Consider the following 269,601-nt stretch of genomic DNA (forward strand, 5'->3'; position numbering starts at 1 on the left):
TAATCCATTCTCAGTAGCTCAATAGATAATATATTAACATTTGAAGAAAAAGGTATAGAGTTTAAGTTTTAATGTATACCTAAACATTGAAGTGAAGGTAGATCCAATCGACAAGGTTCAATTAGGACGAAACACACTACCCAGATTCCACCAATCATCATTCTATCCTGAAAACCATCTTTAAGTTCGCCTCGATATTGCCTTAATTCACAAGCATTATAAGTAAAGATGGATAGTGCTTAGCAGTGGAATCCAGGACACGAGTTTTGTCCTATTTAAGACTTGTCAGCTAGATGTAACTGCATCTCAGAGTTGATATTCACTCTGGGACTCGAACTCAATACCGTTCGCTTCATACGCCACATCATTATTCACTTACCTACCAAATGAATTTAAACTTCACCCCATGTTAGAACCCAAGTTATACCCAGTAGATTAATTATTGCTTGATATGATGGGAAAAAAAATGAATTTTCGATTGAATTACTCATTATGAGTTTTATTCAACATTCAACATCCGTTTTGATTCAACATGAGGATCATTCAGTGTAGTATTTGATTTGTTTTCCCAGTATGATATTTTCTTCTGTATAATATACGATATTCTTGCATTCACTTGACATGAACTATGCTCAGTAGGTGATTTGTTATAACTGAGTATGTGATCTAATCCTAATTACTAATCAAAATGGGTGTACAATCAATATATAAACAGGTGTATTTTAGACTAGATTCGACTCGTCGTTGTCATAGTGTTTTGGGGCTAATAAATCTTCACTTATATCAGTCTTGTGTTCTTACTTTCGCATTGGGGGAATATTGACGTGGTCTCTCGTTCCGAGTATAAGTGATCAGAGTTTTTGGAGCACAACAATTAGTTATCAGGATTCAGTAGATAACGTGATGGCGTTCGAGTCCCAGAGTGAGCATCAACTCTTTGAGATGCAGATACATTTGGCTGACCAATCTCAAATAGAACGAAATACGCATCCTAACTTTCACTACTAACTACTATCCATCTTTACTATCATTAATTATTTGTTCCTTATTTATCATTACAATCATTACAAGTATTGTTTTCTTTTTATTCCTTAAATCTATAGATTTCATAAAACAATTCATTAAACTATTAACCGTGAACTGTTAGTAACAGTAATTGAATAGTTACCTTTCTTCCCTTTTCTTGTAATATGAACATTTTATTGATTTAAATCAGAGTAATTAGTTACCAAATTTGAATGATATATATTTTTAAAAAAAAACTTTTTTCAAAATTATAATAGTTATCATACAATAAAAATGAATTAATATTTATTTTTAGAAGGGGGGTTTTTCTGGAGATTGTAGTCATTTCAATAGTTGTGAATATGAATCAATTGAAGCTAGACAACTATGGAAAATCTGGAAGCATAGGATGGATGTTTCATCCTGTTGTAGGACTCCTCAGCAGTACGTATCCAAGATCCCGCCACGTGGGATTCAAACCCAAGAACTATCAGTCTTACTGATGACAATGGCGGATGTGTGGCTCAATTTCGTGGATTAGTTGAAGCTAGGCATTAAAATCATCGGATATTGGTTCATTGGTATCGAGGTTAAGCGCTCACGCGTAAGACTAATAGGTCCTGGATTCGAAACTCGCTAGGCGGGGTCATGGATAAGTAATGCTGTGGGGTCTCACAATACGACGAAACGGCCGTCTAGTGCTTTTAGGTTTTCCATGGTTGTCTAGCTTCAACTGACTCATGATCTCAACTATTGAAATTAATACTTTGTTTATTATGTTAATAATAAAATGAATATACTGAATCTAAACCAAAAAGAAATTATGAATTCGTGGAATAAAATATTCAAGATAATTTTGAAATTTAGGGTTCAGGAGAAAATGAGTAATGAGTAGTTTTTGAGTTATTTGGTGTTGATTCTGAACTGTCATTCAAGGTCTTCAACTATTGACTCCGGTAACTGAAAGGATCTTCACTATGTAGTTTACGTTTACTTACGTAGATCAGAACAATAGTTATTGACTTAATGATATTAGATTTGAAACTCGTTTCGGTGGTGATTTCATCCAGTACTACGATAGACAGATTAGAAATCAATCGCGAGATATACACTGTTAGTAAGTTAGTCAGATACAACGTAGGACCAGGCACATATATGCATCGGTCAAAGTTGTCATACCTCATTAACACAACAAGATCAACACCATATTCATAGAAATAGTTACTTCAATGGTAGTGATTTATAAAAGAAGGATTGTGTATAAGAACATAGTACAGGAAGAAAGAGTTAGTTCGTAGAAATAAGGGTATAAAGTCATTTTAATCTGTTAGTTTAAGGGAAGACACTTACGCTACTGTGATTGATTCTGAGCCATGTCACTCACAGTCTCCAACCATTGATTACGATAGTCACGCGGACTCCAAGCAAGTAGTCTGCATTAATCAACATGACTAAGACTAGAAGTTATTGATCTCAATGAATGATGCCACGTTTTGGCTGGTTCGACCGCACCTAACTTTCTCCCAACCATCCACAACACTAGTCATGGTAATTAGTGTTCAGACATACGTAACATGTGACCCAACCATCTCAGCCGATGAAGATTTACAATGTCGTCAACTGATTTACCATCATACCCCAATACCCTGCGTCTAACCCCACTATTACTTACCCGATGATCCCAGCATATGCGAGCAGTATTTATAAGACATCTGCAATCGAATACTAGTAACTCACGAGTATCTTTTACTCACGATGGCCACGTTTCGCTGCCGCAAAGTAGGACAGAACGAATTGCCGCACAGCATACTCGTTCTTTTAATTGATAAACGGATATCCCGCCTTTGCCATAGGTGACGTAAGTTAGCAAAAGCCGAACAAGCTTTTTGAATCCGTGCTGAGATTTCGTCAGACACCAACCCATTAGGACTGATCAGACTTACAAGATATGTGAAGTTGTCAACGCGTTCGACTACTTCACTCCCTATCTTTAGTTCAGGTGTTGACACAAGCCAGTCCTGACGCAACAACTTGCATTTGGAGGAGGAAAGGCACATTCCAAACATTCTGGCATTGTTGCTCAGCGCTACTAAAAGATTCTGCACTTGATCAGCGTCTTCACCAAACAGGACTATGTCATCTGAGCATTCTAAGTCGATAAGTTGTCCTCCTGGTAGGAGATCAATGCCCGAAAATCCAGTCGACGAGAACGTTATTTCCATCAGTAGGTCTATGATGAAGTTGAACAAAAATGGGAATAGTAGACAGCCTTGACGGACACCACTTGATGTTGCAAAAGTAGATGACAGTTCGCCATAAGCCCTGACTCGACTAATAGTGTTCGAGTAAAGAGCCTTTACAAGGTTTATGTACTTCTGGGGCACACCTTTCAATGACAGACACTGCCACAGAACCTTTCAGTCTACGGAGTCGAACGCTGCTTTTAAGTCAAGAAAGACCATCGTTGTCGGAAGCAGATAAGCATATCTGTGTTCTAGAGCCTGAAGAATGGTGAATATGTGATCGATGCAGCCACGATCAGATCTGAAGCCAGCCTGGTTTTCTCGTGTTTGCAGTTCACGAGTCCTTGTTAGGCCTCCGATAACTACTGAGGCTAGTATTTTAGATGCTATATTAATCAAACTAATCTCTCTGTGGTTATCACAGGATGATTTTGACCGCTTCTTATGTATTGGGACGATAAGTGATTGTCACCAGTCAGATGGGATTACGTCCAACTCCCAGATTTCATCTAAAATAGTAGTCAACCTGATCGCCAAAACTGGACCACCATCCCCAAGAACCTCCGGAGCCAATCCATTTGAGCCAGCTGCCCTTCCTCGTTTCGGATTAGCTATAGCTTTTTGAAGTACAATTAGAGCCAGGGGACCTACTCCAATGTTCCATTCGGGTTGTTTGGGAATAGTGGGTAGTTGTAGAGTAGCTGAAGGCCAACGGAACTGCTCCTTAAAGTGTCCCACTCCTCGTTTTTAACGTCTGGATTGAGAGCACATAAGAGTGCGGTCTTTTCCCGAGATCATATAACTTACACTTGACTCCTTAATTCCAGTTTCTTTTATTAGTATGGAAAGCTGTCTGGTGTTGCCTACAGCCGATGCCTTTTCTATCTCTTCTGTTAGACGGTGTCTCTGCTTACGCTTAAAATTAGTGTTTGCTAAAAATAAACGATTGCCTGAGCACATTTGCAGCAGACTATCACCATTAAATGTTCACTGAACCAGGATACTAAAACACCCACGTAAATATCCTTCTGTTTGGTTTAAGCTACCTACCTGAACATTAAAGTCACCTGCTACGAGTACTATGTCTGAGCGTCTAGCCTTATGAGGAACTTCAGAAAGCTTTCTGTAAAATTCATCTTTCACTTCATCCGGGCTACAGTCAGTTGGAGCGTAGGCAGGAATGAGGAAAAGGCAATGACGTGTGTCCCTATCCCTCCGAGTTCTTACAGAGCCGTTAAGCGGAACAGCACATAGATGACTGTTAACGGGGATCCCCTTCAATAGTGGTTGTTCTGCCCTCGTACTTAGTGCTACGCCTACACCTGCCACTCCACGAGAACTAGTCATCGGGTCGCCAGATACACGGAGGGTGTATCTCGTCGGCTCTTTGTTTTAGCTAGGTGAGGTCAAGTGAATGATCACACTAAGATATTGTATGCGTGTTTCGAAGACAGTGTTAACCTTACATCTCTACAGGTCGACAATGTGTCCAAGGTGTATCCACACACATATTAACTGAAAAGGTAAAACACTAAAGATATAATTTCCCAGTGGGACATACGTTTAAAGGAGCTCAACTCATTCCACGAGAATACTGGATATTAAACCAGTCTAACGTGAAGATAACCAAGAGTAAACTTGAACCAACCTACCTTATCCCTAAAAACGAAGCCCATCTGAAAATTATTACAAGTTCATGAATCCTAATTTAGGCTTTCCCATTCACTATGCTACTAGCTATACTTTCAGCTGACTGGTGAATTACTTACAACAAAGTTAAAATAACCCATTGTATCATTGAATAAGAATAAAGACAAGTGATCTTATTCCAGTATCCAATGAGGATCATAAGCATTCCAAAACAACTCTTGTAGACTGTTGTAATCAATATGTAAACAAAATACCTACAATTAATCGATTACTCACAAAAGAGAATAAGTCTCAATTACCTGATTTTCGGGGAAATCAGGACTTAGTGATATGTCGCCTAGACAAGGGTGCAAGAATTTTCCTTATGGATCGTCTTGACTATGTTACCAAACCATCTTCGATATTATCTGATCCTGTCAAATTCTCCCAAGAAACCGTTCAAAAAAGACGCAACTGAATGAACAGATGCTAATTAAAATCCTAAGGAAGATGAAAGATGAGTTTATTATCATTTTTGACCTCCATGAACATCTTAAACCATCGATTACCGTTATACCAACACTATATGGACTCTCAAAAGTTCATAAGAATCATGTCCTTCTACGTCCTATACGTGATATGAACAACTCTCCGTATCACCTGATTACTGAATGGTTAGCTGATATTTTGCAACCTGTTAAAAATCATATCAACAAATACAACTTTATTGATTCCTTAGTTGACTCAATTAGAAATATAAATGCTAATGGTAGGAAAATGATCTCATTAGATGTCACTTCTCTTTTTACAAATGTTCCTCTCACAGAAACTATTTTTTTTATGTGACTATACTGACTACAATAACCTTGATATTTTTATCGCAAAATATCATCTAAAAGAACTACTTCTACGATGTACACTCAACGTGCAATTTAGATTTAATGATGATTTCTATAGACAAACAGATGGAGTTGCAATACGTTCTCCATTGGGTCCACTCTTAGTTGATTGTTTCATGGAGAATCTAGAAAATTCGGTACTTCGACCAATAATTTATATAAGAGATATATGGATGATACTTTCATTATTTGTGAAGAAGACATGAACTCAATGAAATTATTGAATAGTTTCAATGATTGTCACTCCTCAATTCAATTCACTCTAGAAGCAGAGGCAAACAAAGAATTTCATATTCTTGATGTCCGATTGAAAAGAAGACCGGATGGTTTTTTCACAGAGATCTATATATAGAGAATAGACATGAAATGAGCAGTACACGAATTTCTATAGCTGGGTTCCGCTAAGCAGAAAGAGGAATTTAATTCACTCTTCATCCTCAAGGATCAGGCGAATATGTTCTACTGATACAATAGATGAGGAACCACTTCAACTTCGATAGACTCTCATTAGGAACGGTTATCCACCTAGATTCGTCGATAGCAACTTAACACCTAGATATCATCATGAAAAAGTACCGACAGTACAAAAATATTTTTATGAATATGGAATTTAAAGGAGATACGACTGCTGAAATCTTAAATAAACAGATTTCAAAATAGTTGAATAAAACGTTCTACGCAGCTAAGCTCCGAATTGTTTTCTCAGACTGGTCAACCATTCGTGGATGTGTTAAAGATAAACCTCCACTTTGGGCCACATCAATGTGTATCTATAAATTTACTTGCTCATATGGGGTAGGTTACATTGACCACACAAAGCGACCACTCTCTAAACTCATCTCAGAACATTATCCGGCATGGCTTTTAAAACGAGAATGTAAAACAATTACTATTTCAATACAGGAGCATTTAATCAACTGCGGACACATCGCTCCAATGAAGTTTTCTTTTTTAAAATAATCTACACAGTCAAAGAAATCGGATGGAAGGAATGTCGAATCAATATTTTATGCACTGCTGAGACGTTGGCAATCCACGAACTCAAACCTGAACTTTTCATGGAGAAACGATTCGTCCAATCTCTCATCCTTCCTTGACTCTAATTCCCTTTAGTGGTATGTTTCGGTGTTTTTTCCTTCATTTCTCCGTTTTTATTTGATTATTGATTTTTTAAATTAGTGTTATGTAATTGTAGACTCTAATCAGTTGTTATTATTACTACCCTTAAACAAGTTTTCTTGATTATTATTCAATTTCTATTATTATGACCTTTATGTTTGTTGTCTTTTCTTCAGATCTGTCAACTGGACAATTATCTGACCCGTTAATTATTTTCATCCTTCTATAACCCCCAGATTATTACGCAACCTTATGTGATATTAGAAGTCTCGAATCCATTTTATGATGTAATCTTTTCTGTTCTTCTATAGATATATATTTTCCATAGAACTATAAATACGAATGTACAGCGTAAGTAAATGATTTTGTCGAAAAGGAACAGGATTTCCTTCGTTGAATTCACTTTATTCTTATTCAATAACAAAGTTACCTAACAAATTCAGTTGAAATTAGGTTAAACATCTTATTGATCACTTTTATTTTTGAGTTTTATTTTTAACATCGTCGTTAGCTATTTTATTCATATCAGAAGGGTTTTTGTAGATACTCTAGTAATTTCAATGGTTGAAATCATGAGTCGATTGAAGCTAGATCACTATGGAAAGTCTGGACGGCTGTTTCGTCCTATTGTGGGACTACTCAGCAGTGCGCATCCACCGTCCCGCCTCGCGAGATCCGAACCCAGGACCTATCAGTTTCGCACGCGAGCGCTTAACCACTAGACCACAGGATTTTTTATTTCGTTGATTCAAACAATTTATTATTGTTGGTGTACAGGTTTGCTTAAATTCAGTTATGCTTATAATATTGAAGTTTCCTATTATGAATTATGTTAAAGATCTCCTCATTATGATGTGATATCACTTACATCATGAATCACAAAAGTCTCATCTTCATCAACTATTTCTCCAAAGTGTAATAACCTGATGGATTTCCCATTTCATTAACGTGAAATTAAAACCGTAAAATATCATAAATCCCTTGTGGTTTCGATTTATAAAATATTTTAAAACCTGAGTAAAATATAAAGCTCCAACATATGATAATTTATTAAACGTAATAAGCGCATAACTGCTATGAGATTGTCTGTCGACCATGAGTATGCGGATGATACCTTACTGTGTAATGATACTCATGTCATGCAACCCACAACCAAACAATTGAGAATCAGGGTCCGTAGGTACGGCTTTCAACCTTCTATGTACGAAGTACTTTTGAAAAACTGACACGCCCCTGAACCTGCACTCTCTGGCTAGTAAACAGATACAAGTAGTTGAGAAATTCGTTTATCTAGGTAGCTGTGTAAATGCGGGTGGCGACATAAGTGATGAGACCAATTCACGTACATTGAAAGTCAGAACAGCTTATACCAATCTGGACCATATTTGGCACCCTCATGATCTTGGTCTGGTTGTGAAAGGTCGGGTCTACAATTCGATAGTGAGAGCAGTTTTACTCTATACTTGTGAAACCTTGCTTCTCCAATTCAAGGATGTTCAGGAACTCTGTGCTTGATTGTCGTGGTCTTCTTAGGATTGATGACATTCAGTGACAACACCATGTTGGTAATGAATAAGTTAGGTCAAACTGACAATCCAATTGCATTCACGATCTTAAAATATCGAATTTGATTACTTGCACTTGTACTACGAATATCGTCCCAGGGAATTTCACATCGAGCATTATTTCCCGACACTGGGACTGGTTGAAAAAAGCGAAGAGGTGTTTGATGTATGACATGTTGTGGAATGAAAGAAAGCTGAACAGAACTGATATCTGTTGGTCGGAGTCGTAAAGAAGTTTGCGAAACGTCCCGCTTATAAGCACTGGGTTTCTTCAGGCTCCTTACAACTAATTGAAGCCCGTCGGTCTACTCCGGGTGACCGTGAGTTTGACCACAAACGAAGGATGTTACGTCATGAAATTGGGCAAAGCTTGCTGTTACCTGTAATTTAATCTCCACTCGGATATAACACTTGCGTAAGGACCGAGAAGCCTGGTGGTCGGAGCGTGCTAATGAGCTGGAAGCAGCAGCTGCATCTGGTAATTACCGGAAGCTCTTCCAACTCATCCGAGCCACTGGAAGCAAGAAGTCTGGTGTGAGTGAAACAATCTGCGAGGATGATGGGATGCCAATCACTAACATCCATCGACGTCTTGGACGATGGGCAGAATTTTTCGAAGGGCAGTTCAACTGGCTTGCTGCTGCGGCAACATCGGTCAGACTGTCCTGGCCTCCATGGCCGGTGACGACTGATCCACCAAACGAGGAGGAAGTCCGCAAGGAACTCCAACTCTTGAAGCGTTACAAATCACCTGGCCCAGATGACTTACCTCCGGCTCTTTTTAAAGATAGTGGTGACTTTTTGACTAAGGAATTGACGACGTTGTTTACAAAGGTTTGGGAACTAGAGAGTTTACCAACGTCATGGACTGAGTCGATAGTTGTCCCTATCTTTAAAAAGGGTTCACGTCGTTCCTATAACAACTATCGGGGGATAAGTCTACTTCCGATTGCATCCAAGCTATTGGCCTCCATGATACTTCGTAGGATGTTCAAAACCCGAGATTGACTCGAGAGGAGCAGGCTGGGTTTCGTTCTGGTCGAGGATGTATCGGTCATATCTTCAATCTGTACCAAATGTTAGAACACCGCCATACTTATCAAAGGCCAACCATCGTAGTGTTTCTTGACATCAGGGCTGCCTTCGATTCGTTGGACAGGACTGTTCTCTGGGATTGTCTACTGAAGAAGAGTGCGCCTGAGAAGTTTATTAACATCCTAAAAGCCCCATATACAAACACCTCAGGCAGAGCGAGGGCATACAACCACCTCTCTCCATTGTTCCATTCGAGCAGTGGGGTTAGGCAGGGTTGCCCAATCTCACCATTCCTCTTCAACTTTGCCATCGACGACATTCTGGAAACAGCTCTGATGGATGTAAGTAATGGCGGTGTGGATCTGTTGCCTGGAGAAAGACTTCCCGACCTTGAGTATGCGGACGATATTGCCTTACTGTGCGATAATCCCCAAGACATGCAATTCGCGCTTAATCTGTTGGCAATCAGTGTCCGTAGGTATGGTACGTGCTTTGCACCTTCAAAGTGCAAAGTACTTCTACAAGACTGGCAGGATTCCAACCCTGTACTCACCCTGGATGGTGAGCAGATGGTAGAAGTAGTCGAGAAGTTCGTGTATCTGGGTAGCTGCATAAGTGCTGGTGGGGGTGTGAGTGATGAGACCAATGCACGAATAGTGAAAGCCAGAGTGGCTTATGCCGATCTGGGCCACCTTTGGCGCCTTCGTGATGTTAGTCTGGCTGTAAAAGGTCGGATTTACAACGCGTCGGTGAGAGCAGTTTTGCTCTATGCTTGTGAAACCTGGTCTCTCCGAGTTGAGGATGTTAGACGACTCTCTGTGTTCGATCATCGCTGTCTCCGAAGGATTGCTGACATTCAGTGGCAACACCATGTCAGTAATGCAGAGGTTCGGCATCGTGTGTTCGGGCACAGAGACGATAATGCAATTGGTGTCACCATCTTGAAACACCGACTTCGGTTGCTCGGACATGTTCTACGAATGTCGTCCCACAGAATTCCACGTCGCGCATTATTTGCCGACTCTGGGACTGGTTGGAGAAGGCGGAGAGGTGGTCAGTATATGGCATGGTGTCATGGTATGAAAGAAAGCTGCAAAGGACTGGCTTCTGTCGGTCCTTCACGGCTCCCTGGTTGGGGTCCGAGAGATGGTGCTACACAGTGGCTAGAGACGTTATCAGATATGGCTCAGAATAGAAGCCAGTGGCGATCCTGCTGTAACCTTCTTTTACTTTCTTCATAAAAGTGGTTGTTTCTTCCTTAACTGAAAGATTTCTTCTGATTGTACCTTTCCGTTCCCCCATTATGACTATGATTATTACTACACTCCCTTACACCAATCTCTTCATTATTGTTTTTTTTTTAAAAAAGTTTTTTAAGTTCCTCATTTTTTTTTCTTCTTAAATTCTCATTGTTTTGTGTGGCGCATATATATTTGGCGCACTCCTGTACCAATATATATGTGTTCAAATAAAATAAAATCCAACTTAATGACTTGTAACGTATTCAGAAATGGCTCAGAATAGAAGCCAATGGCAGACCTACCGTAACTTTCTTTTACTTGCTTCATATAAGTGAAAGAAACTTCCTCAACTGAAAGAATCCTTTCTGGTTGTACTTTTCTTAACTAAACTGCTTCCCCGATTAATATTATAATTATTAACATTCTATCTTTTAAAAACCTCATTCTTTATTGTGTGGCGCATACATATGTTGATGACCTCTTAAACTGACGTTTATATGTTTAAATAAATAAATAATATGAATAATTAGCGATCTATTGTATTCTGAAATAATTGGCATCTATACTCTCTATACTATAACCTGTAAATGTTACAAGTCTTAATCTAGAAGTCTAGTACAACAAATAAACGATGTAAGCCTATTCACATCGAATCCCCCAAAACTGAGTTAGTATTCGAACACAACTACTACTAACGAGCAAACCAATAATTAGTTATTACACATTTATGACAGATGAATACAGAAAATTTTTTTAACATCATTTAGTAGCTTAACAAAAACAGAAAAAAAAAGAAAGAAAACAATCTAACGAGTAACGACGCGAAAAAAAAACGAGAGAAAAAAATATTCTTGAAATAGATGAGTAGTAACAAGAAATAGGCTACACATTACTAAAAGATTCAATAAACAGATGTATAAATGACAATAATAATTTCCACAAAAACTGATTACTACCATTGGTTGGTTTATCGGCTTTTCAGAATTTAAAACCACAAAGAAAACAACACCAGTGGAAGTAGTAAAAGTATTACATTTTGTAGTAATCTTATTCATCTCTGTCTTCATTTAATAATTAATGGATTCTTTTATTTTGGGTAATATGCTCTATAGAATCTATCAGCCAGTATTGATATACGTTTTGTATATTGAATATTATTTTTTGTAGCCCATTCTTTAAGTTTAGTTTCATAATCATTTTTTAGATCTTTTGCAATGTTATTATACTCCTAAAAATTGAATAAATATAACAGTATGGAATATTTAAAATGATACATGTATATGTATAAGATTAACTTGATGGAACACGACTTGTACCAAAATCCAGGACATGCATTTCATCCCAGTTTGGACTCGTCAAATAGATGTATCTACATTTAATGTCCCGGATCCCTCTGCCAGTTACATTTCATTTATTCTATAAAAACTTATAACATAATGCCAATATCAGAACAATTCGCACAAAAGGAACATATACCAGCTAAGACTGATCGGAATCCAGTTGAAAATATCAACAACAGGATGATTCGAACCATAAAAAATTAAATTAAAGAACTACATACACATTGTCAATCTAATATCCTGACTTATAAAAAAACAAGCAAAATAGATACTATTCTTAGTTGAATGTTCAGTTTACTAAACAAGCGGATTCACACCGTACATTTATGACAGTAGATTATCAACATATCTTGATAGTTTCATCAACTTTGTCAGGTTAGCGATTGACGAAACCCCGACAAGGAATCAGGAAGTTTGTTTGATAGTGCCAAATTAAATAAACTCTGATGTAGGCGAGGCATCTGTCTGACAACGAAGGGGAAATAATACTGAACAGTAGTTTTCTCTGTTTTACTTTAGGGTTATGAAACATGGCCTATTATAGTGAGATATATTAGTGGATCACTGGTACTTGATTATAGGAATCTTTGAGGGATTATTCATGTATGCTGGTGGAACAAATTAAACAATATTGAGGTTAAGTGCGGGTTAGTAGTCAAAGATCGCAAGTTAATTGATAAGGTTATGAATCTGTATTAACTGAGGTGGTTGGTCGTACTGCATATGCTCGACCATCCCCTACATAGACAGATAATGTTAACTGGAGCAGGAACTGGGTTGGAAGTAAGCTAAGAGGGAAATCGAGATACTGCATCAATATATAAAGTCCCTGGCCGTTGGATTGAGCCATGTAGATAGGTGAAGACAACGTGAATAATTTCCGCGCGATAACCGTGATCAGTGGTTGATGTCGGATGAAAAAATTTAGAGTAAGCAACAGCAGCGCATGAACTTGAATTCATACTTTTTTGGTCCTTCGGATCCCGAGTTTCCAAAATAATTAATACAATTTATTCTGCTAATCCATTCTTTTTCTTAAACCTTATTTTTAATGCCTAATCTTTTTTACTATCACTAATACTACTTTGGTATTCAAAATAATAATCTCGCTATGTTGATGTGACTTGGAAACAGTCGATGCACATTTGTGCAAGGCTGTACGCTGCTTATGACTGATTGACAGAATAAGATCACCAACAATATTAAGTAATGGTATATGTTAGTTTACTCATAGTAAGCCTTTCCTGTTTCTATGCAAACTATCATTATACATAACTGTAGCGAGTAGCTAGGTATCTCTAACACAGATCCTAACAACCTCAACAAATGAAGATTCACAAACGCATTAACCAACTTTTACACCTTTATCTAGAAACTTAAGCCTATCTTCTACATCATTCGCTCGATGATTTTACTGGCTGCGAGCAATGCTTCGAAGACACGTAAGATCGAATACTTGAGACTTACACATATCCTAAACTTCCATTAGCCAAGTTTCATAGCTACAAAATAGAGAACGGATTAGTGGGCTGTATACTCGCCTTTTGAAAAGTAGGTGGATATATTGTTCGTACCAAACCTGAACACACTTTGGTATATATCAAGATTTTGCTACACGACGCTCCTCTAAAACTGGTCATTCCCGAAATAATTGGAGTTTTGATATGACTAAACTATTTTACTTCCTATGGTCAAATTACAAAAAGGAAGCAAAACAAAACAGAAACAATGTTTTGGATATCGATGGGCGATTAGAAGACTTCGTACCTGGTTAGTGACTAAACCAGACATAGCTACGTTAGCCATGTATTTCAAGTCAATCAACATCGCTATAGGTAGAAGGTGACTTCAGGAAATTAGGAGAAAATATTATCTTTATGAGCACATCTGTTGTAGTGATTTACTTCTTGTTCTCCTCATTTCAACCTTTCGCTGCCAGGCATTCCACTTTCGATTGGTGCACATACTACTTATGTCTGTCAGTATAAGTAGCATACACCACACAATGATAAAATCAACTGAAAATATGGGAAGTGGGCAGAATTAGAGAGCGCCACTTGATGTAGCCCATTCAAATGGGAGTTTGCCTTAAATTCTGACTTCACAGATAGTGGTTTGTATAAAAAGCAATCAGCTGGCTTATGTACTTCTTTGGTAATCGTTTCAACGACAGACACTGCTATAAGAAATCACTTAAGACTTCCCCGAAAAATTCAATATTTATTATGCTACTTTCGGATTCAATTCATAATGCTACACCCCCAAACAATAAGAAGTCTATCGGAGGTTAATAAGAGTGCGCATAGACACTGATAAAAGTATTTAATGTTAGAAACAAAACAAATGCTTAGTTAATTAACTGGTCACAACAACTTTAACAAACATTACTAGAACATTACCATTTCAAATACAGAATAACGATGAAAAATACTTCATTCATTAACTTAATTGTCTGCTATGACAAGGAAGGCTTTATAGTTATTTAAACTAAAGAAAAGGATTATGGGAATTCTCATGGTATCAACTTATGACTGCGTGTTACAAGGAAAACTCACAAACACTTTTTTTTTACAAAAAGTGAATAACTATACCCCCAGATATTTTTGAATCCAACAGCAAAAATGGTATTATCTATTATCAACATGGTGTATCAGTTGATCAACTTACCAGTTGATCAGATTCAGGCAGCGACATCCATTGTTTTACAGTATCTTTAAAGTCATTTCGCATTTGAGACACTGGTGTACCCTGAAAAAATAAAAAAATTACCATGAATAGATAATCATCTACACACATCTGACAGTAGTTAAACACTAATAGTCACAGAGATTGGTTGAAGTGGAGAAGTTAACTAAAAAATCTTAAAAAATCAATATCAGTAAGCTATTACCACCAGAATTCTAAAAAAACATGGGTAGTCATTTAGATGGTGTCAATTTACCCTAGTTTGTACACATAATGATACTGTAAAAAAACTTATTCATATTGTGATTAGGTTGAGAAGCATCTTGGTCGTTAATAAACCATTCGAACAGTGACTCTTGATACCCATCAAGTAAACGAATGACCACACAATAAGTCACAAAGCGATCTCCCGTGATAAATGTTGCATTTGGTCGTCATAAGGATCACAGTTGGACACATTAGATGCACTATTTTCTTCTGTTCTTATGCGAACCAACAATTATTTAATATGGGAACAATTGATTAGTTAGAAATTACACTGATATGGCAGTATTCACTGACAGATTTACGTGCATAGGGAACAATATTAAGAAATCGGTGCATAAACTTTTAATTATTACACCATAAATCAGTTAGATAAAACTTAGCAGAAGAAACGTTAAATCACTAAGCGAGAAGTGTAGTTAATAAGTAGAACAACCCCAGCCAATTAGTAATACTCAGGAAACCAGTAATGTTAGACAGTATTCTTTATTCGAAAGGTTCACAAGGATGTACCCAAAACCAACAATTCGGAGATAGGCATGAGTAGATTTGAGATTAATCATAGTTGAAAATGGACTCAAATAAAACGTATCTCATTTTTGAAGTACCTACTACAATCACGTAATTATCCACATACCTATATATTTGACTACCAGGAACAGGCAGCTGAAAAGTTTCCCTAAGACCGTTTACAGCACTAGGTCAAGTGTACATGTATGGGAGGAGTTGTCAAACGAATATTATCATGATTTCACTTGAAATATTTAGCCTGCTACTGTAACAGAAGTAAAGACACGTTATAACTTAAGACGGAATTTTCCCAAAGATGAAGAGACCGCGACAGCATCGTACCAATTTATCTAGGTCCGAACACGTATGCTAGCAGAGTTCGAGATGAGAAGAAAGTTAGGATAAGTGTAAATTCGTTAAGGCTATGAGTAGATAAGGAGACAAGTAAAAGCTATTTAGTCTTAATAATTACACCAGGCAGGAAAACGCGATGGTTACTAAAGCTATCACCGAATACGAACTACCGAGAGCTTCTTGGAACAGGTACATAAAAACATGAGCGCCCTAGTCAAAACCGTAATAAGATGATAAAATCACACCCTGTCCTAAACATGCAGCGAAGTTAAGAAGGCTGTGAGAAACCAAAAAGGTGAAGCTAAATGAACAAAAGGTACATTTTAGCTCATTTTTGAGATTGACGCTCAAAAAATTCTAGTCAGATTAACCGAGGACTGTCCCAATAGATTGATCTCGATTATCGATAGTTTTGGTTTCTGGAAAAAACCGAAACTGTCTTGTAATAGTGACAGAATAACCAGTTCGATTTACGCAAATATTAAAGCCTTACCATTCAATCATCCGAACATCGTTTACTGGAGAGTATAGGAACATCAAACTTATTATGTATTTATTTATTTATTTGAATACATAAATATTAGTACAAAGGAGAACCAAGTACATATGCGCCACACAAGTCACTTGGTTTTGTGTGTGGGCTATGATACTGCCCGGGTGCCCAGATCGAAACAGGTGATATTCTTAAGGGACCACACCCGGAGCCTTTGACCTAAAGGTCTGATCCACAAGGTAGTGGAACAACGTCTGGAGATGCAGTCCCATGGTAGCGGGTCACCAACGATTGGTTCATACGTCATTTGTTCCTTCAGGATCCTGGAGCCCATGTGCACCATTGGTTTGAAATCAGGGTTTTTTTAACTCTCCTAGGTGGGTCCTCCATATCTGCCAACCCGGTTAAAGCACTAGACATTCGCTTTTCATCCTCTCGATTTCGTAAACAACACCGCTGCCACAAGGCAGTGAGTAGGACTTTCCTGGCAGTGGCTATATACTCGTGGCCATGTGAAAGCATTTCGAGAGGGAGAGCGAACCCTCTCCGACCTCGGCCGTACCAGCGCATTTGGGGGCCCAGACTTACAAATTCAAGCAAATTTAAAATAGTCTTTCACATACTTCAAATTTACTTCGTCTTTAAATCGACATCGATAAAAAAGCCGTAAGCCTCGGTGACCTGAAAATTATGTACTCATAATAAGCCTGATAAACTTTAACTTGAAGCAAGCAGCCAAGAAGTAGGAATTAAACGAATAAATGTTTACAGAATTTACCGCAAACAATAACTGAAAACATTCAAAATCTAGTACGTAGATCTACTTATAGAGTTCATACGAGTTACCTAAAGCGTACTTTGTTGAAACTTATAATAAAGCAGATTCTATCAATTTTTCTTAAATAAAACGCTTTCACTTATAATACACGACATAGTATATTTCATTTCAAATGTCCAGAGCAAAATAAAAACAAGCTACTATTGACCAACAGTAAAAACGTATTTTTTTATACTCATACAATCATAAAGGCCTTTATCACTCAATTCCAAATTCAGATACATGCTTTTAGACTACAAGATTAAAAGATGAATTTGGTGTTCATCTTGTTGTGCTAATGAGGTGTGGCAACTTGGACCGATGCATATATGTGCCTGGTCCTACGTTGTAGTTGACTGACTGACTGACAAGAAGCTAAATGTTATAATATACACAGGATTTTTAATCTCGATGAAATGGTTTCATCTAAATAATAACGGTAACTTACCTTAGAATCCTTTAGTTTTTCTCTCATAAAAACTTTGAGTCCAGAGTTTGGTGGACTTTTTGGCATTCCATTACGATAAGCAAACTAAAATTGCCACAGTGAAAAATTATTTCATAACATATAGCAATAAAAATACTCCATAAGAAAATTGAAATGAAAAAGAGCAGTGTACAGGTATTGAATGAAATTGAGAAACAAAATACCATTTTCGTGATTGGATTTTAACTAGTGATGTAGTTATTTTCAATCTCCCGTTTAGTTATCCATGGATAGAGAAATCAATCTACTGATCGAAACGATGCTAGATAATATTTTTAAAGCTTCATACATCATGCTACTAATTGAAAATAGTGATTATCAATGAAGTTGAAAAGCATTTTAGTGTCACACTGAAATGTGAATGTAGAATAAACGAGAAATATGAGTTACTGATAAACGTAGAGTGATAACTAATACAGACATTCCGCTAGTTTAAATACCAATTTCAGTTACACTAGAATCGCTAGTAGACTACCCAGTATTTTATATGGTTCAAATTAGTAATCAGATTAGTATACCAAACCAAACTCCTGAAGTTTAACTTTTTTGAAATAAGTAAAGAATGCAAAAACACTTTATATATGATAAGATACATGTGGTATTTAATAGCAAGAGCGAATTCATTTAAGTTTCAGTTTGCCTTTACTATTCTGATTTCTGAAAAGTATTAATTATATCACAGTAATTTCAAAGGATGAATCTAATGTTTATGTTAGAGAGACACTGAATATCTTAAATCCAAATTCCCATTGAGAAACAAATATCAAGAATTCAAATAAAAACTTCACATACTGTGCACGGGGGTATACTTACTACTGTTTCATACCAACGTTGTTTCACTAACCGATGATATTCGAAGCGTTTGGTATAGTCATATTGCGATTGTGAGATAATATGACTAACTATCGGTAAACATACTTGCTATATGAGTTTTTCTAGGAAAGAAAACTGTTTTAAGTTTACAGTATATGTCTCAACAACACTACAAACACCAACAACTATTCCCCGCAACAAGAACAGAGCGACGTCACCATTTACATCCTTAAAACCAACGGTAAGAAAAATATTAAGTTCTTTCAGAAAACAAATCAACAAGTGATAAATCAAGAGAATAAACAGTCAAAAATATAACCTTGGTCGCTTTTTTGACATGAGATTGATGTTCTTTCGCTTCTAATTTTAACTTTTCTACCTCTTCAACTGGAAGTGATTTGTACAACTGTGCTAACTTTCTGATCACATCATAATTTGATAGCTCCGGTTTTGAGGACTTGACCTCATGATATCTCGAGTGAATGAAATTTGTAAACGCGTTACTGTTGTTATGAGCTGAAGTTGATGTTATCTGTCGCAAAATTACAAAGAAATTGCTACACAATGAGAAGAAATTTGGCTTACTTGATTGAAAACGGAGAAAGCTGCATGTAACTGGAGCGAAAATAACTTTGAGTAGCAGGTTTAATGCTGTAACAAGAATTCAGAGACTGGATTTGAAGACTAAAATTAGAAAGTTCTGTCAATTCACAAACCGATGTGTAGTCATCCCAAATAAGCCCAAAATCCACTGAACTACATGCACCAAAGACGGAAGGAGCGACTTCAAAGAGGTCTGTAAGAAATAACAATCCAGGAAAGGTTTCTCCTGTGCCCTGTACTCCAAGTGGGAGCAGTCAGGAGACACCTAGAAAACCTAATCCGTAAAGCTAGGTCCGTTTCCAGCACAGAAAACAACCTGGTCACCTAAATTATTGACAATCATTGAGGATCTCACAGTATGTTTAACGTAACTGTGATTGTAACTCTAGTGAAAGCTGATGGATGGATACAAATCAAGAATAAGAGACGACGTAATATTGATAAAAAAACAGTCTCCTGAACAGTAGTTGAGAAATCAAAGGCTGATCATAGTGACAAGGTAGTCATCTTTGAGAGTCAAGGAAAGTGAAAGCTTTGAACCTAGAAACTGCTTTGACCATGACATTGAGTTGATAAAAAGTCTAATTAACCAACTAGTGTATGAAGATATCTCTGGGGCCGCCTTACTGAAAGTTTATCAACTAGGTAGCCAAGCAGACTTGAAAGAAAATCAAACTAGGCTGTTGAAATTAGTATTTCAATACCAATGAAAGGGACACGGAGGGTCTACCTAGGGGAGTTGGAAAACCCTGATTTCAAACCAATGGTGTACATGGGCTCCAGGATCCTGAAGGAACAAATGGCGTGTGAACCAATCGTTGGTGACCCGCTACCATGGGACTGCATCTCCAGACGTTGCTCCACTACCTTGTGGATCAGACCTTTAGGTCAAAGGCTCCGGGTGTGGTCCCCTAAGAAAACCACCTGCTTCGGTTTGGGTGTGCGGATAGTATCCCAGCCCTCATACAAATCGTATGGTTTATGTGGGGCATATCTATTTGGTGCCTCGTACCAATGTTTATATGTTTAAATAAATAAGTACAGAGAGACTATTGTTTCGGGTGTAATCCCCGTTACACGGTGAGAGAGCTCCATTTACTCTACAGGAATACTTCGATCTTTCGTTGCAGCCCAATCTTCTCTTACAATGAGCAGATTTGTCGAGCATGATAGGCCTTTTAAATAAACCGTTATTCCCTGGATAAAATATTATGCCTTTCCACATAGTTAATAACAGCCATCCATTAGTTTTACAACTGTACTGGTTAGACTAACGGGACGATAGTTACTAAGTCTCTGCTCCCTAATGTACAATCCTTGGTCCTCTTTTTTTTAATTTTATGTAAATGAATTACTAACTGTAACAAAGTCAACCGTCCTACTCTTCGCCGATGACAAAGATTTGGAGACCCATAAACAGTATGTCAGATAGGATAGTAATACAGGATGACCTCAATTCATTGTTGGAAGGGCGGGTGGCCACTAGAAGTAAGTTCTGTGGTGACGCAACTAAATAACTACGATTAATCATAACACTACACAATACGTGGAGTTGTGTTGCCCAAAGTAATGGGCTATAAAAATTTAGGAGTCATAATAAGCAGCGACCTCAAAACTACGAGCAACTGCAAGGCTAATGTTGCCAAAGGCTTTAGGGTATTATGGGCTATTTGTAGGTCGTTTCAGTACTTGGAAGAAGAAATCTACAGAGTATTATACCCGACTTTCGTGAGACACCATTCGGAATATGGGATTCAAACGGGAAGTTTAGTCCTAACGTGATTTGGATTCCTCAAACTTTTGCTGTGTTCTTACGCAACAAAAGTACCATTTCTGATCTAAAGAATCTATTCTAAGCTATATGTTCTGTAGATTACTTTTTTTCGAGTTTCACCCAACTTAATAGTTAACTGTGGTTTTGCCTCAGCTTACTGCTCAGTTTTTCACGTAAAGGCTAGTTCAGTTTATCACATCCGTTTTTATCCATTTTTGCCCGTTTTTAGTGTATTTTTTAACGGTCTTAGGGTTTCTCTAGCATCCATAATACAGTTTACGTAAATATAGTCATTAAAAATTCATGCAAACGACCTGGATGCCGTTTTGTTGTTACATCTGGCATGCCGTGCGATAACTGCAAAAGTTGGTTCCATGAAGCGTGCGCCGATCTCACAGCAACTGCTTACAACAGACTCAATAAGTCGGATCATAAGTGGATATGTGTTACGTGCAACACGGATGCTGTAGTTTTGCTGAGTAACATCATTGTCCTATTGAAAGATCTGCGGAATAAGTTGTCAGCAAACTTGGAAAAAGTCATAAAACGAGTAGACAAACAAGGACGCGCAATGAAAACAAGAATAGGGATGTCGACAGGTTTACTATCGATGAAGCATGCATTAGCACTAGTGATGACATGCTGAAACTCGGCACTATCATAACTTCGACGGTAATAGACTCCCTCAGCAAAATCGGGTCTCCCAGCTCAGGGTCCTTGAAAGCAACAGTGGTTCCCGAAAACTCTGTAGGTGATTGGACCCACGTTAACAAAGCTAAAAAGGACCAGGCGTCACCGTCTAAGCTGAACATCCCAAGTATTGTACGGAAATCAACTGGTGATTTCCCGCACAGTCTACCCCCAGGAATGTCCATCCGGTCATCAAAGAGCCTAGGAATCAGAAACGTGCTTCGACCTCCAAACAACAAGGTGCTGAACCTGAACGCACAGGAAAACCTGGGAAAACAATAACGGTTCGTGATGACTCTCTCATAATCATGAACCTCAAAGACAACCCTGACCTGCCCCTCAGTTTCCAGGACAAAATTGACAGGATGCTCTGGGGAGAATTGAACAAGAAGCTTGAACTTCCTAGAATAAAGCCTTTGACGGTGACACGGCCCACTCGGGGAAAGGAATCTAAGCATCAAAATCACCCGATGCTACTTCGTGTTACACTCGCTAACGCTACCGACGCAGAGGATGTGCTGCTAGCTAGTCATTTACTGAAATCCGATGGGAAAGTAAGAATACTGCCCAACATACCGAATTCTGAGCGCAGTCTCATCCGGAACATCCCTAAAGAATCTCGGAAGTTTTTTGCAGAAGAAATATCATTGTGCAAAGTGTACCGGAAAACACGGACCCTAGTCAAGCAAACTCTGATATTAAGGAATGGATATTCATCAAGCAGTCTTTGAGGCTCAAAAACATACTAACTCAACATGTGACGAGACTAACCAAGAAGGACGGTGATTCTAGACCTCGGCTAATGAGGATAGTTTTCCCATCCTCCCATATGGCGGCTGCAACTCGGGAAGCACTTCGTGCCAACAGACGTCGGTTGCCAACTGGAATCCATATGCACCCGGAAGAAGCTCACGCGTTTCAAATTGAAAGCATAAACTACTTATACACGAACGCCGCGAGTCTACCAAATAAAATGGATGAGCTACGTGAACTTAGCAATGCTAATAAGGCTCATCTGATAGGAATATCTGAAACTTGGATATCTTCTCAGTTTACGGACCAAGAACTAGCAATACCTGTGATGTCTTTGTTTCGCAACGACAGAAAAACAGGGATTGGAGGTGGAGTAGCCGTATGCATACGATCCTGCCTGGAGGTACACCAAGTTCACAACCATGAGTTAAAAAATCTTGATGAACCTGTATGGTGCTTTGTAAGATTGTCTACTACTTCAAGGTGACTAATCGGGGTCATCTATGGGAAGCTCACTGCTGACATCGAGTATAACAGTCGTATACTGGGAGGACTATCCCGCTCTACGCGTCTCGGATTTACTCATATCCTGATTCTAGGGGCCTTTAATCTCCCTAGAGTCAATTTCGTGGAACATACGTATATTGGAGGTGAGAACTAAACTGAAGCTCGGTTCTTCAACCTCAATGAGGATCTGAGATTACACGAAAATGTGAAGTCGGCAACCCGTTGGAGAGACAGTCAGATACCGTCGCGCTTAGACTGGGCATTTACAAACAAAGAACTTCTAGTTGACAACCTTTCAATCCTGGCTCCCCTGGGAAAAAGCGATCACACCATTATAGTCTTCAGTTTTGTTAGCAAAACTAAGCTAAGATATCCCACCAACAATAGGTGCTGGAATTCCAAACGGTTGAATGTGTCAGCTCTACAGGACTATCTACAACATGTGGATTGGGATGTTCACCCTCAATTTGATGTAGATGCTCATTGGGACTTCTTACTGCACACGCTCTTATGTGTTACAAAGCAGTCAGTCCCTCAAACGGTCCCCAATAGCTACAAGCAACCTACAATCATCAAGAACCGCGCTCTCCGCTTGCTAAGCCGCAAAAGGCAGTGTTAGACAGAATACAAACAAACCGACAACAACGGCGCGTACAGACAATACAAACATATAAGGAACATATGCACGAAGGCTATAAGAGAAGATAGACTCCAGTACCAGATAAAGCTTACGGATAAATTTGTCTCCGATCCGAAAAGCTTACTCCGCTATGCAGCCTCTCTTCGTCAAGCCAAAACTGGAGTTTCCCAGCTGCTAGGTCCTAATGGCCCAACCAATAACGACGGCAACGCCGCTAACCTTTTGTCTAAACAATACTCTCGGACATTTCAACCGACCCACATCAACTATATTGATGACAGCTTCATCTGCAACTGCATAGGACTTTCTGAAGTGAACCTGAGCGCTGACTTGATGTTCCGGAAACTACAGCACCTGAGAAAAGACACTTCTGGCCCAGACATGGTTTATTCTGCTATATTGAGAGAAGCAGCTTCAATCCTGGCAACACCGCATAGCGTGATGTTCTCACACTCGCTAAGCCGAGGAAAACTATCGGAAATTTGGAAGCTGGCTAACATCACACCAATTTTCAAGGTAGGTCGACGCAGCGAACCTTCAAGCTACCGACTGGTGGATCTTCTCTCTATACCTTCAAAAATTATGGAGCCCCTGATATGCGATGGTATATATGACTACTTACTGTCCTTAAATTTCTTCTCACCCCAAGAGCATGGTTTCACGAAGGGTTACTATTGTATAACCAACCTGCTGACTGAGGTGGACAGATGGACAAACATCCTTGATCGCAAGGGGAAGGTTGATATCATTTACCTTGATTTCTCAAAAGCTTTTGATAGGGTCAACCATATGTGTCTTATCAATAAGATCAAACGATTGGATATCAGATCACGTCTAATTGACCGGCTCATTTCATATCTGAAAAATCGATATTTTAGGGTCAGGGCTAACTTCGCTTTATCTCAGGCTATGGAATGTCCTAGTGGGGTCCCCCAGGGCTCAGTACTAAAACCTCTTGATTTATATAAATGACCTTCCACAACAGGTATCGTCACATTACTTTTTGCTGATGACATGAAAGTTTGGAGAGAGAGACACGCAGCCAAGAGGATATACAGGCACTCCAGGAGGATCTGACTTGACTTCAAAGTTAGGCAGACGATAACGGACTTACCTTTAACACTTCAAAGTGTAAAGTAGTCCATCTACGACATGTTACAGACTACAGTTACAACTTAAGAAACTCCTCTCTAGTAGTATCCCGAGTCGAAAAAGATTTGGGAGTCCCAGTACCCTACGATTTAAAGTCCTACGCTAACTGTGACAGAAATGACTTTCGAGCAAACCTTGCACTGATAACATTGAAGCGCATTCTTGGCCAGTTTGACGGAAGAACTTTCCACATAATCTTCAACAGTTTTATTCATCCCCATTTAGAGTACGGAAACAGTATCTCCACCCTCACTCCAAAAGGATATGGACACTCTGGAGCGTACCCAACGGCAAGCCACGAAATCAATCCGGGGACTCAAATTCAAACCTTATGGAGAGCGCCTCCAATCACTTAACCTTTACCTATTTGAGTATAGGCGTCTTAGAGGTGACCTTCTAATGACTTACAGTATCCTTAACGCTTCTGGACATCCGCTTAAACATCTACTTAAGCTTAGTCCCAATACAAACCTAAGGGGTAACACCCAGAAATTGGAGATACAACATAGCAGAACGGACTGTAAACACAATTTCTACTCCTTAAGAGTTATCAAATTCTGGAATTAGCTGCCAGCTGATCTAGTCCAAGTAACTCCTCAGGAGTCCTTTAAGGGAAAACTTGACCTATTCTTAAGGACTAAGGATAACATCTTATTATGATTTACCAATTTCTTTTTTTCCTCTACTATCGTTAATATACCTGGGCTCCTGTCTGGAGGTTTTGGTGACCCACTGCTACTAGAGACGGAAGCCCGCTAAGTGAAAGCTTCTTCTATTCCGTCCACAACCATTTGAAGCAGCGAGCCCTTGTTTCAAGCATGGGGTGGATATGCTCCGACGAGTATAACGACGAGAGACTGAAATGGTCTTTCCGGTCTATCCCAGTCTCCCTATTTCAGGGAAAATTTTGTCCATTTCGGGTAAATTTTGGGAAAACTGTAGTAGGAAACTTTGATGAAATGGCCCACAAACTCCGATCGAAATTTCCACAGAATCGTACAACACTTTGAGGTTTTTCCCAAAACTTTGTGGAAACCTACCTAAATTTTCACGAATTAGGGGAAAAACCCTAAATCTACCCAAAAGACCCCAAACTTTTCCCAAAATAGCGATTTGAATTAGAAGACTCAGAGCTCATGCAGTGTTACAAACGAGGCTTGGAGAGGAAAATTTCCTTCTGCTCAGATATATCATAAAAAATTTACAACACGTAGCCAATTACTAAGAAAATAAGTGACTTAGAGGCATTATGTGAAATAACGACAACAACACACCCTTTCGTACCAATCAATTAGATGACCTACACAGAACCAATCATCGACTTTGTAGGATAAACAAAGTAACGACAAAAAAGACTTCGCGCACTATTCTTGTAAGCAGTATTCATGGTACTATGATGATTACAATTCTCTTTCAAGATGTAAATTAACGTAAATTCTCGATGTAATCTGTGATGATAAGTATTGCTCTATATTCAAGTCAAGTGAATATCTAATTAAGCACCGTATACTTCGCTCATAAGTTTTTATCGTTGTAAATGTTTTGTTAACTATATACATGGCAAAATTGTACTTGTTTCGTCACTTTCCAGAGCCTAATCGATTTGTGGTGGTAAACAAATCCTCAAAATCAATAGTCCTGTAAGTCTTCGACATTGGATGTTGACCACATTAGTCTTACTGGGCTCACCTAGCTGAAGGCGCTCGGTCATGCATCCGCACCAGATCACGAGTGGGAACGCCGTGCTCAACACCTACTGCAATCGCTAGCCAGATTCGATCAGTCGATCCACGATATATTGATAGTCTATCAAATATATCTTCTAACCTCCTCGCTTCTGTATCTTGATTTCTCTTGGTGGGTATGAGTTATATTAGGTGTTACTGGTTAAAGCATTGTCAAACTCCAGACACCTATGGTATTTCATTGGTAATCCCGACGTGATCCCGTACACCAAATTGCAAACTGTATGTCTGTTCCTTTTTGGACTTCTGTATATTATTGCTTTTGAAGATGCCACAAGTATTCAGTGTTTGACAACGCTTTAACCAGTAACACCTAATATAACTCATACCCACCAAGAGAAATCAAGATACAGAAGCGAGGAGGTTAGAAGATATATTTGATAGACTATCAATATATCGTGGATCGACTGATCGAATCTGGCTAGCGATTGCAGTAGGTGTTGAGCACGGCGTTCCCACTCGTGATCTGGTGCGGATGCATGACCGAGCGCCTTCAGCTAGGTGAGCCCAGTAAGACTAATGTGGTCAACATCCAATGTCGAAAATTTACAGAGCTATTTATTTTGGGGATTTATTTACCGCTACAGATCACTCCCATCCTAGTGGGGTAGTGATGACCCCAAGACGTGGCCAGCCAGAAGTTTAAACCCAACGAGTTTTGTCGTTGGTAAATAGTCTTCTGATAGCTTGCTAGGTTTAGCAGCGTCTGGTCGTCTTTCCTTACTATTAGGGACCATGAAATACAATATAGTTAAAATAATGTACAATGAAAATTTTTGGTTCCTCGTAAACATCATCGTTCTTTTTATCGTTTTGCCCAGCCGTCCTGGAAAAGAAAAAAAAGAATATGTAAGTGCATGTCGAAATAAACTCGTACGCGCTTTAAGACACAAAATGGGCGAAAAAGTGTAGATAACGTAAAAGCGATTTTTACAGAATGTTTTTTTAAAAATCTTTTTAATATACATATTAGCCAAATGATACATATAATGCCATGGAAAATCAAGATGAAACAAAATGTCAACTAGTGTCTTACGTGCAACAGTCATTTAAATGTTTTGAAAATCTTACTCTTCTTCCAGAACGCGTTGTTTTAAGTTTACTTTCAGATACTGTCGAAGTATCATCGTGCGTGTTGGTTATCGGATGAGGTATTATAAATGTCAGAGTCGTGTCGTTCGATTGTACCGGAGGAAAATCGACGTAGATAGGATCTCCTTCTAAATACGCTGCTTTGAGGCGATCGATGATAATGCTATCGTTGGTTCCGTTCCTATCGATTATATAGTACTTCGGTTCGCGTTGAAGGACTTAGAAAGGTCCTTCGTATGCGGATCCGAAAGGTCGTCGATGCGACTCTCGAAGTACGAAGACGTGTGTACTATATCGTAAGTCAGGTTGAACGAAAACATCAGTTGATTGAGGTCAAGTGGAAACAGGTTTAACTGAACGCATTGCGTTTGTAAGCCTGTTCGTGTAGGAGTTTAGATCCATGTTCATTGAAGAGATCGAAGGATCCACGAATTCTCCTGGAAGTCGAAGTGTCGTTCCATAAACCAGTTAGGCTGCAGTGTACGCAATGTCAGCTTTCACTGCATTGCGAATAGATAGTAAGACGAGTGGAAGAGCGTCGGCCCACTGTGAAACGTTTGCAGCTGATAGTGAGGCTTTTAATTGTTGATGAAAACGTTCTACCAACCCGTTTGCTTTTGGGTGGTAGGCGGTCGTTCGGGAACGAGTGTTTCCTAAAAGTGTGGTCAGACGACGGAAAAGTTTTGATTCAAACTGACGCCCGCGGTCTGTAGTGATGGTTGAAGGGCAGCCGAAGTTTGCCACCCATCGTTCGACGAAGGTGTGAGCCACTGTTTCAGCAGTGATGTTCTTGATAGGCACTGCTTCTGGTCATCGAGTGAAACGGTATACGTAGGTAAGAGATAAGAGTATCCATTTGAATCTGGTAAAGGTCCTACCAAATTCAGATGAACATGGTCGAAACGAGCATCGGGAGTTTTAAATGAGCCTAAGGGACATTTATTGCGTTTGATAACCTTAGATTTTTGGCAGCTTACACAGGAGCGTGCCCACTCCCTCACATCTTTATTCATTCCAGACCAGCAAAACCGTTCTGCTATAAGCTGGATGGTTGCACGAACACCTGGATGAGAAAGTTTGTGCAACCTATTGAAGACGTCGCGTCGACAACGTTTCGGCAGGATTGGGCGATCCCTACCCGTAAATGTGTCACAAAGTAAGGTTTCCTTACATGTTCCCATGTGTTTGAAGCGTAGTTTGAGGGTTGTAGACGATAACTCGTGCTGAAGATCAGTGTCTTCCTTTTGAAGCTGGGCGAGTTTTAGAAGGTCGATTCCTTGGAAATTGTTCAAGGAAGTTATTCGAGACAAAGCGTCTGCAACTACATTATTTGCTCCAGAAATGTGTTGGATATCTGAAGTAAACTGCGAAATGTAGTCTAATTGTCGATATTCACGAGGTGAGTACTTGTTTAGAAAAGAGCTTAACGAGAAGGTAAGCGGTTTATGGTCAGTGAAAAGGGTACATTCACGGCCTTCGATATAATGTTGAAAATGTCGTACAGCACAAAACATAGCTAGTAGTTTCCTACCGAATGTGTTTTACCTCGATTCAGTGTCTAGCAACCGTCTAGAGAAAAATGCCAATGGTTGCCAGGAGTTGTTAACCCAATGTTGTAAGACTCCTCCGATTGCCGAGTCGGATGCGTCTACCACGATGCTAATGTGTGCTTCGGTGTACTGATGAGCAAGCATTGTTGCTTTAGCGATAAGTTCCTTAATTGTGGAAAGTGCTTTTAGTGCGGTGTCGTCCAGATTGATGGATTTCGCGTTTCCACGAAGTTGGTCGGTAAGAGGTTTCATGAGTAACGCGCATTTCGGTATGAAACGTCTATAGAAACTTACCAGGCCGTTGAACGTGCGTAATTGCTTGACGTTGTTCGGTTCTGGGTAATCCAGAATTGCCGACACTTTGGTCCTAAGGGGTCGGATGCCTTGAGCATCTATAGTGTATCCTAGGAAGTTTAATGAGTCGGTTCCTAATTGGCATTTCCGAACGTTTACAGTTATGCCATGTTTTTGCAGTCGGTCGAAAACAAGATCCAGATGCTTGAGATGCGATTCTCTGTCCGGACTTGCGATAAGGCAGTCGTCAACATACGCGTGTACGAAGTTGAGACCTCGAAAACGTGGTCTATGAACCTTTGGGATGTTTGGGCAGCATTTCTTAGACCTAAAGGCATTCGCCAAAATTCATAGAGTCCAAAGAGAAAAATGATAGCTGTTTTTGGTATATCATCTGTAACCATAGGGATTTGGTTATATGCTTTGACCAAGTTGGTTTTCGAAAAGACAGTTGTACCTTACAAGGTAGCTGTCAAATCGTGAATGTGAGGCAACGGGTAACGATCGGGAATGGTTTACGCATCCAATAGCCGATAGTCACCAGTTGGACGCCAATCGTTGCTGTCCATTTTAGGGACCGTATGCAATGGAGATGCCCAAGCGTTGTTTGATAGCCGGATAATTCCTAAGTCTATCATATGGTCGAATTCATTTTTGATCAACCTCAGCTTTCCAGGAGTTAGTCGGCCAGATTTCGAGAATACAGGTGGTCATGTAGTCGTGATGTGATGCGTAACGCTGGTTACACACGGCAATTTCGGTTGCGTTTGGTGTATCCCAGGATACTTATCGAGTAGTGGTTGATAGAGTAGGTCTATTGTATGCTTAATTGTGACTGGGGATAATCTGCAACCAGAAAAAGAAGTTACGCAAACGGATAAATTAGTGTTTCCGTCCACTAGCCTCCGTTTGCGAGTATCGATGATCAGATTATGGTGTTGTAGAAGGTTCATACCAACGATTGGCATAGAAACATCTGCAACAACGAAGATCCAGTGAATGGGTTTGCGTAAACCCACTTTAAGGTAAACGTACCTTTTGCCATACGTAGCGATAGGCTTTCCGTGTGCCGCCTGTAAGTTTAAAGCCGATTAGTGATGCCGGTCGTTGGAATTCGCTGGGAGGACGCCAACTTCTGCGCCAGTGTCGACGAGGTATGTTTGCTAGTGATGTTTCTGAACCTTACGAAACACTGAAACGATCTATCTTTAAACGCGGAGACCTAACCGATAGACAAAGGCTAGACCAACTCCTCAATAACATCGACCTGCAACACGGTTCTGTGACGGACATGCTACAACGAATGAGAGAGGTTATCGGCCAAAGGACTATCAATGATGGCCTATTTAACAACTTTTCTTGTCGAAACTTCCTCAACAGGTGCAAGCTGTGCTGGTCTCGTTCCACTAAAACGCTTTAGACGAGCTGGCTGCATCTGCCGACCCCATTTTAGAAATCACGAAATCTTCCAACACCGAAATTTTTCAGTCAAAAAAAGCCTCAAACGACCCAGAATAACATAAAAGAGTTATGTCATACATTACGCGTTATCTTAATTTTCGTAACGACCGTAAGCGATCACACACACCACGTAGAAGCACTTCCCGTAAGCGATCTGTCTCAAGACCACGAGAGACGGATAACCCCGACTGATGCTGGTATCGTAACAAGTATGGAAAGTCTTCCAGAAATTGCAGAAAACCCTGCAATTTTCCCAATTCAAAACCGACCGACTCGAAAAAGAACTCGGGAAACTTCCAAGCCGGCACACGTTAATGGCAACCGTAGCCGGCGAACATAGTAGTCTATTATACGTCACAGATGTGACAACGAAAGTTCACTACCTCGTCCACACTGGCGTAGAAGTTAGCGTTCTCCCAGCGAATTCCAACGACCGGCATCACTAATCGGCTTTAAACTTACAGGCGGCACACGGAAAGCCTATCGCTACGTATGGCAAAAGGTACGTTTACCTTAAAGTGGGTTTACGCAAACCCATTCACTGGATCTTCGTTGTTGCAGATGTTTCTATGCCAATCGTTGGTATGAACCTTCTACAACACCATAATCTGATCATCGATACTCGCAAACGGAGGCTAGTGGACGGAAACACTAATTTATCCGTTTGCGTAACTTCTTTTTCTGGTTGCAGATTATCCCCAGTCACAATTAAGCATACAATAGACCTACTCTATCAACCACTACTCGATAAGTATCCTGGGATACACCAAACGCAACCGAAATTGCCGTGTGTAACCAGCGTTACGCATCACATCACGACTACATGACCACCTGTATTCTCGAAATCTGGCCGACTAACTCCTGGAAAGCTGAGGTTGATCAAAAATGAATTCGACCATATGATAGACTTAGGAATTATCCGGCTATCAAACAACGCTTGGGCATCTCCCTCGAACACGGTTCTTAAAAAATAAATCGATGTTTGGCGTCTAATCGGTGATTACCAAAGACTGATTACGAAAAGCACTCTCGATCATTATCCCTGACTCACATTCAGGTTTTGACGGCTACCATAAAATGTACAACAGGTTTTCCGAAAAGCGATCTGGCTGAAGCATATAACTAAATTCTCTTGGCTGCAAACGACATCCCAAAAACCGCTAATATCACTTCTCTCGAACTCCACTAATTTTTTTCATGCTTTTCAGCTTAAGAAATGCTTCAAAAATTTCTGGATACCCATTGATGACATCCTTCGAGGTGTCAGCCCCGTACATGCATGTATATATTGCCGCTGGATCGCAAGTCAGGTCAAATAGTCTCATCTCCATCATTTGTATCTTGGTTTAGTACGATTACAAAAACACTTCATTACTTTAAACATTCAGAAATGTCGAATCGGAACCGACTCCATAGATTTTCTCAGACATATTATTGACGCTCAAAGTATTCACCTTCTAAAATGCAAAGTGGCCACCATTCAGGATTATCCAGAACAGATAATAATAATAATAATTTATTCTCAAATAACAGTTTGTTACATGAGGCATGCCAGTTTACTGGCAATATCAAATTGTTACAAATGATACAATATCCACTGTAGTAAATTACTCATCTGGGTTGATAATTTAAAAGATATGAATGTAGATGGTTTTAGTCAGTATCACAGTTGGCGCGCTTCATGAAAGTTGAGTTGCGAATGTGCAACTGATGGCCAAGGATAGGTCCATTGAAGGTGGAAGCTTCTAGAAACCGCAACCTTATGTCCATTTGGAATATTTAAGGCTTCAAGAATGGTGCAGGATGAAGTCACTCGTTCCATATCTCAATGGGGCTGAAAGAGGGAGCAAGTAAAAGAAAGGATGAGAGGCAGAGTAGCCAATATTCATGAAGGAATTTTTAAGGTATGATTACTCAGTCTAATTTTCTTTTATTAAGGTATTTATTGAGCAAGAGCATTTTAATAGGTTAAAGGAAATAGATGTAGACAAGGTATGAGTGGACATACAACTGACAAAAGGAGGAGATTCAGAAAGGAGCTGAGAGTCTGGAATTATGTGTGGTTATGAAATATAGTGCGAAAAACAGTATTGTGATATACAATTGACTATCTTCCTTTTTTATCGAAGCTATTAGAGCCCTTTCCATCTTTTTTTGTATTATTTTTATTTTATTTTTTTAGGTATCATAGGGTCCTGAGTAGGCTTAGTATATTATCGAATTGTCTAGTTTGCTTGTAATAGGATTACTGGGTAGGAAGAGAAAACAATTCAACTTTCGTAACACGATTTAAAGAGGTATTTTGCATGATAAATCAGCATTAATATCTTAAGTTCGTGACATCCCACTAAACCATAAGGAGCCATAATTAAACAAAATGTTCTGCCCTACAGACATAGGTGGATTGAAGTTATCTCCCCACCATCAGATCACGGTCATGCAATCACGTACGTTCGACGGACTGGTAAGTTTCAATAGAATGTTCATATGGTACTGCGTGTCTGTCGTTAGAATTTTAACAAAACGACTTCGTGGGAATGCGAAACTCATTAAGTTGGAGGACAATACGAATAACTCATTCTCTACTGTGAAAGTAACGATCGTGAAGACATCCATGGGCGTGCCCATTAATATTGCGTCGGACAGGACTCGCAACGTGAAACCTTGACTGAGTCGTTTGGGTCTCGTCTAATTGCATGAAAGCGTGATCTACTATCAGCATGGCCTTCAGAATTCCTTTTACCGAACTTTGAGTTACACTGGACTAATCTACCATAACGGGTTCGGGCAATCCTGACCCCCTCTTCTACAAAGACCACAAATCCTTCAAAGCTCGGCTCCTTCCTGTGCATCATGGTCTTATCGGCGACTTCCACCCACTTATTCTGCAATTCTAGTGGTAGACATGAAACTATTACCTCCAAATTAGCCGTAGAATTAACGTCAGACATGTATCCCATTTCCTTCAACGTTATACATACATTGCGTAACTTAATCGCAGTCATTTAATACGTCACCTGATCCTCCAACAGACTTATGTTTTAATAACTCAGTAATTAGTTCTCGTGCAACAAGGTGCTCTTTACCAGATAAATCATATAAAATTCGTTTAGCTCTATCATAGCCCAAATCACTGGGCAAAGAAATGAAAGCTTCAATTACCGTTCTGGCCTGCCCTTTGCAATAATATAACAAATACGAGAGCAATTGGCCCTTATCTGACGGTTTACTCTCTATAAGGCTATTAAACTGACTAGTGAGACGATAATGTAGCGTGGTGTCGAGTCGAGATTAACTATGAACACCGCTACCAAGAAACACGTGCCAAGTAAATCAGAAGGCGAAGGTTGAACGTCACCAAATAAATCCATAAAATCCCCGAGAAGCCAAATATCAGAAGGCAGTTAATGGACCAAGTCGAGATATATTTGCTGGCGATCTCGTGGTATCGAAAGGATACCGAGATCGTGCCAGGACACAAGCTTGGTTACAGAACGTAACCGAATTCGCGCGAAGTCACAATCAAAGTGTGTGAATAAGAACGGAAGCACAATATAGCTGTCATTAGCACAGTCAAACAAAAGCACATTAAAACAAACACTGGTACAGTTGGTTATAATAATAATTGTTTTCATTAAATCAGTCGTGTTCTCGTGATAAATGTGAGTCACTACAGTAATACTGACCCGGTTGCCCATCAAAGTACATCATATCGATCTTAGGTAAAACCATGTTACTAACCATTGTATGCAACGTGTCCTTCAGTTCCTTAACCCAATCGATTTTTGAGATGTTACATACCTCCCTTGAGTTACTATTACACCAAGTATCACAATCCAAATAATTTCCCACTTTAGCATTTATCTCACATTTATCTACAGGTAATCGTTCATCGTCCTCGATGGCTTTACATTCTAATTCAGCGATATCAACACCTCTTCTTGGAGATCTAACATCTTAAGATGCCGTTCTAATTCAAGTCTCTTTTCTAAATTCCTTTTCCTCGGTAAAGCTTTACCTAACTTTAATCTAGAAGTACTAAGCTGACAAGAGGACATACTAATAATACTAACATCACATTTATCATCATTAGCGTCATACATACCACAAACAGCTCTGGAAATTTTACCGTCCAATTCGTCATTTTCCCTCTGTCTTTTGCTTCGAGTTTTCATAGTACGCCTTCGTTCTGTAGAACCAGAATTTGGACCCAAATTACTGTCCAGACTAATCCAAAGTATGAACACAGGACCAAATTGAAGAACTTTATGTTACGTCCAAGTTTTGCTCGTTCCAGTTATTGAAGTACGGACTATCGATCTACTTGCAAATTACGAACCCAAATTAACAACAGAACCAAACTCCAATTTAGATACCAAATTTATTTGCGATCCACAAATAGTCGACAAAATGTCATTCTTCAATTTTGTAGGATCCCGGAGCAAAACTACCAAATACCAAACCAACGACAAAGGGAAACCAAAATGTCCGAAATAATGATATAAACAAACAAGTTCAAAAGTTAAGTAAAACAAATACACCCAAAAACACAGTAAATTAATAATATACAATAAAAAGGTTTTAATCCGCCAAATGTCTTCAGTTCTCCTGTAATAGTCATAATGTGGGTACCTCATCTATAAGATATTACGTGAAAGTCACATCATATTCTACGCTAACTCGTCGCACGTGACAATCAGCAGCATAACTCCTAACACTTCTGAAGAACATATTTTGGGCTGGGTAGAGAGTAATATATTCAATATGAAAACATGAGGTTGTATTATTATTATTATTATTATTATTATTATTATTATTATTATTACTCCCAAACAGGCTATGGGTACATAAATGTTGCGAAGAAACCATTTCGCGTTTCTCCGGATATGCAATAATACACGTCTCAATGATGTTAGTACAATATTTGTCATATTAAAAGTAACAGATTCTGTGCAGTTGAGAACAATATTGAGTCGACGTTAAGAAAGGAAAAGAAAATAAGGGAATAAAAATGAAGGAAACGGAAAATACGTGAATATTTCAGTAGGAGTGTATGTGAACACAGGATAAGAATAAATGACTTTGTATGTATCGCCAAATGAATATAAAAAAGGAGAGGTTAAAAAAATAAATAAGAAGATAAATCATTATTACAGTAAGATGTGAAGGTAGAATAAGTGTTTGTGCAGTAATAGTTTAGATTGATGCGAAGAAAGTCATAATTGATTGCAAAGATCATCGGTAAAAAGAAAAGGTTTGGCGTATTGAAAGAATGGACATGTAACAGCATAGGTTGGTTGGTAAAGAGTTGACCAAGCATATGCCGAAACAGTATAGGTCAAGTATTCATTCACTCCCTTATTTTGCATAAGCGTTATATTTCCTATTATCTTATATTGAATGTTAAGAGGCTTTGTTTGTCTGAACAAATAATCCCACGCTCCACTGTGACTGCGCGAAGATCGAAATAAAGACTTATTAACTACTTGTCTGGTTTCTTCTATCAATAGCACGAGGGTTACCTTAAGGCACGAAAGACGCACGTCATTGATGAAAAAGCGAAAGAGTAATGGGCTAGTCACACCCATTCTCTCACTTTTCGAAACCAATGTTTATGTTTAGATGAACAAGTCAATGGTCTAGTGTAATTTGTGTTGACCAAACAACAAATAGTTTTGTTGATCTTGTCAAATGTTCAGTTCTGAACTTCTATGGTGATTAGGAGTATTTGAATTATATTACAAATTAAGAATACCAGAAATAACGCAATTGGATCAGGAAGTACTCGATGAGCACGAACGAATGTACTGTATTTGGAATTCGAAATCAAGCATTCAACAAGCACAAAGGAATCATTAGTTCATTCAAACACCACATCCGCCACAGCTTAAATTGGAGTCTAGGTGTCTGTAATCAATTGTACGTCTTCTTCTCAAGTTCATCCTGTGTCTGTCGGATAGTGTATTGGATAAGGACTCTGTATTACCTAGAGCGTACTCATTAGCATTAGAATTAACAACCGAAATTGGGACAGACTCACCTGATTCCTAGAATTGTATTTGATCAACATGTCGGTTGTGTCATCGATATCTAGAATTCGCACCATAGATTCCCCGACATTATTCAACACAATCCCCGTGGATGGTCGAAGATCATTTCCACGATAATATGTGACTTCTAAATACTCCAATCATCTGATATGCGACCGAAGAATTCTTCCTTTTAATAGCTTCGATGGAGTCTCTGTCGTCACCGAATGTCTGGCATTTCTATATAGTCATACAAGCCACTCTAACCTGCATGTTGATGAGGAATATGGTAACTAAAAAAGGAAGCTATGCCAAAAATATCTAAAAGTTAAGACGTGACTTTTGGAACTACAGTTAGAAATATGACGGGTTGTAACATAGAGGTTGCTGTAGTTAGCCTAGTAACATCGCGACTATGCAGTAACGATGATCAGAATTAAGAAGTGTCAAATCAATGTTGAATCTAATATAGTTCTTCTGAAAACAACACACTCTCCCATAATGGTATGTTGTCATTTGAAGCCATGAAATATATTGTCACATGAACGGTCTTGGGAGTGGTTCATATGAAATATATTCAGCCGGTTTAAGTAAAAATATATGCATGCTTAGAAGTAGCACAATCATGGTAGATCGTTCAGCAAAAAGTAAAACTCTCCTGGATTATTTTCGAGATCTAGATAATCTGGTTTATTTGACGTATAAAAAACCAGTTGTGACAAATAGTATGGGTTCAAAAGATATCTGATTAAGCACGCAGTATTGCAACTAACTCCTGGATGTGAGTGATCATGTTGACTTTTCCATTCGGTTGACTCAGTGCAGATCTGAGAGCCCAGATAAACACTTGGTCATTCACCGTTTTAACAATCTAAAATGAGCTTAAGTTCGCAGAAACGTTATAGCTTTGATCCATCGTAAGTTTCTGGAATACTAAATTCGTTGTTTGGCACTGGAACTCAAAAATCGGAAATTAAGCAGACAGTCCATTGGTTTGAAGTAAAGTAAAATGTTAAGCGTGGAAACAAGATGAAGAATTAGGTGATAACTATCCAATTCTTGCTTGCATTAATTGCCAGCCTATGTGTATTTATGTGTATTTCACTGAAGCATGTAAATGCTATTAAGGCCGGTTGATGAGCCATCATAGCTTAACACAAATATAGTTAATCAGTTATTGGCATCAATCAAGCTATTAAACTGAATGCTAGTCAATATTACAATACGGCAATACATGTGAGCATTATTCAACAGATTATTAGAAAAATCGGTTAACATAAGTAAAAATCGATCGGTTAAGTTAAAGCAAACATGTGAATTAATAACACGCTGTGTTTCTTTAGTCCGTCTCAACAATGTAGATCACTAGCGTAGATGATCTGTATCGAATGATTGGAGACCTAATCGAGTTGGACGAGAATGGTGTGACCAACCAGTTAACTTCATAGTTAAACCTTGCGGTTTCTACCTAACGTACATTACCCTTTCATCGTATGAAGGTATTATGGCTGTTTTGATTACCGTACAATACAAACGAAGTTGTTACAAAAATATGATGGTAAGATAAGGTAAAAAGAAAATAGTGCGACCACTACTGCATGAGCCAGACCATGAAGTGCAATTAATTACCAGCTTATGTTCATTACGTAGCAATCTTCGTTGATGATCATACTCGCGGTTAACATGAGTGGATCGACGTGCTACAGGGAGTTGCAAGGACCCTGTATAAACTCAGTGCTTATCAGCGGTATCTGGTTGCGATGTGATCAGTTTGAATCTAGACTTGAGATACAGAGGGAGTGAAGTGGTATTGGTTCCTAAACACACGATTTTCGAAGCTGAACACATGATTACTGAGAAGATTGACATTCAACATGTAACATTTCGAGGTCACTAATGGTAAACGCAGGGACAATGAATCGAGATGGAACGACTCAGTCATGTGGGTGTGGTTACTCCATGTAACCTCATGTTTTAGTGTTGAATACATCACCCTCTATCCAGTCCAAAATATGTTCTTCAGAAGTGGTAGGAGTTATGTTACTGATTGTCACGTGCGACGAGTTAGCGTAGAATTTGATTTGACTTTCATGTAATATCTTATAGATTAGATAGCCACATCATAACACATCTAAAATTTTAGGATTACGTCTATCATTATAGTAGTAACAATACCGAAGTAGACCACAATTTTACGGCAGGACGCCACACAACACATCGTCCATCCCATAAATCCCCTTTCTACTTCCCAGTTACAAGTTACTCAAAAAAGAAATCTTCCAAATGACATTTCGGAGTCTTGAAATGTTACGAACTAGTAATAGTCCGAATTGAAACCTACCATAACAAGTACTAGAATTTGAGGTTCGCTGGCTCGAACTGTATTGTATGACCATTACAGGATCAAAACAAATGGCATGAAGCATTTAGTTCTGAAATAATTATATTAATTATTCGTCGTAAATTCATCTGAAGAGACTAAAAGAGGGTTACCTTCTAAACAAACTGCACATGCGTATAAATGTATTTATAAACTTTGGAATTTTAGCGTCCCATTTCTCTGACCCCGATTTGTTGGTATGCTAATACCTAAGAAAGATAAATGTCGGCTACCTTCGCATATAATTATTGACTTAATCAGCATTATAAGATAACGGAATAAAATAAATCAAACACGAGAATGGATTTGAGATACGTATATTTCATATGATCGCTGATCTAGAAAGGTAATCAGATAAACGAAGTAGAGAAGCAGACTTCAGAAGGCAAACATGCCAACTCACTACAAGCAGCTATATGGCACAAAATAAATAATGTGTAGTGTGGGAAAGATAGGGATTGGATAATATAATGAACGACAAACTCACACGAGTACATACCAGGCATGAGTGTAGACATACAAGAGCATAAAAATAAAAATATTGTGTGTGCTGAAATTCGCAATTTACTATGTACTATAAAACAACAGTTATTATGAAGGTAAAATGACTCAATTGTCACGTGCTAAGTTACTAGGGCTTCTTCAAAAGATAAGATGAATCATGTGAGTATTTATTCGTAATAGACACTATAGAACCAATGTTATAAATAAGTTACAGACTTATTCACAAATCAATGGAAAATAATTACTTAACTCTGATAAATGTAAGGTATAATGGATGTGAAAATTCTTTGAGTAAACACAATAACCGACGCTTGGGGGTTAAACCATGAATGGTATGATCGTGAACGTGTAGGTTTGATTTTATACTCCTGAAAGAATCCTTTGAGGTTCAACTAAGTAAATTAAGACTTATTATCGCATACAAGAACCTATGGTTATCATATCAGAAAACACCTGCCACTACTGGATAGTTCTGTCAGTGAGCCGTGACACTAACCTGACAAATTGAGCATTTACTGGCTCAGAAATATTGATGCACAGCATGGGTCATAATTGTTCTGGCTACAACTTCTGTACTAGTTATCTATATTGACTTTGATTTATTTTTTTGCTAAAAAATGTAACAGCTGTTGACAAAATATACGATGAACATGAGACGTCTAAGGTTAACAGGTGAGACCTGAAACAACGAAATTCATTCAAAGGGGAAACCAGGTTATTGATTTGAAAGTGGATTGAGAACTTGTGTCCAAATCATTCGAATATCACAATTCATTCTGGAAATATTAGGGAATCATTAACAGTGTAAGAGATATCTTATCAATGGTTTATTATGAATTGTTTGAATTTCTGAATTGTAGAATCATTAGTAGGATCTTGAAATATGCCATCCACTGTAAATGATAAAGATCAAATGGTAGTGCACAAGTGATATTTCTAAATGACTGCTAGATATTTAAGGTAAGCTCCACTAATGAAATATATCGTTGTTCAGACGCTTAATTGAGCAGAATTAATTAAAATCAAAATAATGGTAAATAGAGTAATTAAATATTTGAGCAAGAGATCATTTACTACCTCTGAGTAAAAATGAATTTTCTCTGTATTGAGGAGAAACAAAAAGACTGACATACAAGGCCTAAATAACATCTACCCTCATATTAGGAAAGGAATTGATAAAAACATAAACATATATATATTCTTTGAATATGCTTCAAAATGCCTACAATACAAAGCAATTAGTACATTTAGTAGTCAATGTTTCTGATATATACGTTGAAATCCGACAATCATTTGATATTACCTGTTAAACTCTGCTGAATTATTTCTAGAACAACCGGTTACCCTAAATAACTATCAAACGTAAAACATTTTTCGTTAACATTATCAAATTACAAGTTAATAGCAGGCATATACTTATAAAATAGAGAAGCGCTTATTCAAAACCCATTTTATTTACAAAATCTTTACATTTATATTTGAGTAAAAATCAAGCTACATAAATGCTCCATCTGACGATTGGTAGTAAACTTCCTTATCTGGATTATTTCAGTCAAATGCACAAAAGTGGTATCTTACTTAATTGAAAGGATTTAATCATTCGAAATTGAATTATTTGGTGATTCATTTGAACATAAGTCTACATAACAGATGCCTTCATTGGTTATTGAGTCAAAACAAGAATCTGTATTACATCAAATGGACTTGTTCATTATTTTAAATAGGTTCTTTCTACCCTGTATTTATTTCAGTATAGTTTTGGTTATAAATATATGGACTTTGATTAAACTATCAGACAAGTGTCTGTAACCCTCTGACTTAGTTTTGTTTTAGTATTCATTGTGTTAAGGCCAATTATCATTGTATTCGAGATAGGTTTTCTAATACTACTGAATTATGGGAATTACCAGTTAACGTTGACAGTCCTACTAAGAATGCAACAAGCTTTATAGTCTTCAATAACTGTTTCGCTGTGAGAATTACATCATATTCAGTGTCTTCTAATATATAATAAAATGTGATTTTCATTTCATCATACAATCATTTTAACCTATAAGTTATTCATTATATTTTTGATTAAGATCATGAACTGATTGGTGTTAGACCACCATTGAAAACCTGAAAACACTGAGTGAGCGTTTCGTCCTATTGTGAGACTCCTCAGCAGTGTAAACCCACTATCTCACTCACGGGACTCGAACCCAGGGCCTTTAGTCTCGCACGCGAACGCTTAACCTCTTGACCACTGAGTCGGCATCCAACGGCTTGATGTCTAACCTGCTTCCAGGTTTTCAATGGTGGTCTAACATCAATCAGTTCATGATCTCAATCAAAAACTTAATAATATCCACAACCCTTTACTAATAATTACCATGTGCTCACTATTGACTAGCTTCGTGAGGGAATTCTCAGAGTTCTAGTGAAAAGCTGTGATCGGGTAGTGACAGATATCTACCTCAGTACAATAGAAGATGGTCGCGCAGTTTCGTGGATTGGTTGAGGTTAGACATTAACACTGTTGGATGCCGACTCAATGGTCTAGAGCTTAAGCGTTCGCGCACGAGATCGACAGGTCCTGGGTTTGAATCCGGCTAGTAGGACCATGGATACACACTGCTGTGGAGTCCCACAATAAAACAAAACGGCCGTTCAGTGCTACCAGGTTAATAATCTCCACAACCCTACACTGAGAATATTCATTATATATCCCTATAAAAACTAAGCAATAATCTAACGTTTCAACATAAATTCTCACTATAAAAATGATATTTTTACATTGTGAAAAACTTGTATAGAAATAATTAAGATAAACAAAGTATTTTACGAGTACATACTTACATACAAAATGAAAAATAAGTGAAAATAGCACAGCACACCACAACACAAGCACAAGCACAACAGTTCCAAAGAAATCAATAATTCTAAAACTTAACACAACATTATCAAATCTTTATTCCTAAAAGTTGTTTTTTTTTAATAATCAGATTTCGAATATCAAAAAGTAAAATAAATAAATAAATAAATAAATACATAAGACGTTAAAACTTGAATTGTTTGATCAAGATAATGATAATTTGGAAATAACTTTCTTTGCAAATTTTTCTATGACAGAATTGTTTTGTTCCGTTTTTTTTTACACATAATTTGTTGGAGATAAAAATTTCAAAAAAAAGAAGAGGGGGGGGGAGGAAGAAGCGAAAATCACCATAGTGATGATCATAATAAATAATAATCAATATGAAATAATGATATCAGTGATAAGTAAACATTACAAAGTAAATAAATAAATAAACAATGTAAAATTAAATGAATGGAAATCAGTCCAAACAGTACCGTAGACGTGCGCGCGTCCACACACACACACACACACTTTTACATAGAGAAAATCATATCTATTTTTTGTTGTTGTTGTTGTTGTTGATGATGATGATTTTAATTAAACTTTAGAAAGTTGTTTTAATATTAATGGATATAACAATTTGCCAGCATTTAAACCCCAAACAAAATCTAAATGATTATATTCTGGAAAATAATGTATGGATGAAATTGTATAATTAATTTGTTTAATAAGTTTATGAACATCATTATAAGATGCAAGCCAATCATGACCACCGTAATAAATGATAATAGGTATTTTAAGCTGAGAAATATTATATAATGGTGGATATGATTGATTGTAAATTTGTAAGTTTTTTGTAGGACCATAATCGTATTTTTGAAAGCGATCAGTAACTATACCCTGTAAAAAAAGAATTTCCGAATTAAAAAAGAATAACTTATTAAAGTAAGAAAATTAGTTGGTGATATTTAGTGAACTGTGTCTAGTGTCTAGGACTAGACACGCATGAAATTGATCGCCACCCAGTGATCAATCAATTGTGATTACATCTCTGTCCTACAGGAGGTCGGTCGTGACTCGGATAGCTCAGTGGTAACGTCTCTGACTGTGAAGCTGGGTGACACGAGATCGAATCCGCCAAGGAGCACCAGTTCCCTCAAGATTACAGGTACACCTTGCTGACGAGTGCCAAGTAGCACGATACCCGGGTTCAGGGTTTCCTGTTGACTACCTCCAACCACCATCTAATCTAATTGTGTTTTGTAATTGTTTTTGTAGATGAAAAGTATACTGTGCTTGCAACATCAAGTGGTGGACCCATAGGTTTTACCTTGACTTATGGATAAGGTTTGCATATCATGATGATGTAGTCGAGATATATTGACTGGAGCATTTGCTACCACATTAGCCAGGTTGGTTGTAGAGTGATAAAACTGAGAGCAACAAAATTACAGTGCGATAATCAAGTTGTACTGCTCACTGTATAGGGCGGTGACGGCAGTAAAGTGTTCCTCTTAAGCTACCGACGCACGCATCTATACTGCCTCCCCACAACAGAAAGAGAAGTTAAAAGTTCAACTCTAAAAATGCCACGGCTTAATTTGTCTTACTGATTTTCAACGCTTTCGGTAAGCAAAGATGGATAGTGACTAGCATTGGAATCCAGGATGTGCGTCTCGTCCTATTTGGGACTCGTTAGCTGGATGTGCCTGCATCCCAGAGTTGGTGTTCACTCTGGGACTCGGACCCAGTACCGTTCGCTCCAAACGCCATTACGTTATCCACTTAGCTACTGAGTCGGTAAGGCCTTCAAGGTGCGGAAACAAAAAATCAAAAAACACTCGAAATAAGACTATGTGTGACCGGCCTCAAGTGGTTGTCTTTTGAGCTCTGTGGTCACGCTTCCAGGTTGTTGAGACCATTATCAACCCAGTTTCTGTTCCAGGCCCTTGAAAAAATGATGTTTCGTGGTGTGAGTCATCAGAAAGTGGTAACTGGTGTATGAGAAAACATTGCAAATTTCTCTGAACTAAATGGTTTAACTGGTAACTTAACGTTAATTTGTTACTGTCATTCAGACTCATTTAGAAGTATTATTACCTATGCTTAATAGATTCAACTTTGTTTCATGTTTATAATTTAATTAAAACCTGGAAAACGTTTACAATTCACCGATATTTTCAATAATAACTTATCTATGTTTACTCGAATAGAAAGAAAAATTTCAAAACAAATTAGTTTACGAAGAAAGTTTAGTTTCCATTTAACTTGAAATCAACAATGGAATCAGTTATTTCTATTCAATGAATCCTGAATTGAATGCAAAGTGAATTTTAGATTTTAATTCTAGTCAAAAATCCAGTGATTAAGTAAACACACACAACTGTAGTCACTGTTAAATAATCTATGTATGGTTCACATAAACAAAAAGAGAATGATAAAAAGTCACTCCTAAATATCAACAACGATAGAATATTTATCTGTAGGAATAACGTAAAGATTTGTTGAAATTTTCTTCTATTCAAATATTTTCCAGAAATTTTGAGTACCCTTTAATGTATGTATTTCATTGATTATCAGTCTAATAAGAAGGTGAATGGGTAAGAATATAATTTATGGACGACCTTTGAGCGACGCTGGACTGACCTTGAGAATGTCCACCTAATATTTAAGACCAAATGAGGGTTATAAATCTGTATGGGGAATTAGAATTATGATTTACAGTTGATGGTTAAGGTTAGGAATCAGATTTAGTGTTTTCATCAAGAAGTGACATCAGCTATAATGCCGATGAGTGTATTTCATGCCAAAATCCAAGACCTTTTATCTTAAACCTGATTGGTTCGTTTATAAATTATAGTTTCGTCAAAAATGTAAAAAATATGATTGCCACCAAGTATTGAACTTCGTAGAAAGATTGATGGAATACTTTTTTTCCACACAACAGTTTGAATCTATTTCTAATGAGACTATATACTGTAGATTGAACAAGATCAAGTGTCAAAGTGAACTATAACTTGAGTAAAGTGAACAAAATATTCGTAATTCAAAGGGACACATTAATTCACACTTTGAGGTCATTGAGTTATGTAGAGCGATCAAATGACAAGCCAACATTTAAGGTCATTGGCATATAATGTAATAAATTTCGTGCTTCAGGTTTTGATACATGCAACTATGTGGTCGGAACAGCTTTACTGGACAATTTATTGTGCTGTCGGATCAATCGACATAAAACCATACAGTCATTATATCATTTTAATTGTAGGGTAATTTAAAAGTGTGGATAATTAGTTTGTAGGGGCTGGTACTATGTCAAACCCACATAAGTTATTCTGGCCTCTGGACAGACTAATCCAGTCAGTCTTCTCAAGCAACATTTTTATCCTGTCACTTATTCGCTTACTAATCCTGCTTCGTTATATGATCGTATGTGTGCTAATTAATGTTTCAATAGCAATCAGCAAACGACTGAATTGGAGTCGGATGCCGAGCCACCAAAAGTTAAATACTGTATAGAAAAAATATTTTGAAAAGAGCAAGAACAAGGATCCTAGCAGAATAGCATGAGTTCATGTTATTTCGTAGACTGAACTTTCTGGCATTGATCTACCAGGAAGTCCACTTATCGACTTAGAATACTCAGATGATATAGTCCTGTTTCTTGAAGACGTTGATAAAATATAGAGTCTTTTGGCAGCACTAAGCAACAATGTCAGAATGTTTGGGATGCGCTTCTTCCCCTCTAAATGCAAGTTGTTGCTTTAGGACTGGCCTGCGTCAACACCTGAACTAAAGATAGGAAGTGAAGTAGTCGGAGGCGTTGACAACTTCACTTATCTTGTAAGTCTGATCAGCCCTAATGGGTTGGTATCTGAAGAAATCTCAGCACGGATTCGAAAAGCTCGTTTGACTCTTGCCAGCCTATGTCACCTATGGCGAAGGCGAGAAATCAGTCTATCAATAAAAGGACCAGCATACTTTGCGACAGTTCGTTCAGTTCTAATTTACAACTGCAAAACGTGGCCATTAAGAGTAAGAGATATTCGTAAGCTACTAATATTTGACCACAGATGTCTTATAATATTAATATTGCTCACATCTGCTGCGATCACCGAGTAAGTGTGACGACGGACCACGGGTGAACTCGAGGAATCTGTAGGAGGCTCAGAAGGAGCCGAAGATATTCCATCCAATCACCTTTTGGCAGAATATTCTAGAATTCCTACGTGTAGCTTCCCGATTGGAAAATGCTAATAACCTCCTGTATGCGGAATGGTGGACTGTAATGATGATTTTGTTCTTACTAAAAACTATAAATACCTGACAATTAGACTGCATCTTCTTTGCATTGCCGAGGCAATAGCCATACATTTTGAAAAACCAGAATTATGTGTACAAAAGAGACTGGTACAACCTCTTTTCCTACCATGGTCTTAATGTATTAAAAGTTTTTTTCTGTTTCTTCATACTCTTGTTCCCTTACAGCCACCTGCTTCACCTTCCATCTTCCCTTCAAATCTTCTACCCCCAACCGGTTTGTTTTTATTTCCACGATCATTCCGATTACATTTCATCTCTGTTTCGACATTTTATTTTATCATGCTGAGCCATCCTTACCCGATGAATACTTAAGCCATTAACTATCAAACGAAAATTAAACTTTCCTTGTTTTAAAAAAAATTTTCTAATAACTTTGTTTATTTAACCTCACTCTCACCATGTATAACAAGTTTATTATCAGTATTACTATCACCCTGTAAAAATAAGTATATATATTTGCGATTGTACAGCTTTGAAAATGAATTCGCCGAAAAGAGAACTTTTCGCTGAACTAATCTTTCTTTCTTATTTAATGTCATAATGGGTGTATTCCGTTTATTAAAAAAAGATCAAGTTTTGTCTTTTGATATTTTATTGTTCAACGAGACATAAGAAGTGAATTGAAATGGAATAAAAATTGGTGTCATTTCGTATGCGTTGTCAGTTCATATTTGATCTTATAATCGTACTGACTCTGGGAGAACTTCCCGGGCACTGGACAGAGAGTGTTGTCCGCCAAGTGCGGGTTTCCTACCCAGTCTCCACGTCATAAATGCTGAGAAGTACTGCAATTGGCCCTCTGGCTGTATGTGGTGCTGAGCAGATGACCTAGTTGGATGGGCGCTAGCCTCAGGTGTATGGTTATTGACCACATCTCACAATGGGGGTCACGCGACGCGACACCCCACATTTAAGCCCCCAAATGCCCTGGTACAGCCGAGAGTGGGGAGAGTCCGCTCTCCCTCTCGAAATGCTCTCACATGGTCACGCGTATATAGCCTCTGCCAGGGAATCCCTACTCACTGCCTTCTCGTGGCGGGGTGTTTACGAAATTGAGAGGACGAAAAGGGATTGACTGGTGCTATAACCGGCTTGGTGAATATGGAGGATCTACCTAGGGGTTGGAAAACCCTGATTCCAAACCAATGGTGCACATGGGCTCCAGTATCCTGAGGGAACAAATGGCGCATGAAATAATCGTTGGTCACCGGTTATCATGGGACTGCATCTCCTTACGTTGCTCCACTGCCTTGTGGATCAGACTTTCAGGTCGAAGGCTCCTGGTGTGGCCCCCTAAGAAGACCACCTGCTTCGGTTTGGGCAATCGGGCAGTATCATAGCCCTCACACATATCAATTGAGATCTGTGTGGCGCATATGTATTTGGTGCCTCCTTGTACCAATATATATGTGCTAAAATAAATAAAATAAATACCATTCTGCTCAGTCCTTTCCTTTACTTATTTTCAAATATTATCAATGTGAATACTAACTACTTCAACTTTCAAGATAAAGGTTTAATACTTGAGATCATGAGTCGATTGAAGCTATGCCACCATAGAAAACCTAAGATCACAGGACGGCCGTTTCGTCGTATTATGAGACTCTTCAGTAGTGCGCATCCACGATCCCGCGCGCGGGATTCGAACCCAGGACCTTTGGTTTCGAGCTCGAATACTTAGCCTTTAAACCACTGGGTCAGTATCAACAGTGTTAATCCTGAAAAGTCCCAAAGTAGGATGAAACGGCCGTCCAGTCCTTACAGGTTTTCCATGATGGTCAAGCTTCAATTGAAATTACCATAATATCCACAAAAAACCCTTCTGATACAAAAGTTTAAGTCCATTGTCATATAATATTCACGTTGGATGGACATATACTAATAGTGATTGATCAATTGAATTTCTCAATGAAAATATGCAAACCTTTGCAAAAAGAAAATTACACCGATTTTTTTATGACTCACTTGACAATAATGTACCATATTTTGAACTGATGTTCCAGCTGGTGTATGTGCAACATAAATTGGTAAACGACTCTATTATCCAAAAAGAAAAAATGCATGAATGAATTAATTAATTAAATGAAATTAAACGTTCAGTATTTAGAAAATTATCAAAACTAAGAAAAGTTTTTCTTTTTTTTGGGGGGGGGGGAAGGAGGTACAGTTATGATAAATAGGCTTATTAACACATCAACTTCATTAACCACATTTTTTTTAATAAAGAAGAAAAAACGATATTGTAGTATTTGCCTGACAACAATTACTCGTTTGTTAAATTAGCTAATGATAACATGGATATTGATTTATTGGTTTGTATATTTGAATTATATGAGAATTGTTGTTTGAGTGAAAGAAAAAAAAGACTTTAAAATGGTGACAGTATTAAAGTTACGTCAATTAGATTTATTGACATTTCATTTAAAAAAAAAGCGGGAGGAGGGGGGGTATTTTACTTTTCAAATTAAAAGCATGTAAATAAGTTAACGTTTTTTTTCTTTTTTTTTGATGTCGTTTTATGTAACAAAAAAACAACAACTTCTAATTGATAATAAAATCTCAGATCTGGAATAAATTAACTGAATATAAAACAGTTGGTTATTAGTTAAAAGTAGATTAAATGTAATACATTGTGGATCTCGATGGTGATTTCAGTTCATTGAAATATTTTTCCAAAGAAATATGTTTCTTAATATCAGATGAGTTTTGTGGATATTATAGTAATTTCAATGGTTAAGATCATGAGTCAGTTGAAGCTAGATCACCATGGAAAACCTGGAAGCACTGTTTGACGGCCGTTTCGTCCTAATATAGGACTCCTAAGCAGTGCGCATCCACGACCTCGCCCCCTGTGAGATTCGAACCCAGGACCTACTGATTTCGCGCGCGAGCACTTAACCACTAGACCACTGAGCCGGCATTCAATGGTGTTAATGTCTAACTTCAACTAATCCACGAAATTGAGCGACATATCCACCATTGTCTTCAGTGAGTTACTATCTCACAACAGACCTGGTTATATGTATTTATTAAGAACAAAGAATCTCTAGTCAGAAGCAGTGACCAGTGGAGTTCAACGTAGTCAGTGATCTAGCTTCAACTGACTCATGATCTTAACCACTGAAATATGTTTCTATTGTTATTCTTGAGATGCTGTTACTTTCAATTATATATGAAATAACACTAATACATCATTCCTCACATATGAAGATTTAATTAAAAATATACATTTGAAAGATTCAACATTATGATTAAATAATATTTACAGGAGATTGTACTCTAGTTATCAACAAATTTTGGTTTCATTTACTCGGTTTTGTGTTAAACTTATATCAGAATGAGGATTCTTGAAGATCGTAGTAATTTTAATAGTTCAAATTACAAATCGATCTAAGCTAGACCATCAATGAAAACCTAGAAGCATTGGATGGCCGTTTCGTTCTAGTATGAGACTCCTAAGAAGTGCGCATCCATGATCCCGTGCGCAGAACTCGAACTAAGGATCTTCGATCTCACGCGTGAACACTTAACATTTAGACCAATGAGTCAGCATCAACGGTATTAAAGCTGAGGAGTCCCATACTAGGATGAAATGTGTATCAATTCAACTATTAGAATTAAACTTATGTATTAGATATGGGCATATCACAGTAGTTAAAGACAGATTTAAATATACAACAGATGAAATTAGAACGCTTTAACCAATAAGCCAATGATCCTCAAGATTATAAGTTATTTTTGACCGCATTTCTTTAATAATGTACAATATAAATTTATATTAAAGACATATTCGTATAGTATAGCAAGGGTGTAAATCAATTTAATAGACTGAATATTGTAAATATATATCTTATGTAAAAGAACATTGTGACAACAGTTCAAAGGGCTAGAAACAAGTAAACATTAATAGGAATAAAATGAGTAGAGTTCAATTGATAAAATAAGATTATTAATTTGGAAGATAGTTGGAATAAAACTCAGTGATGTGATAAGTGCAAGAAAGAGTTTAAAGAAGAAGAAAAAAAAACATATATATTAAGATACAAAGAAGGAATATTAGTCACCAAGGCAAGGAAAGATTAATAACCATCTCCTTTTGAACACATCAATCAGGTTTTTGGCGTCTGATAGTAGCTGCTTCAGCAAACTTCAGAAGACTTGAGTTTGGCTGCTTCCTAATCACCTTGAATGATTGCAGGGTAATCGACCTGATGTTCTGTATCAAGAAGATGTTTGGTGATTGCACTATTGCACTATAACTTCCAATCAAACTCTTTCATGTAAGTAATTTAAACCCATTATGTAATTATGATTTATAAATATCACAGGTTGTAAGCAGCTGACGAGAACCAACGAAATAAAAATGAATTCATGCTATTCTGCTAAAATGTTTGTTTTTGCTCTTTTCAAAATGATAAGTGGAACTATGTGTATGAAATAAATTTATACTCTTCTTTAAATGGTTTATTTAACAAACGCTGTTAATATGTGTAAACAAATCTCATCATACTCAATCAGTTTAGGATAAAGTGTTCAAATTAGAAAAAAAAGGATGTATGAATATGAAACTGGAAATTTAGATATATATTGAACTATAATGAAAATAAATTGTCTATATAAGTCAGTACTCAAAAAAATACCTCAGTCAGTTAGCTCCAACGTAGGACCAGGCAAATTTTTGCATCGGTCCAAGTTGATATACCTCATTAGCACAGCAAGATGAACACCGGACACATAGGAGTGGTTAGGTCAAAGGTGGTAATATATAGGAGAAAGATTGCATATAAGGATGTAGTATAGAAAGAAAGAATTAGTTAGTAGAAGGAAAGATATGAAGTGATTTTAATCTGTTAGTTTAAGGGAAGACAGAGAGTGTATACACCGACGCCATTGTGATCGATTCTGAGCCATGTCACCAAGAGTCTCCAACCATTGGTTACGAAAGTCATGCGGACCCCAACCAAGTAGTCTGCATATAGCAACATGGCTCAGACTATAAGTTAATGACTTTGTGGACTGATACCATGTTTCGGTTTGACCGCACCTAACTTTCTCCCAACCATCCTCAACACTATTCAGCTCTGAGCATCGTAGTAAACGGTGTTCAGGCATACGCAACACGTGGCCCGACCATCTCAGTCGATGGAGATTCACAACCTCACCAACTGATTTACTATCATTCCCTAATACGCTACGTCCAACCTCACTATTACTTACCCGGTGATCGCAGAAGATGGAAGCAATATTCCTAAGGCATCTGTTGTCATGTACTAGTAGCTTATGAATACCTTTTACTCTTATTGACCGCGTTTTGCAGTTGTAAATTAGAACTGAACGAACTGCCCCACAGTATACTCGTCCCTTAATTGATAGATGGATATCTCGCCTTCGTCCTTTTGTGGTCACAATCAACACATAACTATTTAAAACTTATCACTTAAGAAAAATGTGCTACTTACAGAAAAAGAAATAGAATTTTTTGGTCAAGACTATGTTTTGAATATGAATTGATAAATCTAATGTTTGAATGCTATTAAAATCTTCCTTAACAATGTTTTCAAGCGTACTAATGAAAGTCTAATAATCAATTTGCCAAATTTAGATAATGTGAAACCATAAATGCTGTCTATCTAAGCCAAAATTTCTTGTGTCATCAGGATATTAACATCGTGTAATTTGTGATTTTCATCAAAACTTCTTTTTAAAAGACTGAACTGTGTATTCGTCTGCAAAGGTATATTAACATATTTCAATTGATTTACAAAATTTGAGATCTTTCAGGACTGATCACATAAATGGAAATTTATTTTTTATTAGGCAGTTTAGTAGAATATGGTGTACTTAGTTAATCAGATAATATTATATAAGTTTAGTCAGTACATCTTGTTGCCTTTTGTCGGCCAAATGAACACTGAACAATCATTACTAGGAAAAAGTGAGATCACTTATTTCAATGAGTAAAAAACTTGCTTTACAAGTAATATCCGAGTGTGTAAAATTGCCTGAAGGATTATTTATTTTTTATATTATAAATTTTATAAATCGTCTTGGAATCTGTTTGTTCGAAATAGTTTATTTTTATGTCTGGTTGTTATGAATTCAAAGACTCATTCATGTGAATAACACGATGCCGTTTGAATAGAACAGTACTGGATTCGAGTCCCAGAGTGAACATCAACATTGAGATGCATGTGCATTCAGCTGACGAGTCCCAAATAGGACGAAACGCGCGTCCTGTATTTCGCTGCTAGCCACAATCCATCTTTGACTCATTATTCTGTTAACATCTTTCCAACTTCCGATTTAACTCATTGCTAAATTTGGAGTATTTCGAAATTTTATCGATTATTCTTGGTTCTTCTTTTTATCTAAAGTAAATTGTCTCTCTTTGATAAATTTCGATAGAACAATGAGAAAACAGAGTTGATCTGAAAAATGTGATGTATTTGCGCTATACATTTCGAACAATCTGGTCAAACATATATGACTTATCAGGGCATTTTATATGAAAATTAATAAAGGATAATGACATGAAAATTCAAGTAAACAAGATAACAAAGGGGGAGTGAAACTATTTTACATCGTATAGAAAGAATAAGAAATTGTTATCCTAGGCCATAGAATGAATTAACGATCACCAGAGTAAATTCAAGGTTACGACAAATTATTTTTCTACACATAAGGGGAGTTTAAATTTACGAATAGCCAAGGCTTCAATAAACTTGAGAATTAGTCCTTGACAATTTCTATACAACGTTTTAAAAGCTGTATTAATGTCAATTATGTGCCGCGTTTCAATTATAAGTTTCGCTATCGATAAACATGGTTTTCTACCTCCAACACTGATCGGACCATTTGACACTAATTGATTTTGAAGCCATCTAGGTACATGTTCAATGACCCTTGATTGCATTATTCGACTACTACTCCCAATGTATATGTGTCCACACAAACATGTAAATTGGTAAATGCAATGGGATGTGACGTAGTCATTTGTGCATTGTCTACGTCTAGTTGGAATCATGGGCTTAGACTTTTCAATCACGACCAATTTAGCAGCATAATAGGTTTTCTCGATGGCTACTTTCAATCTCTGTCTTAAAACTATGCTATTGGATTCACCTCTATATGGTAGATAGATAGATATAAACTTTTTTCTTTGGAACCGAATAAACGAGAGATGCTGGCGTCAACTGACTTTTACACCTATTAATACACTATAGTGGATAACCATTTGATATTAATGTGTCAGTCAGCAACTTTTCATCTTTTTCAACCGTGTCAGCAGTGCAACTTCTTTGAATCCTATTAAAGAGACACTTAATCAAGCCTCGCTTGTATTGCAATGGACAGGAACTGTAGAAATTTAAGTATTGCCCCGTCCAAGTTGGTTTCCTATAAACTGACCGTCTATAGTACCATCTTCCCTTCGACTCAAAAGCATGTCTAAAAATGGCAATCGATCATTATTTTCTGCTTCACAAAACATTACGAAATCGTTTTGAACCCCATTGAGTTTATGTAATAACTAGAAAACCATAAAATCTTTATCGTATATAACTATTATATCATCCATGTATCTTCTGTACACAGTTGTCAATTAATGTCAAATGGTCCGATAAACATGAGAGTTAGAAAACCATGTTAATCGGTTACGAAACATCTAATTGAAACGGGGCACAAAATTGACATTAATACAGCTTTTAAAATGTTGTATAGAAATTGTCAAGGAAGAATTCTCATGTTTATTGAAGCCTTGGCTATTCGTAAATTTAAGCTCCCTTTTATGTGTAGAAAAACAATTTGTCATAACCTTGAATCTACTTACTTTTGTTTGATTTCTCATACAGATTAATTAATTGCTTATAAACTCATAAGTACTTCATTTCAGATTGCTTTGATAATATGTAAAATTTTACAACTAACCAGTACATTCATCTATTTTAGATAGTCCATTAACAAAATGGTTAGAAATTTCATAGGTCGAAATCATGAGTCGATTGAAGCTAGACCACGGCCGTTTCGTCCTAGTATGGGACTCCTCAGCAGTTGACGTTAGACATTAACACCGGCTCAGCGATCTAGTGGTTAAGTGCTCGCGCGTGAAGCCTCTAGGTCCTGGGTTCGAACCCCACGTGGTGCGGGATCGTGGATGCGCACTGCTGAGCAGTCCCATACTAGGACGAAACGGCCGTACAGTGCTTCCACGTTTTTCATGGTGGTCTAGCTTCAATCGACTCATGATTTCAACCTATGAAATTTCTAAAAAAACTCTCCACAAAACCCATTCTGATAAAATGGTTAGAATTATGTGTTAAATTTGATGTATTTGTTCAAAGCTTTCATAAAAATAAATAATTGTTTCTGTCCTTTGTATATATACAGAGAGAGAGAGAGAGTGGGGGAGCGAATGTGTTGGAGAGAGGGAGGGAATGAGTGATAGAAATGTGAACAGTAATAATTAGTTTCACATTACATGTAAAACTAAAATGTCCAAAATGTCATAATACTAATTACAAGGTCATGTAATTAATATAAACATGCGAGTACAGAAGTTTACATAAAAAAAATATGATTATCATTGTATTGAAACTAATCAGTTAGTGAAATTATTGTATAGTATTGTAGTGATCAAGAGCACAAGTGAGGACAATTGAATGTATTCGGACAATAAATTACAGAATCTCTTAGTAAAATCTCAGAAACATACAGTAAATGCTTCGTTTGCAAAATATCAGTCAATCATCTGACTTTACTGTTCCTTCATTTCCACACCAATCATTCTCTTTTCTTGTTCTCTTTTCTTCGATATTCTTAATCTTCTGCCGCCAGGCATTTCACTTTCAAGTGATGATACATACTGCTCATATCTGTCGACATCAGTAGTACACACCACAGAATGTCTTTTGTCCATATATTATAACCCTAACTTAATTATCGGGTACAAATTTCTCACATCTCAATGCAGTAGAAAAGTTATGAGTTGTTAAGTTTACTAACCATAGTTACAGTTGAAAGAACTGGAGTTAAACATTCTTCTTTATCCCTATCTTAATAAGACCATAGAGACAAACCGGAATAGTCAATATTTCTCAAGGACACTGTTTATTAATGACAACTCGGATAACAAATTTTCATAAACGCATACTTATTTTCATGGGTTTAAATGAAAAACTTCATACTTTTTTCTTCACTCTCTTCAAATTTTAAACACGGGATTTTAGAGATTAAATTTTTCACACTAAAATCACCGTTACTTACAACCATATCACTTAACAATATAGTAGTTGTGGAGATTATTAAGCTTTTGATTGACATCATGAACCGATTGATGTTAGACCACTGTTGGAAACCTGGAAGCACTGGACGGCCGTTTCGTCCTATTGTGGGACTCCTCAGCAGAGGCCGTGACTAGTGGAGCTAATCCGTGTCGGGTAGAGACAGGTATCTACCTCAGTACAATGGAAGATGGTTGCGCAATTTCTTGGATTGGTTGATTCTAGACACTAACACCATTGGATACCGGCTAAGTTGCTCAGTATGTTAAGCGTTCGTGCGCGAGACTGGAGGCCCTGGGTTCGAACCCCGCGTGCCGCTGAGGAGTCCGACAATAGGACGAAACGGCCGTCCAGTGCTACCAGGTTTTCAACAGTGGTCTAACATCAATCGGTTCATGATCTCGATCATATCACTTAAGTTAACTTACTGATTCCATCACATGAGAACAATGTGTGTATGGTAAATACGAAGAAATACATGTAATCTGTATATATCCTTTTATTTCATCGAACTTACTGAACAAATACAGAACTTCATGAAGCAGACTACTTCACAAAGTGACTATCATTATATTAACTTCAGAATGTTTATCCAATAATATAAGAGATGTAAATAAGGGAACAATAAATAAATATTTTGAATACATTTAGAAATAAAAATATATATAATAATACTTATTAAAGAGCAGCTTACCACATTTGTATTTTTAGAATCATATCCAGCAATTAAATACATTATATTACTACATACAAAGGGAATATGATTTGGTTTGCATAAGAATAATCCTAGAAACTGCATAATTTTACCTGAAGGTAAAAATTCACCATTTCCAAACCATTCAATAACTGGTTCGACTGTTTTTGCAAATGGTGCAATATAACGTATAGGACTTTTAATTGAACCAAGGTAAGCAGCTGGCGCTAAGGCGATGAATAAATTAATAAATGATTGCATTATAGGATGTTCATCAAAACATGCCAAAAGAATTTGGCATCCCTATAAGAAAACAAACAAAGAAAAATTTTAATGGTTGAATTCATGAGACGGATTTAAGCTAGGCCATCCTGAAAAACCTGGTCTAGCTTAAATGGACTGATGAATTCAGCCACTACATTATTACAATTTCCACAAACCATCATTCTGACGAAAAAAGATTTATCGGTAGTGAGTTGGTACTGTTGCGAATAATTTTAATTAGTTGATGGAAAAAATATTTAACGAACCTTATGGAAGCATCTTCGCTATCATCCCATCAACAAGTAAAGAAATAAGGATAACCATCAGACAGATCAAGAGTGGGAAAGCAGAAGCAGCAGGACCTGAAAATATACCGGCTGAAGCACTGAGGTTAGATAGAGAAGTAACCGCAAATATGTTCCACGTTTTATTTAGGAGGATTTAGGAGGAAGAACAAGGGCCGACAGACTGGAAAGAAGGATATCTCATCAATATTACCAAAGAAACAAGATTTGAGCAAGTAGGAGAACTATACAGGCAAAACACCACTATCAGTACCGAGAAAGGTTTGATACCCAGTGGTGTTGAATTGAATGAAAGGTTCAGTAAACTACCAACTTCGAAATCAACAGGCCAACAGACCAAATCGCGACACTACGGATCAGTCAGTTGAATGGAATTCGTTACTATACATCAATTTCCTTGAATATAAGAAAGCGTTTGACAGTGTGGATAGGAGAATGTTATGGAACCTTCTTCGACACTGTATGGTAAGTAGATGAGAAGATCCTAAACATCATATGGAATTCATACGATGAACTACAGCGCAAAGTCGTGAATGGAGGACAGCTGACAGATGCATTCTGAGTGAGGACCGGAGTCAGATAAGGCTGATTACTGTAGGCCTTCATCTTTCTTCTGGTGGTCGACTGAATTATAAAGACATTCACACCTGGTAGGAAGCGCGGAATATAATAAATAGCATTCATGCAATTAGACGACTTGGACCTCGCAGACGACCTAGCCCTACCACCTCATACGCAACATCAAATGCAGACGAAGAAAACCAATGTAACAACAGCACCTGCATCAGTAGGCCTAAACATTCACAAGGGAAAAAGAAACATCCCCAAATACAACACAGAGAACACCAACTCAGTCACACTTGGTGGTGAAGCTCTGGATGAGTTGGGAACTTTCATCGATGAACAATGACAACATCATCGACTTTGGTAAAGCAACATATGGAACTCAAAACAACTGTCAACCAATATTAAAGTCAGAATCTTCAATACGAGTTGAAACTTATACAACTGCTACAATTATCATCGAATAGTACAAGTATTCATAAACAGTGAGTTATGCAAGATACTGAATGTCCGTTGGTATGATACCATCAGCAACAGCCTACTGTGAGAAAGCATAAACCAAGTTTCCACTGAAGAAAAAGTTAGTAAATGATGTTGGCGGTGGATAGGACACACATTTAATTTTCATAAAAATAAGTTTTTCATAACATGATTAAAGGAAATCCAAGTGTTAAATGAAAATATATATGTATATATTGCAAGGAGGATCTAGAAAGTTTCTTTCTGACGACGAAATTTGGCACATTGGATCCTTAATAGTACATAACTAAAGTTAGAAATATAAAATTTTACCTATGTGTTACGTAGGATTTATTCGAAAAACTAAAAAAACATAAAGAAAACATCTGGCATAATTTATTCGAATGATAATCATTTTGATGAAATTTTATTCTTTGAGCTGGATAGTTTGGTTGTAGAGCTTTCATCATTCTTCTGAACAATATCATCATCAGCACATAATTCAGGTAGAAGTTATGACAAATCAGTTGTTAGATAAAACTTTGTTACTATATTTATGATTTAAGGTAATTTGTTGTTTAGTCGTTCATAAATGACTCCTTTCAAAGTATTTACACATGATCGTATAATTAGATGAATATTAAAGTATAATAAAGTGTAATAATACCTTAAGCTTGCACAAACATGTATTTATACACAAAATCTATGAATAACTTCCTAGTACAAACACTTTAATCATGATTGTACAACACTATTATGCAATAAGAATTACTAGTAAATATATCATAATTGATCTAATTAGAAAAGACATACTACTTGATACAAAGTTGATATAAATAACAATGTTGGAAGAAAACATAAGTACAACATTTCATTCAATATATCAACTATATAGATACAGTCAGTATGAAATGATTTTTGAATTATCCAGTTGTTAATATTCTCGACTGGGTTTTGATTAATCATGTGCAAAGTACCTTGATATAACCACTATGACGCACATTACCATAAAATAAATAGAATGCGGGTAACAATGAAATGCTAAATATAAGTTTCATCCCATTTTGAACTTATCATTCAAAATTTCCTGCATCACAGAGTTAATGTCCACTTAGGGATTCGAACACAGTAGATTTTGTTAGAAATTTCAATTAATATATCAATAAAAAGATAATACAAGTCATTATAAATTAAATTGAGATTCACACACGTTGTACAAGTGAATGGCTATCTGTACTCAATTGCCCAATGGATAACGCGCTATTCGTTTGAAGTTAAAGATGCAGTGTTTGAATCCCCGAGTTAACATCGAATCCGATGCAAGTATATCTAGCTGATGAGTACCAAGTAAGAAGAAACAGGCCTCCTGGATTTCATTGCTAGCCAGGTCCTACTATAATACATGAATATATATATATATATATACTCACTAATCTCATTTTTTATATGAAATAAAAATTCTCTTCATGATTCGTTTTTGAATTTATTCAACATATTCTGGATTCCACGAGTGGCTAATGTCAAACTTTGCTTAAAACTAATTTAGTAGTGAATAATTAGAATTTCAGTAAGTGTATAATACTAAGATGAGATTATAATACCCGCTAAGACCTGTTAGCCTGTTTTTAACCAGTCAGAAAGTAGCCTTGTAAATGAACAGTTCAAGGAAAGGCTTATGTAATATTTTATGGATTTATTAAAGTACTCTGCAGGTTACTCTGTCAACAAATTGAAAAAGCCAAATATTCATAAAATTTGTCTATGTAGTTATGAATAATCTGTTTACTGGAACCTTTATAAAAACTCAAATAGATTTATAAGAATATTCATAGTTTAAGTTAAGAATTTAAATTTTTATCACAAAATGACATGAACTATATTCCAAATAAGCTCTGTAACAACATGGATGAATAAATATCACCAAAAAAAAAAACAACTCAAGAGATAATACTAAATTAATCCGTTCATAAAATATGCTACCAGTGGGTTAAGGTTTGTGATAGAAACAAGCGTTTAAGTTTACCATTAACAGATAATATCAAATCACCTGTTATATATAATTTAATGAGGAAGAACTAATCGTCTGATATGTTTAACTCTATCGCTTATTTCTATGATGGAAAACGATAACCTTATTTTAAATGTTCTGAGCAAAATAAACAATTATTTCTCTTGTACATTATACATGTCATGGTGAATTTCACACAAAAGTCTCAAAGTTCTATTCTTGTATTCTGATTGGCTCAACTCTACAATACGTTTTACTAAACTTCCAACAAGATAATAATTAAATCGAATAACAAAAAGCTTGAGTGTTACAATCAACTATGGTTGTAAATAGCACTAAGTAAACATGTGTAATTTATGTGAATATGATTTATTTGTGTAGTAAAATTATTTCAGTAAAATAAAAAATACATAAACAACCAGACTACCGTATTGACTCAGATAATTAGTTGATTAGAACTATTTACATTACACCGTCATTTATTGTATTCGTATTATCTGGTATTAATAATAATAATAACAATAATGTTGATTACGTAAATATGACAAAAACAATGAATCACAGTTACAAATAAACGTAAAATACAAATCATGCTAATAATGTCCCCATAAAAAAACACGGTATATTGATAAATATTTGTCAATAGTTCATCAAAGTCTCACAGAAAGATGAAAAACATTAATTTTTTGTCCACGAAGCTATCGTCAGGTTCAAGGTGGTTATAGGTTAGAATTAATAATAAAAAAGGTGAAATGTAGCTAGCAGTGGAATCCAAGATGCAAGTTTTGTTCCGTCTGGTACTCAACAGCTAGATGTAGCAGCATCTCAGAGTTAATGTTCACTCCAAGACTCGAACCCAGTGATGCTCATTTCAGGTGCCATCGCGTTGTTCACTGAGATACTGGATTCCACTGCTAGCTACATTTCACTTATTGTATATAATTTTGTGCCATAATGGCTATTTTGAAGCGATCTGCACGAGATGATCATACATCAACCAAGACTGATCGAATTTCAGCAGAAAATATCAACAACAGGATAGACCAAGCCATTCCAAGGTAAATTAAATGATCGGTTTAGTTTAAGTCAACCAAACTATTGGGTATAATATGTTACTTACCATTTGGAAGTATTGAACTTACTGGTGTTTTTGTATAAGTATATTATTTACAAGGTAAGAAGATTATTCTTCTCGGCTAGAAGTTCTATTTGTGATATCAAACCATTCAAGAGTATGTCGCAATAATTCTGTATCGTTAGCATCCATCATTCTGACAAATTGTATCACCGCGCTCACCAATCGATCAGTTCCTATTTATTAACTGAACAATCGTCAAACATCTTTTATTATTAAACATTGACGCTAAATAAGTGTTTCATCCTACTTAAGGGCTTTACAGAGCAGGATCATAGGTATACACTTCTCAGTAGTTCCAATATAACTAAGACAGATGTTTAATGCTTCCTGGTTTAATATGAGACTATCAACTCGACGACAAATTTATCATTATGGGTAATCCTCAGACTAAATAACTCGGTTACTACGTATGACAATAACACAAAAGATATGGGACAGTGACAATTAGTCTCAAAATTCGGGGGTTCTAACAGTGCTTCAGTATAGATAAACTAAGCATGCTATAAATCTACATTATTGGTACACGTAGTATTAAAAAAGGTTAGGATTTGACTACTTGGGATGTAGTGCAGTTTCTCAACCGTAATTTGATGGTCATTTGTTGAGGAACTCGAGTTAGATCAAATGAACAGATGGTCATAAATGAGGATGTTTCTGTATTTTAAATGAGCCCATATATCACCAGACAAACCCGACCATAAAGAATTGTTTTAGCAGTACTGGTAAAACCATGAAGTCAATAGTGTGATGTTCTATGCTCTTTTTTTACATAATTCATCTTAACTGTTTTATTTTGTTTTACATCCTTATAATATATCACAAATAATAGTTAAGTGTAGTGGACTAATTGGAGCTGTGTTACCTGTTTGTATTTTTTTTAGTTAAGCAAGCAAACTATCACAATCAGTTAAAAATAAATTACTACGGTTGAATCAACTAATTACATTTCCATTTATCTCTTATAATACAACACTAAACTGAAGTGCCTTACATGCACAATCAAAAATGTGATTTTTAAACAGTTTATACCTAATAATCAATGTATTAAATGTCGGAGATGTATTTTTATACATGAACAAATAATAAGAGGTATTTGATTGCCCTATGGAAACAGTAATGCATTATTCTAGCCAAAAAATGATTTTCACGAAAGCGAGGTGTATTTGGACCGTCTAAACAATGTGTGTATTTGAACCTTTTTCCACATATACACCGAAAGATACGTCTTTTAACTGCATAGTAAATAGTCTTGACAAAAAAATATAAAGGAATAGATAAACCGTAGCCTAAGATATTGAAACATCTTGCTAACTTCATTGTTACACCATTTGACTTTTGTTCAAAACCTTGAATTAAAATCATGCCACCATGAGACAGGAAAAAAGCCATTTAAAACTTATTCTCAAGATTAGTATGGAACAAAAAGTGAAATAGTCTGTCCCGTAACACTGACTAGCACGGTCGTCTCAACCCAATAAAATAATGATTGCGGAAAATTGCTTGTGTACTTAAAAGTCAATACATTCTGAGAAGCAGCACTGTTTCAGAACAAACTATTCCCTCTCCATTAATTCAATGATGGAAAGAGAAAGCTCGTCTATTCTTAAAAGTCGAAAACCTTTCTCTATAGCTTACTATCCCTCTCTATGGTTTTTGTCGCTTAAAAAAGTCAAAAGGCCCGTAAGTGTTTTGATTCTTAAAACCTCAAGCACTTTTCGGTGATTCTGAACCAGAAAGACAAAATCTATTTCCCAATATCACGCAGAACGACTAGATGTGACCAGATTACTATCTCCAACGTTTTAAGTGATAATTTTGAGTTTGTCATGACTTTATTTTTGTTAACCTGAAAGACAGAAAAAATGTGTTCAAAAATACTGAAACAATTCATTAAGCAGGTGATATTTCTTGTTTAATTACTTGGTTACAGCTCCTGAATTTAATGTTTTCAAAAGGTCGTGTTGGCTGAGATATCTTCATTTTAAACCAAAATAGTTTTTATATAACATTAATAATCATTCGGTCGGTTGGCAATTTGGGCAACAGATAGCTGGATTGAACAAACTATTAAAGAACAAATGACGTCTTTTTCTGTGAGACAATGAAAGACGTCTTATTCATGCAAAGAAAATAATAAACGTCTACAAGCTCAAACCTGTGGCATGAAAAAAAACAACTGTACGGAATAAAAGTTCATAGACGTAAAAGACCCAAATAAACGTTGAGCTACTCAAACGACAACTCTACATAGTAAGATGATATAACTGAGTCACTGATGGATGTCGAATAATATGCTTAAATATTACCACCGTAAACACTCCTATTTTGCCACTAAATCACAAGAAATAAGATTTTGTCTATACAGTAGACAATTAATTTAAAATATTTCTGTGAAAGATGGGGAGATAATTTAGACCGAAGGTATTCCAGCACACACTGACCTGTGAATGACCGATGTAGCTCAGTTTTTCAGCATTAGTGTAATTAAGAATGTAGATCAGTGTTGCTGGTAGGTCGTATTTGCCCATTTCATCCCAAGAGAACTCCCAGAACTCTTTGTCATCGGGCTTTAAATACTGATGATTTGATGAATAGGTGCTCCCACGACTATTACCAAGCCACACATCATAGCAATTATCAGCAAGTATAAATCCTAAACTTTCGTCTGGTAAATTGTTAACCCAAGTATGGGCAGAATCTAAAAGGCCATGTTGAAGGAATACAACTTTTTGTCTTCCTAAATGAAATAGGAATAAAAGCGTTTTACCCACAGTACAAACCTGAAGCCACGTGACATTTCGGTAAAATTCTTATAATACATAAAATAAAACCGTCTTTGGTGGTAACATAGTGTTCTTCAGATGTGTAGCCTTTAGAGGATATTACTTCTGTCTAAAAATGTCCATTGAAAATTATGAAAGTGAAGTAAATTTAACACACTATGTTTTGGTAAACTTCCGGATCAAATCCACTTTCGAATGCTTGGAGTACTTTGTTAACTGAAGAAATAGTGTTTATTTGTGCTTCATCGACAAAGACATTGACAATAAGAAACCACAGAAACCAATAGAGCAAAGCGTTCCCTTTCATTTGCCACTCGAAATTAAAAGCTATGAAACAAGCTAGAAAAACAAATATGCTTCGCTGAATAACGTTTATTTAATCAGACAAGCATAAACATGGAAATAAAGATTGAATTTTTCCTTAGTACATGAATTTCTTCCCTTAGTCTTTAATAGTGCTTCTCGTAACATTTTCACAGTGACATGTCTTCAGTCTTCAGTAATTAGGAGAGTAGGTTGGTGTGCCTGTGTTATTCCTGACAGTTTGCCTACCAGTGAAGGTCCAGCTTCTCCTTGAAAATATCCACTGATGGGGCTGATATCACTTGTTCGGGTAAGGCGTTCCAGCAATTAACCACTAGATGTGAAAATACTAACACCTACTTTAGGTTTATTAGATCGCGATTTGTGAACCTTCTTGCTACGAACTCAGGGATTATTAGTGCCGAAAGCAGCAAATAGATGGGGAATTTTAACACCCAAATCGTAATTAACGATACGGAATGCCAATATAAGGTCACCTCGCGTCCTACAATACGACACGGCGAAAAAGGTTTAAGTATTTTGAGCGCTCATACTAGGGTATTTTAGAAAGAATCTTCACTAAATTTGTTCCCGCATGCTGAATATGCTGAAGCGAGTCGGTATACATATTAAGACACGGACCAGATGCTTGGATAGAGTACGCTAGGTGTGGTCTTAAGTAGGTGGGATATGAAATTCGAAACATATCAACGCATCTGAATGCTGGGGTGTGACCAAGACTCACGAATCTCTTTGTCTGCTGTTGAGTTGCAATGCGTAGTTGTTTTCAGGTCGTGACCTGTTATTACTCCCAAGTCTTCACGTTCCTGAACTCGTCGAAGATGTATCATTATTAGTATACTGGTAACTAATACCGTGTCCGATGTGTATGGACACACTCTGCCTAGAATTAACTTCCATCCCACAACCTTGAACCCATCCAACTGATTCGTCTAGGTCAGCTTGAAGATCAAAATGATCAGTCTCACTTCTTGTTGTTTTTCAGATTTTGACATCATCCGAAAACAATAATGTTGGTGACTTAGGCAAAAGTGGTAATTCATTGGAGGAGAAGCAAGGAACTTCAGATGGCACCTTGGATTACACAACATTTGACCAGCTCCCATTCGGATTGCGTCCCATTTACCCTCACTCTCTATCTGCGGCCATATAAGAAGTTTTCTATCCATTCCAGTACTGCACCTGTAATTCCGAATCTCGACAGCTTTTGCATAAAACTTAAGTGTGAAACCTTGTCAAACGTTTAGGTAAAGTCTATGAGTATCATATCGTTATCTAATGCTGCTATTCAATCATCTCTAGCAATAAGTTGGTCAAGCATGAATGTTTGTTTCGAAACCCGTGTTGCTCGGGATTTAACAGATTGTACGAATCTATTTGACTACGACTATGCCGGTTAGACTGATGGGTTGGTATATAGATGCGATCTGTCTCCGACTATCTCTAAATATAAGACTGACGATAGCGTCTTTTCAATCCCTAGAGATTTGAATGAGTAAAGGGGACATGTCAGAGAGCATTGATAGTGGTTCTGAAATAATGTTAACAAGAGATAATAGCAGCCGTGGATGTAATTCATCAGGGCCCGATATCTCGCAAGGTTTGAGGTTAGTGCTCAATAGAAGAACAGTTACCTCAGTCACATGTACAGGTCCGATAGCTGGTATATCTGTGATAAGGACAAATATTCTTAACAATACATGTAGAGTAGACTTCGGTAAAACAATTTGATAAACTCTCAGATTTCGTCAGACCTGATTCAGCTAGTAAATTTGAGTTTCCGTGTAACAGCGATGGGTGAATACCATCACTACGTTTTGTTCTCTGGTTAACGTACGAAAACCACCGCTTCGGGAAAATAGGGTTATCATATGCCAACTGTCGTTAATAATACGTCATCTAGCTATGTTTTTTTACATATATTCCGAATTTTTCGGCATTCACGCTTAAATGGTTCATGTCCTGTTGAAAAGAATAAGTGTGAGGAGTGTTTCCTGCGCTTCAACAGCCTTCGGGTTTCTTTATTATACCATACAGTGCGTATTGATAGCCTACATGTTGACTGTGGAATAAACGGCGACGTTACGGACTCGACGCAGCCTTAAACTTATTCAATTCTGTTATATCCCAGCAAAGATTAAATTACGAGTAACCTACGAGACCTATTGATGGACTAATATTATCTATATATTCTTATGGTATAACTATTCAGTAGTTAGATTATGTATATCTATCTTCTCCTTATTATAAGCTTCGTTTTGACCTATAGATTATTATTGTACGATTTACTGTTCATAAGTTATACTCAGTTTATTAACTACCATCCCCCACGCTCTCAGCCACTTTTTGACTTATTTGTGAATGTTATTATCTATTTTATGCTGCGTCTCAGTCTCTTTGGTTGGTATATAAACCCAGTATGTCTGAAATAAATGATTCTCATAGTGGCAGCTGTTATTGGCACTCTGGACTCAGCTGGACAGGCTAGGCGAGCAACGTATCAATAGGACGCCAGGCTGATCAGACCAGTCGAACATCATTGGTTTGGCACAGTATAAGAGCGAATAAGTCGTATCTTGATTGGCGAATAGGTTACGTGATAACTAGCGGTCCATAAAGTCACAACACATTCGTCTTCGATCGATGCATCCTCATCAACCGACCAGTCAATAGGAATAGCAGTCTACTATTGCCGGCATATTGGCTCTTCAGAATTCGGGGCGGGCTGGAGCAGATATACATTGTATACCGTGTGTCCAAAACTTAAAGTAAAGCACCACGTGGTTATTATTCTCTAGTGGTGGAAGGCACTGAATGTAAATGAAATCCTCACAGTGCCGTGTGAGGACAAGGTCCGAAAATGAAGGATAATGCTCCAAACCGAAGTGTGTCGGTTTTACGATACATTGTACAAGTGCACACCAAATAAGGGTTGATAGGTCTCTATCGAAACCTCCACCTGAATCTGTAAGCTCCGTGCAGCTGATATGCGGTGCGTTGAAATCTCCAATGATGAGACAACATTCGGCCTTACCACAAGAACAGATATGTCTTAAAATACAGTCATCAGCAAGACAACACAAACCACGGTATATTCCTCCTATAGCCACTAAACCGTTTCTAGACTTAACTGCACAACACACACATGCATGCTTCCCCTCTTGCGGCTTATAACTCGATCACTTCTAATACAGATGTAACCTGCAATGATGGGAAGACAGACTATCTACGACAAGTCACGTTTCTGTGACAACAATGATGCAGTGATTTAATTGGCAATGGCTCCCAAGACCTGACCACTTCAATGCTCTTAATCGTAAGGTTCGTTTAGTCATTTGGTTTTCGAGGTTTTAACTCCGTAAGAGCGTTCTTCCATTTGATTCGACCCACAGGCGGCTAATCTGGTTGGATGCAAATATTTGAATTACGAGTTTTGTATGAGTTATTCAATATTTCATCACTTTCGTCGAAATTCCCTAGTACCGAGTTTGAAACTCTTCTTGATTGGGTCTCTCCACCAACCCATTTACCGAGTCTAATTAATTTCGTGACATGTACCCCTTTAAGCTCTTCAGGCAGTACATTTCTGATGACAGATTCCACTGATTCCAGATTGTGTGCATCTGTACATTCAATAAAATGATAAAATTGAACCAAATAAGAAAAAGTGGAATCAATTGTTTTACAATTAAGTTGTAAAGAACAAGAAACATCAGAGTAGGAAATCAGCACGGTCAAAATGACATTTTAGGTAGTTCTCCAGGTCACACACAAAATGATTTGCTAGGAGTAACTCACAGAATAATAAGCATTTTGGCATAGATATTCACCCAGTCGCCTTTAACGAGCACCTGTGACTGTGGACGAACAACAGAGAGCAGTGAACATATTCTGATGTAGCTTACGTGAGATGCTTCACTACTTAGTAGCCCTGGAAGACCGACGTTTCTCCACTACTAGCTATTGTCAAATATGCTGTTGCCCCTAGCCATTACCCAGTCACTGTTTCATCAATAATGCATCCCTCTTGAGGCATTTGTAGACCGGCACTGTACAGGTCTGCCGAATTCAGAATACCTTCTTGTCAATTCAGTTGCATAAGGGGGTGAAACGTGTGAAAAAGTTGGCGCATCCCAAGTATCCAAAGCCAGTAAGCTAGTCAGATCCATAATAATAAACTTCGCTATGAAGATGCCACAGGTATTGGAAGTTTGATTACGCTTTAACCAGTAACACCTAATATGAATAATACCCAACAATTAAAATCAAAAGACAGAAGCGAGGAGGTTAGAAGATATATTTGATAGTCTATCAATATATCGAGTATCGTCTGATCTTATGTGGCTGGCGATTGCAGGGGTTGTTGAGCATGGCGTTCCCACTCGTGATCTGGTGCGGATGCATGACCGAGCGCCTTCAGCTGAGTGAGTCCATTTAAACTAATGTGGTCAGCACCCAATGTCGAAGACTTACAGAGCTATTTATTTTGGGGATTTATTCACCGCTACAACTAACACTGAATATAGACTATTATTGCCTAAAAAATGTATCATACCCCTCCTTGAATATAGTATTCTAGTTGACAGTAATTGAAGGCATAGTAATTTGATGAAAATTGAGAGTATCTAATGATGATTCCCTAGGATTGTTTTGGGTTATTCCGGCAACAACGGTTACCACTAACGATGTTGTACGGTCAATGCAATATCACTTGGCCCTAGTCAAATCATTCGGCAGTTGAGTAACTCAACGTCGAACATTTCACCGATCCTCTTCAAGGATAAGGGCGACCGACGCACATCAGTTAATTGTATGTCGTGAACTGGCCCATGAGGCAGTAGTCATGTAGCAACCTAAGTTGACCAATTAAGGGTTGACATTAAACAACTAAGTATATGCCAAAAGGTGAAGCTGAAATATTCATTCACGTCCTTATTTTTTAAAGGCATTATATTCCCTATTATCTTATATTGAATACCGAAATGCTTTGTGCGTTTGAACAGATATTTCCCTGCTCCACTGTGTGCCACCCGCGGGCTAAAATGAAGAACTATTCATTGCTAGTCTAGTTTTTTATCAGTAGAACGAGGGATACCCACAAGCACAAAAGTTACACTCTTTTTCTTGTACCTGATCTCACCAACATATTTCTGTAATAAAGTCATTTGTGTTGCATGGTCATCAAAGCAGCCATAGTATCTCATTACGACGAAAGGGTAATCTGGGCTAGGTAATAACCGCGAGGTGTGACTTCGACGTTAGCTGACTGTTCACACAATTCCCGTCTAACTCGAGTAGGTTCCCAATCATTCTAAATATACCACCTGCAATAGTAATCTACAATATGGGCAGGTGAAGTCAGAACTTTTCTCGACCGGGCGCATCGAACCAAGCGTTGTCTTTGTCTTATTTACTTAAGCCCATTAACCCTCATAGAGGAGAATAGGTCGAGCATCATCATTCATAAATTCTTCCCACTTGTCTCCAGTTTCTATTCATCTTTTTGATGTCCACCGGCTGCTGCGTATCCCTCGGTCTTCGGCCTTTCCAGTTCTCTTTAGGATTCTAAGATAGGGCTTGTCTCGATGTGTAGTTTGATGATTTTCTCAATGTGTGTCCTACACTAATGTCCAAAAGCAATATGTTTCACGCCGTGTTCCTCGATTACTACTGTCATTAACTAGCGCGTTTATCCTGAATATTATAAGGTAATTATACGGTAACTATAGACTTCCGCAATCAAGATGAACAGACAGTATGGTTTTTCTTCCCAGCCAATTTTGAATTGTTGGCCTTCAGCGACAAATGCGTGTATTCGATTGAGAACGCTACGGCCTAACATGCTATGAGCCTGTTAGCTTTGGAATGTAAGAAGAATGATGGTAGTTGCGCTGGTAACACGAGTACTGACAGTAAATAATGTGTCAATGTAGTACGTGTTGTTACAGGACGCATTAAACACCCGACTGTGATTGACGGAAAAGTAAAATTTCCGTTAAGACTAACGAGGAGCGAAGTGTCATTTGATATTAACACGGGTAGTCATGGATCTTCAGTAAAAACTGAAGATACGAATAAAACGGTCAACGTTCCTAATAGTCCCAATGTGGCTGTCCTGAGTGGTGAGAAACGGACGGCAGTACAGAGAAAAGGAAGTGAAAGTATTAAAAGCTACAAGCAGTAGACACTTGGTTGGCAAGTCATTGGTGAACTTTTATTCTGAGTCACAAAATACATTACCAAAGTCTGTTAGTAAGACAGAACTCGACCCTGGCGTGCCTGAGAAAAATTTATTCTCATCGAATATTATTGTGAGTAATCTGCTAGAGTCAAACGGTCCTGATCCCAAAATTAGACATGCCCATGGTTTGGAAAAGCTCGGAAAACTTATCCATAGCACCTTAACAGATAACTCCAAAAGAGTTCGGGTCAAAAAATTGATGAGAATATGTAAGAGGGTCGACGATAATGCCGAACCCCGACCATATAGACCCCTCAAGGTAATCCTAGGGTCAGAGAAGCAATCTTATCTTCTGTTAAGTAGCGCTCGTAGTCGCAACAATACCGACACTCAAGTGAGACGTAGTATGTCTCTAGAAGACAAAATAAAAAGAAAGTCGGCACTAGCTGCATTACTTGATGGTGATTATATTTTTAAAATGTCATACCTTCATATTATATATTATTAGGCCCTTAGAACGTATTGTCGTTGTCTTAAGTTATTCTTCTTTGGCACTAGGTAGCGTTCTTTTGAGTTGTTCGTTCATGTGGTAATTAATTATAATAAGTAAATTAGTTGTAGTTGTTATATAAACGAATAATTCTTCATCATTCAGACAGAGGGAACTTATATTTAGTTTACGCAAATTTAAGAACCTTTATTCTCATCTGGATTCTGCCTGATCTTATCCGATTCACCTCCAAAAGTAAACTTGTACTAATTCCGAAAGCGGACCAACTTACAAAACTCTCCAGATATTAGCTTTTCTGCCAACAATTTTTATACAAGTGTTTTTCGATCCGTCTTATTCCCTTTGTTACTATTGACACAGGGTTAAATTGGCGAGCTGGCCATATTTTCGTGTGACGGATTATTATAGCATTAGGCTGTCTAAACTAAGTAGTAACTTGGCTAGGACCTAGAGCATAGAATTTAAAGTTATGTGTCTTGATCACTAAGCCAACATATCAGTGGCCATACTGAACTGTGATATGAATTTAATCATTTTTATGGAATCGGTAGCCAGTTAATTCGATTAAACACGAGTACGAGAATTCAGTAAATTCTTTGATGAGTAGCTAAAAGTAACTGCAACCTTCCCATGTACATATCTGCACGCTAGAAAACTACTAGGTATAAGTTGTTCACTTTTCGTGGAATAATGTTTAAGAATATGAATGGGGCTAAATAGTAGTTGAAATGGATCCTCATTTGCTTTCTTAGTTATTCAGTCCTATATTTCTGATTTAGTTGAAAGCCTATTCACCAGGTATCAATATAAAGCAATTGATATCTCACAAACATTTAATCTTACAGAGCGGTTGTAATCAAAGTATTTCGTTCTCACAAACTTTATACCATGATAGAGCAAAGTAGTTTACTAAATTTCAGTTTGTTGTGTACCTTATTAAACACTACCACTCATTTCTAAAATCACATCACTTCGGGAGTTAACTATTCTGAAAAATCTAGCTCCTGTCTTTAGACTATATATTATGTCTCCTTTCAATTTAGTTACACCTTTATTTTCAAGAATAATCATTATCTTGTAATGTAATCCATTCAAGCCGTGAGGTTGGCCAATTTTGCCCAATCTCACCATTCTTCCTCAACTTTGCTATCGACGACGTTCTGGAAACAGCTCTGATTGATGGAGGGAATGGCGGTGTGGATCTGTTGCCTGGAGAAATATTTCTCGACCTTGAGTATGCGGATGATGTCTTACTGTGTGATCATACCTAAGTCGTGCAATCCGCACTTAATCAGTTGGCAATTAGTGTCCGTAGGTGTGGTATTTGCTTTGCACCTTTTAAGCGCAAAGTAATTTTACAAGACTGGCAGGGCCCTGAACCTTCACTCACTCTGGATATTGAGCGGATAGAAGTAGTCGAGATGTTCGTGTATCTGGGTATCTGTGTAACTGCTAGTGGTTGCGTGAGTGATGAGATCAATTCACGTATAATGAAAGCCAGAGGAGCCTACGCCAATCGGAGCCACCTCTGGCGCCTTCGTGATGTTGGTCTTGCTACAACGCATCGGTGAGAGCAGATTTGCTCTATGCTTGTGAAACCTGGCCTCTCCGAGTGGATGTTAGACGACTCTCTGTGTTTGGTCATCGTTGTCTCCGAAGGATTGCTGATATTTGGCGGTAATACCGTGTTATTAATACAGATGTTCGGCATCGCGTGTTCGGGCACAGCTACGAATGTCGTCTCAGAGAATTCCACGTCGTGCATCGTTTGCCGACGCTGGGGTTGGTTGAGAAAGGCGGTGAATTGGTCAGTGTATGAAAGTCGTACATGACTGGCTTCTGTCGGTCCTTCACAAATCCCTGGTTGGGGTCCTAGAGATAGTGCAACACTGGTTAGAGACATGGCTCAGAATAGAAGCCAGTGGCGATCCTGCTTTAACTTTATTTTTTACTTCATAAAAAAGGACCTAACTTTAACTAGAAGAATTCTCTCTGGCTGTACTTTTGCTAATTAAACTCTCCCTCATTATTACTACTTCACTATCGTACACTAATTTCTGTTCGCTATTGTTTCCCTTTTTCTTATACGCACCTTACATTCTTTATCTCTTCACATTGTTATTGTGTGGCTCTACCACTACGGGATTTGAATCGACAACTGCATCTCTGTGCTAATGTGGTGTGGCAACTCGAACTGATGTACTTACGTACGAAGTTCTACGTTGTTATTGACTGGTTGTGTGGCGCATATGTATCTGGTGCCACTTTGTACCAATGTTTATGTGTTTAAATAGATAAATAATGCAAGTGAAGCAAACCAAGTGGCATTCAGTAGATCAACCCAGTTGACTAAGATTGATTACAGTTTTGGGTTGGTCTATACGTATTCAATTTGGATGCTGGATATAAGTTTGTTTTACGAAGTCTTACAGTTTTTCACAAGGCTTCATTCTTACTTGTTGTTTCGCATTCTACCACATTCGTTTTCATTACTTTTCCCAGAGTTTGCTGTTGTTGGCTCATCGATATATTGATTTGTATGGTTTTCATCTATAACGAGTTGCATAAATTTCGCCGTCTACAATTCTGGACTGCATCGAATAAAGTATTTCAATAACCATGAATCGGCTATTGTCACTTCAAAAGGTTAGCTCTTCCTTAGTCAGAGTTTCTCAGTCGTCGATTTGGAAAGGAAGCATCTTTGATCCAGTATGTTCACACAATTGGGTTTTACACCCAACAATACGCTGGAAATCTAAAGGGGCACATGTGAAAAACGTTAAAAAATTTGATCGAAGTGATATCACTGCAGAAGTTTTATCACTTGTAAAAGAGGATAAAATGAACAAAGAATTTCAGAATATCTTGTCACGTTTTCAAAACTCCTTAGTCCAGCGTTTAAGTTTAAGAATGACTCCACAGATATTTTTCGATATTATGGTAAGTATATGGTTTTATATCAACTTAAGATATCCGGTCACTTGATTCCACTATGTTCACAAATGTTGACCTTTTAACCCACAATTTAGTTCTCAGTCGCTTTTGATTGAAGGTATATTCCTTAGTTTGCACTTTCAGAGCGGAACAATTTAATTACTGTAAGTTGCTTCACCAGTCTACATAGACTCGACCAGCCACTAGAATTATACGAAAACGTCGTGCATACACCACACTCCGCTTAGTCGTACAAACAAAAGCAGAAAACCATCCGTCATATCACTTCCAATTAAATATATCGCTTTACATGTACATGGAAGCGAAGAAAGGTGAGCATTCACTCGTTTTGCTCAAAATATTCCAACGAATCTACATCTCCAAACTCTAAATAACCTTCTTAGTTCAATAGCGCATCAGCAGCTGGACATATGGCATAAGGTTGACGCAATGAACTTATACAAAGTGATTAGTTAATAGTCCAGTCCGATTCTCGAGGACTATAGCAGTCATAAGGCTTAAGCTTGACCTTTGTATTCTCAAAGAGTTATTGGTTAGCATTAATCTATTTTGGTAATAGAGGCGAATTAAATGTACCTGCCCCTTCTTTTTCAGTCAGTTGTAGTCACAATCTAGTGAGCTAAACTTACACATCCTCACTTTCATTCTATATTTTTTAGGCACCCAATTTTTTTTATCGTGTAGTGATATTTTAAATAGCTTAAGGTTATAACCGTAAACAGTTATAAAAGCCTGTTAAAAAGTTTAATTCCCATTTTTGTTTGCGTTACAAACAACCTATTCATTATTGACGCTTCATTTTTCAAATTGAACATCATGCTAATAATTAGTAATAATGAAACATAGCTCGTATGTCGCTGATCAGGCGACGGGATGCAATAAATTCTTAGTATTCCGCGAACGTTTTTGCGCTTGCTTTCTTCACATTATTATATTGTTATTCACATTCAACATGTATAAGATATTATTCGCTTAATATTTCTAAATCCCATATATTTTCCATTAGATAGTATATTTGCAGAGGTATCACTTGTAGGAAGAGTTTACTATATATATGGTGGTGTCATTTTCCCATCATATTCTTTAATAAAGTGGAAAATTGTAAACCTTTACTCATTTTCATAAAGTATACTAATAGAAGAACAGGGTTTATATCATATTCCCGTTAGCTTGTCATATGAAAACGCTTAATTCAACAGTCATCCACTATAATGACCTCATGAAGTAAGCAGAAAATGAATATATTAGTGACATAATTCTCAGCACTGATACAGAAATCTTATTGATGTTGATAATGAACAGTGATGCGAATGCTCAGTTGTTTAGTGCTAATTTAACCGAATTATTAGCAGAGGTTTCTAAGTGCAATAATAGCAAAACAGCATCACAACTGACCGGTAAAACAGTGCGTTAAAGTACAATGCAATAAAATTAAAGATAATTCGAAGTAATTTTAAACGTAAGTGACAGGAGATTGAAGGTTTCGTAGATCGCTAATATAGCAATGAAATTGTGATTGAACTGCTAGACTGAATTCTTGATAATTATATCAATGTATATGTACAAATTATCTAATAGACAATCAGTTACTTAGTTCTGTTTAACTGATGCTAACTATAAAACAGTCATAACTAAATTCTTCAAGACTCATTGCTTTCGTTAATTAGTTACAATAATCTACTTAATTTCTTCTGCAAACTAATACATGGTAGACATGGCATAAACAAGTTCGCTATTATTTTACTTGTAAATATCTAATCCATTTTTATTCTACTATTTGACTCCCTCTATGTAATCTGTCCATTTTATAGCTTCCTGAACTAAATGTAAAACTTGGTCAAGTGGCGAATATAATCCTGCAAAATAATATGCACCAAAACATAACCTCAAACAATTCTCATAACAGAGCAAATGTAGGGAATCACTATCTTCTCGTCGATCTTACTGGCAGACCTGAACTTTTTGTTCCTGCTCGGAAGGCAGTAATTTCCTTTTTAGATCCATGTAAAGATGGTTCTGGGGAAAACAGGGTTCAGTCAGTTAATGAATGTACATTTACCATACAATTAAATACTGTTATTACCCAGGAATCTCGTCAAAGAGCCCTGCTTCAAGGTTAGTTTGTGTACAAAGTACTCATCAATAGGTAACATAAAAAACTATGTTAACAGAATCCTGAATATTATATTTTTACCTTATTTAGTCACGTTTACTAAACGGTCCCCAAATGCCTTGGTACGGCCGAATGTGAAGAGAGTTCACTCTCCCTGCCTCTCGAAGTACTCTCATACGACCACTCGTTCATAGCCACCGCCAAAAAAGTCATACTCCTCTGCCTTCTCACGGCGGGGGTTCCGCTCACGAAATTAAGAGGACGGGAAGCTAATGTTCGGCTCTTAAAGCGGGCTGGTGGATACGGAAGATCCATTTAAGTGAGTTGGGAAGCCCTAATTCCAAACTAGTGGATCCCGAGGGAACGAATGGCGTGCAAACCTATTGTTGACGATCGGCTACGATGGAATTGCACCTCCTAGCGTCGCCCCACTCCCTTGTAGATTAGATCTCTAGGTCAAAGGCTCGGGAGTATCCTCTTAGGCAGACCACCTTCGACCTGGGTACACGGGCAGTATCTTAGCCCGTACACAGATTCAGTGATAATCATAACTTGAAAGATCTCAAGTCACGATAGTCGAAAGTTGAATTTCATCATCGAATACAAATTCCCAATCAGCCTTTCTGAAACCACGTATGCCATTCAAACAGGCACCCCTCAACGTTCCCACACAAATACAGATCGGACAACAGCTAGGGTTGATCATATTTCAGCACGTTCTGACGCCGATGTCTGCTGTCTATCCGAGACCCATATCCAGGACTAATGAGGCGCTATAGATTAGCTCTCCATCTGTCACTTCGAACCAAGCACTACAGTTGAAGCACCACTAATCGATTAGATCCCCATCAACGGTCGATTATACGCTTTCAGATTAGAAAGCTCCTTCAAAGTGAGAAAAAGTAGGTTTGGGTAGTGATGAATTTTCGTTATCTCCACCTACGTTCCGACAGGTTGCAACTCGAATACAATCAAAGATGAGTCATGCCACTAGTCAAATGATCTCCAGAAAGCCTGTTCAACAGATATTATAGTACCAAGTGGAGGTTTGAATGCACAAGTTGGGTGTCCAGGCAAAGGAGAGGGTCGTTTGTGCAGCCTATGGGGACTTGTTGGTTGTAGGTCGGATAACGGTGACTGTTTACTGCAGCTTTGGGCAGACTACCTGTTTCTGGTCAGCACTAACTATTGGGACAGTGACCTCTGATATGTTGCGTGGTGTCCTCCCTCTACACACCAAACCTAGAATCAGATTGATCATATCGCGATCAGCCACCGTCTGCATGGCTGTGTATGAAACTGCTACTCCTTTTGGAGTAATGATATGGCCTCGTTGAGGCATGTTGGTCTTCTCTTGGTGACCACGTGTTTGACGGTAAACAAAGATTGTTACGTAATGAAGTTATCCAAACCTTGTGTAAAGACCTAGAAAGCTGGTGATCGGAGCGTGTTAACGAGTTGAAAGCAGCAAGTGCATCTGGTGACTACCGGAAGCTTTCTAAACTCATCCAAGATCCTGGTAACAAGAAGTCTGTTGTGAGCGGAACGAACTGTGAAGTTGATAGAATGCCAATCAATATCTACCGACGTCTTAGACGATGGGCATAGTTTTTCGAGGAACAGTTAATCTGGTCTGCCACTCCGGCGACATCAGTCAGACTATCCTTTCCTCCACGGCTGGTGACGGCTGATTCACGTACCGAGGCGAAAGTCCGCAAGGAATTTCAATTCATGAAGCGCCACAAATCACCAGGCCCAGATGACTTACCTCCAATCCATTTTAAAGATGGTGGCGACCTTCTAGTTAAGGAATCGACTGATCTGTTTACAAAGGTGTTATAACTCTCTCTCTTACGGTAATGACCCAGCTATTCCTATTGCTTAGTATTCTTGGACACCGATTCACTCGACAAGTCCCCAAATCAGAACACGGTTGAACAGGAAGGAGATTATATTCCAAATAACAAGGTTAGATGGAAGCAAGAAGCAAGTCAGAAGCACAATAGGGAAAACGTCAGTATATTTATAGTTTTTACATAAGAAGGTTCCAGAGTATTCTCCAACTATCGACTAGTGCTGATTGGATAAGAATTAGCCAATCAGCGTGCACCAAAGCAATCATGCATTGAGCATGCTTTAATCCAGTCTATGTCCCGCTAACAAAAGGTCTAGCAACTAGAGTGTTCCAACATCATGGAGTGATTCGATAGTTGTCCCTATCTTTAAAAAGGGTTCACGTCGTTTCTGTAACAACCATCGGGGGATAAGTCTACTTCCGATCGCGTCCAAATAATTGACTTCTGCCATATTCCGTAGACTGTTCAAAACTGGAGAAAGATTAACTCGCGAGGAGAGGCTGATTTTCGTCCTGTTCGTGGATGTATTGATCATATTTTCACCCTTCCCCGAATGTTAGAACACCGTCATACTTAATACAGGCCAACAATCGTAGTGTTTCTTGACATCAGGGGCGCCTTGGATTCGTTGGACAGGACTGTTCTCTGGGATTGTTTGTTGAAGAAGTGTATATCTGAGAGGTTTATGAGCATCTTGAAAGCCCTATATTATATTTGTTTAAGTGCTGGTGGTTTTGTGAGTGATGAGATCAATTCACGTATATTGAAAGCCAGAGCGGTCTACTCCAATCAGAGCCATCTTCGGCGCCTTCGTGATATTAGTCTGGTTGTGAAAGGTCGTGTCTGCAATTCAACAATCGGCTCTGTGTTACTCTATTCTTTAGAAATGTGGCCTCTTCGATTTGAAGATGTTTAGCGACTCAGTGTTTGACCGTCTTTGTCTTCTTATGATAATAATAATAATTATTATTATTAACCGATTTCATTGATATCGTTACTAAAAAGGTCCCAAACGTCTGTTTTTCAGCCTTCTAAAAAGTACTCCTCTACAAATATGTATCAGAAAGTTAAAACTGTTATTTGTATATGCGTCGAAGAAAAATATGATATTGGATTATTTATCAGTCAACAAGTACGTAGTTTCTCCGATAAGTAAACAAACGGATGTCATAAAAGCTTTATTTTACCAGCTTTAAGGTACACTAGTCTTATCCTTGTCAAAATAATCGCTGTTTGTAGCACTACACTTTTTCTGTATTCGTTTTTATTGTCCCTCAATTTTGCCAGTAGTCAAACTTCTTAGCTATGTTATCGTTATATGTTTGCTAAAGCCGTTTAGCTCACTTACCTTCTCCACTGCCCGTCATTCCGATGCGCTTCGTTTCTCTGATCGTCAGTCTGAATCAACGATTGTACGAAATGTACGTATTCGAAATCCATTCTCGCATTTGACTTATTTTATTCCGTTATTCACTAACACGATTGAAGTCTATAATTATATACGAAGTTGCCGGGATGTATATTTCGATAGAAATCGTCATACGATATAACTGGAGCCAGGTATTGGGCCACAAAAGGCGTACGCTCTTTCCATATCCATTTAATTGCTTACTAGAAGGCATACGTTCAATATTTTCGTCATAGTAGGTCGGTGTTGATCCTAGCTTTACATCATTCGTGTATCTTTCACGGGTCTCATTCAAACAGTTGTTCTATCTGGAAAGAGCTATTTTCTTCATTGAGTTATCTCCATAAATAGCGCTCACTATTTTATGAATTTCCTGACTTTTTTGAGTTTCACCGGAAACCATGGGAACCCAACTTAGATTTATTTCACAGACCTTGTATGAATAATCAAGGATAAATAGTAGAGACAAAACAACCATTACCGATTCACTTCTACCACATCGTAACAGGTATAATAAAATCAGCTTCAAATACCGAACGTTTAAGGTGTACAAAAAGCGAATAAAGTGAGTAATTATAGCCGAAAAATATTAATTACGCAAACTAATAAAATATAGAACAGATTTTTAACTAACCTACTGAACATAAGCATCAAAAACATACCACGAATTAACAGATACTCATTAGTATTATACATATAATGCATATGATTAAGAAGGGTTATAAGTTTTCTGATGATGAACAGGCCTTACATCATGAAAATAAATAGATAAACTGCTAATAAAGCAGATGACATGCAACAATACAATGTGACCGATTGATAACTGTTCACAAGACATATTTGTCAACCGAAATCTTTGATTAAATTGATTTCGAAAGACGTAACAACCAACGTCAGAATAGGTTTCTAATCTCTGGTAATATTTCTTGCACATGTATCTAATAAATATCCATCGTATGAATAAACATGATTAGTAGTGTCATTTAAAACAGAAATCATTTCAAGATACATGTTCTGTAGGTAGGTCACTCATATACACATGCTAATGAAATTAAGATCTAAGTAATCAGGCTTATTTCATACACATAACTCCCTTTAACATTTTGGAAAGAGCAAGAACAAAGATTCTAGCAGAATAGCATGAATTGATTTTATTTCGTAGGCTCTCGTCAGCTGCTCACAACCTGTGATATTTAAAAATCATAATTACATAATGGGTTCAAATTGCTTACATGAGAGGGGTTGTTTAGAAGTTGAATTGAAGATATATTCATAAAGTATATCGTGGGTGTAAATGAAATTAATAGACTGAATATTGTAAAAATATACCTAATGTGAAAGAATATTCTACAACATTAATTGTGGCAACAGTTCAAGAGGGGGTTAGAAACAATTGATTACATAATGAATAAACATTGATAGGAATATAGTGAGTAGAGTTCAGTTGAAAGATTATTAATTTGAAAGATAGTTGAAAAAAATAATATCAATGGTGCAATAAATACAAAAGAAAAAAATTTAAGGTGCAGTGAAGAAATATTTGTCACCAGGGCAAGGAAAGGTTAACAACCGTCTCCTTTCGAACACATAGGTCAGATTTTTGACGCCTGATGGCAACGACTTCAGCAAACTTCAGAAGACTGGAGTTTGGCTGCTTACTAATCACCTTAAAGGATCGCAAGGTATTTACCTGATGTTCTATATCAAGGAAATGTTTGATGATTGCACTGTTTAGTCTTTCTTTCCCTTGTTCTAAGACTTTTTGGAACATGTTCAAAAAATCTAAGATATGCTCTCCTCTCAGTTCGGTCAATGTAGCTGCTTTGGCAGGTACACGTAAATTTATAAATACAGTTGGCGGTAACATGAAAGGGGTGCTTGTCGACCTTTGATTGGGTTATTGAACATGTTGTTTTATAGGGAATTAGAAGTTTAGCAGCCGAATAAGTTCTGGCTAGCGCAGTGTTCAGTCTCCTGTTGATTGTTTGTGCGACGTTATCACCTTTAAAGTTAAGATTTATATATACTGGCTTTTTATTAACCGTAGTTATTTCCGTCTTGTTTTCTTTGGACTTTTTATATTTGCCAATAAACTTTTGTGGATAAAAGTTGTCTTTTAGACATTTTTCTACGTTCATTAATTCTTCTTCCAGTTTGTCAGTGGTACATATCTTTTCTACCCTGTAAAATAGTGTTTTATTCAATGCCTTTTTGTAACTAATTGAACTAAAACTATTGAAATTTAGGTAAAGGCCATTTCAATTACTTTTTCTATAAACTGAACGTTGGACTGTCCCGTCTCCCCTGCGTTTTATGACAACATCAAGAAAGTAGAACGTCGTTCTGTTCGTGCTCCATAGTAAAATGTATGTTAGTGTGAGCATTATTGAAAAGTTTTAGCAGGTGGATTGCATGCTGTTTATTGTTACAGATAATAAATGTGTCGTCCACGCATCTGGAGTATTCCGTTGTTTCACTAATTGCCTGTTTAAGGACCGTGTTTTAAAGATACCCCATGGGCATTGAATAAAACACTATTTTACAGGGTAGAAAAGATATGTACCACTGACAAACTGGAAGAAGAATTAATGAACGTAGAAAAATGTCTAAAAGACAACTTTTATCCACAAAAGTTTATTGGCAAATATAAAAAGTCCAAAGAAAACAAGACGGAAATAACTACGGTTAATAAAAAGCCAGTATATATAAATCTTAACTTTAAAGGTGATAACGTCGCACGAACAATCAACAGGAGACTGAACACTGCGCTAGCCAGAACTTATTCGGCTGCTAAACTTCTAATTCCCTATAAAACAACATGTTCAATAACCCAATCAAAGGTCGACAAGCACCCCTTTCATGTTACCGCCAACTGTATTTATAAATTTACGTGTACCTGCCAAAGCAGCTACATTGACCGAACTGAGAGGAGAGCATATCTTAGATTTTTTGAACATGTTCCAAAAAGTCTTAGAACAAGGGAAAGAAAGACTAAACAGTGCAATCATCAAACATTTCCTTGATATAGAACATCAGGTAAATACCTTGCGATCCTTTAAGGTGATTAGTAAGCAGCCAAACTCCAGTCTTCTGAAGTTTGCTGAAGTCGTTGCCATCAGGCGTCAAAAATCTGACCTATGTGTTCGAAAGGAGACGGTTGTTAACCTTTCCTTGCCCTGGTGACAAATATTTCTTCACTGCACCTTAAATTTTTTTCTTTGTATTTATTGCACCATTGATATTATTTTTTTCAACTATCTTTCAAATTAATAATCTTTCAACTGAACTCTACTCACTATATTCCTATCAATGTTTATTCATTATGTAATCAATTGTTTCTAACCCCCTCTTGAACTGTTGCCACAATTAATGTTGTAGAATATTCTTTCACATTAGGTATATTTTTACAATATTCAGTCTATTAATTTCATTTACACCCACGATATACTTTATGAATATATCTTCAATTCAACTTCTAAACAACCCCTCTCATGTAAGCAATTTGAACCCATTATGTAATTATGATTTTTAAATATCACAGGTTGTGAGCAGCTGACGAGAGCCTACGAAATAAAATCAATTCATGCTATTCTGCTAGAATCTTTGTTCTTGCTCTTTTCATAATCAGGCTTAATTCTTTCTTTATATTGAATAACAACACGAGTTGAGACAACCTAATGTATTTGAACGCGAAATTACAGAATATCTTACTAAAATCTGAGCATCATACGGTAAATACTTAATTTGCAAAATATCAATCCATTGTCTCAAAGTTTACCGTTCCTTTTACAAATATCAGTACGTCGTCTGAGATTTCATTGTTCCTGCATTTTCATACCAATTGCTTTCCGTTCCCGTTATTTCATTCTCGATCTTCTACTGAAACACATTCTATTCCTGACCATCGTTATTCGTCGGTCTCTAGTATTTGATCATAGGTGTTTTCGAAGAATTGCTCGTATATATCCTGGGACCAACAAGTAAGTAATGCAGTTGTTAGGAAACGGGTACTAGATAAGGATGGTAAATCAATTGATGAAGTAGTGAAGCTTCATTAGTTGAGATGGCTGGGGCATTTGATACGTATACTCAACCAACGACTGCCACGACGTGCGATGTTTCATGGTGTAGGAGTAGATTGGAAGAAAGGTTGAGTTGGCCAGATCAAAACATGGCACAAATCTAGGAAGTCACTGAAACGTGGACTAAGCCATATTGGTAGGTGTAGACTACCCTTGTTGGGATTTGCGAGACGATAGTAACCGATGGTTAGAAACCTTGAATGACATGGCTTAAAATCGTTTATAATGGTGCAGGTGCATCCACTCTTTGTGTCCTCCCGAATTCTAAACTTCTGAATTCTTATCCCTTTTTTTCTCTTTCTAAATTTATCTACAAACCCTAATGTTTCCGATTACTGCTCATACTTTTACTTCCTCTACCACTACAGGATTTGAATCGATAACTGCATCTCTGTGCTAATGTGGTATGACAACTCGAACTGATATACGTACGTACGAAGTTCTACTTTGTTACTAACCGACTGACTATCGTTATATACTACTTATGTGGATATAAGTAGCTCACACCAAAATATCAGTAAAACGATTTAAAAAAATTGCATTTAGTACAGTATTTTCTTTTATCTCTTTTATTTTCTCCTTTCTTTCTTTTTCTTCATTTCTGATCAAAACAATATTATGTCATCAAAATAGGACAAGAATTATTACATCAGACAATTCATGAAATGGATAAAATTTATCATGCTCATAATAAACTATTACATTCTAAAGAAGCCAAAGAAAAATTAAGTGAAGATGATCTATTCATAGCTCGTGAATATCTACGTTCAATGATTAAAGAACAACATAAATTAGCTGAAGCAATGTGGTATCCGAAAAAATTAGAATTAGAAGGTGAAAAAATAATTTAAATTGTAAATTATTTTATATTTTCAAACTAGTCTGTACATATTTCCCTTAGACCTTTTATACATTGTTATATGTATAGTTTGTAGCTAATATGATTGGATTCTTTAAAATAGTTTTCTTTTTAATGTTTTAAATCTTTTATTAGTAGTTTTTCAAATTAAGTATCCATGTTTTTTGATACGGTTTTATTGTTTAAACTGTATGATTTAGTCTTAAAGGTTGTATTGTTCTTTTGAACAACATCATCAGCACAAACTTTACGTAGAAGTTTGAAGTATTCGAATTTCTTCACATACAACTGACAGGCTGTTGTGTCAACCTCAATCTTGATTATATCTCTTTTTGATGTTATTCTTGATCTTATATGTATCCATGATTTTTCTGATTGGCTAACAAATTGGATGGATTCCTATATGTTTTTGTTGATTGCCCCTAAATGCCCTGGTACGGCCGAGAGTGGGGAGAGTCCGCTCTCCCTCTCGAAATGCTGACATGGCGACGCGTATATAGCCTCTGCCAGGGAAGTCCTACTCACTGCCTTCTCGTTGCGCGGGTGTTTTTTACGAAATTGAGAGGACGAAAAGCGAATGTCTATTGCTTTAAGCGGGTTGGTGGACATGGAGAGTCCACCTCCTAGGGGAGTTGGAAAACCCTCATTCCAAACCAATGGTGCACACAGGCTCCAGGATTCTGAAGGAACAAATGACGTATGAAACAGTTGTTGTTGACTGGCTACCATTGGACTGCATCTCCTGACGTTGCTCCACTGCCTTGTGGATCAGACCTTCAGGTCGAAGGTGTGTGGTTTCCTAAGAAAACCATTTGCTTCGGTTTGGGAACCCGGGGAGCATCACAGCCCTCACACAAATGAAATGAGATCTGTGTGGCGCATATGTATTTGGTGCCTCCTTGTACCAATATCTATGTGTTAAAATTTTGTTGGTTGATTTGAGTGCCAAGCTTTTTTAAAAATTCCCTGGTGTTCTTAGTATCCCTTCTATCCACGATCTTAACATTTCTTCAGTAGAATGAAAAGATGTGCCGTGATGTTTGACCGTTAATTGATATCCATGAAGGCGAAAATAAAAGAGGCATCTACTTTGTCCGATTTAGTGTTTTTCGCAATTAGAACATTGTTTTTTAGATGATGTTCGCTTTTTCTTATTTCGTCATTTCGTTTCTTGGTCTGTATAGGATTGATTGAAGTGATTTAGTTAATTTGTATGCTACAATTATTCCAAACACCTCCAATCATCTCGTTTTAATTGTTGATGTGTCTTTTACATATGGTAGTATGATCTGTTTGTAGGTTTCTATCTTCGATTTTTTTTCTCCGGATGTGTTGGATTAATATTTTTTTAATGAAACCGGGTAGATAGCGGGTTTTTTTTAGAAGGATACCCGTTAGATACTGTCCTTCATTTTTCTACACTACAACAGTGCTGCGATGTGTTATCTCCATCCTAAATAAAATTCGTACCCAGTTGATTTCGTGACTTCTTGGGTTGTTGCTACCGTAGTTGAAAATTTGATTTATATGGGTTAGTTTTCGATATAGGATCAATGTGACAGTTTAATTAAAGTAGATTAATCGGTTGATTCTGTTAAGAATTAAAGAACTGTCAAAATAGTCGGTTTTATATGTCATACTTGTAGTTGATGGCAGTGTGACTGAATACCTAATGCTGGATTCTAGCGTTTTTGTAGCATACTTGCTTACGCCTGTTACTTTTCGCGCAGGAGCATAGACTATCCACCAGCACTCTCCATCCAACCTTGTCATGGGCAATCCTTTCCTGTTGTTATTAATCCTTCTCATATATCCGCATATAGCTCTTCTAGAGTTACTGCCGGTCCGAAGCTCGGGTAAAGGAGGAGGGTTGGGCATAGGGTTAGTGACCCCATCTTGTAGAAAATTAACTCGTTAAGAAACGCTAACCAGAAAAAATAATTCAAACCATATCTAGTATAGGCTGATATTTATTCTCTATTGTCATTAAATATTAATTTGAACCGTTAGTTCTTGACTGTAATATGTAAAATGTTAAAAAAAATCCATTAATCATATCTAGATAAATATACATCATTTAATGAATTTAGTGGATAACCAAATTTGTATGTAAACTGGGAAATTGATTCATTCATGCCACCATGGTCAATAAGTCACAAATTAATGATTAACATAGAAACCTATCTAATTAATTCCAATGATAATAGAAAATTATATCCTAATTATGTGTATCTTATCTGAATGTTTAGTAAGTAGTATCCATAAACTGAATGTTTCTTATTTATTTATTTGAGCACATAAATATTGGCACAAAGAGGCACCAAGTACATATGAACCACACAAGTCACTTGGTTTGTGGTTGAGCTGTGATACTGCCCGAGTGGCCAGGTCGAAGCAGGTGGTTTTCTTGGGGGATCACATTCTGAGCTTTCGACCTAAAGGTCTGATCCACAAGACAGTGGAGCAACGTAAGGAGATGCAGTTTCTTATTAGTTCGATATATTCAAATTTATGGAAATTGTCTCAAAAAGATGAAGCAAGTTAGTGACCGTAAACATGACCATAGTTGATATCATAGTCACTGATAGTATTGTTGGTGTTATTCTTAGATTTTACATATATAGTATAGTGTTTGTTTGAGAGAACTATAAGTTACCCTATCTAGAATGTATCCTACAGCATGTAGAACTAATTTCCATTCATCCATTTTTGAGAAAATGTTCTAAAAAGTCTCTGAACAAGGTAAAGAAAGACTCTAAGCAGTGCAATCATCAAACATTTCCTTGATATAAGGACATCAGGTAAATACCTTGCGATCCTTTAAGGTGATTAGTAAGCAGCCGAACTTCAGTTTGCTGAAGTTGTTGCCATCAGGCGTCAAAAACCCGATCTATGTGTTCGAAAGGAGGCGGTTGTTAATCTTTCCTTGCCCTGGTGACAAATACCCTTTCACTGCATCTTAAAAATTTTTTCTTCTTTAGACTCTTCCTCGCATTTATTACATCATTGAGTTTTATTTCAACTATCTTCGAAACTAATAATCTTATTTTATCAACTGACCACTACTCACTATATTCCTATCAATCTTTATTCATTATGTATTCACTTGTTTCTGGCCGTTTGAATTATCATAATCAATGTTGTAGAGTGTTCTTTCACATAAGGTATATATTTACAATATTTAGTCTTTCAATAGTTTAAATCATGAGTCAATTGAAGCTAGACCACCATGAAAAACCTGGAAGCACTGGACGGTTGTTTCGTCCTAATATGGGACTCCTTGGCAGTGCGCATCCACGATCCCACCCTCCGCGAGATTCGAACCCAGGAACTATCAGTCTCGCGCGCGAGCGCTTGACCATTAGACCACTGGGTTGGCATCCAACGTTGTTAATGTCTAACTTCAACCAATCCACGAAATTGAGCCACCGTCATTATTGTCTTCAGTGAGACTGATAGGCCCTGGGTTCGAATCTCGCGGGATACGGGATCGTGGATGCGCACTGCCAGGGAGGAGTCCCATACTAGAACGAAGCGGCCGTCCAGTGCTTCCAGGTTTTCCATGGTGGTCTAACTTCAACTAACTCATGATTTCAACTACTGAAATTTCTAAAATCTCCACAAGACCCCTTCTGATAATATTTAATCTATTAATTTTATTTACACCCTTGCTATACTATACGAATATGTCTTCAATATAACTTCCAATCAAACTCTTTCATGTAAGTAATTTAAACCCATTATGTAATTATGATTTATAAATATCACAGGTTGTAAGCAGCTGACGAAAACCAACGAAATAAAAATGAATTCATGCTATTCTGCTGGAATCTTTATTCTTTCTCTTTTCAAAATGATAAGTGGAACTATGTGTATGAAAATATCTGTGTTTGTGTGGTGTATAGTCCTGATACCACATTATAGAATTTATTTTACTAAAATACAATAATAATACAACATAGGACGAAAGTAATACAGTTAACAAAAAACATGCCGTACTCAATAAGGATTACAAATAACAATTCAAGGATGTAGTTCATTAATACGTTAACATAATATCATCTTTGTGTCTTGGGTAGTAGATCTACGTCGCCGCGTAATTCAAAATTGTCGACTATAGAATGGCAAATAGAAATATGTAGATCGAGCGATTATGCGTAATTACGCCTCTGGTTGTTGTTAATTAAATGGGGCTAAAAATCCGAACGTTATTTTACATGGAATATGTATACGATCCGTGCATCTGGAATACAGTGAAGACATGATCGGTGCATTTATTACATTTATGAAGTGGGAAATTAGTTTCTTAAATTTTATATATATAACAATAAACAGGATATACCCATTGAGACACAAAACAAGAAAGTGGTTTGACGGAGTGTTCTCTTCTTATTGAATTCATTCTCGAAGTTATGCATTCCCAAATGTGTACTTTTTCATAATGGTTACCGGTAATCTTTTTACTACTAATGACAGTGATTCACTCAGCTTAGTAACAGAAAAGCTAAGTAAACAAAAGCACAAAAAATGTCATATTTATTAGTAAACTGAAAATGCGGTTGTTAAGATATTGAGGATTCATTAAGAAAGTCACAGTAATTATATGGTGATTAATATTTATGAAAATGTGTTACACAATACGATAAGGTAAAATGTCGAGATTAAAAAGATCTGTTGTCAGGCAGGATTTGCAAACAAGTAAATCGGTTAGGCGTTTAAAGGTCGACAGCGCAAGGGAGGGGCAGATGCTGAGTTTCAGAAACAATTTGCTAAGATCAACATAGAAGAAAACGTTGAATAACTTCCTCTTGTATTCATTTTTTTGGTTTCTCTAAATATAAGATGGAGGCTTGCGTAATAAAAGGAAACGAGAGCTTACTCATAAGTTTTTACTCATCTAATGAGTGATTTGAACGATTAGCCAGTTATTATCAAATAATGCGTGTCCATGAGGTGTTCAATTGGTGAGCTTCTCGTTGATTTATTTCTGTGTCATTCCAACTATTCCGAATAATGTTTCTGAATTGCATTGGATAGAGCGCTAACGAAACGATATATATAGTTCCTAAGAGACGGGTGGATTGATGAGTGAAGGATCTTATTCTTCAGATTACTGACTGCAGAACATTAACCTCAAGGTTGATGGGAAGCATGTTCCTTTGAAAGAGTTGGAAATGCTCATCTTGTAGATATTTTCAGTTTTGTCACCTGTGAAATCGATTCTCATGTAAAGCATTTTATATGCCACACAGGTTATCGAATTCTTAAGATCTGAACTTCAAATCCTCGTTAATATATCTTGGCGGATACTCATTTTCGTTATGTATTTCTCTTAGAAGTTTCAAATAATTCTTCGTCTATAACGCAGGCTGCGAATGTGTTGGATATAGCAGTGATATCATCCCTTAGTGATGCAACACTCACACATTCTAGACGATCTATGTAGTTACCTTAGCAGAGTATCTTTGAAAAATTCTGACAGTATACAGTTTGGTCCGTCTGTTTTGTAGATTTTTTAACTGCCGTTTTGATCAATATCAACTAGCCATGGAAAAAAGGTTAATCGCTGTTACTAGGGATACAGGATAGACAAACTGTGTTTTCAAAATACTGCGTCCGGCGTTTCTGACTGTTAACGACTACGCTACTAGTTGTCTCACTAACATTATACTTTTTGGTCCTGGTGTCTCCAATTAGTTGAAAAAATTTCCGTTAGTTATCAGCTCTTACATAATATATTGTAAACCGAAGTCTCATACATTAATCTGAACTGGGCTGTTACATTTCAAGCAAAGGTTAGGTGCAGAAATAAAAGTGTGTACGGGTATTTTAACATTTTAGTAGTTCACATACAATATTAAATAGGCTAAGAATCAGTGTTAGATAAGTTGATTGTTGTAACGGGTGGACTGCAGGTTAGATGGAGCGGCGTTTTACTGATCGGTTACAGTGACACGGAAAACACGTAGTGGACGACCTAGTGTCCTGATTGGTCCCGCTTCCCTGTCTAGCCCAGCCAGTTGAGTTCAGAACGCAAGTCACAGCCTCTGAGTTATAAATCGTTATATTTCAAACATACTCTGTTTATATATCAACCAAACAGACTACATCGTACCATAAAAATAGAAAACAACATCTGTACAATATTTAACGAGTGAAATAAATAATGGCCAATAGGGAATGCCCATTTAGAGTCCAAGGACATCATTCGACTTAACATGATAATGATTGGTATATTCCTCAGCATACCTAACATTGATATTTGAAGAGTGATGAAACGTCTAAAAACAAGAGTTCATATTTCGCTACAGGTCAGAACAAGATTTTATTGTATTTAATTTAATAAAGGATTCACAATGAGGAATGGTATATCGTAGTGCGATTTTTATCAATTGTTGACCAACTGTGAACAACCAATGAAAAGAATAAAGCACCGAAGAAATGTTCCTTTCTATTTTGATACTCCTCAACAGTGTACACTTTTAGGTCTCGTGGTAGCTTCAATAACATTGAACAACTGGATCATATTTCAGTGAATAACTTCAATCAATTCTTTATGTACCACACGTAAATACATCGCGCTTTGCTTGATAAATTGACACAATTCTCATTTAAACATTAAAAATACGAAGTTCAGAGAAAGGATCTCTTTTCAACGAATTTATTATCAAGCTGTACAGCCGTATATATATGAAACATTATTTGTTAAAGTACTAGTTCCCTGAGGACATGTGAACAAGGAATAACCATGATGATGTAATAGAAAGATTACGATACTAGATTGCGTAATGTGAACAATAACAACAGACTTGGGTTAATAACGAAATATAATGTCAAGGTAATGATAACAATAGGACGTACTTTTTTTGCACACATAGTTCTGGCTTAAGCTCATGGATGGTAAAAGCTTCGGCTATTTTTAGGAGTTGGTTACGAAGAAATCTAAATAGATTTGGACAAATCGTATATACAACCTTGAAATCAAACTGTGGATCAGTAGAATGATTACAGTCGATTAGATGTTCATGTATGGAACTTCTAACTGCTTTCCTATCACCTTTGTAGAACCACATTGGGACGTGTTCCCGTATTCGAGTTGATTGTCTATAGATTTATAATTGCCCAATACTTTCTGTTTATACTGAAAGCCGTTTTAAACAAATTGTACTCAGTTTTCATGTATAAAAATAGTTAAATCAATGATGAAGTGATTTAGTCAAACTAGAGCATAATTACCTTCACTTCTATACATGAAATGTAATTATCAATCGGAATATATTAAGAAATAAGTTGCAGTTAGACATTAACACCGTTGAATGCCGGCCAGTTCTGTGGTCCAGAGGCTAAGCGTTCGCGCTCAAGACTGATAGGTCGTGTGGCGGGATCGCGGATGCGCACTGCTGAGGAGTCCCAAACTAGGACGAAACGGCCATCCAGCACTTCCAGATTTTCCATGGTAGTTTAGCTTCAATTAACTCATGAATTCAACTGTAAAATATTTGATCTTTAAAAACTTAATGAATACAGTATCTGTTTTAGTAATAAATATATTTTCACCATAAATTAGTGGTTAAAATTGGACTGGAATCACTTTGTTTTGCACTGCGTATTTTCCCTCTTCGCAAAAATAAAGCGGCTGTCTATGACTGACAAGATTCGAAAAGTCAACTAGATATTTGAGTATATAGAAATAGTCACATTGGATAACACCACCTACATTAGAAGCATTTTACAGTATTTCAATGGTTTACGGGCCTAGCTAACAATATCAACCGCAGTTATTGCTGTACATGAAAACGTTGTATAACAACAATCTATATGAAATGGATTATTTCAAAACTCTTATGATCTTGTAGTCATGTCACTTTCTTGGCATATTAAGAGTAACCTTATGTATATTGTTATATCCTAACGATAAATAAATGAATGGTAACTCCTTGGAATTGTTTATGGACTATTATTACATATAATCTTATCGGATAACTACAACTATTTCTCTTATTATAAGCTTCCATTCGACCTATTGCCTACTACTATACGATTTACTATTCTTGAGTTATTCTCAATCTATTAGTTACTGTCTCTCACACTCACAGCCATATTGGCATGATCTTGTATAATTGTTATTTTCTATTTCATGGTGTGTTGAGGTCTGATTTCCTTGTATGTATGCGTATGTCTGAAATACATGATTCATACATTAGAAGCTGAGATTTTGTTCTGAACTGAACGGTCAGAGCAAGGCAAAGTGAACCAATAAGGATTCAAAGTTGAATGTAGGCTCCCCGTACTAGTTAACTCGTCATTGGTTTGGCACAGTGCCAAGGTCATATAAATCGGTATCTTAATTGACGGTTCAGTCTTGTGATATTTAACGGACTATTGGACACATATATTCCAAAAATAATACGATGCTCTAAAATGATGTTAATTATGACTATACATGTATCTCAAACTCTACATTATTAACATTTTCACAAATGTTCAAGCAGAATAATAATAACGTCTTTTTAAATAATATACTCTTACTAATTGCAAGCGTTGCCTTCATTTTGTATCAACTTAATTACGATTGTAAATTTAGTATTTAAAAATTATCAGTTTTAAATTCATTTGGTATTGTTTGTTTGAATCTTCTCATTGATGTTTACGACTGCAATTGATCAGTCTCATATTCGCATATATGCGTACTGTGTGTATTGCATTAAGTCACAAGCTTTACAAGCAAAAATAGATAGTGGCTAGCAGTGGAATCCAGTACGAGTGTTTCGTTCTATCTGGGACTCAGCTGGATGTAACTTCACCTCAGAGTTGATGTTCACTCTGGAACTCGAACCCAGTACCATTCTCTTCAAACACCATCACATTATCCATTTAACTATTGAATCCTGATGGCCACCTGTGATGCAGGCTATAAGCTTATATATCAACCAGTTTGTAACGAACGGTATTGGGTTCGATTCCCAGAGTGAACATCAACTTTATGATGCAAGTACATCCAGCTGACGTGTCCCAAATAAGACGTAACATGCGTCCTGGTTTCCAATACTAGCCACCATTCATCTTTGTTTATTATCAGTTTCTTCATATATATTTCTACAGTAGAATCTTATATAAAAACGTTTAATAGTTATGTAACCATAGTAACTTGTACTTTTGAACTGAGTAAAGTAAATAACTGATATTCTATTCTTTATTTCAATGTTATTTTATTGTTTAACTAATTCTTAATTGATTGTATTATTGTTGTTTAATTCTCTGTATAAATACATGATCAACCTGTAACTATACGTATACAATCCAATTTGTATTCTATCTATCTTAGTTTATCTTTAAAGAATCCTATTTTATAATTATAATCTACATGTATATGTGATAAATACATATGATGATGACTGAATTAGAAAGACGAAGACCTTTCACTGATTTACAAATTAAAAATCGTTTATCAAAACTGCCAGTTTTTGAACAGGTCAGTTAATAGTTCTTTTTTGTTTGTTTGTTTACTATATATGGGGATGTAATATTTCAATGTGTTCTTGAATGACTTCTATATAGAGACATGATTTGGTAATATTGTCATACACTGATTTAAAGGATTTACATTTGTAGTCAGGTAATAGTAAAGATCTGATATGTTTAATCACTATAGAGTGAAATGATGAATTGTGTATACTGAATGATTGTCATTAGTTGGATTATCATTTATACAAAACGATCAAAATTGTATTGTGATGGAGATCGATCTTTGACTCAAACAATAATCCATTTGTATTTTACATTTTATTCTAATGCTTACATTAGTATTATTCTATCTCACATCAAGTAGAGATGGCAGATTTGTTGAAGTAGTGAAATTTCATCACTTGAGATGGCTGGGAGACGTGTTACGTATGCCAAACTACCGACATGCAGTGTTTCATGGTGTAGGAGTAGATTGGAAGAAAGGTAGTGGTGGCCAGATCAAAACATGGCACAAATTCATGTTGTTAGGTGTAGACTACCTGGCTGGGATCCGCATGACGATAGCAATCGATGGTTAGAAACCTTGAATGACATGGCTTAAAATCGTTTCAGTGGTGCAGGTGCATCCACTCTGTGTGTTCGCCAAAATTCCAACCTTCTGAATTCTTCATTTACCCTCTTTTTCTCTTTCCAAATTTGTTTCACTGCATTATACTCTTTGAACGACATCTTCAAACCCTAATGTTTTCGATTACTGCTTATACTTGTACTACTCCCACCACTATGGGATAGACAATTGCATCTCTGTGCTAATGCGGTATGTCGACATGAATTGATGTATGTACGTCCGAAGTTCTGCGTTGTTGCTGACTTACTGACTGATCTCACATTAGTGATGTGTTTTTTTAATGCTTTTGGTTAGTTCTATTTTAAGGGTCGGTATATCAGACAACAAAGTTTCTTAGTTTTTATGTAGCATTTTGTATTCACAGTTAGTATTATGACCATTGTTAAGACTAGGATTACACAATTGCTGTATTGGAAAAAACACTGCCCTAATGCTTTATATTAATTATTACTGAGAATCTATATTCTTATTTTTTATAGCTAAGTTGAACTACCTTAGCAGTTACCCACTCAATAGCTTTGGAATTTATTCTGAATTTCAATGATATTAACGTAGGTTTTCATGACATAATTAATTAAAAACTAACAAAATTCATAGTGAGTACCTGAATTATTAATTCGTTGTAATTCTTCAATAGATATAAACGTTCGACAGGAAAGCTTAAGCATTAAATCGTATTGAAGACTACATACTGAATAAAGTGTACGAGTTGATCAACGGATTTCTATGATTATTGGGGACTAGACATTTCAAAACTGATTAATAACCCGTGACTATTTGATATAAGCTTATAGCTTGTATCACAGACTGATTTTTGTTAGACAACCAGTGAAAATTAGGGAGCGCTTGACATCTGTTTCGCCCCAATATGGAACTTCTTAACTATACACATTCACGACCCCACTCAATGCTTTGAAGGCTAAACGCTCGTCAATAAATCTGAAGTTCTTGGGCTTGATCGTGTGAGGGGTCCAGTGCTCCTCTGTTTCCTGTGGTTCTCTAAGACGAGTCAGTGACAGAAAAGGATATCAAAAATCCCTGCAATAGCGTGTAGTAATGATAATTCGAGATTATCAGTGATAGTAAACATCTGCACAATGTTGATCAGTGATGATGGCTGACTGGTAATGACTGGTTTTTATCTTTTACAAATATTCTTAGGTGGCTATTTTATTTCCACATAATAAATCAAATTGCTTTCTTCGAATTACATTAATTTCTAATTGCACATTTCTTTGGTCTCTATTTTGTTCTTCAGTTTGATTTCCTTCATGGATCCGATATTCTACTTGAACGAGAGTCTGAAATCACACTTTACTTATATGGTAAGCTAAGAGAGGATTTGGATAACCTTCAAGCAAATATTAAAAATGAATTATTATCTACTGATGTGGAAACTGAGGTTGTTGAGGGTAAGTTTTGACGTAATTGTCAAACTACTTAATACAAAAATGAGTACTAAGAACTTATATTTGAAAATGTTTAGTCCTTTGTCATCGAATAGACTCAACTTGGCCACGGGTCGATTCCTAATCCAAATTCTTAGCTTACTCCAGAAGCTAAATTTTGATGGAACATTTATTATCGCTAAAAATTTTTTGATCTACATATCAGGAAGTTCATATTTCTCAAACTCAGTAAACTAAATCTAAGTGAAAAGCGATAAGATATTATATATCATGGTGCGATTTATGTAAGTCTGATTATCATGTGTCAACTTTTATCACTTATGAGTATTAAAAATAGTGTTGGACGCTGTCTGACAATGGTGTTCAGGACGTACATTTCGTCCTACCTGGGATTGATCAATTGCAGTCTTAAATACCAAATAGAAATATTCACGCAAATTATCCATAATGGTTTGTTTAATACTTGTTAACTCATTTGACTGAATATCATCTTGCCGGTTGTGTGATCTAGAGGTCTTGAATTCAATCCTATGTGAATTGACAGTTACTCACTCTTTTTTACGTCTTTAACTTCAACAATACAACTGTCTACATGGTCTCTAGTCTTCTCTGGTTATTATAAATCGAGTTTGTAAACAATACTTATTGGCTTGAACTTGATATTTAAATGCCGTTTTATAAAATATAAGACAATACTTGAAGCTATATTCATTCTTAATCTACTGACACTACATTTTTAGTACAACCTTAAATGCCATATATATTTACCAGTTTTAATATAGCAAATTTACACTAGCCTTTCATTTAACTAAAGTAAATTATTGGAACCTTTTAGTGGGGCCCCTTTATTTTGTCGTCATTCATATCGGGTGACGGGCTCACCACTTTAGTGGCCCAAGTTTTAAATCCAGCGAGATCGTTTCTGATTGCCATTGAGATATACATATCGTCAATCCTCGTATATAATCATCAACTTAAGTCGCGTTAGTGGATAACGGAATTAAATAAGTCAAATACGAGAATTAATTTTGAATACGTATATTTCATGCAATCGTTGATCCAGACAAAATATCGAAGATGCGAAGAGAAGAGAGCAGAGTGAAATGACACACAGCGGAGTAGGTTCGTGAACCAAACCCATTTTAACCAAGCGTTAATCAATATTTATAGTCATATAAAAATAAGCTACAGATTTGTGATTGAACGGGATAAGATTGATAAGTGAATAATTAACAAGGTCAAAATGTGACTCAAGTAGAATCAATAGATTGGCTTGTCCGAAAGGTATAATAAGGTATATGGGCTTAACATAATAACCGACACTACAACGTCTTGATAATTAGCGCTAATATTATAAATATCCATGTTGTTGAACAATCATCCTAAATAGCTTCCTATCCTCGCTTTCGGTTTAAGCTTACCAATAATTAATACAACTATGAGCACTCAGACTTAGTGATTCGAGAATAGAAATCAATAACAGATGAGGGTGGGGATGGGGGTGGTGGAGAAATCACATATTTAATAGTCAATAGTCTAAGTGCTTGTATGTTCGAGCTCAGTGATCAATCATATATCAGTTTTAAAACCAAAGAATGTTTTTACACAGATAGATTATTAACATGAAAACTACAATTCTGTTAGTTGTCCAAAGGGTATTTGATATTTAGCAATTATTAGCAAAATGTACCTGTTTTCTTCAAGGAATTGATCAACGACAATTCATTTATTATTTTGATGAAGTTTTGTTCTTTGAGCTGGGTGGTTTGGTCATGGAGCTTTCATCGTTCTTCTGAACTATATCATCTGCATAAACTTCTACCTGACGTTTGTGCTGATGATGTCATTCAGAAGAACGATGAATGCTCCACGACTAAACCATCCAGTTCAGAGAACAAAACTTCATCAAAATCATCCACATGAGCTACAAATCTTCTCCATCATCTCAAATTCATTTATTATTTAATTTAATTTTTTCTTGATTAGAAAAATCATTACCATTTGACACCACAACAAAAATTGGGCAAAAATTAGCACGTATTGCTAACGTATTCATTGGGAATTTGAAACGATCAAAAGAGACCAGTCCTATTATTGAAGATCGTGTTAAATTACCGACAGAAAGAAAAGATTTAGGAAAATCGACAAGGTATTGTTATATTATGTAATAAGTAGTATAGTTTTAGTGTTAATATTAATTGGTATGTGCTCATTAGTGATTAACTTCAAGATATGACTCCTGAAGTTCTGTTGAAAAACTGTGACTAGTGGAGTTACCTACTTCAGTCAATGAAAGACGATCAATTAATATTGCGAATTACTTGAATTCACACGTACACACCATTGGATGTCAAGCCTGTAGTATAGAGGTTAAGGGTTCTCTAAAAAACTGAGTTCTCCATTCGATCCCCTCCGGCTTGTGGACGTACATCAACGAGGAGTTCCATGCAAGAATGAAATCACTGTTTAGCGCTTTTTGATTTACAGTAATTGTTTACTTAAGATAAGTCAATGACATAAACTATGAATATTATATGATTGTCAGTTGCTTATGTATTCGTACGTAAATAAATAAAACAATCATTTTGTATCGTTACTAGTGTTGTAGTGCACGAAAACTTGGTTGGGCCAACAAATTTATTTTATAACACAGAATTACACAGTAGCTTAATAAAACTTGAAGATCCTACATTAAATACATCATTTGCACTTCTTCTTTGCGTTGTCCCTTACACATTCCATTATTTCTCTAATTCCATTGTCATTTCGATTGCTCTCTGGTTTGCTTCCTGTTCTCTTCATTGCAATCTTCTTCTGCTAGGCATTCCAATTCTAATCGGTGCTACATACTACTTATATCTGTCAACATAAATAGCATGCACCACAGTGTTACATGGTACGATAGAATAATGGTTTTATTGTGCTAATTAATTGATTTATTATCAAATGTCACTGGTTAATACGCTTTCTTAAAAGTAGGAAACAACGAATATCTGTATTTTTTTTCATACTATTCTTAAATCTGGATTCCTTCGATTAGGAATCCTCGAATATTTTTAATACATTGATTCATAGAATATTGTTAAACCAATTATTAGGAAATTAGCAATGTCCATAAGTTTATAATTGATTGATCACTGGATGGTGATCAATGTCATGTATGTCAGGCCCTTCTTAAAGTAGACTGAATCCTATCGACTAAGTTGCTATGTGGCCACCAGTCTAAGTGACTCGATATTGCGTGCGGCCCGGATAGCTTAGTGGTAACATCTCTGACTGTAAAGCTCGGTGACACGGGATCGAGTCTGTCAGGGAGCATCAGTTCTCTCAAGAATAATACAGGTTCACCTTGCTGACGAGTACCAAGTGGTACGACACATAGGTCCATGGTTTCCTGTTGACTACTTCTAGCCATGTTATGGCTTTAAGTTGCGGTCGATTTTTACCCTGTGCTAATTGTTGTGTCCTTGACTGGAAAATTAGAGAGCAGCGTACTTATCGATCGATTCAATGACACGTAAACACGTACGGACAGCCTAGAGTCTCTATTGGTCTCGCTTCCCTGTCTAGCCCAGTCACTTGAGTCCAGAACACAAGTCACAACCTCTGAGATATGAATCATTATATTTCAAACATACTTTGTTTATATACCAATCAAGCATACCACATCGTACCATAAAAATAGAAAACAACATTTTGTACAATATTCAACAAGTGAACAGATATCGACCAATAGGAAATGTCCATTTAAAGTCCAAGGACACCATTGGACTTAACATGATAATTATTGGTCTATTCTTCCGCATCCACAACAAGCCACCATCTTTATCAATAAAACCTCATATTACATCAACATACCGAAGTGTCCATCAATTATAATACAATATTATCTCATATCGTCTCATAAAATAAATCCATGTTGGGTTTACATAAGATTTACATAACATTTTCGAAGTTACTAAATAGTAATTCTGAGTATGATATAATCTGAAGATTATGGAATAATTCTTTGTACTAGTGATAATTCAACACTTAAATGAATTCTTACCTAAAATAGACAATCCATCATAGATCAGATCATATTCATTGAATGGGATATGCTTATTTAGACATAATGTAGATTAACAAGATAAATTCATATTCAATTACAAATCACTGAATATTATACATTGCGGAAAGAATAAGAATATACTCTACGAGATATAAAGAATAAAATGGAAGAAGATTGATTCAATGAAAAGTTTTCACTTTATTGAATTTATTTTTGAAGTATAATTGTATTGTAGTGATACAGAACACAATTGGGGACAATTGAATGTTTTGGGTGGAGTTCTGTTGGTTCCCATTGGTAACCAATGGGAGACACAACCAAAACAAAGAAGTAAACAATGACAAATTTAAGGTCAATAAGAACCAATCAACGTCGAGGTGTACAGAACAAGCTGTGAAACACATGAAAAATTCGAACACTTCACTTCTATCTGAAGTTTGTGCTGATGATGTCGTTCAGAAGAACGATGAAAACTCCATGAGAAAACCATCCAGCTCAGAGAACAGGACTCCATCCAGATCATCCACCATCTCACAACTGAATGTATTTGAACACAGAATTGTAGAACATCTTAGTAAAATATGAGAGCCATATAGTATAATACTTCATTTGCAAAATGTCAGTTAATCGTCTCAGAATTCATCGTTTCTTCGTTTCTACACTAATCATTCTCTATTCTCGTTCTCTTCTTTTTTTCGATCATTTTAACCTTCTGTCTTCAGACATTTCATTTTCGATTGATGATATATACTACTTATATCTGTCGATATCAGTAGCACACATTACAGTATGATATAATAAGATAAAATGTTAAAGTTAGAATGAAATGCAATCAGAAAGAACGTAGAAATAGAAATAAATCGGTTATTGAGTAAAACATTCATAGAGAAAAAGATAGAGAGGAGTATGACTGATTCGGAAGAAAAAAATCCCTTTTCATCTTTGTTATTCAGCTACTTAAGTGAAATTAAGAAATTCCGAATATATATATCTATTTATGTTATATGAATTGTAAGACTGATTTCTTCATACTCACTTTTCTTTTCTTTTTAGAGAAATAAAGCCTAGTCGAGATCAGAGGGTTACCAGAATTAAAAAGTCTGGTAAATTCGCAAATTTAGTGTAAGCTTTCATTTACATAAATTTCGATTTTTCATATATATATATATATATATATATACATCAGTGTGGGGTTGTGGAGATTATTATGTTTTTGATCGAGATCATGGACCGATCCATGAGAGGGATCGTAGACGCGCACTTCCGAAAAGTCCCACAATGAGACGAAACGGCCGTCCAGGTGGCCTAAAATCAATCAGTTCATGATGTCAATCAATCATATATTTATAACTTATGGACACCTATTAAATAGGACTAAATGAGGGTTATAAACCAGTTAGGATTATGATCTATAGGTGATCCTTAGGGTTAAAACATAGATTTAGGGTTTTCATTACCAATTGACATTACCTATAATGCCGATATGCTGTTTAGCCAAATGTATGAATGAATGTTGTGCGAAAGTTCGAGACGCATTATTTTATGTTTGATTGGTTCGTCCATTAATTATAATGTTGCCGTACAAATAGATCACTTCTGCTTGACGTTTTTGTGAATAGTTTTGTCCAGAAAAATAATCAATATTTCATAATTACACAATTGTGCTCATAACATGTTACTTAACCAAAATTATCCACTTAAGCTACAAATGGTATTCACCATCATGAAAGTGTATACATTGAAAAATACATTCTTTATTGAGTCTGTGGGCAGGTAGAAGTGATCTATTCGTACTATGTTGATTATATTGTCGAGAAGGATAGTGAATGCTTCATGACTAGATCATCCGATTCAGAGGACGAAACTTCATTGAGATATGCACTTTATACGTAAAGATGATGACAAAGAAAGTAGAAGAGTGGATATTTTTATACACGTCAATAATAATGGATACTCAAGAAGAAGAAGAAAAAAGAAAAATACACCCTTTGATCTTACTAATAAACCTGGAATTTATCAATAGACGTTGGCTTAATGTGTATTCTTTTTATTTTCTGATAAAATGGGAAAGTATAAATTTTTTATTTGCCACGTTATGCTACTATAACACAACCGGTGATTGACATTATGTTACCACTGGACGGCACGGCATAACATTAAATCAGATAAACGACTGCCGACGAAATGTACAGAACCAATGAATAAGCTAAGCGGTACTTTATTCACTGAACTAATTGAGTAATGACTAACCTCTCCTTATCTAGTCTGATATGACAACAGTTTTATAAAGTTTTGATTGAGATCATGAACCGATTGATGTTCCACCACCATTGAAAACCAGTGCTTCCAGATCTTCACTGATGGTCGAACATCAATCGATTCATGATCTCAATCAACAATTTAATAATCTCCACAGCCCCATACTGATAATTACCATGTGTTCACTAGTGACTAGATTCGTGAGAAAATTCTCGCAGTTCTAGTAAGAAGCCGTGACCAGTGGAGCTAATATGTGTCGGGTAGAGACTAATATCTACAATGGAAGTTGGTTGAGCGATTTCGTGGATTGGATGAGGTTAGACATTAACACCATCGGATGCTAGCCGTCTCAGTGGTTTAGAGGCTAAACGTTCGCGTACGAGACCTAAGGCCCTGGGTTCGAATCCCACGAGCAAGATCGTGGATGCGTACTGCGCAGGAGTCCCACAATAGGACGAAACGGCCGTTCAGTGCTTCCAGGTTTTCAATGGTGATCTAACATCGATCAATTCATGATCTCAATCAAAAACTTAATAATCTCTACAACCCTATACTGATAGTTCCATAAGTTTTTCAGTCATCATTTAATAATCTTATACTTTTTATAATGATTGTTTTATAAAATACATTATAGTACATCATTAAAAGATCCGAAACAACGTTCTCTTATTCAATTAAATCAAATTCCTGAATTACCACAACATGAACAAGATAAAAAAGCAAGTTTATATTTGAAAGAGAAATTATTTGACGATTTTGGTGAAGCAGCTAAAAGAGAACAAGTTAGTTCATTTTTATGATTATTCTTGGTTCTTTTTTTTTAAAATCTAAAGTAATGAGTCTCTCTTTGATAAATTTCGATAGAACAATGAGAAGATGGAGTTGATCTGAAAAATGTGATGTATTTGCGCTATACATTTCGAACAATCTGGTCAAACATATATGACTTATCAGGGCATTTTATATGAAAATTAATAAAGGATAATGACATGAAAATTCAAGTAAACAAGATAACAAAGGGGGAGTGAAACTATTTTACATCGTATAGAAAGAATAAGAAATTGTTATCCTAGGCCATAGAATGAATTAACGATCACCAGAGTAAATTCAAGGTTACGACAAATTATTTTTCTACACATAAGGGGAGTTTAAATTTACGAATAGCCAAGGCTTCAATAAACTTGAGAATTAGTCCTTGACAATTTCTATACAACGTTTTAAAAGCTGTATTAATGTCAATTATGTGCCGCGTTTCAATTATAAGTTTCGCTATCGATAAACATGGTTGTCTACCTCCAACACTGATCTGATCATTTGACACTAATTGATTTTGAAGCCATCTAGGCACATGTTCAATGACCCTTGATTGCATTATTCGACTACTACTCCCAATGTATATGTGTCCACACAAACATGTAAATTGGTAAATGCAATGGGATGTGACGTAGTCATTTGTGCATTGTCTACGTCTAGTTGGAATCATGGGCTTAGACTTTTCAATCACGACCAATTTAGCAGCATAATAGGTTTTCTCGATGGCTACTTTCAATCTCTGTCTTAAAACTATGCTATTGGATTCACCTCTATATGGTAGATAGATAGATATAAACTTTTTTCTTTGGAACCGAATAAACGAGATATGTTGGCGTCAACTGACTTTTGCACCTATTAATACACTATAGTGGATAACCATTTGATATTAATGTGTCAGTCAGCAACTTTTTATCTTTTTCAACCGTGTCAGCAGTGCAACTTCTTTGAATCCTATTAAAGAGACACTTAATCAAGCCTCGCTTGTATTGCAATGGACAGGAACTATAGGAATTTAACTATTGTCCCGTTCAAGTTGGTTTCCTATAAACTGACCGTCCTATAGTACCATCCTCTCTTCGACTTAAAAGTATGTCTAAAAAGGCCAATTGGTCATTATTTTCTGCTTCATTAAAAAACGTTACAATATTGTTTTGAACGCCATTGAGTTTATGTAATAACTGGGAAACCACAAAATCTTTATCACATATAACTAGTATATCATCCATGTATCTTCTGTATAAATATGTTTCACTAATGAGCTCGTTCGTCATATTTTCTACATATGACATAAGTACATCAGCTAAGAGAGGTCCCAATGGGCTACGCCCCCGATATGTGTACAAAAACAATTTATCGTAACCTTGAATTTACCTTGGTAATCCTTGAGTCATTCTATGGCCTAGGATAACGTGACAATTTCTTATTCTTTCTATACGATGTAAAATTGTTCCTCTCCCCCCTTGTTACCTTGTTTACTTTAACTGTCAATTAGTTGATCTTTATTAATTCTTTCTTATCTGTTAACTTTATTTGTAACGAAATGAATTATGAGAATTATCGAATTGTATGAGGTGATTTTCATTACTGATTGACGTTTATCTGTTACACACTACTGAATTGACCTAATAGGTTTATGATTTTCAATAATAATCTAGTGGATGTTAATCCATGGGGAAAACGATATCCAAACTCAATTAAGCTCTGTAAACCTTTTGAATAAGTTATAACTGTATGTTTAGTAATGACAAGCTTTAAGATGAATTTCCGAAGTTATGAGAAGTTGTCATCAGTAAAGTTCATCCATGTGAAGCTTGAGACAATCATCACTTATGATCACTAGTGGATTGTTCCGGTAATTTACAAAAGTGAACTAAGTTGAAAGCATTGATCAACTCATTTATTCAAATGTAATGAGATCGCCCAAAGAACTAACTCTGCTGTTACACAAAACCTTTCGTGGTGTTATAAGTGTGCACCACCTAGGATTCTCATACTAAGACAAAATATTTACTAGTTGCTCTATAGTATCTAGTATTATCACGACTAATACCACTCCGTAATGAAAATCATTTAACAATACAATGATCTCCACAAATCACTTCACAAAACTTTTATAATGTTGCTGTTGAGAACAGCGGATGTTTCATTAAAATGATGATTGGAATTGGAGAGTCTACTGTATCAAAAATATCTTAAGTTATTTTTCACCAAGAGCGTTAACTTAAAAGGATGTACTCTGGGTCTAAATGTTCTAGGAAAACCATATAGATGCTTGATAATCTTAAAAAACACAATGTTTGGTCGAGATGAATATATGAGTCGTACCGATAGAACTATTAAGTAGGAAATTATAACCGGTTATTATCTCCGGTTACAGGGTTATCAGTGAGTAATACTGAAAAGTCCCATATTAGGATCAGACGACCATCAAGTGCTTCCAGGTTTTTAATGATTTCCTAACTTAGATCATTTCATAATCTCAATAAAAATGAGTAATTATGTTAAAAACCTATGCTATGTTAGAAATAACACTTTTAGTTAGCCTTGAAAAACAAAACGGGATTCTCCGATACAACACAGCATGCACCAATCCAATCACAATTGACGGAGAAGATTTGGAAGATGTAAAAACCTTTACATATTTGGGCAGCATCATTGATGAACAGAGTGGATCTGATGCAGATGTGAAGGCGCGGATCGGCAAAGCAAGAGCAGCATATTTACAGCTGAGGAACATCTGGAACTCAAAGCAACTGTCAACCAACACCAAGGTCAGGATTTTCAATACAAATGTCAAGACAGTTCTACTGTATGGGGCAGAAACCTGGAGAACTACGAAAGCCATCATCCAGAAAATACAGGTGTTTATTAACAGTTGTCTACGCAAAATACATCAGATCCGTTGCCCGGACACTATTAGCAACAACGTACTGTGGGAGAGAACAAACCAGATCCCAGCGGAGGAAGAAATCAGGAAGAAGCGCTGGAAGTGGATAGGACACACATTGAGGAAAGCACCCAACTGCGTCACAAGACAAGCCCTCACATGGAATCCTGAAGGTCAAAGGAAAAGAGGAAGACCATAGAACACATTACGCCGGGAAAGGGACATAGACATGAGAAAAATGGACAAGAATTGGATGGAACTAGAAAAGAAGGCCCAGGACAGAGTGGGTTGGAGAATGCTGATCTGCGGCATATGCTCCATTATGAGTAACAGGAGTAAGTAACTAAGTAAGTAAGCAAGTAAGAAAACAAATTCACTGACATTCTTTTGGCTAATTTAATTTTGTAATTTTTGTAAAATTCTAAATCGTTCATCATTGTTTCATATATGTTTTAAATTTAAAACAATTTTTTGCTCCCAAATGCCCTGGTACGGCCGGGAGTGGGGAGAGTCAGCTCCCCCTATCGAAATACTCCCACATAGCCACGCGTATACAGCCTCTGCCAGGGAAGTCCTATTCACTGCCTTCACGCAGCGGGGATGTTGTTTACGAAATTGAGAAGACGAAAAGCGAATGTCTGGGGCTTTAACCGGATCCCAAGCCAATGGTGCACATGGGCTTCAGTATCCTGAAGGAATAAATAGTGTATGAACAAATTGTTGGTTACCGGCTGCTATGAGACTGTATCTCCTGACATTGCTCCACTGCCTTGTGGATCAGACGTTTAGGTCAAAGTCTCCGGGTGTGGTCCCCTAAGAAAACCACCTGCTACGGTCTGGGCACCCGGACAGTATCACAGCTCACATACAAATCAAGTGACTTGTGTGAAGCATATATAATTAGTGTCCCTTTTTACCAACATTTGTGTGTTCCAATAAATAAAGAAAGAAAATAATTTCAACATGCAAATGTATTACTTAAAAGTAAGATTAGTAGTAGAAGTGATTTCGATCAAATTCTTAACTTTAGGAAATGCTTCTGGAGAAAATGAAATTACAAGCAATGAGATTCACATCGGAATCAGCTAGGCAGCAAGATAAAATTGATGAGATGATAACTGAAGCTAAAGGTCGCAAGAAAACAAGAAAAGAAGAAGCTACAGATATGGCAGTTAGTCAACTTTTAGATAGAAGTCATCAGTTAAATGAAATGTATGTGATATTTTTATTGAATTATTGTATATCAATTTGATTTTAAATGTAAATGTGCTTTCTTTCCATACAAAATCAGAGTAAAACCAGATTTTAAAATGCACTAAGTAATTATATCCTTCATGAATTTTGTTTAGATGCTTAAATAATGACAATCAGGCATGTAATAAACAAATGTAGATGAGCGTTTGCGCAAGATCATGGATTGATTAAAGTTTGACATTAAATTTGTTAGACGCCGGCTCAGTTGTCTAGAGGTTAACCCTTCGCGCATGAGACCGAAGGTCCTGAGTTCTAGTCCCGTGAGTGGGTGGGATCTTGAATACGCACTGATGAAGACCTTCATACTAGGACGAAACGGCCATCTAATAATTCCAAGTTTCCAATGGTGGTCTAGCTTGAATCGACTGGTGATTTCAACTATGAAGATATAAACGTGTTTGGAACACGTTAGGACAGTACAAGTCATAAATTATCGGGAAGCAAGAGAATATTTGAAATAGTAAAGTCTTTATTAAAAAAAATTTGTGGCTCAGTCTATTACTATTGTCAGATCGTTTCATCTGGTTGATTGCTGTGATTGGTTTCTTTATTTCTTTTATAAAAGCGAATTCTCATTTCAACAGTAACTTACTGTTAAAATAGTCTAACAGAATTAAAATAGTAAAACTCAAAAGTGTATCACTGTCGCATGATTTTGAGATGAAGAATATTTGTAACTCAGGTTAGGAATGCTGGAGGTGTTGTAACTACTGAAATAGATGGATTGGTTGTGAAACTTTCATTGTTCTTCTAAATAACATTATTACTTAGTACTATAAAGAGAAGTGAGTGGTTAGAATTTATGCGTGATTGAACAAAGGCTTGTTTCAGGTATTTCCTCTTCTGACCTGATCTTCATTTATGTTTTCTCTTATTGGCTGATAGATTTAACCGATTTCGGTAAGTCTATTGACTGATTTTTAATTAAAGGACCAAGCTACTAAAGATCTTTCAGCTCTTTGTTTTGTATTTCCTCTTCTCAACAATTCTCAAGTCAGAGTTTAAGTTATGACAGAAAATAATCGAAACGAACTTATTAACAACAATCACATAGTTATGAATAACAATCGACTATGTTTAAGGTCAACAGAATAAGCTATTATTCAATTATGAATAAATTCTAATAGCTCATTTCACTTTGAAGTAAGTGGTTATAATGTTATTCGGAAGAACAATGAAAGTTTCACAACTAATTCGTCCATCTCAGAAGTCATAACATCACCATCGTATCACGTTCTTTCCTCATCGATCTTCTTGACCTTCTGCTACCAGACATCTATTCTTGACAAGCGTTATAAACTACTTATGTCGATATAAGTAGAACACACCACAATATTTATACATTGAAACAGATTTGATATTAATGTATCTTTTTGGTAGGTATGAAAAAGATCGGGAAGAACATGAAACAGCCTTAGCTGAACGTTTACAACAACAACAATTAAAGTCGGATGATAAACAATCAAATGATCAAATGGAAGAAAATACATCAAAACTATCAGATAATAAACGTTCCAAAATGAAACAGCGTCCTTTACCACGTCTTTAGTAAGTTAGCATACTATCATTATTACTGATCTCAATAATAATAATGAATTAATTATCTTTTCTTATTGAAGCTAGATCATCATGAAAAACCCGGAAGCACTGGACGGCCTTTACGTCTTAGTATGAGACTCCTCAGCAGTGTGCATAATTAATTGTCTAGTAGTAGATATATTTTTTGTTATATTCCAATGAATAGAATAATTTAATTCCTGACGTTTCGTACATTAATATAAGCTGCTTCTTCAGAGTAGATAAATAACCAAATTCAGTTAACACAAGTTTAAATGATGCAGAGGAAACAGTTTCAACTTATGTTAATTGAATTCGGTTATTTATTTACTCTGAAGAAGCAGCTTACATCAAATCACGAAACGTCAGGAATGCAATTTCTCTGTTCATTGTGATATAACAAAGAAATACATTTATTATTAACTTTCTACTCAATTCTCAATTTATTTGAAACTAACAGTCATTTAGCTACAACGTAGGACCAGGCACATATATGCATCGGTACAAGTTGACATACCTCATTAGCACAACAAGATCAACACCAAATTCATGGAAGTAGTTACTTCAATGATAGAAAAGTATAAAGGAAAGATTGTGTCTAAGAAAGAATTAGAACAAAAGGTATAAAGTAATTTTAGTTTCAAGATTTAAGGTAAGACAGAGAGTTTATACACCTACACCACTGTAATCGATTCTGAGCCATGTCACCCACAGTCTTCAATCATTAGCTACGATAATCGCGTGGACCCCAACCAAGTACTCTGCATCTACTATCATGGCCAACACGAGTCGGCATTGCACATCGTGGTAATCGGTGTTCAGACATACGTAACATGTGGCCCAACCATCTCAGGCGATGAAGATTCATAACCTCATCATCTGATTAACCATTATTGCTTAATATCCTGCGTCTAACCTCACTATTACTTGCCTGGTGATCCCAGCAGATGCGTGCAATATTTCTGAGACATCTGTAATGAAATACTAATTACTCACGAGTATCTTGTACTCTTAATAGCCACGTTTAGCATCCGTAAATTAGAACAGAACGAACTTGAAACTATCAAGTTCAACCTTGACATTGATACCTACAAACTCATTAGTAATTGAATCAAATCAATTGTCTATAATTCAGTTTAAATATTATCATCGTATAAATAAATCTGAATGAACTTAAGTATAGTTTGTTATGGAGACGAATGTTTGAATAGTGAAATAATTCATCACTTCCTATCATTGTGTTGTCTAGTTCCTTGAGTTAGGCTATATCAGTTCTGTTTGAGTGATAATGTTGTGAACAAGAACACGGGTGGGAACAATCAAAAGTAAAGTATGAGAATCATACAATAAATACTTCATTTACAGATTTCAATCGTTTGTCTTTCATATTCAGTATGATTCTTAAGATCCATAACTCCTATCTTATTCCATTTCTGTTTTCTTCAAGTTGACCTTCATAGCCTTTTGTTGTTAGGTTTCCACTACCGATTGGTGTTACATACTACTTATATCTGTCGACATAAGTAGCATAGACCACAATAACATATATTTAATTTCCAGAAATTTTTCGAAATTTCTAAACTATCTGTCTTTTGAAAATATTGAAAAAAAACTTGAATATCAGTAAAGAGAAATAGAATTGATCAGTATTTATCCATGAAGACATGTATGCACACAACACCCAAAACATTTTTTGTGATATTTTGAGTCACTTTTAAAAGTGTTAACTGTTACGTCTAGAGCTTGGATTCTTGCTACAACTTAAGCAATCGAATGATTGGACCGTCCAAGTGTCAAGTTAGAAGACAGAAGACAAGTGGGAAGGAATCGTATTTCGAACAGTGTCCAGTATGATACAAAAACTCTTGGGTATTAATAGTTTTTAGTAAAAACGAAATGATCATTGAAGTCAGTCAATCGGCATTCAGTGGTTTTCAGCACATGTCCAATAGGGAAACTACAGGTCGATATTCCGGAACATTCTGAGTGGAATGCCTTTGGCTCCTTCAGAGCTTCCTCGCGTTCACCGGGAACCATTGCCATAGTAACAATTATCGATTTTAATCGTGACTGACATAGTTTTACCAAAAATTTCAAGTTGTTCACTAACAATCAAAGTATAACTACTTAACTGATGAATTCATTTCGACGGAGAGTTTGTGAAGATTAATAGAATTTGCAGCTAATTTTTATCACAAACAAAAGCTAAGCATTAGATTAATCAGAACCGGACTTACGGTGAATTCTGTGAATATGTAGTGAAAAGTCATGATTTATCAAATTAAAGAATTATTTAATCTTACCACATAGCAAAGTCACTAAAACTGTAAAATATGGATCCGATCGACTTTTTTAAGAATACTATGTTCTTTGTGAAACTTGAAAATTATGGGTTCGATCCCGTAAGGGATCATGGATAAGGACTTCTGTGAAATTCCAAACTGAGATGGAACGGCTACTCAACAATCATTGGTCCCTAGTTTCCCTCTAAATTATAACAATCCTTTACGAAGGCTATTTTCATAGTCAATTCATTTCAAAGGTGTTTGAGTTCCGATCAAGATTACTCTGAAGTACAGATCTATAACAACTACAACTTAGTAGATCTAGTTTTCAATTATATTACCAACTACTATTCTTTGAATTAACTGAATTTGTTACAGAGGCTACTCGATAACATTTCGAACTTCTTTGTTAAATAATTAGTGAAGGAATTTCAGAAGTGAATCATTCTAGTAAAACATTTTGTTTAATATAATCTGTTTTCTTTCTATTCTATTTTAGGGCAATCATGAGGAATGTAATGATAAAAAGAACTTGTAGATTATTGAACTAGAGAATAAGAATGACTAGTGGTCTTGAAATAAAAGACAATGTTCAGTTATAAATTGATAATCGAATTAACAATACATTCTTCATATTTATCGAATATCATTGTTTTATTCTTATTAACCAAGCGGGGAACTGTGTTTAATATTACTTCTATCAGTAAACAGTAACAACGTGTACTATTTTTCCGTCTAAGCGACAAATGAGCAAAATTGGTTTGAAAATGTAGTGTACTGTATTTGCTGTACTAACAAACGTAGCGTCAATCGATGTGAAGCTATATATAAAATCAACTAGGAAAACTATCTTGACGTTCGTATTGAAGATTCTGACTTTGATATTGATTGACAGTTGTTTGAGTTCCATATGTTCTTCAAATGTAGGAATGCTGCCCTTGCATTACCAATTCTTGCCTATACTCCTACATCGGATCCTCCTTGTTTATCGATGGAAGTTTCCAACTCTTCCAAAGTTTCTCTATCAAGCGTGATTGGGTTGGTGTTCTCCGTGTTGTATTTGAGGATATATTTTTTTCCCTAGTGTATGTCGAGGCATGTTGATTCATAGGCTTCTGCCATACTGGTTGTCTTGACCTGCATTTGTTTGCGTGTATGAGGTAGAAGGGCCAGATTGAAGTTCAGAGCAAAGTCCAAATAGACTAGTTGCATGCAAGCTGCACAATATATTCTGTGCTTTCCCTTAGATCTCGAAATCTTCATAATCCAGTCAACCATAAGAAGGAAGAGTTCTGCTGTTCTACCGTTCTAATGTACGGAACTCAAACGTGAAGAACTACTACAATCATCACCAAAAAAAGTACAAGTATTTATAAACAATTTTCTATACAAGATACTCAATGTCCGCTGACCGGATAACATCAGCAACAACCCACTGTGCAAGAGAATAAATTAGCTTGCATCTGAATAGAAAATTAGGAAAAGACGACAGAGGTGGATAGAACATACATTGTGGAAATCATCAAACTACATCACGAGGCATGCGCTAACTTGGGAGTGGAAAAGAGGAAGACCGAAGAATACATTGAGTAGGGAATCAGAAGCAGATGTCAAAAGGATAAATAGAATCTGGAAGGAACAGAGTTTGATTAAGAATGATGGAGGGTGGCCTATGCTTCGTCACAAGGGGTTCCAATCAAATATATATTTATGTTATTTTTAATATAGGGTTCAAACGTAAATCACTAATCAACTAATGTCATAATGGTAACTACTAGTTTTCAATGGGTAAACTCTTTAAGGTCATTCGTTTGTTTGTTTGTTTGGTTTTAGGGTTATTAAGATAAAAAAATGATTTGAAATGTCAAAAAAAATTAAGATTTAAAATTGTTCATTGTTTTTTTAAAGTTCATTTTAACTTATTTATCAAGAAAAGACAAACAAATCTTTTACATTGAAATGACCCAGCAACAGTTTTAATGATCCTTTATCTGACCTTAACTGGATTATATGATCAATATGATTATATGGTCAAAATATACATAATCGTCAACCGTCGTATATAATCATCGAGTTAATTCGTGTTAGTGAATAACGGGATTAAAATAAATCAATTACGAGAATGAAGTTTTGAATATGTATATTTTGTACAATCATTGATCCCGACGTGGTGGTCGGGCTTGCCTATCGCGATGATCCAACTGAGCTATATTAACTAAAACATATGTTCCTGTAGGTTCTACCATGCCAGACAGGTCGATTGGAGAACGGTAAGACTAAAAGCAGCAACTCAAAATCTGAGGGCGAAATCGTAATGCTGGCTGTAGAGGGGTGTGACAGCAGTAAGGTGGTTCCCTCAGGCAACCAGCATCTACAGCAGTGCCGTCTTCTCACAAGGAGGGGTGGGGTTAGAAAAGGTCGACCCTAAAAATGTAACACCTCACCCTACCTTACGGATTTCCGTCTCCGGCGGTAAGACCTTTCGAAGAATGGAGCTAACAAGTTAAAAATCTTCCATAAAAAGGCCATGCGCGACTGGCCTCAAGCCGTTGTCCCTTAGGCTCTGCGGTCACGCTCCCAAGTCGTTAAGACCAACACTAATCCAACTTTCTTTTCAGATTCCTCATAAAATACCCTTTCAAGGTGTGAGTAGCCGGGAAGTGACATCAACCCCCATACCCGTAACAGCACAAAAGATCAAGTTGGCCATTTATGGCGTAGGCAAGATATCCGTCTACCAATCAAAGGACGGGTTTACTGCGCAGCATTTCGTTCTATCCTACTTTATGGCAGTGAAAAATGGCCGGTAAGAGTAGAAAATATTCGTAAGTTACTAGTATTCGATCATAGGTGTCTTCGAAGAATCGCTCGTATATCCTGGGACCAACAAGTAAGTAATGCAGTTGTTAGGAAACGGGTACTAGGTAAGGATGGTAAATAAATTGATGAAGTAGTGCAACTTTATCAGTTGAGATGGCTGGGACATGTGATAAGTATACTCAATCACCGACTGCCTCGACGTGCGATATTTCATGGTGTAGGAGTAGATTGGAAGAAAGGTTGTGGTGGCCAGATCAAAACGTGGCACAAGTCCATGAAATCACTGAAAAGTGGACTGAGCCATGTTGTTAGGTGTAGACTACCTGGTTGGGATCTGCGAGATGATAGTAACCGATGTTTAGAAACTTTGAATGACATGGCTTAAAATCGTTTACACTGGTGCAGGTACATCCACTCTTCGTATTCGCCAAAATTCTAACCTTCTGAATTCTTCATTTACCCTTTTTTCTCTTTCAAAGTTTATTTCACTGGATTTTACTTCTCAAATAATGTTTTTAAACCCTAATGTTTCCGATTACTGCTTATACTTTTACTATCTCTACCACGATGAGATTTGAATCAACAATTGCATCTATGTGCTAATGTTGTATGGCAACTCGAACTGATGTACGTACGTACGAAGCTCTACGTTGTTGATGACTGACTGACTAATAATCATTGATGAGAGCAGATATAATCAGAGAGATGAAGAGAAGAGAGTGAAGTGAAGCGAAGAAAAATGAGGCACAAGCGAGCAAACTCGATTTAACCAAGCGTTAATCGATGTTTATAGTCAGACAAAAATAAGTTACAGATACATAATGAATGGGTTAAGTAATTAGCACACATACACTTACATGTGCTCACTAGTGACTAGCTTCGTGAGGGAATTCTCGGAGTTCTAGTGAGAAGCCGTGACCAGTGGAGCTAATCCGTGTCGGGTAGAGACAGGTATCTACCTCAGTACAATGGAAGTTGGTCGCGCAATTTCATGGATTGGTTGATGTTAGACACTAACACCATTGGATGCCGGCTCAGTGGTCTAGTTGGTTAAACGCCTGGCGCGAGACCGATAGGTCCCGGGTTCGAATCTCGCAGGGAGCGGGATCGTGGATGCGCAATGCTGAAGAGTCCCATACTAGGACGAAACGGCCGTCCAGTGCCCCCGGGTTTCCAACGGTGGTCTAACATCAATTTATTCATGATCTCAATCAAAAACTTAACAATCTCCACAACCCCTATACTGATACATAAAAACAGTCAAGGTTGATAAGCAAGTAATTAACAGGATCAAAATGGGACTCAAGAAAAACGAATAAATTAGTGTCTCCGAAAGTTAGAGTAAGCCATATGGGCTTGACATAGAGTCAGTCATTACACACTTATAATTTACAAGAAATAAATTAAGTATAACTGTCCTTATAAGTCATTGGTACAACTATCGTTTTTGGCAAGATGAATAAGGTTTGAATTCTGGCGCAAAATTCATCCATTCAAAAGGTCAAATAGCGGGACGACCAAAAAGTTAAGCCATGGTTTCCCATGCACATGTTACCTGTTGTCGAGGATTCTGGATATCGTTATTTATCAGCTATTAACAGCATTTTTTCTCCGTCACACGTCGAATTTCGTAATGTTTGTGCTTGTTACATAGATTTTATTGTAGTTTATTAGTAGTTTGACATATTTGTTGCTCACAACTTGGGTGAAGGTTTAGTCAGCCTAATGTGATTATTTATAAGGATGCAAACTCAAGCAATTAAAATTCGCCAATTATCAAGCCAAAAGCAGACCGCGATCAGAGTTTTAAATCCTAATAAACAAGAGAATTGTCCCAAGGTCACTTCAGCATCGCTTAAAAGTTATAGTCTCACAGTATTATTTTGTTTCCGACACAGCGAATTAATCAGATATCGAAAAACCACACTTATGGTTAAGGTGTGCCTGCCCTAAATAAGGAACAAAGCATATCCCATTGGTAGAAAAGTGTGACTTAAGCTTCTAAAGGGTATATATATATATAAATGTGTAGTTATTTCTCGATTCAATTGACTAATAAAAATCTTACCTTTTACTCAGGTGGCCGGTTGGGTTGGTGAATAGAATATTTGACGGTGTTAGAATCACACACCACACAACACAAAGTTCCATTTTTAATTTTTCTAATAACTAATTAATTTAATGGTATACTTTCAGTGTTTAGGTGCACGTTTTGTAGATTTATGTTCGGTTGGAAAATTTTATTGTTGTTACCTCTATTGTCTTAACACAGGGAAACTAAGTGATCTAGGATCTAGAGATTTGCGCATAATGAAGAATATTGAACTTTTGTTGACTTAGATGTAAATGGCCACTTAATGAGCTGAGGTCAATTTTATAACCAGTGCATCCAGGTTTTCCATTTTGGTCTAGCTTCAATTGACTCATGAATTCAATTATTAAATTACTACCATCTACACAAAACCCCTGTCTGATTATAATTTATTCTAATTATGATCTTTTTTATAGAAGAGTATTGGTATCTGGTCCCTGTTCTCTTATCTGGGTTTGTGATGGTAAATGATACTGAATCCATTTCAATGTAAGTTTCATCATTCCCATTTACATACCTTGACTGATTTTCTTTATGTATTTGTCCACACTCATTAGTTAACCGATAAATGGTTCTGCTGTTTAGAAGTCTTTTGAATCATCAGTTTCGTACATATTCTCTAATCGAATTTTCAATGTGAATAGGTTGATATCAGTAGAGATGCAATAGTAACCCTTGCTTATATTGTTACTGACAGAATCTGAGAAAGTTTTATTATTGATCTATGTAAGTTAACTCCTTATTATTTGAATTGCTCTCTCTTTTTCAAATATACTACTCAAATGCATCATATCTATCTGGTTTTCTATTCTCAGTAGTATTGTAATATAGAATTAATCATTTGTTATTTCTTTTAATTCATAAAACTGTACTATATAGATACAATAGTAAAACTTACATATTAATAAATTACATTATCAGAATAATTCTAAGTTTATACAATATGAAATTAAATGACCTTAATTTATTGAAAATGAACTTTTTATTCACTATTTACTTAAATTGTAATAAAAGAATAGTTCACCATAGTGATATTAATAACCTAAGCAACTATAGCAACTCACGTGCAATTGAGTTTGTTAAGATACAATTTGGTTAAGCCCTTTTGTTAACTTATTAAACAGTTAAAGTAGTCATTCGTACAATAACAACTTATCTATACCATTGTACCTTTATTATGGTTACACTTGTACGAATATATATGCTTGAGTATTGCTTACTGCCTACGCATATATATTCATTCGGCTAGGCTTACTATTAGTCGCTTAATTGATCCGATGATTAATTCATTTCACTATGAATATATATGTACATTTTAATCCTGTTGATTGACTCGCCGACTCGCTTGCTTGCCTGCTAGCTTTTCGGCACTACTCTTTCATGCTTACTTAGCGTACCTGCAATTTTGGTTATCTGTGCATAGTGCAATAATAAACGTAATCAGCACTTCGTATTCGCTTTCTGATTAATACACCATTGGGGCGTTATTTTGTGATGGTTATCAGGATGAACTGTATACAAAGTTTAAGAATTATATTGAATACCAACCACTACACAACTAAGATATTTGTTGACATTGAGGGTTGAAACCTTGAAAAGTTAACTTACTATTTGCTTAAATTTACATGTAATCTAACAAGAGAAAGATTATATACAGTGACCAAAATGAAACAGGCATGACGAAAATGTTTATAGGTTAACTGAGTATGTAAAAAAATTTAGTATCTAGTTGATGGATGACTACTGACTACTTGTTAAATGATACGGGTTTGAACCATTTTGAGGAAGGGATAGAGGAGTGATAGTTTCTTAAATATGACAGGAACGTCTTGTTGATAAATATCAATTAGAAGACTTCAGTTTTCAAGAATTCCCATTAATTACCCTCACCTACGCAAAGTAGATACAAAATTATACAATCACAACATGACAATTTCGCGACTTGATCGACTTTGAAAGTGTTTTATTCTCTCACTTGAATGTTTAATTTATGAGGCCTTTCCTGTCTTCTTCAACAGAACATCATTAGTTAATACTTGAAAATGAAGTAAGTTAGTTCTATCAACCTGAATGGTTGTCGTTCATCATTGTGTAGGAACTACTTGCATATTAGCTTTGGTCGATTTCTCCTCTTACTTGATAATCTTTTTTCTTATTATTTGATAGAATGTGTTGATTTTGATAAGTTTATCAGCTAACACTTGACCATAATGACATGCTGCTAAACATTTTCTGGTTCTCTTTGTGTTAAGTTTATCCGATATTTCTACGTTATCTTAGTCAAACTAATGTTCTCAGTCGCCCACACACAATGATATAAGTGCAACTATATCGGCTTGTTTATCATAAGTCTCCAAAGAGAGAGGAGGGCCACTTGATCCTATGTAGTGCTACTCACAGTTGGTAGATATCTGACTTGTCTCCATTAAAACATTCAGCTTAAAGAAAACTCGTCACTTACAAAATCTTCATTGTAATTTATAAACATTCTATATCATCAGTTAAAGTCAATTAGTACCAAGTACTAGACAATATGACCATAGTCCCAACTGAGTAATTGATTATTATGAAGTAACTAAACCGTTGAATGTCATTAGTTTTTTGTTATTTTTGGATCACTTATTGATTACTACCTTCATTATCTTGAACATAACAGTTTTATTCTTGTGTATAAATGTATACAATCCTCCAGCATCTCATAATAATAATAATAATATTCCCTTTGATATCTATATCATGTCACACTGACAAAGTGTAAATGATCTTAAATTGATAGAGAACTAAACATAATGATGAACAGAACAATTAGGTTGTAAAGTTTCGTTCTAAGTCATTAAATAAAGAAATTTTATTTTTTAGAACAGTGACTTCTAACATATTCTATAGGTTAATAATGTAGTAAGTATCAGAAGGGGTTTTGTCGACATCATAGTAATTTTAATAGTTAAGATCATGAGTCAAATGAAGTTAGACCACCATGGAAAACCTGAAAACGCTGGACGCTCGTCTCATCCTAGTATGGGGCTCCTCAGTAGTGCGCATCGATGATTCTACTTCGCAAGATTTGAACCCAAGAACCTGTCAGTCTCTCTTGAGAACGCTTAACCTCTAGACCACTGAGCTGGCCGGCATCCAGTGTTGTTAATGTCTAACTTCAACTAATTCACGAAATTGAGTGACTAAAGTTAACTCTGCCTATAGCTCTCCTAAAGTTACTGCCCGTTTCAAGTCCGGGTAAAAGAGGAGGGTTAAGTATGGGATCGACAACCATATCCCATAGAAAACAACCTTGTTATAAAAAAACAATTACCAGAAATGACTAAAATTAGCAAACAAAAAGATTATTTAACCTTTAATTTGATCACAGAGAACTTTCAACTTTTTCTTCTTTTACTTTCACATGATAATCACATGTCTTCAACAATCTTGATTGACAAATGCATTCAGTAAATTATTTTAGTTCATCAAAACTTTACACTTAATCTTAAATCATTCACTTTATGGTTACATTCTAAACTAGAAATACTTCATTAAGAAGGATATTTGAATATCTGTTAACTTATGTTGTTTCTTTTCCAATTATTCTAGTTCATAGTCATATATAGTAGGATACAGAATTCCTTTTGATTAATCTGAAGAATAAAAATCTAAATCTCATAGACAATAATACTTGTTAGTAAAATCATACTTACAAACTTCAGTTAAAAGAGTATGCAAAATTGATGTTCATTGATTGTCACAATTCTGTTAATACTAATACCAAAATAATACACATAAATTCAAATCCACATCTGATTTCAGTGTATACATGGAGTGTGTACAACAGTGAATTCGAAGAAGCGCGTATCGTCCCATTTGGAACTTGTAGGTTGGATGTACTTACATTTGAGTAAGCGTTCATTTCAGTACACAAACCTAGTACCTGACTCATAGCAACTTGATACAGATAGTCACTCACTTGAGTCATAGGTATGAATTTTAACTTAATTTGCAATGAATTAAATTATTCTGTTATTGGTATTTTGATTTTGTTGAGAAAGCTGATGGGTCCGAGTCCCGGATTTAACATAAACTGTGGGATGAGGGCACATACACTTGATATGTCCAAAATAAAACGAAACGCGCTTTATCGACTCCACTGTTAGCTACATTCCATTTATATCGTATAAACTTGTGTCATAATGGTTATATTGAAGCAATCCGCACAGAATGAGCATGTAACAACGACGTCAAAATATGAACAACAGGATAATCCAGTAGTTTGGAGTTAAAGCAATCTCACTGTAATTCAAATTCATATATAATGGTTGTTTTAAATTTCCCCATTGCTGTTTAAGACTTCCACAGATCAGTTTTTTTTATATACAACCACCCTGTGTGGATTGCTTGAGCATTGCCACTAAGTCACAAACATTTTAAAGAGATGGATCATGCCTCGAAGTGCAATCTAGGATGCACGTTTCTTTTTTTAGGGACTCTTAAGCTGAATGTACCTGCATCCCAGAGTTGCTGTACATTTCGGTACTCGAATCCAACACCTTTCGCTTCAAATGCCATCACACTATCCATCTAGCTACTGAATCCAGGTAGAAACTGGTTTGTGCAATTGTATGAACTGAGATTTTGATTCATATATAATGGTTGTCTGAAACTTTCCATTGATGTTTAGGACTGCAAATGATCAGCCACTTTTTGGCTTGCTAGCTTATGGATGATACAATGGGGTTTGTAGCGAAAGTTTCTGGGTTCGAGTTCACAGATTGGATATCAACTCGAATGCAGGTACGTCTAGGCGACGAGCCCAAATGAAACGAAAGTCGCTTTCTAAATCCGGCTGCTAACTACCATCCATCTCTGTTTGTAATTGTACTTTAGTTTGAAGGTTCCCCCAAAAAACACAAATTTCTAGTCAACTCAACAGGACCATGCAAGATGTTTCCATTATTTGCTAATAATCAACAAATTCAAATGTAGTCATCCATAGTTATATTTCCAACCTCGCTGATAGGATTCGACAATCTTTGGAGAGTAAGCAACTTAGTTTAAGTTACTTTATTACTTGTGACAAATACTGGTATGAATGCCTTCACCACTCACCAATACTACGACAAACCAACGGTTATTGGACCTACCTAAATATGATCTTTTTAGATTTCAATAAATTATTGTTAAATAAAATTAAGTACGTTCTTCACATTGAAATGTTCCCATTAGCATCATGAAGATATGGAATTTTTGTTGGGTAATTAACTATTTGTTTAGAACACAATAGAATAAATAATACTTATTCCCAGAAGTTCTTAAATTTAAATAGCGAACTGCTTACGAGTCCCTAACTAGAGTGAAACACTTATTGACATTCTTTAAATAAATTGAATATTTACAGACCCTTTAATTGATCGAAAAGTTTTCAGGTAGATAATATGAAATCCTATTGAGAAGTCTTGACCTACACAGTTTACAGTAGTGGGTATGATTGTCATTGCTTTTATTATGTCACAAAGAAAAATAATACCAGGAAATATACACCCTCAAATTTCATAACATTAAATAAGTGAAATTATACATATTGGAAGATGAGTGGACTCTGGATTTAATCTTGTGTTCAATCAAAAAGAGATCATTACTGAGGAATTTAGAAATATGAAAACTAACAGAAGTTTATTTAAGCAAAGACGGATAGTGACTATCGGTAGAATCCAGGACGTGTGTTTCGTCCTACCTGGGACTCTTCAGCTGTGTGTACGATCTGGATTCATTAGCTAAGTGGATAACGCGAGAGTTTGAAGCGAACGGTATTGGGTTCGAGTCCCGGAGTGAACATCAACTCGGAGATGCATTTACAATTAGCTGACGAGTCACAAATAGGACAAAACGCGCGTCCTGGATTCCACTGCTAGCCACTATCCATCTTTGATTAAAAATTTTGGGACTTAAGGCAATATCGAGACAATCCGCAAAGGATGCACATATACCAACAAGGGACTGATCAATTACAGCCCTAAATAACAATGGGAAGATACAAGTAAAACGACAGCAAGTGAATTTAACAGAAGTCTAGTCCTTTTTTATGTTTAATGTATTAGATGATATTGACCTTCAATAATTAAAACATAGTTTCAAATTAAAAGTTCTATAAACCACTTTATAGATAGATTATCTATTAATCATATGAATAATTGTACGTTTGCTTGTAGATAAAACTGATTCATCAGAGACTATAACTGACCTTAAATATAGTTAAACACACCATTTATTGTTAGTTAAATTTATTTACCAATAATCTTTTTCAGGACATGCGATATGACCAAATAAAGAAAAACAAGTTTGCTCAATAAGAAATTAATTATTTTAATAAAATGTTACGTAATTAATTAGCTTAATCAAAACTTTAACTAACCAGTTAGGAATTATTACCAAAGTCTGATTTGATAACTTTGAATAAATTGAACAAAAGGTACATTCGAAGTCTAGCATAGTGCCATGATAGAATGGAAGAACAAAAATGACTCCTTAAACTAGACAGGATTAAACTTTACTATAAAACAACTATTAATCTATGAAATTTTTCCATAGGAATCAAAGAAAAACCTTCACATCTCAAGTAAAGAACTGTGTCTACAGATTAGAATATGTAGATTGTAATGCCTATTATATTCGACAGTCATCTCACGAGATCATAACTAATGTCATGGAGCATCTAATTTACATAAAAAAGATCTATTAATCCTGTAGAACTCGAGAATCTTCGAATTAAATCAGCAATAACAGTGCATTTTATTGTTCAAAAACACCGAATGGATATTATGAAAATCAAAATAATCTAGAAATTTTTTCCCAAATATAAAGGCAAATTGCAAAAGTTTCTCAAATACTACCAAACTTTAATGTGCTCAAAAGAAAATAAGGTATTACTGTCTATCCAATTTGAACCATTTGTCCAAATAGTCATACATAATGCGATTGTTAATACATAACATTGAATGAAATATATCAAGTTTAATTTGATAAGTCATATAAGCTATTTTCTGTTCAAATATCATAAGTAATACAATAAAGTAACTTGAAAGGGGTTAAATTAAATTCTATAACGAGCCTTAGGTTTAATACATAACATATTCCTTAAATTAATTATTACATATACAATCTTCATCCTCAGATAAGTTTATATTGTTACACTCTTTGTTTGGACAATTTTCATACTTTTGATCAAATATGTCACCGACTACCACACATTCGATTGAACGCAATACTTTCAAATTTCTTAGAGAGCGCAACATACATTTAGACCACTGATTTAAAATTCAGTAATCCCCATATAAAACTCTAATAAAATTGCATTGTGAGTTACATGTTTTTGTGAAGTTTCAAGAGAAGACCCCTGTTGGGATAGTCGGAAAAATATACCAATAATTATCGTGTTAAGTCTATGGTGGCTTTGGACCTTAAATGTACATTTCCTATTGGTCGATGTTTACTTCACTTGTTAAATATTGTACAAATGTTGTTTCCTATTTTATGGTACGATGTGGTATGCTTGATTGGTATATAAACAAAGTATGTTTGAAATATGATGATTCATAACTCAGAGGCTGTGACTTGTGTTCTTGACTCAACTGGCTAGGACAGACAGCGAAGCGGGACCAAATCAGGGCACTAGGTCGTCCTTACGTGTTTTACGTGTTACTGTCCACTGTAATCGATCGATAAATACGCTGCTTATCAAACCCTGCAGTCTCACACGTTACAACAACCTCATAGGTTTTTTTCTTTTCCTTTAGTATAGTTTTTGAGATAAAGCAACTTTAACTTTCGTTACAAGAACTAATCTTGAGTATTTTACAACACTGAACTGACTTTCTATTTGAATAAAAACAAATCCACTGTTATAGTTCTATTCATAGTTTTGAAGAGTAAGTTTGACTATTCTTATTCTTACATATAATTGGAGTGGCTGAAAATACTTCTTTTGGATGCAAAGCTCTGGCTTTTTGACCCGAATAGCAATTGTTTCAGCCATCTGTAGGATTCGCAGTCTGACGGGATTAGGTAGACTGTCGTTAACACGATAGACTATTGCAAAAGTTATGTTAGCAAATGTTCTAGGGATTTGTACATTCGGGCTCGTGAGCCCCTCCCCGTGTGGTTAAGAAAAGGTTTAGTCAAAACTGTTGACAGCTCCATCTCAGACCATCTAGTTCAAACAGGACATACAGCCAACATGGAGCAATCTTTTGCAATAGTCTATCGTCTTACATATAATTACTAAGAATCATTTTGAACAGTTATCGTATGACATAAAAACAAGTGGATCCTTTTTTTGTTGAATACTACTGACCACTTTTATTATTATTAATAATAATAGTAATAATAACAGACACAAATTTTGGTGGTTAAAAAATAGAAGAGCCCGTGCACAAATAGATAAGAGAAACTATGTTTATATTTATACCGACAACCAATAAAAAAGAATATTAAATGAAAGAGGAATGGTAAAATAATTAAGCTGAATTCAGAATTTAATGAATAGATACATTAAATTCTATTCTCATGTAAGGTAGACATGTGATAAAATTCTCAATAGTAAACATTTTAAGACAATTATAGTGTTATTCAATTTTTAACCAAATCTCTGCATTGCCATCTTCACCATTCATTAATGATGGATCGTATATAATCCAATAATACGGTTCTGGCATATAGTTAAAATTACCTTCTGATAATTGTTCAATAAAATCCTTTGTTTCATCCATAAATTCATCTTGTTTAATAGATTTTAAATGGAAACGTCTGCGCGTATTCAAAAGAATTCAAGATGGAAATGTTTTCAGTAAATAAAATATGAATTAAGTCATTGAACAATATCTACTATAAATAATGTGAGAAGAGTAAAATCTACCGCATAACATGAATTCATCACACTTTAAGTTTAATTATCGGCTACCACGGCCTAAAGTTACCTTAATAATATTTAAAAATTGAAATCAATGAAATTTAGTTTGAAATGACATGCCACTGAAGAAGAAGAAGAAACAGCATATTCCACATAAAATTGACAAGTATTTCATCTGTTAAAGATGAAATCATCAAAGGAGAGAAAGGGTTGAAGTTTTAAGCGATGATAAAACGGACATTGAATAAAAACAAATGAGCAATAATCAAGCCACCTAGCTGATATAAAATTAAAGTTAATATCGTTACTGAACGTCAATAACAAAGAGATAACGTAATTGACAAAAGCTAAAATAATATGACTATTTGACCATGTCGACGAGAGGTCTACCACACTTGCACTCTTTGTACAAAGGTTAAGGCGAAAGCGCCACTTCATTACATGACTTCATCTTTAACATATGTATAACGTTAATCATGCTATTTCCTATATTTATTTCTTATGTTGCTTCGAACATAAATATTACCAATGCAACTCTAGGTTGTTTGTAGCTGATGATAAATATTTATATATAATGAATTCATGTTGTACCGCAAATCTTGTTCTTCTCGCATCATTTAAATTTACCAAGGGATCGGGATGTATGAAACGCTCAGTGTGTACAATGTGTTACATTTTAGTAACCAGTGTAACTAATACTTACTGAATACAAGTTATATATATATATATATATATATATATATATATATAATGTGTAACGTTTAGCATTATTAATTAAATTCTCAAAACGAAGTAGATACACTAAGCTTCAAGTGTTTATGATCAAGTGAACCACTTACTGTATTGTATACACCAGGAAAAAGTAGACCTATGATAACCAACACAACGTACAAATAATTAATCTGTGTGAAGGTCCCGGGTTCGATCTCTGGTCGCGCGGTTGCGAACGCACATTACTAAGGAATCCTATACTAGGAAGAAACGCCCGTTCAGTGCTTCCAAGTTTTCAAAAGTGGTTTGACCTAGATCTACTCATGATTTCAATGTAATTGAACAATATTCATAGCCTATTACTGATAATAACCAAGTCAAAAAAGCTATTGTAAGAGCTTAATAACAAAGGTTAAAAATATTCGTTAAAAATTGTCCTAAAACTTTAGAGATAAATTACAACTTATTTGCCAAACAATGGAGACTTTTGAAAAACTGACTGCACTTTACATAAGACACTAGCGAAGCTATGGCAACGATGTAATTACCCAAGGGAGTTCTAACGATATATCCTCATTTACAAAACGACAATTTCCCGTTCTTTCTTTCAGAAACCATAATTCTAAGAGAAATTCAGTATTTATATTTTCGAAAACTACAGGAATATCCAGTAACTCCGAGGTCCTATACAAATGCTCCGTTGATTGGAAGATATTGTGAACGAGAACACAAGTGGGGACAACCAATGTACTTTTAATACAAAACTACAGAATATTTTGGTAAAATATGAGAACTATACATTGAATACTTCATTTGCAAATTTCCATCATTTGTACCCCACACTTTCTATGATTCTTCCAGTTCACGACTTCATCTTATTTCCTCTTCTATTCTCTTCAACCCGATCTTCTTGGCCTTCTTGCTGCCACTCATTCAATTTATGATTGTTGTTACATACTACTTATATCGATAGACATAGGTAACACACACCACACATATAGAGATGAGAGTATTATACAATCGTATTATAAGACTATGAGTTCAAACTTTGTTTCACCTGGTATGATGCAAGTATTTTATTCACGGGCATTGGGTTTATTACACACATAAGTTTTCGGAATGTACCAATAATATACATGAAAATCTTACTTTATATAAACAGAGAAATTAGGCCATTCGCTTTGGAAAATATGAGGTGATTTATCACACGCTTTCATGCCAATCTGATCATCTGTCACGTGCCGAAGTACCGTGAATAATGATTCGCAAGCAGGTCCTCCACTTGGTCTGATTTCCACAACAGTTGGATATTTATTGCAGTCTTTTGAGCCTAATTAAAAAACCGTAAACAAAAAACCATTCAAAATGAACTCAATCAAGTCAAGTCTTAAACACTCGCATTAAACTAAATCTATTAAATATACTGCTCTTGGCATACTTTTGATTTGTCTGGTTTCTTCATTTGTATTACGACTAACAAATCAGAATAATGTATAGTTTCAACCAAAGTGGATTTTTATACATTTATGTAGCCATTGGAAGATGTTACGTCGAAACAAAACATTGATTGCTTAGATTTTAACGTATAGCTGAGCTGTTATGACAGAAAAGTAGTTATATGATCTCTAGTTTGATTCAAAACTAGTTTACCCGTTAGTAAAACTGACGACCTATTTACCAATTGGCACACTGATCAGTGAACATCAACAAAGATTAACGCTTATTGGTCCTCAAGATCCTTCTAACTCAGTGATCAACCATATAACGAAGATAGAAAGCAGACCAATTCTCTATTGTACTGAAGTTAGTCATGAGTCAAAATTAATTTATTAATATGATTGAAATATTTAACCACACGGCAACACAACTATTATATTACAGTGTGAACATAGGTTAGTCATAAGCGGTACAAAACTAGAGTAAGAAGTAAATAATTAGCCAGGGAAAAACCTGGGACAATAAGGTATATGAAAAGTCCACAAGTCAAACACCAAACTACAATCTTTAAAGCGGTCCTATTTGTGTTCTAGATACTCTAACAAAATGATCACAATATCCTAATCAAAAACAAAGTGAACGTAATGGTTTTAAAATAGACCAGTTATTATTTAAATATACCAATTTTAACTGAATATCGCGACAAATAGCAAAACGTGATACTAAAGCTTTAAAATGCTTTCTAATGTACAAAAATGAAGCAAAAAACCAAAATATTTTACACATTAACATATGAAACAAGACAAATTACCAAATTTTTCGGCAAAAGCAACTTCAACTTGTTCCATAATTTCATCAAATGTCATACTCTCATTTCTGTAACCCATCCACTTACTCACTCGAACAGATCCCTTTTTGACTTTCTGCCAATTCGTGTAATTTTTCTACTTAACTTACCCCAGATTCATAGGATTCCAATACATCATACAAAGGGCTGCACATCTTTCAGCAACGCTATTTTAAAATACCTGCAAAAGATATGTGTTATATATATATATATATATTGAAGTGTGAGAAACTATGAAGTACTAGAATATCTAGTGTGTCGTATACTGAGAACTATACTACACGAGATTTCGTTTGGTTGAACAAATGCACTCATATTTAAACTCACCTCAAAAATGAATATAATCCAGTTGACATCCTTACCTCTTACTCATCTTTATTATTTGCATTTTTATTAAAAATGAACATTAAACATGTTAAAATGGACGTGGTTCGTGTACGTAATAAAATAACTTATCAGGAATAGCTTCTTCAGGCAAAACGCAATGATTTATTTTCAACTATTATTCTCCCTAAGACTTTAATTAAAAAGAGAAGACGGATGTAATGAATTTTGAGTTTTCTAAATTTTTCGATAGAGTCGATCATACAGATTTTATCAATAAGCTTAACACGAAAGGTAATTTGCTATTGATAGACAAAATTAAATATTTAAATAGTCGAAATTTCAAGGTTAGGGTAGGCTCCACATTCTCCCAATCTACAGAAAGCCCCAATGGGGTCCTGTACAATAACTTGAAAACTAATGTTCCCGGCGGTCTCATTTTCCTAAGAATAAGTCGATCAATAATCATCAGAGTAAACCTAATCGTAAGTACTTATTAAAAAGATCAAAGCCTTTCCAGCTAGACGTTTCCAGAACCGGTGGTCAGTTTGTGATAAAGTTATTAGTTCGCGATACCGAACTACGGGACTATAAGCCATGTGGTAGTATGACTTAACTTACTCTCAACATTAGTGCAAAAACAAATTCAGATGAGATATTTCGCCAATTACACATACAAATTAGACAATAATGCCCCCTAGAAGTGTCGTATGGTTGACAAAGTACCGGAAGTCTTGTTATACTATATTTCGAAGTCCTTAGCCAAACGGAAAAGTACCTTTACAATAAACCTTGGAAAAGTACATTTCTAATGCATTTTATTCCAGTTTGGTAGTAGAACGGCCCACCTATATCCTAAGATTTACTAGACATCATGTTTAAATGAATTTAGAGCACGAAAATATCGAGTTTCTGTTATGTTCGAATGAACTAATGACGACAAAGAAATTTTGCTTCTGGCCTGAACTGAATATTCAATAAAAACTGCAATGATAATTGGAGTAGCTGCTTCAGTTTCGAACTTTGGTTCACAACCCGTGTCGTTTGGGACCATGGATTATCGGCGTCTTCATCACTGGATTACTGTTTATAAAGATATACCGCTAGTACACTTAACGCATTCCAAATGCATTGAAAGCCAACAATCTTATCATCACACCATAATATTTTCTTACCGCTTCCGACGTAAATGTAAAAGTGTCCGCCAGGTTAAGGTCGAATGTGTTCTCGCTGATGCATATATAATCCAAAGATCAATTATATTCGTATATTATATTATATTCGTATAGCAATACTTTATATTGAGTAAATAATGTTGACTTCTTTGACACAGAAAGAACTATGATAAGGATGTTGATATCATCCTTCTATGTTTTGATTGTAGAAGACCCCTAATAAATTTTGACTAGTCTTATTGAATTAGTTTCAGTGTATTTGATAGGTACTCAGTAGATATTAACATCTAAAAAGAAAATTGTGGTTTCTGGGCTGTAGCCATTTTCGATCATGGCAGTGTAAAGTTTCATACTACCAAAACATTTAACAGAAGAACAGTTTGGACATCAGTTTTTTTAAATTTTAAGGATACTTGAGATTGAGCTGGCAATAAGTTATTTATGTGGGGAGGTTTTGGAATGGAAAAACGGTAGTGAACTCTAAATTGAGGGAATAGGTGGCGCAGGGTGGGAAAGCAGCAGATGAAATCATAGACATCATAAATCTCTCAGTACTCAATCCAAACCATCTTTTTAAGTCTTTAGACATCCTAAAACGCATTCGCTTTATTGCTGAACGATTTTAGAAAGTTCCTGAAGGTTACAGTGCAACAGACCGATCATTCACCAACAAAATAATATTCATGAATAATGGTGATAACATAAGAAACCGAGAGAATTTTTAAAAATTCTGAAAACCTCGTAAAACCTGTTTGCAGCCAATACAACTCAACAGCTTCAAAACCCGTATAGAAGTCCTTCTAGGGGATAGTACAAATCAAAGACGAGAAGTTCATATTCAGGAAACAGCCCGTTGTTAGAATAAAAGAGTTATAGCTGAAAAATAAGATTGTTCATCTTTTTATTCAATATAAATATCACATTTCCTATTTCCCTCTACTAATCGATGAGACGTTTGCGTATTTATATCGTTCAGCTTGTTCTCCGTATAGTGTGATAAACTGTACGGTGAAGCCGTTTAAGTACTCTGAGTTAACTATAACAGGGGTCGATATTTAATTATTTTTAGTCAGGGGTGTGTAAATTCAAACATATGGTTACATAGAGCCAACGTCTGCTACTGTGATTAGGATCAGCATTTTACCTAACTTATTTATCAGGTTTACCTGACAACAGATGTCCTAACTCCCTTTATATGCAGGTTTGTACTAGATCATGGCATATAATCTTTAATCTAAACAAACAATAGTATGTGCCGCGATTAATTTTTCGAAATAAATATTTGGTGGTGCTCCTACCATTCTCCAATATTCCAGATGATAAGCAATGAGTTTGTTTCTTGTCATAATATAATATATATATTTATTTACATGACGTGATATAATTTCGCTTCCTCAGAGTTTTGCCCATATTTATGTATTTTGTTCTTATTGTGTCGGAACTCACACCTAAATTGGAACGTCTGAATTATATCCGCTTTGTTTATTGCTGATGCGGTCAAGGCACAAAAAACCTATCACATTGAACAATGCATCTATATCAAATGTGATTGTATTGGCGTTCTCCGTGTTGTATTTCTGAGTCTTGCTTTTCATATGTCGATGCTAACTGAAGGTAATGTTTAACTAACTGTATGAAGACTTTCATGTTCTGGCTATACGTTATGCCTCGCCACGATCAAACATATGATCGATCTATACTTTCAACTGATGCCCGATAAGTATCCTAAACCTCCCATAGCTTCCGTATCTGACATAAAACTACTAACGCCGCTGCACCTCCATTTTCGAAAGCGCGCCAGAATCCTGCAAAAATGACTTAATTACTTACTTACTTACTTACACCTGTTACTCCTCGTGAAGGAGCATAGGCCACTCACCAGCATTCTCCATCCAACCCTGTCCTGGATAAGCCTTTCAAGCTCCTTTCGGTTGTTGTTCGTCCTTTTCGTATCTGCTTCTATTTCCAGACGTAATGTGTCCTTTGGAGACCATTGCTTTTCCAATCCTCGCCTTTACGTCTGCATCTGGACCTCCTTGTTCATCGATGATGCTTCTCAGGTATGTGAAGGATTCTACATCATCCAGAGTTTCGTTATCAAGGGTGACTGAACTGCTGTTCTCCGTTTTGTACTTGAGGACCTTGGTTTTCCCCTCGTGTATGTTGAGGCCTACTGATACAGAGACTGCTGCTACACTGGCTGTCTTTATCTGCATTTGTTCTTGTGTATACGATAGGAGGGCTAGGTCATCTGCGAAGTCCAAATCGTCGAATTGGTTCTGATATGTTCATTGTATTCCGTGTTTTCCCTCGAATGTCGAGGTCTTCATTATCCAGTTGACCACCAGAAGAGAAAGGAAGGGAGAAAGTAGATGGCCTTGTTTGACTCCGGTCCACATTTGGGATGCGTCTACCAGCTGTCCTCCATGCACGACCTTGCACTCTAGTCCGTCGCATGAGTTCCGAACAATGTTGACAATCTTCTCAGGAACTCTGCAGTGTCGAAGACGTTTCCATAACGCTCTCCTATCTACACTGTCAAATGCCTTCTCATAATCAATGAAGTTGATGCATAATGACGAGTTCCACTCATCTGATCGTTCGACGATGATCCGTAGTGTCGCAATTTGGTCTGTGCGCAACCGATCCTTACGGAATCCAGCTTGTTGATCTCGAAGTTGGGCGTCTACTGCGTCTTTCATCAGGTTCAGCAACACTGTGTTAAAGACTTTCCCTGGTACTGACAGTAGTGTTATGCCTCTGTATTTTTCACATTTGCTCAGATCTCTTTTCTTAAGAATCCTGACGAGGTGTCCTTCTTTCCAGTCTATCGGCACTTGTTCCTCCTCCTGAAAAAAATGAACTTGCCTAAAACGAGCTCAGTTACATTATAGATTTGGAAATGATCTAGCATGAAACGCCTTTAGCTGGACTCATTTAGAGCTTGAAAGCTTGACTTAAGGTGAAATTCATGGATTCTTCATCTTCCTCAGTAAATGTGGGTATTATTTGTTACAATAGTATGCTCTCAGATGCAATGCGTTCCGTTAAACACTTTCTTCCTCGCTTGTAAACATCAATCTACTATAACCTTATATGTGTTGATTTTCCCACTAAATAATCGAAAAATACATTCCTCTCGACTAAAATACAGACCTCGATATTAAACAACCAGGCGAAATGTTGTTGTTTCCTGACAATCAGGCTAAAACGATGAGTTCTGGAAAATTGTGTTTTAGAGAGCTTCGGAAAAAAATGGAAGAGTCTAAGACGATTTCTCAGCATATCCTTCTTCGTTTTTTGCGTAATCTATAGCAATTCACCTGCATTGTGAATTTGAGTCTCTCTATAACGAGAGAACAGAAAATATTGATTTTTGATGTGTTCGCATACATATAATTGTCACAAAACATATCAGCACATTTTTAAAGAATCCCAGAAAAGTCTATATTTTTTCTGATTTCTTACGGTTTTTAAACAATCAAATAACAGTTTATTCAACACGATTATTTTCCTTGCTATATGAGCCTTGGCTTATGTTCGCTCATTTTCAGAATGACTGAAAAGAATTAAGAAGCTAGAGACACACACGATGGATCGATTTTTTCACTGTTCTTGGTTCTTATTTGCACATTTTTCCTTAGATTAGTAAAACTTGATGGGGCGCTTATTGAAGGGGCGAGTTATAACAAAATTGATTACCGACGTCGTGTTCATACAATCTAAATCTTTGGCTGACTGTCTTAAGTTCACATCGCTCTAGGGGAGGAAAAAGTTTGTATTTTTTCATAGTTACGTGTTCGGTGCAAACTCCACTTTCACCAGTAACCGAGGATATCTAAAAATCAGTTAGACAACAAAGATGTCGTTATATATATTTGTTTCTTAGATAACATATCTCAACAACAGAATATTGTTATGTTGTGTGGAATAATCATTTTCGAGCCTTGACACCTTAAATAATAGTGGGAGAATCTGACCAGACGCTGAATTCGCGAACAAATCGTTCCTCATAAGGTGATTGTTCATGCAGTTTGCACTAAGGTGTATACAACTCGTATAAGAAATGGACCACATCGTTATCTTTCAATCCCATTTCATGCATTGACGGCCACCTTGAGAGACGACGTGCTGTTGTTTGAAGTCTGAGCACTAAAGCATAAAAGTGATATTCCTATGTTGTGATTTTTACTGAATTTGTTACCATTCAATATTTTAATTCATCTATTTCAGAATAATGTGATCTATATAACTGGTCTCCCTCAAATGGTTCACCATGCTTAAAAGCATTGTAAAAAAATGAATGTTAAATTGTAGTGTCATTTAATAATATCTTATCAACAAATCCTGGAGTGTTTATTTAGTTCAAATGTCTGCTTAAACCAGTAACATAAAACCAAGTTACCTTTGCCAAAATATAAAAACGATAATTTAAAACGTTTCACAATATGATATAGATACATCTCAAGATTGAGCTTTTGTGAATTAACTTACTTTGACGCTCAAAATATATTGAGGATTGATTCCCACAAGAGTTTGTTTTTGTATACTACAAGTATCGACTTCTTTATTTAAAGCCGCTGAAAATGTGTTTGTGTATGTGATTCTGTGTAAGTTGATTCTGTTCAGATTTTCTGTTAATTTTCAGTTTTTCATAAATTTTATTTGTGATTTGACATGTTTTGCTGATGCAGGGCGTGCTCAAGACATTTGTTTTATTTCAACACTAAAATATTTTCAATATTTTAAGTTTATTTACGAATTTCCCATTTCTCCGGAATTATAGTTTCACAATAAAATATGACATCAATCGTTGTTTACTCTGACCAATTTGTGTCTGTTACATGCATGGAAGTTTTGTATCACGTTGATATTGAGTTGAATAAACCGTTGTGTCAACCTATATGCATGTTAGGATTTTGTCATAGTTACTTATGTATTATTTGCCTGATAAGAGAAACAGAGCATCGATTTTGATTTAAGACACCTGAAAAATTTATAGTTTGTGTGCTCATCATTACAATTAACAGTATTGGTATCAATCAAATTAATTTTTTTGATAGTTAAAATGAGTTCATGGATTTATGTTCTTCGGGCAGAAAAGTCTTATAATCTACATTGTTTTCAAAGTTTGTACGCTGACTTTCTACCTTTTATTTTGCATAGATATATACATTCACAGAAATAAGTTCTGTTGTTTCATGTTTATACAAGCTAGTTATTGTCCCTCTTATTTTTTTGCATTTATTTTTATCACAAAGATACTACCGTAAACAGTTAAGGTTTGCTAGTCAAAATGAAATATTGAGTAAAACACCTAATTTTTTGGATTTTAAGATGGTGTTTTTTAAAGTGTAACTCTCTCCTGAGTGACTTTCTGAAACCTAGATGGTTATTTAAGTATATCAAATCTCTAACCCACCAGTCGAGCGCACACTTTCGGCAATGCCTCAAAATGTCTGCTATTCAAACTGACATTCATCAATCAAGGGGACAAAATGCATAAGTTTTTTGTATTTATCATGCATGTTCCTATCAAGTTTATTTTACATTTGAATAAAAATAAATCGAATTATGTTGAAATAATATCCTGTGAAACATGAATATTGATTGCTAGAGTATGTGCTTACGGTCTGTTTTCTAAGTTGCAAAAATAGACTCTTCACACTTCTCTAACCATATATAAATACACAGGAACCGTTTTCAAGTGGCTGAAGGGCAAAAATATTTTTAAAGAACGATAACTTTCAAGTCACATGTTTAAATCTGTGTTGGGGTATTAATAATCAACAAGGTTCATACAAACTCTTTTCGAGCATATCTAGGATATGTAGGACATAAGTCACAAATCATGGTTATAGAGAAAAATTTGTGATGTATGTGAGACTTCCAATAACTAGTCTGCAAGCCATGCAAATGTTTAAAACTTTATAGATCACAGTGTATACTGACATAACAATGTTAAATAGTTTTTGAATCTATAATATCGTCGGTTAACATCATTATTCTTGCAAAAGTGTGGTATAATTTTGACGTATTATGAGCAACTTCGTTGCTTTCAAAAGATATTCCGGTTTTACAACAACGTTGAAATCTTATTTTAAGTAGTTCAGAGCAAACCAGTAGAAACATTCTGAACCCACCAAAGTTGTCTATGGTCACTAAATGCGTCTTGTAGCAATATTAAAACCCATAGAAACAGGTTCATGACAATGTTTACTTACGTCAGTGTCCATTTTGTTCTGTTAGATTATTGTTACATCCTTAAATGTTTGTTCAACTCGCACAGACTTATTCAGGCACTTGTTTTGTAAACTTACCTGTTGTTAACATATTTTTAAACTATGTTTTTGTGCCTATTTTTTCTACGTCTATTATTTTATAATGAAAATAAGAAGTTGAAAAGCATGAAAGTTGGTATGTTAATCAAAATGTCTCATTTTCACTGCGCTTTGACAAAAGCTTATTTTCAGAGAATATTCTACACTTCTTACTGAAAATGGTGTTTTGTTTTTTCTCTACATTTATATCTAGGATTAATTTGACTTTTAGTGAGAGAGGTTATTACATCTATAATCAAACCATAAAATTACCGTTCAAATACGACGAGTATGATGCATTTGCTGTAACTAAATAGAAAAGGTTAAGGGTTTGAACCTTTACAGCCTTTGAAGTTTTGTTGATCAATTCTATTCACTTACCATTTAAAAGCGGTGACTCTGTAAGCTCATGTCATACATTCATGCTCTCATGATTGTCATCTAAAAACTAACGTGAGCGAAGCAAAAAATATCCATCAGTTTTGAGATCAAGGAAAGTTAAATTTGAAGGATATCTGACCGAATAAAGAGAAAAACGATAACAAAATATCACTTCCTGAAAGATAAAACCGCTACTTAATAAACAGAATCACCTGTTTATTATCATTTGCGTGTTTAAGGAACTCAATCTGTCGTTTTAGTCTAAATATCTCACTGAGAACATCATTCGTAAATTGATGAATGATTTGTAAATTCAGATGCCTATTAAGTGTTTTCGCAGATATGTATGCTTCATAAAATGCAGTATGTCTTGTTTAGAAAAATGTTCTAAGTTTTAGTGATTATACTGACTACATTTACATCTTGGTTCATGAACAACAATCAGTTATGTGTTAAACAACAAATTCAGATTTAGCGACTCAGTTAGTTTTCACTGAGCATAAAAATTAGGAGTAAATGAAGGTTACTGATTATAAGAAAATTCATTCCTAGCGCAAAGTATCTAGCTTTTATGATGCAATCAGGTAAATCCCTAAATATTTTGTGACTAAAGTTTGTGAGGCGCAGTGTATGCCTTAATGATAAGAGTTTATTCTTGCATCTGCCATAAAAACAAATAATGACTTTATTAGGCTTAACAAGGTTATGGATCTTTAGTCTCGGAGGTATTACAATAATAAAAGTATATATCAGCCATCTTACTTAATCTATTATCTGTGATCTCAGTCAGTTATTACTAAAGTAGAGCCTGGGGCATATGTACGTTGGCTTAATTTTACCATACCACAGCAGCACGACGTGATGAGATTAACACGATGAATTCTAAAAGACCTAAAGCAAACTAATTGTTGATATCGAGCAGCATAAAACATTGATATGTTTTAATGAAGCAGAAAAAAAGCTATGTTGGTTTTTTGAGTGAATCGGCCTATTTGAACTAATCGTTAGTAACCAGCAAATTCTGGAAGTCTGTTTTATCCTAGAGTGGAACGAATTTTCTATCTTCTTTTATAAATGTTTTTAACTAAAACCTTCAGTGCACAATTTGCTTATTTTACTACAGCCTTTTACCATCTTAAACCTATGAGTTGTACCTAATATGGTACTAATTACTATTAAAGGCAGAACTACAGGCACGAAAGACATTAACAAGCCCATTTCAAAAGATATAAATTCATGTGATTTGCTTTCAAAATTTAAAAACGTATAACTAAATTCAACTTGAAAAATGTGTTTTCATACAGAATGATTGAAAAAAATATACATTAGAAATTTGATAAGAGCAATATCCATATATATCTTGCACTTCGACAGTGTTATATAGTATTTATTTATTTATAAACTAACTACTAAATTGTAGATGTTTGTTATTCGGACAAACTTCAGTGGGACTGAATTTTGTTTGTCATATAGAGAATTAAACGTCAACAAAAGGATTACATTACAGGTAACCCCCCAAAACACTGAACTGATTTTGCACACGAAAATAAAAATCTTAGGCTTATATTTTTTCTAGTCACCTGGGTGATAATCACACAAAAGTTTATATAAAATTCCGCAGATTTTCAACAAAATATTGAAAGTTGTTGGACATTGTATTTAAATGGATAGAATTTATTTTTATATAACAGGGAGATACTGTCAACATATCTTATGTTGAACGTGCAGAAGTGAAAGCTTAATGAGTGGTGATTTTAGAAATAATGCTGAACCGTTTCACTGATAATTAAACATTCCTATTTAGATATTATCTGTAGGACAGTTCTACAATTATAATTATCAGATCAGAATTAATCTTCTTGGTGGATAATAATAGTAGTTTGATAACGGTTTTTTGCTATCAGATGAAATTAACTTGATAAATTTCAGCAGGATTTACAGTTAGTCATACAATACTTCAAAGCCGTTCGAATTTTTTAAAATGGAATTACAGTAAAGTAATTTCAAAGGCAATAGTTTCTCAACACATGATTTTGTTAGAAATAAAGGTGTTCTTTTATTTGGTCTACAACATGAGAAAATTAGTTTTAGTGGACTTTTTTATTAATTTATAGCAACGAAATTCAGATTATATTTATGATCCCACTAATTGGTATGTTTAGGCATTAGGTTTTACTGTTCGTTGGTTGTTTCCATGCAATTCATGTTTGTGAAATGGCTGGTGAAGCGAGATGTGTTTTAAACACAACATGTTGCCTGAGAAGTGAAGCTGCTGAAGAGCGAATGTATGCTTGTTCATTATTTGTACTTCTATATAGGACCTTTTGAATCATAACAAATAGTTTATATAGAAATGTTCAAATCTCTATAAATACCGTGAACACAAAGCTTCAGTCTGTGCTCGATTTTGAATACTAAATTTCAGTGTAGATCTAAGCAAAACATTAAATAATAAGTAGATTTTTTACGTCTCACTTTGCTGTTAACCAATCACAGCAAGTCTAACTGACTATATATGTATCCAAATTTTACAATTTTGTTCTTAGTCTTCTTTCCTTGGCTAGATCAAATGAGAGGCGTAGCGGAGATATCTTAAGTTAAAAATGAGGAACGGAATGAAATTTATTTATGTTTGTATCTTCACTTTGTTGATATTAAAGAAAGTGACCGATCAGTATCTTCAGACATACGTACATCTTTAGGAGATTACCCTGATATTACTGATCAGTCATAATTTTTAATAACCGTTAGATAGACATAAATCCCTTAAAATAAAATCACTGCCATTTACATAATCTTGTAACTGTTTGAACTACTTAATTTATTGAATAACGCAACAAGCAGTTGAGGTAAACTGTGTGTAAATATCGGCAGTAGAATCAAGGTAAATATAACTGAATATAGATCAAATAATTCAAAATTCACATCCTGAATTCTATTATTAACTAATGTTCAACTACATTAAGTTACAATTAGGATTATGGCTATCACTTTACAATAATTCCAAGTAAATATCATTGTCTTCAAAAGATTTAATCATATTTCTATTACACATAACAATCTCATCTCTTAGATGTTCTACTTTCTTTACTTTATTTATAAATTCTATCAAGTTTAATTAAAAACATATGATTATTATGGTAAGTCTATAGAAAATAAAACAATCTCTATTATTACTATTGCAATTACTATTGCCAATATTTTACAAGTCTTAAGTAAATGAAAGAAGAAAATTTTTCATCTTTTAATATAATTAATATATATTGCAGAAAATAAATTTTCAAAATCAAATATGAAGACAAATACATCTAGCTGACGAGTCCTAAATAGGACAAAACGCGCGTCTTGGATTCCACTACTAGCCACTATCCGTCTTTGCTTAAAAAGCTTGTGACTTAAGGCTATATCGAGACAATCTGCACAGGATGCACATATGCCAACATGAGACAAATCAATTGCAGTCCTAAATAACAATGGGAAGGTACAAGTAAAACAACACCAAGTTAATTTGAAGACAGTTTCCTTTCAATTCTAAAACTATATAATAATCAATCAAAAACTTTAGAATTACACATAAATATAATAATAGTAAATTCGTTATACGGAAATCTTGCAACAGGAGTTTATTATCAGTATTATTATCATCCTGTAAAAATAACTATATATATATATATGTATATTTGCGACTGTACAGTTTTGAAAATGAATTTGCTGAAAAGACAACACTTTACTGAACTAATCTTTCTTATCAAATTGATACGATTTAAAAATTTTCTTTTTAAGTTCTACAATTATCTCATATCCAAATTAATAATCCCCAGAAATGGTCAGGTTAAGAGTAAAGTACATCGTTTAAAGTATGTGAATTTAGAATTGTTAAATAAAATACAATAATATTGATATGATTCATATAGAATGTTAACTTGAATCTGCATATATATATATATATATATATATATATATATATATATATATGTATATATATATACATATATATATATGTATTAAGTGAGAAGTTTTAAGATCTCTAAATCCGAATAAATATAGGTCAGATAAATTGAGAGAAATAATTCGATCTAATGTTTAATGATAATTTGGAAAGCTCATTTTGAAGTAAAGTGTTTCTGTATTATTATTATTATGATTAATAAACTATCATTATTTCAATATTCATAATCCTGTCGTCTAACGGATAAACGATGTTTACACCCAGATCACATATAATATCTATATATAATAATGATTTAGGCATAAAATACCTCTTCTTAACCAGTATATATCAAACACTTAATTACACATTATTAGATCAAGAAAGTTTCATTTTAATTAGTTTAATTATATACATTCTTATTTTCAGAATCATTTCAATCAATCATTTCATAATAAAGTTTGTATTGTTTTACATTTTTTTTTAGCTAAAAAGAAAGAATAAAAAAGTTAAGGCAATAAAAGAAAAATGGTTGAATCAAAAAGATATTCATCCTCGTCTACAGATACTGCTAGTGTTAGTGATTCACCGGAACCAAATACTCCAGCAAATAAATCACCTAACAATTCTAAGGTAAGCATATATATGTATATATATACATGATTTATTAAAAGTTCAATAATAAATAGTAAAAAGAAACAATATATACATTAGATTATTTGAATTACTTTATAAGTGTTACAATGTAGCCTAATACTACAACAATAATAATAATAATAATAATAATAATCATCCTCATAAATTTTGAAAGTGTAAATTACACACCTAATCTATTTTGATGTTTCACTGAATACTTATATCAATCATTGAAATCACTGCAATTCAAATAATCTTTTTTAATATATTTCATTAACATTGAAAGTTTGATAAAGACACATAAATTGTATTCTTCTATGGATGATCATTTCTTATAATATGAAATTAGATAGTTTTATTTACAGATTGAATTGTTTTTATTTCACCATGGATTCACTAAAAAAAAAATGTTTTTCTTAAATAATATTTTAAAATAAAAAGTACATTTTGAATTTAGAATTTTGAAAGATAAACCATTCAATCATATACTATTATTCATTATTGAATAGTTATTATAAGTGACTAGTATTGTAGTGAACGAGAACAACCATATATAATTTGTGAAATCTGAGAACCATACAATAAAAATTCTTTATTTACAAAATGTCAATCAATCGTTTCAGATTTCCTTGTCCCTTCATTTCCAAACGAATTATTCCCTGTTCTCATTTTCTTTTCTTCAATCTTCTTAATTTTGTGCCTCTAGGTATTATACTTTTGATTATTGATACATACTACTTATAGTTGTTGACATCAGTAGTATACACTACAGTATGTGTTCAATGAATCATTAGAATTTTAATTTACATGAATAAATCCAGTTTATGATAAAGCAGTATAAATAAAACCACCTACTTTTTGTGTGCGTATTTAGGTTTGAGCATGTTCATGTTTATAAAGCACAATAAGCTTAATAAAATAATATCATTACTGAATTTCTTAATGAATGTTAGAAATAAAATCCGTTTACTTGGCTACTTTTTTGATAAATAAAAGCGTTATATTAGAATATATTACGAAACTACGGTCTTATCTATCTATCTATCTATCTACCCATTTATCTATCTATCTATCTATCTATCTATCTGTATATATGGTATTTTACCTTCATTAAATTGTATGCACAGAATTAAATTTTCCCGGTATAATGTCAACAAATACAGTCATACGTTGTTCTTAGCATTTTTTTAAAAAAATGTAAACAAATAACATGGACTGTAATTTTTTTCTTTAAGGATTTTTACCTTAAATATTCTAGAAGTGAAATTTCTATCTACAATCAATGGAGTCAGGAATTTTTTCTATTTTTGTACTGGAGTGGTCTCTGACGGGCACTACACATATTTTGACTATATAGAATCCTAGTATAGGACATAAGTTTCCATATTATCAAAATATTGAAAATACTTTAAACAAAATGTAATGATACCCTATAACTTATCAACTGATTTCAGGCTTACATTTATCTAGTCTACAAACGAATAGTAAATGAGATTACTAGTTATTTGAACATTTTAATCAATAAACTTTATAGACAAACTAAATGATATGAATAGTTCCCATAACATTCAACGAAAATAGTGAATTAAGCAATGCTGGATATCTAAATCATCATGCTCCGACACTATTTTATTAATACACTGTACAATGCGACACTTGAAGCTCGAAAGTTCAATCTCATACAAGGTTATAAATACATACTCGCTGAGAAACCATACTTACAATGAAACAGTAATTCATTGCTATATACTTTACAATTCTTCATTGTTTGATACCAATTAATGACAAAAACTACTGTCAAATTAAACTAATTTTTTTCAAATTACTTAACTAATCAAAATATTTTTATATTATCTATATCGTTCCATGTAATCAGTAGAAAGTTTCATAATCTTTTATATAATCGTTTTTAAACATGAGTATTACATTTTTCTATTTGTTCCAGATAATAAAAGTTAATCACACTATATTTTACAGACAAATATAAACTTTTAACTTAAAATTCCATAAAATTTACATAACATTGAAGTGTAATTGTTTTAACGTGACAAAAATATGATCAAGGAAATAATGGAACACTATTTATGTCTAATCAAATCTTATGACCTATATTTCTTTTTGTCATATCCTAATAAGTAGAAAATTAATATCTTTCCGATATTTCGTGACTTTATGTAAGTCACTTCTTCAAAGTAAACAAATAATCCAATGTTTAATCTATTTAAAAGTATAATGTTCAACTTTGACATTGATACTTACAAATTATTAATAGTTGAAATCATGAGTCGATTAAAACTAGATCACCATGAAAAACCTGGAAGCACTGGACGAACGTATTGTCTTGTTGTGAGACTCCTCAGTAGTACGCATTCACAATACCACCCCTGCGAGATTCGAATCCAGGGCCTATCAGTCTCGCACGCGGGTACTGAACCATTAGACCACTGGACCGGCATCCAACGGTATTAGTGTCTAACTTCAACCAATTCACAAAAGCTAGACCATCACGGAAAACCTTGAAATGTAACATTGGATGACGGCTCAGTGGTTTACTGGTTAAGCGCTCGCACGCGAGACTGCTAGGTTTTGGTTTCGAATCTCGCGGGGGCGGGATCGTGGATGCGTACTGCTGAGGAGTCACATACTGGGACGAAATGACCGTTCAGTACTTTCAGGTTTTTCATGGTGATCTAGCTCCAATCGACTCATTATTTCAATTATTTAAATTACTAAAATCTCCACAAAACCCCTTCTGATACTTACAAATTATGTCTATTGTATTTTCGTCTATATAAATGATTAGGTGCTTCATTCCATTGATTAACTGTGTATAACTTCTCAATTTATTATAACTGTAATGATAAATAGTTTACAGAATTCATCTTCACTGATACTTCAGTTTGTTATTTCTGAAGGTGTTTTCGATTATACTGAAAGTTGATATTTTGTTAACTATGTGTGATCATCAGAAGTATTCGAATCAAGATAGCAACTAGGAATTAAAAAAAACTTCAATTTAAGTCAGAGATAACTTTGTGAGCACAGTTGAATATACTGGGTTTTTTTTAGAAATTCGAAATAATGCACAAACAAATGATCAATTAGCATAAACACCATAATATTCTGTAGTTGTTGACAATAATACTATGAGAGACCTTAAACATTTCAATATTTCTAATTTACAACAAACTTTTTTTGTTTCATCTTATCCTTGTCAGGTTATTATTTGATATTATCTCTGTGGTAGAAGAGAAAATAATTTACAACGATTTAACTAAGGCTAAGAAATTTATTTTATAATGTTTTAACTGCATTCAATATCATGTTTCCCTATGAAACAAGAGACAAAAGTTCAATCTATAAATTATCATCATTTACGAAGAATTTTTTTGTTAACCGATAAACAACTGATAATTACAAGATGATAGCTGGTTATTTCATATTGTATACTTAGTCATTTGACTAGTGATATTATATATGTAAACGCATTGAACTAAAATTCAGAAGTCTATTATGTTAGTAACCTATCTATTTATTTAGCTAACTGATTATTATGTTTCATTCATCAGTTGTATCATCATAACACTTTGTACCTTAGTCGATTAGCTTTTCACATAAAACTATCATTTCAGCGACTTATTCTATAATTGTTTTTAATTTATTTTTGTTTTCTTAATCTGTAATATAATTTACTCATCAGGAGCGATTGAAATTATGAATACACAGATTTGGTTAGTCAGACTCTCTGTCTTTATTTCTGACTGTAGTAATCAGACAATCAGGATAAAATAGTATTCGGTCATTTTCAATCCTCATCTTAGGCTTTGTTCAATTATTTCATAAGTAATATGAGTTTTGAGTAGATTAACCAGGACGATTAATGGTTCAAAAATACAGATATATATGTTTTTCATAAACCAACTATAAGAGGATATAGGACTTACTTAAAAATATTGATAAAAATGGAATTGAAACTACCAGAGAACGTTGGTTACCTCAAGATCACAGCTACATTTTACTCACAAACGCTAAAACAACGCAAAATCCAAGTGCAAGGTTTTGTGACGACAACCTTCAACCATTACCTTTTAACTTTCATTTACTTTTCATAATTAATCTATTTAAGAAATTTTAATTCGTGGATTTGTTTAAGTTAGACATTAACATCGTCGTATGTCGGCTCAGTGGTCTGGTTGGTTAAGTGCCTGGAGCGAGACTGGGTTCGAATCTCGCCGGGGGCGGTATCATGGATGCGCGCTGTTGAGGAGTCCTATACTAGGACGAAACGGCCGTGCAGTGCTTCCAGGTTTTCCATGGTGGTCTAGCTTCAATCGACTCATGATTTCAACAAGCGAAATTTTAATTCATTTTAACTTCCAAACCTTTAATCACAAAGTTGTTACTAAAAGTACTAGAATTGACTTGTAATTCTATTTATTTATTTTTACTTTTATCATATTAATTGTGTATTACTAAGATTAATAACTAGTTTAAATTAAATATTATTTTGAACATAAATTACAATTGATTAAATAAACAATTAGAATGTTTCATTTGAATGCTTATTATTAAGGTTCAAATAAAATTTATTCACAACATTACTATATATGTTTATATTTATTTATTTATTGAAACACATAAACATTGGTACAAGAAGGCACCAAACAGAAATGTGCCACATAAAACATTCGATTTAAGTGATGGCTTGGATACTGTCTTCACAACCAAACCGAAGCAGGTGACTTTCTTAGGGGCCCACACCTCGATCCTTTAACCTAAGGGTCTGATCCGCAAAGTAGTGAAACAACGTCAGGAGATGCAGTCTCATGGTAGCCAATGACCGACAATGGGTTTCCTTAGGATCTTGGAGCTCATGTACACCATTGGTTTGGGATCAGGGTTTTCCAACTCTCTTAGGTGGATCCTTTGTATCCATCAACCCTGTTAAAGTGTCGGACATTCGCTTTCCGTCCTTTCACTTTCGTAAACAACACTCCCGCCATGCGAAGGCAGTGAGTAGGACTTCTCTGACAGTGGTTGTATGCACGTGATCACTTGAGAGCATTACGAGAGAGTGAGTGAACTCTCCCCACTCTCTGCCACACAAGGTCGTTTGGGGGAACTATATATATATATATATATATATATATATATATATATATAAACAAATAAATAAAACTATCATATTCGTAAAATACTTAATCATTCACACTAATTAAGATAATTTTGAAAAACACAGAAAAATTAAATATTAAAACGATTTAATTTATTTCATTTGAGTTCGATTTGACTAGACAATAAACAATGTGAAATGTTGAAATGATTTCAGCAGTAATAACAGAGTCATTATATGTATATATATAGTTATCCATTATGTTATAAATATACGTAGGTATTAATTTATCAATTGTATTTGTCTAATTAAAGGTTAAATGCTGTTTTTTCGTTGTTTCGTTGTTGTTGTTGGTCGAACTGAGAGAAAAAAACAATAAAGCTCATGGTTACAAAATGTTTCGACAATTATTTATAGAATTTAAATTCATATAGAAAGAAGAGAAAAAAATATATCTATATAAGAAAAGAAATGGAGTTGTGATGAGGAATAAAGAATATTTCTCTAAAATTTAAAATTAAGAAAAAATTGTTTATAGTCAGTCATATGAAAAATGTTTGTCATTTAATTTGTATCCAAAATAAGACAGAATGATGCCTAGTAACGTTTTAGTTATATTAATAGACTTACAATATTCTTTTTGCTAAAATAGTATTCATTTGTTGTCAAGTGGCAAGGTATTACTAACTAGACATTTCACTTTTGACCTTTAAATACTATTTAATAGAATCAGTGATATTTTTTTATGATCTATGAAGTAAAATAATAAAAGTGTTGTAAGGAATTTTATGACTTTCATAATTCACATCATGGATCAATTTTAACTAGATAACTATTTTAAACCAATGAGCAGTGATAGGATATTTTGTCATAGTATAGGTTTCTTAAACAATGCGTACTCACAACCTTTTTACAAATGATCGAATCGACTACTTTCGGTTTCACTGAGATCACTTACCCTTTAGACCTGTATATATGTCTAACTTCAATCGGTTCATGACATTATGTAATCATTTTCTGTCTTCCATGGTGGATAACTGTCTCAAAACAAACTTGGTTGAACTGAAATAGTCACAACTTCTCATAGTCTACATCATAAATTAATGCTAATTAGACAACTATTGAATATTATAACGAATCTTTTTCGCTATGCTAAACTGATCCCGATAATCAGCGTTTTTATGAACCGATATCCGGTTTCTATCTGATTTCAGTAGGTTTCTTTCAAATACCACCATCATTAAAAGATGGAATAGAGTGGTGAGTGATTAATCATAATATGAGTCATATGCAATCTTTGAACATCAGTTTTTTGACTTTACAAACTGATATATGATGATTTCTACAGAAACTAGGTTTACCCACGTATTCACTTTAATACTTGCAAAGCTCTAATAAAAAAACGCTTTCAAGTCTCTCATCGTTGTATGTTTGTGTTTCGGTCACGTTTCATAAAAATGCTCCATACGTACACCAGAAAGTTGCTGACAAAAGACTAAACTATTTCTAGCTGATAAATATATGAGTATTTGGTTTAGTTGCACCCTCTTAAGATAGAACAAGTATTTTAGTGAAAAGTTGCGAAACTATCTAGACCTCAGTCAATGAAAAGATTTTGCTACCACTTATTATTATTATTATGATCAAAGTAATCCTTATTGCAAAAATTCATAACAGGTGAAATTCAGCTACGTTATAATTGTGATACACGAATTGCAAACCATAGATGTCGTGATTATCATCCCTCGTTGGAACATTTGTATTCAATTACGTGGAGTTACACACTAGGGTATAACGAATTTGCAATTCTCTATAGTTTTTAATAATCCTTCAGAAAACGTTTAGCCTATGACGCGTACTAATTTTTATGATGCCCTTGTCATGACACATTTCGCTCACAGTGACTGGTGTTCAAAATTAAAGAAACTATATATTTCTTACAATGAGATTTCAATTTCTTATTTGTATTGATAATATTTATTTCAAAACTTAAACCCTTATTATTCATTACTATAAAGCATTTAAGTAACACAACTTCAAGAGAACATCTTAGACGATAATTATATGAGTGAATCTATAGTTCTAAGAGATTTTTTAAACAAGCATGGTAATATTCTTTAGCTCCCTACTATAAAACAGTAATGTTGGGTTATCTTTTAAAGCAACTATCGATTAAATCATCAGTGAAGCTAAGTTACAAAAATGTTCTTTGATTATTTCAGTTATAATCCAATTGTATAGAAAACTTTTTGATCTATCTCTTATTTAAAAAATGAGGGTAAAAAGCATCCGGTAAGTGACTACCTAAATGATCAAGTTTACCGATAGGATGAAATCTTTAAACGAATACTTAAGAGATATATTAAAATAAAGTCTTCTTTAATCTAGATGATACAGACTTTGAACTGAGCAAATCTATTTAATTATTCATGCTTAGAGATAATTAATTTCGTATATGAGTTTTTTTTTTAATCTTTAGAAATTTACAGAAAACAAAACATTAAAATGTTTGAGCATAGTACACTTTAGTGTACTTCAAAAGATGGTCATGTATAATTATACAATTTAATGCAACCTAAGCAACAACGCTTTTTGTTCTATGTATTTTATTATCACTTCATTTCATTACTTATGTAATGCTTCTTTCTATTGGAAAACAATTTTTTGTGCTAGAAATAATTCTTAAATAAATGTTTGAGAAGAAATATTATGTTTCAGTGGTTGAAATCATGAGTCGATTGAAGTTAGACCGTCATGGAAAACCTGGAAGCACTGGATGACTGTTTCGTCCTATTGTGGGACTCCTCAGCAGTGTGTAATCACGGTCCCGCCTCGCGAAATTCGAATCCAGGACCTATCGGTTTCGCGCACGAATGCTTAACCTCGAGACCACTGAAGTGGCCGGCATCCAATGGTATTAATATCTAACTTCGACAAATCCATAAAACGGCTGTTCAGTGCTTCCAGGTTTTCCATGATGGCCTAACTTCAATTGACTCATGATTTCAACTATTAAAATTACTATAATATCCACAAAAATCCCTTCAAATATAATGTCATTGATAACTTAACCCGTAAATAAGTGAAAACAAGCTGTGAAATATTGTGGTGGAATAGCTATTTAAGTTAGTAGTCAACGAGAGAATATTTTGCCCACATAACTAACTAACAATTAGTTAATAATACTAAGAATTAGTCGAGAAGTTGTAAATCCTTATCAACTGAGGTGGCTGGAAGATTTTTTTTAAGGATGACCGGCCACTTTATGTCACTCTATTCCTACTAGGATAGCAGTGATTTGAAATAAATGCTAGGGATAGTCATAGCATGATACAGAAGCAGTATATAAAGTCGAATTATTTAGGATTCTGTTTTGATAATCTGAAACGTAGATTTCTTATCAAAATGGAATGAGTTATTCAGTACTTCTGATAGTATTTTGTGTTTAAATAATCATGTTGTTATTCCACCTTCATAACGTAAATCTGTTCTTGAAGATCATGATAGTGGACATTTGGGTGTTCAGAAAAAAAATCCTTGGCAAAGCTCACATGCCGGTGACCGGAGATAAATTTGTCTACTTCTTAATGTTAATCGAATTTTTCTCTATTTTCGCGCAGGTGTAACATCACTGACTGATAAGTCCTATATCATTTATGTTCGACTGATAATTTCCATCTATCCAATGATGAAACAATCTTATATAACAACATATTATACATATAGTTTGGTCAGTACATTCATAGTAAATTTATTTTCATATCCCATTAGGTATTCTCATTCTGATTAAATTACTTTTTATTATTAACTTAATCGTTCTTAGAATGAATTTCCTCTAAGAACCAATGTATCATATATGTTGTATGTGTTATAACTTGTGGCCTGTGTGCCCTGTCAAGGTATTGCGTAGTGATACCGCCAATTAGAGAACAGCGAATTATCGATCGGAACAGTGACGCACAAAACAAGTACGAGCTGTCTAGAATGCTTATCAATTCTGTTTCCCGCCTAGCCCAGCCTAATGAGTCAAGAACACCAATCTCAGCCTCTGCAATATGAATCATTATATTTCAAACATACTAGGTTTATATACCAACCAGACAAACCACACCGTACCATAAAATATGAAACAACATTTGTACAAGAATTAGCCAAGTGTGACTGTGAATGTGGGAGATAGTAATTGATAGACAGGGTATAATTTAAAAATGGTAAATCGTGTAATAATAGTTTATGGATCAAAATAAAGCTCATAATAAGAGGGACATGAATATGAATAGTTTGGTTACGTAACAATTATACGATAAAATAATATACGTATAGCATTGGTCCATAAATAGATCCCAAAAGTTATCACTCATTATACTTATCGGGACATAACAGTATGCCAATTCCATTTAATTTTGTGAGGTTAACTATTATCTTTTGTAAAGTATTTATATCAATGAAAATAGTTAAGATGGATTTACTTGGTAAATGTCGTAATTTAATAATACAGTCTATTATTATTATTACTATTATTATTATAGCTGAACGTTTCTGCAGCAAATCGTCGTCCACGTTATTATTCATTTAATCAACAACAAAATAATCCTGAACAAAATCTTAACAAAAATGAATTAAAACATTATCCAATTGAATCAGATCAAAATGCTTTGAATTTCAATTCTATAATTATAAATAAGAAATCTCATTTATCATCTGTTCATGATATATCAATTATAAAACCGATAGAAAATAATAGTAATAAACATATTACTGAAATGAAACAAAATAACATTAATTCAATGAATGATTATCATGGATTATCATCATTGGATAAAGATATACATCTTCACACTGATCATAACAATAATAATAATATTAATAATGATAAATTAAAATTAAATAATTATACTATAGGATCTATCACACAAATACATTATGATGGTTGTGAAACACAGGTGAATGATCCACCAAAACGTGAAGCCAAACAAAACAGTATTATAACAATGTGAGTTTCTTGGTTTTTATATTGAATTATTATGTTTTCTGTATTAGTCAATTCATGTTGATATAATCTATACTGAAAAACAATTGTTCTGATAGTTAGACTTAAACTTTTGATTTATTTAAGAAAACTCAAACTCATTCATAATATTGATAAACTTTTTATTATTGTCGATCTTATTGGATGTATGTAGTAAATGATATTTCATTTAGATGTTTCTATTATACGCTTTAAAATTTATGCATTATTATGATAAACATAAGTAAATTTCAAACAAACGAATCTAATTAAGATGGAAACACTCATGAAATTAAGTAGCCTGGTTTTGTGTTAAAATAATAATAAACAAGGAAATTAATGAGATGGTAGAGAAGATTTGAAAGCTCAGGTGGATGATTTTGGTGGAGTTTTGTTTTGGAACTTCGGGTAAAAGTAGACAATTTATTGCTGCCTGAAGTTTGTGCTAATGATGTCGTTCAGAAGAACGATGAAAGCTTCACGACCACACCATTCAGCTCAGAGAACAAAACCCCATCAAAAGGAAATAAATAAAACATTGAGAAAAAAAGAAGAGAAAAAACCATACAGAATGATGGGAAGTAAAGGAATTCGTCATCCAAGATGAATATCCAATATTCAAAAAATTTTTAAACCATAGACTAGTTTTGAACCATGTTTTCTAAATATTCCTGTCTTGATTTTAAATCTTTTAGGAATTCTAACTGACAGAATTACAGCTTTTAACACTGTTTAATCTGGTAGTCAGGTTTTGTGTGGTTCAGTGCCTTTTTTTGATATGATCATCTTTACTATTTCTTAAATGTCTATCGATTCTAATTTGTATCACTTTAAATAATTAACAGGAGTTTAGTTTCCAAATATATTTCTGATAGAAACTAAAGATTTTTAGATGTATATTGACGATGTGCAGAACGAAAAATCAATGTTCTAGATATTTTGTGAATAAAATCACCTGTAACTGATCAAAAAAAGATTAGTATTGAATCGAGGTTATAATGTTGTTTGAGATAATCGATTTACCTAACATACGAAATTAATGAGGCATAATTATCTTAATAAATGAGTATTTAACACTGTAATATTTTTTCTTCAACTATATTATTACCAGAAAACAACGTTTAAAATAAACGTTAACATCATATGTTTGAAGTTTACGATTATCCATGTACCTATTACTGTCTGAAAACGTAATGTTGACAAAGATTGTAGTTATTATTCAAAGTGAAATTCAACAGATATTCATTAATGATAAACTGGTTATCTGCAAGATTTTCAGAAGTATAATTCATAAGTGTATAATATCTTTAGCACAATACCTTTAGCATGAGACATGAATGGCATCTAAACTCCACTTTGAGATCCCATAATGCTTGTGTCATTGGAAGCTCTTTGATAAATACAGTGTCGAAGGTCAATTATCTTGGTATCACCTTTTCCTCCGATCTCTCTTGGTCTTCTCACGTTTTATTGTTATCGAAGAACGTTTTCCGTCTGACTTACTACATAAAGAGACTGCATGCTCTTGGGATTACTCGTAATTTACTCTTATAATTTGTCAGTTCTTGCATATTACCTATTATTGTTTACTGTTCTCCATTATTCTTTCCCGGGATTTTGAGAAAACACTTTGCTGTATTGCGGAGAGTGCTGAAGGCAGTCAGCAAGGTGCGTGATAAATCGTTAAAGGTAATTTTTTAATATGGTTGTGGATAGACATCTAAAGTATTGCAAACTCCTAGCAGGTGTTATCTTATCAGATACTAACCATCCCCATTTCACGTCCGAACTAATAATGATTTATTCGCTTATCTTGTTTTTTTTTCATTATTTTTGAAATTCATTTTGAGGTACAATTATTTTGACAAGTAATATTTGTCTTATATTATCTCTGTTGAGTTTTAACACCGTCAACAAATATTCTATTCTTTCATAAATTAAGTTTTACGCTTTTTAATCTGATTATTTTAACAAACCTATGACAGTATCATGTCCAAGGCACTCTGAGTATACAAGTATACATAAATTGTTGGTGAGATCCAGAATATTCCTCGAGAAAAGCCCAAAGCGGCTCTCAAAACACGTGGAAACATTTTATCCAATGAGCATTGAATAGAAGTTTCTCAGAAACATCTAAAAAGTGAAGAGTCATGTGTCACATTTGTGGTTAGATAATTATCTATCCTACTACTATGTTTAGTAAGGTTCTAAAACTTTACAAAAGCCCAAGGCCATCTAAAATGCTATAAATAATCTCAATTTTCTGTGCATAAACTAACTTTGGAGTAAAGAGTTCTTCTCATATTTCGACCCTTTTCTCTTGTGTTCCAGTTGTTGTGTAGATTTGGCTTGGGGTTACTGGAAGAGATTAAGAAACCGATTTAAGCGTTCAGTCAGAGAATTTATTAAAATAAACACACATACATATATATTGTATTACTTTAAATTCATACACGCATTTATAGTAAATATCCAAACATAGGTGAAAATTACACTTCGTTATTAACATTAACGTATCATATACATATTTTCATCATACCGTTTAATGAAATAAACATGACTGGCGAGCAGGGAAATCCAAAATGCTCGTTTCTTTTTATTCAGGATTCATTAGCTGGATGTGGATGCATTCCAGTTTTAATTGTATATTTCTAAATGATCATTAATTATCACATCATAACCTTACTATTAAAATGAAGTACTTAGTTACTTGTGGTGTGACATTTTTAATACTTTCCTAAGTTCTGATCTTCATAATTTATGGTTCTTTTAGAAATTAAAAGCATATTTGACCAAGCATAAATCGACATCTGTCCAGGTAATTGCATTTCATAGTGGACTAGTGAGTTTGACAGAAAAATACTGACTTATTTAAATTTCAATATTTGTAAAATTATCTTACGAATACCACTGAATACATATTTCACAAAAGCAAATGAAAATAGATTGGACGATAATGGAAGAAAACAGGACCAGTACTCACAAAATGAAAAAGAATGAATGTATCCGTTCAACTACAATAAATTTCTGGCTATATTAATTAAAGTCTTGAACCAAAGACTGTGATAATTACCTGGGTCACAATATAGAAGTTTATATACTTCGAGACGGCTAAGGATTGGAATAAAGTGCTATCGCAATATCATAGGTATCGTAATATAATGGTGTGGATGTAGATAGCTGTTCATTCACATGTTCCAATCACACGACTCGACGAAGTTTCTATACATCATAACTTTTCTATACATTTCTAATAAAAATCCAAAGTTGAACCACAGTATTTCTAACTTAGCACTTACGTCAGTATAAACATCACTCCAGAGATATCTATGAGTGCATAGAAACAAATTCAGTAAGTTTGATATGTCCATAGGCTGCATTTTGGGTTTATGACGTAATGAAAGCCATGCTGATACTCACCCCATAGTAAGCAACTTGAAATGCCGTATAAATGATACACAAATATAAATGAAAACAATTCTCAGTAATTAAACACGAATGTATTGAATGTTTCGACTGGTAACAGAAGATCTCTTATCTCTTTGTATGACATTTGCCACAAAGTGTAACATCTAACTAATATCATTCGTGATTTGTGAATAATCTTGATGTAAATCCATTTTCACTATTAACTAGATCTACTACTTTCTTTTGAAGTCTTATGTGTTTACTTACTTACTTACTTACGCCTTTTACTCCTCGTGAAGGAGCATAGGCCGCTCACCAGCATTCTCCATCCAACCCTGTCCTGGGCAATCCTTTCTAGCTCCTTCCAGTTGTTATTCATCCTTTTCATATCTGCTTCTATTATCCGACATAATGTGTTCTTTGGCCTTCCTCTTTTCCGCTTTCCGTCAGGATTCCAAGTTAGGGCTTGTCTCGTGATGCGGTTTGACGATTTACGTAATGTATTTCCTATCCATTTCCATCGTCTTTTCCTAATTTCTTCTTCAGCTGGAAGCTGATTTGTTCTCTCCTACAAAAGGCTGTTGCTGATGGTATCCGACCAATGGGTGTTGAGTATCTTGCGAAGACAGCTATTTATAAATACTTGTACCTTCTTGATGGTGGTTGTTATGGTTCTCCAAGTCTCAGCTCCATACAGTAGAACTACCTTGACGTTCGTATTGAAGATTCTCACTTTGATATTGGTTGGAAGTTGTTTTGAGTTCCATATGTTCTTCAATTGTAGGAATGCGACCCTTGCTTTGCCAATCCTTGCCTTTACGTCTGCATCTGAGCCTCCTTGTTTATCGATGATGCTTCCCAGGTATGTGAAGGATTTTACATCTTGCAGAGTTTCGCCATCAAGAGTGATTGGATTGCTGTTCTCCACTTTGAATTTGAGGACCTTGGTTTTCCCTTTGTGTATGCTGAGGCCTACTGATGCAGAGACTGCTGCTACACTGGCTGTCTTTATCTGCATCTGTTCGTGTGTACGTGATAGGAGGGCGAAGTCCAGATCGTCTAATTGGTTCTGAGCTGTCCATTGTATTCCGTGTTTTCCTTCAGATGTCGAGGTCTTCATAATCCAGTCGACCACCAGAAGAAAAAGGAAGGGAGATAGTAAATAGCCTTGTCTGACTCCGGTCCTTACTTGGAACTTATGTGTTTAGTGAAAGCTTACAACGGAATCAACAAGGGTTTGTGTGTTGCTTAGATTTTATTCGCTGTTTACACTAAGACTATATTGCTATTACTAAATGATTCATGCATGATGGTCATTGGTCAAGAGTATTTGAAGTTTATTTAAATACATAAACATCAGATTAAATGTACTTTAACATGTCAAACTACGTATTTAGCCTCACAGATATGTTTTCCTTTCTTCAATCTTCTTAACATTGTGCCGCCAGGTATTTCACTTTCAATTGATAATACGTACCACTTATATCTGTTGACTTCAGTAGAGCACGCTATAATATTAGTGAAGATTAGCGAAATAACGATGATGATAACGATTTTAAATCTCTCACTGCCATGATAGCTTCTTCTTTATCGTTTATAGATCCTTTTGAGCTCTACTCATTTTACTCTGCTGTCCTGTCAAATTTCATGGTTGTTATTACGTAGCCTTTATCTCAAAATTCATTTTCTAGAAACATCTCCAAGTGTTTCAAAATGTTCTTTCTGGAACCTTCGCACTTAACATATAAATATTCTAAATATAAAGTTGCTGAGTTTGTTAAATTTCATTCTTCAAGAGGTTAAACGTTTGCGTGCGAGGCTGAATGTCCTGAGTTCGATCTCCGCATTCGTAGTTGTGGATAGGCACTATTGAGGATTTCCGTACCATGACGAAACGGCCCTCCAGTGTTTCCGGGTTTTCAATAGTGGTCTAACTTAGATCAGTTCGGGATTTAAATGAAATTTAAATATTCATCCACTTTACCACTTCACAGTACTTCCATATTTGAAAATTAAAAGGTCAACTAGACAGGTTAAGGATAAGTCATAAAAACTTCCATATTTGTTGTGGTTATTCTACTAATCTTCACTAATGTTATCGAAAGTATTCACATTGGTTATAAATAATCATTACTAAAATTTCTTGATTGAAAGCGACAACTAATGAGAATCCATGAGATAAATAAAAGTTACATTATTCTATCACGTTTTTCATTCTTATTTTATTCATCATTAACAATGGAAATAAATGTATGAAGAAACTGATGACTTATATCAGAGATCTAATTGTAAAATCACTATAAGAATAAGAAAAAAAAATCAAAGATGCACTTACCAGTAGTTTGAAAGAAAGGTAAACAAAAACAAAACAAAAAAACAATCAGATAGATAAACAGACAGATCGATAAATCGAAAGATAGAAACATTTCCATTGTTTACATGAAACTGTTTTTCTAAAATCACTTCTTTCCTTTAAAAGGTTAAACCGGTTAAAAGGGCCACGTGTGTTATAATTGGATAAAGTCGAAGTTTTACTATAGGCATCGGCATTTAATAAAGATTTTTTAACGTGAATTTGGGGTTCATTGTAACATTATATTTGTATTTGTGAAAGAAATACTGCTTAACTCCAGGTTTAGATTATCATTAAGTGATACAACTGATGACATCATTTAGCGATTGACTGACATCTTAAACGATCTTGATGATCATGGTAATCTACCATTTGTTTTTAACTTGAGTTATTTTTTATAGAATCCACTATTCCATATCTTATGGGCCAAATGGTTTGGTGTCATTATCTGAAATAATTGAAGTTCAGTGCACGATAACACTTAATGCCGGAAGGTTTTAGTTAGTTCAATTACTAGTTAATTCATTTGTAAATTCACAACTAGGAACAACTGAAATTGCAAACTGTTATTTGTTTGGTCTATTAAACAAAGGCTTAAACATCTTACTGCTAAAAGTATCTATGTTCTTATGAAGTCTTGAATTAGTTCTGTAATATCATACCTAAAGCTCATTATACATTAGAAACCAATATTTGCAGATTACAGATAGTTTGAGTAAACATTTATTATAACCAACTTTATTTTATTAGGGATCTCGTTATATTATCGAGTTACATATCCGAGTCAGTATTCATTGAGTTAATAGTCGAAATGATCCGTCTAAACAGAAGTTTAGACAGCTTACGACTCGTATGAATTCTTAAGCTTTCAGTATTGAGTAATCAGACGGTAAGATTAAAAGTTCTTGTGTAATTTATATTACAGACTTTCCTTAATTGGATGAGCATTAGAAACGACGAAGCACTGGATATCTATTTTGTCCAGACATGAGACTCCCAACATCCGCGGTCACATTGAAGACTGAATTCGGGACCTGAAGGTGTCTGGACAAGATCTTAACCTCTAAACTACTGAGTGTAGTCGTGAATGTACACTACTGATGAGCCCCGTACTAGAATGAAACAGCTATCTAGTTTTTCCTGATTATCATTAGTTATGTGGCCAAGGTTAGTCTGCGGTTTAAACGACGAAATTCAGTTGCGCTAAAACGTAGTTCACCACTCCCCACATCTTTCAATAGTTATCCAAATGACGCCAGTTAGTGATGAATCTAACCTAGAGCATTCATTCTCGTGTACGAATGTTCAAGCTTTAGACAACTGGCCCGGAATCTACTGGTGTACAAGTCTAAATTTAATTGATATTTCTAGAAAAATAAATTACAGTCATCGAATATCATTGTTAGAATACTGAAGATGCAACACTAAACCCTCTACAAAACAGATCATTTTATATGTTGTATTCATTTTTAAAAATTTATTAAGAATAAATGAAGATAGAAAGTGAAACAGGATACGTATCTGTGAGTTTGTAACACATCTGTCCCTAAATGTTTAATATGTATGGGATTTACAGTATTTTAGAGCACTTTGCTGTTCATTTATGGGGTTAGTGGTTTATTTGAGAGCATAATTTTCACTGAAAACGTCATTTCAAGCACCAACTTTCATTCTATATACTTATTCCATCCAGCAAGTTGGATTGAACTACAACGGCATGTTCACAGAAAATTTATTTAGATTAAAATGAAGTTCTCAATGAAAAGCATGCTCTTATATACACCACTCATCCTCTAAACAAACAAAATAATACTCGACAATATTAAATATTACATGTGTATTGAACGTTAAAAAAATTAGTTAACCTCATACTAAAAAATCGTTTTTATTTTTATTTTTATCAGAAGGGGTATTGTGTAGATTTTAGTAATTTCAATAGTTGAGATCATGAATCAATTGAAGCTAGATCACCATGGAAATCCTGAAAATCCTGAACGACCGTTTCGTCCTTGTATGGGACTCCTCAGTGGCAGTGCGCATCCACGATCCCGCCCCCTACGAGATTCGAAACCAGGATCTATCAGTCTCGAGCGCGAGTGCTTAACTTCTACACCACTGAGCCGGCATCCAAGTTTTATTTTTACTAAATTTTCTACCTTATCTAAATTCATAAAATATGCTAGTAAATAAATGATGTTTCTTGAATATTCTAATCTGGCAAAAACAAAAACATGTCTAGACATTTTGACAGGCAATAAAGTAATTTGATGATTTTAAGCTACTCTACGAAATTATTCATAAATACAATTTTTAGTACGTATATTTATTCTTTGCCAAATATTATTAGACTTTATTTAATACATATAATTTTATTTGTGCCCATTGATCGATATAATATGATGGTTTTTACCAGTATTACTAGTCGATTTGTTATTTGATGTACATTTGAATGTTCCTTTCAATAATTTGCTAGCACATGGTAAATGATCAGAATTTATGTTTTAAAAGTCAATTGATACCTAATGGTTGAATTCATTAGTCAATTGAAGCTAGACTATCATGGAAAACCTGAAAGCACCAGAAGGTTATTTTGCCCCAGTATGGGACTCCTCAGTGTTAGTGCGCACCCACGATCCCGAACCCCGCGAGATTCGAACCCAGGACCTATCGGTCTCGTGCGCGAACACTTAACCTCTGGACCACTGATCTAGCATTCAGTTGTATTGATGTATAACTTCGACCAATTCACGAAATGGCTGTTCAGTGCTTCCAGGTTTTCCATGGTGGTCTAGCTTTATTGACTTATGATTTCAACTATTGAAATTACTAAAATATCCACAAAACACCCTTCTGATAATAATATCATCTAACGTAAAACCACTTGATGTGTGTGTCATGCGAAAATATTTATCATCATTCTTTACTTATATAGTAAGTAATTGATAAACATGTGATATCTAATGGTGTTGACTAAAATGACAAGCTAATTAAATTTTCAATCATGTTTAACATATTTCACACTTGTAATATCATTGTCAACTAGTTAATTCATTAATCATTTTAATTATTATCTGATTGGAAATAGTTATTTAATTTACTGATCAGTAATGGTGAATCAGTTTTGAAAATTTCATTAATCAACATTGAGTTTATTTCACAAAATGATACGATAAATGGCAGACACATTAGTTGATATTATCATTCGTCAACTTCACTATAATATCTGTTTTATATATATCGTTAATGTAATCATTTTTGAATCTATATAACTTACTTTCATTATTGGATTGACTAAGAATATGAAGAGCGTGGAATTAGTTGGAAAACTCAAAATTTTCAAATATTTGTAGTAATTTACTCAAGCGATTACTTTATCATAAAAATCCCTGAAACTTGGAGTTAACCATAATATTCAAGCTCTAACTCTTAAGACGACCTTGGTACCGTTAGGTCTTTTATTGTCTGTTAAGAATAAAGATTGTTTCTACTGAACATTTAATAAAGCTAACATAATATATAAGTGTATCAATGATCAAGAATGATTTCCAGTTATAATATTAAAATATTCAACGAAATTTATATAAACCTGTTTCCCTCCACAGCTTACAATACAAAAAAAGTATCCTCAAAATAGATCATAACAAAATTACAAGATTTAGGATTGGGCATATCATTTGAACTGTTTAAATGATTTGTTTTCTTATTTTATCTAGTTTAATAATTACATTATATCTATTCTGTGGCATATTTGTTCATTAGTATAAAACATTACGAGTATTTTTATAGATTACCGACATTTTTCACTTCCTAAAAGAAAAAAATTTTCTTGACTATCCAAGCTGAAGCAAACATTTTCTTTCACAAGTTTAAATAGTACTATTTAAACGCGTTAATTTAATTCGGTTATTTATTAACTCCGAAGAAGTGGCTTACATTAAGTCACAAAACATCAGTAACACTATTTCTCAACTAATTGGGATATTTCAATGGTTAAGATCATGAGTCAGTTGGAGCTAGACTACCATGAAAAACCTGGAAGCACTGGACGGCTATAACTGGACGAATATAACACTATTATTAACTCTCTATCAAATGCTCAATTTATTTGAAACTATCAAATCTAACCTTGATATTGATACCTATAGACATATTTTTTTCATTAACAATTCAATGAACTACTTTTTATGTTATTAGTAAATAGAGTTAAACACTCAGGTATGATATGAATGTCAATCTATCGTTACCATAAATTTAGAATACATTTATTTAATTACTAGTAATTTCAATAGTTGGAATCATTAGTCAATTGAAGCTAGACAACCATGGAAAACGTGGAAGCACTAGACGGCCGTTTCGTCCTAGTATGCGACTCCTCGGCAGTGAGCATCCATGGTCCCACCTCCCTTCGCGAGATTCGAACCCAGGACCTATCAGTCTCGCACGCTGTGGAGTCCGATACTGTGACGAAAAGACCGTCCATTGCTTCCAGGTTTCCCATGGTAGTCTAGCTTCAATTGACTAATGATTTCAACCATTAATTACTAGTGCTGAAAACTATGATTTTTTGAAGGGGCTAATTCTCAACTTATTTTTAATTTATTCACTTCAGTTTTACGATATGGAATACAATAATGGGTACATCGATTTTGGTAATGCCATGGGCTATACAACAAGTAAGCTATTTATATTTAATTCAATAATAGTACATTGAAATAAATATATATTTTTTCAATAATATCGGTAGTTTTACCGGTGGGTAGGTTTGTTTATAATAATAAGTAAAATTTGTAACGCTTTCTTGTATTATGTAATCCAAAGTTAGTTTACATCATTGGTTAATTTTGAATAGACAATCATTGAGAATAAAAAGTGCTTGTTAGAGTTTATTCATGCTGTAAACTGTCCTTTTAACAAAACGTATATTTAGGTAATAATTGTGTGCTTACTAGTGAGAAGATTTCTGAACATCGTATCATGAAGTTGTGGTCTATGAAGTTTATCCTTCTCTGGCATCAGACAATAAACAAGTCACTAATTAACTGAAGTTAGAAATCTAGTGCATTAAACAATATACAAGTGATCACATGTCAGTGTGCTAATATCAGATCTAGAATACCCTCATTTTCACTCTTGGAGGTTTCATGAGTAAACTCGTACGTTTTCCAATGATCGTTAGTTTGTACTGTCAACCAATTTTTCAAATGAACAGTACTGAAGTGTTCCAATATCAACAGGTATATAGATTCAGCCTCCTCATTTTACACAAATGATGATAATTATATGAATTATTTATCAGTCTACAAGTTGATATTGTTATACGACATTCATAGTACTTTTCCAGTCATACACCATTAACACTGAATTTTGTACCATATATCTTTTAACAGACGAACCATCAATTACAATTGTTGCGTCCCTATGACAAAACCTTCAGCTGAATCCTGGGGGTCAAACCTGTTATTGGAGACGAAGGTTGATCACAATTGATTGATCACTGGGTGGTTGTCAATGTTATATGTGTCAAGTCCTCATTAGTGCAGATCGAATGCTATCGACCATGTTGCAATGTGGCCAACAGTCTAGGTGACTCGACACTGCGTGCACTATGTTGAGATTAGATGGTTGTTGGAGGTAGTCGACAGGAAACGCAGTGTCGAGTCACCTAGACTGTTGGCCACATTGCAACATGGTCGATAGCATTCGATCTGCAATAATAAGTACTTGAAACACATGACATTGATCACCACCCAGTGATCAATCAATTGTGATTACATCTCAGTCCTACAGGAGGTTAGTCACGGCTCGGATAGCTCAGCGGTAATGTCTCTGACTGTGAAGCTGAGTGACACGGGGTCAAATCCGTCAGGGAGTACCAGTTCCCTCAAGATTACAGGTACACCTTGCTGACGATTGCCAAGTAGCACGAAATCCGGGTTCAGGGTTTCCTGTCGACTACCTCCAACCACTACCTAACGAAGGTTGATATATTGAGGCAGTCAGAAACTGATCAAATGATAAGTACATTTAACTGACCAAGGAATCGTCTCTGTTCCTAGGACATATGACTCACTATGTATGTAGAATTCCTCCCTAAACTTCAACCTCTTATTTTAGAAAGAGAATTAAGGAGTTTTGGTATTACCTGACTTTCACACCGATTTAATAGAGAAAAAAATTGAATAAATTCTAATTATTGAACTTCCTGCAAAAAATTTCCACCTAATGCAAATTTGGTCACTCTTTAATAATACCATGTTTGATTACTCTTTGAATATTTGTATTACTCTTGTTAATATATTTTTCCCTTCACCACAGTTTAAATTATTTAAGATTTATATGATAATTATTTAATAACACATACAAACATAGGCTTTTTTCCATATCTATGATCGCGATTTTTCTTTGACATTATAATTTATTCAGCATTGATAAACTTAACATAATTTACCATTGTTAATAGAAATAACTATGCTGAATAAATAAGGCAATAGCTATTTTTACTGTATAAATTCATAACAAGACCTGTTTATTGTAGAATTGTAGTGAATGAGAATGGGACAATCGAATGTATTTGAATACAAAATTACAGAATATCTTAGTAAAATCTAAAATCCACACAATAAATTATTCATTTGTAAAATGTCAATCAATCGTCTCAGAATTGATCATTCCTCCATCTTCACACCAATCATTCTCTGTTATCATTTTCTTTTCTTTAATCTTCTTAACCTTCTGCCTCCAGGCATTTTATTTTCAATTGATAACACATACTACTCATATCTGTTGACATCAGTAGTTCAAATCACAAAATATTATTCTAAATAATTTACATAAACTAATAAAGTAGACAAGCGTTTTATGTTTCATCGATTCCATATAATTCACTATCTACTGATTATTTTCTTATGAAGTAAAACTCAACTTTTTCAGTTTTGTTTTGTTTTTCTTATTATTTTTTGTATGGAATTTTACTGAAAATATTATCAAATCACATTATAAGTTAACTCAATAGACAGATATGACTATTAAAAAGAAAACATATGTATTATTGTATACTGAATAAATTCATAAGTAGTCAATAACAACATATTTCAATGTGATCAATCTACTTTAGTTTTGCAATCAACAGGTATGTTAATAATAGTAATAATAACTTTCTTGTCGTAAAAGTAGAGAAAAGGAGAGAGAGAGAGAGTGAGTGAGTGAGAGGAACGAAAAACCATCGGCTTGTCACAATCAACTGATTTTATTATTATTATTACTGTTGTTTTTTTCATTATCATTTATTTTTCAATAGGCTGGTTTCGCTTTGGGTATATTTTTAATTATATTTGTCGCATTCATTGCTTGGTATTGTGCTTATCTTGTATTGAAGGCAACAGAAGATTTGAAAAGTATGTAATATTTTTAATGATTATCATTGTTATTTTTACATATATGTAAATTGTTTGTTTGTTTTTTTAATTTTTAATAATGAGCATTTTACGATATAGATTTTGAGATGGTGGAGAAGATTTGAAGCTCAGGTGGATGATTTTGGTGGAGTTTTGTTCTCGACTAAACCATCCAGCTCAGAGAACAAAACTCCACCAAAACAATATAGATTTTTATGAGGTATATATGTGAATATTGTAGAATAGAAACCTAAAGCATATCAATCGAATTGTTCAGGAATGAAAGATTGAATAACATAAAAATAAATTTGGTTATAATTTGTTAGTAACATCCACCCTCGCATTAGTGAATAGTTTTACACATCTTTCCCCATTTTTTCGCACTCGAATCTGTCGTTTTGTAATATTAATCATTTTAAAAATAGTACAATCGGTTATTATTGTTTGAAGATGTAATTTATGTAGTGATTATCTTCACATTATTAATGAACTCTATTAATCATGCTGTCAATAGTTCACATTCAAGTTTAATCATCGTTCAAGTCAGAAATAATTTGTATCTTGAATGTGTTACATTTTAAAATATTCACTTAAACATCCTGAACGTTACGTTTTTTAGTCATTTTAATGTTAAAATACTAAAGATTCACGTTGTGTATAATTCGAACAATACATAGAGACAAACAAGACTGATCATTGATTTTTTATGTACATATAAAAGTATTAAACCAATCAAGGCAACCTATGAGTCAATGGTCACAATGAAATGGATTGCATATCCACCCATTATAGATAAAATATACAAATCGGTAGTAAGAAGACAGGTTTACTAGCAGTGATAAACATAATAAGGTCCAAATTAATAGTTCAATATAGGAGGAAGGTCGTACGTGGATAAATAAACTTTAAAATAATCTCCACAAAAGATTACTAAATCGCGTAGTAAAATGTATGTAAATGTAAATGTAAACTGTAAAGGTCAAAAAAATGATGAACAAGTTCTGAATGTGAAAAAATTCAATAAATTAATTTGTTAAGTGATATTTGGCCAAGAAAGAGACAGAGGTTTCACGAATGTATTCTGAACACATAAACTAGGGTTACAGGTTCGGATCTCCATAAATTCTGTTGTATATAGAAGGTGATGTTGAGCCCCACTAGGCACTGACGAAGGTATATGATAGATTACTCGGAATGATTCAGCTTTATGTACCGTATGAACACCATCAACCAGGTGTGGCAAGAAAGAGCCTATATATACGGCGCTTCTGCTGTCAATTTTTCTTTATGACTGCCAAAACCCTTCTGAAGTATTTTGGTCCCTTCGAAATCAATCATGTTAACTGTTTCTGACGCATATAGCTCTATCGCCGACCTTTCCTCAAGTTTCTTCAGATAAATCGAGGATTTGGGAACATTTTTAAACGTTGTTTGCATTCCTTCAAACTACATAAGCTGCATTACAATCATGACAGTTGCTCTCATAGAAAAAATTCTGTTGTTATTCCTTTGAAAAATTATCCTTAATTTTCACCAATGCTAATCTTATGGTATAACTAGCAAGAAAATACACTCTTATATTATGCTTGTTTCGAATCATATTTTTTGCTACAGTATGGGATGATTACGGTGGCCTTCCATTTTTTCAGTATACACTCTAATTTAATTTTTCTTTCATTTGTAATAATCTTTAAAAACTCTCTGTAGTAATTATTAGACAATATTCCATTCAATTCAACCTGTCTACAATCCTTCTCTGTAATGAGGTTAATATTCCTGTTAATTATTTTTTTACAACTGCGAACCATAATCTAAGTATATTTCAGAATGTGTTGATTTCCTAAATAAATTTACTTTTAACTTATTATTGTCTCCTTTCAACCAAACAATCGAGAAACGCTAGATTGTGGTCATTGAACTCTATTTCCTTGGTCAGTTTGATGTCAATATCTAAATATGATTGGATAAGCACAGTAAAGATTTAATTTGTTTATTAAACACCATATATTCTTTGATAATTTTGATTTTGATTATTATTCTGAAGAAGTTTGCTGGACGAAACGTTGAAACCATTTACATTCAATAGCTAATACTACTTGAATTATAATTTTCACAAAAAAAAAATAAAATGACTTAACTGAGTACAGATCAAATAAAAATTAAGAATTACTACCATGGAAAGAAAAGTATTACATAAAAAATAATTTATGAATGAGGGTCACCATTATTAATTCTCACTTCTTATCTAATCTGTACTCAGTTCATCAATTACATTTTATCTAATATTTTAAAGATTACATAAGTATAACAATAATATTATATGCAAAGATGGATAGTGGCTAGCAGTGGAATTTAGGACATGAGTTTCGTCCTATTTACGCTCTTATTCCAGAATAGTTATATATTCAGTCTATGAATATTAGCATAGAAACATCAATTATAACTCTTCCATATGTTTGTAAACGTCTGGATAAAATACAGTTTTGATATTTATTATTTACTATTCTATTATGTAAACATAAATATTCGGTCATTCATAATCTTTATTTCTGATTTGACCTTGGTGAGAAGAAAAAGAAAAAGCAGATCCAACAAGTGTTAGTTATTAATGTTCTGCCATTTGACTAAGGAGCTTTTAAAGCTTTTTCATACTCCAATTACTAATAAATTTCGTAAAAAAAGAATGCCTAGTAAAGTAGACACATGATCTACAGGTTTATGACATATTTCAATTTAAGGTTAAGCAAATAATATAGATTGTTATTACAAAATATTGTGAAGATCGTAGAATCTAAAATTTCAAACCACAAACTAATCTTAGTTAAATGATCATTGAAAAACAGCGAGAAGTAGATAGCTTTCCTGTCAATATAGGATTTCTCAGTAGTAAGTATCCATGATCTTGTCATAGATTGAGTCCTGAATCTTCACATCAAGTGGCAAGTGCATAATGACCTGAAATCCAATGGCTTACATTCCTAACTAAATTCAGATTGTGATATTATTGTGTAATCATCATCTAAAATCAGTTTGTGACATGAAATGTCAAACAAATGAATTGTCAGGCTAATTATTCATAGTAATAATTAATGGATTACGCTTTGTGTAGTTAATGTAAAACTGATATGTCCTGAACTTCTTACCACTCTATAGCAAAGTGGCTGGCAGATCTCCAAGAACTCTTAAGAAAACCCATTTGTAGACATTCCGTACATGATACTTTTGAATTTACTGAACACATAAAAGAAGTTAATGTAAATGACAAAATAACGCTATCTCTGGAGGTCGAATCACTATTCACTAATGTTCCACTTACAGAGACCACCAGTTAACATCAGAATACCGGAAGTTCATTTGAAGGAACTACTTCTACGTTGCACTTGCGATGTACAGTTTATATTCAACGACGCAATTTATAGACAAAGGGACGGCATAGCAATGGGATCCCCTTTTGGTCAATTATCAGCAGATTGCTTCATGACCACTCTATAAAACGATCAACATAAAACGATTATAGAAAACTTCCACCTGTATAAAAGGTGCGTAGATGATATCCTTATCATCTGTGACAACAAATATGACTCGAGTCATCTTTTAAAGACATTTATAAATGTCACACAGTAATAAATTTCACACTTGAAGTTGAAAACAAACAAAATATTCACTTTCTTGATGTGGAAATGACAAGAAAACAAGGCGGAACTCCAAGAAGATCTATCTACAGGAAACCCATGTGGAATGGTCAACTACAGAGTTTACATAGATGGATCCCCATTGGTCGAAAGAGAAACTTAATAATATCACTTACTACACGAATACAAAGAATTTGTAGTCCCGAGGTCATAGATGACGAACTGGGACTCTCGAAAAAAATACTTCCATATTCAATGACAAGAGCAGAAAACCAAAAACACAAATAACTTCAATCTGAAAGAAAACATCATACATGAACATGGACGTTATTGGTGAAAGAGCCATATACGTCTTAAAGAGAAGTTCTCATTCTTTAAAAAGAACGTTCTACGCAGCAACGTTGCGAACAGTTTTCTCCAGCTGATCATTGTTCATCAATAATATTAAGGATAAATTATCTCATCTGACCAATTCAATGTACATTTATCAATTACCCGCTCACGTGGAACCAGATATACAGGTCGTTCGATGCGTACTTTTTCCAAGAGAACTCAAGAACATTATCCCGTGTGGCTAAGAGGAGGAGGAAACGGCTCAATAAGAAGTTAAATAATCGAACACCTTGTGAACGAAGGTCATTCAATCAAGATGAACTCTGCGTTCAAAGTCATCTACAAGGTAATTTGAAGACTTCCAAAGGCAATCATATTGCATCTTCTTAGCATAGCCTAAGCAACAGCCATAAATCTGGGAAAACCAGAATTGTTTGTTCAAAAGAGATTGATAAAACCTCTCTTTCGTCCATGGTCTTAATGTCTTATAATATTTTTAATTTTTTTCTTCATACTCTTCTTCCATTATAGCCATCTGCTTCTCCATCTTCTCCTCACACCTTCTACCCCCAACTGGTTTATTTCTGGTTCTATGATCGTTTTGACTACACTTAATCTCAATTCCAACATTTTATCTTATTATGTTGAGCCACCCTTTCCCAATGATCATTTCGCTATCTATCTATTGATGAATATTTAAGCCATTAACAATCAAACGATTATTAGTTTCAATAGTTGAGATCATGAGTCAATCGAAGCTAGACCACCATGGAAAACCTGAAAGCACTGGGCCGCAGTTTCATCCTATTGTGAGACTCCTCGGCAGTGCGCATTCACGACCCCATCTCGTGGGATTTGAACCTAGGACCCATCAGTCTCACGCTCGAGCGCTTACTCACTAAACCACTGGGCCAGCCTGTATCCAATGGTGTTAATGTCTAACTTCAACTAATCCACGAAATTGAGCGACACGTCTACCATTGTCATCAATGATTTACTATCTCATAACAGACCCGGTTGAACTCCACTAGTCACGGTTTCTCATTAGAACTCCACAATAGGACGAAACGGCCGTCCAGTGCGTACGGGTTTTTCATGGTAATCTAGCTTCAATTGACTCATAATCTCAACTACTGAAATTACTACAATCTCCACAAAAGCCCTTCTGATTATTAATTCCCCTGTTTTTAAAATTTTTTAATACCTTTGTTTATTCTAGCTCATTGTTACCATGTCTAACAGAAGTTTGTTATCATTGTTATTGTAATCATTATCATCCTGAGAAAAAACATAAGTATATATATATTTGCGATTGTACAGCTTTGAAAATGAATTCGCCGAAAAGAGAACACTTTGCTGAATCAGTTTTTCCTATATAATGTAAAACTATCTCTCATTTAACTAGTCACTATAGTCACTTATTTATAAAATGAATATAATAATAAATTAATAGAATGTTAAACATGATAAACGTTTTAAATTGTTTGTTAAAACACCGGCCGATATTGACTATTTAATTTATTTATAGGACCATAAGAGATTAATTAACTGAACAAAAATGTTATTCACTAACGATGTTTAGATTATCATATTTTGATTTTCAAATGTATGAAACATTGGAAATGACTATAAATGAATGTTAATTCGGTATCAATGTCAAAGTTGAACTTCATAGTTTCAAATTAATTGAGCATATGGTAGAGTGACTTACATTAGGTCACAAAACGTCAGAAACACAATTTTTTCTACTTATTGGAATACAACAAAACTATTTTTTTTAATGGTTGAAATCATGAGACAATTGAAACTAGACCACCATGGAAAACCTGAAAGCACTGGATGGCCGTTTCGTTCAACTGTTGGACTCTTTAGTATTGTGCATCCATGAACCCGTCTAGCAAGATTCGAACACAAGGTGGTCTAGCTTCAATTGACTCATGTTCTCAACCATTGATATTACTGTAACATCTACATAAACCCTTCTGAGCTAAAAATATATTTATTGTTAATTCGGATTGTATTATTATGCTTGTACAGAGATATGAAGTCCTGATAATCTATTTTTCCAATTGCTCTTTGATCATATTTGATGATTTATTAATGTTTAACTATATAGAAAATGCCTTTATCGACAATTTCCTGTCGAGGATAAAATTCGAGTTATTCAACATTGCATAATGTATAAGAAAAGATTCCTGATAGCCCATTTTAACTTTAAATGCTAGTTATGTAGAAATACGTGATATGTTATCTTTTTGCATCTCTTTCATACTTTCATGGCTGTAACATAAAAATTTTCGTCACTATTCATCTTTCTTGATAACATCAAGTTATTTTGACATTAAGCCCTAAAGACTAGTGACTAATAAACATTATCACATGTCACTTATACCAGAATGCATCTTCACTATATTCAACGACGGTATATCGTTTTCTAAATTAACTTTCATTGAAGCGTATCTACAAGTGGAAATATCAACTCAATCTTGTGAGCTATTCTCAACCAAGACATTGATGATCAATCCTGCATACATGACTACCATTAGTAGTTTATAATTTCCTTAGGCATATTACAAAATTTTACATAAAATAAGCCTTACACATCGTTCGATCCGCAGCATAGGTAAACTATATTCTTTCAGTGGGTAGATCAGAAACTGAATATGAAGGAGGAATTTTAGAATTATTTTTGGGTACTGAAGTATTTGTGAGTTTCTGCCATGTTATCACAAATGTCAACCTTTCCAATGGATTATGAATTATGTTGTATTTGTCTTTGAAGAAAAGAGGTACTATCCTAATTTTGAAGATATTCAAACCAATAACAAATGAAATATATTTTTAAGTGGTTGTATAATCAATGAAATACTTGTTTCACTCCTACTGATAATCTTCGAAAAATAAAGGAAGAAGAAATAAATTAGATGTTTCCAATCAAAGAGTTTAATTAAATAGTCAGTGATCGTCGTCTCTGCCTTATGAGAGAACATGAACTCCTATTAGACATTTTTGGCTCCCGAAATGTGACTCCGGAGTACTCAATGGACTAATTCGCAGAGAGACACTAAGATATTCTATGAATATCCAAGTATTTCTTAAAATATTATATTAAAATCGTTAATTTTACTTCCGACGTAGTTACTTTGTGATACAGTTTTTACTTGGCTTAAAAACATTTAGTCAGAATGGTTTCTAAATTCACATCATCCATTATATATTCTTAGAGATCAAACTTAGAAAAGCTATATATCACACGTTGTTGAATGGTGGTTAGGAGTGGAATTCAAGACGAGCTTTTCGTCGTATTAGGTTTTAGGCATACGAATATACCTGGTTTCTAGTGTTGATGTTCATACCGAGATTCAAACCCAGTACATTTCGCTTCAGACTCCAACAAGTTATTTACTAGTCTGTTGAATATCACATTACATTTTTGAAGTAAATTAGATCAGTCGATTTCTTACTTTGATTTATTTTTTGATTCTTCAGTGCCTAATATTCACTTTATATTATTTAATACTTTCCACGTTGTTATATATTTGTTTGATAAAATTATATTTTAAACATAGTTTCATCAATAACTATCGTAAATCAATAATTGAATGCATATTTTCATAGTCCAAACCAAGAGCTGATCTTATCTAGGCAACCACTGAAGACCAGAAGGTACTGGACACCAGTTTCGTTCAGCGGTGCGTGTCCATGACCCCACCACAAGGAATCAAGCGCACTAGCTTCAATCTCGTCCACAAACACCTAACTTCAACAATACCGAGTCAACATCTAACAGTGTTAGTGTCTAGATCCACTCAATTTAAGATACAGATCAACAATGTACGATTACCCAGATTGTTAATAGTTTTTTTATTACTTTATTGTTTTTTTTTCATTCTAGTTATACAAAATACTCGTTCATCTGCTGACATTGAGTTTACAGACGTATGTCAATATCATTTAGGAAAACCTGGTTACATTTTGGCAATCTCATTTTCTATGTTAGCTCTTTTTGGTGCAATTATAGTCTATTATGTTTTAATGTGTAATTTCCTATATTACACTGGGGATTTTATTTACAGTAAGTTGACAGTGGTGTTTTTGTTCCAACTTTTTTACTCTATATAGGTCATATTATTATAGATACTTCCTCTTAAAGTGTATTTCTACCTTATTGATAATGTTCCAAACATGGTTATATTATTAGAAACGATGCATACATTTCTTATGTTCATATTTTATTTAAGTGTTTATTCAGACAATTTGTCTATACAAATTTATTTTATAATTTGGAATCAATCAAGTAATCTTTTGATGTAATCAACAAGATTTTGCTTTGGAGTAAACTTATTACCACAGTTATGTTAGAAATGGTAATATATCACTTATTTACTTCGTAAAATGAGATCTACTACTTAATTATTCTTTTCATATATTTTCGACGATTTAAAAGGTAACATATGACTGACTACTTGGAGTATATTACACCTAAATGGTGTTTGAATGAATAATATTTTCTGATAAGTATTAAAACGTAAACAAATGTAAACAAGTAAAACAGGGTCTCTTGTATTGTTCAAGATGCTTTTATTATCAGGAATGTTAAGTTGTTATTATAGAATTATTACTACTACAGGATTAACATTAAATCATATGAACCCTCAATAATTAAAAATTCGTGTAAATACATTTAATAATGCAATTAAGTCTTTATTATACTGGGAATAACTGTGAATTATATTTTACTGTTTCTTTGGCAGTCGATTTTTACAACGCTTAGATTTATTAAGTTTCCGAATACAGTCTTATTGCAGTCTTACAAAAAGCTTGTGAATTAAGTAAATATCGGGGCGATTCGCAAAGTATGCACATATGCCAATAACAGACTGATCAATTGTAGTCTTAAACCTCAATGGGAAGATACAAGCCAAACAATACCAAGTGAATTTAAATTGACCCCATTGAACAAGCACGTGGCTATCAGGACTCAGTAGCTGAGTACATAACGCGATGGCGTTTGAAGCGAATGGTACTGGGTTCGAGTCCCAGAGTGAGCATCAACTCTGAGGTGCAGGTACATCCAGCTGACGAGTCTCAAATAGAACGAAACGCGCGTCTTGGATTCCATGGCTAGCCACTATCCATCATTTCTTACAAATAGTTTCCAAAATGTTTATATTCAAGACTATACTATCTGGAAAGTGACAGATTACAGGTCAACGAACAATATATATGATTATAGATGTCATTATCAAGGTTTAACTTGATAATTTCAAATAACTTGAGCAATAAGATATTTGTAATATCCCAATGAGTAGAAAAATTAAGTTTTTAAATTTTCTGACGTTTCGTAAATCAGTATGAGTCACTTCTTCAGAAAATAAAGAAATAACCAGATTAAATTAACCCAAGTTTAAATGGTACAAAGGAGCAAAGCAAGAATATTAAATGTGATCAAGTCAATGTCATGTCATTCCGGTCAAGGTGATTTATATGAGGCATATTTGTGTATTAGTGCGTGTCTGTGTATAGTAAAGGATGAAAAAATGTGACATTTGTGTTGCGAAAGAACGGAGTTGAGTTTCTACGTACGATAATGGTGTGAGATATGAATAAAATCAATCATAGTAGCTTGGATAGATGGTCGAAGTTGGATGGATAATGAGGTCTTCTTTTCTATTGAGGGCAATAGGATTAAGCAATATGTGAAAAGTTTCAGCAACTCTTCTTTCTTTGTAATCGGAAAACACTTTATTATTTTGATGCTTTTAAAGTTGATTTGATGGTTATTGTAAATCACATGAACTGCTATTGTCGATTTATTTTGGAGTTTTTCCAGTTTTATGGGATTATTAGGCGGTTTGTTTGTGTACTTAAGATGTTTTTTGGCTTGAGTCGAGATTTCGCGGGATAACTCTGCAATATAGAACGTATCACAATCGACACATCCTAATTTGTAGAAATAATTCGGAGTTGACAAGAAGGGGATTTTTCCCTTTATGGGAACTAACTTATTTTGAAATGTGTTCGTTGTTTTGTATGTACTTTAATTCTGTGTCGCTGTAACACTCTTTGGAGTTCTGTTGTTTCATGGTGGTGTGGTAAAACTAAAGTATCAGTCCATGATATTTCATTGGGATTATTATTTAACAGTAACACGTCTAGTTTTATTGCACTTTTAATAATCTTTATAGGAAAAATATTATGCTGTAAGATGTTATTTATATACTTTCGTTCGATTTGCTTATCCTTTCCAGATGTTATAATCTTGTTTGCCCTTCTAAATAGATTTGGGGTTAGAAAGATTTTCGTACTGAATGAATGCACCGAATTGAAGTCGATAAAGCGACTTGAGTGCGTTGATTTTCAGTAGATGGCTAGATTTAGAGCTCCACTTAGATTTCTTTTAACTAAGCAATAAAAAATAATAGCTCACCGTGTTCATTTTCATTCTCATACGTCATTTGAATGTAACATGAGAGTGTATTGATCTATCCGTTTGCACCACAAATGTCACATTTCTTCATCCTTTACTATACACAGACACGCACTAATACACAAATATGCCTCATATAAATCACCTTGACCGGAATGACATGACATCGACTTGATCACACCTGTTTTTGCATGATCACACTTAATATTCTTGCTTTGCTCCTCTGTACCAGTTAAACTTGGGTTAATTTAATCTGGTTATTTCTTTATTTTCTGAAGAAGTGACTTATACTGATTTACGAAACGTCAGAAAATTTAAAAACTTAATTTTTCTACTCATTGGGATATTATATATATACGACTGTTCAGTACTATAAATGAACTCATCAAAAACAATTCTTTCACTGAATTCATTGTTTTTTATTCGATGGGTATTTTGATACGGATTTAATTTATCAATATAGAGGTTTCTAGAGGTTATTACTTTCATGAACCCATTTAAGTTCAATATTCATTAAAAGATTAGAAGTAGTGAATAAACACTTCTAAAAAACACTATATAATAGAGTCTCTGACTTTCCAATGATGTCTTATGTAAGTTTTTATTTAGTTACCCAAAAATGTATTTTCCAACTTTGAAAATGTGCCTAAAAAATACTTGATATTGATGATTTAATAAAAAAATTTTTGTTTTCATTTTATAGATAAAATAAATAATGTGAATAATTCACATTTAGATCAAACATTTACATTATGGAATAAAACGTATACAGGTGGTAAGTTGAGTTGTGGTTTTCTAATTGCTTAGGAATAGTTATGTTCAACTTTTAGTAATATTTATATTTAATTAGTAGATATTTTGTTGTGATAGGGGATCTTGAAAAAAAACACATCGAGAGTATCAAAGGCAAGAGAAAATGTAGAGTTACTTACTGACTCACTTATGCCTGTTACTCCTCGTGGAGGAGCATAGACCGCTCACCGCCACTCTCCTTTGTCCTAGGCAATACGTCCCAGCTTCTTCCAATTGTTATTCATCCTTTTCATATCTGCTTCTATTTCCTGACGAAATGTGCTCTTTAGCCTTTCTCTTTTCCGCTTCCCTTTAGGATTTCAAGTTAGCGCTTGTCTTGTGATGCAGTTTGATGATTTCCGTAATGTATGTCCTATCCATTTCAAAATGTAGAGTATATTAAGTTAGATAGGTTATAACTGCATAAAATGTGTTTATATTAACTAATGATAACAATCGTTACCAATTAATAGATGATAAGCTTCCTTTCAAAACTATTAATCAATCAAAATTAAGGAACTGATTGAGTAGAGAAGTAAGATAATGAATAATTGAATTCAGTTTTATTCTCAAACTAAATAATAAAAAAAACTTGAATCTTTTTTATAACTAGATGTTACAAGGATTCATAAAGATCTTTAAATGAAAAGGAATTTATATGCATTAGAAGCCAACTGATATTCCGATATCATCTTAATTAGTAATAATTACAATGAAAACAACAAAAAATGCATGAAACCAATTAAGGCATATTACAATCAACATCTTTTTTTAACATATATTGAAATCGTACTGATTTAAAAATGTTTTTCTTAATCGTCGGTATCTTCCATCTTTTAAATTCAACCAATAAAGCGGGTTTTTCATCACTTCAATTGATACAAATATATTTTTTATCTTTTGATCACATACAAGGTACTTGAATTTCAACGTATTTAACTTTTTTCCATTTTATAGTAGATACAAAGAAAGTATAACTACTAAGTGTAGTGTTTCAATTCTCTCTTTTCTAGTATTTAATGTCGGTATAATTTGTAAAACCTTTTATTGATAATGGTTGTTAAACATCAACAATTCGGTATTCATAATTATCGTTTTTGAAACAAATTAGAAACATATTTGATTAATTGTAATATTTTAGAGAAGTTGATAAATGGAAGGCTAAAACATTTGACCTGGATACTATATGTTTATCTGTTAAAATGTAATTGTACGCACAAATATAGCTAATTTTGGGAATAATGACAGAGAATGAGGCCTTTTTTAGTACCTAAATTACTAACATGATTAATAATCTAAAAATAAGTAATTATTTGTTTATTTAGTCAAAATGATATTGAAATCTACTTTGGAAAACAATATGTGTTTATACTTTCTATTACATACTTACTTACGCCTATTACTCCCAATGGAACATCGGTCGCCGACCAGCTTTCTTCACCCCACTCTGTTCTGGGCCTTCCCTTTCTAGTTCTTACCAGTTGTTGTTCACTCATTCTCATTTCTGTCTTCATTTCTTGGCGTAATGTGTTCTTTGGTCTTCCTCTCCTCCTCTGGCCTTGAGGATTCCAAGTGAGGGCTTGCTTTGTGATACAGTTGCGTGCTTTCTTCAATGTATGTTTTATCCACTTCCAGCACTTCTTTCTGATTTTTTCCTCCACTGAAATCGAGTTTGTTCTCTTCCACAATAAGTTGTTGCTGAAAAGGTTTGGCCAACGGACGAATGTATAATTGAAAGACTGAAGCTAAACATATTGACTTAAATAAATTATTGCTTTGAAGTTATTCATGGCTCAAACTGCGATGTGTCCAATTTTGTAAATAACTCGATACTGAGTGCATCATTATTTGATGTTATTTTGATTAGCAATCGTTTTAAAAGAACTATTTCTTTTCATGAGAATACAAACGACATCTTTTATTTTGTCCTACTACGAATTTAAATTCTCTTAACCATACAGTCTACATTATAAAAATTCTCATTCTGTACTACATTAAGGATATAAGGTTCTTAAACGATTGTCTCTACTCAACTGACATCTGTAGTTTAGTTGCTGATAACTACAGTATTCAACTGCATTTTAGTTCCAAACAGAAAACTATAAACATAACAGCAAATAATTTTGTTGTAAAATTTTTGATATACGGAGAATTTATCAACGAATTTGTGTTTATTGCACTCAATGTTGGGAAGATAAAGACAAACTGTAATAGCTGTACTCTAATGCATCTCCTCTAACTGATATTAGATCTAAACTGATAGGCGGCAATAATATTAGGATGAATTAACACTTGTACACTTATGACAATTATTAAATTATGAAATGTATGAAAGAGACATAAATAAATAGCTAGAATATAAAATAATACTTGAACTGAATAAAATGCGTAATATTGGGACAAAAATATTAGATTTTACCTTATAGAACTGAAGAGATCAACTATTTTTGATGTTTTACTACTTGAAATCATCGTATTATTTTGTAAATACGGTCTCTTGTAATTTACAGGTCATAGTTGTAGAGATTGTTGAATTTCTTCTAAATCATGAGCCGATCAATGTTAGACTACCATTAAAAACCTGGAAGCACTAGATGACCATTGTCTTATAGTATGAGACTCCTTAGTAATACATAGTGTTAAGCCATGATTATTGGAGTTTAACCGTGTAGTTTGTGGAACGGTTACCCACCGGAGACAATGGAAGATTGCGGTGCGACGTCGTGAATTGGTCGAAGTCAGATATCAACTCTGTTTGGTTAAATATTCCCAAACGAGGCCAAAGGTCCTGGTTTAAGGCCCCAGGTGCGGGGTCGTGAATAAAGACTGCTGAGGAATCCCGCACTAAGATGAAACGGTCGTCCAGTGTTTCCTGGTTTTCAACAGTAGTTTAATATTTTAATTTTATCAATTTTTCATTCAAGATTATTTAGTTACAGTTTGCATTATTGCGTAAATTTAGCTAAACTATCGATGACAATAATATAGACTACATAGCTGGTTTATCCCAGTGTAACATCAATAATCAAATTCAGAAACAATTGGAGTACTTCCTTTAAAACATGTAGATTTACATTCCAACTCACGAAACTAGCTAATCATCATCTATAAGATTGTGGTTGGAGGAAGTTAACAAGAAATCCTGGATCTAAGTTTCGTGCTACTTGGCATTCGTCAGCAAAGTATACCTGTAATCTTGAGGGAACCGATGCTTCCTGATAGATTCGATCCCATGTCACCCAGCTTCACGGTTAGAGAAGTTACCATTGAAGAAATATTTTCGCAAATATATATATAAACTTTTGAAAAGTTAGCTGAAATTATAAACATTTATTTATTATTCATAATAAATAAATTCTAACAACCATTTCAATATTATTCACTATTCAAGTTAGAATATCTCATTATAATAAACTTATTATTCATATTAGGTTGATAATTTGAAGTGTAATTAACCAAAATATCATCAATAAATGATTCTGATATTATTAAGACATGAAATGAAAAGTCATTCTTATTCATAATAATATAGACCTTTATGTTATATATGCTATACACCTTATACTGAATGCATTCATACTATAATGATAATAATAATCAGTACTATTATTATTGTTCCGGTTATTGGAATGTAAAACATCATTGCATTTCAATGATAAATACACATTACTATTTATATAAGAATAGAAATGACAATAAATAACTTAAATGCTTAGGAATGTTTACCATTAATTAATATTCATTTTATATTTAATATACTTCTGACAGGGATATGAACATGTTGTAATAGGACTTATGCATATATATATATATATATATATATATATATATATATATATAAATGATGACTACAGTAGTTATTTGACAGTCAACATCATAGAAATGAAATAATTTCATAATGATAATTTATTGTTTCAGACTCTTTGTGAATATCTAAAGTATTTACTTCTTTCAATATTGTATTCTTCTTATTTAATATAATGTTATTTATATTTAGTAGTAAACAACTGTCTATAGAGATATTTGATATATTGTTTATATGTAAATATTTGTTGTATCCAAGTAGTAGTAGTAGTAATAATAGTAACAGTAATAGTAATCGAAGCGAATGATTCAATGTTGAGTATGTTTACTTGTATATGATACATACTTGAATTGAATTGTCTCTTTTAAGTGTAAACAAAACAATTTTTGTCATGAATGTTTGTCATATATGTTAACAGAAAAAAATCTGATTTTAGGATATACATATTATGTTATTGTATCATAAAACTTTTATTTCAAAAAGAAAAAGAATATTTATTAGAACAATAGTGAACTGTTTCAGGGGAATTTCAATATTCATAGGTTGGTTGATTTGTGATATTTTATTCGGTATCGACTAATTGTATGTAACACAATAAATGATCTATTTCATTGATGAATCTCGAACAGTATAAACTGAGTTTCTTTTAGCTCATGTCTGGTTTAAACTTAACAGATGAGTATAATTTAACGAAGATTTTTACGGTTATTAAGATTCAGCACACTGAATTATCTCTAATACATCCTGTAATCAACTTAATATTTATGTATAAAAACATGTTTAATAACTTAATAAACGATCTATATGTACTCAATTTTACATGTTACCATCAGTTGTGTTTATAGATTTAAATGTATGTTATAAAGAGTTTTTATCAGTGTGAAAAAAAAAGATATTATTCTGAATATTTTGAATATATTTTATACACCATTCTATCAGTAAACTCAAGAACTTTGCGAAGCTTAATTCGAATATAACACATCAGGTTGATCCTTGAGATTTTTCAATATGAATAATGAACAAACAACTTATATTCCAAAAAAAGGCGTAAGAGACGTGACTGTGTTTTAAAGAAAACAGCTAGAAATCCTTTTTGACTTAATAACCTAAGGGGTTTTATAAATATCCCTGTTCAGAGTCTCTAGAAATACAAAGGTAAAACACATCAGGAAATGCTTCACACAATCATTATTGAGTAGAAACTTATCAGAAACATCGACAAAATTAAGAATAACATTTATGATTGAGATATCATCATTATTAAATTTAGAATATTTTCAGAAAGTTCTAGAGCAACTGGATTACATGCAACTTCAGAAACACACTCGATTTTCTGTTTGTATCCAATGTTGAAGAAGAGCTCTTACTCACAATTCACACTTTTTCTCATTTATTTGAGTTGAAGTGTAGAAATAGTGTGGGTTTGTAGGAAGTGGATACGAAGTCAGTAACATGGCAGGTTGTCATATATGACACATTAACAATTTTTTATTTACTCTCATTACTTTTCTAAATGCCCTGATGTGGCCAAGAGTGGGGAGAGTCCACTCTCCCTCTCGAAATACTCTCACATGGCCACGCGTATACAGCCTCTGCCAGGGAAGTCCTACTCACTGCCTTCTCGTCAAGGGGGTGTTGTTTACAAAAATGACAGGACGAAAAGCGAATATCCGGCGCTTTAACCGGATTCCAAACCAATGGTGCACATGGGCTCCAGTATCCTAAAGGAACAAATGGTGCATGAACCAATTGTTGGTCACCGGCTACCATGGGACCGCATGTCCTTACGATGCTCCACTACCTTGTGAATCAGACCTTCATGTCGAAGGCTCGACTTGAGGCCGCCTAAAACAACCACCTGCTTCGGTTAGGGCACCCGGGCAGTATCACAGCCCTCACACATATCAAATGAAATTTGTGTGGAGCATATGTATTTGGTGCCTCCTTTTACCAATATCTATGTGTTAAAATAAATAAATAAATAAATATTTTTTCACACTATGCTGATGTTTGTTCATAATAAACTTCAAATAAAATCCATGTATAACATTAATGAGGAAGAATGTATTTGTAAAATCTCAGCGAAATGAATTTAAAGTTAATCCGTGTATTTAGTTATATTCAATAATTTTGATTATAATTATTTGAAAGAGCTTGGATCAGATTCCCAGGTGAAACGTTGAATTTACTTCAAATTCATTCTCTGAGAGTTTACTAATGCATTCTTCCTCCTTAATGTCTTATATAAACTCGGCGTTCAAGTACTATGAAACGAGAGTTCTTACAAAAACTCATTTATGTTAGAATTTTCAATTCTCAGTTGTAGTTATAATCTTGAAACATTACAATTTGTCTAAACAACTGATTTAATCCTATCAAAATGAAATGAATCCTTATTATCCTTACCATTTAAAAATTTTTTAAAGTAATAATTATTCTTAAAGGAATACTGAACATGTTCCATATATCATTCTATCAAGAAAATTAAGAACCTTGAGAAGCCTAATTAGAATATAACACACACCAGGTTGAATCTTCAAACCTTCTTAATTTGAATGATGAAAAAACAACTTCTAAAGTTCTGAAATATGATGTTAGAAACATAATGAATGTGTTTCAAAGAAGATAACTAAAAGTCCTTCCTTGACTTGATGACAAAAGATCCATTTCATGACATTATTCAATAATATAAAAAACGTGGTTTACAATGCATAAAGTTTGATTGCATAAACGTGTATTACAATAGTGAATTTTTGGAAATTATTATTTTCACAATGGATTTTCAAGCATGTCAATCAGATGATAGAATTCATAAGTGAATACATTCTTGTACAGTAATAATGAATTACATATTAATTTCAATAGGATTTTCAATTATGTCATTACACATAAGTGTAGTTATTGTAAACATATTAATTAGATGATATATACTTTGAGAGAAAAATAAATCACTTCACTTTTAAATTAAGTTTTCTCTGTAGTAACTAAATACAAAAAAAAAAATTAGTCATGTAGGCAATTGAAATCACAACTCAAAACAAAATTTAAACAAACTTAATTTTCAATCAAAGATGAATAATGGTTAGCAGTAGAATCCATGATGCGCGCCACGTCGTCTTATTTGGGGCTCGTCAGCCGGATGAACCTGCATCGCAGAGTTGATGCTCACTCCGGGCCCGAATCCGGTACCGTTCGTTTCAAACGCTATGGCGTTATCCACTTAGCTACTGAGTCCTGAATTAAGGCTAATATCGAGGCAATCCGCACAGGATGCACATATTCCAACATGAGACTGATCAATTACAGTCCTAAATAACAATGAGAAGATACAAGTAAAACAACACCAAATGGATTTTAATTTAATTTTGTTTATTTGTTAAATTCGTGAGTTGATCTAATCTAGAACAGCATTAAAAACCTGAAAGCACTGGACGACCATTTCATCCTAGTATGAGACGTGAGCAGTGAGCATCCACAAACGCGAACCCATAACCTTTCGTTTCACGTGTGAACGTTTGACCTCTAGACCACTGATTATAAAAAAAATTATTGACGAATATAATGAACATCCATAATTTATTAATTATTTGAGTTTTCAGATAAGTAAAATAATCCATTGTGTCATTGAAAAGAAATAAAGAGAATTCAGTGAAGAAACTTCCGTCTTCGACAAAATCGTTTACTTAAGTTTAACATTCATATTCATAGTTGTATGGTAGATATATGTCTATAGAAGGGTAGATAAGGTTGAATTATAAGGTGATTCAAGACTCCAATAATCTATTCTTCTCTAACCTACTGATTATTACGTAACCTCAGTGGATAATTGGAGTCTCGAATTATATATATATATATATATTTATATACCATACTGTTGGGTCGGCTTCCGGAGAACTTCAACGGAGCCTCCAGAGGCCCAAAAAGGAGCCGAAGGGCCCTAGCTAATCAGAGTATGATGGAACGTTCGAGAATTCCAGCGTGGCGTGCTACCATTGGTCGGTAGCATAATATGACGTTAACGGATTGGCTGAAATATGATGTTGATTTAACAGACGCCAACATCTATAAATACCCTTGATTTTCTGTACAAAAACGAACCTTGGGATGAAGTGTTTTCTCTCATACTTGTGTCTTCTTTCTGGAGTTCAAGTCTCTGTGTAGTTCTAGTCTGCGGGTTACGGGAATAGCTTAGGATTCGTATATAGCGTTCAACCTACACGACTTATCACATACAATTATGAATACAAGTTTACAGATGAAGTAAATGAATTCATCGCCTTGAAAACTTTCTTCGCTGAATTCTAATTTTATTTAAGCCTTCTAAAAGTGTATAGATCTAGAAATGAATACTAAATTTTAGTGTTCCTAATTACTTGACTGATCGAATTTATTTATATTTATTTATTTTCTTATACTTAACACTCTACTCTATGTCGTTGAACAAGATGGTAATATTTATGTTTAAGTGAATTGTGCCCAACTGAAAATAGTGGGATTTTGAATACGACCACTGATTTTGCGGAACTACTTTCAAGATGATTCATACGAGTTTTTTTAATCCAAGTACTTTAAAAGTTTGTAAATACCCATGTTACGAATAGGCAGTTTGTAATTTCTCTTCTAAACGGAAATTATTATTTATATAGAATAAATTGAATCTGGCTTAAAGTGGAATCCAGGACGTTCACCTCGTATGGTTTGGAACTGATTAATTACATGTACCACTATCCTATAGTTAATATTCATTCTAGGAATTAAAACCAGTACTTTTCACTTCAAATGCTAATTCATCCTCCTTTTAGCTATGGAGTTAAGACAGCCACTCATTTATAAAACGGATATAAATTTTTACTAAATTTGTAGTGGTTTATCAATGGTTTTATTAAATCCCAGTCAAAATATCAACAACAAGCTAATTCAAACTATTACAAATTAAATTAGAAATTTCAACTGTTGAGATCATGAGTCAATTGAAGCTAGACCACCATAGAAAACCTGGAAGCACTGGACGGACATTCCGTTCTATTGCTGAGGAGTCCCACAATGAAACAAAACGGCCGTCTAATGCTTCCACGTTTTCCATGGTGGTCTAGCTTCAATTGACTCATAATGTCAACTGTTGAAATTACTACTATCTCCACAAAACCCCTTCTGATAAATTAGAAATTATTATCCACTAAACTTATCTAGAAATATATCAATGATAAATCTACTGATGAATGTATTCTCTTACTGATTTTGTACTAAATACAAAAGATATCATAGTTATACTGTAATTTCAATAAATTAATTTTCATTTATCTACCTTAGCTACATGTTCCAACTTACCATTTGTTCCAAATAAAGATCATGAAAATATTACAACACCTTTGAATTATAATCATGAAGCATTTAACAATTCATTGAACACTGACCATATTTCTACTTATAATCGTTTATGGTCAAAAACTCGTACTGTTCCAGCATGGCTTTTAATCATTGTTGTTCCATTGATTTCTATTAAATCACCTACATTTTTAAGTAAATTCAATGCACTTGGTGAGTAAATGTAAACATTCATTATTTGTTAGATGTTTAGATATTTTTTTTCTTACTTAAATGAATCTTTTTTCTTCATTATTATCAGTTTTAGTATAGAAAATGTAATCAAATTATAATTTGTGGATAAACTTTCGGCAAAGCCACAGTGACCATGTGAAAAGTCACCTACCTACTATGGTCTGAAGTGAGGTTTATAGATCATTTTGAGGAATTAAGATGAGTATTTAGAGTTAAAAGTTAGAGTTAAGAGTTTCATCACAAAATGACATCAGCTATGAATGCCAGAACTTTATTTAAGTATTCGGATGAATGAATTTTGCGCTAAAATTCAATACTTGTTATCTTAAGCCTAAATCATAGTCTCGTCGAAAATATTTTATCTAATATGTTAATATGATTATTCTAAAAAGCCAGTGTTGAACTTTTAGAAATAGTTTTATTGCAAGTCACTGCAAAGATTTGTAATAATATAAACTTGAATAAACATTTTAAAAAATAGAGTGTGTTTAAGCATATATGGATAGAGGGTAGCAGTCGAGTCCAGAATGCGTGTTATGTCCTATTCGGGACTAGTCAGCTAGATTTACCTGCATCCCAGATTTGATGTTCACTCCAGGACTCGAACCTAGTACCGTTCGCTTCAAACGTGAACATCAACTCTGAGATGTAAGTATATCTGGTTGATAAGTCCAGAATGGGACGAAACGCGCGTCCTGGATTCCACTGTTAGCCACTACCCAACTATGCTTAAAAAGCATGTGATTTAAGGCTATATCGATGCAATACGCATATTATACATATATACCAATAAGAGACTTATCAATTGCGGTGCCAAACATCATTGAGAAGATTCAAGTAAAAATTATCAAGTGAATAGAATGTGTTTGATATGCTTAATAGTAACCGTTGAGATTAGCAATTTGCATCTATTACTCAGACTGTTTTCACACTACAATTAACCGTTTGTCTGATTTACTGACTTAAAAATTAAGCTGTAAATTAGCAATTGATATTTTAACTTAAATATATTATCAGAAGGGGTTTCGTGGAGATTTTAGTAATTTTATAGTTGAATTCATGTATTGGTTAAAGCTAAGCGACAATGAAAAACCTGGAAGCACCTGGATATTTGTTTCGTTCTTGTATGGGACTCCTCAGCAGTGCACATACACGATCCTACCCCACGAGATTCGAACCCAGGGCCTGAAAATATTACTCATTCACTTTCACAAAGTATAATTTGTTCATCAAGAGTATTACGTTTCAACAGCAAGAAATGTTTTAACATAAACTATTTGACAAATATACTATACTAGGATATCGAAGATGAAATTTGATGGGCTGATATACTTTCAACTCATTATGAGAAGTTGTTTTTCCAAAATGCATCAAAAGTACTTTGATTTTCGTGATGTTAATCAATAAAGAGATTACATTTTTATGAAAATCTTTTTTAAGTCTCTTTCACAATGCTCTTAGATGTATTTATAACTTTAGCAGTCAATTACCTCTATTTTTTGCGAATAAGTGATTACAGATTTCCTAGTAACATAACTTTGAAGACAAGTGGTCTGATATCAATGTAAATGTGTGCATGTTATACCTAATTATTTGATTACAACACCAAAATATAGCGTTTCAACCATGTGTATTTGATTCAGGAGATTCCAACTGATAACTTGGCATGAAATCTATCCATTATTTTGTTTACAATTGTCATTGATTAGTTGTTTTTTCTCTCAGTAATATGTCATGATTATATTTAATATAACTTCAGGTACTATTTGTGTATTCTATCTGGTCATATTGGTTTGTTTGAAAGCTGGTCAATGGGGAATAAATATGGATTTTTCATCTAAACATCCTTATAGAATTGTACCCCGTGAGTTCATAAGATTAATTTATTTCATATTAATGATTTCATATTAGTGATTTATCATGGCATCATAATTATTATTAATAACTTGAAGAGATTCACTATAGGTAAAAGTATAAATTATCTTCATAAAAAAAAGGTTTATTCCCGAAAACACTATAAAAACGGAAGCTATTACTTTGTTTAAAGTATAAAGAATTAATTTCTATATGGTTCTTCAAAGTATTCAAAAAGATCTTTGATAACCTGTTAAATAAATGTTGAATATTTCTGTGATATGAAGCTTTGATTTCATGAAATATGACTGTGTGTTTGGTACTAATGTATTTTGTATATTTTCATAAATATATAACACGGAAAGAAATTACATATTTAATAGTCAGTAAGTTGTGTGCCTATTTTTCCACACTCACTGTTCGATACACCAAGCTTTTTTTTCATTATTCATATCCGCCATACAATTACCTGAATAACCTCTGAAGATATGTTCATGAGTGTAGAAAAGAAAGTGAATAACCTTTTTAAACCAAAGTGTTGTTTTGGTGTAGAGTGACGCTTGCTAATTCATGAATTTGAATATGTCAAAGCTATAGCATATTTGTAATCCTTTCTTTACATCTCAATATAACATAAGGCAACGTGTTCTTCAAAAACAGTGAGAATCACTAGATAGCTATTCTGTTCATGAACAATATTTTATTAACCTAACAATATTGAATAGTAATGAATAAGAATTCTCTTTTAGAAAAAAATTAAACTTGAGTTTTTCCAAACAAATTTTGGCTATTAAAATGGTAATTATGATTGTAAACATCTTAGTGATTGGAAGCAAAAATAATTTCTACCTTCCGTTTGATAGCATGACTTGAACTTTTATCCCCTGAAGAAACTCGAAATAGATTGCTGTGTCAAACGTTGGAGTTGCTTTCAACTTCAGCTGATCAGAATTTTAAAAATATAATATAATTTAAATGTTTGTTAAAAACTAAACATCCATCAACTATGAAATTATTAACTTAAGTGAAGATGAAAATTTTTTTAGAATGACTTGACTGTATAGGTGATCATAGTAACCAAGTGACGTAATCATGAATGAAGACAAAGGTATATAATAGTACTTTTACAGTTGGTCGGTCATGTTGACGAATCCAAAAATGTGCCTCACTATATTTTTCAGAAGTTTAGTAAACATCAGAAAAGACTTCACTTGATCATTATTCAGTAGAATTTTTTTAGAAACATCGACAAAATGAAGAATCACACATAATGTTTATGATTAAGATATCACCATCAGAAAGTTCCAGAGCAATTGAATTACATGCAACTTCAGAAGCATACTCGATCTTATGTTTGTATCCAATGTTGAAGAAGAGCTCTTACTCACAATTCACGCTTTTTTTCATTTATTTGAGTTGAAGTGTAGAAGTAGTGCCTTTTTAGCGAATGCAATCTAGCATAAAACATAGGTTTACTTCCAGTTACTTTCAACTACTTTATATCTATTATGATTTCACTACTCTTTATTATGTCAGTCAGTTTGGCTTTTGTCAAATTACGTCATGTATAGAAAGGGCGAGATATCCGTCTATCAATTGAGGGACGAGTATACTGTGTGGCAGTTCGTTCTGTTTTACTATACGGTTGCGAAACATGGCCTTTAAGAGTAAAAGAAATGCATAAGCTAATAGTACTTGATCGCAGATGCCTTAGAAATATTGCTCCCATCTGCTGGGATCGCCGGGTAAGTAATAGTGAGGTTAGATGCAAGGCATTAGGGAATGATGGTAAATCAGTTGATAAGATTGTGAATCTTCATCGACTGAGATTGTTGGGCCACGTGTTATGTATGCCCGAACACCGATTACCAAAACGCTCAATGCTGGTTAATATTGGAGACAGTTGGAAGAAAGTTAGGCGTGGCTAAACCAAAACGTGGCATCAGTGCTTGAAGTCACTAACTTCTAGTCTGAGCCATGTTGATAGATGCAGACTACTTGGTTGGGGTCCGCGTGACTATCGTAACCAATGGTTAGAGACTCTTGATGACATGGTTCAGAATCGATCACAATGGTGTCGGTGTATACACTCTTTGTCTTCTATTAAACTATGACATTAAAATGGCTTCATTTTTTTCTTTCTACGAACTAATTCTTTCTTCCTGCATTATGGCCTTATATACAATCTTTCTTTTATATATTACCACTATTGACTTAACCACTCCTATGAATTCAGTGTTGACCTTGTTGTGCTATGCGGTATGTCAACTTGGACCGATGCACATATGTGCCTGGTCTTATGTTATAGCTGACTGACTGAATAAATTTTTTTGTTGATTTAAACATACATACTCACATACACACATTTCATCAAACGAGTAGTTGACTTGTAAATACGTTAACTACTCTTTTGAAATAACTAAATTCCATACTTGAAATATATCAAATCGAGAGAGAGAAAACAAAACATCCAGAACATAACTATGAAATGTATTATGAACAAAATGTAGTTCATATACGTACTTGTAGATAATTACATGTTTGTTTTTCGTACTTTTTTTTCTGTTTTCAAGTGTTACTATTAGAAACTGTAATGTTGACTTTTGCCAATCTATGTACAAAATGGTTTTTTTTTAAGTGTTTTTTTTCTTTTCCATAAATAATACTGATTCATATTAATGCTTATCAATTATGAAAAGTATTCAAAGAAATCTTATATCATTGTATTATAAATGATGAATCAGATTGAAAGTAACTAGGAATACAGATTGATTAATGAATCCATCAACTCATTCAATGGGCACATATAGTGATTGTTGTTGTTATTTATATATTGGAAAACTAAATGTTTTTCATAATCAGAATACAATTTGATAAATGAGTAAATAATAATATGATAATGAAAAAGATTGTAGTTAATGAATTAACTATTCAATGTTTTCAACTGGATGGATTAATCATGAATTCTTATTATCATAGCTAGATATCTAAAAAAGAAGTGTATATTGATGCTGTTGTCTAAAAAAGGTAGTTAAATTAAGCAACTAGGAGAGCGATGAACTTTAGGTAAGTTCTACTTTCAATTCAGCCTTGAAGGTATGTTGTAGAAGAATTCGTAAATCAAATAACAAGAGAGTTATTTTATGCTATTCATAATTCCTATAATAAAATGTATACGATTTGATATTCGAATCCACTGTGTTGTGAAATAATATCACAGCTTAAGAGACAATAATTGTCATAATTATTTTATTGCGGCTAGCAAAGTTATATACTACAAGTGGAGCTAATCCGTATCGTGTATAAGCCAATTACCCACTGAAGACAATAGAAAATGGTTGCGCAATATTATAGATTGATTGAGGTTGGACATTACCGTTAATGGATCCTGATTCCAATGGTCTCAAGGTTAACCGTTCGCGCGTAAGATCGAAAGTCCTGTGTTCGGCATCGTGGATATACATTGCTAAGGAGTTCTATACTAGAATTAAATAACCGTCTAGTGATTCTAGGTTTTCATAGGTAGACTAATTTATATTGATTCATAATTTTAATGAAATTCAACAAACTCTGCAACTTCATAATGAGAAAAAATTAAAATATTACAATTAGCAAATATTTATCAACAATCTTCCAGTACTACAATTTTATTTTACAGAAAGAATACAGTGATACGTAGATTGTTTGAATTCTTTTATCATATATATCATTATTATTATTATTATTATTATTATTATTATTATTATTATTTAGAAGCACAAACTACATTCATTAGTTTAACTGGTATATGTTCACTGGCATTTTTCTGTCACAACACATTACATACATTAACACGTAATCAAAAACGACCGGAGAATAATGTAAGTGAATTTAAATCTGTTAAGTGTTTTGCATATATTTGTTGTTTTCATTAATATTATATTATTATGCCCTTTTGAACAGTTAAATAAAACGAATGTATTGAGGTTAGACGTTAACACCGTTGGATACCGGCTCAGTGGTCCCAGTAGGATAAGCATTCGCTCTCAAGACTAAAAGCCCTGGGTTTGAATCCAACGAGCGAGATCATGGATGCGCACTGCTGATGAGTCCCACAATAGGACGAAACGGCCGTTTAGTGCCTCCAGGTTTTCCATAGTGGTTTAGCTTTAATTGACTCATTTGATCTCAACTATTAAAATTATTTAACTTTGGCTGTTTATTCGACAATTTGAAGTGTCTTACAAATAAGAAACCGAAAATTATACAGTTTACATGAAGAATAACTGGGCTATCTATTCCTGCCATCTAGATATTTTAACAAGTTATTTGTTTTAACACATCATTATGCCTAGTAGTCTCATAATTCATTCAGGTGTGTTTATGACAACTTTACGATATTTCTCTGTACAAGTTACAAAAGAGCCTAATCAGAGACATCGTAGTTGCTAGCAGAAGTATGCATTGAAAAGAATAAACATTATTCAGATGTCGATTGCTGAACTACTAATATCCAACTGGCGACTACTCAGTATTTATCATCAGGATTGATCAAGAGATAAGAAACGGAAACTTATTGAAATACTCAATGCTGAGAATTCTATATTGTACTAAAAATATAATATTGAATAAAGCCTCTAATAATAATAATAAGTTATCTTAATTAGACAATAATAGTAAACTAGCAGATAGAAAATATGGAACTAATTATCAATGCTTACTGACGATGGAGCCAGGGATTGACTCCAAGATCTTTCGGTATCGTGGTCAGCCCTTAACCTTAAGGTCACTGAGAGAATAATTTGTGTGAGTAATTTTAATCAGTTTACGATATTACATAACCGTATTCCAATATGATTGGTAAGGAAATGGTTTCATAAATGTGCAAATAATTTCATATCCTTCTAAATCTATAACAGTAAAAATTCTCAAGAAGACAATTCTTGCTAATTGTTAATTAAATTGAATACATAAAATTCCTCCGGTTTCTAGTTTTCGTATACATGCATTATAAAAGATTATTAAACTAAACCTTGCGGCAAAGAACTGGAGAAATAATTTTTTCAATAATTGAGATCATGAGTGAATTGAAGCTAGATCACCATGAAAATCCTGGAAATGCAACATTGGATGCCAGTTTAGTGGTCTAATGGTTAAGCGCTCGCGCCTGAGACTGATAGGTCCTGGGTTCGAACCCCTCGAGGCGGAGTCGTGGATGCGCGCCGCTGAGAAGTCCCATACGAGGACGAAACGGCCGTCCAGGTGCTTCCAGGTTTTCCATGGTGGTCTAGCTTCAATTGGCTCATGATTTCCGAGAAATGGTGCGACACAGTGGCTAGAGACGTTATTAGATGTGGCTCAGAATAGAAACCAGTGGCGATCCTGCTGTAACCTTCTTTTACTTTCCCCATAAAAAGTGGTTGTATCTTCCTTAACTGGGAGATTTCTTCCGATTGTACCTTTCCGTTTCCGCCCCCCTTATTATTTTTATTACTACTACACTACCTCGCACTAATCTGGCCGTTATTATTTTTCTTTTTTTTTCTTTTACGCTCCTTACATTCTTTTTCTTTTCTCTTCCCATTATCATTGTTTTGTGTGGCGCATATATATTTGGTACCCTCTTTTACCAATATTTATGAGTTTAAATGAATAAATAAATAAAATAACCCCAAAACCCCTTTCTGATACAAATAATTTTTTGTCTAAATCGTTTCACCACTTAATATTATCAATGATATTATAACGAGAAATCGGACATTTTTTGAACTACTCAAAATTTACTCCCAATTTATTGATACAGTGGAGGATTTGTGCTGATCATTTCTGATCACATTCTGATCATGTACCTACTAATAGCTAATTTTGAGATATGACTTCAGGAGTTCTTGTGAGAAGCTGTGACAATAAGAGCTTAACCATGTTGAGTATGAGCCATTCACTCATCAATAATATTGCGAAATGGTCTTACACAGTATACGAATCAACTGAAGTTCGATTGATAAGCTACTGGATGCTGGCTCGGTGGACTTAAGTTTAAGCGCTATCTGTAAATATCAAAAGTCCTGAGTTCAATCCCGAGTAAAATCGTGAATATCCAGAGGTGAGAAATAACGTACTAGTATGAAACAGTAATTTGGTAATCTCTACTTTTCAATGTTTATCTGAAACTAGTTTGTAATATAAACTATGAGATCAATTTGTTATGACTTAGTAATTCATTTTATTTATTATGTAGTTTTCATATTCGATTAAAAAAGTAGTATAATTCTTCACTTTTTATATGTATTCATTTCAGACTCGAGATGTGGCTATTGCATTTCTTCTAGTAGCAGCGACTTATTTGTCTATCGGTTTAATATTCTATTGCACTTTTCCATTAGCAAAATCATGTATTGAAGATGTGAGCTTCTTTATTTTTTTTCTAAACAGAAACAGTTAAATTGTTTGTTTGTTTTTATGTATTTGACTACGTAGTTATTTATTTATTATTTTGGAATTATCAGAAGGGGTTTTGTAGAGATTTTAGAAATTTCACTGGTTGAAATCATGAGTCAGTTGAAGCAAGACCATCAAAGAAAACCTGGAAGCACTGGACTGCCGTTTCGCTCTAGTATAGGACTCCTCAGCAGTGAGCATCCACGACCTCGCCCCCTGCGAGATCCGAACCCAGGACCTACCGGTCTCACGCGCGAGCACTTAACCATTAGACCACTGAGCCAGTCGGCATCCAACGGTGTTGGTGTCTAACTTCAGCCAATCCACGAAGTTGCGCCACCGTACACCATTGTCTTCAGTGAGTTGATATCTCACAACAGACCCGGTTGAACTCCACCGGTCACGGCTTCTCACTAGGACTCCAGGAGTATCTCTTGAAGCCAGTCACCAGTGAGCAGATGATTATTATCAGAAGGGGTTTTGTGGGATTCATTATTTTTATTTTATCGTAAGAAGATCGAAATTTATATTCAATTATTACCTATCAAATGAAGTCTACTATGAATAAGATTAGAATAACAATTAAGTTAGAATAATATAAATTCAATATAATTGATAGTTACTTCTCAATCATTAATGTCTATTATTTAATATGATATTATATCACAATATGAATATAGTTGTAAGTAGTTAAAGAAATATCACAAAATCTTTTCTACCTTAATTGTGATCTTGATTTTAAACAAATTCATTGTATACAAGGTCCATATTATTAAAAAAATAAAGCTGTTCTAATGTTTTTAAAAAACTAATCTCCAAACTGAAGAAACATTGATCTAAAGTGTCTAGATAACATAGTCCGTTAGTCAGCTACAAAGTAGGACTATGCACATATATGCACCGGTTCAAGTTGCCATACTTCCTTAGCACAAGAAGATGGACAGCGAATTTATAGGAGTTAATTCAATGGTAATAATATATAAAAGAAAGAATGCATATGATGATATAGTACAGGAAGAAAGAATTAATTAATAGAAATAAAGGTATGAAGCGATTTTAATTTCATAGTTTAATAGAATACAAAGAGTGTATACACCTACGTTATTGTGATCGATTCTGAGTCATGCCACCCAGAGTCTCCAACATAGTACTGTTAAGTGATTTTTGAGTATCGAAATTCCTGAACAAATAAAAAGTAATCAACTATGACGTACATGAGAAATGTTTACTTATCAAAAGACGAATATAATTTTAGAAATCAAATGGTACTAATTGGTCTTTGGAAATAATCCATCTTACTGTTTAAATTCAATCATAGTGATCATCAGTATAGGATTATGGAGATTATTACGTTTTTGATTGAGATGTTGGACCGGTTGATGTTAGATCATCATTTAAAACCTGGAAGCACTAGACGGCCATTTCGTCCCAGTTTGGGACTCATCAGCAATGTGATCCCGCTCGCGAAACCCAGATTTTTTCTTCATTGTTTAATTGAAGCCCCTTTCATTGGTTGATAAGTGCAGGGATTTTCAAACATATATTGATTATGAACTCATTTTAAGACTAAATTTGCAAATTCATCTAATAATTATTATATTTCTTGTTACAAAAAGTACCATGTTTCCCTATTACATTTATTTGTACATCTGATGATATAAGGGAAAGTTAGTGCGTTTTTCGACCACATCATACAAGAAAGAAGTCCAATTTTAACATAATTATTCTAAATATATCAGTTACACACAGTTTCTAAATCCTCACTAAAAGTATTGCTAACTCTAATGTTCTATTGGTTATTGACTCTAGATATGTTAGTTTGAACTATGTACAAATAAAATTAATGTCAATTTAGATTACATTATTGTGGATAATATTGTATTGTTATATTCATGATGATAACCATGTACATATATTGGCACTAGTAAAATCCATATAAAACTATGTAAATTTATTTTTCTTCTTAATGTTATCAATTCGTTGGGATTGTTGCATATGTTTAATATCACGAACTGACCCAAAATGGACAATCATTGAAAACCAGCAGTGGAGTGTTGTTTGACTGTAGTATATGATTGGTCAACAATACGCGTCTATGGCCCAACATAGATTCCAACTCAGGAACTTCAAGTCTCTCGAAAAGCGTTCAATCGTTTTCTCTATTAATGCAGACTATTACCTAATGTTTGTATCTCATACATTATGTATGGAAAAGACATCTTAACGAAAATTGTTTATTTATTCATTTAATCACTAGTGGATACTTCCAACTAACCAATTAGTTATAAATTACTTATTGCTAGTAAACTTAATTATTTAATAGGGTTCTTGACAGAAGTGAGCAACAAAAGTAACATGACCAAGTATTCATGACTTGTTACAGTACATAGAACCTGTTATAAATTGTAATATCTAGATCCATTTTGTAAGCAATGATGGATAGTGGCTAGCAGTGGAATCCATGACGCACGTTTCGCTCTATTTGGGACTCATCAGTCGGATGTACCTGCACCTCAGAGTTGATGTTCACTCTGGGACTCGAACCCAGCACCATTCGCTCCAAACGGCATCGCGTTATCCACTCAGCTACTGAGTCCTGATAGCCACTTGCTAGTGTAATGGGATGAATTTAAATTCACTTGGTATTGTTTTGGCTTGTATCTTCCCATTGAGGTTTAAGAAAGCAATTGATCAGTCTGTTATTGGTATATGTGCATACTGTGCATATGCCTTGATATTGCCTATCCATCATAGCTTACAAAAAGTTTCAGTTTCAGTTTGGGAAGGACAGGAGGCTCGATGGCCTATGTTAGTCCTGGCAATGGTGGTCTCTCAGTTGATCCAACTTTCTTTTGAAAGAGTCGACGGATGGAGCCTCAACCACGTGCTGAGGTAGTGAATTCCACTCGTTGATGATTCGATGGGAAAGTCGATGGTCAGCTGACAAGTAATTTGTTCTCGGCTTATGAACTATTTTGCAGTGTCCTCGTAAATTCTCTGTTTTGGAAGACAAGAAAAATGAGGGCATATCAGGTGCAAATTTGGCACTAAGCAATTTGAAAACTGTAATCAAGTCGCCTCTAGTTCTGCGATAAGACAACGGGAAAAGGTTCAGCTTGGCCAGTCGAGATTCATACGGAAGCTTCGCTATTCCGGGAATCAGCTTAGTCGCCGTTCTCTGAACCTTTTCCAGAAGCTCACTGTCTTTTTTTAAGCAAGGGCTAGCCGCTTGTATGCAGTACTCAAGTTTGGGACGTACGAACACTGTATACAAAGTCAAAAGCGTTTTGGCGTCGACATGACTAAAAGCTCTACGTATTGACCATAACGTTCTAAAACTTTTGGCGGCTATTGCACGGCAGTGTGCAGTAGTCTTTAAGTCTTGGCTAATGATAACTCCTAAGTCATTATATGTCTGGACGACAGGTAGCTCAGTGTTCTTCATCGTGTATGTATCTGTGCCTTGATGACCGATGTGCATCACAACACACTTGGAAGTATTTATCGGCAACTGCCATGTTTGAGACCATTCAGATAACTTCTTCAGGTCATTTTGAAGTTCTAAGCTATCACTCTTACATCGTATCGTTTTCCATATCTTGACATCGTCAGCATATAGCAAGACCGATGATGATAGGAGACAAGGAAGGTCATTAACATACAAGAGGAATAGGACTGGCCCCTAAACTGTACCCCGGGGCACTCCACTAAGCACAGTTTCCCAGCTAGATAACTTTGAGTTCACCCTTACTCTTTGTTGACGCCCAACTAAGAAGTCTTTTATCCACATAAATAGATTGCCTCCAATCTCGACTTTTCTTAACTTATATAACAGCCGGTTGTGAGGAACTTTGTCAAAAGCTTTACTGAAACCAATGAAGGCGACGTCTACAGGTAGCTTTTGGTCCTTAAGAGCGCACCAGCTTTCACGAGCCACTAATAAGTTAGTGAGACAAGAGTAACCTATTCTGAAGCCGTGCTGCTTCTCCGAGAGGATCCGATTTTTATCGAGATACTTAAACAGCTCCTTCCGAATAATCTTTTCTAAGATTTTAACAACCACACTAGTTAGGCTAACGGGGCGGTAGTTCTCAGGTTTGTGTTTCGTACCTGTTTTGAAGATAGGACTTACTAAGGCAATATCGAGGCATATGCACAGTATGCACATATGCTAATAACAGACTGATCAATTGCAGTCTTAAACCTCAATGGGAAGATACAAGCCAAAACAATACCAAGTGAATCTAGATCCATTTGTTTAATGAAAGCAAATCATTAAGATAAAATATAATTCATTCGTACCTATATGCCAATGTTTGTTATCTTCTTTTTTCCGTGCTAAAACTTATTTAGAATCTTCTAAACAATCTAGTAACAGATATACCAGTATTCATTGGTCGTTTCTTTTCACTTTTACAAATGTTCACTGTATTTCCAATGATTCTTTATGTTTTACGTGTACAAATTATGACTGCTATATTCAAAAAACCATATCCAGGGTAAGTCAATAAAATGTCATTCTTTCTCAAAGTATTTTATTATTATTATTATTTTCTCTTATAAAATGAGTATTTTCTCTCCCTGGAATATAAAACTAAATTCAATCACCTGATTGAAATCGTATATAAAGTTTGAAGATTCTAACTATCAATAGTCAAAACTGTTGTAATGTGTCTTTTATTCTTTCTTTTTTTTTTACCCAATTCTTACACGACTGTATGATCTTTATTTCTTGAAAAAGTTGCATTCCATTTAAAATATGAAACAAATGAATAATGATGATTGAAGTTAAAATTCATTATAAACAGCAATAACAATGATACATTCTATATACAAAGACTTGGAATTATTTGTTTCATTGAAGTTGAGTGTAATCAGCAAAGTTTTCATTTATATATTACCATCATTGAATTAACTACTTCTTTGAATTCAGTGTTTATCTTGTTATGTTTATGAGGTATGGCAACTTAGACCGATGCATATATGTGCCTGGTCCTATGTTTGAATTGACTGACTGTCTAGTTGATTTTAATGTCAAAAACCATTGTCCCTTTTTACTCAGTATTTGAATCATTTTATGATTCCACATCTGTTGTACAATGTTTAGCTGACTGTATTTACTTATTGGGTGTGAGAAATTCGACTGATATATTGTTAAGTTAGATTCAATTATTGGACAATTTATTCATCAAATAGATATTTACAATTTAGCTAGTATTCAATAGTGACCAATTTCATGTTTGTCTAGTCCTTTAGTCATGATCGAATTCAATTGATTAGACTATATTAAACCTACTAGTCTAAGTACTTTAAGATTATATGCATTGTGTTCAAGACCAGACAAATACCATATTGGTCACTAACCAATGATAGGTTGACTGTGAATATTTTGGTCCTACAGACAATGATTAAGAAAGTAAATGAAATGAATGATGAAATCTCAGAGAGTGAATCTGGGTGACTCTGGTTTGTCTTCTATAAGAATAATCAATTCCCTCAAAATTTGAGGCACTCTATACAGACGAGTGACAAATAACGTGAAACCTAGATCAGACAATGCTTTCCATGTACTACTTGCAACTATCTAACACCTCAAATTTAAGTATACGCCGAACAGCCAGCAATTTTTATAAATACCAACGACTGCAATTGGACAGCTGCTACAGAATATAATCTTTTGAACGTGTTTAATTAATAAATTTATACTTAACTATTTCAGTAGTTGAAATCATGGGTCAATTGAGGCTAGATCAGCATGGAAGACCTGGAAGCACTGGACGGCTGTTTCATCCTTGTTTGGGACTTCTCAACAGTGTGCATCCACTATCCCGCTCGCGAGATTCAAACCCAGGACCTATCAGTCTCGCGCGCGCGCGCTCAACCACTAGACTACTAAGCCGGCATCCAACGATGTTAATCTCGCGGGGGGCGGGATCGTGGTTGTGCACTGCTGAGGAGTCCCATACAAGGACGATACGGCCATCCAGTTGCTTCCAGGTTTTTCATGGTTATCTAGCTTCAATTGACTCATGATCTAAACTACTGAAATTACTAAAATCTACACAAAATCCCTTTTGACTTAACTATTTGCTTATTTGTTTATTAAAAAATTTTTTTTCATTTTATACTTTGAAATCTCAGATTTATTCATGTTACTGTATTACATGTGTTTATTCTTGGACTGTCATTAACGTTTTCAATGTTAATGCCGAGTATTGGTACCATAATTCGGTGAGTTAAATTCTACGATTTATTCAAGTGTGATTAATGAATTTTACAACGATATACTTATTTAGTAATGAATATTGGCATAGAATTTGTCTGGTTAACTATATATTGTTATCATTGAAGGTTAACATAAAATGGCACATATAATTTGATACCTTTTATCTAAAAATTTAACATTAAAAAACAACCAATCGTAGGTTATTTGTGTTATAACTTGTGCCTTGTGTCCTTATTAATGTATAACGTAATGATACCGCCAATTAGAGAGCAGTGAATTATCGAACGGATCAATGACGCACAAAACAAGTACGAGCAGTCTGAAGTGCTTATCAATTCTGCTTCTCGCCTAGCCCAGCTAGTTAAATTCAGAACGCCAGTCTCAGCCTCTGAAATATGAATCATGTATTTCTAACATACTGAGTTTATATACCAATCAAGCAGACCACATCGTACCATAAAATAGGAAACAATATTTGTACAAGATTTAGTCAAATGTGGCTGTGAATGTGGGAGATAATAATTGATAGACATGGTATAATTCAAGAATGGTAAATCGTATAATAATAGTTCAGGGGTCAAAATAAAGCTCATAACAAGAGGGACATGAATATGAATAGTTTAGTTACGTAACAATTATACGATAAAATAATATACGTATAGTATTGGTCCATAAATAGATCCCAAAAGTTACCAATCATTATTCACATCGAGATATAACAATTTGCAAGATGACTTCTGTATGTATGTATTTGTTATCAATTTGATGAGCGTTTTAAACAGCTCAAATTATCAGAAAATAACATGAAGACAAATAATATTGCTTTCAAATGATGAAGTCTAATGGTATCATTGAATTTTGTGTATCATATTACAAATTAACTTAATTTAGATAATGACTGAAATCTCGAAAACATTGAATAGTTATTTCATCTTATCCCCAGCAATGAACAGTTCACTGGAAATCAAACTAGGGACTTTCAAGCTTTGAGTTAAAAGCTTTTAACTACTGCTTTGATATTCAATAGTTTATGTTTTTCTAGTTTCATTTGTTTAGAATGTTTATTACTTCTCGGTTTTCAATGATTGTGATGTAAACTATAGAACTGCTTGAAACTGGATCTTCATGAGACTATATAATAAAGAATACCAACATACATATATATATATATATATATATATATATATATATATATATATATATATATAAGAGAGAGAGAGAGAATAGTAATTTTCAATGATTTAACATCAAACTATCATAATAAATTCTATACATTTACTTGTTAGTTCATTTAGGTGTGTAGATTACATCATATGAACCTGACACCCTAATTTTGATAAAAAGTATTTATATTCTCATGTGAATATTGAAAATGCATATCAGTTACGTCTTATGATCTCACTAAATAGTGATCATGGCTAATGATAATAATACCTAAAATCCACTTCTTTTTTTTCGAAATACTAACATTTTCATTTCCCGCAAAAGAATAATTCATCTTGGATTACAATTAAGTAACTATGATTTCCGTTCTAATCTTCTACTGGATTTGTGGACAGTACAATTAACAATGAACTCACTAATCCATAGTTCTATCACATTGAAACATAATTTATATTTTACATATTAACACCAACCTTCTACATCATTGAAATAGTTAGTGTCACAGTTGTGATTTTAGCTTCCATGAAATGATCAAGAAAGAACAAATAAGTTTTTTTTCATTCTGTCATAATTGATTTCTTCATTAATTTCTATCGAGTAAAGGGCGAGACTCTAATTTATGGACGACCTTTGAACGAACCTTAAGCGACCTTGAAAAATATTAGCCAGTCAGCAAACATCCAGTATAGAGTAAAAAGATGTTATACAAAACCATGGAAATAAAGTGGATACACTTGTTATATGTGGTTCAAAAACTTGTCAAGGTTAGAAAGAGGTTCAGAGGTTCTAAAATCGTAATGCATACGGTAGAGGAAATCATCCATACGGCTACAGAATAGTCGGTCTCTAGAGCCATGATGAAGTCTCAAAAAATATTTCAGCCTCGACCACATAGCCTCAATATTGTTTATGTGCACTCCGATTGTTGAGTGTACAAAATGCTACTTGTGGATAACGACACGATGCACATAAAAAAAGCCTATGTAGGAGTCTGTACGCTCTCCAAACATCCGTACATATTGTAGTGCCTGACGGCAGCCAGTGTTACTGGTGCTTTTATTATCCAGTTCGCAATAATTGTCGTAATTTGCCTTAGTTAGGATTTATATATGGGGTTCTCATCACGAACTAACATCAGCTATAATGCCAGAAATTTATTTAGCCAAATGAATGAAAGGCTTTCGCGTTAAAATCCGAGATCTATTATCTTATACCTGATTGATTCGTCCACAAATTATAGTCCCGCCGTTTTATTTGTAATAGCCTCTCAATTATTACATTTTGTACAAAATTCCCTGTGAACCGATAGTACGTTAGCATTAAGCACTGAAGATGGCGCCGTAACCTCGAAATCTCTAAAACGCCTCTGATTGGCTCGTCCATAAATTAGAGTCTCGCCGAGTAAAGCTATATGCGTAAAATATTATTTACGAGTTTTTATTCACACTACTTATAAGTAACAATAAATTAATAACGTAACTATTTCTATGATTTAGTATTTCTCGACTTCAAAATGTCTTCATCACTGCAGCCAATATATTCCAAAGAATAGTAGGAATTAATATATATTTGTACTTATATAAGCACTTGCTCACAGCTTTTACGATGACATATGTTATCCCTATGTGTTTACTAGGTGATCTTATCATGTGATATAACAATGAAGAATTGTTGCCTAAATTAAGTACTTTAAGAAGCCATAATACATTAAGAGTTTTATTAGTTAGATACCGATGGATGAACAAGATTACCTTTCTTTTATGAAAAGTTTATGAAATATACTTGAGTATTTTCGGAAAAAAAAGAAACAGTAAAATTAAAAGAATCTTCTCAAAAGAACCTAGTGACTCTAATGAATTATTCACATTTATGTTTAACAAGGAAAACGATGGATCAATGAGTTATATTATTAAATCATAATCACATTGAAACTTGTATTTAGATGTAAAAGTCATGACATAGGTGAGTTAAAGTTATGTCTTGCTGATTGGACACTATATTCGTTCCTAAGCTATTCTGATAACCTGCACGCTAGAACCATACAGCGACCTGAACAGCAGAAAGAAGACGCAAAGTATGAGAGAAACACTTTACTCCAAGGTTCGTTTTTGTACAGAAAACATGGGTATTTATAGATGTTAACGTTTGTTAAATCAGCATCATATTTCGGCCAATCCGTTAATGACATATTATGCTACTGACCAACAGTAGCACACCACGTTGAAATTCTAGAATGCTCCATCATGCTCTGATTGGCTAGGACTCTTCGACTCCTTTTGGGCCTCTGGAGGCTCCGTTGAAGTTCTGCGAAAGCCAACTCAACACTTTTACTATGGTTAGCAACAACTATATGTAAATAATTTCTCAAATTAAGTTGAATATTTAAACATCATAACAGTTTACACTTTTGAAAGACTCATTTAACATTTCATTTTATGCAAAAATAATAATAATAATAAAAGCGTTTAGTATAAGATAACCGAAACGCTGTAAACAAGAATTGCCTAGAATGTAAAATTCTAAATAATATATAATATAACCAAAGATAATGACTTCCAATGGAGATCAAGTGATGTACAAACAGTGAAAACTATGTAACACATGGACTCTACATGTTTATTTAATACCTCACACAAATAATGAAGGCATTGAACAAACATAAATCTAACGGGTAGTATCGAATTTATTAAAACATCACAAATATAATAGTAAATCCAAAGATATTTTGATATATTGTTAAAGGAAATCTTGTATTTGAAGTTGATTATAAATACCTCACTTTTAGAGGTATACAAATGGAGTTTGATTTTGACAGATTGTGTTTCACCGTTTGTTTCATATATGACTATTTAATTGTTTTGCATATTGTTATGCGAGTAGTAAATTTCCGAGGTACCAAGAATTCAGTCTCTAGAAAGAAATTCTACTCATTTTATGTTAATAATCGTAAATATAACAATATTATTAAAAATCATTACATTGTGAAGTGATTTTTCCATATAAAATGTCACTTATCTACCACATTGACTATAAGATGTATTGCGTGTGCTAAACCATTATCTACCTTGATCAATGAATGTGGTTGGTGTAGAAATAGAATGAAATAAAGCTAGTGGTAGTTAAACCAAAACTAGAAAACATTTTCTGAAGTAACTATTGATCTGAACTATCTTGATAGATGCAGACTAATTGATTGTGGTCTACGAAGTATCCCCCATTTAAAGTTTGATGTATTGAATAAGATGACTCAAAATTATTCACAATGGATTACGTGTATACTCTTTTTACTCTCTCTGAGATGCTGTGTTTCAAACTTATTTTCTACCTTTAATTTAACGAAAACATTCTTTCCTTTTGAATCATATTCTGCATTTGTAATCTGGTGAGACTATAATCTATGGATGATGTTTGAACGAGTCTTACGTGACCTTGAGAAATATTAGGCAATCAGAAGACAAATAATATAAAGTAAAAATATTTTATACAAAACCATAGAATTAAAGTGGATACACTTCTTTTACATGGTACAAAAACTTGTCAGGATTAGAAAGAAGTTCTGAAATCGTAATGCATGCAGTAGAGGAATTCATCCATATGGTTCTATAATAATGGGCCTCTCAAGCTATAATAAGATCGTAAAAACTCCATAAATTTTAGTCTTACCGGTAATGTTTTTTTTATTATGACTGAGACCATGACTACTAATTTATCAATTGGCGAGGATTGGCAAGGCAAATACACCATTCCTACAGTTGAAGAACACATGAAACTCAAAACAACTTTCAATTAACATCAAGGTCACAATCTTCAATACGAACGTCAGGACAGTTCTACCGTATGGAGCTGAAACTTTGAAAGCTACTACAACCATCATCAAAAAGGTACAAGTATTTATAAATAGTTGTCTACGCAAGATATAATTTTTTCTGGTGAGCGTTTTTTCAGCGATTTAGTTTTCTACGGGATGGGGACGCTAACCCCATGCTCAGCCCTCCTCCTTTACCCGGGCTTGGGACCGGCAGCAACTCTGGAAGAGCTACAGACGGAATTCTACGCAAGATACTTAACATCATTTGGCCAGATACCATCAGCAACAGCCTACTGTGGTAGGGAACAAACCAGCTTCCAGCTGAAGAGGAAATTGTGAAAAGATGATGGAAATGGATGAGACATACATTACGGAAATCACTAAACTGTATCATGAGGCAAGCCCTAACATGGAATCCTGAAGGGAAGCGGAAAAGTGGAAGGCCAAATAACACATTACGTCGGGAAATAGAAGCAGATATGAAAAGGATGAATGACAGTTAAGAAGAACTGGAAAGTATTACCTAGGACAGGGAGAGTACTGGTGGGCGGTCTATGCTCCTCCATGAGGAGTAATAGGCACAAGTAATTTATGAATTATTCTGATAATTTCATCTCTCTCTAGTTGATAAGGTGTGGTAATATCAACAGATAAACATTTGTATCAAGTTCAACATTGTTTATAACAGCTAGACTAAATCAGATTTTCTCATTATTACTAATATCAGTTTTTAAATTAAATTATCAATTTATATATATCTATCTATATATATGCATCTATTTATTTGTTTTCTTTCATCTCATTATAGATTTAGTGGTTCATTATGTGGTCTAGTATATATGTTTACACTTCCACCATTAATTTATCTACTTAATAAACGTACATTAACTCATTTACAAAATGATGGTCATATTAAAATATCTGAAATTCATTCAGAGAAATTATTAAATGGTAATTATCATTTAAATGGTATGAATTCTATAAAAAATTTTAAAGATGATCATTTACCATTTCATGAATTACAAATTGATAATCATAGTGATACAATATCAATAATAAAAATTAAATTATTATCAGAACATGATACAATTAAATATTGGTTTATTGTTTCTATTCATGTATTCATTATGTTATTAGGTTTATTAAATTTTATTGGACAATTTACTGTATTTTTTATTGGATCTAATAAGAAACAAATTGTATCATCAACAAATAGTTAAATGTAAACATTCATACACACACACACGCACACACACACACACATACATGAACACACATGGATACGCACAAAACCGCATACAATACTTTCTAATATCTAATCCTTTAATTCACTATTACATAGTTGCCTCTATTATATTACATAATCATTATGCACTAATGTCATCACTGATAGATCAATAGAATAGAATAGAATATCAGTTGGATCCCAAGTAGTTCATTCATATTTATTCAATTAATGATTCGTTTAAATTCATCAAATGATATACTAAAATTTATTTCACATATACACATCAATATTCAATTTATCTTATAGTAGAATAATAATTATGAAGAGAAGACTGTTTTCTTTTCCAACATATTTATACAATTTGTTTATATGTATTTATTTATGTATCTGTGTAGATTAGGCGCCTTTTTTTTTAAAAAAATATTAAATTACTGTTTTTGTAATTAGTCAGCTGATTTATTTATTGAATAAAATTTAATCCCCCCTCCCCTTTTTTTTAAAAAAAAACTATGATCAATTATTGTAATTTTATATTGATAATTTTCATGTTTCCTTTTTTTTTTCTTTTTTTTTAAAAAAAAACCCGACAACCTTTTATCTTTTTGCCTTAGAAACAAAAAAATCATTTTTAAAAAAAAAATTGTCAAAATATTTTAATCATAATTATATTAGAATTATTGATATAATTTCTTGATTTAAAAAAAAATATAAATTTGTTGGAAAAAAAAGGATCTATTTTTGTTTCTTACTATTTGTATGAGTGATAAGATATATTATTAATTGAAAAGTGTTGATCGTGTATTGAGATCATAAACTGATCTGATTAAGAAGTACTCAATTGGTATATCGTCGTCTTAGTATATAGATATCCACAATATTGTTAAGGATTATATATACTGATGATTATCATGTTGTTACTGGAAATAATTTTAAGAGTTGATCCGTTGAGTTCCATCATATTGGTTTGAGTGAGTTATTCACTAAAGGCAACAGAAGATGTTTGTTCGGTATAGTGAGTTCATTGAGATTAGATATGTAATCCTTAGGACATTAACTCATTGGTCTAAACAATAATCGTTCACCGAAAATTATGATGGTCTTAGATTTGTTACTAAAGTCAGCGCGGAAGGTGAGCAGTGTGATCAAGAGCTGTAATGATGACCACAAACACTTCAAGGTTGATATAACGTCAAAACGACCACTGACCTTCCGTGTTGATAAAAACAGAAAACGTTTTAGATGCGTCTCAGTCTTTCATTCACACTCAGAACGAATACTAATGGACCCAATTTCAGGAAAATGTGAAATACTAAAGTAGCTATACAGTTTGACTTCTGAAAACTTTCAAGAACTATGAACTATAGAAAACAAGATAGGTCAATAGTATTTCCATAAACAGAGATTGTTTCAAATGGAAGGAATTTTGTGAAAATAAAACTCTCTTACAATTTGTGTATTTAGTCGAACTTCAGCAAGAAAAACTAATAAGAGTAACATTTCCAGAATAAACCTATTATTCTAAATGTAGAGTTAAAGATAAGTATAGAATGTTTCGAAATTCACAAGAAATGATCACACTTTTGAGTGGTGAACGTCTAAACAAGTCCTGTTATTCACCATCTACTATATATATATAGACTTCCGGGAAGGCTATGATTAAGTCAGTTCTGTGAAAGATTTGTTATGTATGTTTTATAGGGAATGAGTTAAGCATCTGATGTTATATGTTCTATTTATTCATAATCAACAGAAAGTTGTGCCTGAATTCTATTACTATCAGAAGGAGCTTTTGTGGATATTATAATAATTTTAATAGTTGAGATCATGAGTCAATTGAAACAAGACCACTATGTAAAACCTGGAAGTATTGAACGGCCGTTTCGTTAGCGCACGAGATCGATAAATATGCTTTTGTTCGCTGTTTATGCCTAAACTACCGAAGAAAAACTGAGGTAATTCTAACATCGAAGAATATCCATGATGCTGAAAACGTCATGTTAAAACCCATAGTAATAATCCTCATTTTAAAAAAAAACCATGGAGGAATTATGACTACATACACTTATACTATTGTCAGAGAATCATATTAGCCCATATTATTTTAGTGTAGAGAAGTTATTTATTCTCTGAAGAAGCGGCTTACACTAAGTCACGAAACATCATATTATTTTACTTACAAAATTTGAAAGAAGCATTTTGAATTCGATAAGTATTTTACATCTTCAAAATTTGAAAAAATCGCATATTGTAATTTAGAACAACATAGATATAAGTGAACAATATTGTTTTCTGTTAGATCTTCATTGAGCTTTAATATACAGTAATATTTATTATATGCATATACGAAATTATTAAACTAATCAAGGCAGTCTATGAGTCAATGATAACAGTGGGATAGATTACATAGTTAAATGTATTAAGTAAAAAGTACAAATTGCTAATGTGATGATAGGTGTACTAGTTGCGATAAGAATAATAAAGGAATTAAAAAAATACAGACACTGAAATAACATTCATAAACATTACTCAATAGGAAGTGTTCAGATAATTGGACCATGAAGTGTATATTTGAGAAAAGGAAAGGGTGAGAAGGGGTGAAGAAAAATAAAATGAAAAACGAGTATGGAAAATACTAGTAACTAAGGTCATTTATTAAGGCCATTAGAGAAATAAAGGTGTTACAAATTTCTTCTGAACACAAAGACTTCAATTGTTAGCTCTAATTCCTATAGCTTCTGCTATGTGTTAATTCTAAAAAGGGTTACACATACAATCCATGCAGTTCTCTAGACAATACTCCCACTTTTCACTTTATTTAAATAACAAAGTTAACTTCACATAATATTGTTTACTTGAATCTTCTCACTGATGTGTTAGTTTTGCAATTGATCAGTCTCTTATTGGCATATTTACATACTGTGCTTATGGCCTGAATATTGCCTTAATTCACAAACAAAGATAGATAGTGAACTTAAATTTCATCCTATTGCATATGCAATCTGTTATCAGAACTCAGTAGCTAAGTGGATAATTCGATGGCATTTGAAGTAAGCGATACTGGATTCAAGTTCCAGAGTGAACAATAACCCTGAGATGCAGGTACATCCAGCTGACGAGTCACAAATAAGATGAAACGCGTGTCCGGTATTCCACTACTAGTCACTTTCCATCTTTGCTTATGACAAAATTAACTGTTATTTCCCAATTTATTTCCTCCTTGTTTTTCTTGTACAATTTTCTATTCTCTAAAAGAAAAAAAGAACTCTTATGATAAATATTCAATCAAAATAATTGTATATTTTGCAAGATTGTTCTTCTACTAATTATCATCAAGTGAATGATATCTTGGTACACAGTATAAGATGATTGACTTTTGAATATTTTTACAATCAAATCTATCTAAATGTCGAAATATTAACTTTAGTCAAACCACTTTTAAAAAGGGTTAAGACACTGTTTTGGAATTGTATCATTGAATGTTGGTGTTTAAGTGAGTGTTTTAAGGTCGATTATATCGACCTATTAAATGGTATTATAGTGAACGAGAACACAGGCGGCGGCGAGGGGGGAACAATTGAATGTATTTGCACACAAAATTACAATATCTTAGTGAAATCTGAGAACTATACAATAGATAGTTCATTTGCAAAATGTCAATCAATTGTCTCAAACTTGACTGTTCCTTCATTTCCACACCAATAATTCTCTGTTCTCATCCTCTTTCCTTCGATTTTTCTTCAAATCTTCTGCCTCTAGGCATGTAGTGTCGGTTATTGTGTTAAGCCCATATACCTTATTCTAGGTTTCGGACAGACCATTCTATTCATTCTACTTGAGTCACATTCTGGCCTTGTTAATTATTCGCTTATCAATCTTGACTGTTTTTATATGAGCGCGTAGGTGTGTGTACACTTCTTATCCCATTACTGATCACATGACTGTAACTTATTTTTGTGTAACTATAAATATTGATTAACGCTTGACTAAGTGGGAGTTGGCTTATCCGCCATCTACACTGCGCGTCGTTTTGCTTTGTTCTATTCCATTCGCTCCATATACAAAATATATGTATTCAAATGTCCATTCTTGTTATTTGACTTATCAAAATCCGTTATTGACTAACACGATTAAAGTCGATGATTATATACGAGGACAGGCGATAAAAAACATTCACACGATCAAATTGGAGTCAGATCCACGGTCCACTAAAAGCATGTCACTTTCAATTGATGAACCATACTACTTACATATCTGTCAATATTAGTAACACATCACAGTATTACTTAATACCCTCTTTTAGGATACTTACTAGTTTAAATATTTATCTTAATACATTATTTATAAAGGACACCATGATAAATGATCTGTTCACTGAATTATTGCATCATGTAATATATTTAGGTAAAGTTACTAATGATAGTATCCTCATCTACAATCGACATCAGCAACGTCAATAAATATTGAAATCATCATTTAATACCATACCTATTTCACACTATACAATATCATTAATTATCCAAAGTAATACATTCTTTCCTAAAAAGTATAATATGGTGTGATATTATCATTATTATTCGTCGTTTGAACAACAACAACGACAGAAAATAGTTACTCAGATCATACACACAGAAACACATCAGATCAGATCGGATCATTTCTTCAAAACATACAATTTCATTGATGCCGTAAAAAATATTTTCTTTTTTCCAACTTGAATACATATGTGTATGTATTGTTTGTAAATGTTATGATTATAAAATTAATCTAATTAAGATTGTATTGCGGTGTATGCTACTGATGTTGACAGATATAAGTAGTATGTATCATGAATTGAAAGTGAAATGCCTAGCGGCAGAAAGTTAAAAGAAAAAAAAATCGAAGAAGAATGAACGAGAACAGTGAATGATTGATGTAAAAACGAAGGAACAATCAATTTTGAGACGACTGACTGATATTTTGTAAATGAATTATTTAAAAGACTTATATATATGATCGAAGAATATTCTTTCCGATAAATTCTTTCCAGGTTCTACAATTATATATATTCAAATTAATCATCCTCAAAAATGGACAGGTTAAGGGTAAAGTATATCGTTTAAAGCATGTGGATTTAGGATTGTCAAACAAAATAGAATACATTTTAATAGTTGAGATCATGAGTCAACTGGAGCTAGACTACCATGGAAAACCTGAAAGTACTGGACAGCCGTTTTGTCTTATTGTGGAACTCCTCAGCAATGCGAATCTACGATCCGGCCTCGCAAGATTCGAAACCTGGACCTATCAGTCTCACACGCGAGCGCCTAACCTTTAAATTACATAGCCTGCATCCATTGGTGTTAATGTCTAACTTTAATCCACGAAATTGAGCGACACATCCAACATATGCTCACTAGTGACGGTCTATTTTTTATTTATTTATTTAATTGTTTGAACACATAAATATTGGTACAAGAGGGCACCAAATACATATGCGCCACACAAAACAATGAGAATTCGGAGAGAAATAGTAAAAAGAAAGAGAACAATAACGAAGGGATTGGTGTAAGGCAGTGTAATAATAATAACAATACTAATAATAATAATAACAATAATAATAATAATAGTGAGGGAAACAGAAACGTACAATCAGAAGAAATCTTTTAGTTAAGGAAGAAGCAACCATTTTTTATGAAGAAAGTAAAAGAAAGTTACAGCAAGATCGCCACTGGCTTCTATTCTGAGCCATATCTGATAACGTCTTTAACCACTGTGTTGCACCATCTCTCGGACCCCAGCCAGGTAGTCGTGAAGGACCAACAGAAGCCAGCCCTTTGCAGATCTCTTTCATCCCACGACACCATGTCATATACTAACCACCTCTCCGCTTTTTCCAACCAGTCCCAGAGTCGGCAAATAATGCAAGATGTGGAATTCTCAAGGATGAAATTCGTGGAACATGTCCAGGCCACCGAAATCGGTGTTTTAAGATGATGACACCAGTTGCATTATCGTCTCTGTGCCCGAACACACGATACCGAACCTCTGCATTACTAACATGGCGTTGCCACTGGATGTCAGCAATCCTTCGGAGACAGCAATGATCGAACACAGAGAGTCTTCTAACGTCCTCAACTCGGAGAGACCAGGTTTCACAAGCATAGAGCAAAACTGCTCTGACCGACTCGTTGTAGTCCGACCTTTTACAGCCAGACTAACATCACGAAGGCGCCAAAGATGGCCCAGATTGACATAAGCCACTCTGGCTTTCACTATACGTGCATTGATCTCATCACTCACATCCCCACCAGCACTTACGCAGCTACCTAGGTACCCGAACTTCTCGACTACGTCTATCTGCTCACCATCCAGGGTGAGTACAGGATTGGAATCCTGCCAGTCTTGTAGAAGTACTTTGCACTTCGAAGGTGCAAAGCACATACCATACCTACGGACACTGATTCTCAACTGACTAAGTGCGGATTGCATGGCTTGGACATTATCGCACAGTGGGACAATATCGTCCGCATACTCAAGGTCGAGAAGTTGGAGATGTTAGATCCCCAGAACTAACTTGGTAACCAGCACCTTATTTTTGTACATTCATTTTAAAAATTCGAAATTATTGTTTTCGCGCCAAAAACGTTCATTTTTACCTTTACATCGTATTTCCCACTTGGGAGAATCTTAAACGTTATTGGTTCATTGTATCTTTTAGTAGACTACTTTGTAACGCTTGCCAAGGTCAATTTTATATATATATATATATATATATATATATATATATATATATATATATATATATATATATATATATATATACGTTTGATTTGTGCCTGTTGTGATTGCTCTTACTTCTGGCTGCTTAAAGCATATATTTCCGCATTTCGAATTCGGACTTCTCTATCTACTTAGCGGGCCTGGGATGCGTCAGAATAGCTAGCTTTCTATCATTGTGTTACAGAATCTTCATTGCGTTCTCAAGTCAGGCGAACTCGTAATCACTTCAAACATAGCAGACTGTTAACATTTGAAACCGATTGATATTATATCTTGCACACAAAGATGGAACAATCCAATTATTTTTAAGAGAATAAACGGAAATATTTTAAGACCATAAATATACCCAGCAGAAGGGTGATTATATAATGGTTTCCTGGAGACTTAGACGCCGTTAAGGCTTTTTAAAACTGTAACATGAGATTTCAGTTTTATGTTGATATTACAGGTATCTGTTGAGTCGGCTTCCGGAGAACTTCAACGGAGCCTCCAGCGGCCCAAAAGGAGCCGAAGGGTCCTAGCCAATCAGAGTATGATGGAACGTTCTAGAATTCCAACGTGGCGTGCTACTATTGGTCAGTAGTATAATATGTCGTTAACGGATTGGCTGAAATATGATGTTGATTTAACAGACGCCAACATCTATAAATACCTATGATTTTCTGTACAAAAACGAACCTTGGGATAAAGTATTTTCTCCCATACTTGTGTCTTCTCTCTGGTGTTCAAGTCGCTGTGTAAGTCTAGACTGCGGGTTACCAGAATAGCTTAGGAAAACGAATATAGCGTTCGATCGACAAGACATATCAGCACCAAGAACCGTAGTGTATAGAACTATTTCAATGGAAAATTTGCTACCTCATCATGCATAGATCAATCATCTTTGAATAGTTATTAAGTAGATTAGATGATAACAAGTGGATATGAAATTTGTTGGTCCATTTCAGTAGTATATTAGACTTGAGTATAATAAAAAAATAAACTTATATAGTGATATAGTTCTCGTGATTTACTATTATTCCATTTTAATTCACCACTGTTTATAAAGTTCATTTAAAATATTATTCATCGAATGGTAGCCCCTCTGGGGCTACTACCGGTCCCAAGCCCTGATAAAGGAGGAGGGTTAGGCATGCGGCTAGCGACCGCATCCCGTAGAAAACTAACTCGCTAAAAAAAACTCTGACCACAAAAAATAATTCAAACTATTTAAACTCTGTCCTGGGTATTAGAAAGTCTTCATTCAGAAGAGTTATGACGTTCATGGTGAAAGCCGAGCTCTTTCGGAAGTCACGAGGCTGATGTTCCTTCTGACAACTAGAGCAGCCATTAATTTAGGTACATGGAATGTTCGTACAATGTGGGAGATCGGTAGAGCCATCCAAATTTCTGCAGAAATGAAAAGATACAATCAGAAGATGCTTGGAAATCAGTGAAACACATTGGACGCAGGTTGCACAACAAGCACTAGCTTCAGGGGAGTTACTGTTATACTCCGGCCAAGTTATCAGAACACAATACTAATTACCCTCAAATGACCCAGACGAATACCTGTATAATATTTATACTTTCTCAGTCTTATATTCGATTAACCTCAAGGCAAAATCAAGCGCAATACTAAATGAAACATTACTTGATACGGTTGTTTCCATCATTTGTTCGTTTCTTTGGAAGAGAACAATTCCCTCCCCATCTCCCTCCCTCCCTTTCTCTTTATATATATATATATATATATATATATATATATATATATATATGAATGCGCGGATCGGCAAAGCAAGAGCAACATATTTACAATTGAAGAACATCTTGAACTCAAAACATTTGTCAGCCAACATCAAGGTCAGAATTTTCAATTCAAATGTCAACACAATTCTACTGTATCGGGCGGAAACATGAACAACTACGAAAGAAATCATCCAGAAGATACAGGTGTTTATTAACAGTTGTCTACGCAAAATGCTTCGGATCCGTTGGCTAGACGCTATCAGTAACAACCTACTATGGAAAAGAACAAACCAGATCCCAGAGGAGGAAGAAATTAGGAAGAAGCACTGGAAGTGGATTGGACATATATTGAAGAAAGCACGCAACTGTATCACAAAGTAAACCCTTACTTGGAATCCTCAAGGCTAAAGGAGGAGAGGAATACCAAAGAACACATTACGCCAAAAAATGAAGACAGAAATGCGAATGAGTGAACAACAAGTGGTTAGAACTAGAGAGGGAAGGCCCAGAACAGAGTGGGTTGGAGAATGCTGGCAAGTAAGTAAGTAATGGGATGTCAGCAACGGTGGAATCTATAACACACATCTCGTCCTATTTACAACTTGTCAACTGGATACACCTACAATCCCAATTATGTTTTAAGTTCATTCGTTCCAAACAAAACAAAACAATAGTAATTAATTAAAGAATCAATAATATGTATATTTTAAACCAAAAAATACTTATCACAATGCTTAATATATCCAGTCATATTTAAGAATGGAATCAATTACATTTCATTTAATCAATATCTGATTTCTTTGCTGGAACACCACCACTAATAAATGGAATAATTAATTCTGGACCTCTTTTATGTAAATGTGATAATGAAGAAATAGATGGAAGTATACGATGTGGTAATCCATCGTCATCATCATCCATATATGGTACAATTGGCCATCGATAATTAAATGGTAGATAAACAGCATTTAATTCATAAAATTGTTTATTCAATATTAAGATCATAATACAAAATGTTATAAATCCATTGAATGTATAACTCTAAATATAGAAAAGAAAGAAAAGAATTTGGGTCTCATTCTTTGAATCATGGACTGATCTTATTTATTTATTTATTTTAACACATAGATATTGGTACAAGAAGGCACAAAGTACATATGCACCACACAAATCTCATTCGATATGTTTGAGGGCTATGATACTTCCCGGGTGTCCAAACCTTAGCAGGTAGTGAGAAACGCCTCCGGGTGGGCTCGAACCACCAACCTTTCGGTTAACAGCCGAATGCGCTAATCGGTTGAGCCACGGAGGCGATCTTAGTTAGGCAATCATTAATAATCGGAAAGCACTGAAAAACTTGTTTTTTCCCATTTCAAGGTACGGATCAATCACTTCACTAGGATTCGAGCTCACAACTTTAACGTTTTCGGGATAATGATTATTCTTTAAGCCATTGATCGCAGATTGAATGGTGTATATACTTTTTGTTTAACAAATTATGATCATGTTATCACTAGTAACCGTCTTCGAGATGGAATTTCAGGAGTTTCATTAAGATACTATGACCAATGAAGTTCAAATGTATCAGGTTTGAGTCAGTTAACACTTCAGATAATTGAAAATGCTCTGGATCCGTGATCTATTTATCAAAAGTTCTCCTCGAGAGCTAAAGGTCTTGGATTCTATCTACTATATATGCTTGTGCATTTCTAAAGTGTTCCAAATTAAGAGAACACAGCTAACCAGTACTTCTTGTCTTTGAATCGTTATCCAACAATAACACGTCCGTGACGAGAACTATGGAATTATAAAACTTATATATAACTTCATTTCTGTAGGAAATCGATTTGTTTACTGAATTTTATTGAGAAATATCGTGACAGAATAAATCACACATACCATATGTTATTTATAATGGAAAGAACATTAATAATTGAATGGATTTTCCAAATTTTATTTATTTTATTTCATTTGAACACATAAATATTGGTACAAAGAGGCACTGAATACATATGCGCCACACAAATCACTTGATTTGTGTATGGGCTGTGATACTGCCCAGGGGGTGTCATACCAACAACCTTCAAACTAAAAGTCTGATCCACAAGGCAAGGGGACAACTTCAGGAGATACAGTCCCATGGTAACAGGTCACCAACACCAGGTTCGTACACCATTGGCTGCTACAGGATCCTGGGGCCCATGTGCATCATTGATTTGGAGTCAGGGTTTTCCAACTCCCCTAGGTGGACTCTCAGTATCCACTAACACGATTAAAGCGCCGGGTGTTAGCTTTCCGTTCTCTCAATTTCGTAAACAACACCCCCACTACAAGAAGGCAGTGAGTAGAACTTCCTTGGTAGTGACTGTATACGCGGGGCCATGTGAGAGCATTTTGAGAAGGAGAGTAGACTCTCCCCAACCTCGACCGTACCAGAGCATTTCAAAATTGACCCGTCATCATATACAGTGTCTGCAGATAATTAGCGATTGACTAAAGAAGAACACTCTCCCACAAACTATTGAATTAAATTCTACTCAAGATCTGTTTTATTGATAAGATAACGCAAAAATTCCAAATCCCATCACCATTTTTAATTTGAACCTAGTTAATTTAAAAAAAACCCAATGGGTAGTTGTTTTTCTTCATTAAAATATGTTAGACCATTGACATTGTCTGTGTTTTACTAGATCTATATGTAAATGTTTTAAGCTTCTGTCATTATTTAAATAACCAACGGTACAGATTCTTAACAGGTTTACCAACTTACTGATCACTATGTTGTGATAAACATCATTTTAATTTAACACTTCAGTGTTGATCAAATTCTACCGTTCAGTTTACAATGTGGTTACTAGTCTAAATGACTCAATATTGTGTACAGGTGGTTGAAAGTATTCAGAAGGAATTCTAGTTTCTTGAGGGGAGTTAATACTCTCCATGAGAGGTGGAATATTACTAACTACGTTCAATTTCCATCAAGTATTGTATTCATATACCTGTTACGTTATTTTCTTTCCTTTTTTTTAGTATATTTAGAACTATACTACTTTATAATAGCCAGTAGTTCATCTTATTTACGATATTATTTCGAGAACTTTTATCATATAAAATGTTCAGTGAAATGATGGATAGTGGCTAGCCGTGGAATCCAGGACGCGCGTTTCGTCCTTTTTGTGACTCGTCAGCTGGATGAACCTGCATCTCAGAGTTGATATTCACTCTCACACTCGAACCCAGTAATATTCATTTCAAACGCCATCGCGTTGTCTACTTAGCTACTGAGTCCTGATAGCCACTATCTTGTGCAATGGGATGAATTTAAATTCACTTGGTATTGTTTGGTTTGTATCTTCCCATTGAGGTTTAAGACTGAAATTGATGTTAAGTTAAATGACCATGGTAAACACCTATACTTTTGTTTGATATTTAGTTTCATTTTTCAATGTCGATTACCGGTTATTCATAACTATCTTTATTGTACAAAATTTATTACACTCTGAAACATTATTTAAGTCACTCTTCTAATTCCTAAGATGTATTCAAAGTTTTCGATTCCATTCATCATTTATTCATTAAAATAAAACCCTTATAATATTATGCAATAATATTTGAAATAAAATGAATATTCCTACGTTCTTATAGGAATTCAACACATGGATTCAAGCATTATTACAGCCATGTATGAGTATAACATTTATTGGTTTCAGTATGAATCAAGTATGGATATTATTAGTCATCAGAATCAAGTAGTACATGGATGTAATACATAAAATGTGCATTTTCAGTGTGCAATTTGAATGTAAGAATCATCAAGTTTTCATATCCTGAAAAGAACTATTTCAGTTCATTGAACTAGTTCATGTGAAATAAACTGTTTCATCATAACTGATTACAGTAGACTTGGTATTCAGTTAGTTTAACTGGGCACCAAAGGTTTCATTGATATGTAATTAAAGCAATGGACAATTGAAATAACTCACAAGCAATATCATATGTCAAAATACGACAGACTAAAAACTATGCTTCATACATTTTCTATTTCATTACTTTACTACTTATAAGTAGTTAATAATAATGTTTATAAATGCAATTACAATGGTTGAGATCATGAGTCGATTGAAGCTAGACAATCATAGAAAACATGGAAGCACTTGACGGTTGTTTCATCCTATTCTGGGACTTCTCAGCAGTGTGGATCTACAATCCCGCCTAGCGAGATTCGAATCCAGGACCTATAAATCTCGCTCGTGAACGCTTAACCTTTAGACCACTGAGCCGACCGGTATCCAATGGTGTTAATGTCTAACTCTAACCAATCCATGGGGCGGACATCATGGATATGCACTGTTGAAGAGTCCCATGCTAGGACATAAGCGGCAGTCTAGTACTACCGGGTTTTCCATAGTGGTCTAGCTTCAATTAACTCATGAATTCAATTATTAAATTATTCTTAATCACCAGGAATTAGAATGTGAAGTCATCACTAAAATGACAATAAATGTCTCATAATAAATATATGTCTTTTCTCATGACAACATAATTGAAATGAATAGAGGGTGTATAAAACATCAAATGGTAGAATCAATTATATAATTAAATTGCTTTATTTATATTATATTGTTTAATTGTTTGTTTGGTTTTCATCAGATTTTCATTGTCAGTAGTATATTTTTCTTTTCTTTTCAATTCACTTGTGAAATTTCAAACAAAATTAATTTTATAAAATTGATTTGAAGAAAATTAAAAAACAAACAACATGGCAGATAATGTTGCTATGACATAATTGTCAAAATGACGGATGATGATTATGTAACACAATGATCTAGTTTAAATAGAAAACATTCGTGGGATACATTGGAATTTCCACATAGAAAGGGGGGGGGTTGTGAAGATTGTAATAATTTGGATTCATGAGTCAATCAAAGCTGGATCACCAGTGAAAACTTAGAAGCACTGAACAGTTGTTTACGTCCTAGTATGGGATTCATCAACTGTGTAAATCTACGATCTCGCCTTGTGAGATTCGAATCCAGGACCTCTAGACTGCTAAGCCGGCATCCTGATAGCTATAACAACAATCCTTGACTCACATGTACTTTGCCTTAAATCTGGCCAATTCTATGGATTAGTAATTTGGATATGAGATAATCATAGAGTACCTGATGAGAAATTCATTGAAATGAATATTCTTCATTCATATAATTGTGTTTTATTGACCATTTAAAAGATCATCACATTTAAATACTAATAAATTATTTCACTAGGTGAGATCATGAGTCAATTGAAGCTAAACCATCATGGAAAACCTGGAGGCACTGTATGGCCGTTTCGTCCCATCGTGAGACTCCTCAGCAGTGCGTATCCATAATCCCACCCCATGAAATCCGAACAAAGAACTTATCGGTCTTGCGCGTGAACGTGTAATCTCTAGACCACTGAGCTGGCCAGCATCCAACGTTGTTAATGTCTAACTTCAACTAATCCATGAAATTGAGCGACACATCCATCATTGTCTTGAGTGAGTTACTATCTCACAACAGACTTGGTTAAATTACTTCAGAATTTTAGTTGTTTTATGTAAAGGAAATAAAATGCGATTAAAACATGAAACGTTTAGTTTTTTTTTCCAGTGAAACAAATAATAACCTCTATTTTTAAGGTGTGCATTAATGTATGAGGTTTGTAGACATTGTCAAAATGTATAGTTAGCATAAGGAATTGATCATAAGTAAGCGATAAGAATCATGAAGTACTAGACATTTATTTCCTTCAATCTCCATCAATCCACATTTATAGTAATAATAATCTTGTTCTCATTAGTAGTAAATACATTTGAGAGATAGTTCTTAGAGTTTTAATGCGAATCTGTAACCATAGGAGTTTTGTTATGTTCTATACTAGTCAGTTACTTACTAATAACTCGATTCGATTCAATTTAGATGTATAATTTATCAACTATTGAATCATTTTTCTAAAGGACAAATGTTCATAGACAGATTTGAAAGTTCTACGTTTGATGGTTGATGGATATGGATTAATTAAGTAGTCTCATTCTATCATGAAACTATATCAGTATTTAATCAATTTCACCCAGACTATCTATTTTTTTTAGGTTGCATTAAGTTTATTTGGTGTAACTGATGAAATGTTTGGTAGATATTGATTTATTTAGCTTTTTTTTAAAGAATGTTTTTCGTTGACATGGCAACTGAATATAATAACAACTTTCCCTGTTGATTCACTGTATGGTGTATGTTACTTATGTCGGTTGATATAAGTAGCACGTAACACCTATCGGATGTGGAAACCCTGACAGCAGAAGGCTAAGGAGATAAAGTTGAAGAGAATAGAAACAGAAATAGAAAGCAATTGCAAATAGAAAGAATCCTACAGAATGTGAGAGACAGATGATTGAAATTTGCAAATGAAGTATTCAATGTATGTTTCTTATATTTTACTAATGAATCCTGTAGTTCTGTATAATATTAGATTGGCCATCCCTAACTGTGTTCTCGTACGTTACAGGACCAACTTGTGTATGATTAAAGAAAGTAAATAACTTTGTAAATCGCTCTTGAAGTTTGCTCGTTTGATGATGCATTAGGGACAAATGATGCAATACTTGTATAACGTCTATGATATAAGTACATAACACATATTTAAAGCATTCAGTTTCCTAATACATATGAACAGTATTATGAAGTAGTTACTCAGTGAATTTGTGTAATCTTCAACATACTACTTTGTTAATACTATGATAAACACGAATTAGTTAATTCATGTATAATTAGCTAAACGTCTTTAAAGATATGTATTTATTAAGAACAAAGAATTTCTAGTGAGAAGCAGTGACCAGTGGGGTTCAGCGTAGTCGATTGTGAGATAGTAACTCACTGATAACAATGGTGGATGTGTCGCTCAATTTCGTGGATTAGTTGAAGTTAGACATTGACATCGTTGGATGCCGACTCAGTGGTCTAATGGTTAAGCGCTCGCACGTGAGACTAATGTGTCCTGGGTTCGAGTCTTGTGGGGGTGGAATTGTGGATGCGCACTGCTAAGGAGTCCCATACAAGGACGAAACGGCCGTCCTGTGCTTCCAAGTTTTCTATGGTGATCTACTTTCAACTGGCTCATGATCTCAACTATTGAAATATAATAACTTAACTCAATTGGCTTGCAAACAAAAAAATGAAAATACAATATTAAACAATGTTTTAGTTTACATTAATAACTGCTGTTAACTTCACCTGTAGGTATTCTGGGGCTACTTCAGGTTTCAAGCAAAGGTAAAAGAGGTGGGTCAGCGATGTGGTCAGTAACTTCATTCCGCAGAAAACTACCTTACTAAAAAACAACGCTAACCAGAATAAACGAATGAAAGCAGACATGAAGAGGATCGATAACAACTGGAAACAATAGGAAAGGATTGACCAGTACAGAGCTGGATAAGAATCTTGGTGAACGGCCTATGCTTCTCTATGAGGTCTAATAGGTGTAAATAAGTAATTAATAATTGCCATTAGTTATAATTTCAGTAAAAGCTCATGTGTATTATGTTGCAGGATAAATATGACAAAATGACAAAACATAACACAATAACCAAAAATGGATAGTGGTTGGTAGTGAACTACAGGACCTCTGTTTCTTCCTATTTGGGACTCGTCAGCTAGATGCTATATCACCCGAGTTGACGTCCACTCCGGAAAACGAACCCAGTAATGTTCGCCTCAAATGCCACCGCGTTATCCACTTAGCTACTGAGTCCTGATAGCAACTAGCTTGTGCGATGGGGTGAAGTCTAATTCACTTAGTATTGTTTACTTGTATCTTCCCATTGTTATTTATGACGGTAGTTGATCAGCCTTTTGTTGGCATATGTACGTCCTGTGCGGACTGCTTAGATATTGCCTTGGAAAGATATAGGCAAACATTACCAAATGAATAACACCATAAGATTTGAAAAAATTGTTCTACTTTTTTGGGCTGTTGTTACTTCCTTGATGAATTAATACCTCTATTTATATGATGTTTTACTAACAAGCAACCCCTATAATGATAATTAACATGTGCTCACTAGTGGCTAGCTTCTTGAGGGAATTCTCAGAGTTCTAGTGAGAAGCCGTGACCAATGGAGCAAATCCGGTAGAGACAGATATCTACCTCAATACAATAGAAGATGGTCGCACAATTTCATGGATCGGTTGATGTTAGACACTTACACCACTGAATGTCGGCTCGGTGATCAAGTAGGTTGAGCGTTCGCGTGCGGGACTGGAGGCCCTGGGTTCGAATCCCGCAAGCGGGATCATGGATGCGTACTGCTGAGGAGTCCCACAATAGGATGAAACGGGCGCCCAGTGCTTCTAGGTTTCCAACGGCAGTTTAACATTAGTCGGTTCGTGATCTTAATCACAAACAAAATGATTAAAATGTTTACAAAAATGAAAACATTCTATACTTATTATGAATAAAAACATTTTTATCAGAAGGGGTTTTGTGATTTTAGAAATTTCACTGATCGAAATCATGATTCAATTGAAGCTAGATCCCTATGGAAAATATGGAAGCACTAGGCTTCTGTTTCGTTCTATTGTAGGACTCCACAGGAGTGCGAATCCACGATCCCGTCTCGCAAGGTTCGAACTCAGGACCTTCTGAGGAGTCCCATGCTAGGACGAAACGGCCGTCCAATGCTTCTAGGTTTTCCATGGTTGTCTAGCTTCAATTGACTCATGATTACAATCAATGAAAAACATTTTTGATAAATTTTATATTTTAAAATAGTTCCACAGAGTTTGAATTCAAATTATAAACATTAACTGATATCATCAGAAAACATCATAGAAACAATCTAGTCCATTATAGTTTAATGGATATATTTAATGTTTAATTATAAAATATAAACTTGATCTTAATCAAAAACTATTGATTCTTTAATAAACAAGTTATCAACTAGTAACTTAACTGAAATCTATATGTATGTAATTAAATTTCAATTTACTATAATGCTAAGTCAATTAAACGAAAAAAGAAAAGAAAAAAAACTTATTTCAATAGTTAAGATCATGAGTCAATTAAAACTAGATCACCATGGAAAACATGGAAGCACTGGGCTACTGTTTCGTTCTCTTGTGGGACTCCACAGAAATAAGGATCCACGATCCCGCCTCCCAGGACTCGAACCCAGGACCCACTAGCCTCGCGCACGAACACGTAACCTCTAGACTACTGAGCTAGCCAGCATCCAACGGTGTTAATGTTTAACTTCAACTAATCCATGGAATTGAGCGACACATCCACCATTTTCTTCAGTGTGTTATTATCTCACAACAGACCCGGCTGAACTTCACTGCTCACTGCTTCTCACTAGAACTCCAGGATATACCCCTTTGAAGCTATTCACTAGTGAGCATATGTGGATTAATATCAGAAGGGTTTTTGTGGGTATTATAGTAATTTTAATAGTTGAGATCATGAGTCAGATGAAGCTGGATCACAATGGAAAACCTGGAAGCACTGAATGGCCGTTTCGTCCTATTGTAGGACTACTCAGTAGTGCGCATAACAATATTCAATGAATGTTTTGAAATTGAAAACTTTCCCTTTCTATTAAGTTGATAGAAAAAAATTAATAAATTGTGTGTGTATATATAAGATATTGATTCAACCTCATCTTTCTTTTATATATTACCACCACTGAATGAACTACTTCTATGAATCCGGTGTTCATTTTGTTGTGACAATGAGGTATAGCAACTTGGACCGATGTACATATGTGCCTGGTCTTACGTTGTAGCTGACTGACTGACTGACCTTAAAGTATTAACAGAATGATTTGCCCTATGCACGCAGTGAAATACCAGTAAAAAAACCTAAACTACATTTTATGAATCCACTTAGATTACATAATAAAGGAATGATGGCGAAGCTGTAATTTATGGTCGACGTTTGAGCGACGCCAAAATGACCTTGAGAGTGACTACCTATTTACTAGGGCTAAATGAGGGTTATAAAGCAGTGTGAGAAATTGGAATTATGATTCACAGTTGATGGTTAGGGTTAGGAATTTAGATTTATGATTTTTCATCATGAACCGAGATCAGCTAAAATACCAAGACTTTATTAAGCCAAATGGTTAAATGAGTTTCGCACCAAAATCCGAAACCTTTTATCGTAAACCTGATTGGTTCGTACATAAATTATAGTCTTGCCGGAAAGCTAATCAATCGGAGATTATGGTCGAGTGCATAAAACGATCATGAATAGCATTCGGTCACATTGAGAATTTCGAAGTTGTTGTGCTCTATACACTTTTTCGCCATACACACTTCGTAATGTGAAGGTTAGTATAAAAACTTTATACAAGTGAGTATAATATAACTTGTATCATAAAATAGTGTTCTTTGTGAAAATGAGAAGGCGTTTGACAATGTGGATAGGAGAACATTATGGAAACTTTTTCGACACTATGTAGTGAGTAGCTGAAAAAGTCATCAACATCTTCCGGAATTCATATGACGGAATATACTACAAGATGGTGCACGGAGGACAGCTGATACATGCATTCTGAGTGAGAACCGGAATCAGCCAACGCTGCGTATTCTTCTCCTTCCTCTTTCTTATGGTAGTTGATTGGATTATGATGATCTTGAATCTGAGGGAAGGCACCGAATACAATGGACAGCTCAGAATGAATTAGAAGATTTGGACTTCACAGATATCCCAGCGCTTCTATCTCATACACACTAACAAGTGCAGATGACGACAACTATTGTAGCTGCAGCCTCTGCATCAGTAGACCTCAAAATACCCAAATGAAAAACGAAGATCCTCAAATACAACACAGAGAACACCAACTCAATCACACTTCATGGAGAAGCTCTGGAAGATTTGTTATCCTTCACGTACCTGATCAGCATCATCGATGAAGTAGAATGACCTAATGCAAACGTGAAGGCGAGGATTGCAAAGCAAGGGCCGCATTCCTACAATTGAAGAACACATGAAACTCAAAACTTTCAACCAACATCAAAGTCAGAATCTTCAATACGAACGTCAAGACATTTCTACAGTAAAGAGTTGAAACGCGGAGAACTTCCACAACCATCATCAAAATATACAAGTATTTATAAACAATTGTCTATGCAAGATACTGAAAGTCCGTTGGTCTTATACCATCAACAACAGTCTACTGTGAAAGAGAACAAACGAACCACCAGCTGAGGAGGGAATTAAGAAAAGACTTTGAAAGTGGGTAGGACACATTGTAGTAAGTCCATTCAACTACTGTATTATTTATCTGCTCACTGTAATTTAGACACTTAATCCACTATGTAAATTTTTGTAAGAGTATGATTGAGCACATTTCTGCACAACAATTTTCAATCTATTCTTCTATTGGTTGTAATACACAGACAATCAATAATTTATCCATAGATGATTAACACTCAAAAATATGTATGGATTTTTGACACTCGCACTCGCACTCACACATACACACACACACACACCTGTTTCCCCTGTGTGCTTGCTTCGTGTACGCTTGCGGATTTTACCGGTGTTAAGGCTTTTGAATAATCCCGAGTAAATCAATAATTAAACCAGGAGATTTAGCCTGCATTAAATACTGAGTTAACGAGATACTATTTATTGGAATCAGATATAGGGGAAATTAGCCTCTACAAACTTGGTGAGCCCGACGTGATTCGAACATGCAACCTTCTGAAATTAGCCTCTACAACATATTGAAGAAATCACCAAACTACATCACGAGGCAAGCTCTAATTTGGATTCCTGAAAGGAAACAAAAAAGAGAAAGGCCAAAGAACACACTACGTTGGGAATTGAAAGCAAACATGAAAAGGATGAATGGCCCACTGTAAAGAACTGGAGAGGATTGCTCAGGACAGTGTTGTATGAAGAGGGTTGGTTTGCGGCCTATGTTCCTCCACGAGGGGTAACAGGCGTAAGTAAGTAAGTAAGTGAAAATATTACAGAATAATACAAATACTAAACAGATGTTTAATTTTCATTTATTGATATATACTATCTAATATATAAGTAATATCTACTTATAACCTGACAAAGAGTCGAACTCAAACTTTTCAGATGTTCTCAAGAATTCAACAAAACTTAGTTACTAAGTCACTTATCAATATTTTACATTTACAATTACAAGTTATAGTAATCTTCTGTTAATACCATTATACATATATACGCTATTTCTTATCTATTATAGGGGGCTAACTTCCAGTATTTCTTTTGATGTAAACATATTAGTTGATTCTTCAAACTGAATTGATAATTTTGTTACTATGAACGTAGAAAAAAATTTTTGTTTTTTTGTTTAATACCAAAAGACGACTAAAACAAATGTCTCCCCTTCAGATCTTTGTTTCTACGAACTAATTCTTTCTTTTTGTATTATATCCTTATATACAATGTTTCTTTTATATATTACTATCATTGAATTAACTACTTCTATGCATTTGATGTTCATCTTAATGTACTAATGTGTAAGGTGTGGCAACTTAGACCGGTACATATATATATGTAACTGGTCCTACGTTGTAACTGACTGACTGACTGACTGAAAAACTATATTATACAAACCATATTTACACTTTATGTGAATTCTTTCTTCCTTTTTTGTTGTTGTAATTCTTGCAAATTAATGAATATTTTATTTGGTACACCTAACTCCTTTAGTCAACTTAAAGGGAGTAAGAATAAAGATTGGAATAGAATAACATAGATTCATTTTCTTTCATTAGTTACTTATAATCTGTGATGGTTGAAAGTTTTAATTGCAGAACAGATTGAAATTACTTACATTGATGAGCACATATTACTATATAGTATAACAAGGATGGATAGTAACAATGGATTAAAAAGCTAGAAATAAATGGTTACGTAATGATTAAACGTTGCTATATTATACTATACTATTGTTGGGGACGTTAGATCCCCAGAAATCACTTGAGAAAGGACCTCAGTTTGTAATTTTATTTAGAAAATTTGAATTTCCTTGTTTTCGCGCCAAAGGTGCTCTTGTCACCTTCATGTCGTATTTCCCATTGGGAAATATCTTATATGTTATTGGTCCGTTGCGTCGTTTAGTATGCTGTTCGGTAACTCTCCCCCAAGGACGGTTTTGCACTGTATATATATACGTTTTGAATTGTGTTTGTTGTGATCGCTCGTTTCTGGCTCTTTTGCAGAATATAATTTCCATTCCAAACTTGGGCTTCTCCCTCTATTTAGCGGGTCTGGAACGTATCAATAGCTAGATTACTGGTCTTTGGTCACCGAGTCTTTTTCTCGTTCGCAGATTAGGTGAACTCGTGAAAGCTTCACACCTAGCAACTATTGAATTTCTAGCAAATTGTAACTAAATACACTTATATAAGTAGTTAAAATCTATATTGTAATTATAATCTTTTAGTATTATAAGTAATAAGCAGCTGATGAAAACTTAACTAAAGGAAGTGAATTCAAGAGATCTCATACAAATCTTTGTTCTTACTCTTACAGTGAACGCTACTCGTAAGATTGCATGTAAGTAGTTTCTTGTGGGATATCACTTCAAAGTTTTCGGATAGAGTAAAGATTCTTAGTGTAGTGAAAGTACAGCATTGATAGAATACTTGGAAACCAGATGAGATGACTGTTTAGATTCTGTAACATACTAAAAGATCTAAATAGATCATTGAATGTTATGTATATGTATTATATATATTAATTACTCAAAGTGTTCCTTCTATCTATTACCTTCTTTTAGGCTTTTTTTCAATATTATATTTCACCCAGCTTTATCCATTCATTAGAACAAAAACTATTTACAGGATAAGTTCAATTCAATATGTTGATTTACTACTTATTAGTAGTTGACAAAATAGTTAAAGAGTAATGTATAATGTTGAATAAAGATTTGACATCCTTGTTAGTTCAGTAACATGAGATGAACATTTAAAACGAGGCTAAAATATCATAATATGAAGAATAGGACACAAAATATGTATTATTTAACGTGGGTAAGTTTGATGCGTATTTCAATGTTGAAAGAATGTAGAGAAGGTCATGTTACAATTAATAATATCAGAAGCGGTTTTTGTAGATATTATAGTAATCTCAATAGTTGAGATAATGAGTCAATTGAAGCTAGACCACCATGAAAAACCTGGAAGCACCGAAGGGCCATTTTGTCCTAGTATCTCTTCCTGTACGATCCTGCCTGGAGAGATTCGGACCCATGACTTATTAGTCTCGCGTGCGAGCGCTTAACCACTTAACCACTGAGGAGGTGTTAATCAACATATGCACAATAGTGACCGGCTTCAAGAGACTGATAAATCAGCGAGACGAGGTCCTGGATGCGCACTTCTGGTGAGTCCCACAACAGGACGAAACAGCCATCCAGTGCTTTCAGGTTTTCCATGCTGGTCAAGCTTCAATTGATTCATGATCTCAACTATTAAAATTACAGTTAATAATAATCAAACTTAAGAACAAAAGGATCACGTGATCTTGAACTTTATTCATTCTCTAAAATTTATTTGGTTTTTTACTTAAAATTGTATAGTACTACATAGAATTTCGATTTGTTTGTTGTTTGTGAGTAGCTGTGAAATAGCATGATTGAATAAGAGTCTGATCAGTTGCAGTCTTATACATCAATGGAGACATTCAATTTAGCAATACCAAGTGAATTTGAACTTCACCCCATTGCACAAGCTAGTGGCTATCTGGAATCGGTGAGAAAATTGATAAGGCGACGGTGTTTGAAAGGAGCGATACTGGGTTCGAGTCTCAGAGTGAACATCTGGTTTTTGATACAGGTAGATCCACATGATGAGTCTCACATAGGACGAAACGCTAGTCAACTAAAAGACTGAAAACGCAAGCTAGCAGATGTCGACTATATACTCTGGAAATATTATCCTTGGGATTTGAACTTTAATTATCAGGTTTCCTCTTGTGACCACACTTCTGAGAAGTTCTGTGTTCTACGTTTTTCTCCTATTCTTGATTTTTGTTTTTTTTCTTATTCTACACCAATTATCATTAATGCTAACATACGATATGCATATTGGTTGAAAATAATAATTGGACGAAAGGTGCATCCTGGATTCCTCTGCTAGCCACTATTCATCTTTACTTTAAAAAAGGCTTTTGACTTATGGCTATAGCAGGGAAATCCGTACAAGATGCATATATGCCAACAAGAGACTGATCAATTGCAGTCCTAAATAACAATGAGAAGATATAAGTAATACTGTGGTGCGTGCTACTTATTTTGACGTAAGTAGTATATAAAATGAGTCAGGAATGTAATGTCTGACAGCAGAAGATTGGAAAGATCAAGAAAGGAAGGACGGAAATAGAAAGAAATTAGTACAGAAATGCAAGAACAATGAAGTCCGAGACAATTATTGAAGATTCTACAAATAGGGTATTATAGTATAGTTTTTCTATTTTACCAAGTAACTTTGTGATGTTGTTCTAAATATAATTCGGTTGTCCTCACCTGTGTTCTCCTTCACTACAATACCACAAAAACCAAGCAAACTTAACTGTTACTTTTGTTTCATAATTTTAAGGAGTTGATGAGAAGCTACGAAATCAATGAATTTACCTTCTATTTCTACGTTTGTAGTGACTGCGCTTCGTAAACCAGTCACCCACGTAACTGTTATTACATAAACCTCACTACTATAACCATCATCAAGAAGGTACAAGTATTTAAAATAGTTGTCTACGCAAAATACTTCCGAATCTGTTTGTCAGTCATTATCAGCAACAAACCAGATTCCAGTGGAGAAAGAAATCAGGAAAAAGCTCTGGAAGTGGATAGGACACACATTGAAGAAAGCATCCGACCGTGTAACAAGGTAAGGCCTCACTTAGAATCCTCAAAGCCAAAGGAAAGCAGTAAGATCAAAGAATACATTACGCTGAGAAATGGAGACAGACAAAAGTTGAAAAGAACTAGGAAGGAATACTCAGGACAGAGTGTGTTGGAGGATGGTGGTCGGCGACCCATGCTCCATTGGGAGTAACAGGCATAAGTATGTAAATAATATATATATTTACTGACTACTTTCATGAATATTAATAGAGCACTTGATAACTACTTCAGTGTCTAAATGTTAAAACCGATAATCGTAAGAATATAAATGAAACTTTGGTACAATCAATCATAAAGATTCGATTCTCATGGAATCGAAACGAGTATCAATAAAATAGCGGGAGTCGGTAGAGAAGACTTATTACTCAGGTGTATGATTTTGGTAGAGTTTCGTTCTCTGAACTAAATTGTTTTATCATGAAGCTTCCATTGTTCTCATGAACAATATTATCAATAAATAATTGATCACCACCCAGTGATCAATCAATTGTGAATACATCTCCGTCCTACAGGAGGTCGGTCGCGGCACGGATAACCCAGTGGTAACGTCTCTGACTGTGAAGCTGAATGACACGAGATCGAATTCGTCAGGGAGCACAAGTTCCCTCAAGATTACAGGTACACCTTGCTGACGACTGACAAGTAGCTCGAAACCCGGGTCCAGGGTATCCTGTTGACTACCTCCAACCACCATCTTGTCCCAACATAGTGCACGCAATATCGAGTCACCTAGACTAGCGACCACATTACAACTTGGTCGATAGGATTCAATCTGCACTAAGAAGCACTTGACACACATGACATTGATCACCACCCAGTGATCAATCAATTATGAATACTTCAACTCTATCCGAAGTTGTTCAGTGATAATATTGTTCAGGAGAACAATGAAAGCTTCACAATGAAACAATTCATCTCAGAGAATGAAATGGTCACAACTAGTTTTCCAGATAAACTAATTTAAACCAACCATTTTCTGGAAAAAACCAAGTTTTTCTTTTAGTCTCTACCCATGTATGATGTACTAATCTAATCAACATGGTGTACAAAAATAAAAAGAATAAATGACCCATACACATACATACGCACACGCACACGCACACACATATGTATGGATGCACGCATCAATGAAAAACAAATGTTACATTTCACAATAAACATGTCCATATAAAGGATTTAGACTGTTTTCATGGGAGATAAACAAGATATGAACACAATTTTAACGTCATATTGTATTTTGTCTCTATTTTTTTTCTTCTAAGAAAAGAAATATAAGATTTCAATTTATGAAATAAGTAATATATTACATCATGTGTAGATACTAACAACAATGATGCTATGACTACCAATGATGATAGTGTCATTGAAGTTAGACTTTGATAGTGTATCATTTCATTGTCAGTTCATCTCATTGAATCATGTGAGTTATTCTTTCTTATATTAAATAATTAGGAACTTTAATAGTTGAATTTATGAATTAATTAAAGCTGGACCACCATGGAAAATCTGAAATCACTGAACGGCTGTTTCGTCCTATTGTGGGACTCTTCAATAGTGCTCATCCATGATCCAACCCCACCGAGATTCGAACCCAGAACCTATCGGTTTCGCATGCGAATGCGTAACCTCGAGACCATTGAGTTGGCTGGTATCCAATGGTGTTAATGTTTAACTTCAGCGAATCCACTAAATTACACCACTATCCATCAAACGGCCGTCCAGTACTTTCAGGTTTATCATGGTGGTCTAGCTTTAGTTGACTCATGAATTCAACTATTAAATTACTAAAATCTCCACAGATAATTATATATATATATATATATATATATATATATATATATATCATGTTATCAATAAAAATGATAGTTCTATTTTGAATTTGGATGTTAGAATAAGCTTGACCCCCAAATGCGCTGATACAATCGAAGGTGTAAAAAGTCCATTCTCCCCCTCGAAATGCTCTCACATGACTATACGTATACAGCCACTCTCAGGGAAGTTCTGCTGACTGCCTTCTGGTTGCAAGGTTGTTGTTTACGAAATTGAGAGAACTAAAGGAGAATGTCCACTGTTTTAACCGGGTTAGTGGATATGGAAGATCTACCTAGGGGAGTTGAAAAACCCTGATTTCTAATCAATGATGCACATAGGCTCGAGAATCCTTAGGGAACAAATGACAATCAACTCTGAATCCTTATTGATCTACTGAGATAGTAGCTTGTTCAGTAGCCAGTTCAGTTAAGATCACAAATGTCACCATCCATTGTATGAATCCTGTATTTCAAACACACACAGTTTATATACAAACAGACCAGACCACTTCACATCATAAAATGAAAAATAACATTTATACAGGATCAGGCCAAAAGTGTCTGTGATTGTGAGAGACTGTAACTCATGAATTGGGAATAACTTAATAACAGTAAATGGTATAATAGTAGTCAATAGGTCAAATGAAAGCCTATAATAAAAAGGAGTATGAATATACATATAATATAGTTACTTAATAGTTATTCCAACAAGAATATATGTATAATAACAGTCCATAAATAGATCTAAACAGTTACTATTCACTTATTCTTCATCCGGATATAACACTATTTAGCTTAGAGAATACAATACAATCAAAATTATTTGCTTAATCTAGAAATCTATTTTCATCATTTCAGAATAGTCTTTGTTATTTTGATGAAGTTTTGTTCTCTGAGCTGGATGGTTTGATCGTGGAGCTTTCATTGTTTATCTAAACGACAACTTCAGGCAGAAGTGAAGTGTTCGAATTTCTCCACATATGGCTCACAAATTGTCCTGTACACCTCGATGTTGATTGGATCACTTCTACCTGAAGTGTATGCTGATAATGTCGTTAAGAGGAACAATAAAAGCTCCACGATCAAACGATCCAGTTTAGAGAACCAAACTCCATCAAAATCATCCATCTGAGCTACAAATCTTCTACACCATTCTTGGTTATGTTTGCATGTTTCTTGATGAAACAATGTTATTAATGTTACACATATAATGTGTTAAATCATTTATATATATTCAAATCAAGTAAACAATTAATTGAATTCCGTGTGAGTATTTTTAATGAAACATTTCAAATATATTCAGTTATGATCAGAAGGGTTTTTAGGAGATTTTAAAATTTTCAATAGTCGAAATCATGAGTCAATTGAAGCTAGATCACCATGGGAAACCTGGGATCACCGGACCGTCGTTCCATCCTAGTATGGGACTCCTCAGCAGTGTGCATCCATGATCCCGCCTCCCACGAGATTCGAACACAGGACCTATCAGTCTCGCGCGCGATCGTTTAATCATTAGACCACTGAGTCGGCGTCCAACGGTGTTAATGACTAACTTTAATTATGCCCAAATCTTGTAGAACATATCACACAATCAATAAGTTTCTATAAAGTTAAATAGGGTCAAGGATATAGTATCAAGCATATTAACTATTATTATTGGTGTATTCAAAGAAGATAGAATTAATGGATAACTTCCGCGAGCTATTTATGGACTGTTATTATACATATATTCTTGTTGGAATAACTATTAAGTAACTATATTATATGTATATTCATACTCCTTTTTATTATAGGCTTTCATTTGACCTATTGACTACTATTATACCATTTACTGTTATTAAGTTATTCCCAATTCATGAGTTACAGTCTCTCACAATCACAGACACTTTTGGCCTGATCCTGTATAAATGTTATTTTTCATTTTATGATGTGAAGTGGTCTGGTCTGTTTGTATATAAACTGTGTGTGTTTGAAATACAAGATTTATACAGTGGAAGCTGATATTTGTGTTCTTAACTGAACCGGTTGGATTAGTCGAGAAGCTACCATCTCGTTGGACCAATAAGGATTTAGATTTGACGGTAGGCTGTTCGTACTGGTTAACGCGTCATCGGTTTGACACAGAGATAAGTCGATGTTCTAAGTGGTGATCTTGCCACGTGCTAATTAATAAGTCATAAGTACATAACAAATAGATTTGTACAACAATTGTACTGTAGTGAACGAGAACATAAATTGTGGCCATCTAATACATTTTAATACAAAATTACAGAATGTATTAGTAAAATTTAAGAACCGTACAGTAAATACTTCATTTGCAAAATGTTAATCAATCGTCTCACACTCCATTGTTCCTACATTTCCATACCAATTACTTTCTGTTGCTTTTCATTCCTTTTCGATCTACTAAACCTTCTACTACCAGACATTCTATCCCCGACTAGCGTTATATGCTACTTATGTCGATATAAGTAGCACACATCACAGTATCATTCAACTCGACAAATTCAACACAATCAAAAGGAAAGTAATTTTGGTGATCAAACAAGTACAAAGTTTGAAATAAATAATTAACAATTTGACTGAATTAGAGTTAAGTGAAATCTTATGATCTTTTGATTCAAAGCCATTGAATATATATTATCCTACATATTAATTTCAGAGATAAAGGTATATTTCTAGAATAGAAATTTGGCTAACGTCTAGTAGAGAAATAGATGATGTAAGTTTTGAAAAATATCAACTAGGTTTACCTCTATCCTATTATGGATTATTACAATAAGACTTGGAACCAGTATGACTGAACTCAATATATCAATCAATGATGAGTTCGAATTCGAATCGGAGAAGATACTGGATCCAAGTTTCAGTTCAGAAATTTTATCACTGAGATGAAGGGACCTCCAACTGACCTTTTCATCACTTTTATTTTTTTCATGTATCATCCACAATTGATCTAAAGTCATGTTTTTAAATATGAACTATTATTATTATTAGAAAGGGTTTGATCATTGCTGCAGTTGATATTCATGATTGAATTTAGATCAGTCTTTGTTAGCCTACTTGTATCCTGTACAGATTGTCTCAATTGAACCATTCTGTAACACATTTATATTATATAAAAAAGTATTGTAGCTGATAGAGGAGTCTGTGGTATGTTTTGTGCTATTTAGTACAGGTTAGTTGATGTTTACATTAAGGCTCAAGTTCAGTAGCTTTATTTCAAATATTATCCACTACGCTACATTATATCACCACTATGATACAATTATATTCAGTTAACAAGTCTAAAGAAGAAATCAATGTCAGTCTTAGATTCCACTGCTAGCTGTAATCTTTCTTTTCTATGTAAAATACCATATCTCCTTGAAATCAATTACTTAATAATTTAAAGTTAAAATATACTAAAGCTTAGTGAATTCGCAGTCGAATGCTTTACCACGCCCTCAATTGGAATCCTCAAGGTCAAAGGAAAAGAGGACGACCAAAGAACACATTACGCCAAGAAATGTAAACAAAAATGAAAATAATGAACAACAATTGAAAAGAACTAAAAAAGAAGGCCTAAGACAGAGTGGGTTGCAGAATGCTAGTCGGCAGCCTATGCTCCATTAGGAGTAAACAAGTGCAAGTTTATTTTTCAATCGAGTTTACTTTTATTTTCTGTAGTTCAATCTATAGAGTATACTGATCAACATATACATGATATTTATCAAATATTAATTTATTATAGACAAAATCTATATCATCTTCCTACATGGATACTCTTTATGAACATGCAATTTATAAGTGAATAACAACAACAACAACAACAGCAACAAAATGATATTTTTGTTCATTCATTCATTCAATCAATCAATCATTCGTGACAAACTTTTTTTTCTTTATAACAACTAAACAAAATTTTATTATTAAATTAATTCAGATTTGGTTTTACCAAAAAATAAGATTCTTCTGACGTTTCGTGACTCAGTCTAAGCCACTTCTTCAAAAAAATAATAATAAAAGTGAATTATATTGAGTCATGAAGCATCTGAAAATCTAATTTTTCTATACATTGGAGTATTACAAGTTTCAATAGTTGAAATCATAAGTCAATTGAAGCTAGATCACCATGGAAAACAAGGAAGCACTAGACGGACGTTTCGTCCTAGGATGGGACTCCTCAGCAGTGAGCGTCCATGATCCCGCCTCCCACGAGATTCGAACCCAGGATCTATCAGTCTCCCGCGCAAGCGTCTAACCATTAGACCACTGAGCTGGCGTCCGACGGTGTTAATGTCTAACTTCAACCAATCCACGAAGTTGCGCCACCGTACACCATTGTCTTCTATGAGTTGATATGTCACAACAGACCTGGTTGAACTTCACTGGTAAAGGCTTCTCACTAGAACTTCAGGAAATGCCACTTGAAGTCAGTCACTAGTGAGCAGATGATTTATAAGTTTATCATTTTTATTTATATCAATCTACTCCAATGTTCAATTTATTGAAAATTATCAAGTCAAACCTTGGTAATGATACCTACATTTCAACTATTAAAATAAATGAGTTTCATGTCAACTTCAAAAAAGTTTAAAAAGTTGTAAGATGATCGTTGTGGTATGTACATAAGTCATATACTATTCCATTTCATTTATTTTTAATCACTATACAATGTAATTCACTAGAATCAAAACAGCGCTCAAATGCCTTGGTATAACCGAGGGTGGGAAGAGTCACCTCTACTTCTCGATATGCACTCACATAGCCATGCGTATATAGCCACTTCCAAAGAAGTCCTACTCACCGCCTTTTCGTGGTGGTGGTGGTGTTGTTGTTCACGAAACTGAAAGGACAAAAAGTGAATGTTCAGTGCTTTAACTGAATGAATATTGAGTGCTTTTGATTCTTGCATTGTTCCTTTGTACTATTTAAACTTAGATCAATTTTGGTTTAGTTATTTATTTACTCATTCATTGAAGAAGTTGGCTATACTAAGTTACGAAACGTCAGAAAATCTAATTTTTCTACTCATTTAGAATATACTATCCCAATGCTTAATTGATTTGAAAATACACCAAATAAGATTAAAGGGAAAATTATTTTACAAATAAACTATATAAAATGTAATAATGTTAATGATCTATTTTTGACAGGATAACATTAGTTAGTTAGAGACTTATAAGTTACTTCATAATAGTAATTAATGGATGTTTAGTGCTTCAATATAGAGTTCAGTAATGCGATTTATTGTTAATCCATGAATACTAATTATTGTTATAAAAATTATATTTCTTCACAACTTTATATTGGATGTTTGGCAGTTCGGCACCGAAAACAATGGAAGATGATTGCGTAATATCGTGGATTAGTTGAAGTTAGATATGAATACCGTTGGATTTTAGCTCAGTGGTTTATAGGTTAAGTGTTCAGATGGGTTTGAATCTCGAGTTCAGGATCATGGATGCTCATTGTTGAGGAGTTCCATACTAGGACGAAATGGTCGTCCAGTACTCCTAGGTTTTCAACATTAATCGATTCATGATCTCAATAAAAAAACTTAACAATCTCCACAACCCAATATCGATAATTAATGATAGAATTAATTACAAACTACAATGAGTTAGATATTACATGATCTGAACACACTGGTAAATTCTGTTTCATTATAAAATTACGCCGTAATCTAATTCAAAATCATAAATTTTAAAACTACTAAAATTGGGAAAAAATATCATGGAATATAATTCTTCAATGGGAAACATTAAATTCGTATAATCCAGGACGCGCTTATTGTCCTATTCGGGACTCGTCAGTTGGGTGACATTAAGAGACTGATCCTAAGCATCAATGTGAACATTCAAAAAAACCAATACAAAAATGAAGTAAAACTTTACTACATCACACAAGCTATTGGCTAACTGAATTCAATAGTTAAATGGATAATGCAATAGTGTGTTGAATCAAGTCGCATTGCATTGGAATCCCAAAATGAACATCAACTTTGGGATGTAAGTACATCCAGCTGATGAGTCTCACATAGGACAAAACATACATTCTGGATTCCACTATTAACCACAATCCATTCATTTTGATAATAATCAAATTAAACTTCAGTGTTTCTATAATCATCTAAACTATATGATAAATATGAAATACAAGCATTAAAGCTCTATATATTATAAAGATATTTATGAAGACTTACCATCTTTTATGAATAACAATGTATTTGTTAATACGTATAACTGATTTAAATGTAAATGTGGAATATCTTTAGTTGAATGCAGTTAAACAAGTAAATAAGTAACTGTATTCTAGAATAACCGCTGACACTTATAAAACTCTTATAAATAACCGGTAAATTCACTTAACCAATCAAATGATTATTTCATGGTGATAATGGGAATTAAATTTTTAAAAAAAATTCTCTGATTGGTGGAGAATTTATGATTAATCCAAGAATAATTAAGCACATCACAATGTTTTCTAATAGTTGAGATCATGAATCATTTGAAACTAGACCATCATGGAAAACTTGGGAGCACTGGACGGTCGTTTCGTCCTATTGTCGGATTCCTCAGTCGCGTTTCAATGTTGTTGGGATTTTTTGTGACAGCGTTTATGAAGTCAAGCTACTGAAATTCACTGATAAATATATCTTGCTCATTTATCAACTTAAAATTTACTGAATTCGATTAATATTCACGTAAACATGAATACTGATTTCTCAATGTGTATAGTTAGTTCATTAGTAAAAACTGTAAAATATGAAAGTTGGGTCTAGAAATCATTAGAGTACCATTTGGTGGACGGTGGCGCTATGTCGTGGATTGGTTAAAGTTGGACATTAACACTGACCAGCTCATTGGTCTAAAGGTTAAGCGTTCTCGCATAGGACCGACAGGTCCTGGGTTAGAATCTCAGGGGATGGGATCGTGGATGCGCACTAATGAGAAGTCCCGCAATAGGAGGAAACGGCTGTCCAGTGATTCCACGTTTTCCATGGTGATCTAGCTTCAATTGACTTATGATCTCAACTATAAAAAAATTACTACAATATCCACAAAACCCTCACTGATACAGATCATAATTATTACAAAAGAATTAGGACAACATTATTTAATAAACTGTTTAAACACAACTAAAAAAGATTCCATAAATGATACCCTTTACTCCTCAGATGAATATAGTTGTATGCTAGAGTAGATGTTCACGCTAATACTAAGAAGCTTCCACTGTAAATGTCAACACGTTATTCATTAAACTAATGGGTTCAGTTAAACCACTAACAGATATAAACTTTATTCCATATTTAATGATTTTCCAGCTTTACTAAAAGCTTGTCATGGTAAGCCTATTCGATCAGGATCTATATATGTTAATAAAGATTGACCACTTAGGGTTTTTAACATTACCAATGTAAAAATGAAAATCATTACAAATAAATGCAGTCAAATAATGTTGATGAAAGTAGACATTTCCCAAATTTCATTTGAATTTAATAGTTTAATTGTGTTCAGTGATTATCACTTGTCTCAGCTACTTTATACATTAAATCAGTTAGTGTAGTACTATTGTCGTGTTGGCTACTCATATCCACGTAAGTAGTAGATGACGATGAACAGGCATAGAATGTATTTCAGTCGAAGTTCGAATAGGAAAGAACGAGAACGGAAAGCAATGGGCATGAAAATGCACGAACAATGAAATATGAGACGATGGACTGAGACTTGAAAAGGGAACAGTCAAATTTGAGACAATTGATTGATATATTGCAAATTAAGTATTTACTATATGGTTCTCAGATTTTAGTGAGATATTCTGGAATTCCATGTCCTAACATAGTTGATTGTCCCTACTCGTGTTCTTGTTCACTACACTATTATCTAGTAAATTCGTGAATAGTTCGGTGGTCATCCATTTGTTTGGCTCGGGATCTGACTTCAGGTGGATTGTACGAATGGTCGTTATTAAGTTATATACATTCTGATTATTTTCGTATATAATTATCAACTTGGATCGCATTAGTGAATAACGGAATTAAATAATTCAAATACGAAAATGGATGTTTTGAATACGTACATTTTGTACACATTGATCTGGGGAGACGATCAGAGGGACGAAGCAAAGAGAAGCGAAGAAGAGGGAACGAAGCGAAACAAAAAGACACCCAGTGGAGAAGGCGTATGACCCAACTCGATTTAACGGAGAGTTAATCATTTTCATAAATATCGTGACTTAGTTACATTTACATAGAGAAATATTGTTCATCTATATATAAAATTTTCTACCTGTTTAACAATAACAGGTATTTCATTCTTACCTATTAAAGCCTATCATCATTCATAAAATTGTGGCTTAGTTTCGTTAATCAATCACTTTGATAACCGTTAGCATATAAATCCTCAAAGATGTTTGAAATCACAAGGTAATAAGAAATGATGACTACAGTTTATTAGCCGATAGCACAAATAACAAAGTTACAAGCACATCCAGTGAATTTGGAGCATAGAGGTGAAAATGTGTTAGCAAGCGAATACAGAGGCAAATTTATAGTCAAATCAAATCAAGGCGAAGTTAGACAAGGCAAAGTCAATTAATAGGATTCGAGCACATATATACAAGGAAAATAGGATAACTCGTCGATTGATATTTAAGATATTAACATTTTAGCTAGAGAGAGATATATATGCGTAGGCTGTCATGTGACTAAGTTAATAAAAAGGGTCGACAAAAAGTAACCATAACCGAAATACATCGTAGGAGTGCTGCTAAAATCGCATCAAGTAAACACGTAATGAATTTTTTTCTATGTCATAATCTGATTTCCGTTTTGTAATATTCCCTCTTATTTTTTAAAGAAGATGTGAAATTTATTTGAATAATACTAAATGATTGTTTTCCCTTATTTTACCAATAATTTTGTAGACAGCTTATTCGAAACACTTATTTATGTCTTATAAGCAAATGTGGATAGTAGATAGCAGTAGAATCCAGGATGCGCCTTTCGTCCTTTTTAGGACTCGTCAGTTGGATATACATGCATCTCTGCTTATAGTGCCTGTGAATTAAGGCAATATTGAGGCAATACGCACAGTATGCATATACGCCAATAGGAGACAGATCAACTGAAGTCTTAAACACCAATGGGAAGATTCAAGTAAACGATACCAAGTGATCCTATTCATATCTTTTTTTTAAAAAAGTATTTCACTGAATTAAATTAGTTGTGTGGTATGTGCTACTTATATCTTTCGATATAAGTAGCATGTAACATCAATTGAAAGTGAAATGCCTGGTGGCAGAAGGTTGAGAATATCGAATAGGAGAGAAGAGATACAGAGAAATTGATGCAAAAAATGAAGGAACAACAAAGTCTGAGACAATTGATAGACATTTTGCAAATGAAGCGTTGAATGTATGGTAGTCATATTCTATGAAATAACTCTGTAACTTTGTATCCAGATAATGTCGGTTGTCCCCATTTGTTTACTTGCTCACTACAGTTGAGATGTTTTGCATTAAAACAATTGTATTCTAATTCATCATTCATCTTAGTGTATTTTGAACGTGATAAAAAACAGTGATTGTTTTAAATTTTTTTCTTAACAGAACCTACAAATTCTAACTTGTTCATATCTCAAACTTGTAGTGACTTTGCTTCATTAATCAATCACCTCGATAACCGTTATAACATAAATCTCAACGGTGTTTGAAATCAGAAATCAATAAGAAGTGGTGACTACAGTTTATAGGCGGATAGTGCGTGATCTGCGCTATGAGAATATCAAGAGAATTTGAAGCAGAGAGGTGAATATGTATTTTCGAGCAAATGCGGAGGCAAATTTATAGTCAGATCGTATAAGGGCACAGCAAGGCAAACCAAGGAATAATAATAGGATTTGAGTACATATATACACGGGAGAGAGAATGAATCATCAACTGATATTTAAGCGATCAACATTTTAGCTCGAGTCTGTTATGTAATCTAGTGATCATAACAGTACAAAGAAGTAGACGAACTGTTAACATTTTTTGTTAAGTAAGTTAATAAAAGTGCTTAACCAAACCCAACCATGATCAAAATTAGTTGCAGGATATTTGCTATAACCTGATTAAAGAATCGCTTATCGTGGATTAGTTGAAGTTAAACATTAACACTGATGAATGATGGCCGGCTCAGTGGTCTAGTGGTTAAGTGTTCGCGTGCGAGACTGGTGGGTCCTGGGTACGAATCTCGCGAGTCGGGATCATGGATACGCATTGCTGAGGAGTCCTACAGTGGGACGAAACGGCTTTCCAGTGCCTCCAGATTTTCCATGTTGATCTAGCTTCTTTGAGAAAAAGCTAATTAACATATGAGCTGCTAAACTGAAGTTCACTACTTTTTAGTTTTGATAATTATCAATAACCGATCGGTTGATTGTCATATTCAGTTCTGGAACTCTCCAACTTATAACCCCATCAATAACTAATATTTAAAACTTACTCGAAATGACCTAAATTTATTACCTACAACCTCTATTACAGTTTTAAGAACATGGTTTCAATCAAATAATTAAGACAGGATTATTATAAATAATTTAATATATTTTTACTATAGTGAATTTCGTATATATACTACTTAAGTTATACTTTAAAAAGTCAGTAGTATATTGAACTAAATAATGTTAAAATTTACATTCTAGATATGCTAGATATTCATGACAACTTACTTACTTACTTAAGCCTGTTACTCTTAATGGAGCACAGGCCGCCGATCAGCATTCTCCAACACACTCTGTCCTGGACATTCCTTCTTAGTTCTATCCAATTGTTGTTCACTCATCTCATATCTGTCTCTATTTCTTTGATTTTCCTCTCCTCATTTGGCCTTGAGGATTCTATTTGAGGGCTTGCCTTGTGACATGCTTCGGCGCTATCCCCAATGTATGTGTACTATCCACTTCCAACACTTCTTCCTGATTTGTTCCTCCAGTGTAACCTCGTTTGTTCTCCCTACAGTAGGTTGTTTCTGGCCAACGGATCCGATGTATTATGTACTTTAACATCAATGTGAGTATATTGTTTATCTATTGAATTAGAAAAACAAAACAACAACATTTCTTTTTTAGACAAACGATTTGTAATATGGAACGATATAATAAGTGTAATTCATAGGTAGTATACCTATAAAACGGAATCATTGTTTTTCGTTATTACGGTCATCTTCATATAATTGATTAGTTAGTATCATGTTTTGTTTTGTTTTGTTTTCCCCTTTTTTTTATCTCATCTTATCTTTAAAAAAATAAAAAAATAAAAACGCCTATCTACATTTATCTACATTAAACAATCACAACAAAAAATAAACAGAATGTGATAATACTACTGACTAAAATTAAGTAAATTAAATAATGTTTATTCAATATTATTATCATTCCAGTACTCCACCCCATTCTTTAAAAAAAAAAAAAGAGAAATGCCAATTTCAATGTGTTGAAACTTAAAAATAAACACAACTAACAATCAATTTTTAGTTGCTAATCATTCTAGAAAGGTTATCTTATATATTGATCAATTTAATTTATTAATAAATATATATGTATATAGATCTGTAATATGTACTCATGTGTATATCCATGTGATGTTGTATATTCTCCTTTTGCCCAGTTGTTTTATGATCAGCATTAGTTAAACAAAACTGTTAATGTTACTTAATAATAATGATAATAATAGTAATAATAATGGTAATGGTAATAATAATAATGATAGAGTTTCTAATATGAAAGTATGATTGTTGTTGTTGTTGTAAAAGTCAATTTTACTTATTTTATCAAGTAATTAAATCATTTAAAAGTGTTTTTTTCTTTCTAAAGTTTAGATAAACAAATAATTAATTGAAAAATATTGACTAATAATTATTTATAGTATTGTGATATGTACTACTCATATTGATATAAGTAGTAAATAATGCTAGTGAAGAATAGTATTGTAGTGAATAGTACCGTTCGATTCTAATGCCATCGCGTTATCCTATCACGACTCATTAGTTAAGTGAATAAAGCTATGGAGTTTGAAGCGATTGATACTGGGTTCAAGTCTCAAAGTGAACATCAACTCTGAGATTCAGATACATCCAGCTGACCAGTCTCAAATAAGACGAAACGTGCGTCATGGATTCCACTGCTAGCCATTATTCATCCTTGCTTAAAACAAAGCTTGTGACTTATGGCTAAAGTGAGGCAATGTATTTGAAATAAACAAACTGTTTAGAGACACGAAAAAGCATAGGTTAGAATACGATTTTAAACCTAGTGATATCAGATAGTTGTTTGTTTGTAATCACAGCTCCATTTAGAAGTAAAAACTATGATCATTAGTCTAACTATTACTAGTCGGAAACTATCTAATAACTTTGTTGACCACCATCTCACTCTTGACACAACTTTGAAGTTCCACACGAGAAATAAACAAATTTCTATCGATCTACGATTGTAGATAAACTTTAGATCTAATATCGGAACATGATGTACAAATTAATAGATGGATCTTTATAAAACATTTCAGCAGGTACTTAACAGGAATAGTTCAAAGCAGAAGAGCCATATTTTTTCTGAAATCATCGACTTAACTCTGTTTAAATTAACCAAAGAACACATTACGTCGGGAAATGGAGATAGACATGAGAAAAATGAACAAGAATTGGATGGAGTTAGAAAAGAAGGCCCAGGACAGAGTGGGTTGGAGAATGGTGGTCGGTGGCCTATGATCCATTCGGAGTAACAGGCGTAAGTAAGTAAGCATGATCATTACTTATTCCATAGTAAATTAAAATTATTTAATAAAGTCAGATTTCCTCGTCACCATTGTGATTGTTGTTTCGTCTGAAGTCAATCTACAATATTTCATTCACTGAAAGTGAACATCAATAATTTTATAGACTAAAAATAGTCCATGAACGTACACAAATTGCTATCGTTGGACTATGTAAAAAAACCGAAGGCGGCCTTTTTGAAAATCTGAGCTACCCTTTCCTGAAATCTAGATATTTCATTTAGCTATCAGTCGCATAACCTATTTAGGTGCGTTTGTAAAAAGTTTACGATATTTCGTTGTACAAGTTACAAAATAGCCCAATCAGAGACATTGTGGTTGCTGGCTATGTGTATCGAAATGAGCGCACATTATTCAGATGTCAATTTCTGAACTACTAACATCTAACTGGTGATCACTCGATATTTATCATCAGGATCGATCATGAAATAAAAAAGGAAACTTATTGAAATAGTTTGTGCTGACAATTCTATATTGTACCAAGACTATAATACCGAATAAACCTAATAATAATAATAATAATAATAATAATAATAATAATGTATTCATTTATTAGGCTTATAGAACTGTATTATTGTAAATCATAAATTAAATTGAGAAGAGAAACCAGACAATCGATTTACATTCGCAGTTATCCCAACACAGCAGAACATATACAGAAACGTGTATTGAAAACTGGAACACAGATAAAATAATCTTGATCAGTAATGAATCAGTCACATTAGAAGAAAGCTAAAAAAAGAACAAACATCATTGGACTCCATGGATTTTAGTTATTAAGATCTCAGCAGAACTGATCATTAATCATGATAACTTTAGTCTAAAATGAAGGATACTTAGCGGTTTTTGAATATCTAACTCCTATTTCATTGTGTAATCATCGTTATCGATTGATACATGTCGTCAGTCCTCGCATATAATTATTGAATAAACTCTCATCAGTGATGAACGGAAATAAATAAGCCAAATAGGAGAATGGATTTTGGATACGTCGTATACTTCATACAATCGTTGATCCAGACAGACAATCAGAGAGACAGAGCTAAGGAAGCAAAGAGGAACAAGCGAAGCAATATGGATTAGAGAAGGCATGTAGACCAACTCAATTTAATTAGATATTCCTCAATATTTATAGTCAAATCGAATCAAGGTGAAACGAGCCGAGGTAAATAATAAACAAGATCAAAATATGAATCAAAAAGAATAGATAAATTAGTCTGTCCAAAAGGTAGGATAAACTATATGACCTCGACACAGAATCATAACTTACTAATTTTTACTTAGGCCTATTACTCCAGGTGGAGGAGCAAAGGCCACCCACCAGCACTCTCCATCCAACCCTGTCCTGGGCAATCATTTCCAGCTCTTTCCAGCTGTTTTTCATCCTTTTTATATCTGCTTCTTTGGCCTTCCTCTTTTCCGCTTCCCTTCAGGATTCCAAGTTAGAGCTTGCTTCGCGATGCAGTTTAGTGATTTCTGTAATGTATGTCCTATCCATTTTCAACGTCTTCCCCTGATATCCTCTTCAGATGGAAGCTGGTTTGTTCTCTCTTACACTAGGCTGTTGTTGATGGTATCCAACCAATGGGTGTTGAGTATCGTCCGTAGACAACTATTTATAAATACTTGTACCTTCTTGATGATGGTTGTAGTAGTTTTCCAAGTTTCAGCTCCATACAGTAGAACTGTCTTGACATTCGTATTGAAGATCCTGAATTTGATGTTGGTTGAAAGTTGTTTTGAGTTCCATATGTTCTTCAATTGTAGGAATGCTATCCTTGCTTTGCCAAACCTCACTTTTACGTCTGCATCCGATCCTCCTTGTTAATCGATGATGCTGCTCAAGTACGTGAAAGATACCCCATCTTCCAGAGTTCCTCAACCACATGTGATTGTGTTTGTGTTCTCCGTGTTATATTTAAGTGTCTTGATTTTTCCTTTATGTATGTTGACGCCTACGGATGCGGACAGAGGCTGCTGCTGCTACACTAATTGTCTTCACTTGTATTTGTTCGTGTATATAGGATAAGAAGACTAGATCATTCACGAAGTTCAAATCGTCTAATTAGTTCTAAGCTGTCCATTGTATTCCATGTGATACAAATTTATCCACTACAAGTATTTGAATAAAACTTAATCACAATATTCACTTGGTATTGTTTGGCTTGTATCTTTCCAATGAGGTTTAAGACTACAATTGATCAGTCTGTTATTGGCATATGTGCATACTATGCGTATGCCTCGATATTGCCCTAATTCACAAGCTTTTTGTGAGCAATGATGGATAGTGGCTAGCAGTGGAATCCAGGGAGCGCGTTTCGTCCTATTTGAGACTGGTCATTTGGATGTATCTGCATCTCAAAGTTGATGTTCACTCTGGGACTCGAACCCAGTATCACTCGTTTCAAACGTTACCACTGAGCTATCCGAGCCGTGACTAACCTCCTGTAGGACTGAGATGTAATCATAATTGATTGATCACTGGGTGGTGATCAATGTCATGCTTGTCTAGTCCTCAGCTACTGAGTCCTGATAGCCACTTGCTTGTGCAATGGAGTGAATTTAAATTCACTTGATATTATTTGGCTTGTATCTTCCCATTAAAGTACATCCAGCAGGTACATCCATCTGACGAGTCCCAAATAGGACGTAACGCACGTCCTGGATTCCACTGCTAGCCACTATCCATCATTGCTTACTTTAGTCACAATAGTTACCTATGTAACATTCAAAGGGAAAACTTATTCCCCTAAATGAAACATAATGCTAATCCAATTATTTTCTTTTCTTTTTATTAAAATTCTTTTTTCATACATGTTCATTTTGAAACAAACCATCTGATATGTTCAGTGACGTAATATGTTCATGAAAATATGAAATATAAAATCATTATGTAATAGGTTTCCTCTTTCTTTCCTATTACTTAAAAGAAGAAAAAAAACATTAGAATGGTTCTTTTCTTTTTTTTCAATAAATATTCATCTATTACTGATATTTCATGTAAATGAGTAGTGAATATTGTTTCAGTTTTAAAGGGCTATGAATAAATATTCCTTAAATTATTAAAAGAAATTGAGCTAGTCTTTATTACTATTATTATTATTACTATTACTATTACTATTATTAATACTATTACTATTATTACTATTGCTATTATTATTGCTATTATTATTACCATCAATACTATTACTTTTATTAGTATTACTATTATTAGTATTAGCATCATTATTGTTATTATTACCATTACTATTATTATTATTATTATTATTACTATTGTTACTAACAGCATCGTCAGCATGGTGATAAAATTTATTTTGTTAAATTCAACAAATTTGAAACATGGTCAAATTTAATTGAAAAATGGTTTTAAAAATTGTTTCTAATGGTTACGTGAATATTAAAAAAAAGGGATTTTTGTTTGAAAAACAAACAAAACAAACAAATGAATCATGTAAGATATATCTGATAGATTATACAATATGGATCTCATTTAAAAATAATAAAATTCAAGAAAGTTTGTTTTGTCTTAATACTGGCTCTTCAACAATATGTATTGACAATTTTAATAAGGATCAAATATAGAACGTTTATTCGGATCCGTTGGCCGGACACTATTAGCAACAACCAACTGTAGGAAAGAACAAACCAGACTCCAGTGGAAGAGGAAATCAGGAAGAAGCGCTGGAAGTGGATAAGACACATATTGAGGAAAGCACCCAACTGCGTCACAAGACAAGCCCTCACATGGAATTCTCAAGGCCAAAGAAGAGGAAGACCGAGGGACACATTACGCCGGGAAATGGAGATAGACATGAGAAAAATGAACAAGAACTTGATGGAATTAGAAAAGAAGGCCCAGGACAGAGTGGGTTGAAGAATGCTGGTCGGCGGCCTATGCTCCATTGGGAGTAACAGGCGTAAGTAAGTAAGTAATAGAACGTTTATGATTTTGAGATGGTGGTGAAGATTCGTAGCTCAGGTAGATGATTTTGATGGAGTTTTGTTGTCTTCCATTGGGAGATACAACCAAAACAAAGAAGTAAACAATGATAAATTTAAGGTCAATAAGAACCAATCAACGTTGAGGTGTACAGAATAAGCTGTGAAACGCATATGGAGAAACTCGAACATTTCACTTCTATCTGAAGTTTGTGCTGATGATGTCGTTCAGAAGAACGATGAAAGCTCCATGACCATAAACATCCAGCTCAGAGAACAAAACTCCACCAAAATAGAACGTTTAGTTTCATGTGTAAACATTCGACCTTCTGAACACTAAGCAGAAATTTAGTAGTATATGTGTTTGATTTTTTAATCAATCATTGATATGGCTCAGTCCGTTTGAATTTCTTGGGGTGAATAACTGCTTAATATTCGACATGGCTGAGATCCACTGAATATAGCTTCATACAAGGACCATAAGAAATTGACTCTCGAAATTAGGCATTAGAGAATATATAGGATTATTATTAGTAGTAGTAAAGTTTTGTGAATTAAATTATGGATTAATTTGTAAGACCCCCCTAGAACATATAACATTCAACATAAAGTCCTATTCTAATGATATGTTTAGTTAGGAGTTATTTATGCAGGTATTAGAAAAAAAACCACAGGATTTAGAAGTTGACACAAGTCAAAAGAACTTAGCTGACAAATTTTTTAAAGAGGGTTTAGTAACTACTTTTAATGTGTTTTTTTCAAAGGTAGACTGTGGCTAACATCGGTATACAGAACTTGCATTTTACCCCTGTTTCGAAATTATCAGCCCGATTCATACACTTAAAAGTAAATAATATTATTAATATCATTTAGCAGTGTATTATATCAGATGATGACCTCTTTGTATATCTGAAACCAAACATCCGTGCATATATGATGTCGAGAGTAAGCCAGTTATCAACCGTAGACAATGGAAATCTTACAAAATGATTGAAGTTAGACATGTACACCAGCGGATGACTTCTTGATGTTCTACATATTGAGCTATTTCTACAAGTTCAAAAATCTTTGGTTTGGTTCCCTGTGAACGGGTTGTTGATACGCACTAATAAAATGTCATATATCTAAACGAAACGACTGTCCAGTGATTCTTATAGTCTCTAACTAAGATTAGAAAGTGACGTAAACAATATGGTTTATTTATTTAATCATCAAACTTTTTAACCAGCTTATTCGTTTTAAAGTTGATGCTTACTTATTCACTTACGCCTGTTACTCCCAATGGAGCATAGGCCACCGACCAGCATTGTCCAATCCACTATGTTCTGGAAAATCTAATTGATGTTAATACTTCTTATATCTGTCTCCGTTTCTCGGCTTAATGTGTTCTTTGGTCTTTCTCTTCTTCTTTGTCCTGAAGATTCCATGTGAGGGCTTGCCTTGTGACACACTTTGATGCTTTCCTCAATGTGTGTCCTATCCACTTCCAGCGCTTCTTCTTAATGTCGTCCTCCACTGGAATCTGCTTTGTTCCTTTCCATAGTAGGTTGTTGCTGATAGTGTCTGGCCAACGGATCCGAAGTATTTTGCTTAGATAACTGTTAATAAACACTTGTCTCTTCTGGATGATTACGTTCGTAGTTGTCCATGTTTCCGCCCCATACAGTAGAACTGTGTTGACATTTGTATTGAAAATTCTGACTTTGATGTTGGTTGACAGACCGTTGTTTTCAGTTCCACATAATCTTCAATTGTAGATATACTGCTTTTGATTTACCGATCCATGAGGATTAGTCAATCCATTATTACATTTTCTTAGATAAGGAAATTATCTATCTCAACTGTTTTGTATAGAACGTTTAGAAATTAAAAAATTATTATTAATTCTTTTGTTTAACGCACTTAACTAATTACTTAATAAGATGATTAGAATATTCACATACACTCTTTGATATCTTATGTAGAATTGATAAATCATACAATCAGCGTAATATCCATCAATTTGAAGATTAGTTTTAACATGAATCAAATTACACTTAAGCATACAAACAAATAACTCTATCCTAATTTTCAGTCATATAATTTGTGAATTAGCCAAAGATATTCTATACTAGGAGTGTTTAATACTCTCTTTCTCTCTCTCTCTCTTTATATATATATATATATATATATATATATCAGAAAGGAGTATCGTGAATATTATAGTAATTTTAATAGTTGAGATCATCAGTCAATTGAAACTAGACCACCATGGAAAGCCTGGAAGCACTAGACGGCCTTTTCGTCCTGTTGTAGGACTCCACCTTAACAGTGAGCATCCACGACCCCACCTCGTGGGATTCGAACCCAGGATTTATCATTCTCGCGCGCGAGCGAGTAACCATTAGATCACTGAGCCAGCCGGCATCCGACGGTGTTAATGTCTAACTTCAATCAATCCACGAAATTGAGCCACACATCCACCATTATCTCAAAACAGACCCCTTTGAACTTCACTGGTCAGTGTTTCTCACTAGAACTCCAGAAAATACCTCTTGAAACTAGTCAACTATTAAATTTACTGTAATATCCACTGAAATCCCTTCTGAGTTCTAGTGAGAAGCAGTGAACAGTAGAGGTCAAGGGGTCTGTTGTGAGATAGTAACTCCCTGGGTATATATATATATATATATTCAATAATGTATTTAAAGACTGACTATCCTATATGGAAAAGATTGTTCTTTTTTTGAGAAACATCCCTTTTTCTTTGATCTTCTTAACTTTCTACCGCCAGACATTTCACTTATGTTTGTTTACATCAGTAGCATACACCATAGTATTACTAATGTACAATTCCAAATTCATGATAAAACTGTACCGTATTAAAGAACACATTGCGACGGAAAATGGAATCAGTTATTAAAAGGATGAATAACAAGTGGAAAGAGCTGGAAACGACTGCTCAGGATAGGGTTGGACGGAGAATGCTGGTGAGCAGCCTATGCTCTTTTACAAGCAGTAACAGGCGTAAGTAAGTAAGTATTAAACAACAGGATTTCATAAGTATTTATCAAATTAATTCTGTTCCGAATTATTTGAAAGAACTAACAATGAGACTATTTGAGCGACGCTAAAGTGACCTTGAAAACATTCACCTAATAACTAGGACTAAATGAGGGTTATAAATCAGTGTAAGGAATTAGAATTATGATTTACGGTTGGTGGTTAGGGTTACAAATTAGATTTCGGATTTTCATCACGAACTAATATCAACTATGATGCCAAAACACTACTTCACCAAATGTATGAATGAATGTCGCGCCAAAATCCAAGACGCATTATTTTATAACTGATTGGTTCGTTCATAAATTATAGTTTCGCCGAACTAACTTAACATAATAAAAACAACTATCGGAAACTGTAAAGCTTTAAACGGATACCCTATCACACTGTTGAAAACTAATCAGTATATATATATATATATATATATATATATATATATATATATATATTGATTATTTAACATGAATAGAATCTAGAACCATCATATTCTATGATGATAAAGATTTAATTGACTCCAGGAATGAAAATTCAACAGTCTAAATTTGTTAATTTCAACAAACATTTAGTTTGAAGAACGGTATTCAATTCACTGACAACAAATGAGTTACTTTCTTACTTGTAAATAGGTTAACATCACAAGTTAGTGTCTGTTTCAAAATAACTTTATGATAATGACTTCTACAGTTTAAAACTGTGGTTTTAATCATTAACTACTGAAAGTATTATTCTATTTAAGAAACCCATCAGCTACAAATGTGACACTTGTCTTTATTATATGAAAGTGAGATTAACATAGTACAAAACAATAGACATATACAATAAGCGAGGGTATATTGTACACCAAGAATAAATTGAAATGGCATCTGAATTCACTGATTTTATAGGAATCATTCACACTAATCTGTGGTCAAATTAAATTCAGTAACATGACATTATTTAATTACTTAGCATATATAAACACAATTCGCGATTCCATATAATTAAACTACCATAACCAATGGATGTAATTCATTTACTAAATTATGTAACTTCTACTACATAGAATGTGATTACATCATGTAGATGTTTGCAGACGGTCAATACTGTATATGCTACTCTCGTTCTAATCACTTAGAACTTTATTAGTATAAGATTGTAAAGATTGAGTTCAGGAACCAGTCTAAGTTAGACAACCATTGAAAACCAGAAAACAATGAATGTCCGTTCTATCCTAGCATAGGACGCTATAGCAAATCACTTCCCTGAAAACTTCATTATAACGCGTGAACACTTAACCTCTAGATCATTGAGTCAGAATTGAATAGTCTACAATCTTAGTTTTAATCACTCAAAAAAAAATCGTGTGACCCTCTTCTATTGTCTTTGGTCGGTACTATTCACATACAACACTGTTGAATCCCATTTATGACTTTGTTCAACAGATCCATAGATATCAACCATCAGTTGATATAAACAACTCATTTAGTAAATTTCCATCATCATTAATGTAAAATGGAAGATAATAATTCAATGAAACAAATGATTTTGATTCATTAAATTAGATTTACTTTCTGTTCATTTATTTCTGATAAAAAAAAACACTACTTCCATCAATTGTAATGAGTATAATTCACAGTGGATTCATTATGATTGTTTTTAACAAGATTGTTCCATTTGAATGGCTGGAAATAAGTAAGAAACTAAATATGATGTGCTTCAATTACGTGTTAAGTTTAAAGTAGATTTAATTATTTTTTTATGTATTTAACTGTTAGAGAAAATATCAGTTTATTTGTTATATTCTAATTATTGCGTGGTGTTAGTCGAAGTATTTAGGGAGGAAGAAGGGGAGTACGGAATATATTGAATAGCGTGGGTGCAACTAGACGATTTGAACTTAACAGATAATTTAGCTCTTCTATTCTATACACATGAACAAATACAAGTGAAGACAATTAGTTGATGTGCCAAAAAAAAAGAAAAAAATGCTGATCACTTATATTCGGAACGAGGGACCTCGGCAATTCCCACGATGAGAAAGTAAGAACACAAGACTGGTATAAGTGAAGATTTATTAGCCCCAAAACATTATGACGACGATGATGATGATGATAATAATAATAATGAATGAATAATAATAGTCTAAAATACACTAATTATATATTGATTGTACACCCATTTTGATTAATAATTAGGATTAAATCACATACTCAGTTATAATAAATCACTTACTTATGTCAATGGAATACAAGAATATCGAATATCGTATACAGAAGAAAATATCATACTGGGAAAACAAATCAAATACTACACTGAATGATCCTCACGTTGAATCAAAACGGATGTTGAATGTTGAATAAAACTCAACATGAGTAATTCAATCATAAACTGACTTTTCTTTCCATCATATCATAATTATACAATAAAAATATATGTTTAGTATTGGTCCATAAAAGGATCCCAAAGTTACCATTCATTATGTTTATCGGGTCCTAACATTAGTGTAGCAGCAGCCTCTGTCTGCATTAGTAGACCTCAACACAGACAAAGGAAAAAGCAACATCCTCAAATACAATACGGAGAACATGTCGTATTTGTATGAAATAAAGATTCCTTTATACTTGTTGAATGCTTGATTTCGAATTTCAAATACAGTACATTCGTCCGTGCTTATTTAATAATTTTTGATTCAATTGCATTATTTATGGGATTCCTAGTTTGTATAATAATTCAAATACTTCTAATTATTACAGAATCCCAACACAATCACACGTGATGGAGAAACTCTGGAGGTTATGGAAACTTTCATGTACCTGTTCAGCATCATTGATGAATAAGGACGATCTGATGCAGACGTGAAGGTGAGGTTTGGCAAAACAAGGGCCACATTACTACAATTGAAGAACATATGGAACTCAAAACAACTTTCAACCAACATCAATTCCAGGACCTCCAATACGAACGTCAAGACAGTCAGTCCAACTGCATGGAGCTGAAACTTCGGGAACTAGTACAACCATCATCAAGAAGGTACAAGTATTTATAGGCAATTGTTTATGCAAGGTACTCAATGTGCGCTGACCAGAAACCATCAGCAACAGCCTAGTGTGGGAGAGAACAAACCAGATTCCATCTGAAGAGGATATTAGGAAAAGATGCTGGAAGTGGATAGAATATACATTGCGCAAACCATCAAACTGAATCACGAGGTATGTCTTAACTTGAAATCCTTAAGATATTAATAAAAGAAGTAGACCAAGGAACACACTGTCCCGGTAATCAGAAGCGAAAATTCGAAAGGATAAATATCAAGTGTAAACAACTGGAAAGGATTGTCCAGTACCGAGTTGTATGGAGAATGTTGGTGTGCTTCTTATGCTCGTCTACTAGAGGTAAAAGACGTAAGTAAATTAGTAATTTAGTTAGTTCAAGGCAAAGGAATAAGTTATATAAATTCGCTACTTCAATCTAATTGTTTCTATAGAAGTAACTTCACTGATTCTGGTAGCAATCAGTTTAGTCAAATGGTCTTAAATAACTTAATACTTCATTCTACAACCGCGTAATGTCTGTTTGAACGTGACAAAGTTATACGTTTACTAATATTTATTCTCAAATTCACTCTATAAAAGCATTAGTCTGGTAGTTCAGAGGATAACAGTTTACATTCTTTTATAATTCAAATTGTTTCACAATTTCAATCTTGGAGTTCACCACGAACACAGTCTATCATTTGCTCTTTCAAATAAATATGACAATATTAAAACTATGGAAAAATAGGATTTATTCGATAGTATATATAATTAAATGATAAGGTAAACGTTTATAATGGAATTCTAGTTTAAATGTTGACAACTGAGCGAACATTTCCATAGGTATAGTTCATAATGTGAAGCGAAATCAGCTATTAAATAAACATCGGAAAACAATTTGTATTCAATATGACAAGCCTCATCGATATGACTCAAGTATACATAAAATTGAGATTAAAACTATTGGATTTTGATACACACTTAATCGTAATTGCAATTCTATAGTCAGATATTCACATGTATTACAGTAAATCTGGATATTGTCTAACTTTAGAATCCAATATATGTAAGTTTTATCCTATTCAGGCTTCCTCAGTTGGATTTACCTACATGCCAGTGTTAATGTTTATGTAGGAGTATCAATGCAGTACTAATATAGTGAATGAAGACAAATTTATTGATTTATGCAAAATTATCAGAAGGGGTTTCGTGGAGATTTTAGAAATTTCAATGGTTGAAATCATATGTCAATTGAGGCCAGATCACCATGGAAAACCTGGAAGCACTGGACAGTAGTTTCGTCCTGTTGTGGGACTTCTCAGCATTGCGCATCCACGATCCCGCCCTCGCACGATTCGAACCCAGGACCTATCAGTCTCGCGCTTCCAGGATTTCCATGGTGGTCTAGCTTCAATCGACTCATGATTTCAACTATTGAAAGTTATGCAAAATTACACAATGCTTTGCTTAAATCTGAAAATCATACACTAAATACATTATTTGCACATCTTACTATGTATCAATGCACGTTCATTTCTAAATAAACTTTCAGATTTGAGAACTTTAGCTTTACTAGCTTAACCTTAATTTTCACTGAAACATGATGCTCTCCCGCAATGTCTGATTCAGAATTAAACATCCGGAACTACCAACTCTATCGCCATAATAGAGGAACTAAGCGATGTGTTGGTTGTCATATATATGCATTGGATGCTCTAACAACTAATAAAGTTGAAGACGATGTCTTGAGTAGTTCAGTTGAATTTGTCTGTATATCAATTAACACTTTGAATACTAGTCTACTATTAAGATGTATAAATAGAGCCCCCGATAGTATGGATAGTGTGAATGATTTTATTATTAATGCATTTATACATGCATCTGCTGTAAACTTCAATACTAAGGCTGTTACAGGAGATTTCAATTACCCCTGAATAAACTGGAGTACTGATAGTTTTCAAAATGTAATGATGAATTCTCAGAGACAATTAACATACACCACTGGTCACTTTGGGTTCGTACCATAACAGAGCACGATAATATACTCGATCTAATATTCAGTAGAGACATCATCACTCTATCTATTTAAGTGTACAACGAATTTGAAAGCAGTGACCACAAAATAGTAGTTGGTGCCCTCCCTATCTATCCGTCTTATAAACAACTTGTGCAAAAAAACCCGTCAATATAGGGACTACAGGCATGCTGACCAAGACTTTCTGTACACCATGGTAAAATACTCAGACTATTCTTATGGGGTGTAGAAGTCTATGAATGCTTGGTTTATTTATTTTCACAGTAACTAACACCATTTAGCCAAATTTAGCTCATCGTTGTCGGAAGCTGTGCCAGCCAAATGTGGTGTAATACAAGGTAATGTCTTAGGCTCTTTGCTCTTTTTAGTTTATATCAATAATATTTGCGGTTGCTTTTTTATGGGTAAATCTCTTCTGTATACAGATGATTTTAAAGTAGTGCGATCGTTTTCTTCTTATGAATTGAACACCACACGAAAATGCATCAGTATGGGTCTTAACAATGTAACCCAATATTGAACTTGGGGGTTTGCACAGTTAAATATGGAATAATGTGCTTCGGTAACACATCACTCAGATCAGATCATACCATACATGTTCCTTAGTAATCCCCATCCACTATCCCACTAGGGATCGTGTCATAACTTTCAGGTTTTACAGGGAAACCCTAATCTTTAAGCCAATGAGTCAGTATTCAGTGATTTACCACACCTCTAACTTCAATCAATTTGTGGTATTATTAAATCGATTTTTGATGCCCTTGGTGTGTAAATGCCGATGAGTCTCATACTAGAATAAAACAGCTGTTCAGTGCCTCATTGTTTTTAATCGTTGTCCAAAATGAGTTGATGATGTGAACTAAGAAAACATTGTATCACGGTACAACAATTCAATAAGTTACCGTTTCATTTTGTCATTTTATTTTGGATATTTTAACAAAGTAATCTATCATTAATTTGATAATTTCATTCGCTTCGATTTAGTTCTCATCTTTGGAGAAAGAAACTATTATCTAATTATCATTTAAACATTCATTGCATTTGTTGCATTTAGTTATTGGTTTTCTACTCACAAATTTACTTTTGTTGTAGCGTTCCGTATATACTGTCACAGAATACATTTTTCCATAGCATGTGCCCAAGAACCACACCACCACCATCTCAGACCAAATCTCAGAAGCTTCCAGCGTACGAGGTCGGATGCCCGGTGTTTGCTCAAGACTACAGAGCAAATCATGGTCCCCGGATCGAAGCACGTGTGGTTGGAAGACTAGACCAAGTTATGTACGAGGTAAAGGTCGGAAGAGACACGTGAACTGGACACCGAAATCAACTACGGAAGCGGATAGCCCCGGACCGCCCATCAAAAGGAGTAAATCTTCCCCTCGACATCTTGCTTGATACCTTCAACTTACCAGCAGCCCCATCACGAGAAGAAGCTCAACAACAAGCTGATCCCCGTCCCAGAAGGTGGCCTCTCCATCAGCGGCGCACTACAGTCAAGATGTGAGTCGACCCCAGAAAAGTACGCTATTAAAAAGAGGAGGAGTGTTGGGGACGATTGATCCCCAAAACTCATATTTTGTAATTTCATCTTATCGACTAACTTATCGATTAAATGTGCAAATAGGTCAGTTGACGAACTTATCGATTAAATGTTTAAATAGCAGTCAATTGATGAACTCATTGATTAATGTTTAAAAATTTCCCACGACAATATCGATTATATATATATTTGTATATATACGTTTTAAATTGTGTTTGTTGGCTCGCTCGTTTTCTGGCTGTTTGCAGAATATATTTCCCATACCAAGCTTGGACTTCTCCTTCTAGATAGCAAGACTGGAACGCATCAATAGCTCGATTACTGGTCTTTGATCACTGAGTCTTGTTCTCATTCGCAGATTAAGTGAACTCGTGAAGCCTCAAACATAACAATTCACTATTGACTGACTTTAAGAAGTATTTCTTGGAGTTCTAGTGAGAAGCAGTGACCAGTGCAATTCAGCCAGGTCTGTTGTGAGATAGTAACTCACGGATGACAATGGTGGATGTGTCAGACAATTTCATGGATTGGCTGACATTAGTACCGTTGGATGCCAAACTGCTCAATGTTTTAGAGATTAGGTACTGTGTTTGAATCTCGCGAAGTGAGATGGTGGATGCGCACTGCTAAGGTGTTCCACAATTGGACGAAACATTACAGCAACTATCCTACAACAACCAATTTCGATTGATGGTTAGTTTTGCTTAAGCCTTTTTGCTAACTTACTTAACAGATAATGTTATTTGAACAGTAACAATTCGCGTATTTTTTTTGTACTATTACGATCACTATCTTGTCTGTATAAACGGGTACTCCTGATCACATGACAACCTACGCACATATATCTCTTTAGCTTAAATGTTGATCGCTCAAATATCTCTCGATCAATCATTCTCTTTCCTATTTATATATGTACACGAATTTTATTATTAGCCTTTACCTTGACTAGTTGTGCCTTGATTAGATTTGACTATAAATTGACCTTTGTATTCGCTGGCACACCTATATTCACCTCTCTACTCCAAACACTCACGATGTGCTTATAAATTTGTGACCCATGCTATCCTCTAATAAACTATAATCGCCACTTCTTATTGCCTTCTGATTTCAAACACCGTTGGGGATTTATACAATAACGGTTAACAAGGTGATTGATTAACGAAGTTAAATCACTACAATTTGTCCCTTTAAAGTAAAATAAATAATTATGTACTAAAACTGTACTGATAAGTAACCATTGATTGATTTTTCAACAAAAAAAACGCTCATTATAAAGATACTTAGTTTGTGATAATTAAAATAATTGACAGATAACCTGTGAGAAAATTACAAAACTTCATCTGTTCAACGTATTCAGAGATAAACTGAGAATAAAGTATTGATTAAAGAAATTTTAAAGATTTGATAATTGAAGATTGTTCACAAGGGATTGTGATAAATACCATATATTCCAAGATATTTAATCAGTTAAGCTGACAGGCGTTAGGGAGTAAGTAAATATCTTCGGTCACTATAACATCCTGTGGGAGAGGACAAACGAGCTTCTAGTTTAAGAGGAAATTAGGAAGAGACGATGGAAATGGATAGGACATACATTGGGGAAATCATCAAAGTGCATCACGAAGCAAGCGCTAACTTGGAATTCTGAAGAGAAACAGCAAAGAGGAAGACTGAAGAACATACTACGTCGGGAAATGGAAGCATATGTGAAAAGGATGAATAGAAACTGAGAAGGAATTCCCAGGATAGGGAGAGTGTTTGAGGGTGGCATATACTCCTTGACGAGGAGTAATAGGCGTAAGTAAGTAATCAGTTAGGTGATTACATAAATAAGCGATGAATATATATACAAAATGTATTGTAACTTTATAGTATGATTTTATTGTGACCGAAGATATTCACCTACTCACTTTCACCTGTTAACCCTCGTGGAGAAGCACAGGCTGACCACCAGCATTCTCCATCCAACTCCGTTCAGGACAATCCTTTCCAATTTTTTCCAGTTGTTATTCATCCTTTTCGTGTCTGCTTCCGATTCTTAACGCAGTGTTTTCTTTGGCTTTCTACTTTTTCGTTTCCCTTCAGAATTCCAAGCTAGCGCTTGTCTTATGATTGAGTCTGATGATTTGCTTAATGAGTGTCCTATCCACTTTTAGAGTCTTTTTCCCAATTTCATTTTCAGCTGGTTTGTTCAATCCCATAGTATGTTGTAGCTGATGGTATCCGGCCAACGGATATTGAGTACCTTACGCAGACAATTATTTATTAATACTTGTGACTTTTTGATGATGGTTCTAGCAGTTCTACACGTTATCATTTTTGAGTAATCAACATTAAATGGAATATTCAAAATTATTTACAAAACTCTTAGCCACCATCCAACTCTGTTTATAATGCTTTTGACTTCAGACAATATCGAGGCGATCCGCACAGGATGCATGTATACCAATAACAGACTTATCAATTACAATCCAAAACATCAACAAAACGATTATTCCAATCTGCTGAATACAGGAAATCTGTATATATTTCTATTTAAAAAAATAGTAAACATTATAACTTCAGAGGGGGTTTTCTGGAGATTTTAGTAAGTTCAATAGTTGAGATCATGAGTCAATGTCGTAGATTAGTTGAAGTTAGACATTAACACCGTTGGATGCCGGCCGGATCAGTGGTCTAGTGGTTAATTGCTCGCGCACGAGACTAGTAGTTCCTGGGTTCGAATCCCGCTAGCGGGACTGTGGATATGTCCTGCATAAGAGTCGCATACTAAGACAAAACTGCCCTCAAGTGCTTGAAGATTTTTCATAGTGATCCAGATTTAACTAAAAATTATTACAATCTCTACAAAAATACCCCTTTCTGTTAATAAACATTCTGTTTATTTATTTATTTTAACAAATAGATATCAGTACAAGGAGGCACCAAACATATGCGCCACACAAATCTCATTCGATATGTGTGTGGCCTGTGATACTGCCCGAGTGCCCTAACCGAAGCAGGTGGTTTTCTTAGGGAGCCACTCCCCGAGCCTTCAACCTGAAGGTCTGATCCACAAGGCAGTGAAGCATCGTAAGGAGATGCAGTCCCATGGATGCCGGTGACCAACAATTGGTTCATACACCATTTGTTCCCACAGGATACAGGAGCCCATGTGCACCATTGGTTTGGAATCCGGTTAAAGCGCCGGACATTCTCTTTTCGTCCTGTCATTTTTGTAAACAACACCCCCGCCACGAGAAGGCAGTGAGTAGGACTTCCCTGGCAGAGGCTATATACGTGTTGCCATGTGAGAGCATTTCGAGAGGGAGAGAGAACTCTCTACTCTCGGCTGTACCAGGCCATTTAGGGGCATTGTTTTAGAAATCTTTTCGGTATTTCTAATTTATGACTTATTTCAAATTTCCAATTAGATAATAATAATAAGAATAATAATGAACAGATTAAATTAAACAATAAAATAAATCTTCAAACAAGAATTATTTTAAATCTTGCTTTAATGAGCTTAACGTTAATTAGCCAAATACTACTACTACTACTACAACTAGTTATTATTATTATTATTTTAATGACAAGATTTAATAGGCATTACATCTAGCCATACTTAATCATTTGGGGAATTAACAAAGGTCAATTGAAACAGTTCGTTTAAACAAAAAAAGGACAAAAATATGCCTCTCTCTCTCTCTCTCTATATATATATATATATATATATACAGAATATCAGAATGGGACTTTCATTATTAATTGTGATCCTGATTCATTTCTCATATGCTTTAAAGATAAAAAAAGCAATTTACTAAAGTCTTTTATTTTTTTAAAATTTTTTGAGTCTATCGTTTACCCCTATCACATTCTATGATGACCTCACATTAATTTATTGACACTAAAAAAAATTTGTTTTTGAATAAACAAAAAATTAAAAAAAAATTTAAAAAATAGAAAAAAATTTAAAAAATTAAAAATTAAAAAAATTGAAAAAATCAAAAAATTAAAAACAAACAAACAACTAAATGACTGACAATAGGAGTACAAATCTGTTTAGAATATTAACAACAAAATAATAAAAATAAATTATGAATTAATTCATTACAAATAGTATGAAATATCTATTTACACAATCTAACCCCTTTTTTAAATTTTTTTTAATTTTTGGAATGAATTATAAAATCATTATCATTTTAATGAAAGATAAACACTAAGGGGAACTAAGGGAAATAGTGACTCGTTTTTTTTAAAAAAAAGATTTACTAAAAATACAAAAAAAACATTTATGAAATAATCACCAATGAATTACAATAGAACGTTTTCTCTTCTGTTTTTTTCTTAACTATGAAACTTAAAATAATCAATATTGATTTGAACAAAAAAAATTATGTTTCAATTATTTTTTTCTCTTTTTTTCTTTTTTTCTTTTCTTTTTTCTTGTAAAGCTTATAGTCATTAACAAAATCAGGTCATTGATACATATATGATATTTAATCATTTTTAAGTCATTTATAGAGAATTTGTTCTGAAGAAGAAGATATAATGAAACGAAACCTGATATTTTATATACATCATTCCATGTATTATCTTAAAGAGAGCAAGAACAAGAATTGGTGAAGAATAATAAATGAATTCATTTTATTTTATTAGATTCTCATTAGCTGCTTACAATCTAAAAGATTTGAAAATCAACTTTATTGATATTTCTATACATAAGAGGGTGATTCAGAATGAATATATGTATCATGATGTAACGAAGATTCCGATAGAGTTAATGAGGTTATAAAAATTATGTGTTTTGGATAAATAAAATTAGGAAGGGAAGGTTTCAGAATACTGAAATAGTGATTAAAACTCATGGAGTTAGTGTTACTAGGCCAAAGAAATCTTTCTTTGCCCTGATAACATCAAACCCCCCTTTTTATTTATTTATTTATTTATTACGTGATTCATTATTCCAACTCTTTCTGAAGCTTAAATTACATCATTTATAACTGACTGATTTCGACTCATATCTTTCTTTATTACTATTAATCTATTTCCAGTCACTTCATTACATAATGATCTAATGTGTTATTTTTTTTTAATTCCATGAATTCTAATCACTATTTCAGTATTCTGGAACTTTCCCTTCCAAATTTTATTTATCCAAAACAAATAATTTTTATGACCTTATTAACTCTATCGGAATCTTCGTTACATCCTGATACATATATATTTATTTTTAATCACCCTCTTGCTTAAAATTATGTCAATATCTGTAATAACGTCGATTTGCCATAATTAAACTAATGGATAAGACCGGAATCTAAAAGATGAATTCCCTAAAACTATTTAGTTATAGAAGGGGTTTTGTGGAGATTGTAGTAATTTCAACTGTTGAGATCATGAGTCAATTGAACCTAGACCACCATGGAAAACCTGGAAGCACTGGACAGCCGTTTCGTCCTATTGTGGGACTCCTCAGCAGTGTGCACTCACGACCCCGCCTCGCGAAATTCGGACCCAGGACCTATCGGTCTCGCGCCAGGCACTTAACTAACTAGACCAGTGAGTCGGCATCCAACGGTTTGAATCCCGTCCAGTGCTTCCAGGTTTTCCATGGTGGTCTAGCTCCAATTGACTCATGATCTCAACTGTTGAAACTATTTAATAATTTACTCAAAATATCCAATTACTAACAGATGGATAGACCAAATATAGTTTAGATTAATAACAATAAGATAACAAAAGATCATAGAAATTAATATGAAATATTTTAACTGATTTGAAACTTTAAATATCTTAAATGAATTTTAATAAGTATTAAAACAAAAATGGAAACGGATAATTTTTTAATCTTTATGCAAGAATAAATATCAGTACTATGCTTCTTATCATACCACAGAATTAGTAGCGACGTTGTGGAACCTTACAACATGTACTTAAAACACTTAAATCTATTTTACTAATTGACTAACTTACTTCTGTAACGTGGTGGTCTTCATAATCTAATCGACCGCCAGAAGAAAAAGAGAGAACCACAGTGAGAATCCATTGTCTGACTTCGGTCCTCATTTGTAATGCGTCTGTCAACTGTCCTCCATGCACCACTTTGTACTGTAGTCCGTTGTACCGATTCCAGATAATGTTGACGATTTTATCAGCTACTCACGCTATAGTGTCGAACAAGGTTCCATAAGGTTATTCTATCCACACAGTCAAGCGCTTTCTCATAGTCAAGGAAGTTGGTGTATAGTGACGGGTTCCATTCAATTGATTGTTCAACACTGATCCGTAGTGTCATGATTTGGTCTGTGCATTACTGATGCTGACGGAATCTAACCTGTTGATTTCGAATTTGGACATCGACTGGATCCCTCACAATGCTTAGCGAAACTCTGCTGAAAACGTTTCCTGGTACCGATAGTAGTGTGATGCTGGTGTGGTTCTCACGCTTTCTCAGATCTCTTTTCTTCGGTACATTGATGAGTTATCCCTCTTTCCAGTCTGTCGGCACTTGTTCTTCATCTCAAGTCTTCCTAAGTAGAACTTTAATCATATTTGCACTTATGTGTCTGACTTCAGTGCTTGAGCTAGTATATTGTCATGACCTGCTGATTTCCCAGACTTGATTTGTCTGATGACCATCCTGATTTCTTCAATCGTTGGTGGAGTGACATCTATAGGTAGGTCTGAAAGTGCTCTTTCGATATCCGGTAGGTTCAGTAAGGCTGGTCTATTGAAGAGTTCCTCAAAGTGTTGTGTCAATATTTTCCTCTGTTCTTGAATCTCAGTGACTGGCTAGCCTTCTTTGTCCTTAACCGGTCTCTCTGATTTATTATATTTTTCTGCCAGTTTTTTAGTCATGTCATACGGAAGTTACATATTTCCTTCTGTTGCAGATTTTTCCGCTACCACCGCTAGATCTTTCACCTATTTCTCCTGGTTGGTGCTCTTCTTCACTAGCTCGTTTGCTTCTGTGTATTCAGCTTGTACCTTGACTTTCTCTGTTCTTGTTAGACTGTTGTTAATTGCTGTCTTCTTGTTCCTTTTTTGTTGAATCTTACCTAAGTTTTCGATACAGATTCATTCCTTATGATGATGCTTCTTGCGGCCTAGAACCTCTTAACACATAAAATTCAGTGCATTTTCAACCCCTTTTCAGTTGTACTCTATAGTAGTTTCTTTTTCTTTCAGTAGATCATGTAAGGTTGGGAACCTGTTTTTGAGAGCTGTCGTGAATTCGTTGAGTTTGTCAGTATGTCGAGGGAAGGCTGTATTGAACCGATGTAATTCAGTTTTTGCAGTTGTATAATGCTTCTTCTCCTTCAGTTTTATCTTAGCAACCACAATCATGTGGTGATCTGAATGTATGTCATTTACTCTCCTGGATCTCACGTCTTCCATTGAGCTTTTGAATTATATATTGATGCAAATATTTTCGATCTGATTATCTGTACTCTGATTCGATGAGGTCCATGTTGCTTTATACAAACGTTTGTTTGAGAATATTATGTCACGTATAACCATTTTCTGAATGCACACAGATTTGCAAACCACTCGTCATTCTCTTTTATTTCTCCTAGTCCAATTCAATCTGCGATATCATCATACCGAGTGTTGTCCATTCCAACTTTGACGTTTAGGTCTCTCATGAGGATGGTCAGGTCCTTTCCTGACGTGCTCCTTTGGACAGGATTAGAGCAACTCCCTGAGTGAGTGGATCGTTTTCTTCTTCAAAATCAGAGTACGAAAGCATCTCTCCTGAATCTAACCTATTCTGTCCAAATTGAGTTCAATGTGTTTCACTCACTCCGAGCACCTGCAAGTTATATCTGCTCATTTCCGTAGCTATTAGACTGATCCTTCCGGTTTCTCACAGTGTCCGGACATCCGATGTACGTTTATCGATTGTTGCTCTTGTTGTTTAAAGGTGTATCGAATTCGTAAATCCTTATGTATATCGACTTTAAAAGGTGGAGTCAGGTTATATGTTCCGAAACGCTTGGACTGGAGTTAATAGTAAAATTCAGAACGCGCATTTCATCTTGTTTGAGATGTTAGCTGGTTGAACTACGTATCAGTTGTCATGCTCACACCTAGACTTCAAAGCAATGCAAATACGTCTAAGTGCTTTTCGTGCCTCTAGGTAACCCTCGTGCTATTGATAGAAGAAACCAGACAAGTAGTGAATAGGTCTTTATTTAGATCTTCGCGCAGTCAGAGTGGAGCGTGGGATTATTTGTCCAGACAAACAAAGCCTCTCAACATTCAATATAAAATAATAGGAAATATAACGCCTATAAAAAATAAGGAAGTGAATGAATACTTGAACTATACTGTTTTGACATATGCTTAGTTGTTTGAGGTGAACTATTAACCAACCAACCTAGGCTATTACTTTAGCTTCCCCTTAGAATCGACTTCCGTAGGAACGTCGGTGCGACTAATCCATCTATCAACAACACCTTAGTTCTGTTTTCACTACCCAAGGGAAAATTATCAACTCGCTCACTGTTTGACTTCCAATCAATTACGACCAACTTCGTCGGCGATCGCCACTATTCCATAGATGTCTCTTCATTTGCTAGCTTGTCCACTTTTTTGCAGCATGTGATTTCTTCTACAACTACCGCTGACGGTTTGCTACGTGCTCGCAAGAGAAAGAGTGTGAGAACGTGGAATAAGAATATCTGAGGAAGTGCCGCGAGCGGGCTACCCAACACCATGTTGGTGAGGTACGATTTTTCCATGCTCAGACCGGCTATCAGGTGTTTACTCACCTGCCTCTTGAGTCGCCCTCAAGTAAAAAGTAAAGAAGAATCTACTTCAAAGGTAATGGTGAAAATCAATCAAACCTGAAGAACTGCCCCACTGCCTGCGTAAAATAATAAAATACAAAATGGAAATAAATGTGATTGATAACTGTTCGGTTCCACGTAAGTGATTGGTCTCCAGAAAGGATTGGTATTCTGGAAGGAAATAGACATAGTGTAAACATCTTGTGTACGAAAAAGTATGAAAACAAAACAATACTTTTTTTGTAATGTATATATGTAAAAGTGTAAACTTACTAGAAGTTGGACTCATTGTCAAACCCGACCAAATGTATGACCTTGGACCTATGACGACCGCCTTTTATAACCAGGTACGTAACCAAGAGTGCATAAGTGTACTCCACAAAACGGAAAAGAATATGCGGTTAAGGAGGGAAAATTTATGTAGGGTACGAGGATCAAGTACATTTGTGTCGAATACCCTTTTCTGGTTTCATGTAGGTATGTATGATATACTGAAGCAATATTTCGTCAATTCATCCAGGCAACGAATTGGTCTGCACCTTAGAAGTGTGTAAATCCTATTACTCATTAGTATTATGAATGAATAATCGGTGTAAGGAAACATTGTAGGCATTCCTCCCACGGCCTATTGTGGTCTATTGGCTAAGCTCGCGGTCTAGCGTTCAGTAGGGCAGAGGTTCGAGTGCGTGTGGGGCCTGCGCTTTTGTTCACAAAACCCTCTTGCACATGATTTTTGTTGTCCGTAAGTCGCTCAAATATGAGGGAAAATGACAAGAGGACAGATTGATATGTCAAAGTGCCATATTGGAACAGTACAAGTTCTTTGTTTATATTAATAATAATACTATAGAAACACTACAAGTTTGGTTGATTTCCGTTTTACGTTATACTTAAGCCAACAATAAAAAATATAAGTTATTGACATAACATGTTTTTTTATAACGCTAGCGTTAAGAATTTTGTATGGACCAATAATAATAATTGGTTTAAAGTGAGCATAACCATGATAGTCATATCATTAGTTCAATGTTATGATTACTTAACAGTTCCCTTATAAGTTGTGTTTAAAATTAGGTATGTGGAATCAATGCAGCTAACATAGTAACCTTACAGGTAACGTACTATACTATATCTTCACGGTTATTGATTCTGGAATGTCAGAAATTAAAAATAAATCTGAATGGTGCCAATAAAACTGGGTTATACGATCACATTAAAAAGCATGCTGCAGGAAAACTGGTTAACTTATTACATAATTTTTCTAAACATGAAAAAATGATGAGAACCTAAGCTGTTACATGCTCACACGTTTTCCACTGAACTACTGAGTCCGGGTAGGTAGAAGGATTACGTCAAGATGATCTGCTCGGAATCTACACACGATAACAGTCAGTGATCATTTACAGTCTTGAACGTCGGCAACATGAAATTACAGACCGCCACCACTACCATCAATATAAACGGATAATAATCCATCAAAGATTCTTATCGGGAACTTCCCTTCTGGGATGAGAAGCTTACTGCTATAATACATTGTATGTATTTAAAGTTAGGTCTGAGAAAGTCACACCTGGAACAAAACTGTGATCAGCTTATCGGAATTGTTCGTAAGTGACGACGGCAATTTATTAAGATGATGTTCCAGCTTCCGAACCATTAAAATAGTATGTTTATAGGGAAGAAACTTTTCTATGCCGGTACTTCATAATTGTATCACTCCTTAGAAAATATATTAAACCTAGTAAATTATAATGAACTATACTTAAAATGAACTCAGAATCCTTGCTAGTCTAAAGACGTAATCAACCCGGTACAAACTGATAAGTATTAACAGTAAGATAAGTACACACTTTGGAGAGGGATTTTTAACAAAATTGATAACAACACAAAACAATCAGATACATATAGGATATATAAGTCTAAAAAAACCATGATGTAGTGTATCCTTATTGATTTTAAAAGCTCCGTAAAAAGACAAGTTTCACGAGTATACAGCTGTTAAAAGTATGTAAATTAATGGCACACTCACAAATCCCGATTCAATCCTGATTCAAATTGAATCAGTACATGCTTTTTAGCACGTAAAATTCTACATGCTTTTAATAGAATGCAACGTAGCAGCATGCTGTTTAAACACACAATCAACTATAGTTTCAAATATAGTTCCATCAATCTCTAATTTTATTAAAGTTAACGGGGTGCAGCAAATAGTTAACCACCTACAGTAGTATCTTGATACATCACTTATTAAATATGGAGCTTTCTGGATCCTTGAGTTTTGGTTTGATTTCCTTCGCAATTTTCTGAATAGTCACTCATTTATATTTATGTATCAAAATACGGTGAATCAGTGATAACGTTGGTGTGATCAGTCATAAATATGAGTTTAAATTGCCAGCTGTTTACGAAATGTTTGATCAGTACCTTTCCTAAGCTAAAATCAAAACTGCGCAATACCAGGTAAGTGAGTCCTCAAACAACGCAGAATTCGTTTGTTATCAAAGAGATAAGAAAATCCTCATAAGTTAAGAGAGCCTTTCTATACCAAAACCATGTAACAAATCGACCATATTAGATAAAAAAAACAACCAAGAACGATGCATCGATGCGATGTCAGACAAAGTGCCTGACTGAGTAAAACCAACTTATACAATCCGTATAATAATATAAGGTAGATGCAACATCTCAATCGTGATTACAACTGCGCAGTAATCATCTTGTGCTGGACCAAAAATTAAAGAAGACATACGGAGTGAGCTAACCAAATACAGTTACTCTCGTTCTAGAATGAAATAAATGTATATTGTTACCGGTATACACTCGTCATAAGCTAGCTCATAACCACCTGACATTAACACCTACGAATAGAACATGTATCTGAGAAGGAAAATGAGATGTTTCAGAACACAGATGTCCTAGTATCCTTAATGTGGAG

At 34.6% G+C, this 269,601-nt stretch overlaps 8 protein-coding genes across 13 annotated transcripts in view; 4 read left to right on the forward strand and 4 right to left on the reverse strand.

The window, feature by feature from the left end:
• The window catches only part of MS3_00011024 (uncharacterized protein), a 24,784-nt gene extending 23,501 nt beyond the window's left edge, over nt 1-1,283 (forward strand). For all 5 annotated transcript variants that reach the window (XM_051219430.1, XM_051219429.1, XM_051219431.1 and 2 more), the window contains one exon: nt 1,104-1,283. The gene's annotated coding sequence lies outside the window, so the exon portion shown is untranslated. The remainder of the gene's footprint in view (nt 1-1,103) is intronic.
• Nucleotides 1,284-10,728: 9,445 nt separating this feature from the next.
• On the reverse strand, nt 10,729-25,999 carry MS3_00008378 (uncharacterized protein). The gene is made up of 6 exons (XM_051216731.1): nt 19,216-25,999; nt 19,085-19,183; nt 18,819-19,056; nt 17,648-17,731; nt 14,744-14,824; nt 10,729-11,964 (listed from the first exon to the last, which is right to left on the reverse strand). Exons 1-6 carry the CDS (start codon nt 19,227-19,229, stop codon nt 11,824-11,826), a joined length of 657 nt encoding a protein of 218 aa, XP_051065334.1. The 5' UTR covers nt 19,230-25,999; the 3' UTR covers nt 10,729-11,823.
• A 6,261-nt stretch (nt 26,000-32,260) lies between these two features.
• On the reverse strand, nt 32,261-65,337 carry MS3_00008380 (uncharacterized protein; the record flags this gene model as incomplete). The annotated part of the gene is made up of 12 exons (XM_051216733.1): nt 32,261-32,594; nt 34,866-35,207; nt 36,801-39,087; nt 39,131-39,221; nt 39,283-43,412; nt 48,801-48,872; nt 56,808-57,110; nt 63,987-64,282; nt 64,326-64,437; nt 64,486-64,655; nt 64,964-65,028; nt 65,186-65,337. 8 exons carry the CDS (start codon nt 65,335-65,337, stop codon nt 43,110-43,112), a joined length of 1,473 nt encoding a protein of 490 aa, XP_051065335.1. The 3' UTR covers nt 32,261-32,594; nt 34,866-35,207; nt 36,801-39,087; nt 39,131-39,221; nt 39,283-43,109.
• A 5,114-nt stretch (nt 65,338-70,451) lies between these two features.
• Nucleotides 70,452-86,546, forward strand: MS3_00008381 (uncharacterized protein). The gene is made up of 4 exons (XM_051216734.1): nt 70,452-74,284; nt 76,111-76,414; nt 79,296-79,400; nt 84,392-86,546. Exons 1-3 carry the CDS (start codon nt 73,964-73,966, stop codon nt 79,301-79,303), a joined length of 633 nt encoding a protein of 210 aa, XP_051065336.1. The 5' UTR covers nt 70,452-73,963; the 3' UTR covers nt 79,304-79,400; nt 84,392-86,546.
• Nucleotides 86,547-94,002: 7,456 nt separating this feature from the next.
• Nucleotides 94,003-111,869, forward strand: MS3_00008382 (uncharacterized protein; the record flags this gene model as incomplete). Of its 2 annotated transcripts, XM_035732341.2 has the most annotated exons (8): nt 94,003-94,089; nt 95,969-96,122; nt 98,106-98,268; nt 101,224-101,292; nt 103,064-103,211; nt 107,160-107,341; nt 108,764-108,931; nt 111,725-111,869. In XM_035732341.2, coding segments are annotated over 8 exons (972 nt in total). In that variant the 3' UTR covers nt 111,726-111,869. The 2 variants fall into 2 exon arrangements, with proteins under 2 accessions (XP_035587549.1, XP_051065337.1); XM_051216735.1 differs by lacking the exons at nt 94,003-94,089; nt 95,969-96,122; nt 98,106-98,268; nt 101,224-101,292; nt 103,064-103,211 and adding an exon at nt 106,700-107,113.
• Nucleotides 111,870-123,290: 11,421 nt separating this feature from the next.
• Nucleotides 123,291-129,579, reverse strand: MS3_00008383 (uncharacterized protein). Its single transcript, XM_012938514.3, has 5 exons — nt 129,525-129,579; nt 128,136-128,206; nt 127,990-128,101; nt 126,891-127,071; nt 123,291-124,927 (listed from the first exon to the last, which is right to left on the reverse strand). Exons 2-5 carry the CDS (start codon nt 128,178-128,180, stop codon nt 124,747-124,749), a joined length of 519 nt encoding a protein of 172 aa, XP_012793968.1. The 5' UTR covers nt 128,181-128,206; nt 129,525-129,579; the 3' UTR covers nt 123,291-124,746.
• Nucleotides 129,580-133,964: 4,385 nt separating this feature from the next.
• Nucleotides 133,965-206,041, forward strand: MS3_00008384 (uncharacterized protein). The gene is made up of 14 exons (XM_051216736.1): nt 133,965-134,134; nt 140,641-140,786; nt 150,432-150,895; nt 161,281-161,344; nt 163,969-164,065; nt 171,926-172,105; nt 175,164-175,235; nt 184,368-184,595; nt 186,376-186,480; nt 190,224-190,330; nt 192,748-192,852; nt 197,241-197,386; nt 199,029-199,118; nt 204,894-206,041. The coding sequence occupies exons 2-14, from the start codon at nt 140,682-140,684 to the stop codon at nt 205,303-205,305; spliced, it is 2,175 nt and encodes a 724-aa protein (XP_051065338.1). The 5' UTR covers nt 133,965-134,134; nt 140,641-140,681; the 3' UTR covers nt 205,306-206,041.
• Nucleotides 206,042-214,580: 8,539 nt separating this feature from the next.
• MS3_00008385 (uncharacterized protein) lies at nt 214,581-220,453 on the reverse strand (the record flags this gene model as incomplete). The annotated part of the gene is made up of 3 exons (XM_012938517.3): nt 214,581-214,841; nt 219,097-219,270; nt 220,364-220,453. 3 exons carry the CDS (start codon nt 220,451-220,453, stop codon nt 214,581-214,583), a joined length of 525 nt encoding a protein of 174 aa, XP_012793971.3.
• Nucleotides 220,454-269,601: the final 49,148 nt, after the last annotated feature.

The sequence above is a fragment of the Schistosoma haematobium genome, chromosome 6 (assembly GCF_000699445.3).
Source record: "Schistosoma haematobium chromosome 6, whole genome shotgun sequence".
Classification (NCBI taxonomy): Eukaryota; Metazoa; Platyhelminthes; class Trematoda; order Strigeidida; family Schistosomatidae; genus Schistosoma; species Schistosoma haematobium.

Coding starts and splice junctions, on each gene's coding strand:
- MS3_00008383 (XM_012938514.3), bottom strand. CDS start 128,180: ATGTGCAGCCCTTTGTATGATGTATTGGAATCCTATGAATCTGGG. Junction 128,102..128,135: donor TGGAATCCTATGAATCTGGG/GTAAGTTAAGTA, acceptor ACGAATTGGCAG/AAAGTCAAAAAGGGATCTGT. Junction 124,928..126,890: donor AATTTCTCTGTTTATATAAA/GTAAGATTTTCA, acceptor GAATACGCGCAG/ACGTTTCCATTTAAAATCTA.
- MS3_00008381 (XM_051216734.1), top strand. CDS start 73,964: ATGAATCGGCTATTGTCACTTCAAAAGGTTAGCTCTTCCTTAGTCAGA. Junction 74,285..76,110: donor AGATATTTTTCGATATTATG/GTAAGTATATGG, acceptor TCCATTTTATAG/CTTCCTGAACTAAATGTAAA.
- MS3_00008384 (XM_051216736.1), top strand. CDS start 140,682: ATGGTTGAATCAAAAAGATATTCATCCTCGTCTACAGATACTGCTAGT. Junction 184,596..186,375: donor AAGTAAATTCAATGCACTTG/GTGAGTAAATGT, acceptor ATATAACTTCAG/GTACTATTTGTGTATTCTAT. Junction 197,387..199,028: donor TTCAAAAAACCATATCCAGG/GTAAGTCAATAA, acceptor TTGAAATCTCAG/ATTTATTCATGTTACTGTAT.
- MS3_00008378 (XM_051216731.1), bottom strand. Junction 17,732..18,818: donor ATGTCAAAAAAGCGACCAAG/GTTATATTTTTG, acceptor TGGCAATTTTAG/TTTGCTTATCGTAATGGAAT. Junction 14,825..17,647: donor AAAAACTAAAGGATTCTAAG/GTAAGTTACCGT, acceptor TTATTTTTTCAG/GGTACACCAGTGTCTCAAAT.